Genomic DNA, 288,358 nt, shown 5'->3' on the forward strand with positions numbered 1-288,358 from the left:
TGTAGAAGTAACCCGTATAAGTATTGTGTTATGTATCTTTCACCTTCAGTATTGATTAATTTGTAGACTTTAGTAGGTAAGTAACTCTTTTGTTTGACTTCACCATAATTTGTCATATTTCAATAGGCTTTCATCCCATTTCAATCTTGGATCGGGGTGTGGTGTATGGGTGATGCCAACCAGCAAGATATATAGAGGACGCTGGCTCTCAATCTGAAGGCGCCAAAACGTTTAGTTTCCAAGAGGGAGACCGACAGAGAGGTCATAGGGAAAGCTCGTGGGAGCCATTAATGAAACAGAAATTAACTTGTATTACTTTATATATTTGAGTTATTAGTATTGTAGTTTTAGTATTAGTTTATGTTTGTGCTATAAAAGTTCAAAATACAAAAAGTTGGAGTTATTTCTCGATGAGGCGGAGGATGCAGAAACCCTTTCTTCTGAGCCAAATATTCTGAGCCAAAACTGAACTGAGCCAAATATTCTGAGCCAAAACTGAACTGAGCCAAATATTCATTCCACATGAATATTTGGTTCAGGTCACTCATAAAACCAAGATGACTTAGCCGATCACATTGTTGCTATTTTCAGCAAGTTATCACATATTTTAACACTGTTTTTTGCAGTGCCCATATAACAGAAAAAAGTACCTACATTTCTAATAACAGTTTTTAAATGGAACACTATCATTATGAGTTATAAAATATACTTTTTATGCCTTATTAGGGCAAGTTATCAAATTAAAAATTATAGAATTTTTTAAAGTGTGAAAACTAACAGTCTGTTAATGAAGAAAAAGTTACAGAAATGATAATTACTTATGTCGAAGTAAGAAAAGATATATTTATAATTTATTTAAATCTGTTATTAAAAGGGTAGTAATAATCAATTACTCAAGTATATGTTAAAATTCAAAATAAACCTAACACTTATAAATGTAATAATTACTTAAGATGATCTTTCAAAATATTAATATATATAATATCTTAATATTACCTAATAATGTTACTTCTGATTAACATTTCTTACATGATAAAATATTTCTCAAATTGAATTTTACTTTAAAACTTAAATACATATTTTGAATATAACGCCACTCATGATATGTCCCCATATATATATATATATAAAGGAGAATATATCACACTCGGTAAGTGTTTGTATTTGTTACAAACTAGACAACAGAAGCAAAGGAAGATGAAATGAGTTAAATCAAAACTGTTAAAATGAATAAATTATTAACTTTTATACATCCACTTGATATTTTATAAGAAACAATACATATCTTAACAGAATTATTTAATAGATAAATATATACAATACATGTTATAGTTACAGAGTTATTAATACTGAACTATATAGGCTAAACTAAGAATAGTCATTATTAAATTAGAAAGAATTACATATTATTATTTTATTGTTCCCTTTCAACCAAATATAATCATTATTAAATATCATGGTTAACTAAATCCCAAAAATTTACAGGAAAGATGCAATAACACAGGTGCTGAGACATGGTACGTACAACTCCAGCATTCCATAAGCCGAAAAAAAGCACTTCTACCTACGAGCAAGAGTCCCAGATTCCTAGCCAAGGGGAAAAAAAGGAAAAGAGTGGAATTAAACGGAGCGGAACATCAAACCTCGAGAAGAAGATTGGAGGTCATCCGTTTCCCTACATTTGAACAGTTCTGTAACATCAGGATGCAGGAATACAGAAAAAGATATGGAACGATCAAGACCTGACATAGATATAACAGAATAAAGTGTCCATTCCTGAAGATGTATGTCAAGATATATATCCAGAAAGGATCAATTGTACATTGCTACATTGCTATCATATATGAGCTCATGCTCAGCTGAAGGAGTTCTTCCCCCCGTGTATATCTAATATTTATCTTTACTGTAATGCGACCACGCTAACCATATGCAGTGCTAGTAACTGCCAATAGCTCGACACGTAGTCAAGCCATACAAAAAAGCACCATAAATACACTCTGTGTTGAAAAATGATTCGCCATTTTCTGTATTTAATACCCCCACTAATTACATTGTAGAGTACCTCACTTTGGAATTCTAAGTTAATTTTGGAAGTGAGGAATCTAAGAACTGATAAGCGAATAATCGCTTGCGTTCGGTGACAAGAAACAACAAGATAGAAGGGTAAGTAACCCTTTATTATTCTAATAAGATTTAACAAACTCCGCCTGGGAGTGTACAAGCAAAGCCCGCACTTGGACTTGAACTAAAAAGACTAAGAATTAAACTAAAACTAAGATTAACTAAGGGAACTATAGCCGAAGCTATCAAGGTCCAATTTGAGTTGGCCCCTTAACTTATTTTACTACGAAGCTTAGCAAGGGCCTGAGTACGGCCGTGCGTAATAACAGCTTTGAGAGAGAGAGTGGCCAGAAAGGCAGACGCGCGTAAATCAGAAACTCTGATTCTCTCTGACTCAGTAAGTAACTTCGTGGTTTAAATACCGCTCCTCCTCATTAAATATTCAGCAAGATTCCAAAAGTACTTTCTGGCCGGAAGTAGTAAGTTGAAGTTAAGAATTTGACAGGAAAGGAACTTTAACTTAAAATTTAACTGTTAATAAAATTAACATAATTCTTACATAGCTTCCGATCAGACTTTAAATACTCGAAAAATAAGGTCTCAAAACGACCTTGTTTAAGACTTTAAAGTCTGAAAACTTACATTAACTACACTCTTCCAACTTTTAAATTAACTAGTTTTAAAGTTTCGTTTTTAGGGCCAACTTTACAATAATTCTAAAAGCTAGACTAAAGCTAGGAAAAATAAAATTTACAATTGATCCTTTCTGGATATATATCTTGACATACATCTTCAGGAATGGACACTTTATTCTGTTATATCTATGTCAGGTCTTGATCGTTCCATATCTTTTTCTGTATTCCTGCATCCTGATGTTACAGAACTGTTCAAATATAGGGAAACGGATGACCTCCAATCTTCTTCTCGAGGTTTGATGTTCCGCTCCGTTTAATTCCACTCTTTTCCTTTTTTTCCCCTTGGCTAGGAATCTGGGACTCTTGCGGGCGGGTTGTGGATTCTGGAATGCCAATTTCCTTTTTTGCTCCGGTGGGGATATCCGTCCTTCAGGGTCTTTGAATCTTCTCATGGCCCTTCTAACTTGTTGGTCCGGTCTTTTCTGGCTTTTCTGTCTCCATGCTGGTCCTCCTTGGGCCTCCCTTGTAGTTTTTGATGCTGGAAACTGTGCTTTACGTCTCGTTTTCATTCGTCGTTGAATTTTCTCCTTTCCTGGAACCTTGTCAGAAGGCCTCCCTCTTCTGGTCTATGGTACTTGAGTTTTTGCAGAATCCTGGGTTCTGACTCGTTGATCTGTCGGTGCTAACTTTCTCCTTTTTTGTGCACTTGTAGCATTACTGGAATGGGTTTCTCTGGTCGAAGTTTGCTGGCTGTGCTTTCTTTTTTGTGTTGGGGGACTCCAGCTGTGCTCTTGAGCTGGCTGGCTTCTCTCCTTACTTCCAGGATCCTGTAATAAATCCTGCAATATTTTAAAGTCAGTGCGGCTGTAATAAGGTTTTAACTGATCGATATTTGCAACCAGTTGTTGGCCATTTTCGGCCTTTAAATAAAACGGGGCTTCTCTTATTCTTTCCACCATGTACGGCCCTTCAAACCTGGGCTCAAACTTCGCTACTCTGTTTTCTGGTGCCGATGGTAACGAATATTTCAACATAAGAACTTTCTGTCCCACTTTATATTCAAATTCCCTTCCATTTCTATCGTAATAAATTTTTTGTTTTTGCCTTGCTATATCAGAGCTTTTAATTGCTTCGTCGATAATTTTTTGAATGCCTTTTAACTTGAATTCTTCTTGTTTCTGTTGTACAAAGAACAGCTTATCCAAAGGCGTTATGATTTTTCTTCCTAAAAATAACTCCGCGGGGGTCTTCTGCGTAGTATCGTGCTTTGCGGTTCTCAGGCAAAACCTAACTCATTGACACAGCTGTCCCAGAGGTCATGAAAATTTTTCACATATCCCCTGATAACTTTTACAATATTCTTATTTACACGTTCCGCTATATTCGACTGCGGTCTATATGGTACCATTTTTAAATGGCGTATGCCAAGTCCTGTGCACAAATTTTTAAATATACTACTAACAAACTGTTTTCCGTTATCTGATATTTCTTTTAGTGGGGCACCGTATTTTGATATATATTTATTTAAGAACGAATCTGCGACTATTTTAGCTGAAGCTCGTTTAAGAGGGACTATATCTACCCATTTTGAAAAATGGTCAACGATTGTTAAAATATATCTGTTTTTATTTATTTTTGTCCTAGGGTAGGGTCCGAGCAAATCTATGCCAACTATTTCATTTGGAAAAGTGGTCTTTATTTTTTTTAATACCCGGCCGGGCTGTAATTAACATCGTTTATTAATTGGCACATATGGCACGACTTAACATACGCCGTAACAACTTTCTGTAACTGCGGAAAATAAACCGCTTCGCGTACCCTCTTTAGTGTTTTTCGTATTCCGAAATGTCCGGCAGAAGGTAGATCGTGCAACTCCTCTAAAAGATACTTAAACGTAGACTCGCTGGGATTACTGGTCGGTATTCCTGATTTTCATTCGTAACCTTTGTATAAAGTAACAATTTGTCGATTATTTCGTAATGCTGTGCCCTATTGCCAATAGCCGTTATATCTATATGTTCAAATTTTTCAGGGTCTTCCAGGTATGCGTAAATATCTTTAAATTCCGGGTCCTTTTTCAATTCCTCGACTATTGTTTCACGGGACTCAATAACTCTTGAGGTGAGCATAGCACACTTGATTGTGTTTCCCTCTTCATCAATTTTTATTCGCGAAAGGGCATCGGCTACTAAGTTTTCTTTTCCTGGAGTGTGTTTTATGATTAAGTTGAACTCTTGCAATTTTAAAGTCCACCGTATCAAGCGAGGCGATAAATTTTTTCCTGCATACAAGCGACCCACTGCCGCATGATCTGAGTAGACCGTTATCGGTGAACTTCCGAAGTAGACACGAAACTTCTGAACTGCTAATAACACAGCGAGCGTTTCTCGCTCAGTAGCGGAATAATTCCTCTGAGTAGCATTCAAGGTTTTCGGAAAAAAAAGCTATAGGTTGCCCATTTTGGGAGAGCACCGCTCCAACTGCATAATCGGATGCATCCGCTGAAATTTCTAAACCTTGCTCGCCTTCTGGGAATTTAAGGACTGGGGCATTGATTTAGGGCATTCTTTAGTTGTTGAAACGCGGTGTTCGCCTCGGCTGTCCATGAAAATCTACTTTTCTTTCTTTTTAGCACTAGAAGAGGCTCAACTATTTTCGCAAAGTTCTTTATGAACATTCTATAATAGGAACATAAGCCCAAAAATGAAGACAATTTCTTAGCCGTATTTGGGGGAGGATAACTTTTAATTGACTTAATTTTTGAATCATCAGTCTCTATGCCCTTATTAGAGATTTTGTACCCGAGGTATCGCAATTCCTTTGCCGCGAACTTCCATTTTCTTGCATTTATTTTGAAACCGGCCTCGGTTAAGTAAGGCCAAAAACTTCTTCCAAATGTTTCAAATGTTCCTCTAATGTTTCGCTGGTAACTATGATATCGCCAAGATAAATAATTGTACTTTTACCTAAAACTGGCTTGAAGACTATGTCTATAGCATTTTGGAACGTAGCTGGCGCTCCGCTTAAACCAAAGAGCATTCTTAAAAAGGCATACACGCCTGATTTTGTTATGAACCCGGTCTTCTGGACATCCTCCGGCTTAACAGCGATTTGAAAGTAACCCGAAGTGAGGTCTAGGGTTGTCATGAATTTAGTCGAGCGAATTTTTCTAATTATTTCGTCAATTATTGGTAGGGGATACGTGGGATATTTTGTTATACTGTTCAACTTACGATAATCAACTGCAAACCTATACGCGTCCGGGTGTTCAGGCGGTAGTCCGTTCTTTTTTCTACAAAGGACCACCGGACTAGCGTACGAATTCGTGCTAGGCACGATTATTTTGTTTTCTAGCATTTTTTCAATATGCTTCTCGATAATTTTTTCTTTCGTTTTATCATATCTATAAGGCTTCGACCGGACTGGAGGGGCATTCCCAGTGTCTATGGAATGACTAACTACCTGACAAAAATCAGGTTTGTCGTTAAACAAAGACTATGTCCATAGCTTACCAGTCTTACCAGTCCTTCAATCTTCTTTTTCTCTTCAAGTTTCAGGTGGTCTAAATGCAATTCCGGCAGGGAAACTTCATCTTCTTCTACCGGGTCCATGTGCACCTGAAACGTAGAATTCTGAAAATTAAGATTTGAGCCGGATGCGCGTAAAAAATCGACCCCCAATATAACTGATGTGAGTAAATTTTTCACGACTAAAAAATTAACTTTTAGAACCTCGTTTTTAATCTGAACATGCAGTGCGGTTTTCCCCAAACATACGCACTGTTTGCCTTGGGCGGCAATTACTTTCTGTCCCGTGGCTTTAAACAGTCTGTAATGACGAAAATGCTTTTTAAAAAAATTCTCCGATAGGAATGAACATTGTGCCCATGTGTCCAGGAGTGCAGTGGTTGGTACATTATTTACCAGAATCTGTACCTCCGGCATAGCTAGATTTTGTACCACCACTGTATTTAAACTAATTTCTGAGGGGTCTTCTTTCCCACTCGGTGACCGTTGCCCCTTCTCGATCACCGGTTTGCGGTTAAATTCTGGTTACCTGCCGCCTCTTTTCGCTGATTTTTATATCCACCGCCCTTAGATTTACCTGCGCTCTTGTTATTGAACTCTTCACTTTTTCCCGTCTGCCGATACGCCTTGTACTGAACTTGTGGTTTCTTTTGGAGAGTAAATCTTGAGTATTGGCCAAACTGACTTGCACGCGCTTTCTCCGAGTTTCTTCTACTTTGAAATTTCATTGCAAGTTGAAATAGAACTTCTAATGTTTGCGGATTACGCACTTCGAGAAAATCTTGCGCTGACGGTAGAAGACGCGGTAGAATTAGTTCGATAATTTCTTTATCGGGTCTTTTCCCGCATAATAGATTAAAAATATGAACTTTTCTTAAAATGAACTCCGTCAAATCTTCGAAACCGCCTTGGTATTTACTATACAATTCTGATTCAAGCTTCGCACGATTTTTAACGACTGGAAATGCTTTTAGTAATGCCGACTTGAAATTTTCCCAGTTATATGATTCAGATCCTGGGTCCCCCAACAAGAACTTTCCTATACTCTTCTGCCAGCTAAGGGCTTGACCTTTTAAGGTTGTAGTTGCTATAATCACCTTTTGTAGCTGGTTCACAGGGTGTAAGTTGAAGTGTAGGTCCAATTGCTCAAAAAATGTCAGGACTGAGCCCTTGCCGTCAAAAGTTGCTGTTGGTCTCATAGCTGCATGCAACGTTTCCACGAGGAATCCAAACCCTTCTACTGTATTCGTGGATGTTGTAGGGACCTGAAAGGTCGGAGGGGTCAACGTAAACTTCCCGGATTCTAACGACATGGTCGTTAAAACTTTTCAGGCGCCAAATGTAGAGTACCTCACTTTGGAATTCTAAGTTAATGTTGGAAGTGAGGAATCTAAGAACTGATAAGCGAATAATCGCTTGCGCTCGGTGACAAGAAACAACAAGATAGAAGGGTAACTAACCCTTTATTATTCTAATAAGATTTAACAAACTCCGCCTGGGAGTATACAAGCAAAGCCCGCACTTGGACTTGAACTAAAAAGACTAAGAATTAAACTAAAACTAAGATTAACTAAGGGAACTATAGCCGAAGCTATCAAGGTTCAATTTGAGTTGGCCCCTAAACTTATTTTACTACGAAGCTTAGCAAGGGCCTGAGTACGGCCGTGCGTAATAACAGCTTTGAGAGAGAGAGTGGCCAAAAAGGCAGACGCGCGTAAATCAGAAACTCTGATTCTCTCTGACTCAGTAAGTAACTTCGTGGTTTAAATACCCCTCCTCCTCATTAAATATTCAGCAGGATTCCAAAAGTACGTTCTGGCCGGAAGTAGTAAGTTGAAGTTAAGAATTTCACAGGAAAGGAACTTTAACTTAAAATTTAACTGTTAATAAAATTAACATAATTCTTACAACATGAAGTTTGCTGCTTCAGTAATTATGTTTGATACATGCACAATTACATATAACCCGCGATTACAAAATGTCAGCGATCAAGTATCACGCTGCAAATAACGACATATCATCACGATAGTTCGTTCATCTCTGCGCTTGCGCTAGCCGCACAATTTCGCCAAGACCTCGTAAATCGCCAAATTTAGTCGCGGGTTGCGTTTCCTAGGGAGAAAGTAAAAATACGCAAGCCGGACGTCCATTATCCGGAATGATCTATAATCCGCACCTCAAAGCCACAAACTTACGCATGCGCGGAAAGCGTTTACCCATGCGCGCTTCCGATAGTGAAGAAAGTGACAGAGAAACGAAAGAACGTTGAAAACGAAAAAATTATTGAAAAGGAAAAAATTTCGATTGATAAGTTAGTCGGTGTTCTCGAGACAGCAATTACAGGACATGAACAGTGGAACTTTGTAACTGAAAAAGAAATTATGTCTGTTTATAAAATTAAAGAGAAAGTATTAGCACAAAAAACGAAGCGACTTAAACAACTTACATTCTGTTTATAAAATTAAAGAGAAAGTATTAGCACAAAAAACGAAGCGACTTAAACAACTTACATTAAAAAAAATGTTTAATAAAGTAAACAAATAAATATTAAGCTTTTTTTTGTAAATTTTGATACCCTTTAGATCATAATTGCTCTTTATTTAATAAATTACGGTTTCATATTTTTAATTGTGTAATTTCTGCATGCCATCTTACCAGATTTAAATTGATGATCTATAATCCGGAAAAACCCCTAATCCGGAATCGCCGAAGTCCCGACGAGTCCGGATTACGGATTTTGTACTGTATATATATATAATATTATGACAAATTTTGGAGGAATTTCGGATTATACTGGTATTGAATATCACTTCTTTCATGTCCGCGAATTTGGTTCAAAATTCCTTACTTTTTATATCTTTCTCTCTCTATATATATATACATACACACAGTCTATCAGGGAGAAAAAAATGTGTATAGTCACAAGAAGAAATCAAGCCACAATAACGAAACTCAGCAGGAATGTAGTCTGGTAAGAGATATGCAAATGATTTAAATTTTGACACCAAGGAGACAAGGGTAAGCATGCTATGCACATATAATATGCACAGCTGGGAGAATTTAAAAGCATGATTGCTTGTGCCGTAGGGCTAGTAAAATAAATCTCTTGATTTGGATGGACAGTATTGTGACTAGGGATGCCTCTGAGATGTAACTAGTAGTAGTACAAACAGTTTTTGAATTTTGAGAATGGGCGTATAGTAGGCCTCAGAGAAGCAAATTGGTCAAACAGGCATATCAGCCGCCACCTCGGTCAGAGCAATATGTTAGTTGTTCAGTGTTGGCGAAAAGGGATAGTCTACCATCATGGAGTAACACAAATGAGCTTCAGGATCATGCAATCATAACAGCGGCCTCTTCAGCACCAATATCGCTAGCATCAATATGATCAATATGATCTGTGATCAATATATTTACCCCCTTCCAGACATCTGGTGGTATCAAAGGAAACCGTTTGGAGATGACTGGCCAATGCTGGTATATGCTGCCGATGTTCATTAAGACTCCTACCACTGACCCCACATCATAGGCAGTGTTGATTGGATTTCTGCCGAAGTTGGGCAAGCTGAAGTGTGACTAACTAGAGGCATAAGATCTTCAGTGATGAATTCCGATTCAGTCTCAGTGCTGATGACTGACACACATATGCAGACGGCTAGGCCAACGGTCCAATCTGGCATTTGTTGTTGAGCGACATATGGTGATTACACAAGGTGTGACAATGTGGGGAGTGATTTTTTGGGACACATGGTCACCTCTAGTCATCCTTCAAGGCACTGTGACTGCTTGCAATTACTTGGACGACATTTTTAATGCCAGTTGTACTGCCTATGCTATCAAGTCACCCAGGTACCATTTATCAGCATGACAATACTTGTCCACATACTCTCCCAACAGTGTCTTCAAGGATATGACGTACTCCCATTGCCTGCCAAGTCATGAGACCTCTCACCAATAGAGAACATTTGGGATATTCTTGGAAGGCAACTGCCATCCCAGAATATTTGTGAATTAACTGCCCAGTTGTAAAGATTATGCCATGATCTTCCACAAGGGTTCATAGGCGAGTTATTTGATTCAATGCCATGCTCTGTTTCGGCTTGTACAGCTGCAGAGATGGCTATATTACTTACACTGATTTGTAACCTTTTTCATGCCATACTCTCTTAAATGATCTTTTATTCTGAATTTGTAATAATTTGTTAATCGCTTCATACACTATGGGCCATTCACACTGAGGTTTATCTGAGCTAACGGAGTCAGTTCCATATGTTGACCAGCTCCACTATGCGTGCAGCTCAGATTTTTCAACGCACTGTGCTGCGAGGAAAAACTGGTTTTAGAGAAGGGTCGACCATGTCAGATGTCTTCGTTAGCTTAGATAAACCGCGGTGAGAATGGGCTTATAGGTTTCGTGATGGCAGTCGTTTCCTTCTAAGTGTGACAGAATGTATATATACAGGATGAATTTGAACAAGTGGGCCAGACTTTAGGGGGTGATATGAGCAATATTCATCATAAAATGTATGGTCGGAACACAAACGGCGAGCTGCTAGGTGGCATTGCAAATGGTATAAAAGGATCGGTTCTTTCACTTGAAGGCATTTTATACTGTGGATTGCCAAAAGAATGGCTGGTTATACGAACCACGAAATTTCCAGGGCAATGGCTTGGTGGAAATGATTCCATAGCTTGCCCACCAAGATCACTGGATCTCTCATGTTTGGACATTTTCTTCTGGAGCTACATGGAAAGCCTATCTATTGAGTGCCCCAATGAAACCAATATGGATCTAGTCCCCAGGATCGTCGTTGTTGCCAAAAATATTCGGGAAATACCTGGTGTCTTTGCAAATGTGCGTCAATCCCTACCCTGCATTACAGCTGACGGAAGGTCTTTTGAGCATGTACGTCAGTTACATTTTGGTTAATAAAATGTTTTCTGAAATACCTCCTCTTATTCTTGTGTTATTTCTTTAAATGTGACAGTGGAAAACTACCCTTTAACTTCTCACTACTTGCATTCCGACCATACATTCTATGCCAAATATTGCTCATACAGTTGCCTTCTATCACACCCTTAAGTTTTGCTCACTTATTCAGATTCACTCTGTATATATATGTTTGGTACTGCCGATAACAATAAAAAAGGGATATAAATGTTATAGCAGTCCCTTATAGAAAATTTCAACTCTACAGCTAATTGTTTTTGACATATGCAAGATATATGCATATGTACAAATGTGAGGAAAAAAATCAATTTTGGAATCCATTTAATAACCCATTTTGGAGAAACAGTCTGTGTTAAAATATGATATCTAAAATTTTCGCGATTACAATACTTCCTTTATTGTATACAAGGAAGTAAAAAGATTTATCATTAAACACAAGACTGATAAGATAGCTTTTGCAGTCTTTTCCCAATGAACATAATCTAGTAATTTATTGATTTGGGAAGCAGTATGTAAAATTTGTAGGTCTGAAAATTCTCTGCTGTGGATAGTGGCAAGGAAAGATGAATCAGACTTCACAATACCTTTTCTTGAGGTGTCTCATTCCAAACAAGGTTCAGGCTAAGAAAAAACATCCCAGTATCACTACTGGTGTTTACGATCTTTGATCAATAATGCATGCATTCATTACTTCTACACTATTCTTCGTATATGGGCAACAGATTCAAACTAGAAAATTTATCACATATGTGTATGAATATAATCATATATCATAAATCTTTCTCGATGTTAATTTTTGGAGCAAATATCAGGAAACGTTTTTATGGGTCTGAGTATTTGTGAGCTTTTCCAAATTTTTGCACAGTTATGTGTATTTACAAACTTGAGAGAAACTTTTTTCTCATTTCTAGGACATTCTGTTTGGTTGCCAGGCTTCAGATTTTACACTAGACAGTTATCTGAATTCCTGGCTGCACTTGGATTCACTGATATTTGGATTTAATGAAATTACAATTAAATGAATTTGGAAAATTGCTGAATAATGTAAGATATGGAGGTCATAAAACCTGAGTATAAAATCTTAGAAATTAATTTTCCAATTAAAGTCTTATTTCAAAGATTAATTTCAAGTTTGCTTTCCTTACTTTACTGCCAAGTTTCCCGAAAATAAAATTATTGATAAAAAAGTATTGTCAATTAATCAGAATTAAAGTATGAAAATACAGATGTACATGCAAGTGTTAAAAAGATATAAATAACAAGATATAGAAGCATGTGCTTAATTTTCTTTTTATTCAAGAAATATAGTAACTGAAGTTATTTTTAAAAAAATCACCATTTTGAAATCAAAATCTCCAAAACCGAGATATACCTTATAAGGCAAAATTTTATCATTAAATGTAAACCCAATTTTCAAGATATTGCCAAAATTTTTTAAAAAATGGTTGCACTCACAAATACATATGCTGCAATAAGAAGTTTAAACAGATGCACTATGGGATTGCAAAATTGCAAATGAAAAACAAACAAGAGGACATTACAATGCTCTCACGCCAGTTCTTTCTAACCATGAAGTACACATTAAATAAAAATATTTGGTACTTTTCCGTTTCGCCGGCGCAAACCTTGCCAAGTAGACTTTATTGGCGAAAACACAGAGTATACACATAAAAAGTGTTGACAAACGTTAGTTTTAAGAATTTTTTATTTTGTAGGTATAAATATTTTAATATAGTTTAAAATTTTGTAAAAAAAAGCCAATAAATTGGTAAAAACACATTAATTTAAGAATTTACGACGCTTTCATCGTGACAACATCCTGATTCGTCGGTTCATATCACGTGACCCCAAGCGATCTCATCTCACGTAAACTACGCACAAAAATCTAATTCTCTCAGTAATTATCTACATTAATTTCAAGTTTAAATCTTAATTTGGAATACAAGTTTAAATGCAAGAATTATTTCAATTCGTACGAATAGCTTACTCAGAAATTATGTAAAACCGCAGTGCTTTACTTCGCTAGTGCATTCTCATTAGAATTGATGACCCTTGGCTTTGCCCTTTTCTATATTTTCGCCTTCGGGTAAGGGGTGTGATTGCATCCTAATCAACTTAATTACCGCGAATGGCGTTAGAGCATAAACTGAACTATCTGGTACAAATTCTATATAATTGTATGCTAGCATTGAAAGAAACAATCAATCTGATAAGAAATAGCTGGGACTTGTTTTGAAAATAAGGCGTGAAAGGTTACCACCGAGGATATTACGTTTGGCATGAGTTGTACCATTATTGGCGACTTTATCGCCTGCGCCGGCAAAACGGAAAAGTACCAAATATTTGATAGTTAATAAAAAATTTTCATTAAAAAAGGGTCTTCATTGTTTTAAAAAAAGTCTTTCAAATTATATAACTTGTAAAACTGAATTACCTCTTCAAACGAGTTTGCCCTCATTTCTCTGGTATCTCAAATATTTAATTTCCAAATATGAACATTAAAGAATAGTTGTATGCCCAGTCAAGAGTTTTAAACTTCATAAACGTCACTTTCAGTATCAGTTATAAATGATAAATATTCTTAGTTTTAACTTCCCAACAATACTCCCCAATTTTATAACATATCTTTAATTCAAACCGCATTGCATATAACTGAGTCTGAACAATTGCTGACACATATCTGGTAACATACATGAAATAATATCCGCATGTCTGATGCTTGCAAACTAAAACCTAGATCCAACTGACATTTGTAATATGAAACATTTTTTGCACATGCTGTATCAATATAAAGCCCAGCATTTCAGATAAACTATTAAAATGTTTTTTCATGTACAATTAACAGCAAAATCTGAAAATATAAGATCATCTGAAAAATTCTTTAATTTTCCAGATTCACAGCATTGTTTTATTACTGCTAAGGAGTGACCTACATTGAAGTGGATATTTAACCCTTTTCCGACGGGTATCCCACCCACACATGATTGGATGGGCGATACAAATATGCATTTTAAGCAGAAACATTTTTAAAAGACCACTAGCATCGTGTCCATTACTTTTGAATTTAATGCAGTTTTAGGATCCTGACCTTTACTTTGATCACCTTCTGTGTAACATTGGTGTCAGCAGTTGCGGGGGAAGCATAACGTAAACAAACAGAGCTCTGGCTTTTCAACTCGCCATGTGATAAACATTTGTGCTTTCGATATCTCTTCGAATCCTTTTTTTTTTTTTTTGCTATTATGTGAGGTTCTATTACTCTTTGCATTGCTTTTATCACTTTGCATACTTCCCGTTTTATTTCGGGAAGCCTTGACTTCAGTTTATTATGCCTAAGCATTATTTATCAAAGGAAAGATATACTTGCATGGTAAAAGAACCAATTAGTGACATGGATTAGAATGATGATTCATTTCCTAAAGAGTTAGAGAGTGAATGTGAATTTTTCAAACGATTCTCGTACAGACATTTTGTCAGAGACTGAACTCACTGGATGTCTGTTTTCCGTTTCCCATAAAAGTTTCTGTTACTTCTGGTAAACATTCTTTCTTGATTTTTTTTATTAAAGTTTATTAATGTATTTTGTCAATTAAAATTTTGGAATAATTTGAATGGCACTCCTGAAAATTATTTCTCAAGGTAAGCAATTTTTTTATATATTTTCATGTACAGGAAAAGATCATTAAATGCTAATTTTAATATACATTATAGCTTAAGTAATAATCTAAAACGTACCAAAAATTATGGCATTAGGTCTTGAACCTTTTTCTTTTTTGTTATTTGTTTTCTAAAGTTCGGCTTAGCAAAGCAAAATCCCCATGTTATGGGACGATTCCTCTCAATTCCCATTCATCCCAAGGGAGCATCTTAAACAACAGTGTGCCATTTTGAAAGGGTTAAATAAAATTTATTCTGCTCGCACTGTGTAATTCTAGCATGTTTTGTGACTTTTTTTTTTAGAGCATTGCAAAGAATGTACATTTCAAACGTTCATTTTCATCATATTATGATGTTCTTTTATTTTAAAAAAGGAAAAAATGTTAGCTAGATTACTCATAAAATTTGGGCTGTATATGGAGAAAGTGATGTTTCTGAAGAGGTTTATGTCTTATAGCACTAATTTAAATAATACATAATTAAAAAAATATGGATAATTTTTGCATGGAAACTGAAAAATAAAGTGTTAGTTAAGGAGCTAAACAAATCTTTATGAGCAGAATCAAAAAGACACTACCATTCACAGAATTAGGAGATCTACAGTAACTGACAAAATACAACCTACTGGTTTAAATAACTTTAAAAAAAGAAACTAAATGCATATTGCAAGACAAGAGAATGGTTCTGTCTCTCTTTAGGAGCAAAACTATTAGGAGCAGGTACACCAGAGCTGCTCTTCTAATGGATAAAATGCAACCTCCACTTAAACAAAACAAAAACTGACTGATTGCACTGTATTAAAATCTTTATATAAAATAAAAAAAAAGTAGAAGACTTCAAGGAAATGAGAGGTGGTTATGGTCAAGATGAGATGTTATGGTCAACGGTGAAACACAAGAAATCTTTGCCATTAACAACAGTAATTAAACATTTCAGTTCTTCACTACAGTAGATTATGGAGGAACAAAATGCACAGGGAGAAAAATAATAGAAATATACTTTTTTTTTTCAGAACTGACAACATATGCCATGAAAAAAGTTGTACTTAGTTAGCTATAAATCACAATATGTATTGAAACTGCATTATGTAGCTTAGACATATAATGCTATTCATTTTATAACATAACAGTTAAACTATTAAAAGCATGACTAAAAGTCTGCAGATCATTATAATATTTTCTTCATTAATTTTCTGCCTAAGCAGCTGAAAAGATTTTAACAGAAGTTTCTCATTTACATAAGACTTTTATTTAGTTCATCAGGTACTTTTCAAATTAAATTATTCTCTTTCTCTCTCTGTAAATTCACTTAGTTACATCTTTTCTGAATGATACTGTACTCCTCTTTTAAGACTCAGAACCTCTAAAGAACGAAATTTCTTTCATTTTAATTTGAAATGATATAGTTATGAAATTTGTTACTGTTTTTTCTAATACTGCCATTAAATTACATTCCTCAGGTCTGAAAAACTAAAGTTAAAAAATAATTCAAGGTACAGAATATAAGAACAAATCAAAAGCAGAATTAAAATTTCGTAAATATACTGAAAACATTCTTTATTTACAATCAATAAATAAACAGATGAAGAAAACGAACTATAACAAGTAACATAAGAACAGGTTACAAATGGCATTAATAAAAGACAAGAAACATTAAGTGAGAAGTTATTTTCCTTATCCATAATTTTAATCAAATTTAACTATTAAAACAGAAAAACACCATTGCAAATTTCTCATATTATGTACAATCAAAACAAAGTGACATATATATAGAACACAGATTTCGTATACTATATTAAAATGATAATAATAAAAGACAAGAAACATCAAATTTCACAAATTAAGGAGAAGTCTCTTCCCCGTACAGATTAAATCAAATTTAACCTAAAAGACTCCAATAAGTAAAAATAACTACAAAACAGATAAGCAAACTGCTCATTTAAACAGAAAAACAGAACTATAAATACACATATCAAACATTCCCTACATCTTTTAAGGCTGCAAAGGAGATAACTTCTTATTTAACTTATAGATAATCAAATAAAGATGTTATTGATATTATATACATTTGAATTACATGTACAAATTTGTTTGGTTCAGAACACATAACATCCAGAGTACGCTTTACATTTTTGCAGTCACAGCTGCTCCTTCTGTTTATCCTTTAAATAAAGATATAATTTTAAATGCAATCTTTAAAAGAAAGAAAGTAATCTATAACATACTGACTTGAAGTTACACTCTATGTGCATTCAATTTAAATTTTTCACCCCTTTCCCCCCAAAGTTTTAAAATGTACGAAGTATTCTGTAATTTGGGGGGGAGGGTAAGGGAGTGGGGTTAAGTCTCACATGTGGTGAAGCATAAAAAAATCCTTTTAAATACTATAAAATTAGAACATTGTTGAGTTTTAAATATTCTTTAAACGTCACACTTTTCCTCGCACATTTTATCAAAATATTTTTATGCATTCTGTTTGGTCAAGGACTAGGATTTCCCTTTTGTAAAGTATACAGTAAAGTTCTGCATAACATTTATAGCAAAATTTACTCTATTTGTTTATGTCTAAATGCATAAAGTAAATCCTAAAGTACTCATTATTACAGCCAATAATCCAGATTCATTTTGAACAAACAGATTAAATGAAAAAAAATATTTATTCTGAACAGTAATCACTCAAAATAAAAGTTGAAATCAAAATCGTAAAAACAACCTTGTATTTACGCTAATACACGTACTGCGCTAAATACAAGGTTGTTTTTACGATTTTGATTGTCACATTAGCGTGTTTCTTCTAGTCTAAAAGTTGAAATGCCTTAAAAAGTATCCACCATGCTCTTCCATCATATTTCACCCAATTCTTTTTTTTATTTTTAAGAATGAAGAAATTATGCTAAATCTACGCACAAGATATTAGGAATTAATCAAATGAAAAAATAGCCTGTTAATTACAGGAAAGCATTCAAAAACTTATTTGTTTCAGGAGGAAACTTATTTGTTTCTACATGTAAAAAGAAAACCAAGTAAGTCTCTTGCAGTCAATGCACCAAAAATAAAATCAAGGACGTAATTACCATTTTTACATGCCTTTAGCTATTTGGCCAAGGTAAGCCAGGAAGGAAAGATGAATTATTAACTTTCTGCATTTTAAACTCCACTGTTTCAATATAATAATGGAAAAAGATAAGATTTCTGAAAATCAATAACCTCAGAAGTTTGCTTTTCTAGTACTAAGAGCATCTAATATAAAATTCAACTAACATCTTCACTATATATATATATATATACTGAAAGGGAGGAAAATGAAGTATCCTTACTATCTTTTAAGAATAATGAAATACTACTACTACCTCAAGTGAAATAAAGAGAGAAGATATATATATATATATATTCTCTTAGTAAATCAAATGCTTCAAAATAAAAACTTATGCACTCGCAGAATTTTACACAACTAATGAATACTGATTTAATCAACATATCAAATGTCAGTACATAAACTGGTACAATGTACATAAACTGATGAACATATGCCCATTTTCCTCCAGTGCCATAGCATATTAACTTTATAACTGTTCTGGCCAGGGGCGGACTAAGGCCTAGGCAACCTAGGCACCTGCCTAGGGCTCGTAATTTTTGGGGCCCGAAAATTAGGTTTTTAATTTTTATTTAACAGAAAAACAAGATATTCATAATTATTGCTGAAACGTATCCAAATTAGGCAGAATCGTTGTTTGATAAAGTCGACAAGTGTGGATGAGCGTTCCCGTTCTTATGCATCCACGCCCGCGAGCGTCGATGTGTGTAAATACGATTTAGCCTCGTGCCTACCGAGAATTTACTATGCACGTGTTTAAAAAGTCAAACGTAGCTATTTAAAATCAGTGTCTCCTGAACGTATTGCATCTTATGTGCGTTGTGATTGAAAACTGTGCAATTAAGACTTAAGTACCTAGACTTGATTGCAAATAGATTGTTTTGGATTCATAGTTAATACTTTCTGGAATTCCTAAAATAAAAATATAAGTTTTTATAAAAGCATTATATTATTTAATTAAAATAATATAAAATACCACAAATTGTTACTTTGTTTGTGATTGTGATATTGAGTAAAAATAAATTTAATTGAAGATCATTTTCTTCTTTTTTTTTTAGTACGTGGTCTTCAAAATGAGCTCCTATAAACATTTACGTGGAAGTGAAAAAAGAAAACGAAAAGCAGATCGAGATAAAGTGGCATGAAAAGATCGTTCGACAAATTTTTAACTGTAGATGGAGAACAATTACAACAATCGTCATCATTTTCACAAATGTCACCTGCTCAAACTCCAGAAACATCATTTGTGTCCGAAACTATGCTGCAAAAAGACCAGCAGGAAACCAAGCAATTCCGTTTGTGAAGATTAAACAAAAGGAGAAAATAAAAATTTAAAATCATCTCAAAGTAATGATGGAACTAAGAGTTTTGTAAATGATATTGCATTACGGCCAGAATACTTAACAGACGCCATTCGAGGGTATTATATAAAAAATCCACCAAAATCAATAAATGGATTTTTGGAATCATCTTCTATTCGATGCAACGAAGGGTCAAAACAAATCACAAGAAAATTAACTATTGCCTCCTTCTTCAAAACAATTAACAGCGGAGAAAAAGTTAAAAGAGATTGATTGGATGGCTTATACTGAAACCAACAACTTATTGTACTGTTACGTCTGTAAATTATTTTTCAAGCAAACATTGCTAATGACAAAAGGGTCGAATGATTGGAAAAATGTACATAAAAAATTGTCAGAGCATGAAAACTCTAGTGACCACATTAACTTCATTTAAATTTTTATAACAAGATCTAAAATTACCGGACTCATTGACACTGAACTGGAAAAACGAATTATAAATGAAAAAAAAAAAAAAAAAAAAATATTGGAGGGAAGTACTTAAACGTGTGGTAGACGACAAACAAATTTATTTCTTCATACACTTTAGCGTTTCGTGGTAAAAATGAAATTTTTTTTAGTGAAAATAATGGTAATTATATAGGTGCTTTGGAATATTTATCCGTGTTCGATCCATTTTTGCGGGAACACATGAAAAAATATGCAAACTGCAGCACCGGTACTATAAACTATTTATCGTCTACAATATGTGATGAATTTATTTCTATTATATCGAAAGATCTACAACTGACAATAGTGAACGAAATAAAGGAAGCCAAATTTTACTCTCTAATTATTGATTCAACACCTGATATATCTCACGTAGATCAGATGACCGTCACTATTCGCTATGTTCTTCCAAGTGGTATAAAAGAAAGATTTTGGGGATTTCTACCAATAACTTGGAGAAAGTTATTTTACAATTTTTAAATAATATAGATTTAGACATCACAAACTGTCGGGGACAGAGTTATGATAATGCGTCTAATATGTCAGGTAAATATAAGGGACTCCAATCCAGAATAAAACAATATATTTTTTCTGCCCATTTTATACCATGCGCAAATCATTCATTAAATTTAATTGGAAACGCTGCTGCCGAAAGTTGCATGGAAATGACCATTTTTTTTTCAATATCGTTCAGGAATTGTGCGTATTTTTTTTCAAGTTCTAAACATAGGTGGAATGCATTATAAAAAATTTGTAAGAGTACACTTGAGTATTAAACCTATTTGTGACACTAGGTGGTCTGGTCGTTCCGATGCTGTGAAATCCTTAAAGGAAAATTATGAAGAAATTAATTTTTTTACGTCATTTTTCCTCAAACAAAGATGAAAACCATTAACAATGTCCGAAGCTGCCGATTTACATAAAAAACTTGATACATTTGAGTATGTACTGTTACTTACTTAAAAAAAAAAAAAAAAAAAAAAAAAAAGATTTTAAGAGAGAATAGATGCTTCAAACAAGACTCTTCAACAAAAAGACGAATCCATAAATACAGTAATTTTAATATACGACTCATTGATAGATTTCATACAAATTGTTAGATGATTTTGACAAATTAGAAAAAGAAGCAGAAAAAGTTAAAGATATTCCATACACTAATGATAAAAAACGGCAGAAAATATGAAAACTATTTCATAGTGAAATTCCAGAACATGAAATAAGATTCAGTGGCAAAGCACATTTTAAAGTTATTTTTTTTTGTATGCTATTCTTTAATTAGCAACATTAAAAAAAGATCTGAGGGATATAAAACTATTAACAATAAATTCAAAACAATTTTTCATGATAGTGATGTTAGTGACTCTTCAATAGAGGAATTAAAATGTTATGAACAAGATTTAAATCTAGCAGAACTGAAAAATGAAGTATTACAATTTAAGACTTTTATAAGTAAAGAAAATATTATTTCGCCTGCATCCATGTGGTCATTTATTCAGGAAAATAATATTATTGCAACATTTCCTAATTCAAACATAATTCTGAGAATTTATTTAACACGTCCAAATAAGCAATGCAAGCGGTGAAAAATCATTCTCAGTAATTACCATAATAAAAAATTTGTTAAGATCCACATTAGGCTAACAAAAATTAAGTAGTTTATTATTACTTTATATAGAAAGAGTTATTGAATAACCCTATTAATTATGACAAACTAATTGACGAGTTTGCAGAATTAAAAGTGAGAAAAAAGGGAATATAACTAATCAATTTGGGTATATTTGTTTGTTTTAATAATTATGTTTATGTTGTTTGGTTTTAATAAATTATACTTATTTAATTTTTGTACATGTATATTATTTTTTTCTTGGAATCCGATAATTAAATATAAATGCATACTATATGCTTTAAAACCAAATACCAAACGTAAAGTATGTGTCATGACTGAAAATAGGCCCGGAATTACAATGTTGCCTAGGGCCTGCTTTAGCCTTATTCTGCCACTGTTAATAGCATAGTAAACTCTGTATAACAGTTTATTAATTCATACATATTTTATTCAAATAACTTTATTTTCCATAATAATAAAATAAAAAACATATAATACCCACGGTAAGTATCTTTAATAAAGTACTAATGAAGTTCTATTTAAAATTACTTGATATTAACCCTGAATAATCTAACACCTATCTGCATTGCTTTTATTTTTATTAATGTTAGGTATATAGTGATTTAACTTCAACTATCAATTTATTCTGAGGAGATTCTCATTTTTTCAAGTGATTCAACAATGTGCTCAATTACACATTTTCTTACAGTTTAATCTACAATAGGATTCCAAAATTATCTTTCATATCTCAAAAACTTCTTCAGTTTAAATTTATTAAACATATTTTTTGCTCTATATTAGGTTATTCTGAAACTTATTTCTTAATTTAAAATGTCCTGTTTCCTTCGTGTAAATACATTTACTCTGAAATAAAATTTATCTCATGCACAAATTCGATAGTACAATTTCTAAGCTCATATTTTTAATAACAGCACATTCCTTATATTATTTTACTTCACACCTGCATGATTTTTACTTTTTTTTTTTTTTTTTTGGCAAGCAATACAAAAGTTCGAGATCCAGACTGGTTTGGACTTTGGCGATTCAGAATTTCCAAAATTCCAGATAATCAGTTTAAATGAAGGAAGATAACCATGTACAAATAACAAAATACCAAATAATTGTTTATGAAACAATGAAGCGCTTATGACCTCACGGGAATCAAAATTTACCTAAAAAGCTCAATATTTGCTTATTTTATTAGACATTTCTTTCACTGTAGTTATTTAAATTGCTTTGTTTTTTCGGTTAATGCTTCTCCTTTCATTTGATAGACAGACATCAATTTTTTGTTCAGCAACAAAATTCCAATGTTCAAGTGCTGAAACCACTATGTCAAGAATTCCCACTAAACTATTTATCAAAACCTTTTAATTCTCAAAGACCTTCTTTAGTACTGCACACTTTACTATCGCTAGCTACTGAAAAAATACAATCATTTATCTTCGGTAAAACAAACTCTACCCATTTATATTTTATGTGGCAAGAAAAAATACTCTTCATAAGGGTAACAAAAACACAACTTTATTTACAAAAATACAGGTTTGTTAACAAGTTACCGTTTCACATACTGTTATCTTACGAGAAAAGAATAGAATATACTGTTGCCAATCTGCTGCAGCTAAGTACTAGCATCAAAAGGTATGGCTCGCCAATAGCCATCATTCTCCCGCTGTAAGTTAACTTAATTCAAAGAAGTTAACAACAGTTTTTAACATTAAAGTTTTTTTATTTTCTGGAAAAAAGTTAACTTAATTCAAAGAAGTTAACAACAGTTTTTAACATTAAAGTTTTTTTATTTTCTGGAAAAAAAAAAAAAAAAAAAAAAAAGATCTGAAAGGTTTCTGATTTTAAATTACGTCCAAAAGGGCGCTTTTTTAACATTTTGTGCGTTACCTTTATTTATTAAATATAACGTTTTTTGCAATTAAACCAAAAAATTGAGTTCAATGGCAATGTCATAATTTTAAAATGACCATATCTTTAAAATTTCCGATACACAATTCCGTGCGCTGGAGATAAAAAGGTCTTTTCCCCCCATAGAGTGTTGCCATTGCTCACTTTTACATCATTGAGTTTGTTAATTAAAAATTCGTTAAAGTGTTACAAAATATGAAATTTGTTATAAAACAAATTTAAAATTTGGGCTTTCAGATGCTCATATTCGCAGTAGGATTACGTTATTCAAAACTGGATGGCTCTAGGTACCGTTGTTTTATCACACTGCAAAAAACATACATACATTTATGCAGATTCTTCATTATTTAATTTCTTCAAATATAATACAGGGCGAGACTATTTGGTGGCAACGATTTGAAAAGTGATACAGCCTTTAAAACTTTTCACCGCAAAATCGCAAAACAAAAGCAACAGTTCTTCAGGGACAAGGCCCCTTTGGACAAAAAATTCCTTAAAGTATGTATTCTATACTATTACAATTCAAGATTCCTTAGAAATAATAATTTTATAAGTTCAATCTCTTAGGAGTTTCAATCTCATGACCACATGCAGATCGTTTTGGTAGAGTCTCACAAAGTTCTTTTACCTTTTCTCTCGCTTTCTGAATCTCAACACTTTTGGACTGAGCTAAGCGTTCTGTTATTTCAGCAGCATCTTGATGTCCAACAATTTCCCACAAATAGATAGATTCCTTGACTTGGTTGTAACAATATACCCAATGCTATCAACACATACAATTCTTACTTTATCATCATGACCTGGCTCTATCACTTTTGCAAGTGGCCAACTAAATGCTTTGTATTATTACTTCTGATTAATATGTCATCGGCAATTTTTTACTGAATTTCATCTTCAGCTGGTTTAAGTATTTACTATGAAATCTTTGTTGTAACTCTTCTCTCAACCTTAGTCCGAGATCCTGAGGTTCTACCAAGTCTAGATTAGGTTCTCCAACATCATTCAGGATCATATCAGGAGTCAATTTAATTGGAGGCAATTTATAATAATTTAATGTAAGTTTCAGTTCAAGCACTGACAATTCCTTCACAGTTATACAGAATTGCTAGTAGTTCTTCAAAATCCAACAATACTTTCCCAAGAACTTTTAAAGCAATTGTTAAAGAACATCCATCATTCCCTCCCACTATCTGACCCACCACTGTACAGACGCAGGAATGATTTTCCAGCAGATTTTCTTTACAGCAATATAAACTTAAATTTACTTCGAATTAACCTTTAACTGTTGCGACAATTTTTTTGGCATAATTACTACGAGCGGTCTCACAGATCGCTTTAAAGAAACGGGTAAACTTACATACTTTTATGCCATTTTAAGGAATGTTATAGATACTTTATGTATATTTGTGAAATTTTAATTTATTTAAATCACTATATTTTAAACATAAATCATTTAATTTTCCGAAGTTAAATTCATATAAAAATGACTATTTTCTTCCTTTTAAGAAACAAAGATTTTATTAAACATGCATGAAAATATGTGACTTTACTAAGTATTACAGTCAATTAAACCATAATTCTACAACAATGAATTTAATTATTAATAAATAATAGATTAGTATACCTTTGTTTAAAAGGATGAATCATAAGACGATATACAGTCAAAACACATTTTTTTAAGAGCACTGAAGACACATTGGTTCCTTGTATTCCAAGCATTTGTATGCTGTTTTTCTCTTCTTACAAGGTGGGCAAAGACTACATATTTTTTTTTTTTTTTGTCTAATTTTTCTTTTTGATTTGATAAATTCATTCTCTTTTATTTCCTTCTGTCCAAGCATTCTTCTAATTGCTATCTTCAGTTCTCTTGGGAGAAAAGCGGAAGTTATCACAGTTTAGTAAGTTGCTTAGCTAATAAAAGCACAAAATTTTTCTTTTCAGTATTGTAGCAACAGAATATGACTGCAAAAATATGTATGAACATAAATTCCAAGTATCTTCGGGCTCTGCTCTAGAGCCTATTTTTGCAGGATGTTTCTGACCAGGGAGCTGAATTATTATGCTATGCTTTGGTGTTATTACTGCCCGATTCGATTCTTTTTGCTTCAATTCAAGTGCTTTTTTCCATAAAAATTATCATTTCGTTCACAGACATTAGAAAAAATTATGATATTCATCTACAGAAAGCTTAGATACACTTTTGCTTCCGCTGTGAATACTACATGATTCTTCACAATCAGAGTATTCTACATCAAAAATATTGTTGACAAGATATTCAGATATGAGATATATGAGATATATAGGACATTTTCTTGTAAAGTTTGAAGGCATATTTATCACTTTTAAGAAAAACAAGCATCCGATAAATAACGTCTATTGTTCACTAAAACTGGTATGCATCTGCTGTGAGCGGTTTCCCAGACAACTTAAAAAGTAAAAAACGTGATAACCGAAACCACAATAAAGCTAGATGTGTGAAACTGGATATGTGACCTTGTGGGACGGGGTTGGGAAGGTAGGAGGAAGGACAGGGGTCATTCTCCGTTTTTAGGGGTGGAAATGACAGTCAGCAAATACTCAACAGCACTTACTGTTTCAGTTAACATTATTTAAAGCACTAGCTGCTCCAACAAAATTATTTCCACTCTCAATATAAATTATAGATGGTCGTCCTCTATGCCTAATAAATCTGCAGAATCCTTGTAGAAAACGTTCAGCTGACAGTGAGGAAATCAGCTCAACATGTACTGTTTGATATACTCCACATATAAATAGACATATACATGCTTTCTTCTGGCTTGCCTTTCTTTGGGTTTTGAGGTATAAAGAACCGATGAAATTTATACCTGTTATTTAAAAAACCCTGGTATTACGTACATGATCTTCAGGCAAGGAAGCCATTTTATAATTAAATGCCTTTCTCAAAAGTAATACTAAGTTGCAATATGAGAGTATGCCAAAGTGTTTTAAAGACACTATGTTTCACGAAGAATACATTTTTACTTATTCAAATTCTCTTAGAAACAATAAATATGATAATGGCTATTTGTCCCATTAGCCTAAATTGGATATGAGGACATACAGGTATAACAGGGAATGTACCATCTGATACATCAGCTAAGGAAGCCATAATAAGATATATGATTGACATTCACCTTCCTATTTCAAGACATACAATCAAGAAAAAAAAAAAAAAAAACTCAATGGCACTCAGTGAACCCATAGCCTACAGTGCCCTTGTATCTACTTTCTACACTGTGAGCTATGGGCTGCATGAACATCTACCCTGGATAAGTAAGTGCTCAGCTTGTCACAGCCCCCCCAATGTGTTTACTCCCCAAGCGAACTTGGTACTCATGGTATCCATGCACTCAAGGGATGAAAGGCTGAGTCAACCTTGCCCAGCCCTGGAATCAAACTCTGGACCTGTGGTGCTACTGCACTAGTCATTATGCCACCAGGCCTCAAAAATTTCTAAACAAATTTTAATAAAATGGCAAAGAAGATGGGACAAGGCACATACAGGAGGATTAATGCGATTCTTAAGAAATGTAAGATGTGAGTAAGGAACACCAACACATCTAGCACATGCTAAACATAATGCATGGCAATGTCCATTACTTTCAATTATTAGAGCAAAGCATCTACCAGGATTTGCAACAAAAAATTCCAGCAAAAGACTTATTTTACAATACGAGTATGTCTGCATTTCAACAAATTATGAACTACATCACTGAAAATGAAAGCTTAGTGATCATAAATCATATTACATGAGTGAATTAGTAAGTAAAGATTATAACATGTTCTGCCTACATTTGTAAAGGGCAAGAAAAAATTATATTGTTTGCTTTCCATCTGTATACGTTTCTCTTCCTTACTACATTATTTTATATGTTTAACAAAGAACCAGTGGGTCTCGTTGATGAGGTTAACCAAATTTCTAGTTGAGCACAGTTAATCAGTGTTAATGATCTCAGCCTTATGGTTGCATTTAGCAGATGGCTGATCAATTGTTTCGACAATTTCAGCACAGGATTTAAAATTGTCTTCCTGCAGTGTTCTTCATTGAACGGGATGAGAGTTCAAAATACAGATAGATAGGGAAGGCAGTTGGTAAAGCCTCCATATTTTTTACTTTGTACCATTTACACTGCAAAGATTGAATAAGAAGAGCTCAGATGGTATAACAACCACCTAAAATCCACTAATGTTCTCTAAGAACTGTTCTCATCATATGAGTACCAGCATGAGATGATTTTAAATGTTTCAAAAATCAATCTGAAAACAACAGGATAATTGTTAGGCAAAACTATTGGATGCCGAAAATCCTTAGTATTTCTAAATGAGAAATCCACATTCTTAATTGTAACACCATTTTCATCAACATAAATGTGTAAACTTGAAAATCTAGAAACGTCCAAACCAGAGAACATTTCCCTTCGAATTATGTAATAACTTGTTTTCAGCTGCTATATATTCCTCACAGGACCATGGATCTTTTGGAATTTGACCATCCTTTTTGAATCATAATAGCCAACCCAACATATGCACTATGAAAATGTACCTTCAGAAATGTTTATAATACTAGTTTCTATTTTCCAGTTAAACACTCATTAATGAAGATTTAATGCATTTTTTCCTTCTCCACTCAGGTTTCTTGTTTATCTGTTCGACAGCTGAATTTCAGCAAAGATTCCATACATTCTTTTAGCCACTGTGGACCTTCCCACAATTAGGATTTTAGCAATTGTTTTGCTCCATATCTTTGAGAAGGTAAATTAACATGGGACTGTGATCACCTGGTATATGTTTTCATAGGTCTGAGGAAGTTAGTTATTTTTTACTCTGTTGATAAAGACTGACCACTGGTCATTGCGGCAGATCCAAGCAAGAATCATGGTTGAGTCCGTCCAAAAGAAAGATTTCATATCTTCCAATTTATGAGCTTCCACTATTGACTTATGTAGCATAGCTTCAGTTGTAGCTGCCAGCAGTTACAATTTTGGTATGGTAACCTCCTTCACTTAATTGGGCTTGCAGTTATTGTACTGATATCCTGTGCTTTGATTCACATCTGATTATGTAGACCCATTTTCACCTCTTTACTCCCACCAAGCCATTTGAGTATTTTTATATTGGTTAAATATAATAAGTCGTTTGCTCACTTAAAAAATTCTTCCTTTTATATTACGACTCACTTCAGCAACCTAAGTTCCCTTTGTCTTCCAGGTGGACTGTAACAGATATTCAGGACATATTGTAATAGGACTCATACACTCTACAGGATCGAAAACTTGATTAAGAACTGAGAGGATTTATCCCTCCAAGTACAGAATGCTACACAATTTCTTCTTTAATTGGCTCATAATTCATATTTAGAGCTTAAGGCTTCAAAATATACGACCCCTGTGATCCCATATCATATCAATTTAATGTACAAACATGACACTCAGTGTTATTACCTATTAACTTTACAACGAGTATCTGAAGAAAAACTTAGGCTTAGAAAACAAACTTGAATGTGATGTGTCAATACATTATACATTCTCCTTTGTTGACTCGAGGAGGTTGTTTTCACAAACTGAAATACTTTTGGCATCATTATTTGTTTTAAGTTGTTCTGGATGAATTATCCAAAAAAGTCTCTTTGAATATAACATATACTTCACTGAAATCTTACAATCCCTTGCATAATGTCCTGATTTCACACAAAAACATCTTTTATCAAATAGAATTTTTTTTCTTTTGTGTATATGACATACTTTTAGCTTTTTCATTACCAATATGTTTACCTATACAAAACAAGCATGCAAATTCTTTTCTTTAATGACGAATAATCAGTAGCACTAGCAATTACTTTTACTTTTGAATTTACTCTTTTGTTTTCCTTAAATGATTTATTCTTAAAATTAAAACCTGAAATTGCAATTAAAATGTGTTGTTCTCTTTAAACCTCATTTTGAATAAATTTCATTAACCCTTTCTGGACAAGCATCCCATACATGCATTCCCCAGAAATGTCTTTGACATCTGGTATCCCACCTATGTAACACAGCAGAATGAGCTTAGGGCACGGGTGAAGCAATTTTATGTGGAAAGAAAAAATACTCCTCATAAGAGTAATAAAAACATAAATTTATGTACAAAGATGAGGGGTTTTACGAGTTATAGTTTCACATACTGCTACCTTACTCGAAAAGAATAGAACACGCTGTTGCTAATCTGCTGCGACTAAGTACTAGCATTAAAAGGTGAGGCTCATCAACAGCTAACAGTAGTGATCTTTTGTTAACCATTCGTTTGCTGCTGATTTGGGCACAGTCAATGCAATGGAAAACTTCTATTACATCACCTTCATTTACTATCACTTCTTTACACTTTTTCACAAAGTTCACTAACTGGAAAATTTTGCCTTCTACAATGTTCAAATTTATGTCAAAATCAGGTTACTGTTTTGCCTAATTTTGAAATCACACTTTCTTGAGCGAAAACTGCATCGAGTGCAAAAGCAAGTGGCAGAAGCAAGTGCAAAAGATGCTTTTCCTTTGCAGATCCTGCTATGGGTTTAGAATTCTTTTCACTACAAATGAAAATTAAATCTTAAAGTTTGATAAGATAGCCTGCAAAAAATATGATGGATCAAGTTGGAAAGTTAAGAAGGCGTGCAGTCTGATACATTAACTCTAGTTCTTTGGAATGTAACTCTTTTCTTGTCTCTGATACCTTGCCAAGAAAAGAAAACCTAGTTGAGCAGCACTACACTTAAGTATATATTGGCATTTCAAAATAATTTAAGGTTAAAACGAAAAATGTTTCCCGCCATGTCCACAACCATTTAACGGCTGGAAGCATAGTTGTAGTTAATGTCAATCATACTGTAATTCCTTAGGAAGCAAAGCTACTAAATAAGTGTTGCCATCTGATATATTTCAATGCACTGAAAGTATTTTTAATACTGAATTTCACTTATAATGTTGGGCTCATCACCTTATTGCCTCACATATTTTCCTAAACTACTGCTTACTTAACAGTAATTCAAAGCTCCTGGTTGCTTTTTGAGATCAAATACACAGCCCTCTCTTCAGAAGCCTCAGCCTCCAAACCCGGATACCCGCCTTCTCTTCAGCCAGGCGATCAGATAATCTTTTCACAATGCAGTGACTTTGTCAGAGGCAAAGAGCCTCTCTTTTCCTTTTCCAGATTCTCTTAGGAAACTACTTGAGAAATTTTCAAATTATCAGGCCTTTTCATGGGATCAACTGAGATAGCTGGAGTGAGCTGCTAAGAATTAGCAGCTGAATGCCAATTTTAATACAGGAATCCATCAATCAATGTATCGCTATTAGTGACATACAGTAATCTCAGCTAGTAGAGAGAAAAATTGCTTTTATTGCATCTTTTTTCTTAACTACTATACTACTATTTCCAAGACTTGTTAGAAAAAAATTCTGCTTTTCTAGAAGTCTGCATAATAGATCAGTCCAGATACTGGACGTCTGGATTTAGGACTTTGCAAGGTACATCTTTACATGCATTCCATGACCATGACTATAATACACAATTTAATAAATTATATGATAGTGCAAAAAATAATCCAATTTTTCAATTGCAATTCTAATAAAAATATACAACTTTGCAAGTAAACTAATTTTTTTTTCATGTTTATTAAAAGTTTGTTTTTTTATTTAAACTTATAACAAATAAATTCTAGTAGAATTAGCAGTTTGCAATAAGCTATCAGAAATTGCCTTTAATTCACAATGATAGCCACGAGGATCAATATCAAAGCATTAACTTTTGTGGTATTTGACTATGGATTGAGAGTTTTAGATGACAGTAGTAAAATCAAAATAACATGCAGCTATAACATTAAAAACTAATAAAACATGAGGTTAATTTAATTTTTTTGGACATCCTCCAGCTAGTAAATAAATTGATGCAAAAATTAAAGAAAATGAAAGATTGACTACTGGATGAAATAATAAAACTTAAAAAATTATTTTCTGTATTTAATGAAAATAAATTAATAAATGATTCCATGAAATGAGAAATATACCCATTTATGAGGAAAATATGAATTTCTTCAAAAATTCATAAAATTAAGATTCCATTAAGATGTAAGTTACACACATTCTTATTGTGCCCTTCCCCGCTATTTAAATACTTAGATCATATTTCATCCATATTATCAACAACTTTATAAGAATTATAAAATACAACAAGAAAAAATAGAAAAGACATCATTACATCAATAAGAAGAATTTTTGAAGTTATATCTTAAAATTTTAAGTGGAAGACAGGTCACTATTGAGGTCATCTAATGCTAATAACCTTCTTCATTATTTTCTGTGTAATGTGCATAGAAAGGCATACTATAATTCTGAGAAAATATTACGAAACAGAAAACTTATGTCTTGTTATCATTCAATTTTGCTTGTTATAATTAAAATATTTCAAGACAAATGTTTATTATATATGTAATAAACTTAATGTCCTGTTAAAATTTTTTAGCAAGACATAACTCCATTAATTATGTCCAGTTAAGAAATTATATTTCATAAATTTTCTTATTACTTAACAATATTTATGCAGATTATTCTTAAAAAAAGTTAATTGAGACCTTTTCAAATTCTGTTTGTAAAGACTAAATTTTGGAAACTATTAAATAAATTATTAAAAAATAAAATTTTCTAAATTCATTGCAGTTAATAACAAAGAATCAAAAATGACTAATTTCCTCAAAATATATTTTATTAATAATTTTATTAACTGTTGATTAACATTCAGCATCAACTATTAACATAATCATTATTTGATTTTACTTGCCAATACAAATATTAATTTTAATTCATTTTATGCAAAATTAATTTTAAATAATTAAAATTATGTAAGTAGATCACTCAAATGTTCATTAAAAACAATCCTTTAAATAATCATTATCAATAGTAATATTTCTTCTATGTTATATTATATGTGTGTTATCCATTAAAAAATTAAAAAAAACCACACTTAAATAATACCTCATGCTTTATATTCAGCATGAGGTTTATCTTTTCTCCAATGTAAACTGTAAGCAAAAATCTCGAGAGCTCTAATGCAAAAGAAAGCAGAAACAATGTGAATGAAAAGAAAAATATATATTACTTTAAATAATTTAACTAATTGTTTTATTTTTTAAGCATGAGTTCTTTCTGAAAATCCAACAGCCAAGCATGGGAAATATTCTTGAAAGTATCATCAATACTCAGAGCATTCCACTGCAATTAGGGAGTGGACAAGGGCTAATATTAGAAAGGGAGCATGTGATGACTTATTTCCGACCTCGGACTTGGGACACAATGTTCACTCCTACTTCCATGGCTTAAATATGTTAGAACAAGTTTTAAAAAGTCTCGTCTGAAAAACATTACTTGTGCAACTATACAGGTAGAACTCTTTATGAAATAAAGTACAGATAATTAATTAGCATACTTTAAACTATATCAAGGACAGCCAAAATACTCTCCCATTACACATAAAAAAGAATGCAAAGTTCATAACACAGCAAGTATATATGAGAAAAGAATGGTCAGTGGCTTCACTGGCACATGATAATGCACTTGTCAGCAAATAAATTCCAAGCTAAATTATTTTTAATAATTTGATAAAAGGACTAAATAGCTCATCAGATTTTCTATGTATTTTCTATGCTAAATTGCTTTTTTTAAGAACTTCAGATTTAGAAATTCTATAAATATTGGAAAATTTCCTACAATATAGAATATGCACCTGAAAATAATACGATGGGTAAAGATTCGTAGAAAGAAGATATCCTTTTAACATTTGAAGAGTTTGTGAGGAGCAAAAAGTAAAACAGACTCTGCCCTGTATGTATACATTTCTTTGTTTTTGATGAAATGAGATTACATTTTTAGTGTGTTCCTTCTGAAAGAATATTTACATAAGCACTACGTCTACTAAAAAGTCAAACAAGAACATTTTAAAATTACTTTTTTTTCAGGTGATGTTGATAGTTTAAAAAATCAATCACTCCTCCCCCCCCAAAAAAAAACGGAACCAATGAATCAAATCCAGCATTTTGATTTTCTTCCTTATGTTCTTTAAAGATTCCATTTTTTCTTAAAATTTTAAACATGTTGATATATTTTTTTGTTCATAATGTTTAAATATTTCAGTAAATGATTACAATAATTATGAAATCAAACACCTATCTTTAATATAATAAAAATAAGTTACTATAGTTACTATAAATATCTCAGCAATACCACTTTAACTTTCTATCATAAAGAATATTACATCTAATCTTACTGCTTATATGCAGATTATTTTAATGAACTAAATGCTAAGCTAACATGTTTTTAATTTTCTAATGAGAACTGGTGATAGAGTGAAATGCCAACACATCAGTTACACTCAAATAATAAGGTGTAGTTCCGTAAGCACAAGAATAACTAAGACCACTTGATAAGATATTGAATTGGTGAGGTTTCAAAGGACTGTTATGAAGATATATCCAGTGAGGAGCAAACTGTAACTGACTGCAACATAGCATATTTCATTAGCTATCATTAGAAAGTATTTAAGGAGATCTGCATAACATTTCATAAGTGTTCACAGAGTTTTAGATATAGCAAGTACTAAAGTCTGTTCTATACAAATTTCAGAATGATACGCCTTTGTTTCTGTAAATATAAATAATAGGCATGGCATTCATAAGGAAGTACAAAGAACCTGCAATGAGATTTCTGCAAGTTGTTCCAGTTAAGACATACTCTAATGCGCTAGTTAAAATATACACCCCAAGCCATGACAAAGTCATAAGAAACTTATACAAAAAACAGACTGGTAGGGCAGAAAGATAAGTACAGTCAAAAGTCGTTAATTCGGACACCCATAATCCGGAATGATCTATAATCTGGACCTCAAAGCTACAAACTTTCTGCACGTGCGAAACGTAGGCGTTTATGCGTGCGCGCAAGACCTTTACGGCTGCGAATATGCGTGGCAATGAATTGGAAGTTGATCTGTCAGCATTATCCGTTTCAGGGCAGATGTTTTTATTTTATTTGGCTTATAATTCCTTACTAAATGTAGTATTTCATCTCGATGTACTCCATCTTTGACATGATTTAAATCAAGTTCCTCGTCATTATAATTCGCTTCCGATAGTGAAGAAAGTGACACAGAGGTTATTGAAAACGGAAAAATTTCGATTGACAAATTAGTCGGTATTCTTGACACAGCAATTATAGGACTTGAACAACAGAACTTTGTAACTAAACAAGAAATTATGTCTGTTTAATAGAATTTAAGAGAAAGTATTATCACATGAAACGAAGCAACTTACATTGAAAGAAATGTTTAATAAAGTAAAAAAATAAATATTAAGCTTTTTCTTTTTGTAAATTTTGATACCCTTTAGATCATAATTGTTCTTTACTTCATAAATTACAGTTTCATATTTTTAATTTTGTAATTTCTGCATGCCATCTTACCAGATTTAAACTGATGATCTATAATCCGGAATCGCCGAAGTTCCAACGAGTCCGGATTAACGACTTTTTACTGTATGTTATTTCCTCTAAACACATTCTTTAACTTGAAACATGTTTTATCTGACAAGATATAATGACACAGCTATAATGATATAATGATCCATAATATAATGACACAGCTCTCTGTTCTACAGGAGATGGATTGCCTAAACAAGTGTTACCCATTTAAGCTGAAGATCAGCAAACTCTACGAAATGCATTGCAGCCAGCTTAGCCTATTGATTGACGGCTTGAGCAGCACCAATATTGAAACAGAATGTAATCTGGAACAATGCTGCCTTCCTTCTTTGTGTGACTACCATTAATCTATGACAGTCTCATTCCTGTAGTTCTAGTAGACTCACCTTCTGTATTCACCGCCAATGTTTATCTTGAACTGACAGGTTAAATGATGAGAAATAATACACACAGCATACCAAACTACATATGATTAATACCTCAGTTGTTACATTTATCCATCATTCATATGCAGATATTTACACATTGAAAAGGAGAGAAGAAGTAGAGAGTATAATTGTACCTCATGTTTTGGCACTTCAGTTTAATTATTTTACATTTAGATGTTACACTGATAACTGAGAATGATGTAGCATGTACATAACTGAGGACTGGAACTTTTGTACTTTTCACGGGAAACAATTCATGGCTCTTCATATTTTATGCTTATGGAAAATCACGCATCTTCAATTAACTGACATTTAACAAAATATATATTAGTTTTCAAAAGGGGAAAAATATATATTGGCAGAAATATTCTGCTACAATCATCTTCACATAAAATGAACTTATTTAAACAAAATTATCTATTTAAATGTTCTCAACAAATTAAGCAAAATTTTAAAAAAGTTACAATATATTACACTATAAACTGCGTTAACAACCATGTAAAAATATACAAGGCTTTTAATCACAGAAGTTCAAAAATGTAGTCCAACTGCACCTACAGTTTTGATTTTTCAGGAATATTAAAAAATGGTGATGGTATATGGATATATGGAGGCACTAATGGATATAAGCCCAAACTATTTTTGAAAGCTATCACATTGCCTATTTTCACAGGTGGCTGAAAGTAAAAAAAAATACATGTAAACTCACAAAATAATAGTACAATATAGTAAAAACAAATTTACAGAATAAAATCTTTAAGACATTCAAGTACAATATAAAAGTATTTAAAAACCATCAAAAATATATTTTACCCAGCAAAATTTTTAAATTTATAAATTATCACAAAAAGTCATGTAATTTAACTACTATTTATTTAGATCTTTAACAATATATGCAATAATTTGAATTTCAGAAGCTACACATATACAAGGCACTGTATGGGAAAAGAGCAAACATAAATCTCATAAAAATAAAACTACTACAGTCATCTGCACTCATCACTAATACTTGTGAATACAGATGGGAGTTTCACTAACTTTTTTACCTCTGCAAGATTTGAAGTTTAATTCCTCAAATCTAGCTTATAAGTCATGTATCGCCAAAACGCTTATCTTGACTTACACACAGGCATTAAAAATTCTATTTTAAAATACAGTTTAAATTAGGAAGATGGGGAGAAAGATATGCCCAATCGTAAGATCAATACTCTGAGCAGAAAATATTAAATAATTTCATGCCTGATAATGAATACACCCTGCCTAGAGGAAAGATGAATATATTTGTTTTTTTGGTCTGAATATTCCTGGTTAACACGTTGACTGTCATGCGCATTTTATGTGGTTTGTCCATGGTGTCAACATAATTTTTTTATTATTCGATGTATATTATGCTGAAATATTACATATAGAAGATAGGGTGAGTTATGTAATTGTGTTTAATGCATTTTTTCGTGGTGTGGGTCACCGCTCAACCCCGAGGCGCTGCAGACCATTTTTGTGATTTATTATTTAAATTTTTGCTATCTATTACTCTTCAAACCATTATAGTAATAAGGTTCACATTGAGCTTAATTAATTTTATCTCAATAAATATATATTGTACATTTCATTTTTTGAAAATCAAACTTAATTTGCTTTATTTTAGGAAAATAAAAATATAACATTATACTTAGTTTTAGGGGCACTACAAATAAAAATCAACTTTAATTGCTTTGTTCTAATTGAAATAAAAATGGTTCATGTGCTCTCTATATAAGATAATTTTAGAGTTTAATTTTGTTGTAAAGTGTTAGCTACATACAAGATTATTAGGGAAGAATCATCCAAAAACAAAATTTAATATTTTCCATACTTACAAACAGAAAATTATAAATAGTATATCACCGTAAAGAAAAAATGTAAACATTTTCTTTCCACAAGTGTTCGATATGACTTTAGTCACTAGTCTAATATCAATGCACTATGCCATTTCTTCTCACACTCATTGTGATGTTTCACTATTAACTGTTTGTAAAGCATCACAAATGCATTGTTCAAGTTTGGGCAAAGGTTGTATAAACACAAGACCTTTGACATATCCCCTAAAGGATTCAGTCAGGTGACCTAAGAAGTGTAAGCACGATTGTAAATTATTTAATTGTTATTCGACAAAATATCTATTGAGAAATGGCAACAGCTAATTTCTGGATGTTGTTCTATTTATAATTTTAAAAATGTACACTGAGATGATATACACTTGAAAATGTTTAATGGTACATTGCAGTAAGTACGTTTACGAATACGTTATGTGTAGGTTATTAAGATTTATCTTTAAATAAATGTTTGTTTGTCTTTTACAACCATTTTATGAGTGATTAATTTAACTACAAAAGGAAGTTAACATAAATCAGAAGCGGGATTATTCTGAAACCTAAGCCTAAAGCTACAAGAATTTGCTATACGTAAATAAATTGAAACGAATTTGAATTTCAAGGTATGTGCATTGATTGATGTAACATATTTATTATAGAATTTAATTTTGTTATTTTTTTTTATCATTTTGGAAAGAGAATTTATTTTTTTTCATTTCTTTAAATTTTGAAATATATTTAGAACGTCAAACAAACTTATAAAATACCAATAACTGTGTTCTACTAAGCTGTCTAACTGAAAGTTAATAATAATAGCATATATATATAATTTGCATTTTAATGAGTACGAAAATGTCTATTTTCGGTAAGGCAAAGAAATGCGATTTAAGAATATTAGCTGAAGAATTGGGAGAAGATGTAAATGAGAGTCATAAAATGAGCGATTTGAAAAAGATAATTTTGGCTAGCAAAGAGTACGATGAAGAATGCGCCAAAGAATGGTTGAACATTATAATAAATGAAAGAAAAGAAAAAGAAGAAATTGAAGAACGTAAGCGTAAAGAAGAAATTGAAGAACGTAGGCGAAAAGAAGAAATTGAAGAACGAAAACGTCAAGAAGAAATTGAAGAACGTAGGCGAAAAGAAGAATATGAGGAAAGAAAACGAAAGTATGAAATGGAATTTGAACTGCAAAAACTACGTATTGAAGCAGAAAGTAGATCTACAAATTCTGGCACCAATGAAAATGCTAGTCGTACGCACATGAATCCAAAGTTAGAGCTTCATCGTTTGATGCAAAAATTTAAACCTGATGAGAATGATATCAGTTTATATTTAATCATGTTTGAACGTTTGGCTAAACAAGTTGAATACCAGAAAATGCATGGGTTACTCATTTGTTTGGCTTATTGCCGTATGATATTGCTCAGTTAATTGCCAGAGAAACTGATGAGATTGCAAACGATTATACAGAAGTTAAAAGGATCTTATTAAAACGATACAAGATGACACCTGAAAATTTTTGCCAAAAATTTTTTACGCACAATAAGAGTGTAGGAAACACATGGAAGAATTTTGCGTATGAGTGAAGAAATTTTTTTAATGAATGGATAAGCAGAATTAAAGTACATACTTTTGAGAAACTTAGCGACCTTATTGTAGCGGATCAGATAAAGCGTAAAGTGTCTCCAGAAGTAAAAGATCATTTTATTGACAACTGGTCTGAGTTGATTTCACCAATTGATTTAGTTGAAAAACTAGATGATTATGATACCTTGAAGTCAACTTTCAACAATAAACAACCGCGTAAAGAAGGGTCTTACGATAAACGAAACTCCTTTAAAGATGGTCCAGTTGCTACAATCAACGAAACGAAAAAACTCTATGGTATCACACATAATGAAAAAGGTGAACCAAAATGCTTCAGCTGTAATAATTTTGGACACATCTCAAGGGACTATCCGCTGCCCAAACATGCCGAAAATGTAATAAAACAGGTCATAAAGCTAAAAATTGTGTTACTAAACCTGAAAATAATCATTCAAATGATAAAAGTTATTCTGTTGAGCAAGCTGGCGAAAATATAGAAGAGAGCAATTCATATTTGAAGAAAGCAAAACTGAATAATTCTAAAGAAGTACAGGCTTTATTGATATGGGGAGTTCTTGTTGTCTCTTAAGGACTTCAGTTGCTCAGAAACTTAAAGTGAAACCAGAACCTGCTATGAATGAATTGTATGTTTTGGAAATCAAAGGGTGCCTGCAGTGATCTCTATAGGAATGATTAAAGCCGATACTGAAGTTGATAATGTAAAAGGCCAAGGCATAAGTATATACCTTGTACCTGATAATGCACAGCCAGTGGATCTGATCATCGGACGAACATGGCTTGATCTCCCTCGCCTCGCTTATGTCAGAATAGGAAAAAGATTTCACTTCGGGTATAGAGAAGATGAAATATTTAGTAACCTCCAAATTGATGAAAAAATAAATCGAGTCTGCCTTAAAGCTCTTGAGGAAAATGAATTAGAGAAAAATACAATCAGTCTTGTCAGTTCTCAAACAGATTCTGTAGATAATGGATTAACTATGATAGAAAATCCTTCCGAAGGTATAAGCTGTTTATTAGAAATTAAAAATGGCGAAACTTGTATACCAATGATTAACGTTGGCGATAGAAGTGTTAAGCTCCAAAAAGATCAATGTGTTGGAAGAGCAAAAGAAGTTAAACTATGTTTAAATACTGAAATTTCTGAATTGAGCTCAAACTTAGTAAAAACGGAAAATAATAACAACATAAAAGTTCCCATAAGTTTAAGCAAAGTTAAAATTGGCTCGGATCTCGATGCAATTCATCAGCAAGAGTTATTGCGTCTTTTGAATGAATACAGAGATAGCTTCGCACTAAATATTTCAGAACTCAGGTGCACTGAGTTCATAAAAATGGACACTAAAGAAGATATATTCGTTCACCAAACTCCAGTAAAGAAAAACAATACAAAAAGTGCTGTTCGAAGTGTAGGACATGTTGAATTAGGTGCATTTGAAGCTGTTGTTCGAGAGAAGGGGAATGAAGCTGCAAATCCGATTAGACTGAATCACACTTTGGTGAAAAATAGTCCTTATGCTGCAAATAGAAATCTACACTGTGGCCAACTGTTTTCTAAACACCATTTCATGCAAGGCAAAAGAATGACGAAAGTGATGGTAGTCAGAGCCAAGAGAATGTGGATGATAAGCAGCAACTACAACTACAAAGGCAATTACGTCATTCTTACTTCAGGCAATATTGTAGTTATCTATCCATAGGACTTCCACAAAATGTTGGATGTGATGGAAGTGAAGATGAACAAAATGAAAGAAAAAACAAAGAAAGAGTTTCAGGAGGTAGAAGAGACAATCACTGGAATCCTAGACAATTTTATCAAGAGTGCTTTAAAAGCAAAATCCACTATCATAGGAATGGCACTGAAGCAGTCAAAGTAGAATGGAAGGAGAAGCAACTAGTAAAGATACTGAAGAAAATAACGAAGAACAGCAGCCCCGCGGTCAAGCATCTAGATCTTGTCCACTTTACAGATCGAAAATGGGTAGTCGAAAGCCCCACCAAGCTGATTCACGTGCTAAAAACAGATCTTCGGAGGCCATCATTTCCAGAAATACAGAAGATGATGATAATGACAAGGTTGACGGCGAACTTAAAAGGCCCAAGCGAATCGTGCGCAAACCATTGTGCTATAGAGACTTTGTATAGGACTTATAGAATTTTTAAAAATTTATATATCATTTTATTTTTTCCCCTAGCTATTATTATATTTTTGTTGTTGTTTATTTGTCGTTGATAAGATTTAATTCAATTGAGGACAATTGAAAAGTCAGGATGGTCGAATGTAAGCACGATTGTAAATTATTTAATTGTTACTAGACAAAATATCTATTGAGAAATGGCAACAGCTAATTTCTGCATGTCATTCTATTTATAATTTTAAAAATGTACACTGAGATGATATAACGCTTGAAATGTTTAATGGTACGATGCAGTAAGAACGTTTGTTATGTTATGTACGTTTACGAATACGCTACGTGTAGGTTATTAAGATTTATCTTTAATTAAATGTTTGTCTTTTACAACCATTTTATTAGTGATTAATTTAACTACAAAAGGAAGTTAACATAAAGTAGCTGTGTTACACTAGATCATCAGCTACACTGCGGCCAATGCAATGAAAATTTAAATTTTGCATACCTTCCTTCAACTGAGGGCAAAGCCATATTTCACACAGCTCGAGGTAGGTAATACCATTCACTGATTTTTCAGCAAAAAAGGACAACCCATAAACTTTTGATGAAGATACTACACAAAAGATGTATAGTTTTGTGGAATCCCTTACTCGTTGCGGCATGGGGATTTTCTGATCCCCAAATTCCCACGTTATGGCAGTTTACATTGCTACTTAAGCCTTTAAAGAGCACCGGTATATAAAATATAATGATTGTTTGTCAATTTTTTAACCTCCTAAAAATGTTAATTTTTCTACACAAAAAGTTATAATCATCTATAAAGAACTTGGGATACCTTAAAAATCACATGAGTAGTTTTTAAAAAATTAACTCTCAAAATTTTAGCTTCTGAATGCTAATTGAATTCAGTATATATTTGTTAATATCTCATTTTTTTATTAAACTTAGTTGGTTCTTCCTTTCACATTTTGAAATTTAGGTTCATTCCAAATAAAATGCCCCCATTTTTTATGATTTAGTTTTAAAATTTTTACTTTAAAATAATTTATATATATTTTTTGAAAAAAAAAATTGAATTATAACACATAAAATTTTTAACATCATCTTAAAGTAGATGTAATTTTAGGCACATTTTTTTGCTAACAACATCAGTTACAGCTCCTGGTGGTCAAATTCAAACTAAAAATGTAGACTAGTAGTCAAAGACTATATAATTAAATTTTAATTTAAGCTGGCTCAGTAATTCTATCGTCATAACAAATTCAAATGTTGGCAGCAATAATGCAAAGACGGATAATTACAAATTTTCAGAACCAGCAGGAACTAATGCAGCGAGCAAGCCGAGGTCAGAAACATACTCTGTGTTACACTCCAAAAACCTCAGTTTAAAAACTGTCTAAGTGATTTGCATTCTGGTAAGGAAATAGAAATGGGAAATTATAGTAAATGCTGAAATTATAAACAACTGGGTAATATACATAATAAAAACTGAACATATCTTTGAAGAATAATTTTCTTTCTCTTCATGTATTCAGTTTCTTTATTCAACACGTTGCCTTTTAATTTTAGAATTTTTAGATTTAATTAAAGATTTTTTTTTTTTGTGATTCTAAAAAACTTAGCGCATTCAGAATATATACAAAAAGCTGTTAATTTTATTTCTTTGGTAATATGAACATTCAGAAGAAATATTAAATATATATGGTAAGGTCCAGTTACAGAGCTGGTGTGACAGAATTTTTAGAATTTAGTGACACACCAAGCAACAAAAATTTGGAAATGGTAAAACCTCTAGAATTTAGAGCAGACATTGGAAGCAGAATTTAGAAAGGCAATAGGCAACAAAATTTAGGATCCACAGAGATTGCATCAACTGGGAAAATGCCTAGTGCCAGCCCTGCATATGACGCATTAAGACACATTAGATGAATCGTTTAAATAATCAGTTTTCAATTTCTTTATTAATAAAAAATTCCTTTCTATAATGCCTGTCCATGTGATAAGATTAGAAGCATTTTTGATATTTTCCATGCTTGTGCCTGGTGAAAAATAAGAAAATAAAGGGAAAATAAACAAGTCAAGAAAAAGATTCTAGTATCAGAAGTAAAGCATTCAAATAATTTGTTTTCCATTGTCCTTCTGAAAATTCTCCAAAAAGTAAAAGTTCACCACAAACTTTCTATAACATACATCCATTACATGTTAGACATTCTTCTGGAATCTTTTAATGTTGAGTCTATAAATCTTGCCTTAAAATCCTTCTAAACTTTCCAAGCCACAATGTGTAAAATCCTAAAGTAAAATTATCCTTACAATTCTGTAACAACAAAAAGCCAGAAATATTTCTTGGGGGGAGGGAATCGGAGGGGAAAAGTGTAAAATTAATTTTATAGAGAAAACGGATGCATATTCTGAGAACTCTGAGTCAATTACATGGGAAAAACTCTTAGCATGAAAAAATGAAAAAGAAGACATTTATAATTAATTACATAGCTATTTTGCTTTTGCTAAGAACTTTTTCATAAATTGTGCTTTATAGTATTATACCTTGTTTATTTTTCAAATTAAAAATATTATATAATAAGTGACCACAGTGGAAATTGTCACAATATGACAGCAAAAAATAAAAATGTTTAATTTAATGCTATTTTTTTTAAAATATAATTTCAATATATGTGTAGAAATTTATCAATATTACAATGTTTAAAAAAAAACTGTTGAAAATTCCCTGATCTCAGAATTAAAAATTTTCTGTAGAAACTGATCTTAATATCGCCAAATTTAGAACAGTTTAATGAAAGAATTCATATCTCCAAAGGGGAAAAGTTGCTTAAGACTTCTTCATTAGTAAAAATGAAATAATTTCAAAATGCAAATGTTTCACTTCATGCTCGGAAACTCGAGTATTTCACCATTTATAGGAACAAATTATATCACATGAACATATTCACCCATTCAAAAGATAACCACATTTCTTAGTGATCCGCCAAAAATATTCCTCAAAATGCTAATTCACACTCAAAATGGCAGTCGTAAAAACAGACAGAAATTTCAGATGATTAAAATTAAGGACCTTCTACCAATTTTGGCTGAAATGAAGAACTTTTAAGGACCAAAAATCGGTTCCATAAAAACTAAGGACTTTAAAGCGCTTTTACGGACTGTACGAACCCTGCTTAACCCTTTCCGGCACGCTACCTTTTAAAGTCGGAGTTTTGATTTAAAAAAAGGTAGGCCAGTCTAATTAGGCCTAGAGGAGTACACAAGTAAAATTTTGTGAAGATAGCACTTATCATTTTAATTCTGTGGGTGTGCCCAAAGTGGCACACTGATTGAATAGAGCCTCGAAAAGAGTGCCGAAACGAGCATTGTTGTCAATGAACTGACCGATGAGATGTGGTGAAACAAAGAATATACATACATGGACTGGTTTATGTTGAGCTACCATCTACTATAAATAAAGAAGGTTCAGAGTAACCTATAAATCCTTTTCCATTCAATTTTTCTGAGCGTACAGAAGGAAATTTTTAGGTGTGTCCAGACTGGACACACTATGCCACAAAGGGTTAAGGATGGAATGCCTTCGTGAAGGACATTCTAAACGAAGCTGGCTTATATACACATTACACTTGGGGAAAAGCATAAAAATGATCATGCAGCTAGACCATTTGCGGGATTTGTACCTTGGGCCAAAGTACCTGTGTTCAGCTACTTTACCACTCGGCCACTGGTGAGCCTGCTGTCATCATGGTCTAAGCACATGGTTGATTATTAATACTTCAACATATACATCTTAACTAATATAATTTAATTCTTGCTGATTTAGAGGCTGATGAATGATTCAAAATGATTTATTTTATTAATGGGTCCTATTTAATCTTCCAGTTCTAACACAATAAAAATAAAGAGCTGGGAAGTGCCAAATTAAATGTAAAAAACATTTCCAGTTTTCTTCCGAACATTACAATTCAGAACAAATTGCATTAAATAGCTGTCAGGAGATCCATGTGAGAAACTGGCTTGCATATATGTTACATATGGGAAAACCATAAAAATGCCCACGCAGCCAGCCTGTTGCTAGGATTCAAACCAGGACCGAACTGCTAGTGTTCAGCAACTTTTGCCGCTTGACCGCTGGTGGAAAAGAATAAGGGGCTTGCAAACTGACCAAAGGAGTCACTACAGCCTCCTATAGCTTACCCCCGAGTTTAACAATATAAAACAATACTGTTAAGATTGTCAGGATTAATTATTTAATGACTTTATTGAATTTTTGTTACTTAATTGAACTTGGTTTTTTTCCATTGCAAGTCTTTAATCATTGGAAAAGAGATATTAAATGAAAATAAGGAAGTAAATAGTTATTACATGAGAAAATGGACTTAAGTTTTACATAAGTGATATTTTTAAAATACAGCGGCAAGCATACATTAGGTATTCTAATATTAAACTAGCAGTATAAGTAATATTACAAGTATTTAACAAAGTGACAGATGTGAAGAACCTATTCTAATTAAATTTTACATACATACAGTTAAGTATTATTAATAGTAATATGATTATTTTCTAAAGGTAAAGTACTACACAAAAATAAAAAGTACTACAATACCCATCACCATGAAAGCTGTAAATTAATTTTATAATTTGAGGAATAAAATATAATCATTGGTGAACAGAGTAGTATCCAACAAACTTACATTTCTTCTTCCATTATGAATCTTAGTTGCCTGACATTGCAATAAATGTTTGCATTTGGAACGGCTAAAACAGAACCACAGTGTAATCTAGTGATCATGACATTTTTGGACCCGTTTTTCTACTATACAGTTCCCCCTCCTACTTTATACTCCATGGTTTAATCTGTTTTAGTGACTTCCTTTTTTTAATTAATTTTTTCCTTGAGTTTGTAAGTGGCAACATGAGCAGCTTTTAACATTTTTTTTATGCTGCGAAAAGAAAGAGAGGAATTCCTTTTGCTGTAAAAAAGATTGCTTTTCTTTTGATTACATACACTAAAAGTTTACTTTCCTGAAATGCAAAAATGCTGGTAGCATATTCTATTCCTCGTGTTAACATAATTTTTAATGATTCTTCCGCGGGACAATGTAAATAATTTTTTATCCATCAAAAATGATAGATAGATAAGCCAAATTCATTTTCAAAAGATTACGATAAAAAGATAAGCCTAATTCATTTTCTTTTTTTTTTAGACATAATGTCTTTTGCACTCATATGACTCAGCCTTCTGCATTTACTAAAGCTTACAATAAAATAGAAAAACTGAGTATTGCACTTGAAGTTGATATTTGTGTGCTTGAAACAAAATTACATGTTTTTGTTTTCAAAAAAGATTGTTTCGAGCAAACTCACTTAAATATTTAAGCCGTGCTATGAGAAAGTAAATTTAAAAAGAGTTTGATACTGTTGAAGACTTTCATATAAAGGGTTTAAGATTCAAATTAAGAGTAAAGCAAATTTTTAGTGAATTGCAAAATAAGGATATGAATAATGTTATTTCCATTTACTTGACAATAATTATGCTAATACTATTGGAAATTTGAGCAGAAGATAATTCACACTGCCGAAATTCGAATTGCGTAACTTTGATGGAGATGTTAAAGAATGGTAGGAATTTTGGAGATAATTTGAAAAAAATACATAAAGATCCTTGCATTGTTGACTCAGACAAATTTCAGTATTTATTGCAAAGTACAGCTGAAGGCTCTTGGGTTAGAGAAGTAACTGACAGTTTCTCTCTGATGGAAGAAAATTATGCAAAAGCTGTGAAGAGCTTAAAATCTCATTTTGGTTGGGATGATTTATTAGGGATACATTAGGGAGCTGTTAAAGCTAGTTTTGAAAAATGCCTTGCCACATAATTTTTATAATCATCATGATCATAAAAATTATGTGATATATGAATTTCATGATTTATATGCATTTTATGATAGCCTTGAGACTCGGATATGAACTGTTGAATCTCTAGGCATAACTACAGGTAAAAGGGCTGCCTTACTTTATCCCTTAGTTGAACTGTGCATGCCTGAAGATTTTCTTAGAGCTTCGCAAAGAAGCCCAAATACTAACCACAGAGGTGATCTGAAAGACTGACTTGATAGTTTACAAAAATTGCAGACATCTGAAGTAATGCCTGAAGAGTGGATAAATTTAGCTATGGCCAGACTTGGACTTTCAAATGAAATTTCAATTAAAGGGGAAAACTGTAAGAAAGCTCACAAACAATTTTGTATGGCTGGCTAGTTTACTGAGCACAAATTCATGTGAAAAGTTCTATATTTATTGTAATGGTAAGCATGATTGTTTGAACTGTTTCAAAGTGTTAAAAATGAAACTAGTAGATAAGCAAAATATTTTGAAAGAAAAAGGATTATGCTTTAAATGTTTTAAAGTAAGACAACTTTTTGGAAAAGAGTTGAAATTTTCTGAGATCTGTTGTTTATAGTAAGACTCACAGTATAATGATGTATCCTGCACTGCCTGGTAACAAAAGAGTAATACTGAAAATCTATCTCCAACAAAGCGGAAATCTAACAAAGCGAAAGATAAGTGAATAAATCTGACTATGGTTTTCTAATTTATGTAAAATTTTGTTGCACATTCAAAAGGTAAATTTGATTTGGAAATTTCGTTCATTATGCATTTAGAGCATTATTTGACTATGGATCCCAAAATCACGCGTCAGAAAGGAAACAGCATCTGTTTTGGGTTTTGAACCTTTGCATCACGCAAAATTATATCATTCATTTTTTGGAAGACCTACAACTGGTGAAAAACTACATAATGTATATAAAACTGAACTAGATACTGATTCAGAAGTCATACAACAAAAATCAGCGTTAATCCACAAAATTTTCACAGGACTAGTTTTGATGGTTTTACCGAACCATCATCTTCAGCTGCAAAACCGCAAATGGTTGTTTGACTTCTGAATCAGTATTTATTCGGCGTGTTATTGTGTCTTAATTATTGTGTCTGAACTAGATAGTTCGGATAGTAAATTTTCTGCAATATTGATGTTCTTGACCAAGACAAAGTATCAGCAAGAATTTAACTTTTGAGAGATGAACTAAAATATATGAACACTGTAATCACTGACGCCAATGACAGCAACCGATCGACTGATGTTTTAATTGGCTGACGTGATGCAGAGACACTTCACTGCACTGGGAAAAGACAAATTCTACCTGCGGACTAATTGCTACAGAAACATATTTAGGATGGACATTCATACTGAAAATAAGTTTCCCTGCTGCTAAGGAAGTTACTGCAGCAGTTACCATACCAATGTTCTTAAAAAGTAGCTACTATCTTCAACGTTTTTAGTTTAGAGGTGATATTACCGACCTCACAGAGGCAAAAGCCAAAAAAGAAGAAAGGGAGCTTTAGAACAAACTGTTCTTTGAAAGATCTATTAAAATCAATGAAGGGCATAATGAAGTTGCTCAGCAGTGGAAAGACAATTATTCTCTTATTCGAAACAACTGAGAGATAGTTTTGATATGTCTGGAGATTACAACCAAAAAACTTGAGTCAGAGAATTGGAATTCAGTATAGAAGAAGGCTTTTAAAGGAATGGTTTTCACTAAGAAACACTGAAGAAGTATTAGATGAGGTTGTATTTCATGAAAATTATATAATTCATAGACATATTACAAAGCAACAGGGGACAAATCAAGTACGTGCAGTTTTCGAAGCATCAGCTAGACAGGTTAACTCTTCTGCTTTGAATCACTGTTTAGAGTCAGGATGTCATTTTATAGAATTGACTTTTAGTCTTCTTTTAAGATTCAGGCTACATGATTATGGCATCATTCTCAATATTTAAAAGGCTTTTCTGTAAAATAGCATTCGACCTGAAGATCAAGATTACCTTTGTTTCTTGTGGTGCAATGACAACAAGTTGAAGATTGTGCGTCACAAAAGAGTGATGTTTGGTGTAAAACGTAGCCCTTTTCTGTTAGAAGCTGTGCTTGGCTATCATCTACAGAAATATCTAGAAAATCTCAACTACAACAAGTGGATAATTAACAAATATCTACAGTTTTATGTGGATAATCTGGTGACTAGTTTGAGTAAGGAATAGGAACTCTGAACCTTTTCTTGATGGAGTTTCCCATATAATGTTCAACAGGAAATTTAATTTCAGAGGAATGGCAATATACAGATCAGGATTCATACTGATTTATAGTCATACCAGAAGTAGAGTGGGATTGCAAAGATAATGTGCTTAAAGTAAACTAGGAGAGATTAGAAAATTATAATTTTCAAACTACAGTCAAAAGTCGTTAATCCGGACTCGTCAGGAATTCGGCGATTCCGGATTATCGATTTTTCCGGATTATAGATCATCAGTTTAAATCTGGTAAAATGGCATGCAGAAATTATAAAATTAAAAATATGAAACCGTAATTTACGAAATAAAGAACAATTATGATCTAAAGGGTATCAAAATTTACAAAAAGAAAGCTTAATATTTATTTGTTTACTTTATTAAACATTTCTTTCAATGTAAGTTGTTTAAGTTGCTTCGTTTTTTATGTGATAATACATTCTTTTTAATTCTATAAGCAGACATAATTTCTTGTTCAGTTACAAAGTTCCGCGGTTCAAGTCCTATAATTGCTGTGTCGAGAATACCGACTAATTTGTCAATCGAAATTTTTTCGTTTTCAATAACCTCTGTCACTTTCTTCGCTATCGGAAGCGAATTATAATGACGAGGCATTTGATTTAAATCATATCAAAGACGGAATACATCGAGATGAAATACTACATTGAGTAAGCAATTATAAGCCAAATAAAATAAAAACATCTGCCCTTAAGATAAGGATAGTGCTGACAGATCAACTTCCAATTCATTGCACGCCGCCGCGGCGTTAAAGATAAACAAACTTTAGATAAACAAACGTTAAAGTTTAGATAAACAAAGGATATGGCTTTATCCATTTTTTGCAGCAATTCCACTTTTTGTTTAATGGACTCCGAAAGATACTTTCGCTTTGTATATCCTTTACATATTAGTAAACATATATCGGAAATTCTATTTGACATAATCGAAAGTTTAAGCTTACTTTTATAAAATTGCTCTAACAGTCTGCAAAAAATAATAATTCGGATCCAATTCGAAGATTAAGGAACAACACAATCTGCAACATTAACTGAAATAGATAATTAGATAATTTTAGCTTAGCTTATCCCGTCCGTTATACATTAAACGCGCTTTCGTAAACGTATTTTGCGGACGCACACACGCAAATTCGCAGTGGTAAAGGTTTTACTGCGCATGCGCAGAAAGTTTGTAGCTTTGAGGTCCGGATTATAGATCATTCCGGATTATGGGTGTCCAAATTAACGACTTTTGACTGTATATCAAAAACATCTATTCTTTCAGTCATATATATATATATAAAGAATTTGACCCCAGTGGCTTTACAAGTCCTGTTTTATTAATACCCAAAGTGCTGTTGCAGAAAATGTTGAATTATGGAAATGCATGGGTCTAAGGGGTGGGACTAAGATGAAACTAAGGGGGTTGAAATGGTTTTTGGAACTTTGCAAGTTAAAGGAGGTATCCATCGAAGTTTGTCTTTTAGTAGACTTCAGCTGTATGAATGGCAATAGTATACATATGTTTTTAGCTGCCAATGACAAAGCATAAGCCGCAGCTGTATTTAATTGAACAGAGAACTCTGATGCTGTTCACATCCAACTTCTGGCTGCAAGTGGGAGCTTGATAGTGTAAAACAGTACCAGAAAATCTCCAATGGGATAATGTTAAACAATACTTCTAGACTAATTCACCCACGTGGATTCAGAAAAATGATCCTTGGACAATTTTCATGAAGAACCTTGTTGAAGGAGTGAGGAAATTGACAAATTCTAGTCTATATAGGTAAATTCCTGGAGTTTTAAATTTAGCCGATCTTCGTTCAAAAAGCTGCTCAGTAAGTCATCTGTCACAAAATAAATGGAAGGAGCGATTCACTTGGCTCAAGCAGATTAAAAATGATTGGTCTATTGCTGAACAAACATTGAACAAAGATACAATATCACAAGAAAGGACTGTTATGCACCTGGTGAGTCAGTCAGTTGCTTGTTCTGTTTCACTCTTGCAAAGCAAGTAGTGAAATTTATTCAACATGGAGATTTTACAGTAGATACTTGTAAGAAACTGAGAATATTAACAACATAAATTGATAATGAGGGTCTGCTCAGACTGAGGACAAGGACCACTTTTTAGATTTTTGAAATCCCGTGATTCTGACTCCACATCATGAACTTGTTAACTGCCTGATAGTAACCAAACATTTTAAAAGTTATCGCACTGGCTCCCAGAATTTGCTCAATATATTACGGGAATATTACTAGATTGTAAATGGAAGAAAAACTATTAGAACAGTTATATCCAACTGCGGTAATTGCACAAGACATGCTAAAAGGAATTTGACTGCTTCAAGTCCTTCATTACCAGAAAACAAAGTAAAGGACTCTACTGTTTTTGAAATAGTCGGGAAGTGACATGGTGGGTCCTAATACTTAAAGGGAAACAAATCTTGGAATTGTATTTACGCGTGCCATCTATTGTGCATTACATTTTGAACTTTTGCCATCTTTGAACATAGTGATATTTTCCCAGAGTTTCAGTAGGCAGACCCTTGCTCGTATACTGTGATAATCTCACTAATTATGTGGTTGCACCTGACAACTTAAAAAATCTTTAAGTGGGATGAAATTTTACAGTACAGCACAACAAAAATCCTCCAGCTGCTCACCGATGGGGAGGTTTTTGGGAAAGGTTGATAGGTGTTATGAAGCAAATCCTTAGGAAAGTAGTATGAAAGGCTTTGCTTTGTTACAGAGATGGCAACTTTTTATGTGACATAGAATCTATTGTTAACTCATAACCTCCCAACTACCTTTCAAAAAATGAAAGTAAATATAGCGAGTTATCTGCAAGCTCCTTCTTAACTGATTGCAGGCAAATTGATGTTTCAAACTTTGGTCAAATTGATGAAAATTCTTTCAACAAAAAGCTAAAGTATACAAAAAATTGATCAAAGAGGCTAGGAAAAGATTTAGGTCCCAACATTTAGGACTTCTAATTCAGCACAGTCAACAAATCAGACTCAGTGACATAGTACCAATCAGAAATGATAGTATAAAAGATGTTGAATGGCCACTGTATCTTATAACAGAGTTGCTTCCTGAGAGAGTTAAACTGATGAGATTAGTTCATGTTAAGACAAACAGAAGTCTATTCTTAAGGTCAATAGAGAGAATACTTCCTCTTGAAGTCTGTTCAACAGCACTTGAAAACCCTGTGAGAAATGGAAGAACTGAAAGCATGAACAAAGAAAATTCTGGTGTACCAAAGACTTGATCTACACAATATGAACAATCAAAAGATGACAATAATCAAGGCACCCTAGAGACTGGCCATATAAAAACTTTAAAATGTTTTCTTTCGCTTAAGTTGCCTCCCGACAACTTAAGGTGGGGGATGTCACATCTGAAATTTTAACTAATTCCATATTTTAATGATTTTCTTTCTGTAGCAGTTTTTCACCAAGTTTGTGAGTAGCAATGTATGTAAATTTTAACTTTTGTTGATGATGTGAAAATATTTCAATATTGGAATTCCTTTTGTTGTAAAAAAGGTTGTTTTTCTTTTGATTAAATACATTAAATGTTCACTTTCCCAAATTGCATGAATTCTGGTAGCATATTTTATTTCCAGTGTTAACATTTGATATATATTTGGATTATAAAAGATGATTGTTATTGAATGTTGAAAACTAGTAATAATGTAAGAAGTTGTTTTTCTCATTTCTAAATAATAAGTAAAATCTGTCTCATATTTCTCATTTCTCAGATATTCCACATTTGTTTTTGACAGCACACTGAATACAACAATCAATGCTAATGCAATAACATTATATTATAAATGCACATTTGTTTTACCCTAAATGCAGGTGGAGGAGGTATCAGACCATCACCATTTGATTCTTGTTCCGGTACATATGGAAATTGCAAGTCAACAGATGTTTCATGTGTTGACTTAGTAGCTGATGATATAACGTGAACAGAAAGTTTTTTGCGCTTCGGGGCATCAGGTGCTATAAGTTCCTACCAAAAAAGGGGGTACTTACATTTCAAAAATTATAATTATAAATTTAGAATAAGCAAAAAATTGCTCTTCAGACTTATTTAGAAAAATTAACAATATTTTAGAAAACAATACCTTAAAATATGCATATAGCTCTTCTTTTGTAATGGTTGCAAGACAAGCAACTTCCACATTATCTGAAAATAGAGCAATATTTATTAGAATGAATCTTTCCTTATCAAAGTAAAGCAATAAAGCTTGAGAAATTATCTCAGTTCTTTACCTCGATCAAAATTATAATGGCGTGACACTATTTCAAGCCAATATTTTGCAGTTTGGATTGATAGCTTTTTCGGTTTTTCAAGACGTATTGAAGAAAGGGAATCAATATGATTTTGAAATTCTTCATTATTCATCTCTTGAATGTATCGCTGAAAAGAATATGTATGACATTAAAACATATAAATATTATACCACTGTTAATCAGAAAGTACTACTATTGGAATCTTGAAAAAAAAAAAAAAAAGTAATAGAACTATTTACTCTTTTTTTTTAATCATTCCCCAAGGCATTTGATTTCCGTAAGGTAACCAATACAAGTACTAAAATTACAAGCATGTTTAGTGCCCTATAAAAGTACATAATCTATTGAATTCTTAAAAGAATGACTAGTAATTGCAAGATAGAAGTAGTCAGCTTCTTGACAGAATTTTTACAAACAGGAAGAAATTTTGATACAGAGATGAAAATATTTGCTTTCAATAAGAATGTTACTATGTTTATAATATTAAAATGTATTTTATAAATTTAAAAATTAACGTGTTATAAAATTTCGAGATTTGTCATGTTTATTCAAAATAAATGTGTGCGTAAATTTTACCTTTGCAATATTTCTGTGAAAAGTTAAAAAAAAAAAAAAAACCGTGCAGAAAAATAATTACGTGCACTTTTTAAAACTAGACTATATTTTGAAAAACAGAACTGTAAAAATTGATTTATTCTAAAAAATACAGTGCTGAAGACATGTTTATTTAAAATTTCATGATGGCGACTCTGAAAGTGCCTTACTGGCACGTTAGAGAATTTTTAAGGTAATAAATTCCGTCACTTTTATGCACACCTTTCATTGTTTGTTTGTACTGTTGTATTTACCTTGTCACTAGAAATAAATATTCCACTCATTCACTGCTGTAAAGAGGAAAGGTCACTTCACATTATGAAATCTACCTTAAGAAACACTACCAACTGCATCCTTACAAAAAACAAGTTCTATTAAAGTACATGAAAATATGCAAATGAGGAATTCTAATAGGAATGATCTACTTTCCAACTGCAAATAAAATTTACCAGTGATTGATATCTAATGAATGTAAAGCTACACACAGCATGGTCTTTATCCTATATAGTATTCATAGGCAAAGAAGGTTACACACAACAGGATGTAGTTATTTTTTTATTGATAAACTTTAACTGAAAAATGTTGGGGAGATTATAGTACCAAATATGATACATAATTATAACTTGGAGCATTTTACGTTTTAAGTATTGATCTGCATATATTACAACACTGTTGATTATGGCTATTAACTCATAGACTTTGAAGCATTTCTGAATTTCTTTGCATGTCTGTTACTTCGCAAAATGTACTGTTTCATTTCTAACATACTGAATACACAATTTTTAATGTATTTGTTGGAACATAACATAATCAAAAGTCAAGTATTGAGATATACATAACATATGTCTGATAAAGTGGTACTTAAAATTTCCAATGCTCTAGGACCAAATTAACACACATCACAACTGAAATCTGAACACACATAACCTATGTGAACACATACCTGATTAAAAACTGAAAAATTACTTTGATTAGTATTGTTTCACATTTTATATTATTGAAAGCTGTGAAATTTTCTTGTTCTTTTGTTCTAGCAAAGAGATCCTGCTAATATTTTCTAGAATTAACTGAATTATAATTTTTAGATAGTGTGGTTAGCTGGGAGAAACTTTTTCACATTTCTTCCAGTGTTATCTGATAATCTCCAACACAACTGCATTAAAAAGAATTCATTAAAGGAACACTCTCTGTAGTATATAGCAAAACATCCCTTACAAGATGATGAACAATGCCCTAGCTCTCTCTGGGACTCTGTTTCTCTAAGACTCTGTTTAAACGCAAAATGCATCAATTACCCTTCCATTCCTTTGAATCACTTCATCAACACATGCAGTGATGACCACTGTGGAATTTCCTCTAAAGATTTTTCTGAGAGACTGGGCAGAGGGACACATTTTTGGCACATAAAAACCTTATTTTCTATTTCACTTGAATACGACATCACACTTCCATGTATGCTTGCATGTCAAAAGAGGGCAATATACCTCTCAATAGCCACATAATTTTGAAAAAATGACTAGACCATTAGTGTCATCTTTTAAACTCACAAGTAAATTGTAGGTTTAAATGTGTTGGTTAAGAAAAATAAATGTTCAAAACTTATAATCTACAAGATCCTGCTAGCACATCTCTCAAACCTACATGTGTGCTATTAATTTTACATTACATCCTGCTTTTTTGCCACATGCAAACCTTTCTTTATTGACCGACTTACATATATCTTCACACTAGTCCTTACTTGAGAAACTTTCAAGATAATCAGTACTACTGATACATTATTGTTAGATTTTGAAATAATTTTTGAATACTTTACAGGAGTCCAGAATTTTTTCACTGGCCCACATTTTAAAGATAGCTCTCACACTATTGCATTTACCAACCAGTTTTTACATTGTCAAACATATTTTGAACACCCAGAAGTAATCTTGTTTATTTTATTGAAAGAATGCTTTTTATCTTTTACACATATTTGTAAATAATATGTAATACTTTAATTACAACTTTTGAAGACTAAAATGCATTTGTTAGCTAAAAAAATAATATATATACAGGGTGATTATAATTAAAGTTTAAGTTTCAAACCGCTATAAAAAAAAGAACCACTCATGAAAATGACGTCAAATTTGAAAGGAATGTTATTGAAGAAGGCGGAAAGCGTATGGCAGAAGAAAAAATTTAGTTTCAAAAGTTAGCAACAGATGGCGCTGCAAGCGAAAGAAGGCTTAAATTAAAATGTTAGTTAAATTTCAGTGTTATAAAGCCACCAGGTACCAGGCTGTTCCTCATTTCGCGTCTCAGACGTTCGCCATGGGTGTTTCACTGCAGGACCGCGCTCTGCTCGTAAAGCTGTATTACAAGAATGATGATTGTCAAGAGTAGCTCTGCAAAACTTCAGGACACTGAAGGGTATAAAAGAAGGCGTTAGTCCAATGAGTGTCGTAGGTCTAAAGAAAATGATGCAAAAATTCGAAACGATAAGTTCGTTTGATGTGCAATCTGGTAGAGGGAGAAAACGAGTCCATTCGACGGTAGTTGAAGAAGTGGCCACAGCATTAACGGAGGGGTCGGCCGGTGGTGTGCAACCGTGCAGTGCACGAGGAATTGTCCGAACATTGGACAGGCCTATGATCACAGTGCTGAAAATTGTGCGAAACATTCTGCAATGCTATCCGTACAAAATTGGCCATGTGCAGGAGTTGCTTCCGTCTGACCTGACAGCTATGGAGACGTTTGCGTTAGAATTCCTGGCTCGCATGGAAGTGGATAATGAATGGCCGTGGAAAATTTTGTGGACAGATGAAGCCCATTTCCATCTGACAGGATACGTGAATACCCAGAATTGTCGAATATGGGCAACAGAAAATCCACTGGCAACGCACCCCGTACCACTTCATCCTGAAAAGGTCACAGTATGGTGTGGCTTTACGGCATCATTCATCCTACAACCATATTTTTTCGAGGAAACGGGTGCTTCCGGTCCTGTTCCCGCAACCGTCACTGGTCAGAGGTATGCGTCTCTTTTGTGCAACCACGTGATTCCAGGTCTGCAACAGCATGGATGTGTGGATGAAATCATTTTTATGCAAGATGGCGCTCCTCCGCACATTGCACATCCCGTGAAACAGCTGCTGAGGCGCCATTTCGGAAATGCTCGAATTATCAGCCGTCATTTCCCTACATCCTGGCCATTTCGATCGCCTGATCTTACTCCGTGTGATTTCTGGCTGTGGGAGTATCTGAAGGATGTTGTGTTCCGTGCTCCAATTGCAAATTTAGCGGAATTAAAGGCACGTATTTCGCAACACATTCTGAACATCACCTCGGAGACACTGCGATCCGTTGTGGAACATGCTGTTTGTCACTTTCAACTTGTTGCACACAACGGTGGACGCCATATTGAACATGTTTTGCGCCAGTCTCGCGACAGTTCCGAACTTCTTTGATGAATGGTTCTTATGTGGTATGTCGCCGCAAAACTCTTGAAACCGATTTGTCCCTTTCGATGTGATATGTACAGTCATGCAAATAAAATTATTCAACAATTCTAATTTGTCAATGCGTTTTAATGTGTAACTTCCACCTTAGCCATTGTTTCACGAATCATTTCTCGTTTCTCGTCGTGATTCTGCCGCTTACAGCGCCATCTGTTGCTAACTTTTGAAACTAATTTTTTTCTTCTGCCATACGCTTTCCGCATTTTTCAATAACATTCCTTTCAAATTTCACATCATTTTCATCAGTGGTTCTTTTTTTATAGCGTTTTGAAACTTAAACTTTAATTATAATCACCCTGTATATATATATATATATATACCCACTCCCTATAAATAATATATATATATATATATATACTCACTTTTATTGCTTGAATTCTGATGACTTGAAGTTCTGACAGTGCTATAGTTCCTGACCCACTGGATAAGTGGGGGATACCTGAATGTTAAATGGTGTTTGTTGAAGTTAATGGTTTAAGTAATTATCACATCTAAACCATTAACTATTAATATGTTCTGCAGCAATTTGATTTTCACTATTAACATGCTTTGTCCTTTCATGAAGCTCTTTCATGTAGTATCTCACTTGCCTGACCAGCTTAAGAATTTTACGGCAACAGGGAGTGTAGGACTGTGTCTATTGTTGGTATAGCCCTTGGGCATCTTATGAGCTGCAGTATGACTTTCTACAGCTCCTTCCGAATTTTGAAGGAGAATCTCATTTGGAGACTATTCATGGAATTCTGGAATTTTGATGCATTTAAACTTATAATCTATTGAAGTTCTTAGAATTTGATTAAAAAGCTGCTTTATATTAATTCATTTATTTCTTTATTAGTAGCAACAAACTCAGCTTCAGTTAAAAGTGCTACTGATTTTTGAAATTAGTAGACTTAACTAAAAGAGTTTCATCTGCATAGTTTACTATAATTCCAGTTGTTGAGCTCATATCTTTACATCTCCAGCAAAGATAGCGCCAGTGAATGTCTTCAAATTTAGAATCATGGTTTATAAAACAGATCTTAGTTAATACAGAGAAGTACATGAAAAATCATTTCCTGTGCCTGTTCTGAGCCTCCATTATGTGATTCATTGCTGAGAAGAATATATATCACAAGTTCCTTTACTTATCATCATGGCTTCTGTACCAACAATGTGAAAACCTACAATAGTCACAACGCTGAAGCAGCTGAGACAAGCTTTCTGAGCACTCACGTGTGCCAGTTTCTCATTCCCCACAGATGCAGATAACTAAAACCATTCAGCTTGTGGTGGATTTTAATAGCTTCCCACAGCACATCCAAGTGAAAAGACAATATCTTTATAAAATTCATTAAATACATTAACGAACAAGTTGCTGCATGATAAGAAACTTCATTTTTAAGTGCATATCACTGACATTTCCACTCAGCTCACATAGAATTCTGTGATTCTAGAATTCTTCTAGAATTCTAAGAATGTCTTGGATATATTATGACTTAGAATTTTATTTATATAAGCTCAACATAAAAAATATCTCTTTATTCTGCTAAATTTGTATTCCAAGAAAACTACTTAGAGAGCATATTATTGATTTAAAATTTTTGAAACTGATGGGAAAGAAATTCATTAGACCTATCTAGGTAATTTCCAGCAACCATCATCCATACAGATCATTATCAACCAACTTCTGGTTGACACATAACACTTTTTCATGTATGGCAAGGTTCAAAGAATGGCAGTTCAATCCACCACAAGTGTGAATACTTTTTTTAATAGTATTGCAATAAATAAAAGAGTGAGCACAATACTTTGATGCTAACCTTTTATTGTTGCAGTAAACAATCTGGAGCAAGAATTCACAATTGTTTTCTTTCATTGACCCCTTACATTTTTCTTTATAATACACAGCTTGCAACATATTCATAATACACATAATTGTATATAATATAAATAACTTAAAGATAACAATTATACTAAGAATATTAAATAATTTGGAAAAAAAATGGTTTGTTAGATTTATGTTTCATTATTTCTCTATTATTAATTTTTAAAATCTAAACAAGCATTCAGAAACAAAATCACAGATCCTAACTGCACGAAAATTCGATTTGGGTTAATGTAATGGCGGCACAGTGCAATTTTTTAATATTTGGTATAAAAATTATTTAATTTTTAAATCAACTTTAAACTCATTTCTTGTAGTAAATTACTGACTTCACTAAAACATACTTCTGCTAGGAAAGAAGCAGAGAAAGTAAATAATGTTGTTTCAGTAACAACCTTTTACTTTGCTATATTTCTCTTGAATAATTCTTATATTCCAAAATATAGTTACCATGTGCTCTGAATAAGACTTGTGCTTGAACATCCTTCTTCAGTGCAATCACCCCTTCTTGCATCATATTATAGAGATCAGATATTAGCGTTTAATGAGTCATACTGGTACACTCAAATATTCAATGTGTTCGAAGCAAACATTAAAATCATGCAAATTTTCTAAGTGGCTTGTATATAATAATATATCTTTAGAGGAAATACAGACAAAAGTCTTTAATCCGGACTTGTCGGGACTTCGGCGATTCCGGATTATCGATTTTTCCGGATTATAGATCATCAGTTTAAATCTGGTAAGATGGCATGCAGAAATTATGAAATTAAAAATATGAAGCTGTAATTTATGAAATAAATAGCAATTATGACCTAAAAAGTATCAAAATTTACACACACACACACACACACACAAAAAAAAAAAAAAAAAAAAAAAAAAAGCTGAATATTTATTTGTTTACTTTATTAAACATTTCTTTCAACGCCGGCATGCGTAAAGCATACATTACGCATAGTCAACATTAACTGAAATAGATAATTAGATAATTTTAGCTTATACCGTCCGTTATACATAAAACGTGCACGCGAAAACATATTCTGCGCTTGCGCACACGCAGATGCGCAGTCGTAAGAGGTCTTACGCGCACGCATAAACGCCTATGCGCATGTGTCAATGCGGCGCATGCGAAGAAGGTTTTTAGCTTTGAGGTCCGGATTATAGATCATTCCGAATTAACGACTTTTGACTGTATTTGATTTGGATTCGTGACATTTATAATTATGAGGAATTTGATTTAAATCATATCAAAGACGGAGTACATTGAGATGAAATGCTACATTATAAGCCGAATAAAATAAAAACATCTGCCCTGAAGATAAGGATAGTGCTGACAGATCAACTTCCAGTTCATTGAGCGCCGTGGCGTCCCCCCTTCCCCACGCAGAGCAGCGTGAAATTGATAAACAGATTTTGGAATGGTTGAAAAACAAAGGAACCTTTATCCATTTTTTGCAGCAATACCACTTTTTGTTTGACGGACATCGAAACATGCTTTCCCTTTGTAGATCCAGCATCGGAAATTCTATTTGACATAATCGAAAGTTTCAACTTACTTTTATAAAATTGCTCTAACAGTCTGCAAAAAATAATAAGCCGGTTCCAATTCGAAGATTAAGGAACAACGCAATCTGCAACATTAACTGAACTAGATAATTAGATAATTTTAGCTTAGCTTATACTGCTCGTTATACATTAAACGCGCATGCGTAAATGTATTATGGGCATGCGTAAAGGCATTACGTGCATGCATCAACGCAAATTTGCATTGACGCATGGGCAGAAAGTTTGCAGCTTTGAGGTCCAGATTATAGATCATTCCGGATTATGGGTGTCCGAATTAACGATTTTTGACTGTACAATTCTTTTCAATAAAGACAATCGAGTGAAGTTCATTTTAGGGTTCCAAGTAACGGATCTTTTCGATTCAGTGCCAATATAAAGTCAATTTTAGAACAAAAACCGAAGATAATCAGTATATTGTCTTATATCAATAAAAATTTTTATTAACAATTTCTTCTGTAATCAGTGGGATCTTGACCATGCTGATCATATGGCAATACCTATTCAGCTATCATCTCCTTGATTATTATTGGCCCCTTTTAACATTTCATCGAACCCCAGAGAAAACCGACCCCCTTAGGAATACCTGATCTGGACTGACTTTATATATTCCCAATATCGATCACAAGCTCAAGACTTAGGTCAGTGGCAATGCCATCAATGCTCTAGAAGGACTAGGCTAATTCCCTAATATTTTATTTATTAAATCCTTCAAATATACTTTTGCTTAACATTCAAAAGCATTAAATGTACATCTCTTTTCTAACTGCACACAATTTGTGCATAGTAAGGCTTTCACAGGAATGGAAAAACTTGTTTCTCACTAGTTCTATGTAAGGAAGGATTAGTTGATTTCACCTGTTTTTCTAACTGAATTTGATATATCGGTAACTATTGGTGGCAGGTTGTAAGAAATTTAAATTTTCCCATGATTCGTATAAAATGATATATTCTTTTCTAAATAAATTTTCTTGGAGTGAGATCTAGGCTAATAGCAATCTGCAATATTCACGAATAAGTGAGCCATGACTCAACTAGGCTGAATTCTTGAATAACACAAAATAATAAAATATTTATTTAACATGAGCAATTATAATTCTGTCATTACATGGGGGCAACTTCTTTCTAATTTAAAACACAATCAAATATTATCTACACATAGCTTCATCTGCCCTAAAAAATTCTCTACACATTCTCCCCAGGGATGAACTAAGTTGATCACAACTCAAATTTTCATAAATTGTAGTATCACATGAATAATTTTCTAACTATTACATAAATCTAATAACATTTCAAGCTTAATCTAATGAATGGACAAATTATATAAATCTTTAAAATTAACAAAGCAACATCCTTGTGCTTGGTGTAGATTTAATCAAGAACTTAATCAATTTTGAAGGCACACAGGCACAGCTTCCACTTCATTAGAAGCAAAGAAATATGCATCTAATTTTGTGTTTGACTTTACCATGTTTCTCTTCTGTTTTGATATAAATCTTTGTATAATTTCAATTAAATTTTGCAAAATAATATTGTAAGCATAAAGTACTACATTATACTTAAAATAACGCTAAATAATAACATTAAAATATTCAATAGCAAATGTAGATTACAAATTAAGTGTTAATAACAAATTCAAATAAAGACTGTAAAATAATCAGAGTCCTTAAAAGACAATCATAAAGCACTTTAGTCTTGTATTTCAAATAGGTACAGGAGTTGGACTGGTCTCTGAGTTGTTCATCTTTAGTTTTAATACCATAAGATCTTACTTGTCCACCATAGCCAGGGGAAGCTTCAATGATCTTACCTATTTTTCAAATGTTTCGTGGAAATGTTAATTGCCATTCAACACCATATGATTAATTTTGAAATTCTGGGCTTCTTTTGAGTTCTTTACTGTGTGTGCTGATCACAGGCTCATAAAATATTCATTTTTCTTTCTCTTCCAGAATACATAAGTTTTCTCTGTAAATAAAATGTTTCAATAAAATAGCCTTGTTTGGAAAGCCTGAATTGCTCAGTTTTATGTAAAGCAAACTCAACATTATTTTGGCAAGTAATAAATGTGCAGGTGTTAACAGAAATGGTCCTTCTGGCTTTTGAATAAGTATACATTATTTTGGCAAGTAATAAATGTGCAGGTGTTAACAGAAACGGTCCTTCTGGCTTTTGAATAGGTATACATTAAAGGTATTGAATTTATACTCCCTCAATTTCGATCAGAAATGTCTCAAATTCTCCACACTATAATTGCTTTCCTCAAACTTGCTTTTACTGATCTGACCTTTCTTTCACACAATCCAGTCTACCATGCTCCTCTTTCAGGGATGTATTTTCATTTCCTGTTGTGGGATGAAAATTATTCCTTTATATCAGGGTGATTAATTCTTCTTCATATTTGATATAAGTCACTTCTGCTCATTTTAGCATTGTCCATGTAGATGACAGAACACAAAACAGGTAAAGAAAGTATATAAAATTTATTGCCATTGCTTACTTCTTAAAAAGAGCAGACCAGGAAGGTCTATCCCTGCCGCAAAAGGTGGTGATTCTGCAATTCTGTCAACTGGCATTTGTGCTGTAACTTGCACATCTGGATGAGCATTATAACATTTACACATTATGTATCCTTTAGAACAGACTTTATACACTGTCATCCTCTTATAATCCAAAATCTTTCTCAAGTTTGGACTAGCATATCAGAAATTCCTGTATGATATACCTTCTTGCGAGCATCCTTAATTATAAGTTCAATAAATTTGTGTTTTGTAGGCAATCACATTGGATATTTTTCATAAAACTTCATCTATAATTCTAGCAATTTCCTGCCAACTACAATAATTTCTTTCTCGTCTAAAGTTGAGTTCAAATTTTGAATCTTTGATTTCTTCAGAAATAAGTTTCTGCACCACAAATTTTCCCTGCACTTAATTCAGCTTGAAGTCTGTCCTCCTTACTTTTACTTCTTGCATTAAATATGAATATCTTAGCAAAGGCTGTTATTCTGTACAGCTTTGAAATTGAACTATATTTGTTCAAATCTAGAAAGTTAATCTAATTTTCCTTATTTTTTCCAAATGTCACATTCACTTTGATGTCGGTTCCTCCATAGCCAGAATATCAACTGAAAGGCTATTTTTTTATCAGCCAATTGAGCCTTCTAGCTTTTATTATTGTTTATCAAATCTGCTGCTCCACCTGATATTACATTAAAATCCTGATATCACATCAGCTGGATTGTCTTGACTGATGCAGTGCCTCCAAGGATCAGATATTTCTTGAATTTCACTAACTCTATTCCTGACAAAAGGCTTCCCCTGCTTCGCATTTCGGTGGATGAAGCAGAAAACTATTGCGGAATCAGTCCACAAGAAGTAATTATCCTGCGTGTTACAAATGGGTTTTAGGAAGCTGAGTATTCTTGTTGCCATCAATTCTAACCATGGCAAAGATAAGTTGTTCACTGGTGCAACCCTTGATTTAGATGTGGCAAAGTAAATTTTAAAAATTTCAGATCATGTTTTGTAACTGACATATTCAAAAGCTCTGAATGCTAATTTAATAGCATCAGCAAAAATATGCAACTGGAATTCCATGATATCTGTTTTGAAATAAAATCTAGATATTGATAAAGTATCCAATTTAGAAACATCCTTACACAAGTTCTCAAATTTAACTTACAAATTATCATTTAACTCTTCATCTCATCCTACACTTATCTCCCATAATTCTTGAAACAGAATCTTCCCTCTACTTACAAATGTCATAGTTAATCCCACAGGGTCATAAATTTTACATGCTAACTGCAAAACGTCTCTTTTTATGTTCTGTCTATCCCCAACAATGGCAAACTAGGAGTATTGTCAAAACTAAATTCATCTGTTTCTAGTGTTCCAAATAATACCCATAAATCCTACATCATTCCAAATTTTTCAAAAGTTCCTTTGAATTACTTTGCCATTTTCTCAGATTCACAGCTGCCTTTGATGAGACAAATTCTGTGTCTGCAGACCAATTTCAAGCTTCAGATACAGAATGTGCTTCTGCCAACAGATCGCATACATACATTCATTCAACATTTTATGTTTCTTTATTCCTTGTACTGGGTTCTAATGAAAGTTTTCTGTCATCGCAAATATCGCCTGCGCAAACAGTTTGTGTTACCATGTTTAAACATATTTTGTCAAATTTTTGGCATTTCAATTAGACTTGCTTTAGAATGCTGTGTTGTGAAAATTGTAAAAAAATATTGTTGTCATTAAGTACAAGGCATCTGAAATGAAACTATTATGTTACCAGATTAGAGCTATCATTTAATTCCAGTTATGTTCCAAAAAGTCAGCTACAGAATGTCACCAAATCATGTATAGAGCTTTAGGTACTAATGTTGTATTATGACACTGTGGAGGTTTGGTATGGAAAGTTCAAGCACAAGAATTATGACATTCAAGAAGCAAAGCACCCTGGCTGGTCTGCTGATGTTGATGAGGCCCGCATGCGAGAATATGTGCAAGATCAGTATGCAACCACTTGAGACCTTGCTAAGGTGTTAGACATTAATGCTATGTCCATGAGTTGCATTATGCATCGCATAAACTTGACATACAACAAGTTCTATTTTCTTCTTAGGGCCATTACACTTGTCATTGGATTCTTATTTCTCCTAATAATTTCACGATAAAGGATTGCATTGAAGCATTACATACAAGTAATCATTATGAAGCATATATACAAGCAACCCCTGATGACATTTTGACAAAGCACTCAATGGTTGTTGGTGCCACAACACAATGGTCAGGATCGCATGTCTTCATGATTTTTCCGATAATATAGTTTCAACAGACAGAAAAACAATGACAAATAGTTGATCTACTCTACATGTATTCATTTGTAGATGCATGAAACATCATACTCATAATTCCAAAGTGAAATATAATACAATTTCAAAATGATTATTGATATGCAAAATAATAATTTGTTTTGCTGGCTTTGCATTCCCTTTGAGATAAAATTTTGATAACTAGTTATTAATTTTTATGACATCCATCAAACTAAAAAATAAAATAACTACGGCAAGATCATTTCGACTTCCCCTTTTTGTATAATTTTTGTAAACTGATCAGAGTATTTTAACCATTATTATCCTCATAAGTATTCATAACCAGAATATAATAAACATTGTGATGGTCTCTTCTGAATGTGACTGCCATATCTGTGAACATAAAAAAAAAAAAACACTAAACTGAATTCCATCTCTCTAGGGTAACTAGAACCACTGTCTCTGTGAGGGTAACTAGAACCACTGTCTCTGTGAGGTTATCTTAGAAAGCTTATACATTTTCTTCATACATAGCCCCCTTCATTAAAAGTCATGGCTCATCATTGTCTTAGGCTTTTCAAGTTTTAAGCCTCATTTTTAGGTAATGCACACAACTAATTTTTGGTAGCCACTAAACACCATCTTCTTTTCATGTTACACAAAAAGTGCTCACCAGCAACAAAACAGTAAAGGTGCTGAACACACTCCGGGGTTCGAATCCTGGTGAAGAAGCTGGCTGAATGCATTGCCCTTACAAAAATCATTCATGAACATCCCTCCCTTTATGCAGACAACCCTTTAAATACTTTGCCATAATCAAATAAACCAAACATTCATGAAATACCTTCAGAATATGTAGCGCAGGATTCACAGAAAAAATTTCTACCAATGGCTTTAACTATTGCAGAAGAATCACACATCCCTATAGCTTGTACAGGTTTATTATCTCTTTACTGAAAAACGTTGAAAGGACTATTTTCATTAATTTAAAAATGCTAAAAAATTAATATCCAGAATATATTACAAAAGCAGATTTTAATATAAAGAAAGCAGTTAAATCGCCCAAAATGTTTATGTTGATTTACTAAAAGCTTAAAAAGAAAATTGCTAATATAAAATATCAGCTGTGTGTTTTTAAAACATGAATGAGATATTCTTACACACAACATTTGCACATATTTCTCAAAAGCTTAGTGCAACACAAAGGAAAATCCTACTCTTTTATTGTAGCAAATGTAACAGAACTGACATTATATATAGAAAATACTTTTTTATATTGTTTTTCTACTGAAGATATTTACACATTTTCTTCAGAAATGAATATGTAACAGGTGAAAAATAAAATCTATGTTAAGTAATTTACAAAACTTACATCGAAATACTGAATGAAAGCTTCAATTTTTCCATCAATGTAGCATGGTGACTTGTCAGACTGAACAAGAATCCTTATCCCTTGTGCTCCATTTGTACGTCTAACACCACTATACACAATATAACCTGGAAAAGAAAATTGGGATAAATTTAGAGTAATTACACATGATTTGGTAGATGAAAGAAAATGGAATGAATAATCACCCAGTTGCTCTTGAGTACGAAGGAAGTTGAAACAAGGTTCAGCTACCAGTGAACACAGTAATTCTAATAACATATTTGCTCTTGGTTCTTGAACACCACATTGATAGTATGTTTCTACAGAAGAGCAACTGTGCACTTCATTTGTGACTTCATAAACATAATGGCACCCTATAGTTAAAAAACAATTATTTTTTCAATAATTTCTTTCAATGTTAAAAGCAGTCACTACTGCAAACATGTTAATTATATAACTGCTTATTTTTCACAATGATGTACATTACTTCACAGAAAAAATCAGGGTGCATAAATTACACAAAACATCAGCTGCAGGAAAAAAAAAAAAAATATTGGTCACACATTTGAAGTAATAATTACATAATAAATCATCACCACCAACATGCTGGTTTCTAAATTACAGTCTCTCAACATAACATTTTCAGACCATACAGTAACTCTGACAATTTGACAAAATCTGCTTAAAAGGCTTTGTTCAGATAAGATGCGCATTTATACCTCAGGGCAAGATATTTCTAGGTGTAACTACGGCTTTTTCTGATAAAAGTACAATATCCATTTGATATTTCTTACTGACTTATAACAAACTATATTGTTTTAATAATTTATAACCTTGCAAGCAACTATAACCCTCTGAATTATTCTGCTAATAATGAATGTTAAAAGTAGTGAAATTAATTTATTCCTTTATTTAAAATGACTCAACTAAGACTCGACAATTTAAACAGAAACTTAATATTTTATTTAATACTAGCCACAACACGGCCAGCCTTCGTTTGTTTTTTAAATGTACCAGAAAAATGCTTTAAAGGAACACCAAACATTAAGTTTACAAACTGCACAGAATTTTACTCTGCAGAACAAATACATCCCCCCCCAAAGAAATACAATAAAAATGTATTACAGACAAAAAATTACTATGAAATAAGCAATATCCTTTAATGCAAATACTAATTATCCTAATAAATGAATTTACCAACTTCTCATTGCCTTCTGTTGACAAACATCCAGTATCCAAGAGAAACATTAAATTTAAAAACTGCACAGAATTATCGCTTTTTCCGAGTAGCAATGGTGCTTATATCAGCAACAAAGGCTAATATTGATTTAATGCAATTTCATCAAAAAACATAAAATGAAACAAATCACATTTGAATTTTGAAAAAAATTGCTTCGAGGTGCACTGGCTCTTGTCTAGATGCACGTATGTACCAAATTTCGTACCCCTGAGTCTATAACCTTACAGCTGACTGCTCAGGGTTCATGTGCAAGGGAAGTTATAGAGATTTCCTGGCTACAGATGCTAATTATCCAAGGTTCATAGAATGTTTGAAGACTCGTTTTGGTTGAAACAACTTTCAGGTGGAAGTTTATGTGAGAGAATTGTTAAAATTGGTTTTGAGATATGGAAATTATAATTTGAAATGACAAATGAGGTTCCAGAAAACGTCGGCATCACAGATAAAAGTGCTGCACTTTTTTTTCTTTAAGTGAATCTTATTTAGCTGACGAATTTTAACAGCCCATCAAAGAAATGCAAATGCTGACCATGAACCAGAGTCCAAGCTTAGACTGGACAGTTTATTAAAATATTTTTGAAATCAGAAGTAGAATCTGAAGAGCACATATATTTAGCTATGGCCACTTTTAGTTTGAAGAAAGAAATGTCCTGTGAAAATAAATCTATTAAAACAGTTCACAAATGACCATCAACGGCAGCAAGTATTATTACTTTGTTGAGAGCTGATTTTCCTGCTAAGAAATGTGTTTTTTTGCAGTGGAAAATCGTTTGTTTAAATGTTGAAAAAATTCCATTTTTAGAAAGGCAAAACCTTTTTAAAGATAAAGGGCACAGCTTTCATTGTTTAAAGGCTGGTCACTGTGCAGTTAAATGTAGGGGTTCTATTAAATGAGTAATATGCCATAAGAATCAGAGTGTAATTTTGTGTTTAGAATTATCTAAAAATAGAACTAATGTAAAGAAGCCTCTGTTAAATAGTAATGAAAAATAAACTAGCAGGAAATAAAGTTTTGTCGATCTTCCTAGTGTTAGCAACTTACCACAAGCACTTTTGCAGACCTTGAAAGTAAAATTAGTTTGAAATTTGTACACCTCGTGTTCCAGCTTATATGACACAGCTTTGTAAAAACTGTACTTAAGGAAGGACTTTAATTAATTTATTATTTTAATGAATTTCTGCTCTAGGCCTGAAACCTTCTAGACTACAAATCTTGAACCATGCCCTTTTTGAAGGAAAACAAATACCTGAAAATTTACATAATGTCTACAAAATTAAGTTAAAGGGCCTAGATACCTTTGATATGTATGAGCAAGATACAATTTGTGATGCTCTACCTTCTGCCTTAAAAGGCCCATGGGTTAAAGAGCCATGAATATACCAGATTGGGACATTGAAGGTTCATCAGGGACTATCAATCTTTTAATTGGTGCAGATGTAGTCAACATTTCATCTGGAGAACAAGAGTACCTTCTAATGGTATTGTAGCCATAGAAACTTACCTGGGCTGGACACTGATTGGAGAAACATAGCTGAATGCTTGACGACAACTGTGACCATGTTTGTCAAAGATACCATTATTTCTGACCTTTTTCCTTTAGACATCTTAGGAATATCTGATCCAGTTAAGATAAAATCACAAAAAGAAAAAGAATTTCTTACAAAGAAATATTTTTAAGAGACTCTTAAGAATTATGGATGATAGGAGGCAAAGTTGCCTTACCATAGAAATGTGATCATTTGCTCTCCCCACCAACAAAGATATAGGGATAAGACTTCAAGCCTCAATTAAAAAGGTAAATTCAGAAAAACTGACACATGATGACCTCTTTAAATAATGGATTGAATTGGGAATAACAGATCATATCACAGATGAACATGCTTCATACCAGTACTTTCTTCCTCACAGACAAGTAGTCAAAGAACATGGTACTACCACACTATGCCCTGTGTTTGATGCATCTGCCAGGCAAATTGGATCTACATCTTAGAACCAGTGTCTAGAATCCTGTCTCAATTTATTAGAACTTATTCAAAGTCTCCACAGATTTAGAGAATCTAAGTATGATGTTACTGCAGATAGTGTAAAGGTCTTTTTGCAAGTGAGCTTTCGGTTAGAGGAGCAGACTTATTTGAAATTCTTCTAATGGAAGGATAGGAACTGTAAAGAAATTAAGTTAATACAATGCAACAGATTGATCTTTGGTGTAAAGAGCAGCCTTTTTCTTTGGGGAGCAGTCCCAGATTATCACATAGGAAGGTATGAGAATGATACCCGACATTATCAAGATTATGTTAAGGTTATTCTTTTGAGTTACTACATTGATAATTTAGCAACGAGCTTAAATGATACATGTAATATATTACCCTTCATTGAGAGTCAATTCTGAATGAAGGAAAATTCAGTTTTGAGAGGTGGCAGTACAAACGACAATGATCTTCAACCATTTACTTCTGTATTAGGACTTTTAAGGATATATTCATGAGAATTCTAGACTGGGTAGATAGCTATAAATTCTAAACTTTGCCTAAAAGAATACCACTTATAAGGTATTCAGCCCTGCTGGTTTATTATATCCTGTTTTCCTGATACCCAAATTGTTGTTGCAAAGGGTGTAGAAAAGAAACATACGTTGCGAATCTTGAAGTTGACTCTAATACAAAAAAAGGAATTTATGAGTTGGTTTTCAGAACTTCATTTGCTAAAGGAAGTGACTGTATTATGGTGTTTTTCTATTAATCCAAGCAGACAAAACAATTCTCTGCATATGTTTTGTAATGACAGTCATTACAAACCTGGCTTTTGTGAAACCAATAATTATCCCTTGACAGGAGCTGATGGCTGCCATGGTGGAAACTTGATTGCACACATATGTTGTAGAAGGGCTTCTATGGTATGACATTGAACAACATTGCTGGACCAATTCCAAGGCTGTTTTAAGGCGGATTCAGCATAAAGAATCTTGGATGGTATTGTAAGGATTATATAAAATTTTTAATAGTTATTTTTAATTTTGAAACCCTTTCCTTGAAATTCCTGTTTTCCACTTACAACTCCCTGCCAGAGAGTTTTCAATTATTGAGTTTTATGTAAATAAGGTAAAAACAATATTTAATGGAAAGTTCAGTTATTTCTGGAAAAGAGCTTAGAAGTTCTAATGGAAAGTTCAGTTATTTCTGGAGAAGAGCTTAGAAGTTCTAAGTAGGGAGTATTCTGCTTTTAAGCTACATCGTTGCTTTAAACCTATCTTACTATGTTCGGCTATAGTTTTACATGCCAATTAGTATTCGCCAGTGAGATTTAATTACAACCAACTTGGTTAGGTATTTCTGCACAGCTTCGGTTAAGTTATAGCTAGAATTAGTTTAGCTTCTTATTTCCTATCTGAAATGGAGGCTTTCCTGTAAGCCTGAGAGGGGCCAACTGTCAAATATTTTTATGAGTGAATAAAATATTTTAACCCATCCTTGGACTTTGTTTTTATAGTTGTCAAGAAGACCAGCGAACAGCCACAAGACTCTTCCCAAGGATACATAATTTAACTAGAAGCACATAGCATTTGTGGAAAACAGAGTGAATGAAAAATAACAGTTAAATGGATCCGCTTGCTTGGAAACATCTTCCTCGAATTCAGAATCCAGCTGATCTATCTTCACAGGGATGCTCTGCTAGATAACTGTTATCAAGTAAATGGTGGAAGGGAGCAAAGTTGTATGCATTTTCATCTAACTGGCTTATCAAAATTTTGATGAATATTCTATAGCCAAGGAAAAGAGAAAAATTCTGATGGCCATTCTATCTGTTCTTTAAGTTACTCAAATATTTGTAGTGACAAATCTGACGAAAAGAAAAATAATAAATGCAGACATTATGGATCAAGTTGATACTATCATTATTTTTCAAGCTATGCCAAAGTGATAGGGTTGACTGCTTGGATAAAAAGATTTATTTTTAATTGTCTAAATGCAAGGTCTTCACAAATTATTGGAGAATTATCCTATGATGAAGTCAAAGCTGCAGAAAAGAAAGTCATACTGTTAATACAAAACAAATATTATCAGCACTGATTTCTGCATTATTAGAAAACCATATAATGAATGCATCCATTTTTGAAACTATCGGAACTGATATAGCTGTGCCTGTATATTTAAAAGGAGAAGCAAAAGCTTAGATTTGCATACATACAAGTGCAGTGTATGGATGCAAATCTAATCAACTCATTTCCTCACTAGCTGTCCATTTTCAACTCATTTCCTCACTGTCTACAGAGGATTTTCTTCAGTTTCCAGCAGTTTACCTTCTATAGTTTATTGTGATAATGGAAGCAACTTTGTTGCAGCATCAAATTGTTTGGAAATCGTTCATTGGAATATCACTGTTCAATGCAACACCACTAGAAAAATTCAATGGTTTTTTTAATGGTACAATTGCTTCTTGGTGCGGCATTTTTGGAAAATGATTAGTTGTCATGATAAAACAATTTTTGGAATCATTCTGTGGAAATCTTTACGGTCTTTTGAAGAAATTACAACAGTATTGTGAGAGGAGAATCTGTGATTATCTCTCATCCATCTACTTATGTTTCAGAAAAAGATTCTGAACTTACTCCTTTGTCTCCCAACTCCTTTTTTGAAGATTTTCAAAAATCAGGTATTCCTGATTCGCATAAGACTGATGAGAGTTCCCCCAACTAGAGATTAATGTATCGTCAACAACTAATTGATGATACTAAAATATCGGCAATAACTAATTGCTGATACACAAGAAAGAGTCAAATCTGAATACCTAGTAATTTTGATTCAAAGGCATGATCCGAAGAAGCATGAAAAAAGTATTAAACTTGGAGATGTAGTTCTTATTGGAAGTGATAATGCTAAGTGTACTGAGTGCCCATTAGCCATTGTTACGGAATTACTACCAGGAAAAGATAACATCATTAGACTGCTATGATTGAAAAATGCAAGTGGATAATTTTTACATCCCACTCAAAGAATTTTTCCATGAAAACTTTCATGCAATTGGCTCGAAGATCTAAAGTTCAACAAGTTAAAATTGAAGGGTATTCAGTGTGTGTGTGTGGGGGGGGGGGGAACTGTGAAAACCAGGAGTGGAAGAGAAGTCAGGCCAATCCAAAGATTAGATTTTATGAATATTTGAACTTTAGTTTTTTAAAAAAATCTTTTCCATTTCATTTTAAATATCTGTTTATTTTCAAAAGTTTATTACATATGTATAGTAAGAAATACTTGCGAAAAACTTAAGGTGAGAGAATGGTGGTTTTCAGATGACACATAGATTGTATTTTACATACACTTTCATTAATTTCATATACTTAATGTTTTTTGGCCACTAATAATTACTATTAGCATTGTTTCTTGGAAGTGATAATAACTTACAGAATTAGCACAACTATGTGCACGTATTAAGTAGGCTTACTAAAAGAATGTTTTGTTATTTACATAGTGATGTATTTAAGATCAAAACTTTTTTTCGATAATAAACAAATACTTTAGTTAAGACACAATAACAAGCCGAACAAATACTAATTCAGAAGTCAAACAATAAAAATCAGCGTTATATTTTCAAATTTTTGCAGTACTTTAGTATATGTTTATTAGTCTCTAGGGTCTGTGATATGCTGGTAGCATAACAATTTACTTTTACATATAAGTAGACAAATACTTCAAAATTTTGCTTACATTATACTCAGTTTAATGTTCCTATCAACCCCCAAAATGTTTTAACCAAAAAGGTTAAAACTGCATTCTTCTATTGAATATTATTACTCATCACTCTCATTATGAAATTTAAATACTGTCATCAGTTTACTTTCAAAATCATAACAGAAAAATATATACTTTATTTAAATAATTTGCACTCAAACTAGAACAGAAATTTTAGCTCTTTTCTGTAAACAGTCTGTCAGCTGTAATTGTGCACAAAAATGCCAAATATGTATTTCTATTGCATACAAATAGCTATGCAATGGCCACTGCAAAGAAAGTGGGCATAATGGATATCAATCCAATAATTTGCCCTCCCATATTTCGCATTTTTTTTTTTTCCCCAAATGATAATCTTTTTTTTTTTTTTTTTTTTTTTTTTTTTGAAAGAGTCAAACTATTGTAAGGTTACAATGGCAGTGCAAAATGGTAAAATAAATGGAAGTGCAGCACTGCCTCATACCATCTAAACAAGAGGTGGCAAACTTTTCTCTCTCTCTCTCTCTATATATATATACAATGTATTTATCTTTGTGATATTGTGTTTTTGGGGGAAAAAGATGAAAAACAATTCACTTCTTACTCATGACCTAGAAGACTGTTGCTTAGATTACAACTGGTGCGAAAATCGCAACTGGCCTAATGGTTATACCATCTTTACTTTTATACAGGAACAATTCTTCAGAAATACAGTATGCTTATACATAGAAATACAATTCTGCTTATGAGTGGCACAACACTGAGGGTGCTACACAAATCCCACAATTTTGATATAGGTAATTTATATTTTAGATTATAAGGAAAGAAGGTGAAGCAAGAGGCATGGTCCACTCAAGCAGCAGCAAGCGAAAATAAACAACATGTACTTAGCTTTGGTCCTATTTATAGCCAGAGTATCATTGTGTTAATCCCGAGTTACGACTAGGCCACAGATGTTGCAATGCAAAAAGACTGCTGCAAGGGAAGAGTGACGTAAGATGTGGCAGAGTGACGGAAAATGGTGCAAAGTGTTATTTTTGAAGTGCAAATTTATTTAATTGAAATGTATGAAGATCTAATGCCAGTTGATTACAATTCAGTTTAATAATTTTGTTTCATACTTCATATTTTACGTTGTCTCGCTTCAAACAGAAAAAGGCATGTCGAGAGAAAAGCCTACTTTTTCATTTTCATAAAACAATGATGTACTTTTAATCCAATATATGAAGAAACAGCATTATTTATTCAGATTTTCAGCATAATGATCAGAAATTTCTGCATATTTAAAGCTGCACTTGAAGTACAGTATTGTTTAAACATTAATGGAATCACTTTATAATAAATAAAAATAAATAATATTTAATTTGCTTTCACCCCATGATTGGAAAATTATAAACTTTCTGGATATTTGAGACGATCATTATGTTGTGACACTGACAAAATGCATTTAGCTTGATTTGAAACTAAATTTGTGATGCACCTAACTATGCACTCGAAAAAAATTCAGAATGTTCACACTCTTATTAACCATTGGTTATTTAGAGAACTTTTTCTTTTCATTTCCAAACAACCAAGAGGTGGCTGAAATAAATTCGAAGCTGACTTTATCACGAACTGCAGTAATAACTGCACACTGTATATTAGAACTTTCGGACTTACGGATACGTTTCCATTGAGGTCAGCAACACAGGTTTAAGTACCCTACTGGGTTTTTAAATGCATTTTTTTTCTGCGATGCTGTGGTTTTTGAAGGGAAGCTGAAGAACTAGTGACTTTAGTCATGGCCTAGAAGACTTGCTTAGATTACAATTGGTACATAATCATAACCGATTTGATGGTTAAAAGATTTTTAGTTTAGCACAGAATTATTCAGAAATACATATCTGCATAAAACTGTTACTACACTAGGGGGCTATAGTTGCCCTACAATTTTGATATACATAGTTTACACTTTCGACAATAAAGAAAGAAGGCAAAGGAGACATTGTCCACTCAAGCAGCAGCAAGCAAGAAAAAGGAGAGCGTACAAGCTTTGCTCTCACTTATAGCTGAAAAATCATTGTGTTAACCCTCAGTAGTTGAATGGGCTAAAGATGTCACAGTGTACAGATATTGCAGGAGAAGAGTGACACAAACATATCTTTGAAACAATGCACAAAGCATATCTTTGAAGCGGGAATGTGTTTAATTAAAATTTATAAATTTGAAAATCTGTTGCTGATTGCAATTAAATTTAATAATTTTATTTCATGTTGTTGCATGTGCACGGGTTCGCAATAGACTGAATACACACAGCTCCGATGATAGGTTGATAACATTTTTTTTTTTTTTTTTAAATACATACTTCAGAGATCTGAAACTGTCCACAAAAACAGTCATACAGCTCTTCACAAAATCACAGAGTACAATCAGCAGTTACACTTCAAACTACTATGAACATTAAAAGACAACAGAATGTAAAGCGCAGCTAAAGAACAAAACTATAATTTGGAACTCGCACTGAGCTAACAGCTAACAAAAAAAAAAAAAAAAAAAAACACTCAAAGTATATGTTCTCACAGGCCCTCTATAATTTTCACTCAGCTGCCATGATATTTCCAGTACTTTCTGCTTCTTGAAATTGCTGGAAGGCAATATGAGGGTCGAATTAGGTTACAGCTAATACAGTGATCAATTACATTACTTATCACAGTGATACTGGTTCGGCCAGGTTGGCGATATCTCCTCGAATTACCGAGATAACCACTTACTCAATGCTAAACCGACTTGCTCCAGTATTCTTCATTTTTCGGCATAGCTTCTCTCGATTGTTCATGTTAGATTACACAGAAAAATATGATTCCCCATATATTTCATTAAAATCATCTATCTATGAACAAAAGTCATAACAATATTTTATACTTTACATACATATATATGATGAAATCTTTATCTTAAAAATTTGTCAGAAGCGATCTTGACATTTAACCTATTCAAACTTGTGTCTTTTTTGTAATAAGGGACAATAAGGCACTATGGTATTTTAATAATATTTATTAATTGAAGTAATAAGTGAGAACGGGTGTTGAGGGTATTAAGCCAATATGATATTTTAATCATAATACTTAATTGAAAAGTAGCACAGAAAGTAAATATTATTTTATCTTAGTGGGAAATCCGCATCTGCATGTCTCCAACCAGCCATTAATAATTTGGTGTATACCACACAAAGATAATGATAATGAATTTTCAGTATGGGAATCAGTAAGCAGAGAATGGTGTTTAGTCATAGTGAACTTTAAGTATGAAAGAATCGATTCATATAAGTGCAAAGATCCAAAATCAGAACACATATATTTGCAACACCTGGTGACATTGGGACATTTTTCTTGAATAACATATTTTTAAAAATCTTCCTTAAATTCTCTGGCTTGTAAAGGTTAGATCAGTTTGTGGAATTACATTTTCACTGTCTAATACTTTTTCCCCTTTCAATATTAAAACATGCCAGAAATTTGTTCAGCAATATGATTTACATTTAAATTCTTTTTAAAAAGAAAAGATAGAACCTGCACAATAATTTTAACTTTTAGAAAATGAGATCTCTAAAATTCTTTGGTCAACATTTTAATTTCTACGATGTATTTTTTTAATGTTATAATTACAGTTTTGATGTTTTTTAGGTGGTCTGATACATTTGGAAAAGTGATTCAGATTGTTTTGTTGAAGATCTTTTATTATCAGGACAGATTTTTGCTCTGTATGCATTAATGTCACTGATCACTTCATTTACTGTCTTGATTTTTCCTGGCAATTTTAAACCTAAATGACTTAATTTTGGTGCAAAATCTGTCAGAAACACTAAATCACTGAACTAAGATTTATTGCTTAAATTTGCACGTTCTTGATCCCACTTTTCAATTAACACCTATCAAAATTATTGCTGAAATTTACTTGTACTTAGCCACATTACATGTAATAATAATTCTGGCTGTCCTTCATAAATGCAATGTCCATTATTTCTTTCGTAGTTAATCTTTTGCAGGCTCTTGTACAGAGATGGCTAAAAGGAACTAGGAATTCATCATCATTTTAGCATAGAGATTTAAATTAATCTCTCCGCATCACTACTCCCGCTTCATCTGAAACTATTTAAAAAGTAGTACAGTCAAAAACCGAAAATTTTCTGACCTGAAATCTGCGTTACCTCTAAGAATATAAACATTTAGTTTATAGGTTTCGGAAACCACAGCATGGACTATGAAATATCGAAGGAAAATACTTACTGGATAAATGATGTCAAAATTGACACATAATAATGAGTCATAACGGAAATACCAAATTACTGACATCATGATAAGAGTTTTTTCCCCTCCAATCTGCATCGAGGTAAAAAAGCAGACGATTCACTCAACACTTCTTTTAAGTTCACGATTCACATTGTTGTACTTTCTGAGCTTTGTTATTTCACAAAATTGTTTAGTGCAGCCTTTTTTTTAAATCTGGATAGTTTGTTGATAAATTAAGAATATTTTTAATTTCAGAGTTTTTTAATACAATGACAGATAAGAAACGCACTCATGATTTTACTGCTTGCAACGTTCAAAAACGTAAACATGTTGCATTGATGGTAATGCAAAAAGTGGTAATTCTGCAAAAGATGGAGACAGGTGCTACTTCTCGGTTTATAGGAGAATTGTATCGAATTGCGACACAGACTGTGTATGATATACGGAAAAATAAAGAAAAGCTGTTGTAATTTTACAGCAACAGTGATTCTAACACCATAATCTGAAACCAGAAATCTTTACATGAGGCGAAATCGGCAAACCTTGATGCTATCTTGTACGAGTGGTTCCAGCAGCGGCGGAGTGATGGGGTACCAATTTCAGGACTGCTCCTGAGAGAAAAGGGGAAGAAGATTCATGCTGATTTAAAAATAGAGGAGCCTAATGTAAATGAACAATATAATATAATCAGTTTATATATGTAATAATAATTTAATGCATATAATTAGTTATTGTATTAATGTGTAAAATAATTTAATTAAATGTATCTAATATGCCTTATTTATTTTGCACTTTTCTGTCCTGAAATCCGCACAACTTCTGGTCCCAAGCTTTGCAGACTTCTGGACTTCTACTGTACTTTCATATTTGTGAGGAAGTTCTTAAAAGAGTTGAAAAATCTACACATCTAATCCTTTCTGTCAAAGAAATGCTAATGAACAAGTTTTCTTTAAATGAATAATCCTTAAAAACCATACAAATAAAAATAAGCAATTGTGCAGTGTCACTTATATGTGTCGATTCGCTAAACTAAAAGAAAAAAAAAAAAATCTATTTATGTCATTACATAACTGTTCTCTTAAAATCTTGGTAATTTTTTTCAATCTGCTACATTACAGTAATGCAAGACAACTTTAAATGCAGCAATAATTTCAATCCTATCCTGAAATTAAAAAAAAGTGACTCTGACATTTTCAAAACCGTTTCTTTGATATATTCATTATTTTGTGATAGTCTGTCTGATATTTCTGATAAAAGTTACAAAGTTAAAAAAAAGGCACTCTAAATTACTTTTTTCAGTAAAGCTTATGGAGGCAATGCATATTACGCAACAACCCTTATCATTCATTAAAGCAGAAATGTAATTCAGTTCTCATTCTTTTATGAAAGTGGTAAGTTTTCAATGTTTTGGTTTACCACTTATTTTAATGGTTACTAATATATAAAGAAGTATACAAGTAGACAAATTTAATTTGAAACATAGAACAAAGGTACTTATATGTTTGCACAGCAGGAGTGTAAAGAAAAAGGGACACTTTTCATAGAAACACTAACACAACGTCACCACTATGATGAATACAATATACCATATCAAACAAGAAACACAGGAATGCTAACTTATTTATTATTACAATGAAGTCTAAAGATGGCACACTGAGAAGTTTGTTAGATGGTGTGCTGGAGAGCAAGTAGTTGGCAGATGATGTAGGATATCATTCTGCTGATGGCATACCTTTTTGGGACCGCGCGCCTCAAACTTCCTTGATTAAATCCCCATTGGACAGTGGTTTACCATGTTTTGCCAGGCACAGTGAAATTTGAGAGCTGGCCATTGTTAGATGGTTTGTTTTAGAAAGATAATTGAAAAAACACACTTTCTGGCAATTATAATTCCTCAATTTCCCTTCAATAAACATCTTCCGTTCAGCTTCATCAAGTTCGGCAACAATCCTGTGGTTAGTGTTAAAGTGCTGTCCAACACTAGATGTGCAACACACAACACTTTCCCAGCACAGAATGCTTTTTTATCGCATTCAATAACACCAAATGATTCTGTCCAGGTCTCTTGAAATGATCTTCCACTAACAACGTTTAAATTTGCCTTTTTTACCGGAGACATTTGTGAAGTTCCAAGACCTGGAGTATAGAAAAGCACAAAATTTAAAAATGAAGCATTAAATATAAATCGATCGTATACTAAAAAGAGGTAACATTATTAGCCAATGGTAAGAAACTGGATTTTCATGAATCAACCATCTGTGGCTGCAGATTCAAGTGTGAACAGGGGACAACAGTAACAGTTAATGCAGACATCTCTTTGTTATACTTCTAAATTTAGATTTCATATGCTCCTTTTCATCTTTATTGGACTTATTTTTGCTGAGTGCATGTGAATAAGCTTAATTTCCCTACTAAGCTTTCGTATTATCAAATTGTATATTTTTACATTATATTGTACATTCCGTTTAAGACATTAAATTAGAACTATTCCTAAGTAACTTCAAAATGCTTACATCTGAAAACTGGAATCTATTTAACAATGAAAGTATATAAGGTATTTCTCCTGCCTTCCTAGTGTAGTGGTCTGCATGCTGGCCGCGTATTCCAGAAGTCTGCGTTTCAATTCCCAGCGAAGGTGTTGCTCATTTTTCATTTCCTTTGCTTCCAAAATAAATCCTAATGACTCTACAACTGGCACCCAAACTAAAAGGGTGGTGGATGATGGTTCTCCATGCCCAGGATTGGGCGATTGGGTCCCCTAAAAACCTCAGTTGCCCTATAAAAGGGGGAGTATATAAGGTATTTCTCCCGCCTTCTTAGTGTAGTGGTCTGCACCCTGGGCACGTATTTGAGAGGCCAGTGGTTCGATTCCTGGTGAAAGCATTGCTCATTATTCATTTCCTTTGCTTCCAAAATAAATCCTAATGACTCTACAGGTATTAAAACTCACCGACAGCCTGCAATAAATTTGAATTCGTTACGCAAACATTAGCTGCTTCAACTTTGCTGTATTCTTTGCCATGTAACAAGTAATATGACTGGACCAAACAACTGAAACGTCATAAATTGGGTCAATAAATATGTATATCAATTTCTATGGCGATATATCAAAATTTTATATCCAGGCTTAGGAGCTATGCCAGTGGCACTATGCGATAAGAAAGTAAGTCAAACATTCAAAAACGGACCAAAAGACTTATTTAAATTACATAGTATAATTTTATTGTGATTATTGATTAAGGAAGTAATATTTAAGTCGCATGATGGCTGATGAGGCTCTGTGTGCCAACTGTGGCACATGTGCCACAGGTTCGTCATCATTGGCCCCACACAGAAGGCAATTTGTCAAAGGACCAATGATCATTTCTTTCTGAGTCATGATTAAGTTACATTTGCATGTTGAATATATCTTCTACTGGCTATGATTAATCAAAAATCTCTTTGCAGTCGATTTGTTTGCTATTCCCGATTTACTGTGTTACATAAATAATCCATCTGGTATTGAATGATTCAGAAGACATGAATGTTATTAGCAATACTGAATGAAATTGGCAGCTTCATGAACAATACTAAAACTGTCTAGTAAAAACTATTTTTTATTTACGTCTTCTGTACTTATAGAATTAATAAAATAATCTCTTTTTTCCCCCACGAAGCTGCCAGTTAGTTAGATTTTGCAAAAATGTCTGGTGATGACACCCCATTTACAGAAAAGAACTAAAATTTTTAAGAAACCTCAACCTAATGCAGCTATTTGCAAATTAAGCATAATTCCAGAAGAGTACCCTAATTAACTTTCTGACAAATTTAAAATACAGCTAACAGAAGAACTGGCATTGCTGTAACTTAGCTATTAGTCTGTAAATACCAACAGGATCTTGCATAATCATGCATGGAGCAAACAACCCATTTCCTCAGTGGATATGGCACCAATAGATAAGAACATGATGTATCTGAATCCAAATTTTGATTGAAAACAGCAAGTGAAATTTCCCCTTCCAGCAACCTCTTGCAAGGATTTTCAGACTGGCAGATTTTTACGTTGTCCAACTAACCTGCAAAGACATTAGGAATATACACACATGATGAACTTGGATTTGAAGTTCTCCCCTACTTACATGCAATCAGCCATCACTCAACATCATACTAACTGAGCAATGCTACATTCAAACATCGAGTCTTTTTTTTAAACAAATTAGAATATTTAAAGTAATGAAAATTACTTTTAAACAGTAAAAATAAACAAAAGCAAAATTTTCTTAAACTAATATATGAGAGTGCAATTATAAAGTTTTTAAATTCATATAGTTCAAAAATACTCATTTATGAAAAAGACCTTTAGTATTTGAAAAGTTTTACAAAAAATAAAGGTTTAATCCCTTTGAGTATTGTTGTTAATAACAGTAGCAGATTTTATTTGATATTTTCTTCAGACTAACTGCCAAGTAGGCTGATAAAAGCTTTTATTGTGTGTCACCATTCATGACTAACTGCCAAGTAGGCTGATAAAAGCTTTTATTGCGTGTCACCATTCATTTTCAATCTAAACTTAATTCTTGTTTTATAAAACTACTGGGAATTTTCTTACATTTTCCAGTGTTGTTTCTTACATTTCAGTGCTGTGGGAATTGCCAAGATGGCCAACACAATTCTGGAGAATTCATAATTTTTAAAATTCCATCAGCACTTTATTATTTAACTCAGTATCAATGCTTGTTGATTCTGTAACACATCCAAAGTTTCTATTTGCAAATAGCAAAACTTTTGATTGCAATTTACGTAGCAGAGCACTAACATTGTTGGCTTCGAGAACTAAGTGAAGCAAGAGTGAAAAATGTAAAATATCACACATCAGAAAAAGATGAAAGCAGCAGCACCTTCATGAAATTTCTTTTTATCTTTAACTGCAAGCTCTTTCATCATTCTGTTAAATGCAGTCTCAATTAATAACTAAGAACTCCTCACCCCCCAAAAAATTCTATTATAATTCACATGAAATTCAAAATCAGACAATACAAAAAATGGTTGGTTTTACATACCTTGAGAAAAATGTCCTACCAAATCACTAATTTTTAAATGCAAAATGTGAATTTAAGCAAGTTGTTGCTGCAGAACTGTGCTAAGTATATAAAATGCTGACAAAACACAGCATACAAAAATGTGGAAAACTGAGTTAAGTGTGAAGACTAAAACATAAATAATCACTCTTTATGAAATAAATTTACAGCAACGGGCAAATGTAACAGTAACTTTATGGATAAACTTTATCATTTTTAGAAACATCTTTCACTTATTTTTCACAGTATTTTTCTGAGAATTGTCAATTAAACTGCTCCCTGTTGAATAAATTATTCTTTTTTTTTTCTCGTGATTATCTTTAATAGCCATAACTTCATTTACTTCAGACAAGCTTTAAAATCATAATAGATAATTTTATTTTAATCCAAAAAGCATTTAGTTCTTCATTAAAAATGCAAGAACTACATTTCATAGACCAAGCATTCTAGATAAACATTTTTTTAAAAAATATATCAGCACATATATGTGTAAATTTTTTTCTTATTTCAGTGGTATGTAGGAACTGCTTGCACTTTAGTTTGCATTTAATGCCTTTTTCAAAATAACACTAAATATCACAAATGAATTAACCTACAATTTACTGGTACAGAAGCTGCTTTTTTTTCCTGCTGCAAAATTTGGAAGATGACAAGTACACTCCATAACCTTCAAATCTCCATTTTTTTTTTTTTTAAAAAAAAAAGATGGTTGCAACACCAGTCTTCAGAGCCAACCATTGCTGGCACATTGTTTGCATAATACTCATTATTAAAGATAACGAAATGAATCTCTTTCTAAAGTGGGGGCACAAAGGAAACTACACTCGATTTCTGAAGCCAGAAGATTATAAAAAGTAACACTCAAATTGGTGTTAGGCATTCACAGGAAGGTAGAAAAGAGCTGTTCCTATGCAATCAACAACAGCAGATTTATTTTTTATACCCATTTTTAACTGCTGTCAATTTTTATTTTCCACTTAGGTGTCTCTAGCTATATAAAAATATTTTTATAAATAAGAGCTCACAATTGGAGACATTCAGTGTTAGAGTGAAGCCAAGTAAAAAAGGCAGAAAAATGGTATTTTACATTAATACAATTGGAGACAGTGTTAGAGTGAAGCCTAGTAAAAAAGGCAGAAAAATGGTATTTTATATTAATAACTTCCTGGTTCTTTGTTTCCTACAAGAAATTTATTGATTTGTTTTAAACAACTTACACTATCCTTGTGCATGCATGTTTTACCATGTGAAATCGGCACAAATCGGCACTTTCACATGGTGAAATCGGCACTTTCACCATGTGAAATTTAAAAAATCTTAATGGCAAATCATACACATTACAAATGTATCACATTTTCTTGATGGAAGAATACGAGAAAAATCTCTTAATACATTTGTGAAAAGTAAACGAGTAATTTACTTTTTTCAGAGACATAATTAAAACAAAAGATTGCGAATTCTTAAGTAATTTCATAAACAAAGTGAAAATCACACTGATCTTACTTCGTGCTCAATGGCTGATGGGTGCCAAATAACCTGTAGCTGCAGTTAACCTAAAACCTGGCCGAAATTCTCATAATACAGCCTTCAGACAGGCGTGATTCAAAACACTTTGGCCCCCCTCTTTGATTTTTTCCTAATGAGAAAACTCATTAGAGTGGTCATTTGTCCCTTCCATGGATGCAGTAAAATTTACATGTTTGTGGGGCGCTGTTCCATAGTCTAGAATGGGTTGCTAGATTTGCAATTTTTTCGATGTTTATTTTGCTTTCATTTAAATGAAGTAGAACAAAATGTATGCAATGTTTATATTTTATTTACTATTTATGATCAATCCCAGAAATAATTTGTGAATTTTATAACTTTGTTTTCATACTTCATTTATAATCACATATTTTCCTTATTAGAAATTAGAAAACGAGAACAAAACTTTACAAAATATAATAAATACGAACTAGCTTTGTAAGTCTGCAGGTTGGAATGCGATTTTTAATAATATATTTTCTTTAACAAAATAATGGTAATGAATAATATAATGAAATAATAATAATAAATTCATTAATAATATTTATTACTATTAGATGACTAGAATGAGATTCAATACAATTAGATTTTGAGATGAACTTACAGCAATAACAAAGCTTTAAATAACAATAACAAAGCTTTAAATCTGCTTTTTTTTTTTTGATAATTTTGTTATTATAATATAAAAAACAAAATGAGAGATACATTGGTTGTGTTTTATCATTTAACTTTAACAAATATTACATTGGACTATCAGGCAAAAGACGTATATCTTTAAAGAGAATTTTCTTTGTAAAATTTGCTTTTGTTTATGTTAGCAAGGGGATAAAAAATCTGCAACCTATACATGCAATCATCAAAAGTATTTTTCAAAACAGTTTTAAATGTTTATAAAGAATTATATGTCAATTTCCTTTCATAGGCAAAAATTTCATCTAAAACCATCATTATATCCAAAGGTTGAAGTCTATGATTTTCAATGCATATTCTATTTGCACATAATATACGTATTTTCTAATTTATTTTAGAAAGAGTAATCATTTATGTTTTCAAAAGAATAAGGGCATACTAGGTGTTTACACTTAAAATGTAGTAAAAGTTTTTCACATTTCTTCCAGTAATGAAAATTATTACCCTGGAATATTTCAAAGCAAAATTAAGAAAACTCTTTACGCTTAGTTTAGCATAAAGTGTCTTCTCGTGTGTTTTTTATTTAAAGTGTGAAATTTTCTCTTTGAAAAAATAAAAAATCATGAATGGAGCAAAATTAATTCATGAGAAATAACTTTGAAATGCAATATTTCCATCGTAATATGAAATAGTGGAGAAAAGTGCAATACAGTTTATTTATTCACAAATAATCCCCTCATATGCCTAATTTATGTACTGTTGATTGAGAAATATAGGTTAGTAAATTAAACTGATTATTTCAATACGTTTTCTTTATCAATTCTTTACGGGCTCTTCAGTAGAGCAGTAAAGGTGGAACACTTGTAGCTCGCTCGAATCCCGGCTAAAGGTGACATTCATTGTTTTCTCTATGTGTAACGCAAATACAAACCAGCTTCACTTAGAAAGTCCTTCGTGAATGCATCCCTCCCCTTATACAGACAATTGTTATGTGCTTTAATGTAATTCAGCAAGCAAACAAAATTAATCCAATGAAACCCAGTGAATAGGTAGATTACATGTGGAATTTTCCACCAGGAACGTAAATGCGAGCATTTTTCTCTTAAAAAGGTTTACAGGAAAGCATCCATCCCCTAAAGCAGATAGCGTTCGCATGCTTTTCTGCAATCCAATCCTAATTCTCAAGCATTTAATAGTAAGTTCACATACACCTTATTACAGACAAAATAACATTCCTTTTTTAAATATAATTTTTTTTATTAACTTGTCTGTCACTGTATCAAAGAAACCTCTGATATCCCAACTTCCCCCCCTTTTTTATTCAGTAATGAAATTCACAATATATGCCTTAAAATATTCACAATATTTTAACTGTAAGTGTTTTAAATTATGATTTTCTTCCTGTCACAAACAGCTCATAAAAGTACAAATACATCCAAGTTCAAACAAACTTTAAATGCTAAAACTATACAAAAATATTCTTACCATCTGAAAGCTGAATTTCTCTATCACTACTCAGCTGACTTGGCATTAAATGCTTAGTACTCATGTTTGATTTTAGTGCATTTTCAACTATACTCATGAGATGCAAAGCATGCTAAAACACAAATATGCATGTAATTAGAAATGCACTAAAATATGGTTTACTTAAATTCATGTGGCACTTTAACATAATATACATTTAAAGATATAAAAACATGTGCATCACCTAAATTTTGAATGCAAAATAATACATAAGCATGGCTTACATAACTAAATATATCAAAACAATACGACATTACGCAGTTTTAAGTTTTTTTAGGCGATTATTCAAAAATGTAATCTCTATCCAAAAGCTTTCATAAAGTACTTACAATTAAATAATTATCGATAAATTTATTATATAAATCTTGTGAAAAATGTTTTAATAAATCCTCTAGCAAGTATTCTAAAATCAGAATGTTTGAAATAACCTTAAAATTTCAATTTAACTTTGCTTACTCAACAAATCACATTATTACCTATTGCAGCTTATGGTTTTAAAAGTGGTAGTGGTTTTTCAAGATAATTTTTATTACAAATAAAAGGAGGAAAATAGAAACCTTCTTCCAAAATACAAATATCACTAGTAAAGTTCTAAAACTGTATCACTACAATCAATCACCCACAACTTCAAAGCTGTAAACATGCAATACAGTTGATACATCTCTCAAAGAATACACTAAAATCATAAGAGAAATTTATTCAAAAGCAAATTTGTAAAAACACGCATACTCAACTAACACATGACTTTTCACAACTCAATCAAAAATACAACTGAAATTCTTTCAAACAACTGGTTCTAGCATCTTGAAAATGTGCTTTCTGAAAACTTCCAGCATGTGGTCAAATTGGCCAGTCTTTTGCTGACAAAAGGTTCAGTTCTATTTCAACTGTATTCCAAATTCTAATGTCTATTTACTCAAAATTACAAATACTACCCCCCCCCCCAAAAATTGAACAAATATGTTAGGAACGTATGTATGGCATCTGGATATTTACTACTTTTTCACTTCTTAAACATTCTGCTGGATACAAACTGGCTTTAAGATCACTTTTCCCTTTGTATCTCCATTTTTAAATAACTACTTACAATTTTGAAAAAGCATTCCTAAACAATAACCGTTGATGAAAGTGAGCCTGTAGCATTTCATCCAGTGTCACTAATAAGTAAGATACAAAATTAAAAATGAAGTCACCTATTAATAACTCAATTTTTTTTAAAGTCCCTGTTCTTTAAATGCAAATTTGATGATAAACTCTCTTGATTACTTAAACTGTAACTTTTTAAGATAAATTTTATTTGCATACAAACTGTCATATAGCTTTTAAATGAATCTGTCTACTTCAGTGTGTCTTTAGGGTTATCTTTCCTATCTAAGAGGCTTAATTAGAACTGTTAAAATTTTTATAATGGAAAAAATACATAACTTGATTATATAGGTGATAATCTACAGACATTAGGAGGAAGACACATTTCTTGATTCAGCAGGTAGTGCTTGCTTTTATCACCTAATTTTTGGCACTGCAGTATCAATGTATCAGTTTTGCTTCTTGATTGATTAATCTCATGTGTACAATGGGGGAAAATTTTTGCCTCACCAGGACACAAAACAAAACTGGGAACTGAACAAAAATGCCCCAAGAGTTTCACTCTACTTACAAAAAGGTAAGCTTGGATATAAGGTTTAGAAAATACAGTTGCAAAGGTTGTAGCTAAACACAGCAATGCAATTCAAGCTGCAAAGTTGGAAGTATTGCAAATAACTTGTCTAATACCAACATGCAAAAACCACAAATGAATGACCACAGCTGACTGATACATCAGTAATTGCAAAGACTCATAACAATGTCACAGCGTAACTTCCTAAAAAGGATTCACTTAAACAAATTATTCATTATGTTAAATACAACAATGGTGCTTCTGCTTTACAAAAGTACTCTCCAGGGTCTGGTAATTTCACAGAATTATCAAGAAATTATTATTGATAGCAATGTAGAAGTTTCTGATGGATGATTCTCAGGATAAATAGATCTTGGATTGCATGCATACTTTTCCCATCAATAATAAATTTGGTTAATATGGTCAACAAGCTTCAGTCAAACTTAACTCATGCCACCAACATTAATTCACAAAATTAAAAATTTAAAACTGTGATGTGTTTAGTAAAAAGTACAGTGTAAAGGTTTAAAATCCTGATACAAGCAAGCCTATGAATTTGCTTATTGGGTCTGAATGACTGCAGACTTGGTATCTATCCTGCTAATATTATTCAAACATTTGAAGATTTTGCTGAAGCTGATGATTTTCCCTCCTAAGTTATGGTGATAGGATAGGAAACTACTCTGAAATTAGAGATATTCAAAGAAGATAATGGTAGTGCCAGCTAGTAATAATTTTTGCTAATAAATTATGGAATGTTTACACATGACCACTGAATGGTCATGAACATATCAACGACACAGAGGATTTCAGGAAATGTGTGCTACTTTATTCTCAAACATTACTTGCTTAAAATTATACAATTAATTACCGGTTATTTAGGTGATCAAAGAAACAAGGATGCTGCAACTTCTGGTAGAATCAAAAGGTCCATGATCTTCAAAATCATAATGCAATTAATTACCTGAGAGACACTGCATACAACCTAAATGCTTTAAAAAATACTTTACACTCATTTTATTGGAAAAAATTAGAATTATTAATGAATTAAGTACATTAATTCCATTATTGTAACCTACTCATTATCTATACAGAAGGAAAATGTGAGATGAAAATTGTAGAGGTGAAATGCGAGGGGTCATTTTTCTAAATTCAGTCTACAAGCTTTACAAGCACACATAGTTGAATGACAATAGTATAAAATAAACATTTTATTTTTAATTATATTAGCTTTTGCTTAAACAAAATCACACAGATTCACAAAACAAACATTAAATGAATATAGGCACACATGGCTGAACAACAATAGTATGAAATAAACATGTTATTTTATTTTTACATATTTTAGCCTTTTCTTAAATTCTAAAATAATTACACAATAAAATTATCCAGCTGGGTATATGGAAATTAAATTGTTTTAAAGAGCAGTATTCAAATTTCATGTATTCTTAAAATTGGGGGGGGGAGGGCTATAATGAAAAAGACAAATTAGAACAAATTTTTTCATTTCAAACACTCATTATTAGTTACTTAAATTCCTAGCATGTCGTTTTACATAAACATACTACAGTAAAATACACAATTAGAAAAAAGGGCAAAAAGCAGCTTTAAATTGGTGTACATTTTAGATCAAAATCTAATGATAAAATGTTACTCAGAATCTAGGCCAATTTAAGCCTGCTTTTCTGCTAAATTTTGCACATATGCATACCTCTCAGAAATACACTGTGTGAAATTAGAGAACTTTGTTTTACAGTTACAAACTTTTCATCAGATTTTTTTAAAATATGTAAAATCTTAAGGTACCTTTTTAGTCAGATTTCCATACATTAAGGCTTCTATGTGGACCCTCGATAACAATCTTGGAATCATTTCATGTACACCGTCAATGGTTATTTCTATACAAAAAGAAAAAATTATATAGTCTGTATTTGCAAACATTTAATAAACAAAAGTGCATTTTATAAATATATTTCACAAACATACAATGGCTGTAATTATTATTCCATACATAGTTGCTTCCTGTTAAGGGATAACTACATCAAATGTTTCCATAACACCAAGCAAGGTTTATTATAATGCATTAAAAAAAAACAATAAAAACAAATAAAAAACACAGGAACTAGACAGCACCAAATTTTTGGTGCAATAAAATGCACCTAACAACAGGCATTGATATTAAGGTATCAAGTATATTTTTACTGGACTAACCAGATCTCTTGATAAACATAGAGCTCACTGAATACATCAGTCACACTCTATGCACAGTTTGCAGACATAGAGATGAGCTACATATATTTTAGATTTTATTTTGTAAAATTAAATAATGCTACAGAATTAAATACTGGATGTGCAATTACTTCAATATCACTTCTATATTAGTGCAATGTTAAAAGAGGAATGCTACCTTTATTAACTATTTCATTAAATTTTTATCAAATAGTCTTACTTAAAATTTAAAAAAAAATGCATAATATGTTCTATTCATTAACCAATTTCCTAATTATTTTTACTGTCACTTCTACTTTTATTGGCTCTCACTAGATGCAAATTAACTAAAGTACTAAGAACAGAGTTCTCAAAGTTAAAAGAGAGCTCTTGGCAGCAACTTCTGACCCTTCTCCAAACCATTTTTGGGCCCACCAGTGGCCGAGCGGTAACGTCCCTGAACACTGGTAGTTCGGTCCGAGGTTCGAATCCTGCGAACGGGCTGGCTGCATGGGTGTTTTCATGGTTTTCCCCATGTGTAACATCTATACGAGCCAGTTTCCCTTAAAAAGTCCTCCACAAAGGCATCCCTCCTTTAAGGCAGATAGCCCTCGAGTGCTTTGCCGTAACCTAATAAACCAAACCAAAACCAAACCATTTTTGTTCAGCTATTAGAATTATCTGAACCAGTGTAAGCCTTTTGCTAGCTGTGTTTGCTCATATGATTAGAGGGCCTGAGACAAGACTTACAGTAGCAGTTTGCCATGTGAAATTCTTTTTAAAATCAAACACCAGCCTGTTGATCACCAAGTCATCATGCTGTGTGCTCTCCAATGTGTTTCCATAAGACAATTAAAATGTGACAATGTGAAGATTTTGTCAGTGTGAGCAGCGATCATATTTTGCCCAGTTGAACACAAAATGCACATAGAAGAGTTGACAGAATTAGAAAATGAATAGGCATGAAGACAGTCGTGCCCCGTCAACAGTCTAAAAGTGGCCACTGAAGTTGCACAAGGAGTAACCAGAACAAGATGGAAATTAGTGCTGAGGACACTCCAGTATTTAGTACAGGAAGAGTGAACAGACACTGTACGAAAAGAATGTTCTGAAGATTCTTTCAATCTCCAGTTTTGAAGAATGAAAGGACAAGTCTCTGCTTGGATTCTGAATCAAACTGTAACCTCTTTTTACAAAAATGACTGTTTTCTCATTTCCCTCAACACCAAAGTGAGGGAGCACCGACTGGAAAGACACTATACATTGATTTCTTTATAGTACAGATTTACACTGCTGGATGCAAGGACTTTTATTCTCCTCATTAGGTAATAAAGCTTGAAGAGCAGAAGTTGAATCGGAAAGGATCACAGCTCATTCAAAGAAATTCTGGCAAATGGGAAGTTGCTGAAGTGTTCCATAGACTGATTCCAGTTGACCATCAAAATGTGTCGAAAAATTTCCAACTGACAGTTCACAAATATAAGCCCCAGCTCCTCAGAAAAAAACAATAAAGTTCACAAAAATCAAGCCCCAGCTCCTTCAGCAAAGTTCAGAAGGGAAACATTTGTATAAATGTGAAGCCATTCATGTGTAGGATAGAGATCATGAACAGTTTCCAGTGCAATAACACAGAGTGCTTCAGGACAACAGTCTTTTTTATTTTCTGATTTAAATCCAATCTTATATCAAGGTCCATGATGGACATACAGACCTACGATTTTAATAATGAATCTGTAATTGGCTAGAAATATTGAGAATAAGTTTTTAAACTTCACAAAAACTTTTTAGACATGCATATGCATCTAACTTCTTATTTGTGGATGATAATATTTTTCCACATCGAGCAAACCTCATTGACGAATTCCTTAAAAATGAAGAAACTGAGCTAATACCATGGCCATAAAAGATCTGATCTTGATCTGATAGAGAGCTTATGGGACTAGCATAGCAAATATAGCATATACGCTATGCTAGCATATATAGCATACTTAGCATATATAGCATACTCAGCATAGCATATGCAGCTACTTGCAGTAGCTGCATGGAGACACCCTTGTCCTTGATATGTAAATTCCCTAAAAACTAGAGAAGTATAACTTAATTCCCCAAGCTCTGGTTAAGAATGTTATTGAAAGCATGAAAACACATTGTGCACCAGGAGATATCACATTCCATATTATGTTCATAAAATTATAGTTAAGAATTTCTGAGATATCCCTAGTTTCACATATGCAAAGATAATTTTGGACATATAGTTAAAAATGGATGAACTGCATGCCAACACAAGATGCAGCAGGTATGCAAAAAGAGGCTATTTGCAAATTTTTAAAATTTTGTGGGAGACCCATGAACAAGTAAACTATTTAACTAATGCTACATTAGGCGGATCCTTACTTCCGTCAATCTAATAATTTTTTAATGTTGATTTCTGACATTCTTATGGGGAATGAGAGATTTTTTTTTCTTACTCCTTTAAAATTAGACTTTTGTCAGAATTTTTATACTGACCAATTTAAGTGAAACAATTACAAGTAGAGAAGCACTTACCATTTAAAAAAATATATAAAATTAGACAAATAAAATTATACCATATCTAGTTTTTTTTTTTTTTTTTTTTTTTTTTTTTTAACTTTTGTTAAAAAATAGTTCTGAAATTGTACTTTATAATGTTTATTATCTCTCTCATTTTAAAATCATGGTATTCAAAATTTACCAGAATGAAAAGTAAACACATTTTGAAACATGGCAGAGAGAAATAAAAAGGTTTCAAATTTATCTTTCTAAAAAAATTAATTTTAATATGCTTTCATTAATATCATAATAATGTAATATTTGTTAAAATATTGTCATAGAAGTTACAAATCAAATCAAAGTTTTGTGTAGAAAAATTGCTCTTAACAGTGGTAAAATGATGGCTAGTCACAAGGATTGAATAGGATTATGACAAAGCAGGATGTCTGTCCGCTTATACAGACAGGCACCTTTAAGAAGCCAAGATTAGCCACACAAACATGCAAAAAGAATTCATATTTCCAAAAGCAGAGAATATTTGTTTTGATGTAATAATAATAAGGACAATTTCAAATGACAACTCAAATGTTTGCCAGAATATGCTCTAAAATAAGATACTAGAAGATAAATACTCAAACTGTCAAATTTTCTAGCATTTAAAAAAAAATTACATTCGTTAATATTTTTCATGGTAATATGCATACAAATGCTCATCTCTTAATCTCTTTAACTTCAGAAATCTTTTTCTAAATTATTTCATTTTTAGTTAACCCGTCAGCGCTCAGTGTCCTCATTTGAGGACAGCTATAAAGTCTTATTTTCCCTTTAGAATGAACTAACTCGGTGTGCTATGGTAGATGGAAGCACAATCAACCTTTTCTAAGTCATCATTCATTGGGCAGATGTTTTTGGAATATTGCAGCTCTTTTGTTATCTGAAGAATTTTGCAAACATGTGGACTGCTTCGAATTTACTGTTATTAGATGATCAATTTGCCAAGTAAGTAAAATTTTTGTATTATATTCACTTAATGAGTTTGAATTTATTTTTGGTTTCTAATTCGGCTTTTGTTTTACCTAAAAATGGTGTAAAATTTTAGTGTCCTCATTTGAGGAAGCTGGGCATTCCGCTGAACTACTTTTTACCATTCCACCTTTTTTGTTATGTTTTGGCAGAATGTGTATAAATGTATAATAATGCATTTTTTTATAGTTTCCTTTGTATTTGATTATAAACAACAATCTATTATTATATTTATATAATTAAAGAGTTTTTCATTCCTGTATTTTTTTTTATTTTTTTTTTTTTAGATTTTTAAATGTAAGACAATGCCTCGTAAATATTTTAAAACTATTGAGGAAGCTCACTTATCTTCCGAGCAAATTAAAGCAGATATAATTGCAATACCACCCCCCCAGATGTAGATGAGCTAACTGATGAAGAAAATTTTGACAATGATACCACTGCCATAAATGAAGTGAATGATATCACTGGTACTGTAGAAATAGAAATATCTACAGAATTACTTGAAGATGAGCAAGAAGAAATCATTCCTTTTTCAAAGAAAAAGTAAGTCGAGAATATTCCACTTTTAAAAAAGATAATTTATTCAATGAATTGCAAAATGTAAAAGATGAATTGGGTTGTTTGAACTGAAGCAGAATTGAGATATTTGAAAAAATGCTTACTTTAGAAATTTTTAATCTTATAAAAACTGATGCAATCTGATATGCAACTAAAATTAAGAATATTCCTAATTACACTTTGTCTCATGAGGATTTAAAAGTTTTTGTTGGATTCTTAATTTTTAGTGGCTACCATACTTTGCCAGTGAAAGAGATTATTGGTCTGATTGTGAAGATTTAGGTACAGTCAAATACCGAAAATTCGCCGACCTGAAATCTACATTGCCTCTCAGAATATAAACATTAGGTTCCAGAAACTGCAACATTGAGTACGAAATATCGAAGAAAAAAATACTTACCGAATAATGACGTCATAATTAACGAAGAATAATGAGTCAAAACGGAAATACCAAATTACTGATATAAAAAAATAAGATAAAATAAATAAGATAAGTTTTCCCCCTTCTAATCTGCATCGAGGTAAAAAAGCAGATGATTCACTCAACTCTTTGTTCAAGCTCATGATTCACGTTTCATTTTCTGAGCTTTGTTATTTCATTTCATGAGATTGTTTAGTGGCTGCCTCTTTTTATCCGGATATTTTGTGGATAAATTAAGAACATTTTTAATTTCAGCACTTTTTAATACAATGCCAGATAAGAAACACACTCATGATTTTACTGCTTGCAATGTTGAAAAACGTAAACACGTTGCATTGACGGTAACGCAAAAAGTGAAAATTCTGCAGAAGATAGAAGCAGGTGCCACTCCTCGATTTATAGCAGAATGGTATGGAATTGCGACATGATTGTGTATGATATACGAAAAAATGAAGAAAAGCTGTTGAAATTTTATAGCAACAGTGATTCTAACACTGGAATCCGAAACCGGAAATCTTTGCATGAGGCGAAATCGGCAAACCTCGATGCTGTGATAATGAATAATATAATCAATTTATATATGTAATAATAATTTAATGCATATAATAAATTATTGCAATAATGTATATAATAATTTAATTAAATGTATCTAATACGCCTTATTCATTTTGCACTTTTAGCCCGAATATTAAGCTTTATCTTTTCTGTCCTAAAATCCGCACAATTTCTGGTCCCAAGCTTTGCAGATTTCTGGAATTCTACTGTATTGCTTTACTGAAAAAATCTATGTGTTGGAATTTCTACGCAAAATTAAAATCTGTAATTCATTTTACAGATAACAAAAAGCTAAAGAAAATACGCATGACAGTGTTTAAAATTAGACCTTTGATGGATAAACTGAATGAAAATTTCCAGCAATAGGGAGTTTTTTAAACTCGCCTTTCCATCAACGAAATGATCGTACATTATTTTGGATATCATTGTTTAAAGCAAGTCATTCGTTAGAAACCAAAAAGATTTGGTTATAAATTATGGGCTATGCGTTCAAATCATGGATACTGCTATAAATTTAATCTCTATGGTGGAAAAGCCTCTTCAAAGGAAAATGATTAGCTTCCATTAGGATGCAAAGTTGTACTTGAAATGTTGGAAGTTATTGAGAACCCATCTAATCATGTCATATATTTTATAACTATTTTATTAGCTACGACCTATTAATTATGCTGAAAAATTCTGGAATGAGGGCTTGTGGTACTATCAGAGACAATAGAACTGCAAAATGCCCGATAAAATCCACAAAAGAAGTGGAAAAAGAAGCTAGGGGATTTTTTATGACTATTGATTCAACAAAGAGAATTAAATTATTATAGTTAGATGGAATGGCAACAAAGCTGCAACCATAGGAATAAATTTTGAGAAAACAGATCCAATGGTTCAAGAGAAACGCTGATGTAGAGGAAAGTGGATTATTGAGTTTTGGCAAAGCACATGAGGTCTATCTGCCTAAAGAGAGGGATGCCTTCGTGGAGGACTTTCTAAGGAAAACTGGCTCGTATACACGTTACACATGGGGAGTAGAGGAAAGAAAGAAAAACTTTCAGTTCCACAACCATCTCTATTCCATTATTACACAATGTATATGGGAAGAGTAGATCACCATGACTGGTATGTAGAAAGACATTCAATATCAATTAGGGGCAAGAAATGGCACTGGTGTCTTTTCACTAGAATGATTGACATGGCTGTTGTAAATTCATATCTGTTGTACAAATTAAGTCAGGAAGATACTAAGAAAATTTCGATAAAAGAATTCTGCCAAAAAATTGCCGTCACCTATTTGAAAATGGGAGAAAGTATTAATTCCAAAATAGGTCACCCAATTGCTGTGTCGTTTCCAAAAAAACGTTCTGAAGATGTGCACTACGATAAAAGTAGACATTTTGTTAGTAAAAGAGATAAACAAAGAAGATGCCAAATGAAAGGTAATGGTAAACCTATTGTGAAAAATGCAGTGTAACATTATGCATCCCTTGCTTTCCTGTATATCATGCCAAATAGACAAGTTTATTATGAATATTTTTCATTAAATTTATGATTACTAGTCAAAATATATGTAGTTTATATTATTACTATGTGCTTTTACTATTATTCTACTTTCTTGAAAATTTTAATAATCCTGTATTTTCTTAGGTCCAACAACCAGCGTCCTCAAATGAGGAGGGGCACTAAGTTGAAAACTAAACGACAGAATAATTAAATTTCGCATTTAACTTACTTAGAATCATTTATAATCTAAGATATTTATAAGGCAATAAAATATTTCAACTAGAATTAATTTGGGTGTTAATCGGTTAAATAAAAATGCTTCACTTTTTTGCTAAGGGCCTTTGTGTACGGCTCCTGAATATAATGTCTAAATTAGAATTTATCTCTGTCAACATTCGTCATACAAGTGCCAAGGGAGCATATAAAAAATTATATTTTTTTAGTTGTCAGAAAATTGACTTAAAAATGCTAAATATGAATATCTCTGACTAATGGTTTTGAAAATAAAACATGTAATGACATTTCTGGACATAGTGTATATTTAAAGTAATCACAGAAAAAAATTATTCGACAAATGTGAATATCAGAACATTTTTACAATAGGAAGTATGCATACGACTAATGGATTTGAAAATAAAAGGCATATAATGACTTTTCTGGACACACTGTATATTTAAGAGTAATAATAGGGAAACATTATTTAAACAAATCAAAAGTATTAATTTAGAAGTCAAAAAAAAAAAAAAAAATCAGCATTATATTTTCAAATTTTTATTTCTGTGAAAATTTGAAAATATAATGCTGATTTTTGTTGTTTGACTTCTAAATTAATATTTGTTTGCTGTGTTATTGCATCTTAATTAAATCAAAAGTAATCAATTATGCTCTACTTGTGCTAAGGTCCCGTTAATATGTTCACAATCTCATTTAGGTATTACATATATGTTTTACTAATTCTAATACACCAGTTTTTTAAATTTTTCTCTTCTGTTAAGAAGCAGAATGAATATATTTATAAATAAACTAATTTATTAACTGAATTCAATGCTTTTATAAACTAAATTAAATTTCTAGCCAAGTTATAAATTAAGCTTATGGAATTACTATACAAACCAAAGTCTCCCTGTACATTTAATTTCTGCTTCCTGATGACAAATTACACATGCAATTACTCTTTAGTTTCAGTTATTCTCTGTTATGATCATGCATTTTATTTTTGACTGTATTTGATAAATATGACAGAATTTTGAAAACCATGATTGAAAACCTGTTTACTGTATTAAATGTGATTTGTAAAAGATATAATGACATTATTAAGTGTAAAATTTAATTCAGTACTTAACATACAGATTCAGTTAAAAAATTCATCAGCAGTCTCAAATAACACGAGTAGAACTTCAAATTTTCACCATGCTTCATTGGATATTCTTATTTTAAATAGTCTGAAATAGCATAAATCCATAAAATACTTACTGCAGTTTAGTCTATTTACAAATAAAAACACAAAAGTTTTAACACATTACTGACTGGTAGCCTATTAATCAGCTTTTTATCGCCGAGGCCTACCGACATTAATCGGCTTTTCATCATTAACATCTACTGACAGATCGCCTATTAATCGGCTTTTTTTAGGCAATGCATGCCAAGCTTATTAATCGGCTTTTTTTGCCAATGCATAACGACCGATAGACAATTAATCGCTTTTTTCTCGGGGCAACAAAAAACAGCCTACCAATCGGTAGATATGGTGATAAACAATTGTCATTTGCTATATCACCTGCATTTTATTATTAGTATTGAGGTACATTGCTCACTTGCATTAAATGCGGTGTTTCGTAAACTCCCACTTTTTCAGACCATTTTTTTAAAAATTACCGTTCACAATGAGCGAAAAAATCGTACTGGAGAGTTTTATTTAGATGATTTACCAGCTTGTCCTGACAAGTTATTTAGAACATGAAGAATCTGCGGCTGAGCGGCCGGTCAGATGTGCATATGCTGTTGAACCTCTAGCAGAGTAAATTAGATTATACCAGACAGCTAATTTCTCAAACACTGTGTTTCTCTATTCCCCTCTGGACTGATTAAATTAACTTTATCAAAGCAATAGTCAAGGCCATTCTCTCTTATTTAAATATAAGTTTAGAGGGGAATATAGAAACACAGTGTTTGAGAAATTATCTGTCTGTTCCCAGTTAATAGTATGTGAATAGAATTCCTAGTCCTATTAGAGCGATTCATTACAGGACTCTACACCCCTTTTCACTTTACAGGAAAAAAAAAAAAAAAACTGTTCTGCCCTCTGATGTGCAATTTCTTAAAATTGCTTAAATTATATTAAAAATCTCTTTTGAATGAATTAGACTCATCCTCCCTATTATATATATATCAAATCCTTATGAATCAAGTATATATGTTCCTAGTTGCATGACCTGTGGTCAGATACAACATTCTAATTTCTCATAGTTCAAAGCAATATTTTGCATAATACAGCTTGAATCATTCTGGTTGGAAAATTTCAAAACAAACTAAATTTTAATTTAGAAAAAGAATTAAAAAAATTACCACTAAAATCTAATTTTCATACATAAATGATCCCCTCTCCTTTATACAATTAAGTCTCTTTTTCTACAGTTTCAGTTAAGAAATAAGTATTTCAAAATTTTCTACCTATTCATCCTACTGTAAGTATCAGGACAAAAAATTCAGAAATTTCAGCACAATAAATACTGAAATCTTAATTTAATTGTAAGCAGTATTCAGTTATTATTAAATTGAAGAATTACTTAAAATTCCCTTTGGACTATGATATATACCCATGTAATGCAAAAATACTTAATATTACCTAGCTCAAGTATATATATGCAGGAAAAACATTACTTAACTTTAATGACACTTTCCAACAGTTTTATATGTTTTCATTAAAAATAATAAATGTGACAATGTTTCAATTTATATAACTTAATGTTATGGAAGCGATTCAATATGCAAGTAATTCAAAATATTTTCCCTCCTTTTGGTAGATCTAACCAAAAAATAAAACATTTCAAGAATTAAAAGCACAGCTCTTACTAAAATATTAACCATACAGTTTGCCATTATTATTTTACACACGTATAGGAATCTTCTCAAGCAATTATAAACACCTGTGATGCAGGTAAAATCAGAATACTTAAATCTTAATTTTTATTGTGATATGCCTGGATATTTAAGTAGCAAAATGAAGCTCTACTCAGAAGAAAGAATAAAAAGGTATTTAAATCATTCAATAAGGCCTAAAAAAGCAGCTGTTTTCCAAAAATATATTACTATAATAAAAAAAAATTCTCACCATCAACACAATTTAATAATTCATCATTAGACCATATTCTTTCAGCAATCAATAAAGAAGTGTAATAAATAGCATGACGATGAGGTTGCTCAGCTCTAAAATTTTTTAGGCACCTACGGAGCTGCCAAAAAAAGTATCACTGTAGAATATAATACACTAAGGTATTGGTTTTATACACAAGACATGTAATGCATTAGTACTAATTCATACATATTAAAAGTAATACATATAATCACTGATCTATATTTTGGAAACTTACTTCTTCTTTCAGAATTTCAAATCGCTTTGGTTTAATTTCAAAATTTGTCAACCATTCAATAATCTTCTGAAGGAGAATATGCTGCTTATCATTATAACCTTTTATACAGAACTATAAAATTAGAGGGGAAAAAAAAAAAAAAAAAAAACTTAAATTTCACATAGTTGTTAAAATTATAAAGCACTGAATAAAAAATTACCATGCATCTATTCAAATTTATGAGCACATTTTTCTTTTTTTTCTGTTCTTGTATGATTATATCCTATAATTAGAGAAATCACCATCACAAAATTTAGCTTATAGAAGTAAAACACATAAATTGTGAATTTATTAAAAATTGATGCATTTTTTTAGTTCCATAGCTTTAAAAGAGGGATTTAAAGTTAAAAATAACCCCAAAAGAGGCATTCACTGCATTGGATCTGATTTTAATACGATGCCAGAAAAAGTTACACATGAAAAAAATTAAAAAAAAAAAAAAAAAAACTTCACAAGTATACTAGATTAGACACTAGGCTGGATTGTATTATTTGCATTATAGTAAAGCACTTGATGGTTAACTAGGAAAGGGTGCCTTCATGGATGGATCATAATCATGTTACATCAGAGAAAATCTTGAAATATCCCATATGGTCACTGTAAAGCTCCTATATGCCAGGCTGAATTATCTGCCATTCGCGAGCCCAAGTGAGATGGCGGCTGCATAAGCAGATTGAGACACTAGGCTGTAATCACCAAGAATTTATGAGTAAAATAATAATTAAAAACTCTGATGCGATATAAGAATATTTCTTATTTTTCTGTATTGATTACAATAAATCAGGACTAAGGTTAAGCGAGAAAACAATTAAAAAACTGAATTTTAATCTAAATTTCGATGAATATCAAGGGGGAAAAAAAAAAAAAAGAAAAAGAAAAAGACAGCAGCAGCTCAGGCAATGAAACTGATATACATGCATACTGGAAAAAGAAAAGGGAAGGAGAGAACTTCGTAAATTAAATTTCACATATATTTTAAGATACATGTTAATCAGAAATTTCAAATTAAGTTTTTAATGCAGCTGAATGCAACACAGAACTACTGTTGTTATTTTCCCCCCTTGGCTTCAACAATTAGATGGAATATATCAGGTTTCAATGAAAGTTTCCCGCCACTGTAAATATCATCTGCGCCAACAGCTCAGGTTGGCGTGTTTAACCATATTTTGTCAAACAATTTTTGGCATTTGAAAGCAAGAGATTTGCTTAAAGAGGTTATCACATCTATCGACGGTCCCTGCTAGACGGGACTATTCTCAGAAACGAGATTCTGGTAGCACTGGTTTAAATGGGAGGACTCCTAAAAAAAAGAACTTGACTGGAAGCGAAGTCCCACCTAGCTACGGAAATGATGTACGGCTACGCGGGATTCTTTTAAACTTAACCAAAAATGTTTCGGCTGAAGCTCTGTCCCATGTAGAGATCAATCAATGAGACAAAAGTTCTGCTTCTGAAGGATCATGTGATCCCAGCCTGAGCAATAATTGATTACTGTTTGGCATTGAAGTCTTTGCAGTAAGTGAAAATGGTAACCTAGCTATGTGAGTTTCCTGGAAAATGTGAAGCTTCTGAGGATAGTCCCTTTCGACGTCAAGTCCTTCGCAGCTGAAACATAATGTGATTGGGACTTAAGAACAATGTTGTAATGTCTGATACCTCCCTCCCCCTGGTATTCGAGGAAAAATGTTGTACAACTCCCTCTGGCGATTGATTGCCACAGGGGAGAGTCAGTTAGGGTTTAGACAGCGTAGGAGGTGACTGCACGATTACTGCAGGCGTGCACTCATCGTATATCTTAATAGGACTACACGATAATATGCAGGCGTGTACTCTCCAAGTGACTTTAATTAATGTTAATCTTATGTAAATATTTTGTAATCTAATTAATACCTCTTATATATATATATAAATAAAATAATGTGTGAGAAGAAAGAAGTCCCATTATTGGATTAACACCACGGATGACAGCCAACTAAAGAACCTTTCAAAAACAATCATCACATTGGTGTCAGAAGTGGGATCACTTTGTCGTCTTGGTGAGCGTCATCAAGAAGATAAGAGGTAGGCAATAATTTTATCTGACTTTTTGATTTCTTCTCTTATTGCATGAAAATAAGATAAAATGTTTGCTGTAAAAGGAATAACAAAAGAAGATTTAATATTTGTCACGGAAGAATTAGGTCAGGCTGTTCCTCCTAACTCAACAGTAGCTGATATAAGAAAACTTATTTTACGAAGTTCAGAATGTGAGAATGATCCAGAATTCGTTACAGAAATTTTAAGGAGCACGGTCTCAGATAGGCTTAAACGTGAGGATTGAGCTCTGGAACTAAAGAAATTAAAATTACTGCATGATAATCAATTAGAACTGGCTCGTATCTAAAGTAATAAAAGTAGGAATCCCAATGTAGAAAGAACGTTAGAAGATATGATTAAAAGTGTTCGGGCATTGACAATTCCCGTACCGCAAAGTGCAGAAACCTGGAACTTATTCTTCACCTCTTTAGAAAAAGCTTTTGAAATTAAGAACATCCCTACCGAAATGAAAGTAGAAATATTACTTCATATATTGGGAGAAAAAGCAACGAATCTGTTAATCTATGTTAAAAGCGAAGAAATGCATAATTACGAACGGGTGAAATCAATCGTTCTAAGGGAATTTGAACCAACGGCAGATGCATGCTTAGACAATTTCAAAAAAAGCTAAACGGTTCCGAAAGGAAACCCATATAGTTTGCCTCAAGATTAAGAGCGACATGGAATTACTATTGCAAATTAAGAAAAGTTGAAGATTTTGAAACTTTAAATGAATTAATTGTAGCAGACAAATTGATGGAATCACTAGATAGCGAAACAGCAGCCCATATAAAAATACGTCAAGGGAATAACTGGTTCACTTCAATAGATTTAGCTAAAGAAAGTGATCTCTATTTTACTTCGAAAGGAAGAATGCTTACACAGACAGTAATGAGCAATGCAGCTGTATTTCCCGGTCAACAGTTTCCAATTACCAGCGCAGAGAGAATAATTCAAACCCAGGGGGTAAGACCCCATAACCACTCCCAAACTAGAAGCAGCTGGAAGGGGAAAACTTTCTCTGATAAGCCACGGGGCCTTTGTACAAAGCAGTGCTATATTTGTGGTGACCAAACGCACTTAGCGCGGAACTGTCCTCAGAAGGCTAAACAAACAGAAAAAAATGTTTCGACCCAATGGGAGAACAACGACGTGGTAATTGCGAAGGTGATTTTGCGCAACTTTGAGAGTCGTCGTAAACAAGTAAATGCATCGAAAGTTATTCAGCCCCCGAGATTTATTACGGTAAACGTGAATGGAAGGGAGATTGAATGTATTGAAGATAGCGGAACCCAGATTACTATGTTAAGACCAGAAAATGTCCCTAATGTAAATGACGATTATGGAGTCATTACCTTGAGTTCAGCTTTCGGGGAAGAAATAAGAGCCAAATTAATTAAGACTTATGTCGATAAATAAGGGTAGAAGCGGTACATTAACAACACCTATAGAAGTCGTAGCGGTCACAGATAAACTGAAAGGACCAGGGTTAATTCCTACCAATGTACTAAAAATGATGGAGAAGGGATATGAAAACTTCTTTACACCATTAACATTTAGAGATTCAGAAAAATCATACAAAGGGATAGTAGTTGAAAAGAGCCTAGATTCTGAGCCAACAGATGATGGAAGTCAGCGCCAGAATTTAAATGTAATGGGAACACCATTTTTAGGAAGTGAAAATGACAGACTTATATCGGGTAATATTAAGGTAAATAATGAAGAAATTAAAGAACCAACGTTACAGGCAGAGAAATCGTAAAGGGAAAAATTGAAAGAAGAACAGAGGGAATGTGACGATTTAGAGACTGTCAGGTCAAATCTAAAGAACGGGAAAGGAAATTTCCTTTTAATTGACGGTTTGATATATCATAATGACAAGGTTTTGGGTGAAAAGGTATCTCAACTGGTATTCCCCGCGGAAAGACGCTCGAAAGTTCTTCAATTAGCATACGAATCAGTCTTCGGTGCACACTTAGGAATTAAGAAGACCAAAGAGCGGATTCGATATAACTTTTATTGGCCTTCCATGGTTAAGGACATTGTGGAGTACTGTAAATCTTGTGAAAATTGTCAGCTGAGAAATCCGAAAAGAATACATGAGAGAGCACCCATAACCCCAGTGTGCAGACCGGATTTGCCATTCGAAGTCGTGAACATGGATATTATTGGTCCTTGATCCACCATCGGGTCGAGGACATAAATATGTTTTATGTGTGATCGATCAGCATACACGATGGCCAGAAGCTATACCTATAACTTCTTTGAATGCTAAGTCTACGGGTGAAGCACTATTGCAAATATTTTCTAGGACAGGAGTACCAAATATAGTAGCAAGCGATCAGGGAACTAATTTTACTTCGGCATTGACCCAGGAATTTCTTAGAAGAACTGGGGCATCCCCGAGATTTTCATGTCCAGGTCATGCAGCTAGCAATGGTTTAATAGAACGATGGTCCTTGGAATGTGTTACATCCTTAAGTCCTTAAGAATGTGTTACATCATGTAATACGAGAAGACCCCAGAGGATAGGACAAACAAATTCCATTTCTATTATTTGTTTATAGAGAGGTTCCAAACTGCACTACAGGACTGATGTGCGGTAGTCCTGCTGATTATAGGTGCCATCATTGTGTGGACTCTGTGTGACTTTAATTGACATTAATGGTGAACTAAGTGATTCACATCGGACTACGTGGACATTTTATGTGGTTCTATGTGACTTGAACTCTGTAAACTATATTGAAATAAGTGACTATTCAAAACTATGACAAAAACACATACCCCATATTGCTATATTTGTTATATTAAATAACCATATCTACATTTTATATTTTATAAAAATGAGATAAGATTTCTCATATGGTTATTGTGTTAAGTACATTTTAATTGAATTTTTAATACTTCATGCTTTGGTAGTTATGTTTATATATGTTATGCTGAGTTAGTGGTATGATATATTATTTGGTATGGTTTCTATGAATTATTAGAAAATTTTTTTTTCACGTAATTTATATACACTGGTGTGCAAAAATTAAGGACGAAGTCGAAAAATTAGCATATCAGCTGAACGAAGAGGCAGAGCGGACAGAAAGACCAATCAGGAGATTAAGTAAGGTGATGCACGGTAGCACATGCGCAGATATGTAGGTAGACGTAATGGGGGAGTGTCTGAGTAGTATAAAGCATGTTGTCGGTGTAAGATCAGTATTTCTGGCAAAGAGATTGCACGCCGTATAGCAGTTAAAATCACACAGAGTTGCTGCCTCAGTGAGAAATGGCGAATAATCAATCTGTTAGACGACATCTGGATGCTTTTACCCGAGGTCGAATCATTGGGAAGTTGGGGGAAGGCCGCAGTGTGACAAGTGTGGCTGCAGAGTTCGGAATTGCTCACAGCATCGTTTCACGACTTTGGAGACAATTTCAAACTACAGGAACAGCTATCCGGGGGTTTAGTAGTGGTCGTCCATGAGGAACCACATCCACAGATGACCGGTATATTGCCTTACAGGCCAGAAGAAACAGGCAGCAGACAGCGGGAGAAATCACTAGACACACGACACAGGCGACTGGACGACCGATATCGTGTTTTACCGTGGCCAGAAGACTGCACGGTGGTGGTCTGTGTGTACCTCTAACGCTTGCCCATCGGAAAAGGCGTTCTCTGTGGTGCCGGGGACATCGGAATTAGAGAGACAATGAATGGGGACGAGTACTCTTTACAGATGAGAGCAGATTCAGTCTAAGAAGCGATTCTCACCGCATACTCATCTGGAGAGAGCTGGGAAGCCGCAATCATCCCTCGAACATCATTGAAAGGGACAGGTATGGAGGTGGCGGTGTTCTCGTTTGGGAAGGCATCATGCTTGGTAGTCGTACAGACCTTCACATCTTCGACGCAGGTTCAGTCAACGGGACCCGTTATTGTAACGAGATTCTTCTTCCATATGTGCGTCTTTTTAAAGGCGATATGGGTCTGCAGTTCCTTTTAATGGGCGACAATGCACCATGTCATCGCACAGTAGCTGCCGAACAGCTCTTAGAGAGTGAGGATATTGAACGTATGGATTGGCCGGCACGATCTCCGGATTTCAATCCCATCGAGCATGTATGGGATTTTCTAGGCAGACGCTTGACAGCTCGTACCTTACCAGCAGCAACGATTCCAGAGCTTTGATTGGTGCTGCAAGACAAATGGGCAGCAATGCCTCAACAACTCATTGACACCCTCATTCTCAGCATGGGCAGACGCTGTGAAACCCGCCTAGCAGTCAGGGGAGATCATATCCCCTATTAAAAACCAGATGTTTCTTGCTGAACACCCATCACAGGGATGTTTTGGCCTTTAGTCGCATTGCGCTCCATGCTACTTTTTCAATAAAGCTCCTTTTTATCCCTCTGATTTCTCTTTTAGTAAGTGTTGCTTACATTACTCATGTCCTTACGTATTGGGGATCTTATGGTATTAAATGTGTTGATTTGGAAAGCTTTTGTACAAAGTTATATTGAAAAAACCGTCTCGTCCTTAATTTTTGCACACCAGTGTAGATAACAGTGATTAATCTATTATTGATTATTGTAATGATCAAGGTAGAAATGTGTATTGTATGAGACATTTATCATGAAATTTATATGAATTGATGATAGAACTATTTCAATGTATCAGACGGTTATCAGATATGTGATCTTGGGTTTGCACCCCAATCACAATCTTAGGTGGGGGGTGTAATGTCTGATACCTCCCTCCCCCTCGTATTTGAGGAAAAAAGTTGTACAACTCCCTCTGGCGATTGATTGCCGCAGGGGAGAGTCAGTTAGGGTTTAGACAGCGTAGAAGGTGACTGCACGATTACCGCAGGCGTGCACTCACCGTATATCTTAATAGGACTACACGATAATATGCAGGCGTGTACTCTCCAATTGACTTTAATTAATGTTAATCTTATGTAAATATTTTGTAATCTAATTAATACCTCTTATATATATATATAAATAAAATAATGTGTGAGAAGAAAGAAGTCCCATTATTGGATTAACACCACGGATGACAGCCAACTAAAGAACCTTTCAAAAACAATCATCACAAATGTGTTGCGAAATTTGTAAAAAAATATTGTTATCATTAAGTATAAGGTGTCTGAAATGAAACTATTATATTATCAGATTAGAAGCATCATTTACTCCCAGTTGTGTTGCAAAAAATCAGCTAAAGATTGTCACCAAATCATGTGTGCAGCTTTACATACTAATGTTGTATCATATGACACTGTGACGCTTGGTATTCAAAAACAAGGACATTTACGAAGCACAGCACTCTGGCTAGCCTACTGATTTTGATGAGGCCCACCTGCGAGAACTTTTAAAAGATGATCAGTATGCAACCACTAAAAACCTTCTAAAGGAGTTCAATGTTAGTGCCATGTCTTTGAGTTGTGCATTCCATCACATAAACTTGATGTACAACTTCAATCACTTGATGCCGCATGAGCCGACTCAAGTAGATAAGGTCGCACATGTTGGGGCCTGCACTAATCTACACAAATATCAATCCAAGGACAAAATTCTAAACCGTATTGTCATTTGTGATGAAAAGTGAATTTAAATTTACTTCAACAACATAGGGCGAAAAGGGAGTTTTTGTCTGCACCCAGTGAGCCACTTCTAATTTTTACAGCATTGCAAAGCACAATTTCACTAACAAAAAGATCATGCTATGTATCTGGTGAGATTGCCGTGGTATTATGCACAAAGTGCATCTGGAAAAAGGTAAAAACCTCAACAGTAAGGTGTAAAGCAAGATGCTAGACCATGCTGATGCTGCTATCAAGGAAAAACACCAATCTGAGTTCCAGTGAAAAAAATAATGCTCCATCAAGGCAATGCAGGACCACATGTGTCACCAGCTGGTTTCTATACGGATTTTAATGGGATCTTTTGCCACACCCACCATATAGCCCCAACATCACTCTTTTGGACTAACTTTTTTCACACCTTCAGCTACATCTTGGAAACTATCTACAATTCTGCACAGAACGTCCGAAAGGATGCTCATCTGCTTTCAGACTCACAGCTACCAACTTTCTGGGCTGATGGCTTTGAAAAACTACCAAAACTTTGGCAGAAATTCATAGATTTGGATGGTGATTAATACTCGTACTAAAGGTATAGCTTTCATGTTTTTTCCTAACTTTATTAAGAATGTGTTCTTGGCAGAAAACTTCCATTAAAACCAAATATTAAAAAAATACTTTCATCAACTTCAGTTCTAAAAAATATAAGTGAAACAGAATTGTTTTAAGAAGTAAGGTCATGGCATGCATTTCTCTAATATATTGAGCTGTGTGTATACCACATAGTGAAGTTTACCAATGGTGCAGTGATTTTTATCACAGAGGTGTGATTACAGCAGAAATGCCACTCTCAAGTCTGATATATTTAGTCCTCACTGAAGAAACAATTGCTGCAGATAAACTTTTCTGTGATGCAGAAAATTATAAATTTATTAAACAGCTTCCAGAGCTCTAAGAAAAATGAGCTGAAGAGAAGGATTGACCCTAATATAGACATTCTGCAAATTCTATTCCATTTTTTTTAACAATTTCATTCACCCATATCATATTTGAAAGCCCTTGCTTATTTACATCCTTTCTATAATATAACAGGTGATTTAAAAGAAAAGTTCACAATGTATGAATTATAAAAACTAGATTTAAAAGGGAAGCTGCAAGCCAATTCATTTGCATTTAGTGTGTAGTATGCTCAACATGTAACAGTACATGTAAACACAGGTTTACAATTTCATTGTAAATTTTTATACAGTATCATTTTTTGATTGTATTTAAGTTTTATGCATTCTTCAATAGTATGCATAGTTTTCATTAATGCATTTTACATAGTTTTACAGTGTATTTTTGTTCAGTCAAATTTGCAGCAGCTAATTGCATTTGTTTTTATATCGTGTACATTATGCAATTCTTAATTGATCAATATTTTAAACCCTAATATCATGTGACAGTACTGGGCTCTTGCTCGATCATTCTGGTGACCTGCAATATTCTTCACATGTTAAGAAAAATTAATCTATTCTGCTTTTCCCGTTGAACTATTTACAGCTGCTTACCCTGCTGTAAAAGCTGTCATCAATAAACAATCAATTTCCTTTGGTCCATCAGGCAAAGTCATAAAACAAATCTGTACAAAATCGCAGCATTTAACTATTTTATTTTTCTTTAAATTCTCAGATGTATGTTGGAAGAAGAGGAAAAGTTGCAGCAAATATAGCATATACAAGGATGGATCCAAAAAAAGGTTACAAGGGAAATAAAAAATTATTTATTAAATACAAAAGGCAAAAAATGCAAAAGGGAAATAAGAGGCATACTTGCCTATCATTTTTCCACATGATCATCAAATCTATTTAGGCATTTTTTCTGAATGCAGGACCAATTTGTTTAACCAGGCTTGATAGAAATCACGTCCCTGCCCATTCAGCCAATTCTCGGTAGCTATTTTCACATCACTCTCTGAAGAGAACATCATCCCAGATAAATGTTCCTTTAATTCTGGAAAAAGGAAATAATCACTGGGTGCTATATGGGAGATGAATTCAGACTTCCCACTCCAACTTTTACAGCAATTCTTGAATTTGGCGAGCAGCATGGGGCCGGGCATTACCATGCAGGAGGATGACACCATCACTCAACATGCCAGGGTACCTGCATTAGATGGCTTCACGTAACCTCGTCCAAGTGGCACAATAACAATCAGGAGTAACTGCATAGCTGCACTCCAGATAATCAATCCGGGCTCACTTCTCCAGTCAATACCACTTTTCTAAATGTTTTCCCCTTTCAATTGTTCTAACGTGTCTGTGAACTTACTCTACATACCAGCACAACTGCTCCTATAAAATTTGTGCCTCTGTCTACACTCTGGGGATAAAGCATTCCCTTCACAATAATTACTTTTCAAATGCTGATGCTTGTAATCTTTTTTGGATCTACCTACGTATATTTGGCAACAGTTATTTGTCACACCTTTAAGGCAAATTACACATGGACCTGCCTTTCAGATTAATAACCATGCACTAATAATCAATCCACAAAAACAGCTCAACTGCTAATGACTACAAAAGAAATAGGGTGATCACAGGAAATAAGTTAAGAAATTCCAGATAAAATAAATAATGTTCAGTTCTTGAACAGGGCAAAAAAATGAACTAGTCAATATGAGGTTCCTCAGAAACAGTTCAGAGAATCAATCCACCCTTAACAAAGTTCTCGAAGATCTTAAACAAGGTGGCATGAAGTGCCAAGTGCATATGCGCTTCCATCACATAATCACACTGCTCCTCTTGAAGCATATAACATTTTCTTCGTATGACTTAATGCTAAAACATTTGTGGCATTTACTTGCACCCCCCCAAAACAAAACGAAAAGCTTTTCAACAATACCTAGTTTTATACAAAGTAGTATAAAAATAACTATTACATAATTCATATAAGCATTACATTTCTAAACTTATACATCAGCCAAATTTTCACGATGCTATCAAAGCTGTTAAAAAGCAACAAAACTTCCATTTAAATGGATGATATTTCATGCATCATGTTTAAACATACCCATATTTATTTTTTAGCATTGTATCTGATGTTCAGTAAAATATTAAATTTAGAAAGAACCATATGGCATGACACAGTTTTAGGATACGTAATAAATGAAACTTCACGTTACTTAGGAAAATGAAGTTCTCAGCATTTAGATGTCTAGGAGACCTTTAATATAGAAACTGATGTTTAATTTTAAGAGGTAATCCAAAATTATGATTTAGATTTTGGAGAAGACTATTTGGTAGTATTTTTCAGTTCAAATTTGAATGAAAGAATTAAAGTTATTTCCCCATCAAAAGTAATATAATAGTTATAATTTATAAAAATGAAAAGAAAAATCTGAAATTTTCAGATATATTTGGTGTTTGCAGAAAAATCTGACACTCTTGAAAGCTATGAAAATCTTCCAAAATTCAAGAAAATGATGGAAATTTGCACCACGGTAAATTTACTCTGAAGTGCCATTATATTATGAACTGCTACTTAATATGAAGTAGGACCACCTTTCGCCCTCAAAACTTTCAACAACTGGCGAGGCATTGACTCAAGAAGGTGCTGATAGGTAGTCTGAGGTATCTGGTACCAGGTAATCACCAACCGGTCCTGCAATTTCAGCACATCCACAAGGTTGTAGTGTGATAGCATGAATTCGATTTTCCAGATGGAACCACAAACCCTCAACTGGATTCATGTCAGGTGAATCTGGAGGCCAATATATGACTTGAAATTCACTAGAATGTTCCATGAATCATGTCAGTCCTTATGAAATGGTACATTATCTTGTTGGAAAATGCCATCATGCACAGGAAACACTTGTCATGAAGGTATGGGACCTCATCAACAATGATGTTCACATAGCACATAGATGTCAAGGATTGTGTTCCCTGGGAATGATGGTCCTAATGTGCCACATGAAAACATCAACCACACATAATACTGCCTTATTTCTGGCCAACTGGGTACACAGGTATAAGGGTTTCAGTTGGAAATCGGCATATTCACACTCACCATCAATGTGATTCGCTAGACCAAGTGATGTTTTACCATTCCATGGTCCAATACCCAAGTGCCTTTGCCCACTGCAGGTGCTGTTGGTGATGATGTGCCATGAGTATAGGGATGTGGTTTGGTCGCCAGCTGCGCAGGCCCATACACAGCCATTGTATGCTGCCTTGTGTGCTGAAGCACACTGTCTACTTTGCCACTCTTGTACTCTGAGTCTGGCATCTGTAGCCCTTCGGTCATGTGGAACAATGTATAACACTCTCTGCTCTCCTCTGGAATCAATGCACTGTGGCCGAAAAACCATGGGCTGGTGACTTGACGCTTCTCCAACCATACAGCACAGTCGATAAGAGTAAGTCTTAATGACTTGAACTTTACTGAAATTTGATAAATTAACTGCTTATCCCATTATGTCGCTACACATTCTAAATGTGGAAAAACAGTACATGGGCATTTACTCCAGCATCAGCCATGCATGCGTTATTGTTTTGTCTCTTGGTGAGCTCATTGCTCTAGGTGAGGAGTGATTATTATGTAATAGCTAATATTATAAACACTGTTCTATAACATCTACTAACTTCAGACAAAATTCTTTAGCACCGACTGTTTGTACTTGTGAGTTAATTCAAGCTTCATTGTTTTCCTTGGGACTTTGAAGCAGAATTACTTTACTGTACACATTTTCACATAAATTTCATAAAAAGCAATATTCAACTTATTTAAATAATGAAAAATAATTCCACAATTACAAGAAACTTGACAATGGGAAAATAAAGTGAGATCTCTCATGACAAACACATATGAAAATGGCCAATATCTCATAAAAACATTGGTAGTATGCATCTACATTAGTTATGTTTACCGAGGCACCTCTAGATAAAATGAAAACTGTCTGTAATCATGGGTGGTTTTATCAGAAGTATCATTGTATCTTATATTTACATAATTGTAACACATAAATTGACATAATACCAATGATTCATATTAAAGGTGATGGAAAGCAACATATATTACAACAAATAATTACATGACTGAAATAACTATAGGAAAAACCGGTCAATCAAATCAGTAAACGCCTCCCTTACCCACTCAGATAATGCGGGGAGAAAAAAATGGTGACATTCTTTTCTCATTACTTACTTTTACAAACTACTGTCCTAAGGCTGTATAGAAATTATTTTAGGGCTAAAATTAATAAGAAATGTCATTCTCAGAACACAAAATATGCTGAGATTTCTCACCAATGAAAACTCGAAGTAAAAAACTGCATACAGTTTCAGTATTTTCAATAAATCCATGTTTTACATCAGAATGACTGGTTTGTGTCTCAGAATTTTTCAAAAAAGGTTGCTAAAAATTCAATATTTGCAATTTGTCTGCATTTCAAAATTAACCTTCCCTTCTCTTGTTAAATATAAGGTATTGCACTGAATTAATGTCAGAGATAAATTTCAACATTTATATTTCAGAAATCTTTTCACAATTTGTTCTTTCCTGCAGGTTATCTTTGCATCCAAAATTTGAGGCTAACTCTCTATTATGACAATTCTACAGTGCTATATAATTATCAATATAATAACTGCATATCACATGATTATAAATGTGAGAAATGAACAACTTCATCAAAGACTTACATTTATTCCAAGTTTTGAGCTTGTGAGTTGATATGAAAGTCCAGCCAGCTCAGCAGCATATGTGTATTCATTCAGGGAATCTTTTACTAACTGGATGAACATGTAGTTCATATTATAATGCAATGGATCAATGTAAGCCATAGGGCTAAAATGAAAAATAAATAAAAATATGATTATAACAATTTTTTATAACAACACTGATATTTAAGTAACTGCAGATAATTTGCTTCATACAAACTGTTACATTAAGCAGAATTTTATTTTTGTCCACAAAGGGATAAACACCATGTGTTATAAGGTGTCACATTTTAAATAACATCTGTCATGAAATACTAAAAGGTGACAGAAAGTGGTACCATTATTTTTCAGCCTTAATTAAATGTAAAATCTCACAAAAAACATACTTTATACATGGTGGTCAAAATAAAACTGGCTTGGAAAAATAATTGGAATCCTGATGCAGAATGTACCCTTGTTCATGAACAGGAGAATTTTGCTTTACAGAAAATGCTTGCAATGGCCACTGGTGATGTTGATGTAATCATCAGTTGCTGTCACATAACTGTGCATGTTCTGTCCTGAGTTATTTTCACTGCATCATTACATTTGAGTGAATTACAGATGAAATGTATTTAGTGAACAGATGAGATGTGTTTAGATTAATGTAACACAAAAAGGTGCTCTAGATGAAAACAGTGCATGTTAAATTGTCGAGTGTTATGCAAAGCACAAATTCTTTTTGGCACCCAAAAGTGCACATACAGATACTATCCTTTTGTTTTCGTGCATCAATCCACATTTTAAGTACCATCCACATTTAAGTACATAATCCACATTTTAAGTACCATCTTGCATACAATATATGAGATTATGGTATTAGCGAAAACTGTGCATACCGCACTTAAGCGAAATTTCTAAATTCCAAGGTAAGAATACTAGCACCTCAATCAGCAATTTTTTAAATTTTAGCATTCACATTTGTAGAGTTTCATACTATGTATGAATATAGTAATAAGATATTTAATGTTATCTTATTACTATATTCATACTTTCACCTTTGCTCGCCTCCAGAATGCAAATTAATGCATTTACGTGCAGAGTTCTTGAGTTCCAGAAACAGCCTTTGGAAACTATGGATGACTGTCACTCTACTACTTCTTGCAGTGACTGAAATACTTAATCAGCTTTAGCTTCACTAGTAGTAATTGCTTTGTGAAAAGATTCAGGTTAAGCTAAAGTTCAGCAAGTACATTTTACTTCCTATTTAATTATTTTAATTTGACTTGAATATTTGTTCTGATTTCTGTCACGTTTTTTGCAGCCACTATTACTGCAAAGACCAGACACGTAACAACACAGAAAATAGCTATCTATTTTACCACTTGTAGCTGCAGCACATGCATAATTTAACCAGCTGTTTCCAGTCACTTTTTATTTTCTAATACCCATTTTTCAGCTACACGCTTTGTATTTTACTACTCTTTTAAAGCAGAATATTTTGAAGCAACATGATCCTGCATTATTTTCTTGACATATAATCACAATTTAAAAACAAAGGGATAGACAAAGAAAAGTATATTTTATTATTATTGCATATAATTAGGCAACACTTCTTTAATTGCTTTTTACTGTAATATTTAAATAAAATATTAAAAGCCAATGAACAATTACAGCACAACATTTGCACTTTGTCCAATAAAAATGCACAAAGTGTGCATTTATCAGCCATGTACTATTAACATTTTTAATGGATTGCTTGATAAAATCTCTAGCACTTAAAATATCTGATGTGAACAAAACATGACCTCCCTGTATGATTTGTTAAATTTTACACATCATTTAAACTCATTCTTTGAATTTCATTAGAAATATATCTCTCATTTAATCAATTCAGTTCTCACTTCATGGCAAAATAGATAAAAGCTCAAAACAACTTCCTTGAAAATTGCAAAATACAGGAAAATCAAAAATATCAAATACAATTTTAAAAAAATTTACAATTAAAATTATCAAGTTTCTACACCACACCAAGGGATTCAGATAATGGGCAGAAAGACCAAATTTTCGATGCACAAATCTGGAAGTTTACTATTACTGCGCAAAATGACCCTGAAGTTGGTGCACCAGCTGACTTATTTCACTATTCTGCTAAGTGTTTCAAATGTACACAAATAGTGGTCTCATTAGGCCTAACAGAGCTTAAATTTTAAAAATGTTGATAAATCTACAACTATGGCATGCAGATTAACTAAAGGCATAAAACCTTGAACTGGAACACAAAAATAATATAATTAAACCACTTTTAAAGCAAAAAATGTACAATTTGCCACCATATAAGAATAAAAATACTGGGCTCACTGAGCTCAGGGTCATATTCCAGGTACTTCAGTGCAATACGCTACTAAAAATTAATCAGTATTGACAAAAAGTAAGAAATTTAGAAGCAATTTCACAAAGACCCAAAAGAAGTGAAATTCAAAACCATTAAATTTTAAAATACCCTGTAAATATGTACAGAAAAGTGAAATACTAAAACCTCCAAAATTATAAAATCCAGAAAAAATACAAAAGAGAAATTCAATCAAATCTGATAAAATGTTGTAGAGACATTAGGTAAGCCAAATCCTGGTGGTAAAGAATGATCATCCACCACCTTTTAGTTTGGGCAGACATTAGGTCATTTTTATGCTGGAGACTTGAGAAAAAAGCAATGCTTTTGCTGGCACTCGAACCTGGACCTCTCGAATACGCGTCCAGTGTGCTATCCATTACACCACGAAGGCATGCAGAAAGAAGAAAGAAAATACCTTATGTTATCAAGTGGAGGATACATCAGACTCAATTGCATACCTACCTCTTAGACTTGAAAACCACTGCATTTCTGTTAGCAAAAATTAGTTGATGAACCATTCTAAAGTATTTAATTATTTATAACAATTCAGCTGAAAGTCCTCCCTGACACAGTTAAATAAGAATTCTAAGTCCAAAAATTCAATGGAAATTGCTTTTACACTTTTAACTGAAATTTGAATTGAAATAATAGAAAATTTACTCAATGGTCGCAGAATCAATAGTTTAGAGACATAGACTAATAATTCATATGAAAAAATACTAATGTTAAACTAATTAAGTATACTTTTTCACAAAATGCAAGATTAATATTGAAAAATTAAAATTAAAACGTAGAAATAGAACACTTTCATGAAATAAATACAGAATATTTTTAACCAACTACAAATTATGAAACAAAGACGAGTAGCGAAAGCATTAGAATAAAAAAGGACACCTATGTTTGCCAGTTTGGCATCACTGGCGAAACAAATTAGGGATGGCGAAGAAATCTTCAAAATGGTGATTTAAATGCTTGTAATAATTTTTAAAAATTTTTAAAAGAGAAAACGAAGAAAAGAAATAGGGTTAGAAAAGTTAAAAAAATATCACACCATGGGCTTATGACGACTAAGAATATAGTAAGTCCTTTATTAATACATTAATAGAAAAAAATACTATAAAACTTCCTAAAACACCCTTCTTAATCTTTCTCTATTTGAGTTTTCAGATAAAAATATTTCATACTAAAAAATATATATATATATATAGGTGTAGACCTACTTCAGATTTTTTCAAAAGACTGTTAATGAAGTTAATTGGAATTTCTAGAAAGAATAACAATTTCTTTTTGTTGTTGTTCCATATCAGTGCAAATGATTTTTAAATCTGTTAATTTGATTAGAAATTGCATTTGCTATTACTTTTTTAGATATATTGGAGTACCAATTTATAAGTTTTCTTGTAGAAAAATTAAATTCTCTTAATCAAATAGTCTAATTTCTTTGAAATTATGAATGCTAAGATCTAGATAATCTATTGTTAACTGATTTTTATTGGTTTTATTAAGTTTTAGACGGTTGGGTTAGATGTTTCTAATTTCAATATGATTATTATTGTTGGAAGTGATAATATCATCAATATATTTGAAAGTGTGTTCAAAATTATTGAAATCATTATCAGAAAGATTTTTAAGACATTTTTATTCTTTAGAAAACTAATATAGTTTGCATAGACGAGTTGATTAAAAATTTCCCATTGGAATCCCATGTGTTTGTAGGTAGAGAAATTTTGAATGTTTTATGCAGTTATTGAAAAGTGAGAAATAAAAGATTTTCTTTTCGTTTTTGCAAATCCAAAACAGTAAGCATTCCAGGAAAAAAATCTGGTAGCTCCAGAAGACTTTCACAGATTTCTTTTGAGTGGGAGAGACGTGTAAAGATTTTCAAAATCATAGTAGTTAATATTGTAAAATTTTAGATTTTTAACTTTAACAATAATTCACAAGTTGTTAATAATCTAACAGTAGTTTTTATCAGCATTAGCTTTATCAAACACTAAATTACATGTTGATTTAAGTACATGTTTGGTCCAGCCAATTGCAACGAAAAAGGGGAGGTGCAGAGCTACATGTCATAAACAGTCTTATATACAAAATTTCAACATTCTATGGCTACTCGTTTTTGAGTTATGCAAGATACACACACATATCATACAGATGCCACAAAAAAACAAAAAAACTTCAGAATCCATTTTGCGATCCGTTTTGGAAAAAAAAAAGTCCTCCATTCTGTCCGTACATACAGACGTTATGCAAAAAAATTACTCAAATGGGTTTGAGAGCAGACAAAATGGCTATTTTCATTGAAACATAATACCCGAATTTTTCGCGATTACAATATTTCTCTTATTTCATACAAGGAAATAAAAAGTTGTTAATAAAATTTTTAAAAAGTTTTTTTTCTATAAAGATACATCAGTTTCAGGATGGAACAGTTATATGCAAAAAAGATCTTTCTTTTCTTAACTTTGAGACTGTTTTTCTACTTTGTATCATCAAGTAATTAGCACCATGTGTTCTAGAATTAGATCCTTTGTGTGATGTTTTATCAATGAATGTAATAAGTACTATGTGCACACAAAAAAGGGAAATGTTTTGATGCAAATAGTTTGCAAAGAGACTGATGATAACTATAATCCCTTGAAATTCTAGTGGCTGCAGTATTGCCATTCTACTTCCATTAACATTTAGTGTCACTTGATGATAGTTAACCTGATGCTGAAAATGTAATTAATTTCATTAAAAAGATTAAATTCATTACCATTCTTGAGTTATCATTAAAATTTATTATAATGATACATTATAATTCATAAGACTTGTGTTTATCATTATAAATCATTATCAAACATTGTTAAGCACAGTTGAGTGAAAACTCCCCTAAACACGAAATATTTTAAGAATGCTTCATTAAACAATATCATCTCAAATTTAGTACCACTTTGCCTCATCTTTTAATTACTTGCACATGTATTGGGAGAAACATCAAGATAAAGTACAAATAGAAAAATCCCAACTCAAAAACAGTAGCCTCACATTTTATCTGCAATATGCCTGCAGCAAAGACAACCAGAAGAGAGGGGAAAATATGGTATTATAGAATAAACACCAAACACTACTATGCATGACACTTATTTTCTAAATGATGTACAAACAAAATTTAAATTTAGCATAATATTTAACTCATACCTCTCAAATTCAAAATTTAGACAAGCCTTTGGTAGCAAAAACTGATCATCTTGCTTGAACCATAAACGCCCCATTATAGTGTTCTGGGAAATAAATAGCATTAATACAATTATTTGGATCAGATAACACTGTCTAAAAACTAAATATTCTTTACTTACTTTAATCAGCACAGGATGTTTGTTAACCTGGAAAAAATTTTAAAAATGGTTAAAAAAAAAAGAATTAATGTGAATGAATATAAAAGCAGCTTTAGAAAAATTAGATCCTTACTTCTTTTTCTCTGGCTACCAATTTAAAGTCAGAAGGTATAAATTCATTTGGAGGAGGCAATCTGAACTTAGGATGAGGTTCAACCTTCCTCCATTTCTGAAAGATAAGAAAACTATTATAGTTATCCAATTTCAAGAAACATGTATTCATGTATTTTGAGGAAAAAATACACCTCATAAGAAATAAATAGAAATAATTGTTTTAACAAATTCTTAATTGTTACACAAATTTATGCCTTAACTTCAACAATATTTCAACTAGTGCAATCTTAACAAAGTTTTACACACTTTTTCTTTTCCATTGTCAGCAGGAGTGAACTGAAAAAGTGTATATTACCTCCAGATGGATATAAATCAAAGGTTTTAGCTAGACAGCAAAAACATACGTTTCATAAACAATCTAAATGCTTTAAAGGATTAAAAAGATAATTAAGGAGACATTACTGATGATTTCTGGAATAAAACTAAGAGCACACAAAAATGCATTTAACACTAAAAAATGCATAAGATGTGCATCACATTTGATTACAAGAAATATTTCACCATAATTCAAGATTAATAACAAAGAAATTCTTCATAACTGTTCTTGATCCCTTTTTATCAGAAGCACAATATATAAAAAATATAATCTGAGCAGGGAATTACAATGGTTTCTTAAAGTTAAGCAACAAATAGAAAATTAATAACTTTAAAATAACTCTCAGCAAGGAACATTGGATGAAACTTGACGATAATATTTATTACATCACATTTAATTTAAAGACACAAGAAAATGTTATTATTACATTACAGAGCATTTACATTTTGTGATATAAAAATGAACATAAAATCTCCTAAATTCAGATATACAAATTAAATAAATAAATAAAAACATTCTCAATAGTTAAAATGATCATCACGAGCAGCATTACAGGTTTAATAGCAATATCTCGTTCTGCTTATGATACCAATCAACAGCATTAGTAGCAATGCTCATTGATCACATAAAGCAGTTCTAAGCCTCTAATGTTTGGAGGCTAGCAGCATGCATCCCGGAACATTCCACACATGCTTAATGGGCTTAAGTGTACTTGGCTATCCCATCTGGACTACAGTTTTTGCTTAAAGAAAATGGTGCACAGGGAGAGCAGTATGACGGCACTTATTATCTACTTGCAAAATGAAGGTATCACCAATTGCAGCAGCACACTGACAAACAATAAGATTTAATATGTCATCTCTGCATCAGCAATGACTGTTTCATGTGACAGCACACTCAAAATACTCCTCCCTAAACAAGAACACTACCTTCTGCATAGTCCTCTTTTTCCCATATGTGAGACACAAGATATGAAGTATTTGCTTCTCTCCTCTCCATACGTACATTGAGAATTACTCTGTAAAGCAAAACGAGACTCATCAGAGAAGAGGAAAGACCACTGATTTTCAGTCCAGTTTTACAAGACTACACAAGTGCTCAATAAAAATGATCCCTCTGGTGGTAGAGGGTAAGTGGAAAAAACAATGCTGGTCACCTAGCATACAAACCTTTTTTCATGCAGCCTTCTGGGTACTCTAGTGGCTGACCTTTTCTTTTTGTAGTCGAAATAAGCGATCTCAGCTGAGATGGAATTGCAGTCCTACTGCAAAATTCATTAAGTCACAAATACCAGTCATCTGAAGAAGTAACCCCTGGCTTACCTTCAGCAGATCTTCTATAGGCTGAACCAATAGTTACAAATTGGTATGGCAACCAGCACAATTCTGTTGGTAAAAACAGCTGATTTGAAGCTGTATCGTATTTATGTAAAGCGATGGCAGTACCAATCTTTTGCATAATTCTACTCGACACAGCTTGACGTTATTTGTAATATATTAGAATTACAAACTACTTTAAGGCGATGTCTCTTGATTTTCCAATTTATTGCTTAAATTTTGGAAATCAGTCTACAATGCTAATCATCAAATTCTTGGTAAGTGCAGAAGTTCTTGTATAAAGATTACATAATATAAATAAAATTTTTTTCTATCCTTTTTTTCTTTTTTTGAAGTGCTTAAAGTTTATTCATCTCAGATCATTCAGGACTTTCAATTTCTTAAGAACTATAGCTACTGAGCAGAGAAATACATGATATGTTACAAGCCCCATTTCAGTTGGGTGACAGTAAGCTTTAAAGTGCCAGACTGATATAATATAATTCAAACAATTTACCCTCATTACATTACAGCAATATTTTTTAAACTATGGGTTGCAGCCTCAAATGGGAATGTGAAAATTTATTTCACATACACAAATTTAAAGAAATTACATTACTGAGAATTTTTTAAGGAGATTGCATTAATTGAAATTAATGAGATTAATAACCCACTAAAGCCCAATGTGAATTTTTTTAGCTGTTGAATGACTCAAAACATGGATTTCCATAATTTCTAATGTAGCATTTAATATTTTGCTATTTGGATGCACATATTTATGTTAAAATGACTTTTATCAGTTTAAGCATTTACCCAAATGCTGTTAAACACTGAGAAATACTAATGCTTATGTCCAGCAGTGTCAAATACCATACCAAGATTTATTTGTTATGCAGCAAAAAACAAGCATATCCATCTCATTAAAATCTGATTTTCTTTCATCATTTTTGTATAGTTAAAACTAATTATAAAACTATTACTTTTCCTATGTATATTGTTTAGCAAATAAGTGAAATATTTATGGGAAAATATTCACTTTTATATTTTAATTCTATATTTAATATCTCAGATCTAAAAAAAATCTCAATGATAAAAAGGGGTTATGAATGAAAAAGTTTAGGCACTGCATTAACCGGCGGGAAAGCGCGTGGGGTGTATCATACCCCACCCCTACATAAAACTGGAATGAATATTCCTAACTTGTGAAACTGAAATTCTATGCTGCTTTCAGTAGCTGAGTTTCTAGTTGTGGCTGACGTTTAGAACCACTTTTTCTTTGCCTGCGTGTTTCAGAAAAAGATTTATCGGTATTTTGTTGGAACTGGGGTATGATACACTCGACGCGCCTGTCTGCGTAAGTGTTTTTCTGACTGAATATTTAGTTCAGAAATTTATTTTTAGAGTGTAACAGTAAATATTTCTACTTGCAAGTGATTTTAAAGTACTTGACATTAAATTCTTAAACATTTTTAACTGCATTATGATAAAAAGAATGACTCCCTATGAATTGGAGATGCAAAGCCTGTGAGATTTATTAGAAATATTTGAAAGCGATGAAGCTTGCATTTCGGAAACTAAAGATGAAACTAGGAATATTTTCTACACTGTTTTGGTTTCAAAAAAGATAAAACATTAATTCCTGATGTTCGTAAAAAAGGAAAGACTGTTCTTATGCTTTCAACATTATATAACGATCATACTATAGATGATACTATTGGAGAAAATAAAACGTCAAGAATTATATGTTTTTATAATATGACTAAAGGAGCAATGGATATGGCGGATGAAATGTCAGACAATTATTCAATTGCCAGAATAACAAGGAGGTGGCCAATGGTAATTTTCTTTCCTGCACTGAATGCTGCTGCAATAAATACTTGAATTATATTACATTCAACTGCTAATCCACCAACCAGAAACAGAAGTCTGTTTTTGAAGGACTTAGCATTACAGTTAATGAAAAAAGTATTGAACAAGGATCGGAGATTAATACTTTACCAAGAAACTAACGTACTGCGTGCAAAACGAAAGCAGAAGTTTCAACGAAGAATTAAAACGAATACATGAAATTCGAAACAACTAAGTATGAAAGATGTGATAAATTTTTTGCCCTGACGCCAAGGACAGAAGAACGTGTATGGAATGTTTAAAATGTGAAAACATTCTGTGCCAAGAGCACATGAATGTATTTCGTTCAAAGTGTGAAGAAATAACAGAAGCATTGTGTATTAGAGATGCAATGAAACTTGGAAGCATGATGTTTATTTTTTTAATATTTTCATTTATCTTAATTTTAACTCTAAGATTATTTTGGAAATTAATTTTTTGAAACCCAATTATTATTCACGGATTTATAATACACGAGAACAAGAAAAACAGCTTTAAAACTAAATAAAACTATTTTTATCGTATGTTAAATATTGGGATATGTGATACCCCACGCACCCACTCTAGTAACTTTTCTTGGTGCGACTTCCGCCGGGTTAAAGCAATAAATGCATTATGATAAGTCATATTTTGTATTATGCAATATAGATAGCCTGATGCTTAGAAACCTAAATTTTATTCAAGGCATTTGTGATTTATCTCAAAATATGAGTTCAAAACATGAAATTTATGTTAAATTTGGAGAGTGACTTACACTAAAGGAGTTTCACCAACCCAAATAAAGTCAACTTTCTATTTACAAGAGGCAGGTTAACAGTAACTATTGCAAAAAAGTAATTGCAACTAAAAATCTAACTTTGTTTCACAGAAACTTTTGTTTATTGTGAAATAACAGAAACATTATTTCTTGTGTTAAATACTGATTTAATTTGTGTCCCCAAAAGACCTTATTCTCCACATTAAACAGCTTGAAAATACAAAACTGCTTGAAAACAGAAGGAAATTGTTAATATCATTTTTCATTAATAATATGGATAACAGCTCCCATTTTTTAACTGCACTAATTAAATGCAATTTTGAGTTTACTCTGAATTTTGTTCCAGGTATTACCCAGGTAAATCAGAAGGTGACTGAACATGGGTATAAATTTTAGTCCTTTGTGCTATAATTTTACCAGTTAAAATTATTGACAATAAAAACAACGCACTTCTAATATTTCTTCTTGTATTGGTACCAGTTTATACTTAGTGCCATACCACTTCTCAGTAAGATCACAAATAGGTTCAAATTTTTTTCCAACAACAGCAATCCTAATTAAAAAAAAAATATATATATATATATATATATATATATATATATATATATATATATATATTAATAATATACAGTCAAAAATTTAACTTAAAAATTTCAGATTACAGTCTAACATTTCGGAGTTTATAATTAATGTATCAAAAAGTGAATACATATTAAAAAAATTAAAATATAAAATTCATAAACTTAAGAAATTGCAATGATTCAGTTTTATTAACTTTTAAATAAACTGCAATTATACATTTTTAAAGAAATTTGTTTTAAAACATCAAAACATGAATCTTTGCATCATTCCTTTGTAAATCTAGGAAAAGAGAATATAATACCAAATAAAGAGCATGTGTGTTATAATTGTGATTTTTCTCCCAATTGAAATTTATGCATGTCAGTTTCAAACATCAGCTGATAGGAAATAGCATCAGGGCAAATGACAACATATTGACTGATACTGTATTGATATTGGTCATGAACACACTTTTAGCTTTCGTGTGGCTGCACATGTGTGTGTGGGGAAGGGGTAGAATTTTTCTATTCAATTTAAATAATAAGTGAAGTGCCAAAACGTATTGGTTTGGAATGAGATGCTGCTCATACTGGTTTTCTTCTGGCGGTATAGTGGAAACAAAGAGGAAACATTCTGACTAATTTAACTTTAGTGGACACAGCAAACTGTAATCTTCTTCAATTTACTAATTTGATAAAGCTTATTATTAATTACACTAGCTCATCAAAATTAAGTTTTGAATTTTCAATTATGTTGAAAATAGTCTTATTCCGAAGTTGCAGATGGATCTGGAAATGTTTTGATGTCAGTTAGGCAAAAAGTGGAACTGCTGCAAAAAATGAATGAAGGCATATATGTCCCAAAACTATGCAAGGAGTAAAGCACTTGAAGTCAAGACTAACGCAACATAAACGAACAAACAAAACAAAAATGTTTCCCTTCAAAATTTTGTTGGAATCTCACACCCCACTTGTAATGAATAACAGAAATTCATTCATTATTTAAAAGTGGCAACTGTATTGGAGAGGCAGTGTCACAGCAAAGGTGTGCCATTGATGGGTTCAATACTAATGGTACAAGCCAAAATACGAGGACTATTCAGAAAGTAACTTACATTTCGCCACTGCGTGGCAAGAGGTGGTACTAGCATCCCTATCTTGGTGTCACAGTGTCTACTGAATCCTTAAGCATGTGGTTGTAATCATTGGTGGTAAGTGTTGCCTCTGTTCCCTGTGAATGTTTAAAATGTGTGCAGCAATAGAAAATCTCCCCCAGTTAAGAAGTGTGATTAGATTTTTGGTTACAAAAAGAAACTGAGACCAGTTGAAATTTATCGGGAACTTTCTACAATGTATGGAAACAGGATGCTAAAGTCAGAACCCTTGTCCTGGAGATTACCTTACCGGTGTTGAGATATCCAGACTCCAGAGACTCAACGGCGGCACAGACCCCACAGTCCCTGCCCGGCTTTTCGTTGGAACTTAATACAGGAAAAGGTCCCTGTGACATCTTTGCCTTGGGGCACCACTCCCTCAGCATCGAATAAATTCGTTTCGGTGTCTTGCCTTATTCTGTCAGTCCCCATCACTGGGATTATGTAATGAGTGAAGCCGGAGTAAGACAATGGTGCGACTTGTTTAGAAATGGCTGCACTAATGTTCATGAGGAAGCGTGAAGTGGAGTGTGTGTGGAGAATCAGTGTTCTAAGTGTTCTTCTGATTTTGTTCGCTGTACTAATTGCAAAGAATACAATCGACGTTTCAGTACTAAAATAGAGAAACATGAGAAACATGATGCTCTTGCTAAGGAATGTCCTGTGTATTTGGAAAAAATTAAGATTTATTAAGGATCATCTTGATATATAAAGTTTATTTTATTTATTTTGGTCGGCTGGGTCATTTTAAATCATTGTCCTTATTTGTGATTTACATTTCTGCACTTTAGTGAATTTTTTTATTTAAAAGAATTTTCCCTTACCTTTCATTTTGATCTTTTACGCACAGTGACTGTTCTAGATTTTGTTTATAATTAAGCTAGAGACTGTGATTTTATGATTTTAATTTAAAAAAACTTTTTAGTTGATTATACCAATTTTAGTATAAAATATTTGCAACAAAGTAGTAAACTCATATTTTATCTTATTATATATTTATATTCTTTTTACCTCTGAACCCTTTTTATCTATGAAAATTTTAAACTGTAATTTAAATCACTGTGCTGCCACTGCTTGTAGGCTCTCTGCAATTGATACCATTATCAAAGAAACACTAGACGTTATTACTTTACAAGAGCCCTATTATATTCAAAATAAAATCGCGCATACCCTGGGGACTTGGAGAGTTGTGCATGCAGAAATGGGTAGAACCGCTACCATTATTACTAAGAAAAACTGAATTTGTAGTGGACGTAGTACAAGATTGTATTGTGGCTGTCTCCACGTCTGATGGTCAAAATAACTTTGGTATTATTTCGGTTTATTTCCCACCGGTGGAGGATTTGAATGCACATTTATACGCTTTAGAAAACGTTTTAAAATTGTACAATTTTAACTTTATAATATTAGGTGATTTTAATTCTAAAAATTTTAATTGGGGTGCTACGGCACTGAACCAAAGAGGTATTTTAGTTTATGATTTGAAACTTTTCAACAAAGATGACTGACCTCCGACTTTCTCCTCCCCGGTGGGAATTGGTTGGACCGATTTGATATTAGGGTCACCATGTATAGATTTTAGCTCTGTGGAAATGAACATTTTAGATGAACCTATCCTGAGTGACCATAGATATATTTATGTTGATTTAAATGCTATAAAAATTAATAATTCATACGAATTCTCTTATTCTTACAATTTGTTTAGAATGAAAAAATTTGTCAACAAACTGAAAATAGACATAATGAAACTTGAAAATGAACTCGTGACCGTTAGAGATGGAGACAGTTTGAATAATGTGGTCCTCAGGCTAGAAAAAAAGATTAAAATAAACATGAATAAATTTTTAAGATGTAAAATAAAGAATGGGTGTCAGAGGACAACCTGGTGGACCCCTAAATAAGATATTTTTAAAACATAAGACAAAAGCTGCAAGAAAAAGTTCTCAGATAAAGTGCCTGGATGTGGAGACAAGATTACAAAGGAAAATTAATTACAAGAGTTTTAGTGGTATTTAAAAAAGCAATTAAAAACAAGATTTATTATGACAAATTTTATAAATATGCCACAAATAAAGGAAAGGGAAAAGTTATTTTATATAGAGATAATTGTAGTGTATCCACGTCTGCCATGGAATGTTATGATGAGTTGATTAAATACACCGAGGCTGGATTATTGTTCTAATTATCCTGATTATCGAAATATTTTTATGGAAGGCAACAAGAAGGTACAGCGGGCGTTTACTTATGAAGAGATATTTGATGTTATTTCTAGCCTCAGAGATGGCACTGCCCCTGGACTCGATGGAATTGAGACTACTTTAATTAAGAATTCTTTTGGGGGAATTCAATTCTTTACAACAAATGTATGATTTTAATGACTTTTCCTGATACTTGGAAAATTGATTCTTGTTCCTAAATCTACAGGTGGACATAGACCCATCTGCCATGTGTGAAAATCCTAGATAAACTCATCACAAAAAGACTTGAGCATTTTTTAACGAAAAATAATATCAGTTCAAATCAATATGGTTTTCGAAAGAATATGTCTACTGATTTAGCATTATACAATGTGACCCAACAAGTCAGAGAAAAGCAACAAAGTAAACATGTAGCCCTGGTTTCCTTCGATGTCCGAGGGACATTTGACTCTATTAGCTGGTTCTCCCTACTGTCTATATTAAAAGAAATCGGCATCTCAAGAGATCTATTTGATATAATTAAAAGTTATCTGGAGAGTAGAGAACTAATTTTTATATACAACTCTAATCAGGCATGAAAGTGCAAGTTGGCAAAAAAAGCTGAACGCACGGACACAAAATTACACAAAAACTAAATGCGCACGCGCGACCTCCCCTCCCCCCCAAAAAAAACATTTTAATACAATATCAACCTTTTAATATAGAAAGTATTAAACATATAATTAAACTAAAATAATACTTGTACTTAATATTTTGCTATTAATTTTATCTCCCACTTGTAAAAAAAAAAAAAAAATCAGTAAATCACCAAGAGATTGTAATGAATTCACCTTCTTTAAGACGCTCTTTATGCAACTTAACAGTTGATGCATGAATACTGTACACAACATTACAACACACTAATATACATATTCATGTTATATATTACTGCCCATTTTCATGCAATGACAAGTTTTAGAGATAAAAAATATATATAACTGTTACTATAGCTTTCAATTATCTTCCCTTTTAGTTCAATAAACAGTACTTTATACAACACCAGAAAAAGTAGTCGTGAGATAATATAGTTACAAAATAACATATAGTTAAAGGAGGAATATAAAAAATAACTATTTTGTTTGTCTCACTCGATCCTGATTAAAAATTTTTAGGGAAAAAGCTTCTTCTTTTTTGCTACTTTTGCAGCCAACTTTTCTAATTTCCGTTTGTGAGCTAGTTTCACTTTCTTTTCAGCAGCTTTTATACAATCCATTGATACTTTTTTATTTTCTACAATGTTTAATTGGTTTTTTCCAGATTCTCGCTCCTCCTTTTTTACCTCTAGCTCTTCTCTGTACAGTTTATGAGCATTCCTTAAATTTTTACATAGAGTTTTGTGTACTGGAGAATGCAAGTGGTTATCCATATGACCGACAGATGGCGCCAGGAGTGATCACTGAAATTATTGAAGTCAGCTCTCATTTGACGGTTGCTTGCTCTTCTTTGATTCGATATTCGTACACATCTAGTTCCGCCTTTCCACATAAGGCCCATCTACTTCACCTTGATGTGAAACAATGTATTTCGCGATCTTTGGCATGATGTAAAGTTTTTTTTAAAGAAAAGAACAGAGAGTACGCCCTCCATTTACCCCCCCCACACACACACACACACATTTCCCGGTCACGATTTCTTAAATCTCAGATCTCTGCATCGATCTCAGAAACAACCCGGGTGACATTCGAAAAAGCGGAATTATGCGAAAACGCGGAAAACTTTCATGCCTGTCTAATACAATTAATCTTCATTATTATAATTGAAAAAGGCTGTACCCAGGGCTCATGTAGTGCTCCCCTGTTCTGGAGCCTCACAGCAAATAAATTACTGCAAGAAAATGTACCTGATATGAATATTACCTAATATTATGGTAACTATTACAGGAGACTCCCTTAGAAAAAAAGATGCTACTTTTAACCTGCTTGAAAATGTTTTTAAGAAATGGAGTACTGAGCAAAATATAGAATTTAATATTGAAAAAACAAATGGTATGTTTTCCCCTCGGAGAGAGAAATGCTTGAAATATGATAAAAAAAGAATAAAATTTGTGAATACCTTTAAATACCTGGGCGTAGTGATCGACAATAAATTGAATTTTATAGAGCATTTTAAGTCAATACAACGAAAGATAGAAAAAATTTTAAATTATTATAAAAATACTTTTACTCCAATCACTCTTTCTGACAAAAGCTCTACCCTGAGGGATATTTACAAAAATGTTATTATATTGGGTTGTTTGGAAAGTAATTTCGTTTTTTCCCGTCAGAGTACTTAATTACATTTTTTTCGAAACCAACTTCACACTTAAGCCGCATAACCATTATATGTCTTGAGAGCTGATATTACAAGGCTTGTGTGTGAAAAAGTTGTATTAATTCTATGCAGTAGTTTTTGGTTGGTGCCCTTTTAAATATGGAGAGCAATAAGCAGCATTTTCGTCATATTTTACTTTTTTACTTCAGAAATGTAAAAATGCTGTCCAAGTGAGAAAAAAATTGACGGATGTTTATGGAGAAGGCGTGTTAACAGTACGCCAGTGCCAGAACTGGTTTGCAAAGTTTCGATCCGGCAATTTTGATGTCGAAGATGCACCACGGTCTGGAAGGCCAGTCGAAGCTGACAAAGATGCGATAAAGGCATTAGTTGATGCAAATCGGCGAATAACCACAAGAGAGAACGGTGAGAGGTTAAATTTGTCGAATTCGACTGTTTATGGCCACTTGAAAGGCCTGGGCTTAACCTCGAAGCTCGATATGTGGGTGCCCCACGTTCTTACGGAGCAAAATTTGTGTCGTCACGTTGACGTGTGTGATTCGCTCCTCAAACGACAGGAAAATTATCCATTTTTGAAGCAGATTATTACCGGGAACAAAAAATGGGTTGTATACAACAATATGAAACGCAAGAGGTCATGGAGCAGAAAAGATGAACCGGCTCAAAGCGTTTCAAAAGCCAACATTCACCAAAAAAAAGTGATGCTGTCCGTTTGGTGGGATTTCAAAGGAATCGTTTTTTTTTTTAGCTTTTACCGGACAATACAACTATTAATTCGAAAGTCTATTGTCATCAGCTTGAATGATGCACTTAAACAGAAGAGGCCAGAATTAACCAACAGGAAGGGTGTAGTGTTCCACCAGGATAATGCGAGACCTCATACAAGTTTGGTCACTCGCCAAAAGCTTTTACAGCTTGAATGGGACATACTGCAACAACCACCATATTCTCCAGATCTGGCGCCTTCCGATTATTATTTGTTCCGGTCCCTGCAAAATTTTTTGGATGGTAAAACCTTTACCTCAAATGAAGATGTCAAAAACCACCTGAATCAGTTTTTTGCCAGCAAGGACCAAAACTTTTATGAGTGGGGAATCATGTTACTGCCAGAAAGATGGCAAAAGGTTTTGGACCAGAATGGCCAATATATAATTTAATAAAATATTTATTCATTATACGAAAATTGTCTTTAATGTCCCCCCCCCAAAAAAAAACGAAATTACTTTCCGAACAACCCAATACCAAAAATTCTTTATGGTATTGGCGCATGGGGTGATCGAGCAGGGGAGCTGGTCAAGACAAGGCAAAAATTCGACTCATTGCAGAAGGCCTGTGCAATTACAAGATCATTTAGAACAGTCCTGACAGAAGTTGCGTGCTTACTGGCTGGTGTACCGCCTCTCTCACTACAATTTAAATTTACTTATGACAAATTTTGTCTGAAATATAATATAAAACAGAAAATAATGTATGAAGATAAAGCAATTACCAGCGAGGCTTTTTTAGAACATGATCTGACTTTAAGCCACGGTATATCCTACGATAAAGACTATATTTCAGCTGGAGAAATTGAAATTTATACAGATGGATCAGGGTTTGCGGAGAGTGTTGTATTTTTCCATGGTATTCAAATTTATTACAAAACGTTTACTTTGAAGCCAAGAAATTCGGTTTATCAAGCAGAATTGTTGGCAATTAAAATGGCTTTATTCTGGATCAAGAAATTATCCATGGGGTATTATATTAATTTATACTCAGATGCCTTATCTGCTCTTATGGCACTCTCCTGCCCCTTTCAAAAGAATAATATTGTTAATGAAATTAAGTATATATATTTAAAACTATGAAAGAAGTATGTTTTGAATTTAGATTGGATCAAAGCTCACGCTGGTCAATATGGGAATGAGAGAGCAGATGTTCTAGCGAAAGAAGCCTTCCTGGGAGTTGGGACCGAAAAGGTTTTTATTCAAGATTCGAAAAAGAAGACATGTACTATAATATATGACAAGCTTATTAGAGATTGGGAAAAATAATGGGATCTCTCTGAAAGAAACAAAAACTGTCTAAAATGATTAAAAATCAGCAAAAAAATGGGAATTTTAGGAGATGCAGATGTCAATCAAATTTTCACTGCACATGGAAGGTTCCCTGCTTACTTAAAAAGGTTCCACCTCCAGGGAAATGATATATGTAAAGTTTGTACTAAATTACGCGATTCAAAGCATTTCGTCGAGGACTGTTGCCTGACTGGAAGAGTGAGAGAAAAATATAAATTTATGAAGTTTGAGGATTTATTTAGTAATTAGTAATCATAAATTGTTTGGAAAATTTGCAAGAGATATTATGCAAACTGTGAATGAGAATAAGAATATTGGTATTGAGATATAACAAAGCAGAAAATCATACTGAAAGCAGAAATAATTGAGGTAACTTATAAATTTAAAATTAATTTTGATAATATAAAGAAGATTTAAATAATAACTAATTGAAAGTAAAACTCATAAAGATTTTAAACCTAGGAAAAAACACAGAAATGGAAATGGCACATTTATATACTATTTCACAGAGAGTGTTTGGAGTATATGTATCTACTTTACTTTTTTTTTTGTTATGCCTTTGTGGCTTGGCCTGTCCTCTCATAGCCATATGGCAGGTTTTGACTCTAGGTGGGCTGGGGGCCAGTGCTCAGAACTAACTAACTAACCCCACTTGCAATGAATAACAGAAATTCATTCATTATTTAAAAGTGGCAACTGTATTAGTGAGGCAGTGTCACAGCAAAGGTGTGCCATTGATGGGTTCAATACTAATGGTACAAGCCAAAATACGAGGACTATTCAGAAAGTAACTTACATTTCGCCGCTGCATGGCAAGAGGTGGTACTAGCATCCCTATCTTGGTGTCAGAGTGTCTACTGAATCCTTAAGCATATGGCTATAATCATTGGTGGTAAGTGTTGCCTCTGTTCCCTGTGAATGTTTAAAATGTGTGCAGCAATAGAAAATCTCCCCCAGTTGCGAAGTGCAATTAGTGATTAGATTTTTCATTGCAAAAAAAACTGAGACCAGTTGAAATTTATTGGGAACTTTGTACAATGTATGGGAACAGGATGCTAAAGTCAGGACCCCCATCCTGGAGATTACCTTATCGGGTTTGAGATATCCAGACTCCAGAGTTCCAGAGGCGGCTACTCAACGGCGGCACAGACCCCACAGTCCCTGCCTGGCTTTATACATAGCCTCAGGAAGGATGAAAACATTGGAACTTAATACAAGAAAAGATCTCTGTGACATCTTTGCCTTGGGGCACCACTCCCTCAGCATCGAATAAAATCGTTTCAGTGCCTTGCCTTATTGTGTCTATTCCCATCACTGGGACTATGTAGTGAGTGAAGGCGGAGTAAGACAATGGTGCGACTTGTTTAGAAATGGCTGCACTAATATTCATGAGGAAGCGTGAAGTGGCCAGCAGAGCATTGTTATCATTGCTGAAGTGGTACAGAACATTGCGAAAACCGCCGTTTCACAATTTCGGAGCTTTCCCTAGCGTTTCCTCAAATTTCACAAACTTTGGTGTTGTGATGCAAGATCTAGGCTATCACATGTTTTGTGCCAGATGGGTACCAAAACTCTTGTCAGATGACCACAAAAAGCAGCACATGGTAGCAGCTTTGACATTTCTCAAGGCGTACCAAGAACATGGTGAATTACCTCTTGATTGTGTCGTAACAGAAGACTCAGGTAAAGTTTGTGACTGTGAGACAAAACAACAGTGTATGGAGAGGGGTCACACTAGTTCTCCCAGAAAACCAAGGAAATGTTTACAAACATTGTCATCAAGAAAGATCATGGCAACTGTTTTCAGGGACAGGTAAAGTCTGCTTTTGGTGGATTACCTCGAATGTGGTCAAACCATAAATAGTGAGAGGTATTGCGAAACATTAAAGAAATTAAGGAGAGCGCTACAAACAAGCATCGAGGAAAGCTGACTTACAACCTTTTTTTTTTTTTCCATTCATGACAATGGACACCCCACCCACAGCCATTAAAACTTGATGGCTCTTGGATGGGAGTTATTTGGTCATCCACCGCACAGTCCGGACCTTGCTTCTAGCGATTTTTACCTGTTTCCACATATGAAGGCTTGGCTTCCAATACAGCACTTTGATAATGACGAGGAACTGCATGCAGACATTGGTGTATGGTTAGTCTCAGGTGGCAACATTCTATGATGATGGAATTAACAAGTTCATGTACTATTATGATAAGTGACTTAATTTATATGGAGATTATGTAGAAGAATAGCTGAACAGTGTGCCTTTCAAATTTAAGTAATAAAAAATGTTTAATTAACTAATTTTTTTTAATTCTAAAACGTAAGTTACTTTCTGAATAACCTACATATTTCATAATGATATGAGCTTTAAAAGAGCTGAGAGCACATACTTGATTAGTGGATTCATTAAACTTAAAAACTGCCAAGGTATAAAGCAGTTATGAATGTCACATGAAAAAGCTTTAGCTTCAGCTAATACAGAAGGAACTGAACAGTTTGCAGACAAATTCATCAAACTAATAACCAACTCAGAAATTTTTGTTGCACATGAGTCAAACGATTATGAGCTTTAATGAGCTTAATTATGAGCTATAAGCATAATGACTGGAGGTATGTGTAAAACGTCAGATCTCATAATTTTTACAAAATCGATTTCTTTGAACTTAAAAATGCCAAAACATGATTCTTTGCATCATTTAAAACACTTTTGTAAGCAGAAGTACACATCTATAACCATAATAAAGGCTGGGCAAGGACTTCAAAACATTTATTTACAGCAGCTTGTAATAAAACTTAAGGATGTTCTAATTTGAGTCCTTCTGTCATATTATACAAAATAATTATTTCCTGATCATTCATATGTACATTGTTATTTAACAATTCTTTTCCCCCCACTCTTACTTAAGGAAAATCATGAGTTTATCTAGTACTTGCCATTCTGATATAATAAAAAAATATTTTCAGTTCTAGTCTTAATAAAAGTTCAAAATTCTAATATATTTTCAATAAAGGAGCACTAAATCTTCCCAAATGTTATTATTAATGCAAAATTTAGCCTTGAAATAATGACAACCTTAACAATTTGATTATTTGAACAGATTTTCACTACAGTTTTCACCTTTTTCCAAATGAATTTAATGACAGACTAACCAAATGTCAAACTGTAATATCCACCTTAGTTCTTCTATCAAATTTTCACATGAAAAATGTCTCTGGATCAAAATGTTAACCCCTTAACTGCCGCGGGCATATATATACGCCTTGCTCAGCCGATGCGTTAACTGCCCCGGGCGTATATATACGCCCTTACAAAATACTATCAGTTGGTTTGCGCTGCTACCCGTTAAACTATTCGCAAACTTTTGGAATGCAACACCAGAATGACCTTGACGAAGTATGTGAAGGAGGATATTATTTCAGAGAAGTGTGGGGAGAAATTGGAGAGAGGGACGTGTCTAAAGTGCTGAAAATAATGACTGCGTGGTATTGGCTAGTGTTGTTTGAGTAAAACGTTTTTTTTTTTTATTATTCTGTGTCCTCCGTTTTCGTTTACTTTTTGTAGTAGGTTCCAGGAATAAAGAAAGATATAACGGATGTTTCAAACTCATTTATCTTTCTTGAATTATTTTTTGATGAACTGCTCGTGCTTTATATTACTACTGAAAGTAACCGTTTTGTAGATGAGTATATGAACCAACAACACCTTGCAAACGAAAAATCAAGAACAATATCGTGGCATTCAACCAATTCAGAACAAATATATGTTTTTATAGGCATACTGATTTCACAAGGTATATAACACTGAAACATGATATTACACTTTACTGGTCTAAAAATGAATTGATCGAAACCCCATTATAGGGACCTTTTTTATTATAAAAACATCATTTTTATTATACTTACATCTTTTTATTATATTTTTACTCAAAATATTAAATTTTGTGCATGCATTTTTTTTTTACTGTTTATTTTGTGAAACTAAACAATTTTTAGAAAGTAAAACTTGCTCTTATTTTCCCCCTAATAAATAAATCGCATAACTACGCGCGGATATGTGAAAAACCGTGGCACTGGGGAATGAATCTTGTACATTTTCCGCAGCAGTTAAGGGGTTAATTCATAACTGTTTAGTGCAGTGTACAGGGACTAGCTTTAGCATACTTGTTCACATTTTGTTGCTGCCCTACTGATGAAAGATAGTCAAAATTCCTATTACAGCAATCATGCTCAAATGCAACAGCAAAGACCAAAGTTTAGCGACTTTGCAAAAGATATTTTACACAATAAATTATAATAGCTTGCTTCAATACTTAATGAAGAAACTGTCGCTACAAATCACAAAATTCCACATTTTACTGTACCCTGTGTTTGAGTTTTCTAAATTCAAGGGCAGTACATAAATAAATTTAAAATTCAGTTAAAATAACACTAATACACATTAAGCTAAAAGTATTAGGTTGTCCGAAAAATAATGCAGGTTTTTAACCTATATCTTTAAAGTATCATAACTAGAAAACAATTTTATTAATTAAAATAAGCACCAGCCGAATCAATGCATTTTTGCCAACGAGATATAAGTTTATTTATGCCGGTAGAATAAAATTCTGGAGTTCTGGAAGCGATAAAGTTGTCAAAGGCGTTTTTGACCTCGTCTTGGTTTCTGAAGCATTTCTTCTGCAGAATGTTATCCAGATGTTTGAAAAAGTGGTAATCAGTTCGCGAGAGGTCAGGCGAATATGGGGGAAGAGGGAGAGTCTCGCATCCAAATTCGTCCAATTTCTGTAGGGTCAGTTGCACGATGTGCGGCCGAACATCGTCATGGAGAAAAACTGGCCGCTTTCTGTTGACCAATGCCGAGGACATGCAATCTTTGGAGCATTTCATTAATTTGCAGACAGTACTTATCTGCCGTAATCGTTCACCCCGATTTAGGAAATTGTGGTGGATGAGACCGGACTCAAACCACCAAACAGTCACCATAATTTTCTTTTGGTGCAAATTAAGCTTTGGAAAGTGTTGTGGTGTCTGACTGTGGTCCAACCACTGAGCACTGAGCTGAATGTCACGAAATGTTGGAGAGAATCCACTTTTCATTGCACGCACCAATTGGATCAAGAAATTAAAAGGCATTTTTGTTGCGGAGAAAAAGAGCAGACGACAATTCAAAATGGTGATTTTTTAAAATTTTTGCTCAATTCACCCACTTATCGAGCTTCTTTGACTTATGACTTTCTTTGAATCTATATGATTCAAACGATCAGAAATCATTATTTTGCTTACGCCAAGCTCTTGAACAGTTAGGCCCCGTTCAGACGAGGGCGTAAGGGGCATAAGTGGTTAAAGCCGAGGTCCGTTGCCAAGGCAACCAGTCTCTGCTACGTCACAGAATCAGATTTAGGGTTCGTAGCATAGGGTTCAAAATTTTTAACTTTATGCCGAGTTTGGGATAAGCGTCAACCAATCAGAGCGAAGCTAAAACGAAAGGGAAATTCTTTAGACGATTTCGCTGTCACATTGAAGGCGACGTTTTTTTTTAATATGGAACACATCGTATCCGAACGAAATAATGAGTTGTAATCGTATGCGAACGAAATAAAGAGTTTATCTCGCAAGAAATCTAGGATGATAACATGCATTTTTAAATGAGTTTTTCAATTTATACTGAAAAATATGGATGAAACTCGTAAAGCAAAAGTTAAGCTCAGGATTATGCATGCTGTGTATGATCCTGTAGATGATTGATCCCATCCAACATTTTTCATTTTAATGTACAAATTCTTTAAAAAATGCACGATTGCAAAAATTTTATTTTTTCTGTGTAAATTATTATTATTACTTTCTTTCTGTCTATAATTTTAAAAAAATTATTATTATAAATTTTTTTCCTGTTTAATTATTTTTGTATTTAAGAATAAATTTATTAAAAAAGCTGGAAATATTCTATTGCTATTTGCTTCAAATGCTGATTTTCTTTCCAAACAAACTTCATGAATTAATTTTACTAAAACATCAAATCAATATAAAGAATCTGCTGTTTTTTTTAAACAGTAAAAATATTACTTTAAAGAAAAAAGAAAAAATTATTTTCACTTATTTAAGAATAGTCATAATAGTCAATTCAATGGTGTAAGCTTTGTATAAGTAATAAAAGATTAATCTTTTGAGAAAATGCTCTTATGAATTCCAAGAAGGAAAAAATGTAGTGAAATATCCTTAAAACAGTCAAGAGTTTAGACAGTTTTGTCTCCTGTTGAAGTTCTGTTCTGGTTTTTAATTACGTTCTCCGTGAAAGGAATTTACTTTTAATGAAACTGAATAGCACACATAATTCGTAACATGGACTATAATTTAATAAATAGTATTTATTATCCACTCTTTATTACTATCATTTGAATGGAATTTTGATCGTTAAATTCATGATATTTCTCTGGTAGAAATTCCTGGATAAGGTATGAATGTTTATAATTTTGATGTTTTTGAAGACTCGGGTACCTAAAATTTGTCAATGTGAAATTACTTTTGAGATTTGGTCGTAAATAGAAATGACAGCATATGTTGAAATTAAATTCAGGGGTGCGGCTTATACATGCAAATTATTAGAAATAGGTGTATACAAACAGCTGGCAACACAGCAAAATGTATTTAATGATTGAGTATAAAATACATTGTTGGGTGAACGTTTCCTAGTATTGTACTAGTTGTGGTTGCCGGTCATTGTGACCAGTTGTAGGATACTAGTACTAGTGATAATTCATACTGGTAGTGCAGCAAACTACTATAGTGATCGACAGGGACAGTGAATAAGGAGTGCTAAGCACACATGTTTCACTGTCATAGAAACATGTCCCTTTTGATTGAAAATTAAAATAATAATAATAATAATGTATGGTAAGTACTGTTTTTAGCTTAACTGCTTTCACACCTGCAAAATGGAAAAATAGTATATACAGGCTATCTGTTAGTTATCCTCAAGATTTTTTTAATTAGGGATATTTAGAATATCGTATTTCTTCTAAAAGAAATTATATATAAAAATTGAAGGTTTTATATATATAAATATGCATGTGCATGTTTATAGTATAGAGATTACTACAGTACAATGCAGAAATATTCCATACTGCTTTGCACAGAAATATATGTGATAACCAAGTATTGGTCTTTCAAAAAAATATCTCTCGACCATTTCGTTTTTTACCTTCTTCCGTTGCCTCTTGGCTAATGAGAAGGGCAGATAAAAGATCATTTCTGTTGAGCATGTAAAACTTTGTGGCGAGCTGGAAAAGCCATGACACAACGAAAAAACCAAGCAGAGCGAACGCGGGAAATCAATCGAGCGGGAGAACAGCGTGGGAAAGTTGTAGACATTCCACGCATGCGCAAATTTAGCTTCTCTCGTTGGCCACGGCTTACACATCGTTCTCGCAGGTGTGAACAGGTCTCCCGTATTTTATGCCCTTATGACTATGCCTCTATGCGCTTTACGCCCACGTCTGAACGCACCTTTATGCACGAGTTTGTTTCAACTAAAGTCTTCAAATCATCGTCATCAACAGCTGAAGAGCATCCATGATGCTCTTGAACTTTCAGGTCAAATTCTCCACGACAAAACTTTTGTTATCACCGTTAAACTGTAGATTTATTAACACTTTCCTCACACTATACTTCGTTGACATTTAGAGCCGTTTGTGGTGCACTGTGGCCTAGCTTGTAGTCATAAAAGTAAATTTGCAGAAAATCCCGTTTTGACATCTAAACAAAAACACGTAGTAAATATTTTTGAAAATAATTTTGGAACAAAATGATATAGTATAAATATAGAGCAAAAATAGAGCTTCAAAATGATATCAATATAATTCAAAATATTTTTGTTGCTAAAAATGTACAGGAAAGACAAACAATTGCAAAAACCGGCATTATTTTCTGGACAACCTGATATATGCAAAGAAATATCACCTTGGATTTATATAAACCAGAAAACATAAAACTTTTATGTTTTTTTAAAGGTGATACATGTTTCAATTAACCTATTAACAATATTTAATAATTGTATCCAAATTGCGAGATTTTTAAATATGGATAGAATAATAATTATATTTTTTTAATTTACAACTTAAAATGCTTTACAAATTATATTATTATAATAACCTAAAACATTTTATAATAATGATTTACATTAAAACTTAAAACACTTTATAAATTATTTCAATGCTCACAAATAAGCTTTTACTAAGACACAGTATGGATATTAAGTGAAAATATGCAATAAAATTAATCCAAAACTTACTTAAACATGTGTAAATTAAATACAGCATGTGACACACATTTCAAATTTACAATAATACAACAGTCAAAGCTCTTCTCAATATACAAAAATAAAATAACCTGATTCTATCTGGTGTTAGCATATCTAGCAAGTCACAGATCAGATCAGGCTTATATTCATGAAGTAAATAGTAACCACAAAGCACTTCTTCCATTGGATATTCCTGAAAACATTTACAATATAAACATAATATATTTAAAATAACTGAAATTACACATACATGTGTATTACACACAATAACAGCACATTTAATAAAAAATTAATATACAAATTTTTAGTTATGACTAATATTCAAAAAATAAACTCAGAATGAATTAAAATTAAACAAATGAGATACCAAGATCACTTATAAGTTTGATAAATTTTAAAAAATGACTAAACCAAATCTTGATTCAAAAATCATTTTTTTTTTTTTTTAAATCTGATATACACTGCTCGACATTGAAAATGCAATACCAAGAAGGAGTGGTCAGAAAGTGATGAAATTTGGAAAAAAGAGACAATAAGCAGCAATAAGTGATCTTTATTTCAAAATGATAGTCAGAATACAGAGCAAGAATGGCGTCGGCTCAGTAGGATGGTGGACCACCACGGACAGCAATGCACGAAGAAATACGTCTAGGCATAGAGTCAATAAGAGTGCGGATGGTATCCTGAGGGATTGCTCTCCATTCCCTTTCAACCATTTGCCACAGCTCGTCTTCTGAATGAGGCAGGGGCAGAGTCTGCAAAAGGCATCCAATCACATCCCACACATGTTCGATTGGTGATGGGTCAGGAGAGTACGGTGGCCAGGGAAGCATCTGTATACCTTGTAGAGCAAATTTGCAGATGCGAGCACTGTGTGGTCGGGCGTTATCCTGCTGAAAAATTGCACTAGGCAACCCCTGAAGGTAGGGGATAGCCACCGGCCACAGTACATTATCCGTCATTGTGCCCTGAATACGAACTAGAGGTGACCTTTAATCGTAGGCAATAGCGCCCCAAACCATTATGCCTCGTTGTCGCGTGGCGGGACGGTCCACGGCTACTGCAGGATTAGATCTGTCACCACGTCGACACCAGAAATGTATGCGGCGACTGTCACTGGATAAACAGAAGCAGGACTCATTTGAGAACATGACGTTTCGCCATTCTGTCATCCACATTGCTCCAGTCTGACACCATTCTAAGCGTTAGCGTCTATGTTTTGGGGTCAATGGCAGTCTTCTTAGCGGACGCAGCGCGTGCAGGCCACGTTCAAACAATCGACAGAAAATGGTTCTGGTTGACACGGCAACATCCAGGGTATCTTGCACATGCTGCAGAATCCCGGTACAAGTGACTTGCGGGACTGCCACAGCCTGTCAGTGAACGCGTCGATCCCCGCGTGCTGACGTCACTCTGGCTGCACTTGGACCCCTCCTTCTTCCCACATTTTCTTGTTCCAACCATGTTCGCCATAGCCGATGCACTGTGCTCGCATCCATGTGGGTATCAGCTGTGATTTGACGTAAGGACCAACCCGCCCTTCTCAGTCCGATTATCATACCCCTCGTAAAATCATCTATCTGCAGAAAGTGCCTTTGTTGATGGCAGCCTGGTATTCTCTCCTATTACACGTATCCTCCGATAATTTGTCTTTCGAACAAACCAACTTTCTTCAATAATTTGTCTGGCAGAAATAACGACACGAATATTGCCCATTCTGCACGTTCCTTCCCTTACATCTTACTTCACGTGCGTCGGAGAGTTGCACATTTCACATAACTCAGCTACTCTAAAATTTGCATAAATTTCTGACCACTCCTTGGTGTTGCATTTTCAATGTCGAGCAGTGTATTGGTTCCAGTCAAAATTTTAGATTAAAAAATTAAAATTTCTCAAATAAATTAAGGGACACAGATTATATGTTGAATAAACTAATAGTTTACAATATACATATACCCCCCAAAAAAGAAGGAATGATACAAGAAAAATCAAAAATATTTTTCAATTATAACATATTTTTGAAAAAAATATTTGCTATATGTGTAAGAAATAACCACAATATTTCAGATATTTCACTAAAATTTTTCTTTCCCTTTTAATTCCAATGATAATACTATTTACATAAAATAATTTTTATTAACAATTTTGTTTACATTCAATAATTTAGATGATAATATCACTGCCAAAAAAAAGGAACTCAAATTAATAACTTTCATTTAAAAAAAAGGGGGGAGCACTGCACTTTTTACATTAAATCTTCTACTTACATACATGAAACTAGCCAAAGAACATGCATAACTCTGAGGTTTTTCTTTGTCCTTGTAACGAAAAGTCATAGAAGCAATATCTTTACATTCTTGAAATATCCAATGCTGTACACCTTCCAGTTTCATCATAGTTAAGTATTGAAACAACAGAGTTAAAATATCATCAGTATGTTCTAGAAGGAAACAAATTATTTTAAGAAGGAAAAGTTTTGTTTTGTTTGTCTTTAAATACAGAATGAGATGAAGGGTTTAAATAGTCTAAAAAATATATATATATATAAAATCAAACCTAATCCTTCCTCAGTTAAATCTAAGTTTATAACATAGAATGCAAATCCTTTGGCACCAGGCTTCCAACCTGCCACAAGATTATTTACCCAGCCTATATTTTAGGAAAAGAAACAAATGCTCCATTTAGCACTTTACATTACAAAATATTCAGAAAAGTACATCACATTTAATTAAAACAGCATTACTGAATATCAAGAAGACTTACTTTAGAGCAAATTGAGTTAGAATGAACACCATCATGAATGAATGTTAGAAAACAATTTTAATGATTAAATAATTATTTTTCTTCATAACAGGCATTAATTATAAATTCAAAACATATTAGATAACCTTCATCTAATGAATTATCAAGCAGTCATTTGCAGCACTTAGTAATGCCGGCCGCCTGATTATTAATTGTAATATGGCCATTTTCGGCTTTAGAATGTAATGGCTGTGCAAGACCTGGGATATTACAATTTTATCTTGGTAGAAAACAGAACTTTGTGATACTCGTCAAATTAACAGAATAGTTTTTTTTTTTTTTTCGGTTGGGGGGGGGGGCAGATTAATAAAGCAAAAATGTTTAGATCCATAGATAATAAACTTACAGATAATCTTTAGATGAAGTTATAGTTATATCCATATAATCTAAAAGAGCATTCAATTAAGCAATAACTGTAGTACAAAACTACAATCATCAAAGCAAAAGTTTTAAAAACCCATAAATAGAAAAACAAAACAAAAAAAAAAAATGCGTTTTAGTTTTAAAAAAAGATAGCTTTTTAATTTAACACTGAGTGCCTTATTTGAGAAACCACACTTCAAATACTCCATTCCAAAAGCTTTTGGACTTTTACTAAGAAGAACATTAATTTTAGCTGTAACATAAAAAAGGAATCAAATCTTTGTATAAGAAAATACATTTTTTGGCTAGGTTTCCAATAACTGCAGCTAAGCCTAATAGATCTGCAAACAAAACCTTATATTCAAATTACCTTTTTTCCTATGACACATTATTCAAATTATATGATATTTACAACAATATAATGCAATGAACAACAGGACAGTGGACAGTGGATCTGGACAGGACAGAACAACAGGATTAGAATGGAGCAATTAGTAAAAATACATAAATAAGAAGCAGAACCTTATAAAATAAAAATATCAATTGTTAGGTCTGACTAATGAGAATGAGTGGTTAAATCTCATTTCTTCTGCAAGCTGACTTTTGTTTCAGTTTGTGTCCTCTAAAATGAAGTATAATGTTTTCCAAGAAAAAGAAATTTACCACACTCATTTAGATTACCACTTAAAATACTTCTTGGGGGGGACTGCAACAAGTTTACATTTAACTCTCATGTATTAATTCACAGTGCATAATGTTTTTAATACTAATTCATAATGAAATTAATACTTTTGCACTAATTCTCAATGAATTTATTATATTATCACTTAAAGGTTTTCTCTAAGCTAATGAAAATGTGGTGATTCCCCCTCAGGCTTCTCCTACCTACCTCGGCGAACAGCTGTGACTTCTGTCCCCCCCCAATAACTTTCAAAACTGTGCACATTTCATTCGGGTAGGATTTGAGAAAATTTCAGCTTCACTTGAAGCAGAAAACTTTTTTATTTGTTTATCACTGCCGATGTCACAGATCTGACATACAAAAGGTTAAAAAAATTTTTTGAAATTTTGCATGAGAACATAGTATGTCACATTTAAAGGGGGGTTAGGCTTTCTTGGAGAAATGGCTGCAAGTTATTACCTTCTCATTGGTTGGAGATAGCTTAAGAAAAAGATTTGAATGGGTAGAAATTAATTTATAGCTAATTCGAGCCAATAGTGAATTCAGAGGTGGTCTTCATTTTAGAGAAGCCAAGGTTTCTAAAAGTTGTTGCACGAGGAAAGGACTTTTTTTCACCATAAAGAAATTTAAAAAAAGTAATTACAGCCTCCCCGTGGCTTGCAAGCGGAGGGGCCTAACCAAGTTGTAGTACAAGTTCTCTTTGTGATCTTGTCTGCGATTAAGATGGAGGAAATGGGCTGGGGCCCGGGTTTTTCCAGATGAGGTTTTCTCCTCAGAGCTTTTTTTGTTCTTGAACATTCATTAATGCTTAGGTCTCGTCACAGGTCTTCAAAAATTGATAAGCACTTATGTGGCATTGCCTGAGATTTATTTTAAGTTTGGCTTGCAATTGTCTCAGAGACCCAATTGTTGAGTATCTAAACAGCGGTCTGTGTGCATGGACGATCTCAAATTTGAGGTCCATTTCCAAGTTTATGGTTCTTACATCAGTGTTTCAGTGACTGAAGTTCTAAAATTTTGGACATTTATCAGAAATTGGACTTCCTAGTGTGTCATACTTGGCAGAGGTAATCTGTGAAAATCACAGCTGTTCACTCACAACTACTTACTGTGCACAAAAGATGAACAATGAATGAAGCTAATTTAGTGGGGACAGTCATAATCTCTAACTTCTGCAGCGATGAAGTATTTGGCCACATTTACAATTAGTACAAAGAAATTATCAACCTGAGCTCCACTGATTGATGTTCATCGACAACCACGGGTGAATTTTCAATTATTGTTTGTTGATACGCAGTTATTGATAACTAGTTGTATCACTCAATGATTTAAAAGTACTTTTAAACCTTACTTCATAATTAGCAAAATTTAAGTAACTATTGGAAGAAAAGAGAATATAATAATTTTGAGATGTTTTAGTCATAAATTTGGTAGGATTTGAAAAAAAAAAAAAATTTGAAATGGGAAATTTCAGTAACTAAATGAGTTTTAGTGTTTAATGATAACTAAATAAATCATGGTAGAGTACTTTAAAAGAATAAATTGTTCATTACTCAGAATGTGAAATGTGATTATATTTAATGGAATAATGTTCTTGTAGGGACCTAGATCCAGTTTCCTCAGTTAATAGAATGTATACTAACTAGGAATAAATAGATGTGCTTCAACTGTAAATTTTTGCTTATGTTTATTTTACTGATGTCTCATGTCCCCTATGTGATCCGTAGGGAAAATATGGATCTTCTGAAAAAAACCTGCATAACTTATTGCAGTCTACATGTGGAAATTAATTATTGAATGCACTTTAATTTAATTACAAATTATAACAATTTTTATAGTCTTCTAATTTACAGTTGCCTTACTAAAATTCTTTTACAGATCACACCACATTAATCATGTGACCAAAAATAATTCCTTGCGCTTTATGCAGCTCAACATCTCTACTACTTACATTTCATATCTCATGTGTAAAGAAAGATGTTTTCCTCCATCTTCCCAATTTCTTATTTCTGGCCTTCTATTTCAATGTTTTCTGTCCTTACCTGCTATTTATTATTTCCTTACATTAGATTACTTTTAGTACTAGTTAGGCTTTAAATATTTTCCCTACTGGTTTGTAAATTTTTTGAAATAAAAATACTGTCACATAATCAATAGTTAAATACACTGTTTTCAGATGACCTTCAGGTTTTTCATCAATTTTAACACTGGTTTTAACATTTATATTAATGTAAATGTAATGTAATGCAATTTTACTAAAATTTCGATTACTCTGTAATTTTAAAAGACTTGAATACATTTGCAGTTTCCTGTATTATCCATAAGATTTTTTGCCATGTTTTTCTACTAAACTGGAGCAACTCGAGCATTGATAATTCAGAACTTCCAGTTGGTTTTGAAAGAAATTACTTAAATTTCTGACAGTTTGTCATCGTCTAATATAAAGCAAATACACATTTTCACAAATCAGGCATGAACTCAAAACTCCAATTTACTCTGAATTTGCATATAGTGTAAGCAGATAACAATTCATCAAGGAGTTAAAAATTTCTTAACTGAGAGTCATCTTCTATATTATTCAATACTGGGATAAGAAGCATGACTGGTCGGTTTATTTAACAAATATTTTTTGTTGCTGCCTGATATAATGACTCCACATTTTTATAAATGTATTTTCTTCTCTTAATTAAAAGTCACTTTTGTTTACTTACTCACCATGATGAAGAGAATTTCATTAATTTTGTACTTTTTCCTTAAAAAAATTCTTCATAGTTTTATATTAATTGCAGCAACTGTAAGCATGCTTTCAAATTAAAAAAAAAAAAAAAAAATCTTGTCCATTTGCATCTAATGTATGACAATTATATAATACAATAGATACTATGAGAAAAGGCAAAAATGCTTTTACCTAGAGACTTCAACTCAGATAATAAACTTCCAGGGCCCTCATGGCCGATAAGATGTCCTATATACAGCCCAGGCTAGAAAATGCAATTATATAGTTGTCTTATTATTTAAGAAAAATAGAATGAATTGATTTTATGTTATTATGACAGATATTATGTAATCTTATATGGGGGGAAATCAAACTGGACAGTCAATGGCATGCAGTAAAATTATATTATAAAATTAAATGTAAAATTTCTTGGTCTGTAATGTAACCATTTAAGATAAAACTGAATTTCCAAGGATATGTGCTTTGTTTAAACAATGCACTTAGAAAAAGTATAGATGCAATCTTATGATACACAAATACGAGGGCAGTAGTACTAAAAATAATGTTTACATATCTGACTTTCCACCTTTGAAGTATTTTTTACACTAGTTATACAGGGTTCGTACACATTTCTGCACACGGAAATAAGTACTTTTAAGGACCATTAATGAAAAAATTAAGGACCTATGAGCAAATAGGAACTAAATAAATTGAATTAAAAATATTGTTCTATGCCTGATTTTCATTTTTGCAATACCTTTCTAAAAATAAAATAGATCCCTGAGTAGTATGCATTATTACTAAACATGAATTAATTAGCATAATTATTAATAAGTTTGAGAATAAAAATAAACTGTATGAAATTTATCAAGTAGCATTAACTATTTTACACTTATAATAATAGTTGGACATATTTGAAAGAAGATAAGTGACATTTACGTTTTACTAATAGTTAGCTTTATGTCGATTTTTTTATGTCTCATTTTGTCACATACTTAGTCAGTCTAGAAGTTTAGTAAATAGCAGGCAGATTTTATGTCAAAAGGCATACATTAAAATGAGAAGTAAGATTATAATCAGCATGACTCATAACAAAAGATTGAAGGTTGTCACCGCTGTTGCTTGTCTAGAGAGAGACCTGCTCATTAGAACAAACCTGAAAGGCCTGATGTAAACACAGTTGGGAAGTGTTGAAAGTTAGTCAGGCTCTGTTTGATGCACTTAGTGTCATAGCTTTGTGTAGAGTTCCAAGGGGTTGTAGCCCAGTTAATATACTTTAATGTTCCAATAAGCGATTAAAGTACCAGAGACGAAAGGGTGTTTTGTATTATTTTTAAATTTCACTAGATGCAAAGAATAAGTTTTACTTAAATTTTTACATTTTTGTGTTTTATTTTGTGACCACAGTGAGTGTTAATGAAAGGCAATAACTCGCTTTAATATGTAGACATAATTTTTAAGGGTAAGCAGTTAGTTATAAGTAATTAAATTAGGTAATTAGATAACCTTAGTCATAATGGATTTACATGGCCACTATTAAATTTTTTTAACAATATTTGTTAAAAAAAGCCCTATAAAAATAAAAATCTAATAAAATTTCAGAGTTTAAAATACATGTAATTTATGACATTGATTCTTAAACGATATTAGGATAATTACACATTAAAAAGCTACAAAACATTTATGTTTTGTAACAACACTCAACAAAACATTTATCTATCATTTTAATTTGAAGCCTTCCGAAACATTTTGGCTAGTTTGTATCGATTTCCTTCTCTTTAGGCATATTTTCTAACAATTAGAGATTTGTCTCAATATGCAAACCAATGCTCTCGCTAGTTTCTGCGTGCTTATCTTCTAACTTGTTAACCTCTCCACAAGGTACCTATGAGGGTTTACTTGATCTGGTAAAAGTTAAATAGCCCCAAACCCTCGACTGAATCATAAACTGAAAGGCTGAAATCATAAACAACAGGTAAGTTACATAATAACAACTGCACATATCTTTGAAGAGTAATTTTCTTTATGTACTCAGTTTCTTTCTTCAACATGTTTCCTTTTCATTTTAGATTTTTTGAACCTAACTAAGGATTTCTGTTATTCTAAAAAAGCACTAAATGCATTTTGAATGTATAGAAAAAGTAGCTAATTTTATTTCTTTAGTAATATGAACATTCAGAAGAAATATGAAGTATATATGGTAAAGCCCGGTTACAAAGCTGATGTGGCAGAATTTTTAGAACTTACTGAAACACCGAACAACAAAATCTAGAATTAGCAAAACTTTTAGAATTTAGAGCAGGCACTGGAAGCAGAATTTAGAGCAGGCACTGGAAGCAGAATTTAGAAAGGCACTGGGCAGCAGAATTTAGGATCCACAGAGATTGCATCAGGTGGGAAATGCCTAGTGCCAGCTATGTGTTGATGCATTAAAATATATTAGATGAATCTTTTAAATTGTAAATTTTCAATTTCTTTATTAATAAAAAAATCCCTTTCTATAATGTCTGGCCACGTGATAAGATTAGAAGCAGTTTTGATATTTTCCATACTTGTGTCTAGTGAGAAGTAGAGAAAGTAAGGTGAAGATAAACATGTTAGGAAAATGATTCTAGTATCAGAAGTAAAACATTCAAATATTATGTTTTCATTGTTTTTTCCAGACGTTCTCGAAAAGGTAAGAAATTCACCGCAAACTTTCTGTAAAATACATCCATTACATGTTGATATCATGGAGACATTTTTCATTTTGTTACATATTCCTCGAATCTTCTAGAATCGTGGGTATATAAATCTTGCCTTCAAATCCTTCTAAACTTTCCAAGCTGCAATGTCTAAAATACTAGAGAAAAATTATCCCTACCAATTCTGTAACAGCAAAAAAACAGAAATATTTTGAAAAAAAAAAGGGGGGGATGTAAAAATTGTAAAATTAATTTTATAGAGAAAATTGATGCATATTCTGAGAATTTTGAATATTGTGAGATGGGGAAAATGCTTACTATGAAAAAAATTAAAGAGAAGATATTTTTAATTAATTACATATCTAATTTTGCTCTTGTTAAGAGCTGTTTCGTAAATTACGCTTTATAGCATTATGCCTTATTTTTCAGATTCATAATATTGTATAATAAGTTGCCAAAATGAAACTTTATAATATGACAGCGAAAAATAGAGATGTTTTATTTTAATGTTATTTTTTAAATATAATTTCAATATATTACCATTATTTTATTGAAATTTATCAATGTTGCGATGTTTTAAAAAAAAATCGTCTAAAAATTCTCAGATCTCGGAATTAAAAATTTTCTATAGAAACTTTCTTAAAATCGCCAAAATGTTGACAGGTCGCCAAATTTAGAACCATTTAATAAAAGAATTCACATCCCCAAAAGCGAAAAGTTGTTTAAAATTTCTTTATTAGAAAAAATGAATTTTGAAATGCTTATGTTTCACTTCTTCCTTAGAAACTCGAGTATCCCATCATTTATATTAGGAATAGAAACAAATTATAACCCATTCAAAAGATAACCATATGTGTCAGTGAATCGCCAAAAATATTCCTCCAAAATGCTAATTCACACTCAAAATGGCAGTCATAAAAATAGTCAGAAATTTCAGATGATTAAAATTAAGGAACAACTGCTGATTTTGACCAAAATTACCGTATTTGACGGCATATAAAACGCACCCTTATTTAGAAGGCCACACACAAGGAAAAAAAGTTTCAATAGTCCACCACAATAACTTAAAATGTGGTTTCTTTTAGTTCTCATGTTTCGTAGAAGCCAAATAAACAATCACTGAATGCAATTACCAAACATATTTTTATTAAAGAAAATTAACAAACGGCAAGCTATTTTGAACATGGTATGTAAATTTCAATAATGAATAAATGAATAAACGGCAAGCAATCAAACATAATACAAAATAAAGCAGAAACAACAAAAACACAGATTCAAGGAAAATGTTGCCTATCATGAAATTAGACTTTAATCACTTTCAAAACCATAAAAATCCTTTTGACTATCATCATCGTCGAAAACAAAAATATTGTCATCACTACTGTTTCTGTCATTGCTACTATCACCTTCTTCGAATAATGCATTGTCTTCTGTTCCGTCAAGAGCATTAATGATTCCGCACTTCTTAAAGGACTTAACAATTACTTCAGCCTTTACGTCCTCTTAAGATCTTTTTACTCATTCGCACAGTTGAGAAATAGAGGGCCGTTTCATTCTACCTGAGGGTGTGAGAGCGTGATGTGGCTCTCCTATCCACTTGCTCTATCGTTCTCGAACTTTTTCCTTAAATGGCTTATTCACTGATATATCTAAAGGCTGCAATTGGCTAGTCAGTCCACCAGGAATGACAGCTATCTGGGTTTTTAATTATCTCGCTTTATTCTTTATGGTTTCATTTCTATGGGCACTAAACTGATCCAAAACCAAAAGAGAGGGTTACCGACACGTTTATACACCAATACTGACACCTGTGTCGGCTGAGTCAAAGAAAGTCTATGTAAAGAAGGATTGGCTGCATAGACGTAATGTGACCGTCGAACCTGTTCGAACTTCAACATCAGCTTTAAGCTTTGGCGCATTTTGGCGACAGATATTTCCCGCATGCACATATAATTATGGCAGATGTAGAAAAAGTTATGTGTGTCTAGACCTTTATCCAGGCTAAAAATAGCATTCAGTATTGAAAGTTAACCTGTGTCCTTCACGTATAAGACGCAGGTAACTTTTTTCAGACCAAATTTAGGAAAAAAAGTGCGTCTTATACGCCGTCAAATACGGTACGGACTTTTAAGGACCAAAAATCGATTCCAAAAATTTAAGGACTCTTAAGGACCGTACAAACCCTGTTATACAGTTTTCAAAGAACTTTCTCCTGTTTCAACATATAAAATTTTAGAAAAAACTAGAAACTCCTAATTACAGGCTAATATTTTCCTTGCATTTGAAAAATGGCCTGTAAATCTTGTTTCGAAATCTATTGATCTACTAAGAATGGAGCTTAAAGTCAACTTTTATCATTAATTCAGTTTTAAGTTCTCTAACAATGCATGTGTGAGGAAAAGAAAGGGAAGCTTCTCAATTATATTAAAATAAGAGAATTTCAAATATAGATGAAATTTATATTATCATATATCTATGACATTTTAAATAATTATAAATAAATATTTAAAAAACACAACAGCCCCAAAAATTTTATAAATACAAAAAATAAAATAAAAAAAAAAAATAACTACAATAATAACAAAACAAAGTTTCCCTATTTTTAGTAATAACTGCAATATTAAATCTAAGGCTTTCGTGATTGATGTTACTAAATAAATACATATTTACAATTATACTATCAGTATTATTCTTAGTCTTGCTGTAAGTTTTTGGACCCAAATTTGAAAATGACCATCATTATTATATTATTATAACAGCTGCTAAAGATAAAGTTACAAAAATTCTTCACATTTTATTCCGTTAATTTAGATGAAAATGATGCAGCTTTCTTTTCATCGGTGCTTTACAAATGAAGTTGCAATTTTAAAGCACAAGTAATAAAAGTATGTTTAATGTAAAGACGAAAGTAAAATAAATATTCTTACTGCCAAATTTAAATGACCAGTCACCACTTTTATTAAGCCAAAAAACAACAGCATTTAAAACAGAATTCTATTATTATGCGGAACATTCCATAAAGAAATAAAAACCAGTTTGGTTGAGATTTTAATTTTTTAGTGTCTATTTTATTTTGTGTTGTCTTTTTTTGTTTTAAATAAGTCTTATTCATAATCAAGTGATATTTTACATTTTCCAACTTTAACCAGTTAAATTCTTTACTAAAATACTACAGATATTTTAATCTTTGTAGGATGATTTTGGGTCAAACTGACTTTGTTTATAGCTATTTTAATTTCTGTTTTACTGATTTTAATTAAAAAAGTACTTCCATTCTTTGTGCTTTGCATTATTTTAAATTTGAGGTCTCATTCCTTCACTTCGCCTTAACTAGTGTATCTCAGACGTATCTCGTTCTGATTAATTTTTGCATTTGCCCTCACTAATAGTGTATTCTGAAGCTAGAAGACAAAGTGACAAAATTCAATGAAATTTAGTAATCCAGTGTGTTGATGCAGGTAAAATAAATGTTAATAACGATCAATCTAAAACAGTGATGGCATTTGTTTTCTGTATTAGCAAAGTGCTGCGGAAAAATCTTCTTCAAACTGTTTTGTCTTTAAGCAATACCTTTTCTGTATCTCTAAAATTCCATTCTGAGTGTTCTACTGATCAGTAATTTTCCTTCTATATCTTTTGGCATAGGAGTACTTAAAATGGCATAAAATCAGAAGTCAACTCACAAGAAGCTGGTGGTAAGACCCTTCGATCTACCCCCTAGGGTGTTTTCCACCAAAACTGAGATGCAACTGGGCAAACTTGTACTGTCAGCTACAGAGTGCTCAAGGGCTTTGGAAAATGACAAGCAGAACTATCTGCCTCTCAGCCATGAGGAATTTATACACCTGGTTTATATTATGCACAGATGAGGATTAACCACTACAATGATTAGTCATACACACATCTTACACTAAAGTCAACCATTTAAAATTTAGAAGACAGTAAACGGTCAACTTGAAACAAAATGTGACTGAACACAATATCAGAAACAGAATAAACTACCTTAAGATTTGAATTCTCATCCCAGTTATTAACTTACTGTAGTTTTTACTGAGAATGGTCATTAAATTAAATAATCCCTGAAAACATAATGGCTAACTGATGAATTTGTATTCCAATCTCAGACAGAAGTTCCAGTCCTTAAACATTCTCTACATGGGAAAATAGACAAGAGTCATTGAAATTGGCCTATCAATAGTATTTTTCTTAAAGGTTCTACAGATTATATTTTCAAATGCAATTTTTTCTCATTTGAAAATAATTACTTTAATGCAGGCACAGCAATATGGAAATTGTAGAGTTAGGAATATCATAGTATTTTAAATACAACTTAAGTAACAGCTTTAACACTTATCACACAAACATAACCTGAACCACAGAACACAACAATAAAGTCAACCATGTTACATCTCCTAAATTTAATATTAGACTGCCCAATGTGATTCAGCTCACTATTATTTCAATGCAAAAATACAATACTTAAGACTATTAAAATAAAGGAATTTACACTGCAAGTTTCAGCTACATAAATAAATCATTTCAGTTGAGAAATCGCAGTACTAGAAATTATTTCAAAATCCAACGTTTTTATGACCAAAGCATAACACCAAATTAAACTGATAAAAAAATTTAGTATAAAAGGTTAAAAATGTTTGAAAAGAAATTTTGAACTGGGGGGGGGGATTATAGAAAAAATATATTAAAAAATAAATGCAACTTAATAAAATGTGCAAATGTCCAATTCTGTGAGAACTAAACAAATTCTGAGCATAATTTATTTAAAGGATTTGATCACTAAAATAAAAAAAAAAAAGACAAGCAAGGGCTGTTAAAAATCGACAGACGTCTGAGTCAGCAACTGAAAGCACAAAGTCACTAATACATCACACATAAAGCTAAATTGTTTCAAAAGAATAAATTGAGTTTAATTTAAAAAAATTAAATTTAAATACATATTTAATTAAAATTCTTTGCGCCATTGCTGCAAGGAATGAAATTTAAATTTAAACAAATTTAAATTCTAAACAAATACGTATAAAAGTTAAAAGTAGAAAAGCAAATTTAAATTCTAAAAAAAGGAAAAAAGCCAAAATAATTTAAAATAATTTAAAAATATGCAAACATGTAAAAGATTTAATTCTCGAACTAATCTACAACATTTAAATTCAGAAGCATAAGCAAATCAAGTGTAAAATCTATCCATGAAAATAAATCTACTAATTTAATAAATTAAAATTAAATTAAACAATTTTTTTAAAAAATGCATATGTGAATGATCGTAGAGTAGGCAGGAGACAGACTTATCAAAGGGAAAGTTGCCTTCAAACCTAACTCTCCAATCATTCAATTCGTGTTTCGTCATTCATGCAGGCAAGGGTAAAAGTCAAAACCAAAAGTAATTCCAATAAAGTGGTACCTTTAGAAATTAACATTTAAGTATTAACATTTAAGAATTAAAGTTCAAAAAGGAAAATACTAATTAAGTCTTTTGAGAAACAAGCAAGTAAAGTCAAGAATTAAACTTTTTCTTAAAAAATTAAATTTTTTAAAATTTAATTTTTTATAAAATAATAAAAAAAATTTAGAAACCAATGTATTTTAGAAATCCTTGTCTACAGAAACTTCCCCTTCACGAATATGCATATCAATAAAAAGAAACTATAAAAGAACTATACATAATCCATATAAACCAATAAGAAACAAAAAGTAACAAAAAGAACTAATTCACAATTTTTAAAATAAATATATATTTAAAAATATAATTTCATATTTAGAAAATACTTAGATACTACATAAAAAAATTTTTTTTTAAAAGTACTCAAAGCAAATAAATAGTAAGTTTTAATTCTAACTTACGTACTATATGAGTGTTGAGGTCTGCAAAAGTGTTGTGAAAGAGAAGTAAGTGTGTTCTTCAAATTATATAGATGGCGCTTATGTAGGTAAAGTTGAGTGTCAAGCTGTTATCTTTGTTACAGTAAAAAATTTTTTTGTAAATATTAATATTAATTAAATTAAATTTAAAATCCTAAAGGTAGTAATATTAATTATTTAGGGAGTTAAGTAACTGAGCCAATCAAGAGATGTATGTTTGCCTGAAGGAAATTAAAGTGAAGTGGTATGTGAAAAAAATGTAAACTGTATGTAATTTGAAATGTGTGTTCTGTTGAAAAGTTGTGAAAATTGTTAAAAAAATTAAGTGAAAGATATTTTGTGTGAAAATTGCAAAAAATTAAAGTAATTAAGAAAAACTGAAATGTTTTAATATTAAAGTTTTAAAGTAAAATTTCCCAAAATTTTTTTTGAAATGAAGTCCTTAAAAAACCTCTAAAAATTCTCAGAAATTTCTCAAAAATTCCTTTAGGAAGTTGAATAAAACTTAAATTTGATGAAAGAAAATATTAAAAGTTTAATTAACAATACTTAAATGTTAATTTCTAAAGGTACCACTTTATTGGAATTACTTTTGGTTTTGACTTTTACCCTTGCCTGCATGAATGACGAAACACGAATTGAATGATTGGAGAGTTAGGTTTGAAGGCAACTTTCCCTTTGATAAGTCTGTCTCCTGCCTACTCTACGATCATTCACATATGCATTTTTTAAAAAAATTGTTTAATTTAATTTTAATTTATTAAATTAGTAGATTTATTTTCATGGATAGATTTTACACTTGATTTGCTTATGCTTCTGAATTTAAATGTTGTAGATTAGTTCGAGAATTAAATCTTTTACATGTTTGCATATTTTTAAATTATTTTGGCTTTTTTCCTTTTTCTAGAATTTAAATTTGCTTTTCTACTCTTTTACTTTTATACATATTTGTTTAGAATTTAAATTTGTTTAAACACATAAAGCTAAGTTTGGTCAAAGAACGGAACAATACAAAGACACAGAGACAATAATTTCTAACACAAACTAAAACAAAAATAGCTTAGAGTTTTATGGAGTAATGAATATAACATAACAGATGCAAGAAAGAAACTCTGATATACCAAATAACTGAAAATAATAATTCCGAAGTCAAACAACAAAAATCAGCATTATACTTACAAAATTTTCACAGGACTAGTTTCGATGGTTTTACCGAACCACCATCCTCAGCTGCAAAATGGCAAATGAACAAGATAGGAAATAATGATTAGATAAGATAAGAAAGCCTGGACAAGAATAAGCAAGTGGCACCATCTGTTGGTGAAACCAGAACTAAAACATAATTTCTTTAAAGGCCGAAGGCAAATTTGGATTGGAATTAGGATTGTTAACTAGAACAGAAAGATTTTTATGAATGTGAAATGCCTCTAGAAAATCCAGTTCTCCAATGGAAGATGTTTTTTGAATAATTTTGGCAGCAGAAAAATTGAAAGTGTGGTTTTTGGACAAACAATGTTGAGCAACAGACTTCTGTGTTTCCTTTTTTCTAACATATGCCTCATGTTCCTTGACGCGAAATTTTAAGGCTCTCTTAGTTTGGCCAATGTAAATTAAACCACACTGGCAAGGAATCCTATAAATACCCCAGGAATTCATATCCGGAATGGGGTCCTTGAGTATGGAACTCGGAATTTTATTGATGGGAGAATAAACAACCCGAAAGTTAAATTTCTGCAAAATATGTGCAACTTTATAGCTAACTGATGGAAAGAAGGGAATGACAACAGAATTTTTATTATCTCCTAAAACAAGAGTGTGCCTTTTAGTGTGTTGAGATGAGAATTTTTTAACTGCTTTTTAACTATGAACTGCACTAAAATGTTATACCTTATACATATATTTTATTTAATCACCTTTCCTGCACACATGGAAATGTTCACTTTAAATTTCATTATCACTATGCTGCACCAGTTATGAATGACATTGTTGAACTGAAATTTTCAAAGTTGCATTTCATTTCTCAAAACTTGAATAATTAATTAATATTTTGCTTTTTAATCAATATTTTTTTAAATCTCATTAATTGAGAGAGCTACAGCATTAAAAATGTGGGATTTTTAAAAGATACAACAGCAATACGTGAAATTTGGATTGCTGTATTGCTTCTTTTACTTCCTTCTTAAACGGATAATTATATTTTGTGTGAAACATTTTCACCAATATTTATTTTTTTTATTTCTATATATTTTAAAAGCATACTTCATAAAAATTAGCCTTTTTCAAAGATGTCTCTCCTTCAAGTTCTTTCAATACTTCATATTCAAAATGAAGTAATTGAAAATAACAGACTGATGACATCGCCAACTACTTTGGCTTTGCTATGATCACATGTATGACTATTTTTCTTTCCTTCATTTTAATGCAAAGGATTAAGTGGATTAGAAATATGTATAAACTTACGCTTTCAAACAACAATGAAATAGCTAAATAAACAGTAAATATTTTATCATAAATTCTGCAAAGAACACATATTCCTGAGTTTTGTTAAAGTAAATAAACAATGCATCCCAGTAAATGAAAGATATACAGGATGACTACTTCAATATGAAACTGGTGTGTAAGTATAGTTAAGCGGCTATGAGCTACTATATGCAATAGCTTACAAGCACAACTGGTGGGAAAACAGCGGAGTTAGTGTTCCTATTTCGAAAACGATACGGGATAGAAAGAAAAAGTGAGTTACATAGCTGTGGAGCATTGTCAATTTAGTACAAAAAGACACATTGTATATATGAATGCTAAAAACAGAACACTGAAAATGCACATTTATTTCTCCGTGATTTCCAAAACTGTAATGTCACAAAACTTGAACGAAAGGAGGAAAGATGAAAAACAAGCCTGCATCATGGCGCTTTTGGCATCCCTTGAAATTCACACTTGAGAGGACTGTGGTTCAAACCCCGCAAGGTGCATCCTTGTACTAAATGCCTTTACGGAGTAGACAATATGCAGATCATGTACAATCGTGTTGCAAAACGCATCAACTCGGTGCAACTTGAGCTTGGTGTGCGAATTTGTGCATTATGCACATAGTGTATGAAACATCACACCTGTTCACCTGAGAGAGCTATTAAAAGAGATATCTCCTCGGGGTTGTACATTGAACATTGGAGCGATTTTCAAAAAATTATTATTGTGAGATGGTTCTACTTTACCGTAAATGTAGGCGTAAGGCCGTATCGACGATGTTTTTCTGCAGGCCTGCATCCATCACACAAAACCATCCTACAGACCAGCTAAAGTAGGGTGGAAAGAACAACCAGAAGATGTCTTATCATATGCCCTCATATATACAAACAGCAGCACAGCAGCATATGAGAGAGAAGTGAAAACTGTTACCTTTAAAAAAAAAAAAAACACCTTTGGAAAATTCTTAATGATTTAGGTGCTCATCCATATCAGCCAACACCTAATCGGGCATTACTGGACAGGGATGCCAAGAGACATTTCGCATGACACTACTTCATCATGAACCAGATAGATGTCCAGCCAACATTCTTGGCAGATATAGTGTGGACAGATATACAGTTACAAAACGAACTCTTTTTTAAAACAGATTTTAAAATGGATTTGGGAGGAATTTTTCCATAAGGTCTGTACACACGTATCTCAAATAACTCAAAAACGATTAGCACAGAAATTTGACAGTTTATGTGTGAGACTGTTATAATATCTTGTTCACCTCCCTTTTTTACTGAAATCGGCCGTACCATACACATTATATATATATATATATATATATATATATATATATATACACATACACATATAAGCAGTGGGTAACATAAACCTACTACTTAACCCAGCTTTTATTTTCACAACCACTGGTCGTAGTCATAATTCTACTTCCAAAAAATTTATATTTTGACTATGTGAATTTTCAAAAAAGTTTATATTTTACAGATCACAAAATCCAACCTTTAGTGCGATCTCCTGATTCCTATTTTTATATTCCTCTAATTAAAACTTTCTTTACTTCAGGAAAAGTACAATAAGCTAAAAAAACTATAAATTAACTAATTGCAATTTTAAATATCAAAGCTAAAGAAAGATTTTTTCACATAAAGAAAAATAAATATATAATTAAATATATAAAAATATATGATAAATAATTCAAACATTATTTTTATTACAGTGCATCAAGAAAATAATAAAATAACATTCAAGGCTATCTCAAATACACAATAATAAAATTTTAGCTAACACATTTATTTTTACTTCAATGACAGAGAGCTACTTACAAAGCTTTTACTTGACAATTAAAAATTGAAACTGCATTGAAAGAGATTGTGATAGATTTTACTCTTTTTGCTATGAGATGTAAATGGAAAAAGACAAAAATACATAGAATTAGACAAGAGGGATAAGAGTCTTGAACAATACGTTTTATTATGAACTTATTTTCGCAAATAAACATTATATATGCATATATTGTGCATGTGTATACCACATAAGATATTTTAGGTATTTTTTGTGTGGATATAGTTTTATCATTAATAAAATGATTTACGAAATATTGCACTATAATAAGAAATTTATAATAAGAAATTTGACGGGATATAAGACACATTTTTTTCCTAAATTTGGTATCAGAACAGTTACCTGCATCTTATACGTGAAGGACACAGGTTAATTTTCAATACTGAATGCTATTTTTAGCCCAGATAAAGGTTTAAGATGCACATAACGTTTTCTACATCTGCCATAATTATTTTGCGCATGCGTGAAATATCTGTCACCAAAAAGCGCAAAAGCTCGAAGCTGATGTCGAAGTTTGAAAAGGTTTGACGGTCACTTTACGTCTATGGAGCCTGCAGTTAGATCAACTGAAGACTGCTAAAAAACAAAAACATAACCTTCGATGCCCAGCTCCATCTTGGCCTCAGGCATATTTCATGATAGGCAATGTTTTCCTTGAATCTGTTTTTTGTTGTTTCTGCTTTATTTTGTATTATGTTTGATTGTTTACCGTTCATTCATTTATTCATTATTGAAATTTACATATCATGTTCAAAATAGCTTGCCGTTTGTTAATTTTCCTTAATAAAAATATGTTTGGTAATTGCATTCAATGATTGTTTATTTGGCTTTTATAAAACGTGAGAACTAAAAGAAACCACATTTTTTAAGTTATTGTGGTACTGTGCTGTTGCGCAGACTATTAAAACTTTTTTTTTCTTGTGTGTGGCCTTCTAAATAAGGGTGCGTCTTATACGCCATCAAATACGGTATTTAAAGAAATGTGACTTTTTGTTTTAAACTCCTTAAAACTACATTAACACCTATGCTTGCTGATATGAAAAGAATCGTAGTGACAACACATATCTTGTAGTTATACCAAAGACATTGAGGCAGAGTCAAAGCGAAAACTATTTGCTCTAATGCACCAGTCCTTGTGTTTTATGGTCCTCAGTAGGGTGTCATTATTTAGTGTCCTTGAGAGTGGCAAGTACGCGATTCAGATTGATCTGAATAGAACTTATAAATAAGTCATCACAGCTGGTGAAGGGGGAAAGAAATATTCTGAGGCCAGTTTTGGACACAAAAGTTTACCTTTGTAGGAAAAAAATGGCAGAAAATATTTCAGTTTTGTACGATGGTGAACTGGTTAGTTAAATGCTTTTCCTAATATGGAAAATTTTCTAGGAAAATCAGCTATGGCCATGAACTGCCTCAGTGAAGCACTAGTCATGTTCCTCTAGCCATAGTTTTATCACAAAATGCTACCACCCACACACACTACACATATTTGAATTTTTTTTTTTTTTTTTTTTTATGTATTGTTCTTGAAGGGAAATGTAAAATTTAATTCTCTTAATTTGAAGACCTAACTTGAATAGACAAGTTATTTGTCTTAATTCTGATTTTTTTAAATCTATTTTTTTGTTATGTAACTTGAATATTTTTATGAATATAAATCATAAATAGAAACTTTGATATCTTTATAGAATGCTAAAAGACAGCTACCCTTGCATAAGAAATGGAGATTTTTATGTGCTATTGTATTTAACCATTACACACCCATCAGCAAGTAGTCACAATTGTTTGTATGTAGAGGACCTGTCCATTTTTCCTTTCCTGCCCAACTTTCAAGTTTAGTTTATTAGTGTATTGCAGTAATTCTCAACTGGTAGTATGCATACACAAGAACAAAATACGTGATATGCAAAGAAACAGAGTATTTTTAATTATTAAATTCAAAAATCTCGAGGGGAAAAAAGAACAGTTGATAAAACTTTTCTGTGATCAGACTCTAACTGAAGATTTAAAAAATAATGAACTTGTTAAATTTGGCTGAGCAAAAAAAAAAAAAAAAAAAAAAAAAAAAAGGGCATTTTAAATAAAGCTATTAAATTTTCATCACCTATTTGCGCAAACAAGGATTTTCTTCCATTTATATTTGAAAAATAAATACAAAAGAAAATTAAAAGTGGATCCTAATTTACGGTCAAAACGAAGTGAAATAAGACCAGACAGAGAAACTGTCTCCCTTAAATAAGCCCAAATTTCACACTAAATTTTAGAATTAAAATATTAACTTAAATTTTCATTATTAAAATAGTAACCAGTTTTCAATCTAATATTTTTAATGTGTGTATATTTAATACGAATAGCCAATAGGTTGCGCAAATGATAAAATATTTTTTATTGAGAAACTGAAAAATAATCACCATAAAATGTAATGGTGGTACTAAGGTTTTTTTCAGTTTTTGTTTAGATAGTACGTTTTAGTCAAAAGATTGAGAACTGCTGTTGTATTTTCCTAGGTTTCCATTTATTAATTTCTAAAGTACAAGACTTTCTAGGCAAAGACTGTCAAATTTACGATATTCAAACAGGAATTTCAAGAACTGCACACATATTCATTTCTTTCATGAAAAAAATAAAGCTCCAAATTTAAAATATTTGTTAAAACTTATATTTTTGAAGAATTTTAAATTGGGCAATACACTTAGTTTGCATATTATATTTTTGTTGTAATAATTCCAAATTAAATTTTTATATGCCAGTTTCATATGTTAAGATACGAGAAAGTTTATGAACAAAAGGATGGGGCACAGAGAAACCTAAGTCCTTGAAGAAACTCGATTTCTTTCTCACCAGAAAAAGCACACATTGTGAAAAATTTCTCTTCATTTGCTAATGCTCTAACGCTTTTTTCAAAAAGCTTTTCTATCACCAAGGCTTTTATGAAGATGGGAGAGAGAGACTATGGAAGATGAAAAATATGAAATTAAAAATTACTAACTTTAATAACCCCTCCTGGAAAAAAAAAACTCGCATTATCTCATTTGCAGTGTGCACAGCTCTTGGCAAATTACCATTCAAAACTTAACAAAGGATTTAAACTCTATATATAGCCCTCTGAAAAATGTAGTCTCTTTCCTGTGATCTCTTGCCCTGCTAGCGTGCATTGCTTTGCTATATCATCTACTGAATAGAAATTTGACAAGAGCATACTAATTTGCGAAGTGGTTGTTGCATCCATAGTGATGTGAAAAAGAGAGCATATTTCCTAAGAAATTATTCATCAAGAAATAAAATTATATAGTCAATATCCAGCTAATTGTGTATTCATCCATTCTATATTCTATTTGTGTACGAGCTAGAACTATAACCATCCCAGTCATGATTATGAAGGAATTGGCATCATCATCATCTACAATATTACCACACACACACATACACTGGTGTGCAAAACTTAAGCAACAGGTGTTCGTTTTTGCATAACTCCATGAGAAATCATCTGAGAGACATGAAATTCAGAATTAAGAGACAGTATTTTGTATTTAAACCATGACAAAAGTATAATTGAGCTAAAATTGAATACTATGCATACAGTATGAAATCAAACAAAGATAGCCTTTATTAAATTCATAGTATTGTTATACATGATTGTCTGTACAAGAGGATGAACAACAAGCAGATGTTCCTTACTATGAGGTATGCCCTCCCCTTACTGCAATGGTTGCTTCGAACAGACTCTCCATACTCAGCACCAGATTGTCCAACAGATCTTGAGATAAGAGTGCCCATTCCTCAATCAGCATCTATTTCAGTTGCTGTATGTTCCCCGGAGGATGTAATCGTGCCACAAGGCATCTCCCCAAAGCATCCAACACATATTCTACGAGATTTAAATCAGGGGAGCACGCTGGCCAATCCATTCGAGTGATATTTTCACTTTTCAGTAGCTTCTGAACAGCAGGAGTCTGGTGTGGCCGTGCATTGTTATTCATAGAAACGAAGTTTGGTCCAATGACACCTCGGAACAGATGCACATGGGGAAGGATCATCTCCTGACAATAGTGATCTCCAGTTACAGAACTTCTGTCGAACATGTGGAGCTCTGCCCGCCCGTTCAGCATAATGCCTATCCAGACGAAATCTTCAGGACACCGTAACGGTCTCTTTCCATGATATTACTGAGATTTAACTGTATTTTGACCTTTCTCCAAATCAATTTATGTTGAGAATCACTAATGGCACTAAAAGGACTCTTATCCGTTGATGAGATGCCCAGTTTTTGCGCTTCTTGCACCACTGTAAACGGTGAAGCCGATGGCCAACTTTCAAAGATATGCAGCGTTCAGGACGGCAGGCAAATAAGCCACCTTTGTGAAGGTGTTTGCACACTGACACTTGTCGCCCCGTTGCTGTACACTGTTGTTGAACTATGGAGTTTGGTGACTGGTTTCGGGCTCTTTTCGCCTGCAGGACAATATATCGGTCATCCACTGCAGTTGTTTTCCTTGGGCGGCCGCCACCAACCTTTCTAACAGCTGTACTTATGGTTCGTAAGGCTTTCCAAGCGCGCGAAAAGACACTTTTGTTGATTCCAAAGTCTTCAGTTATACTGGTCACACTTCGCCCCTACTCCATATTTTCAATCATTCTTCCACATGTGAAGTCATCCAGATCATTTCTTCTAGCCATATTTCATGAAAGAACTTCCTGTACTTGCAGCGAATGTCTTTAATTGCGTCTCCATCCTTCTTTTATGGTAGTCTCGAGTTGAGCACACCGACCGTACACGTTTTGCGTACGCTCATGTAGCCTGTGACATTATTTCCTTGACATTTGCATACGCATTTAAAGCTGTAGTACTTTTTACTGAATTGCGTGTTCATCGTACTGATCGCAAGAACCCCTTTTCTACAATTTAATGGTTATCTGATTAAAATTTACATTGTTGCTTAAGTTTTGCACACCAGCGTATATTAAACAAAATAGATGGGGAAAATCACTTATTGTCAAAAATAAACACAAATATACAAATTTACATACCCTTTAAATATATGTTTCTTTTTACACATGCTAGTATGAGAAGAAATTAATTTTACACAATTCGAAATTTTGCATGCTATTCTTAGTTCAAAATTTCTGAATGCAAGTTAAAATGACTGAATGCCTTTTAGAAAAAGGCTCAACAATATTAAGTATTTTTCATGATTGTTACAGCATGACAACTGCTTAAAAAGAAAGTGCCATCAAAATTCATGTGAAAAGACAGACTGTCAAGAAATGTAAAACAATGGAGCACTGTTCTGCTAGATAAATGTTTACTAGCATTAGTGTCAGAACTTCCACAGTCACTGCTACCACTATCAGAATCATTCATTTCTAATGTATAAACACTAAGCATATAAGCTACATTAAATGTAATTTAAAGCTGTAGTACTTGCTTTTAATAATTGATTAATGAAATATTCTATAAAACTTACTAAACAAAATGTCACCCAGACGATATAGTGGTTAGGGGAGCCTACTTGGTACCGAAGGGGGCCAGGTTCGAATCCTGGAGAAAACATCGATGTTTGTAAATGTATAGCGTGTATTCCTTGGGCGGCCACCACCAACCTTTCTAACAGCTGTACTTATGGTTTGTAAGGCTTTCCAAACGCACAAAAAGACACTTTTGTTGATTCCGAAGTCTTCAGCTATACTGGTCACACTTCGCCCCTACTCCAGATTTTCAATCATTCTTCCATGTGTGAAGTCATCCAGATCATTTCTTCTAGCTATATTTCATGAAAGAACTCCCTGTACTTGCAGCGACTGTCTTTAATTGTGTCTCCATCCATCCTTTTATAGTAGTCTCGAGTTGAGCGCGCTGACCGTACACGTTTTGCATACGCTCATGTAGCCTGTGACGTTTTTTCCTTGACATTTGCATACACATTTAAAGCTGTAGTACTTTCTACTGAATTGCATGTTCATTGTACTGATCGCAACAACCCCTTTTCTACAATTTAATGGCTATCTGATTAAAATTTACATTGCTGCTTAAGTTTTGCACGCCAGTGTATATTAAACAAAGTATATGGGAAAAATCACTTATTGTCAAAAATAAACACAAATATAAAAATTTACATACCCTTTAAATATCTGTTTCTTTTTACATGTGCTAGTATGAGAAGAAATTAATTTTACACAATTCGAAATTTTGCATGCTATTCTTAGTTCAAAATTTCTGAATGCAAGTTAAAATGAATGCCTTTTAGAATAAGGCTCAACAATATTAAGTATTTTTCATGATCGTTGCAGCATGACAACTGCTTAAAAAGAAAGTGCCATCAAAATTCATGTGAAAAGACGGACTGTCAAGAAATGTAAAACAATGGAGCACTGTTCTGCTAGATAAATTTTTACTAGCATTAGTGTCAGAACTTCCACAGTCACTGCTACCACTATCAGAATCATTCATTTCTAATGTATTAATGCTAAGCATATTAGCTACATTAAATGTAATTTAAAGCTGTAGTACTTGCATTTAATAATAGATTAATGAAATATTCTATAAAACTTACTAAACAAAATGTCACCCAGACGGTATAGTGGTTTGGGGAGCCTACTTGGTCCCGAAGGGGCAGGTTCGAATCCTGGAGAAAACATCGATGTTTGTAAATGTATAGCGTCTGTGTGGCATGGGGGGTACTCTAAATATGCAGCTAGCCAAAAGTCCTCTTGTGTGGTTTGGTGGAAGTGCTCTCAATTAAAAAAGTCCAAACTCTCTTTGGAGTAGGCTCTGGCAACCATGCTTCCAGGTAATATAGACACGACAACAACAACCACAATAACAACACAGAAAATGTTCAGGAAATTTAATTATCATTGTTCAAAAGAAAACACTTCCCTATCAAATCAAACCCAGTGGTTGATTGATGCCACTATGCAAAAATGTACAGTGACACCATCTATGCAAAAAACAAGCCAGAATAAATGAAACATGACAATAAAAGATGCCAGATTTCAAAGCTTATATTACATACAAACAAAGCTGCTAATGGTTAAATGTCTCATAACTTGAGGCAGCACTATTCCCTAACACAATTTTTTTATTATTATTATCATGATGAAAATTATATTCTGATAATTTAAAAGTGTTTTTTAGCTCTGAATACTTGCCTATATCAGATTCCCGTGAGAATATCTAAAAAATTGTCTTTACTTCCACTCTAAATGGAAATGCACCAGCCATCTTATTTATTAGGCATTAAATTTAAAAATCAGATTTAATAACCGGAATATCAAAATAGATAATTCAACATGCCATAACATCACATTATCATGTAATTCACTTAAATCTCAGTTAATACTTCCATTAAAATTAATGTCAGCATACTGTGTACTTACTGAACATTGATTTGTCGTGTTTCAGAATGAGAAATAAAATTAGGATAAACAACATGGGACTATGATGACTCATTTAGAGATCTTGTAATCAAAATCTAGCTCACATTATAAATTATGATGAATTATTATTAACAACTATTTACCATAGAAATGGTTCAAGACCAGCAAAAATACACCTTTGATTTATTTAGTACATAAAATACTTTATCTTGTTACTTATGTTCTCAGAAATACTGGTTACTTCCAGAGGCAGTTGCTAAAAGAGAGTTTTCTGTATTTGGGTAAGACTCATGCTATAAAAATTCATTTCATGTTACAGAAAAAGCACTTTAGAGTAGAATAATCAACTGGCTTCAATTAAACAAGCAATTCGTAAGTCATGAAAATAATATATGCATAAAAAGGGAACTTTTGCTTATTCCAGCAACAGAACATGCATTAAAGTCATGAGAATATATACCCGAATGCAGAAAAACTTTCAGCCAAGTCAAATGTCTTATACATTGAACTTACACTTGAACGAAATTCTTCACTTAAATCAGGTACTGGAAATGATACATTTAAACTTCTTAAATCTTTCACAGGAACAACGTAGCCCTGTAGCTGTAAAAAAAGAATGAAATTGCATAAAAACCCAAGACAATATACATTTTTATAAAATATGATATTACTATAATGGGCAGTTTGCCTATAAAACTAAACACACTATATTCAGTCATGTTCTGTTTAACGTATCATAATTACCACATCATTGTGGTAATTTATAAGCATTTTGCCTGTTAGCAATTCATGGTAATCCAACAGTATCGGATTACAACTTTTTAACACCTTGGTTGCCATGTAGGTCACCAGTGACTGACATCTGGTTATTTCAGTAGCACTGCAGGAGTCATGGGTGACCAGTTGAGGAGACTGATATTTCTGCCACTGTTCAGCAATATCAATCATACTCTCTGTGTATTTCACTATATAAATTGACTGGCATGGCCCTTCTGCATCTTGCTGCAATTTGATTCTTTGAAAGAAACATAATATATGCTTATATGTGAAAAAAATGTGTGTAAAAAATAACTCATTAGGTACAAAGGTGATTTTACTGATTAGAAAACAAAAAAACATCAAGACTAACATAATTATGGAAACAAAAAGTAAATCAATAAAGATGTGTTTATTAATTTATTAAAACATGTTAAACAATAATATGGCTGAAAAGGAGAGTGAGAGCATTATGCTGTCATTTTTTTGGCTTACTTTCTGTCAGGACTCGCAATGTTAAATAACTATAGCACTATTTTCTAACCATTCTGACCGCTCCTTCCTTGCATTTGTGTATTCCATTGGCACCACGGCAGGCACTGGTGACCGCATGTAAAAAAAGCCTCTTAAAACTGTTTAGAAATGCGCCAAAGTAATAAAATACTAATTATGTTTATATATGCTCACATAATAAGCCTGAAAAGCAATAGCCATTTTTAACCAATTTATACAAAATTCTATGGCAATCAAAGGGTTAACATAAAAAATTAATTTATAAGCATAAAATTCCAAAATAAATGTAATACACACTCAGTTAAATAGCACATTGAGGGGAAAATTATTTTATTAACAATTCTAAGGTGTGTGGGGGGGGGGCCTAGTTGCAAAATTCTGAGCATAAGCCAATACAAACCTTTAAGTGTCTTGAATCAAAAGGATGTTCGTTCCATTCTGGAATTTGGACATTTTTATTCACTATTCCAGAAAACAAGGGAATAACAATATCCATTAAGTCTTCCAAACTTTCTATAAAACAAAAGCAAGGTTTTAAAACATAGGTCCTCAAAATATAATGAGGTGCACAGTTTAAAAACAAGAAACATGTAAGTATGTTGTTTTGAAACTTCTACAACAAAAATTCAGTATTTACTTCACCCTTATAAAATGTAACAGTTTTCTGATCTAATGGTCAAATACAGGTAGACTAGTTGCGTAAGATTTACAGCATGATGTATCATAAATAATCTATATCAAAGTAAAATTTAAAATTTAAAAGTTTAATTAGTGAATAAACTAAGTAGCTATACAAAATCTAAAACTATGACTTGATAACATACTAACAGCCATTCATAAAGCTTGTAACATGTAATAAAAAAGGGAGACAAATTTACCATTTCTTAGTTACAATTAAAACAACATTAGTTGCATTTTTCATGTCTTAAAAGGGCAAATCAGGACTTACAAGATGTTTAAAAAGGATTACAAAACAAAATATCTGTCAAACTGTTGGTCTTAAATCTGTGGTTCCAGTTAAAAAAGTGAATAAAGTAAACTTTAAGACAGTTAAATTCCATGACAAAAATCTTTCACTAAAAATATATGAAACATCAATTTTTATATGGACCCTGTAGGAATGGAATATCCTCATAAGAAAATATTTATTCCAAATATCAATAATTAAAATTATTGGAACTAATACAAATATTTAAAACACTTATGCATTTTAAAATCTCTCTTCTTAAATACATATGCATGAGTTTTAATTCTTAATTTGTAAAAAGGTCAAAATCTGTAATTCTTTACATGTTTTTACACAGCTCCTAAAAAGACTTGCTATTCCTTTTTCATTTTGGTATGAACGTGTTGAAATAAGCCCTACAATTCAAGCAATTTTTTCCAGAGATCACTGTGATGCATTTAATGTTAATGATTAAGTAAATTCATAAAAAACAGTTAAATGATCATGTCTACAATTTGCTTTAATTTAAGAGGATGGAAGAGCAATATTCATCAAATATATATCTAAAAATTATGGTGACACTTTTGTTCTAGGAATCCTGCAGAATTTGAATATCGATACCTTACTGTGCAATATCGCATTAAATGAGTTTGCTTGTAATACTAAGATTATGAAGAGATTATTATTTTATTTTCTGAACTGTTCAAATGATTTGGAAATTGAAAATTTCTTCGGATGAAGTGTCACCTAATGACATTCAAACTAAATTTCATACACGAGTTTCTAATATGCAAATACTGAAGGATACAGCGATACGTCATTATATAAAACTGCAGCAATAGAATTCCACATGTTTGTGGATGCTAGCAAGTTGGCTTATTCAGTCTCCATTTTTTCCTAGACATGTCAATAACGCTCATAAAAGCAAACCATTGCTCCATTAAAACCTTTAACTAATCCTTAACTTGAATTAATGGCTTCCTGTTTAGCAGAAAACTTAGCCTTTTTCATTTGGACAAACTCCTGATTTGTTGGATATAAGAAGTGTATTTAAGCCAGATTCAACCATTATCTAATGGTGGTTCAATGAACAGGGTGACTGGTCCATTTTTATCACTAACTCTGTCAGAGAAATTAAGCAAATGATTCCATTTTAGTCTTAGAGACATGTTTCCAGTCATATGAATCTAGCAGGAATATCCCATGGATATTCACCCAAACAGATCATACATTCAGAATGGTGGATCAGACCAGAATGATTAAAATAAAATCTTGAATTATATCCCATTAATATATTTTACTCATCAAATAATATAGATGCAAAAAGAAGGAAAAAGCCAATTAACTAATATTAGGTTTCCATTTAACTCTGTTTCATGGTATGTGGGAAGATCTGATTATGACAAGCTTATTTCAGCTACCGGGTGGATATTATGATTCAATAATAACTAAGAAAATTTCTGGCACTTGTCTGATTATGACAAGCTTATTTCAGCTACCAGGTGGATTTCATGACTCATTAATAACTAAGACAATTTCTGGCACTTGTAAGGCTCTGAGTTTTCTTTTTCTGAGATAGAAAACTCTGAAATGGTACTGATTTGAGCTTCGCAAAAATGTTAATTTTCTGACATTAAAGTTATCATTTCGTTAAATGTTTTTACAAATGAAAATGAGAATATTAGACTTTTGACTTGTATTGTTAAAGATGATCCAGTGTTTCTTTTACCTGATGAATGTGTTTTCTACTCATAAAATGAACAGTCATGCTGGTACACACATACTGCAATGTATATTAAGAAAAAAGTACTGAACTATGGTATCATGCAAAACATCGAAGGCCAAACCAATGTCAAGTGAACTTACCCCACTATAATCAGATTGTATTAAAAATTCTAAGGCATTCGAGAGAGTGGATATCGATTTAGCAGGCTCTTTATTTTAAAAAATGGAGAAATGGTGCATATAGTCTTTTATGTGCACAGTCTATCACAGCGTTAGTGTGTCCTCTATCAAAAGAATCCTTTTTGCTTGCTCCGGGGTGATTAACAACTAGGTGAAGTAGATCCAAACAATCCATTCAGAGAAAGGAACAAATTTTAGAAGTGGTTTTAATGAATTATCTAGCTCAGGCTGGGACATGATTTTGAAGGGAACGAAAACAAAAAATTTAATACACTTGCTGCTCTCGGTGAAGAAGCTTTTGGGAACAATTAGCTTGTGCACTTAAAGAACTATTATGATGGACCCTCGGAAAGGCAGTTTTGTTAAATGAGGAGCTAGTAACAATCTTTTGTGATTGCACACTAGGTATCAACTCTTGTCTCTCACTTATAGTTTCCAAAAACTGAGAAGACTTAATACCCTTAACTCCATCTATGTTTCTGACTGAAAATAATTACTGAAAGGTATGCAATTTTGATGAGATTAACTGGAAATTTTTCCTTTTAAGAATAAAATATCAAACTAAACTACTTAGATACTTAAGACATTGATTTAGAAAGGAATACTCAAGTAATTTAATGCAGAAAAATTTTCAAAAAGGGAAAAAAAAAAAAGATATGGGAACTTAAAATGAATGAAATTGTCTTAATATCAGATGATCAGAAGAAAAGTGCGGTGGGAGAACTCTTTTGGAAAAAACTGTGGTGTTGATTCAGGGTCCGGATGGTATGTTCACACCACAAAGATGAACACTTCTGGTATTTCCTAGAGACCAGCTCAGTGTTATTTCCTCATTAGAAATTAATCCCCACATAGCACAAACTATCCTTGGGATATTCTGAGGATGTTGCTCACGCAATATGAGCACATCCTCAGGACAATCCGGAATATCCCCTGAACCTCGTAAACACCCGGATTATGGAATTAAAGACTTTGTACTGTATAATCTTCTATATATTTGAAAAGTGAAGAAATATATCATGAATTAAATTCATTTTAAATCAATCAGATTGAAAAGTTTAAAAAAGTATATTGTTAAGAACTGTGTGTATTGCTTTTAAATAGCTTGGCTTGTTAATTGATAACAGATTAGATTTTAAGGTAAATATCTTACATTTTGCCAAATGGCAAGACTTGAATGAAAAACGAAATGAGTTTACAATTGATACATTTCAAAACTAATAGCTTTTTTGGATTAAAAAAAAAAGCTTGAATATAATTTGCACTGGTTCATTGGTATTAGTTTATGCAAAATTCAATAAAATGAAATTTACCAGTTGAAATGGACACGAAAATTAAACTTTGTAAATTCTAGCACATGTTAAAGATTATCTCATCCACAATTTTATTACTAACTATTCATTTCAGAGCAAAATAAAACAGTAATTGCCTTTCATATGACAATCATCAATATCAGTGTCAAAAATTTAAATCTGCATCTTACGCAATACAGAAAAACTCTAAAAGAAGATCTACTGTATGTTTACATTGCAATTAAAGGCATTTTATTCTACGATCAGCTCCACCAATTATTTATACTTTTAAGTACATTCAGTTGACTACTCTTTCTGCTTAGAGTCTAGCACTTTTGCATTAAAAGAACTCCAACAAAAAGTATTTGATTAAAAAAATATGAAAAGTGATAAACAAAAGTGTTATTTATGAACTGTCTCCTTTAGTGATATCCTTGAGCGAAAATTTTCTGCTTAGGGTAATCATATTAAAGTTTGATCTTTTTGATAAAATTAACTATATTTTTCAGTCGGGAATCACATACTCAAATGACGGAAACGAGGTTGCAGAATCCTAATAAAAAACAAATGATTCTAATTTCCCTTGACAATGGTCTTGGTTGAGATATGTTTCAATGCCAAATCTATTACTAGTTTTATTTTCTTTTATAAAAATTATAAAAGAAATATTATAGTATTTAATAAATATTATAGTATAACTTTCTTTGAACATTTTGTATTTGCCATGATGCATGGTCGCTTGTAATTTAGTCTGGAAATGAACAGTTTTACTTTACATAATGATGTATTATTTTCATTTCATAGCAGTAATCACGTAACACTGGTTATATGTTATGAACTTTGAAGGCCATTTATTTTGAATTACTTTAGAATTAACGAAGAGAGAATGTAGTTTATTGGTATGCTTCCACGTTGTAACTCAGTGTATAAATAGTGTATAAAATAGTTAAGCAATAGAAAATGCTCACTCGACAGTTCTCTACAAAGTTGAAGCAAGGATCATAATTTGTGAAGAGTTTCATTTCCTACTTTTTTAACAAATAACAAAAATATTTTTACAACTAAACAAAATATAATTAAGATAAAATAACACACCGAACACGTATTAATTTAGAATGCTGATTTTTGTTGTTTGATGATATAATCCTGATTTTTGAGGTTTGATTGAGTTCTAAATTAAACAAAATATATTTGAAGGGCTTGAGAAGAGTTCATTTTGCTTTGTTAAACTGTCTTTTTTCTTCTACTTTCATGCCCTATACATTTGCCTGATTGTTCATTCATTAGAATTTGTTTTTCATTAAAATTAATAATTTCACTTGAAAAAGAACTATGACATTCATTACAAAAATATATAACCTATTTTATTGGTATTCCATTAGAATTATAAAATAAGAGGCAATTTTAAAACAGGCAAATTCTATAACTGAACCAATCAAAATAGTTTACATTATTGTACTTGCCAACCTCGTGACAGTAAAAATTACACTTCTGGAAATAATTCAGAAAAAACATGTAATTTTAAAATTACATTGGGGAATGAAAATAGGTAGAATCCTAAATTTCTCTAAATTTAAATCATGAAAGATGGTCAAATCTTTCAAATCTCATGTTTATCAAGCCTTTCTAAGGCCTCATTCACATGTAACGCTCTTTCGCACAGCACCAGTTTGTATTAGGGAGAAAGGGGGATATGAAACAGTTTTGCCTTCAGACAGGTTCAGATGCACATTGTTTTTCATCCCTTAACCCATAAGCCACTGCGAGCAATGAATGATGTCACAAACGGGAATCAGATTGGTGGATTTCTAACGTTTACTTACATCTCCTTTGATATTGTTTACTATTGCTATAGAACACCATCAGAGTGTAACTCTTTAATTAATTAAAATACAAATTAATTAATTTAAAATGCAATTTATATACGAGACCAAATGATTAAAAGAAACCATATATGCTGCTGAGCGGTTTTAAATAAAATGTTTTATGGCTGCTAAAATTTCAAACTCTGTTTTTTGAAAAAATGAATAAAACGACAAATTAATAGTATTAATATGAATTATAAATGTTTTAATATTGATTATAAACATTTTAGAAAATATAATTAATTCATCTGTTAAAATTGTTTTGAATGTATTTTACGAAGATTTTAAATAAAAGCTTGTAATTTATGTTTATATTAACCAATTGAATAGCATTAGGTTTTATTTTATATATATGTAATGAAATTCAGTAATAAAATTTTTAAGAAATTTGAAATGATTAAATGACCATACAGACAGCTTATATTCTTTAAACTGCGTTTTCTCAGTTTGCATTTTTTCAATAAATCATTGTATTTAAAGTCCTAAAACTTATATAGATGTGACCTAAATTATTTAATATTTTTACCACTTAATTAAAGTAGTATACTTTATAAAAACAAGAATGGGTTTTGCAAAATACTGAAAAAAAAATTATTTGAAGTGGAAATGTGATTGAGATCATATTTGTTTCAAAGTTTTTGCATAAAAATGTGTTTTTATTTTTTCTCGGAAACTAATTCATTAATTACAAGATCAATCCTTAAAGTTATTAAGAACTTTCTAATAAATACAATAAGAAAATATGGCAGAAAAGCATTGAAAATTGTAGCAGAATGACATTTTAATTGTTAAACTTTTCTTCCAAAAATTTAAATTAAAAAAAAAATACTGGCAAAAATTCTTTTCTCAGCTTAAAGTTATTTTGTCTTACGAAATCATTTAATAGCATTCATAAACGTAGATAAAATAGAAGTTCTTAAACAAAAAAAAAGTCATTCACAAGGTACCGAGTCCCTTTGTCGAGTTGAAGCCGATATGCGCAACTTTAGTTTAGTAGTTAAGGGACCCAATCGCCAGATCCTGGGTGTGGTGAATCATTATCCACCACCCTTTCAGTTCGGTCACCACTGTAGCGACATTACGTAATTTTTTGGAAGCAGGAGAAGTGAAAAATGAGCAATGCCTGGGCCAGGAATCAAACCACGGACCTCTGGATTACGCCTCCAGTGTGCAGACCACCACATCACGAAGGCATGCTAGGAAGGCGGGAGAAATACCTTATAACTGTACATTTATAAAATATCACTAAGTATAATTAAAGACTACTTTTGCAAGCACAAAAAGATTAACAAACCTATTTATTCTCTTAAGGATGCTATAATTTAGCAAATTTCTTTTCCAATTAGCCAGATTCTCAATCAAAAAAAAATTATGCCAATCTGAGTCACAATACAAAATATAGTTATAATGAAGCAAACCGCATAATACATACTAATATTAATGACAAGAAAATAGCCACAAGCAGTCATTTCCATTGTTCTTGAAAAGCAAAAAAGTACAAGCAAATACATTAGCTCACTTCCCACAAAATCATTAGGATTGTCATGTTTTACCTTAATCAACACTAGAGTCACGATTTCATACAGGCATGTTAATGCAAGAATGAAGATTATATGGCTGGTTTTGCATCCATTATTTGAACTAGCACGAACACATATGCATGTATAACACAGAAAAATATCACATGTACAGCAGAAAGAAGAATCATAGCTGGAATTCCACAGTGGTAGCAAGTATAACAGTTTGAAAGTTAGCCAGTATTATGCGACATTAGCAAGGTCACTTTGATGCTTCATCGATGACTGCCAGAGAGGGACTGCCCTGTCCAGTCACAAATTTCACCCCTACCAGCTGACAAGGGAAAGCTAGTAACATCACATTTTGGATCTTTCTCCTATATTTCTCCACAGTAGTCTTTAATACTCACTCAAAAATTTAAATGAAAACTAAAACAGTAATTTGCATACAGATATATCATTACACAAAATACTTGATGATTTACAGACATCCTACCTTTTCCCAGAACAACTAATCCCATTACATTTGCAGAATAAAACTGTCCATGAAACTTGAGAAGTTCCTCTCTAATATCAATACCTTTAGACTTCGGAATAATGTTTAAAGTTTCAATATTGCCTACAAAAGAAATGAGTTGCACAAATGAAATAAATGTTAAGTAATGAAAAATTATTATTTCTAATACATACCTGCCATGAATCCATTTATTTTATTATGAACAACAATGTCAACATAACATTGCACCAAAACATCAAAACAGTAATAAATACTCAATATTATGAGGAATTCTACTTATGTTTAAAATTAATATGACATATACTTTAAACTGAATAAACTCTGACAGTACTAATCAGTATTTTAATCGTATGAAAAATAAGAAATATCAAAAAATTTAAAATAGTTTCTTTCAATGATTGACTATAATAAACACAGTTTCAGAAAAGTCTAGTGTAGTTTATACACGTTTTACATATCTCCAATTATGAAATAATTTCAGAAAAAAGTAAATTTACTTTTTGCTATATTAATTTTTCTTCTAGTGCTCTACTTTTATTAGACAAAATATGAACTCTATTTACCAGCTGCAACTGCAGAAATGCGTTATATTAGAAGTGCACAAACTTTTTAGCAGAAGGGTCACTCACAGAAACAACTTTAATTGAATGGAACAAGCTGCTTAATTTGCAATTCAGACATGTACCATATCAAATTTAAACTGATTTGAACACCATTACATATGAATGTAAGCAAGGAGGGAGGGGGTTTACTTTTCCCTTTGCATGTGCTACTGGAACTATTATGCCCAGTTCAGCTTGGTAAAAAAATTTAAGTTTGTGTTTGTGCATGAAAATGTAATATATATTATTTTAATAAAAATGTGTACAAGTTAGTCAGTTAAATACATTAACCCTTTCCAGCATGCTACCTTTTAAAGTTGGAGTTTTGATTAAAAAAAAAAAAAAAAAGGTAGGCAGTCTAATTAGGCCTAGAGGAGTACACAAGTAAAATTTTGTGAAGATCGCACTTATCGCTTTAATTCTGTGGGTGTGCCCAAAGTGGCACACTGATTGAATAGAGCTTCAAAAAGAGTGCTGAAACGAGCATTGTTGTCAATGAACTGACCGATGAGATGCGGAGAAACAAAGAATACAGACTCTCAGTTGTCCTAGATTATCAGTGAGCCCGGTCTGGGCACACCTAGGGTTTGCCGTTTGATTTTAGGCAAGATTTCAGGGTAAAAATTTAAAACTAATATAGAATAAGGAGATTAGCATACAGCCAAAAAATAACATAGAAATTTCAAACGATTCCTTTTATACTCTAAAAAAACTGGAAGATTTATTTGAAAAATGAGGGTCTTAAAAAACTAAACAAGGCTAAAATATATGGACTGGTTTGTGTTGAGCTGCCATCTACTATAAATAAAGAAGGTTCAGAATAACCTATAAACCGGTTTTCATTCAATTTTTCTGTGCGTACAGAAGGAAATTTTTAGATGTGTCCAGACCAGACACACTGTGCCGCAAAGGGTTAACTGAATTTTACCAACAATTTTTGTTATATTTGGTTGACAGCTAGTTTTTGATATTCTTAAGACAGATTACAAGTGTTGATCTGCCAGTTTAATTCTTAATTTTGACTTAGATTCATAAGAGAAAATGTTTATTCACATATATAAGTACTACAAAACATGGCGGCATGTCTGCTTGCATTATGTTTTAAGCGCAAAATTTCGGCAGGTATAGTTTAATAAAAAGTCAAGAATGCCTTAATCATGGAATCAAGACTTTAATTTAATCATAAAACCATGATTTGGTCAGAAGTTTGTAAACTAATAAATTCCATTTGAACATCTTCTGAACCTTCTTCAACTACAACAGAAAAGGGATCCCCAAACAGTTTAAATTTAACCTTATACAAATAAAAATCTGTAAATCGCTTTTCAAATGAAGAAAGCAGTATCTTTATTTGATCTGAATAATACAGTTGTTTATCAGGGAAATTTTCTTTTCAGTTTCTTCAAGTAAGAAAAATTGACAAAATTTTGATAGCCAAGCTGCTTTGAGAGCATCTGAAGTTTTAAACCAGCTACTACACTGACAAGTTGACTGATGAATTGGTTTTTTTCCCATCAATTTCTTGTTTAGGTCATTCAAGTAAATAAGTCACACTAGAAAAACAGTTCCTTTAACATCCTAGTTTGCTTGCCTTTTTCTTCAAGGAATGCTATTAATTCATCAATCAAACACCAAACCTTTTCAAAACCCCTACACAGCTCAACCACCATACTTCAGAGTAACATATGAGATCACTATGTGGTGCATCTGGCATTTTAGGATTTCCTTCAATTACCTGTGGTTTAAACCATGTGAATGAATAAAATTGATTGTATCGCTCATTACCTTCATTATGCGGCCAAATCCTAGTTATTTCGCACACAGCTGTTCTTGGTGTGTGATACAGGGATACCCAAGCAAATCTTTGCCTCTCATCCAAATGGTTTCTCAGTACACTCACCATGACATTCGGAATTCCAATCATGGCTGGAGCTCCATCAGTAGCGATACTAATTGTGAGGATGCCTTTGTAAATACATTCCTTTACACAACAAGAGAATGGTGAAGAAATTCGATTTTACGATTTCCATCCTCTCCCTCAAGCTTTGAAAATGTTGAGAGTGTTTCATGTCATAGTGTCGCTCAATATTATACTCCTTGTAAACACTAATCATAAAATTACATATCAAGCATGCAATTCTATTATCTTGCTCCACGGAAAAATAGTTCGAAGTATAGGCCTCCGAAAATTTCCTATTATCGTCCACTACCTTTCTTTCCGTTTTCAATCTGTTCACCATGGGCAAGTAACTACCAAAACCATGTGGAACAAAAATGACAAAAATTCTGTGTTGGTTCCTCTTTCAAAATAACATATAAAAGAAAAAGAAATATTCAAAACAAGAAATTTCTTAATGATCTCAAAAAGAAAAATAAACACACAAGTGATAAAATTATGTGTAGTCATAAAGCCAAAAATGCAACAACGCAAAGCAAATGAATGCAGCACTTCTGATCTGAGTGAATATTTTTCTTTTCCTTTTTACCAGCACCCATGCGTGCAAACACACTTATGCTGTGCCATACCACAGCCTTTTCCTCATTTTGTGCACCATAACGGCTAGACGCAGTTTTGCACTCAGGCGGTGAAATTCAGATTTGAAGTGAGATTTGGCGAGCCAAATCTCACTTCGACAGGAGAGAGTAGAATAAGTAACAAAGGGGGAAGCAGTGAATTTTTTTTTTCCTGCTTGCAATCTCTTCTAGAGACAACCAATATGTCAAATCGCAACACAATTTTGAAGAGATCTCAGTGTGCCACAGGTTGTGCATCCCAGTTAAATGATTAAATTATCTGTTTAACTGTGCTTTTATAGTTTGTATTACAATAATAAGATTAACTTCTATTATTTTAACCATGTTCTTTCTATGCGTGGACCAAATTGCTTATTTGTTAGAGTCATTTGCAATAGAGACTTTTTTTTTCATATTTGCTACTCATTCTATCAGAAATTTCATTAATAACTGGTATAAGAACAATTTACACGTGCCATAATTTACTTTTTATTTTAATGTGATCTACGATCAATGGTAATCAGAATATATAAAAAATTTATATCAAGTACACTTTATTCCTAGAAAGCTGATGAAATAGCAATTATGTATGAATTACTGAATTACTGCCAAAGTAATTTCACGTAAGAAAAAGTAGAAGAAACAAAATTATGAGCATTTAAAGTAAATGTTACACACTAAGTAATATTTATTAGAAGTTCAAATAATAATCAGAACATATTTCTATATCTGCAAGAGTGAAAATGAAGAATGACAAGCTCGTGCTCATGTGATGTCAGTGAAAATAATAAGACTAGCATATTTGAGAAAGTTTGGACAAAAATGAAACCATAGCTGCTGGTGCCATCTACTGATGAAAAATGATAACAGCTATGAAATAATTTCTTTAAATGCTGAGGGTAAATTCGGATTAGAATTTGGATCATTAACTAAAACTGAAAGATTTTTTATGAATGTAAAATCCAGTTCGCCAAAGGAAAATGTTTTCTGAATCATTTTGGTGGCAGAAAAATGGAAAATACGATTTTTTTGTCCAACGGTGTTGAGCAACACATGTTGCTTTTCTTTAATTCATAAAAAATCTTCCAGTTAACGAACTAAATTCAATCCAAATTTGCCCCAGCCTTTAAAGAAATTATTTCATAGTTGACTTCACTTTTCATCAACAGATGATGCCAGCTGCTATGTTTTCATTTTTTTCTCAGAACTTTCTTGAATTTTCTAGTCTATTGTTTTCACTGGCATCCCATCTGTCTGTCATAATTTTCCCTCTTACAAATGAAGAAGGTTCTTTAGTAAAAACCTTAGAAACTAGTATTGCAAATTCATAAAAAAGTAAGGCTGATTACTGTTGTTTGAACTTATAAGCATTTCTTTCATAAGTATAATAATTATAAGCATTTCTTTCTTATAGATTAGAGCAAGTATGAGCAGTAAAGTCGCTAAACACTGCTCGGTTTGCGGTCTGAATCCCAGGAAATGGGCTCACGCCATAGTCATTTTCAGATTAATGTGTAACATGTATGCAAGCCACTTTCACTTACAAAGTTCTCCATGAAGGCATCGCTCTCCTTAGACAGATAGGTAGCCATTGAATGCTTTGCCGTAATTAAATAAACCAAACCAAACTTTCTTATATATTCATTTATTCAAACTTTCTATAATACATTAAAATAAATGCAGATTTTATATACCACAAATAAATACAGTATAAGCTTAATTTAATCTTTACTATTATTTGAATTCGAATACACATCTCATGGCAAATAATCAATCTGACAAATAAATTTCTTGAAGAGTGAATTTTTATTAGTTGCAAATGATGAATCTGCTGTATGTCTAGCTGTGTCTATGGCTGTCTAGCTGTGTCTATGGACATCAAAACATGCTTTGTAGATTCTTTGGCAGCTCCAGAATCGAAGATTCTTTTTGACATAATCGAAAGTTCAAGCTTACTTTTATAAAATTGCTCTAACAGTCTGCCAAAAATAATAAGCCGGATCCAATTAGAAGATTAAGGAACAATGCAATCTGCAACATTAACTGAAATAGATAATTAGATAATTTTAGCTTAGCTTATACCGTCCATTATACATTAAACATGCATGCATAAACCTATTATGCGTGTGTGCAAAGGTATTATGCACATGCGTCAACGCATATATACAGAAAGTTTGAAGCTTTGAGGTCCGGATTTTAGATCATTCCGGATTACGGACATCCGGATTAAAGACTTGACAGTAATGCTTTTTTTCCATTATTTTAGTACATTAATGAAAAATATGAGACTAAGTTTTCTGTCTCACACCAAAAGTGATGTCAATTTTAACTGATGTTCTATAGCTATCTCCTTTATTTAGCTACGATACGCTATGATCACCTTAGAACAGGGGTTTCCAATGGGGTTAGTATTGGCACCCTTGGGGTTGATGAAATTTTCAAGTGGATCAATGATTTTCAAGGGATCAATAACAGATTATGCATTACCGATTGATAAACATAATCAAGATCAAACTGATTAGAAAAAAAAATTATCAATAAAATTGTTAATTAAATATTGATATAAAGTTATATCATATAGTAAAGAACTCATATACGAGGGCTATCCAGAAAGTAGATTACGTTTTGGAATAAAAAAATAAACAAAGTATAGGAAACAAATTTTATTATATACAGATGAAAGCCACACTCAAATACTACTTTTCTACATAGTCACCATACAAATTAAGGCATTTATCGTAGTGATGTACGAGCTTGGAAATTCCTTCGTCGAAAAATTCGGCCGCCTGCGCCTTCAACCACTTCGTTACCTCTTCTTGCAGCTGTGCGTCGTCATCAAAACGCTGCATAGCCAGCCACTTCTTCATTGCTGGGAATAGGTGGAAGTCGCTCGGTGCCAGGTCGGGACTGTACGGCGGATGAGGAAACAACTCCCACTTAAAAGATTCAAGAACTTTACGAGTGACATTTGCCGTGTGGGGCCGGGCGTTGTCGTGAATCAACAAGATCTTAGAGCTCAACATTCCTCTGCGCTTGTTTTGAATTGCTCTTCTGAGTTTTTGGAGAGTTTGGCAATACCTTTGAGAGTTTATTGTAGTGCCTCTTTCCAGGAAGTCCACCAAAATTACACCTTTTCTGTCCCAAAAAACAGTCGCCATCATCTTCCTTGCCGACATTGTTTGCATGCATTTCTTGGGTTTTTGGGGAGAACTTGTGTGCCCCCACTGCATTGATTGCAATTTCGTTTCACAGTTCACATGTTTCACCCATGTTTCGTCACCAGTAACGATGCGATCGAGTAAAGAGTCACCATCCTTATGGTAAGCGTCCAAAAAGTTCAACGCTGCAGCCATTCGCTGATTTTTGTGGTCCTCTGTCAAGATTTTTGGAATCCATCTTGCACAAAACTTGTGGTAACCAAGCTTTTCGCTGATGATTTCGTGCAACAAACTTCGCGAAATTTGTGGAAAACTCAAAGAAAGTTCCGTTATTGTGAAATTTCGATTTTCACGGACTTTAGCATCGACTTTTTCGAGAAGTTCGGCGGTCACTATGCTGGGTCTCCCACTTCGATCTTCGTCGTGAACATTGGTTTGGCCATTTTGAAATCTTATGACCCACTGACGCACTCCACCTTCAGTGATAATGTTGTCCCCATACACTTCACGAAGCTGCCGATAGATTTCTATCGGTTTACAGTTTTTTGCAGTCAGAAACCTTATTACTGAGCGCACCTCGCAGCTCGCGGGATTTTCAATTAACGCAGACATTTCAAACCGTCACAGTATCTGAACGGAGCACAGCACGAACCTCTCACTAGCACGGCTAGATGCAGACTGAGCTGCGCAATGCTCTGACCCCAAGATGGCCGCGCTAGCCCCGCCCCTAGCGGACACAGACGGAAACGTAATCTACTTCCTGGATGGCCCTCGTAAAATAAATAGAGGGGGAAATGCACAAAAGTTATTTAATACATTAAAAAAATTACTCTTTTTAACACACTGTTGATCACACAATGGTGCATGATTGGAGTTATTGCTGAAGAGTCAATCATGCTCTGGCGCATACTGTGGGGTGATGTCTTAGGTGCTAGTTACACGCTGGTGCAAGAAAAGCAATGTCTCATTGTTAATTTTAAAGTTTAATAGGCATTACATTTTGAATATATATGCTGGTACTGGCATGAAATGAAAGTTAGAAACTAGTTGTAAACATATGTGATTTGGAATGAAAACAAAGTTTCATTTCATGCAAAGATCATACATGAATAACATTCTGAAATATATATTTCACAATAACATAATTGTAACTATCTTATAATAAATTCACTTGTAATATATATATTTGTTTGTGAAACAGTTTCATACAAAAATAATGCATATTGTTACCAATTTTGGTTAATTTTTAAATGCCAGCACATAATAATGCAGCACTGCAGAAATAATTTTACCTCTAGCGCTGATGATCACACGCTGGCTTGTAGTCATAAAATTCTATACTTAAATGCTTAGCAATCAAAGTAGCATGCATAATGAAGTTTTATTGCGCATTTTAAATATTTCTTATAATAAGTAAGCTGGCATAAGAATACAATGTATTTCTATAGCACACTACTTTTCATGTTAAATATCAACACAACTTTTCATGATCAGCAGCAAAAGTGTTAAATACATATTTTTTTAATGGAATAAGGGTTATATAAAAAGTAAAATGCAGAAACATAAGAAAAACACAACTAAAAAAAAAAAGAATACAAAACTTCCTAAGCAGACATATTGTTTCATACTAAAGCAACTTGCACCACATAAAAGATTTTAATGTTCGTTTCCAAGACACAGAAAATTTTAATCTGCAGTAATGCTCATATAACTATTCAAGTGCTATTTATTTGATCTTGATGTTATGATGAAGGGGAGAGCCGATTGAACTGAAGCACGATGTTCAAGCACAAGTCTCATTCAAAACACATCGGATGTTGTGATCCAACCAATCCAATGTTACAGTGTGACATCATTTTGTTGAATTATCATGGGCCAAAGCGCTCAAGATCTCTGTAGGAGAAACTCGCATGCTGCGTTGTGCTAGATTTTTAAAACTTTACTTACACATTCCATGTATCCAGTAATATTATGTATGTTTTTGCATTCATATTAAAATTTGTTTTTTAGTAAAGATGTATTGATCATTGGGATAATGTCTCTTGAAGGACTGCAAGCAAAGGAAAATCACCCAGTGGCCCTCGCAAGATCAAGGTGAGCACTTTTGTAATGTTTTACCTTGATTAATTAAATTTAAAATAGCATACTTTTTTTGTGACGTCATATGGTGGCCAACAGGTCATGTGGGGCCAATAGGTTGAATTTGAATTGAAATTTAAGAGATTTTGATTTAAGCAAAAATGGATTTAGGAAAATTAAAAATGAAACAAGCTGCTTTAAGAGCATTAGTTATGAAACTAATAAATAAGCTAGAAACAGAAATTGCTAATGAGGGGGACAAATGTGTAGTTGAAGAAACAGTTGCCCAGTTAATTAGTAAAGAAGAAAAACTAATCTTAGCTGATAAAGATATTAAAAGATTAATTATGTAAAGAATTCAGAAGATGAAATAATTTCTAGAGAACAGTATAAAGATAAAATTGTTTGGAAATGGCATGCACAAATATATTTAGATACTATGCCACATAGCGTTACTTCTACTTTATGTGGAACTGTCACCCATTCACAAAACAAATTTAAACTCCCAAAATTGGCCTTGGACACTTTTTTGGGAAAAGATGCATGCAGTTTGGGGCACGATTTGAGACAGCTGCACACAGAAACACAAGTCTACATGCAGTACATAAATTTAATTTAATTAATTCAATTCTTCTGATGCAGAAACTGCAATACAAAGAAATCTTTGCAAAAGTAAAAAGTAAAATGTATAAATTGCTTAATTTCAAATGAGAAATTTAATTCCAATTTTTATCAAATCACAATCAACTTTCCAAAAATAGTGACTGTTATAAGAAAGAGGTCAAATATATATTAGATCATTTGGATATTGAGAATTGATTTGATTTTAGAATTTAATTTACTGCGACTGGACTATGGGTTTTATTGTTTATGTTGAATTTATTCTCTATGCTTGAAATTAGAGGTTTACGACTGAGAATTGAATTTTTAATATATCTTATCTGGTGTCTCTTGTGAAATATTTTGTATATACATTTTAATACACATATTTGTTTTGATTTTATTTGTAAATATTGATTTTATGATATATACCAGGATTTTAAATCTTTGGGTTTTATTTTTTGTATATGGAGATTTTAAATATTAATTTTAGACATTGTGCTGCAGCACCACGAAGGCCGGCTCTCTGCTGTTAATAATAATAAAGAAATTATTGATACAAGATAACGAAAAATGTTCTTGCCGTTTCTGAAATGACACTGGAAGAGTGAACCCCAACATAAAAATAGTCGCCAAACCTCGCGATGAAGTGGTTAGGATGGGAGCCCAGACATTGACCAAGAGTATTAAAGCACGTTGCATCGGTATTTTAAACATAACTCACAAAGCAACTGATTGAAACGCATGCTTCAAAAGCACTCATTCGGTGTTGTTTGCTGTATGATTTTAAAGTGGGCCTGTCAACAGCAGAATCAAATTGCCGAATCTGCCAGGCCTTTGTGGATGATGCCCTCAGCGAGCGAACCACTCGGCAATGGTTCCAGAAGTTCAGGTCAGGGTATGTCTCTTAGTGATGCACCACGCAGCAGTTGGACACAAGCGTTGGACGAGGCCCTGAGAGCAGCCATAGAGAGTAAAAGTAGCAAACATGAAATGATCAGACTCCATTTGCACCGCATAGGAAAAGGCATCCAGGTTGAGCAAGTGGGTACCCCTCTCACTGTCCAATGTAAACAAGCAACAGCATGCCATTGCCTGTTTATCACTACTTACTTGACACTGTAATGCATCCATATTTGAATGAGTACTCACCAGCGATGAAAAGTAGGTCCAGTATGACACACCAAGGCATTCCAGGCATTGGTTGTCACCATGGGACCCTGTGCCTCACACTGCGAGACCTTCTCTTTACCCACGCAAGATCATGCTCTGTATCTGGCAAACTAGTCACCAAGTGGTGCACTATGAGCTCCTGTCAGTGGGCCAAACCATCACGGCAGGCCTGTACTCGCAGCAGCTGGAACATGTGCATTATGCACTGATGCATAAAGAGCCAGCATTGGTCAATCGTAAGGGTGTATGCCTCCTTGACAATGCGAGGCCACATGTGCCTTGGGAGCCCAGGGACCCCATCCAGTGACGCATTACCCCATCCCTCGTACTCCCCAGACCTTGTGCCAACAGACTACCACATTTTCCATTCCCTGGATAACCATCTTCATGAGAAATCCTTCAAGAACCAGCCAGACCTCGAAAAAGCACTCGCGGAATTTTTTGCGTCCAAGACTCCTGAGATTTACCGCGATGGCATCACACAGCTAGCCACTTATTGCCAAAAGGCACTGGATGCCAATAGCGATTACTCTGAGGATTAGCGGTGATTATTGTTTGTTTTATGACCTTTTTCTTTCTGACTGTACAAAACGGCAAGAACTTTTTTGGTTACCTAGTGAAATTACGGTGCAAAAGCCCTATTATAACAAAGAAAAGATAGTGTATGTGGACATCAGTTGAAGGACTATAAATGATAAAATAGTAAGAGCAGCAATTTATGTAATCAACGAAGAAATATATTTTATCGTGGATTTTGTTTATGATACTATTGTTACAATTACAATTGAAATCTATGATAAGAAATTTGGTATTGTTTCAGTCTACTTATCGGCTGAAGATCTGAATAAACATTTAACAAGATTAGAGGATGCTTTAAATTACTTCTCAGTTTTTTAATTTCGGTGATTTTAATTCCAAACATTTTAATTGGGGAGTATATAATAATGATGCAAGAGGATTTTTTAATGTTTGATTTTATTATACAGAATACTCTTATTTTAATTAATAAAAAGTACTCTCCTCCTATGTGTCTTTGCCAGTGGGAGTGGACTGGACTGATCTTGTTCTGGCCTCTCACAGACTGGATATAAATAAAATAGTGATGGAAATTTTAGAAGAAACTATGACTGATCATAGATATATTTATTTAAAAACAGATTATTCTGATTGCACTGAAAGGGAAAAAAGTTTTATATTCAAGAAATAGAAATTGAGTTTATGGCTTTTGCAGAACGCATCTTGATATTTTTGAAATAGAAAATGAAATTTGTAGAACAGATAGTGAGGATAGCTTTAGTGAAATTATTGAAGACTTTGATAGAAGAATTCAGCTAAAGAGAATGAATATTTGCATATAAAAGGAAGAGATGTGGTTAAAAAGCACAATTCATTGCGGAATTCTGATTTAGCAAAACAAAGAAAGATAGTTAAAGCCCTGAGAAAATATTTTCAAAATGAAAAAATTGATGAGTATTTAGAAAAATTAAATATAAAAGGGAGTTGGCCAGATACAAGAAAAATGTAAAATTTACTAAAAGGAAATATAAAATAGATAAATTTCTGAGGTCATTAGAAAACTAACATTAATTATAGAATAGCATCAGATAAGAAGAAGGAAAATATGATTTTATACAAAAATTTGGTGATGAAGAGATTTAAGTAAAAGATAAATATAAAATTTGGTGATGAACAGATTTAAGTAAAAGACAAATATAAGATTTTGATGGATGAAATTTTGGGAAAAGATGAAACCAATTCACCAATTATCTCGGAAGAAAAAAAAGGATGATAATGAAAAATTATTTACAATTCAGGAAATTTTTATGGTTGTGCAGGGATTGAGAAATCAGAGTACCCCTGGACTGGATGGGATCGAGGTCACTGTTGTTGAAGAGATGTTTTGTATCTATCCTTCTTTGTTATACTTTATAATAAATGTTTGAAAATTTTTCCAAGAAGTTGGAAACGGCTGTGAAGTCGATAAGGAAAATGACCGACTCTGGCTCCCTCATATATATGTAAACATATACACATGGGTTGCAGTTTATTATTTTTTTATTATAAAAGAAGTAATAGATGCTACAGAAAAAAATTCATGGCATAGCAAATTATTTACATTAATTAGTATTTATTATGAAATGGAAAAACTCGCATTTGTTATTTTTAAAAAACAGTATAGCTTCTGCAAGATCTTCGTTGTTAGAGAACCACAGATCTGATTGGATAAACTTTAGAGCTGAGAAGAGTCTTTCCACACTAACTTGAGTAGGAGGAAGAACTCTTACTGTTAGGGCTACTTCTTTTAACTTTTCCGGATATATTTTTATAAGTTCTAAACAGGATTGCACGAGTAATCATATTTCTCTATTTCTTCAAGGGCCCTGTAGAAATCTTGTTCGTACTTTTTCATTTTCATATCTAAAGGCTCTTAGTTCTTTATTTTTCATTCACTTTGCCTTAGTGTTTTCAATATTATTCAAATATTTCTCAAATTCTAATTCATCACTAGAAGAGGATGATAGAGACGCAGTTGCAATATCTACAGTTTGACTGTCCTGATTTGAATACTCCAACTGAGAATAATTTCATTCTTAATGAAAGGTCATAGATGGCTTTCTTTGCCTTTTTAATTTGTTCGTCATACAACAAAATTCGGTGTTTTGGATCTACATATATTGAACCCAGCAAGACCTCATCGTCTAGCAAAGCTTCTCTTTTCTTCATTGAAGAAATGATTCCTTCTGCAATAAACCCTACATTTCAGAGAGAGAACAAACATCATATTCTTTCCTCCTGTTAATTTTTCAGATTGTAGCTTTTTTGTGGCTATAGAGAAAGAAGAGATTCCAATTCTGCAATCAAGCCACAGTCTTTTTGTTAGTGAAACATTAGGGTTATCTACACCTTCTAAAAAAGTTCTTAATTCTAATAGCTTCTATATCATCAAATATGTAGTTCCCCATCGCATTGCTTGATCAATAATTGCTACTTTTCCTGCGTGCTTTCTAAGAATAGCATCAATACAGAGCGAGTACCAAAAATATAAGTTAAATACATTGAATTCAGGTTTTCAAACATAGATTAGAGCAATTTTTTATGGATTAAAATGGTTTAGAGAAAACTTGACCTACAGACATAAAATAGATATTTATTCCAATACTTTATCTGCTTTATATGAATTTTTAATATGCACACTGATAATTTATGAATAAACTAAATTAAAAAATTATTTAAAATAGCTGGCTGAAATACATAATATAAATTTATACTGGATCAAGGCCCATGTTGGGTATACTGGTAATGAGAGGATAGATGCTGGCAAAGAAGGCTACTAAAGGTCTAGGAAAGTTATTGAAGTGTTGCATTCGAAAAGAAAGTTATTAAATAAGAAATATTTGTGGAATGGAGGGAAAATTGGGAATCCTCTGGCAGGAGCGGTTACATAAGATTTTTGAAAATTGATAAAAGGAAAAAGATATTCAATAATATAGATATGAATGACATTATTACTGGTCACGGATGATTCCCAGCATATTTTAAGAGAGTTGGTCTTCCAGAAAATTAAAACTGTCAATTTTGGAAAGTAAAAAGTAATAATTTCCACTTCCTTGAATCTTGTAGTTTTACTAGAGACCTAGTTCAAAGACACTAGTTTGATATAAATGGCGATTTTGAAAATTATGAGAAACTTAAAGTAGCTGAAGAAATTATGATGAGAATTAATAAGAATAGAGAAGCGATAGGAATTTTGATTTGATTCGATAATTTGATGGAACATGGCTAGATCACTGTTCTTCGTTAAATGTTTGACGAGTTGGACCCTGTTATGGCCTGATGGCTGTTCTTGAATCAGCACATGGGGCTGGAGGTTTCACCCCTTGCAACAACAACAAGGATTAACATTAACAGCAGAAAACTAGAAGAAGGCTGTTAAAATATTAAAAGACCGTTTCAGTTACAAGGAACTAATAACAGATTCACACATGAATACTAAATTAACTCTGACTCCAGTTAACCCCTTCGCGCCAGGTAGCGCAAACGCGCGCTTATCGCGGAGGCCAGCAGTGTCTTACGCGAGTGTCTGTCCAGGTTATTTGCTATTAAGCCTAAATCCATGTGTGGAAAATATGACTTATTGTAACCCTTTTACTGCATCATCTCTCCTCCTTGAAATGTTTATTAGGCTTAGTTCTTATTTTAAAGTAATATAGTAGTTACTTCTACTTCTTTTTCTTACTGCCACTGTTTGTGTTGAGAACGGACTGTTTCAACCTAATTAAGATGCAAAAACGAAACGTGATGTTACGTCATCTGGAAAGCCGAATCGTGCCGATAGCTGATTGGTTGCAGTGAGATGACGTCATGCCTACTTCTGGTATAAGTATCTCGCATCGCTCTGGCTCAGCCCTTCTAGTTCCTGCTTTCCTGGCTCTTGGGTGTGCGGTTTCCAGCCCCTCTTGAAGGATGCGCTCAGTCCGCAGAATAAGTTCCTTGGTTCCTGTCCACAAGATGACTATTCCTGAATAAGTTCCTTGGTTCCTGTATACAAGATGACCTTTCCAAAATAAGTTCCTTGGTTCCAGAAGCTACAATGTGAGTGACTGCCCTGTGCAGCATCCATGTTCTTCATGAAGGCGGCATTTTAAATAAGTTAGCGGCGATTCCTCGTGCTCAACTACTGTAAGCGGAGTTAAGCCCGATTTAAGTGCTTTCAAGGACTTAATTTAAATTTCAGGTGCTATCTTGACCATTGATCATGGACTTATTGAATGTGTAGCCAATTTCATTTGAGACCGCATAATTTCTGTTTAGGACATTTTGTTTGTATTGAATACCAGTATTTTTGGAGACCAGATAAAATATTATTTGATGGATGAAAGTTTGAAAATGATGGTTATATTATATTTTTTTCCTAAGACTCTGATATTGTTTAAATTTATTCTTTGTGTTTTTATTTTTTTTATATATTGTTAATAAATTGGTTAAGTTTGAAACCTCTTTATTGTCTTCAATGTCTGCACAACATATAATCTCAGGAAGCTTTTATTGCTACTACTGCTAAATGTTTAATTTTATAAACTTTAAACTTTGCTTTAGCATCATTTTGGTTATGGGTGCAGCCCCTGAGTTATCTTTAGTGCAGACTTTTGAAGTTTAAAGTTAATTTAGGACTTAAGAGATTGGGGGGGGGCGGTTTTTGTTGAAATTCAAATATGGCTACTGTTAATGTTATGTATAATATTGCTAAACTTGAGGCATGTAATTACTTTACATGGTCTAAAGATATGAAGTTTGTTTTAAATGAGAAAAATGCATGGCTTTTGGTCAGAGGTATTGAAAAATATCCTGATTTAAATGATGCTAAGGGTATTTACAAAAGAAATTATTGCCGACTATCAAAATAGAAGTCGTTTGGCATTATCTTTAATTTATATGAATGCAAGCCCTGAATATAGAAACTTGATAAGTGAAATTGATGACCCGGTAGTGGCATGGAATACGCTTGCCAAATACTTCCAGCCAGATTATCGATCTAGACATATGTCCTTGTTTTCAGAGTTCTTAAATTGTAAAATTAAGCCAAATAAAAGTATTAGTTTCTTTTCTTCTAGATTAAAACGCGTAACTGAACAGTTAGCTGATATTAATCAGGCTGTAAGAGATGTATACATATGTTTTCAGTTTCTTAGGTTCCTTCCAGATAAATATAATCAAGTAGTTCAGAATGTTTTGAGGTAGCCAGATGAAAAGTTCATATTTAAAAATGTTGAACTTGAAATACTAGCAGAGGAAACGCGTCTTGGTTTAAGAGAGACAGATAGGGAAAATTCCAATATGACTATAGAAGTCCAAAGTACTCACTGTGAACCCAAATTTAAGCAGATTAAAGGGCTCAAGTGTTATAAATGTGGCTGTTCAGGTCATATTCAAAAATACTGTAGAATGAAAGGTAATTTTTCCAGATCACCCTCGCCTGCTTCTTCTGTTTCCTCAGGTGTATCTAGTAGTAATAAAACATCTCCTAAGTGGAAGAATAAACCCAAGTTGTGTAAAGGTAAAAATAATTCCCATGCTTAATCCCATTTTACAGCTCAAGCTAATGTTAACAATTTGGAGGAAAATGATGATAGTTGGATTTTTGATACTGCTGCATCTCATCATTTTTGTAAAAATCGTGAATTGTACGATACTTTTTCTCCTATGAAAAATGAGAATATGCTAGTAGCTATTGATGGGGTAACTTTTCCAATTCATGGGAAGGGTACTGTTAAAATGAAATTTGGGGATACAGTTATTTTGCTTAAAGATGTTTTATACTCACCTGAACTGAGACGAAATTTAATATCTGGACCTAAGGTGGATATCAATGGAGCAAGATTTTATGGTAAAAATGGGCAAATTAAAGTTACTGATGATGAAAATGAAACCTTGTACAAAGCTAAGTTGATAGGAAGTAACTATCATGTATTCCCGAAAATAGTGAAAAAGGGGGACAAATCTGTAAAATTTGAGGCATCCACAGTTCAGCATAACAATAGTGAATTATGGCATGGTCGGTTTGGTCATATAAATTATGGTGCTATTCTCAGGACTAGTAAGAGACATTCAGTTCAAGGTCTTCCTGTGTTAAAGCACTCACCTAATTTGTTTTGTGAACATTGCCAAATCAATAAGCAAAGATGAATCTCCTATAGACCCTTAGAAGGTATTCAAGTACAGAGGCCGCTTGAAAGGGTTTTTTCTGATGTAAATGGTGTAAAGCACGAATTTACAGACGTATATACTCCAGAACAGAATGGAGTTTGTGAGAGATTCAATCAAACAGCTCTCAACAAGGTACGTGCAATCTTACATGATAGTGGAATGAGTCCTGAATTTTGGTCAGATGCAGTAATGTATTTTGCATATTCATTTAATAGAATTTGTCATAAGGGCCAAGATAGAACCCCCATTTGAATTGTTCACTAAGCAGAAACCATCAGTACGTCACCTTAAGGCATTTGGAACGATTGCCTATGTGGGAATTCCAAAGGCTAAAAGAAATTCTGAGCTTGATCCAAAGGCAACGAAGGGCCGATTGATTGGGTACGGTGTACGAACAAAAGAGTACAAGATTTGGTTGGAAAATGAGCAAAAGGTAGCAGAAACCATAAATGCTACTTTTAAAGAGTCAATTGGAATGCAGAAAAGTGGCAGTGGAGCTGCACTGGGCACCCTTCCTGATTTGGAATCTGAAGAAAGGATAGAGTTCCAATCTACTGATACTCCAGTTGGCTATTTTCCTGAAATAGAGGAAAGAATCGATACCAATGTACCTTCTTCTACAATTGGCACTGACACTCAATCTACATTGAGACAAGTAACTTGGCTTCGTAAACCTGTTCCAAGGCCAGACGGTACTCATACAGATGTGTATTACTTTGAGAGGGGGTCTAATCAAAGACTACAATCACCAAATGACGTAGAAAGGTATTGCACTGAACATAATATTCAGTATGATCCTACATTGTTCGATTTCAAGGGAAGCAATACTTACAGTGGTGAAATCGACCCAACTGGCACTCCTTCAACGTCATATACCCGAGATAGCTGACTAGAGGTTTCAATTCCAAACACTTATAGCCAGGCAATGAAATCCACAGAAAAGCTTAAATGGATAGAGGCAATGGTAGAGGAAATGGCCAACATGCGAAAGCATAAGGTATGGCATCTTGTTCCACTTCCTAAAGACAAGACTCCACTAGGTTGCAGGTGGATTTTCAACATTAAACGCGACGAATTTGGAAACATTGTTCGTTTTAAAGCTTGTTTAGTGGCTCAGGGTTATCAGCAAATTAAATACGATACCTATGATGAAACCTACTCTCCTGTAGGTAACTTTTCAGTAATAAGGCTCTTTTTCTCTTTTAGTTGCACACCTTGGATGGGCAAATATACAATGCGACGTAAAAAGTGCCTATCTCTATGCTCCTTTATCAGAGGAAATTTACATGTCCCAACCTCAGGGTTTTGTAGAGCTAGTTAAAGAAACTTTTGTGTGTCGTTTAGATAAAGCCTTGCATGGTCTGCATCAGAGTGGGCGATTACGGTACTACGAGTTGGATAGAACACTATGTAACCTAGGGTTTATCAAGTTTGAGTGGTGCAATTGTGCCTATCGTTTTAAAGATTTTGTCATTCTGTTGGTTTATGTTGATGATATTGTTGTGTTTGGAAAAAGTGAAGTTCAGGCTAAAAGGATATTAAAAGTCCTGAATTCACATTTTGATTTGAAAATTTTGGGTAAAACAAGAAAGCTTTTGGGTGTGGAATTTGAATATGAGAACAATAGTGTTTTAATTCATCAGCAATTATATATAGAAGACATAGTTGATCGATTCAAGTCTTTTAAAATACAAATTACTTCCTTTCCAATAGTTAAAGGTGTGAAATACTCAAAGTCCTCAGTGTGAAGTCTCAAAGTCCCAGTACACAAGAAGAAATGACTGAAATGATGAATTATCCTTATAGAAATGTTTTGGGATGTCTCTCGTTTCTTTGCAATCGTACTCGTCCGGATATAGCTTATGCTGTTAATATATTTTCTCAGTTCCAAAGCAATCCTGGTAAGTTTAACTGAGAAGGATTACTTAAACTTTTAGGATACATTTCCAATACCAGACAGTACAAACTTAAACTGGTATGCAAGGAACTAAAGCTCAATATATGTTCAGATTCTGATTTTGCTTCAAACAGGGATGATATGGTGTCTATTGCTGGACAAATAGCTTTGTTGGGAGAATCACCTGTATCTTGGCATACATTTAAAGAAAGGGGGTGAGTTTGTCTACTATGGAGGCTGAATTTATCTCCATGACTGAATCAGCAAAAGAATTAGTTTGGTTTAAAAACATTTTGGATGAATGCATTCAGTTTAAAATTACAAGTAACTATGTTTCAAGACCAATATTGTTTGCAGATAACATGGCTGCTATATGTTTTACAAAATCACCCATTGAAAATTCAAGGACAAAACATATAGATGTAAAACTATTTTTCATTCGTGATCTATTGAACAGGAAAATTTTTGATTTAAAATATGTCCCAAGAAAAGATAATCTGGCTGATCCCATGACAAAACCGCTGACTAAGCATAACCTGATAAGATTTTGGGGAACAATTTTCTTATGAAACTTGTTTTTGTGTGTATTTAAATTAAGAGTTTTGTTTATTTGAAATTAATGTGTTATAAGTCATATTATGATGAATATTAGGTAAAGGTAAAAACTGTATAGTGTAGAATGTTGTATGATTGACCAGGGCCCTGGGTAAATGTATTGAGTGTATGATCATACATATGTCTTTGTATTATTTTATAACATGTTGGACTTTCTTGTTATGGTAAAATTTTGAATAATGGGATAAGATGTTCCCAAAGAAAAATTTTCTTAAAAATTTTTGAACTGAATGAAATTGTGATATTTATTTATTCTTGTTTTGAATTTTGCAAAGATACTGGCGTTCAGTTTTATTTCAGGTCGGAGATGATGATGTGGGGGGGGGGCATTTGTTGCAAAATATGACTTATTGTAACCCTTTTACTGCATCATCTCTCCTCCTTGAAATGTTTATTAGGCTTAGTTCTTATTTTAAAGTAATATAGTAGTTACTTCTACTTCATTTTCTTACTGCCACTGTTTGTGTTGAGAATGGACTGTTTCAACCTAATTAAGATGCAAAAACGAAACGTGATGTTACGTCATCTGGAAAGCCGAATCGTGCTGATAGCTGATTGGTTGCAGTGAGATGACGTCATGCCTACTTCTTGTATAAGTATCTTGTGTCGCTCTGGCTCAGCCCTTCTAGTTCCTGCTTTCCTGGCTCTTGGGTGTGTGGTTTCCAGCCCCTTTTGAAGAATGTGCACAGTCCGCAGAATAAGTTCCTTGGTTCCTGTCCACAAGATGACTATTCCTGAGTAAGTTCCTTGGTTCCTGTATACAAGATGACCTTTCCAAAATAAGTTCCTTGGTTCCAGAAGCTATAATGTGAGTGACTGCCCTGTGCGGCATCCATGTTCTTCATGAAGGCGGCATTTTAAATAAGCTAGCGGCGATTCCTCGTGTTCAACTACTGTAAGCAGAGTTAAGCCCGATTTAAGTGCTTTCAAGGACTTAATTTAAATTTCAGGTGCTTTCTTGACCATTGATCATGGACTTATTGAATGTGTAGCCAATTTCATTTGAGACCGCATAATTTCTGTTTAGGACATTTTGTTTGTATTGAATACCAGTATTTTTGGAGACCAGGTAAAATGTTATTTGATGGATGAAAGTTTGAAAATGATGGTTATATTATATTTTTTTCCTAAGACTCTGATATTGTTTAAATTTATTCTTTGTGTTTTTATTTTTTTTATATATTGTTAATAAATTGGTTAAGTTTGAAACCTCTTTATTGTCTTCAATGTCTGCACAACATATAATCTCAGGGAGCTTTTATTGCTACTACTGCTAAATGTTTAATTTTGTAAACTTTAAACTTTGCTTTAGCATCACCATTAAATTTCCGAAGGATCAGCGCATTGTTTAATAATGCTCTATAGAGTATTTAAACGGCTTATGATTTATAGATATTTTTATATATACTTTAATTACCTTATTTCTTGTTTAAATGCATATTTTACACATTTCATTTTAATTACTTACCATTTTATGACTTTTAACATTATACATCTGAAATCTAAATATATCTTTTCATATGAAAAATTTGAAAACAGGGATATACACACAGTCCTACGTTACATTCCTTGCACTCGTAATAACTCATTTGCCATTTTGGAGGATTTTTAAAAATTTTCTATTGTGGATGACCATGGAGAAGTACTTGCTTTTGACGTACTCGGCATACAGATGTCCGAAATGTCCTCATCATCATTAGATTCACCAGATTCTTTATGATCAGAATATATCATAGTATCACTATCATTACTATCAGAATCTGTTTCAGAATCAATATCTGAAATATTTTGCATCATTTCTGCTATTTCATGCTCTGTTAAACATTTTTGATGCTTCGACATTGCAATGGTAAAAACAGAAAGAATTCACGTCTAACAAGATCTAATTATTTTCTAAAAACTGAACTGCAAACCGAAATACCCAACGCTTTAGCGAAAATAAAACTTCTCTACTTACAATAAACAAGTACCACGTGTGAATTTAAAGAGACGTCATAAATCACGCCATTCGAAAACAATTATTTTCCCTTTTGTTTATATAATCAAAAACACGTGTATGTGAGTCATGCTTCTCTCATTTCGAGTAGAAGGTCTAATGAACATACAGTGCCATCTTGTGGCAGAATTTATAGTTTTTAAAACGTTCCAGGACACTGGCACAAATACGTGACAGTCGGGGCTGAACGGGAAAAAGCTCTGGCATGCCTGCGTGTCAGCCAGGAAGTGAGTGTGTTCATTTCTGGCACGTAGACGTGACAGTCGGCGCGAAGGGGTTAAGAAGTCTAGCGATGTCACAACACTTTGAAAATTATATGACCATTGTGAAGTACAAATCAGAGGATTAGAATAGTAAAATATTTTGCCAGATATGTACAGTACCTTATTGTATCTGATATTAATAAAGTGATGCACGATTTAGTCCCAGAATGTAATAAAAAATATGAAGATGACAAAATTCAAATTACAAACAGACAAAAATTACTAATTTGCTAATTTTCTAAGAAAAGAAATCAAAAGTAGAGAGCACACAGGATTTTTAATTAAGCAATCTGATTCTAAAATTAATGAAAGAAAATCACACTTTGAAAAAAAGCAGTTTTGAGAACGCTTTCGAGACAGCGAAAGAAAACGGGATTATTATTAAATGGCAACAGAATTCCTTCAGTGGCCACATTAAACACATTCCTTAACTGTTGAAAATCATACCTCCGAATCATGTCAAAAAATGTAACCAGAAGAAAGGAAAGTGTTAAAGCGAAGCGGGGATTGTTTTGTGTCTTAAAAGGTATCATTTAGCTAAGGACTGAAAATCGAAACTAAACTGTCACATTTGAAATCAAAGGAATCATACATTGATACATGATGACAAAATGAATGTGTCAGCCAAGAGGCCCATTCAAGGAGCAGTCGTCTCTTCTGTTCCTGATTGCACAACAATAAATAACACAGCAGTTCATCAGATACTTCGAGCTCAAATGATAAACACAGTCAATCCATGCTGGCAGAATGTTCACAAACTGTTAGATTTAGGATCGCAGTGAACATTTATTACAGAGGAGATGCGCAAGAAATAAAATCTACGAGGCGTATTCGGAAACTAAGTACCGTTTTGAAAAAAAAAAAAAAAATAGTAAAACAATTTTTTCGAATCCAATTTTATTTTTACATGAAAATACACGTCTTAAACTATTTTTCAACATAGTTTCCGCCAAGGATCAAACACTTGTCATAAGCAGGTGACCAGTTTTTGTACACCATCGTCAAAGAAACTTCCCGCCAGTTTCAATAACCACGACTCCACAGCATTTTTCGTGTCATCGTCAGATCCAAAGCGCTTGCCACCAAGCTCGCGCTTCATGTGCAGGAACAAGTGATAGTCGGACGGCGCCAAGTCCGTGCTGTATGGTGGGTGATCGAACTGCTCCCAATGAAACTGTCGAATTAACGATTGAGTGACACCAGCTGTATGAGGCCGAGCATTGTCATGGAGCAAAACAATTCCTTTACTGAGCATTCTTCTTCATTTGTTTTGAATGGCACGCCTTAGTTTTGTTAAAGTCTCACAATATCTTGCCGCATTAATTTTTTCACCTCTGGAAAGAAATTCAGTAAGCAAAACGCCTTTCCTATCCCAGAAGACAGTGCACATGATTTTTTGTGATGACATTGTCACTTTGAACTTTTGTTTTTTCAGAGAATGAGTGTGTCTCTACTACATCGATTGTTGTTTCGATTCTGGTGTGAAATGACACACCCAAGTTTCATCACCTGTCAAAATTTGGTTTAAAAAAGTTTTCTCCCGCATCACTGTACCACGTAAGAAATGTCAGGGCACTACCAAGTCGCTTTGTTTTGTGAACATCAGTGAGCATTTTTGGAACCCATCGGGAACACAGTTTGCGATAATTCAAGCTGTCAGACACAATTTCGAACAAAACAGTACGTGAAATTTGTGGAAATGCCTCTGAAAGAGTTGTCATTGTGAAGCGTCTGTTCTCATGAACTGCTTTATCAACTTTCCTTACCAAATCATCAGTGACAACAGAAGGCCGACCGCTCCGAGCCTCGGCGTGGACATTTGTTCGACCTGCATTAAACATTCTTACCCACTTTCTCACCATTCCATCACTTATCGTTATTCACCGTAAATTTCTGTCACTTGACGATAAATTTCGGCCGGCTTAACATTCCTCGTGTTCAAAAATTTAATCACGGCACGAATCTCACAGTCAGTAGGAGAACTAATTGCCTTAAACATTTTGAATGTGCACAGCAAACTGAAAACACAACATAGAGCAACCAAAATGGCGACAATTGAAAGTCAGTGAACAAGAAAGACTACTGTGCATGTGCGGGACGCCTACCACAGCGCTGCGGCGGCGCTAGAATGAAACGGTACTTAGTTTCCGAATACGCTACGTACCAGTTATTGGAGAGGAAAAAATAAAAATATTCACGTTCGGGTGCATGACGCCTGAAACACAGAAGGTGAAAAGAACCAGTCTCACTTTGCATAATTCAAGATATTGATATAAAATCAAAATTGAAGCTTTAATTACTCCTGTCATTAATGGATCATATATTCATGCCCCTAGAAAGGAAATAGTTAGCCTTACTAAAAATTAGGGAATACAACTTTTCGATGAATGGGGAAAAGGAAATAAAATGTTGATAATTTCTTTGCTAATAGGAGTAGATTTTTATTGAAAAATAGTTATGGGCAAGTTTCACAGCCTGTTTAATTTCTTAGTAGTGGTCGAAACAAAATTAGGTTGGACCATTAGTGGAACAAAAAGGGCTTATGGAATTCCATCAACTAATGTAAATACTATGAAGGTTGTGGTTCATAATAATGAAGATAAACAAAATTAAAAAAAAATGTCTAATTTGCTGAAGAAACTGTGGGAGCTCGAATCTATGGGGATAAATTAAGATTGTGATAACAAACGCGAATTAGAAGATAATTCAGTTTTTGAGAATTTCAAAAGGTCTGTGAAATTTGAAAACAATCGTTATATTGTTTCCCTTCCCTGGAAAATTATAATTCAAACGAACTTGGAGATAATTTTGAGATTGCTAGAATTAGATTTAAGAGTTTAACTTGTAGATTTCAGAAAAATCAACAATTCAATGACAGATATCATGAAGTAATTGATAAATATTTAAAAGAAAGAATTGCCAAAGAGACTAACTTTAAAATAACACCAAAAACATATTTTATGCACATCAAGAAGTTATAAGAGAAAATAAACTACAAAACTCTGGTTCGTTTCCACACTTCATCAGATGCAGAGAATTGTTCATCATTAAATGACTGTTTACATTCAGGTTCAAAGATGCGTCTAGACATACTGGAATTGCTTCTTAAATTCTGTCAAAATCATATTGCGTTTACAGCTGACATTAAATAATAATTCCTCCAGCTTTCTCTTACTGATGAAGAAAGAAATGCAGTAACGTTTCTATGGAACGATGGTGAATTAAATGGAACCAAAATATAGGCTCTTTGTATGACAAGGGTAATTTTGGGGGCAATATCTAGTCTGTTTTTTCTTAGAGGAACTTTTAACATACACGCTGAGAAATACATGTTATGGTGTCGAAACTTATTTTCCATGCTAACTTAATATATGTATGTTGACGACTTTGCCTCTGGAGCAGATGAAGAATCAGAAGCACTCAAGGAATCGGAACATATTAAAAGCATACTGAAAGAAGGTGATTTAACATGCGAAAGTGGAAAACAAATGAAACAAATTTGCCAAAACTATGGAATGAAGGAGATTCTGCACCAGATTCGACTTGTTCTAAGGTACTAGGTTATACATGGAATAGGTCAAATGATATTTTTTGATAGAACTGAAGATCTGGTAAAAGATGCCAAAAAGATAGATAACATACCAACTAAAAGAGAAATCTTAAGATTTACAGGACGTTTATTTGATCCATTGGGGTTTTTAAATCCATACACAATTCAAACTAAGATTTTATTGCAAGATTTATGGGAACAAAAGGTATCATGGGATAATGAAATACCACAAAATCTAAAGAATTGGCGAAGCTGGTGTTATGAAGTAGCTTACATTTCTAGTTTGGAAATACCAAGACATCAGTTTGCAGGTGCTGGGAAAAAGGACGCGAAGGATGTTTTACAGTTACACTGTTTCATAGATGCGAGTCAGAAGGCCTATGTGGCTGTTCCATATTTTCTTTATTAGAAAAATGGAGGGGTCCACACAAACTTCATAACATTAAAATCACAAGTGGCACCTTTGAAAATATTATCACTTTCCAGATTGGAATTGATGGGTGCTTTGATGTACCACTTGTCAAAATGCATCCAAAAGAAATTTCAGAACATTAATTTAATTGTACATATATGGACTGATTCTAATAAAACATTACACTAGATTAGAAGTGATGTGAAAAGATGGAAGTCATTCATTTAAAACATATTGAAAGAAATATAGAATAATTCAAATGTGTCGAACTGGAGATAATCCCTGGTGAAGATAATGCAGCTGACTTGCTAACTAGAGATGAAAATGTCAAACATCTGAAACAGTGAAGGTGACATATGGTGGAGAGGGATTACATGGTTAAAAGAAGAAATCAGACATTGGCTAAAACTAAATGGATGCTCTACAAAGAACATTGAAAATTCCAACAAGGAAGTGAGAAAAGCATGGTAGGAAGTGTTCGTAAATTCATGCATCACAGAACCTTATGAAGATTTATTTGAAGCTAAAAATTACAGCAATTTACATCCAATTTACCAAATTATCACATGGTTCATTAACAATGTTATAAGTACCTTGAAATTATCTGGAAATTTGAAGGTTACCGAATTGGAAATGGTGGAAACTTATTGGATCAAGTGCATTCAGGAGCGAAGTTTCCCAAATAAAATATGTGCATTAAAGAACAGTGAGTAATTAAGTTCAGAATGAAAATTAAAGTCTCTAATCCATTTGCAGATGAAAATGGTGTAATTCGTGTTGGTGGATGATTACTAAATTCAAATTTGGATTACAAACAAGCACATCCAATCGTGTTGCGTGACAAAAAATCATTTGACTGATCTAATTATTCTTTACAGTCATCAAGTGGTAAGGCATGGAGGAATAGCAGAAATCGAATAAAAGACAAATTTTGGTTGCTAAAGCCTCATAGGAAAATTAAAAGTGCTCTATACAATTGCAATATCTTCAAAATGTGTCGCACAAAACTGGCGACAGCACCCCTTCCACCAGACATGACAAGAAACCTTCCAGTTAGAAAACTTTTGAATAGACTACTCTGGCCCACTGTGCATCCAAAATGGAAGAGAATTACCTAAGACATATGTTTTACTGTTTGTCTGCGCTGTAGCCGTGCATTTAGAACTTACAGCTGACCTTTCCACAGAAAAATTTTTGCTTGCATTTAGACGGTTCATAGCGAGAAGAGGTTTGTGTCAAATAGTGTATACAGACAATGCCAAAACCTTTAAAAGAAGGAAAAAGAATAGGGATTTATTGAACCAGGTGATGAAAGACAATAAAGTTCAAGATGCAGTTCTCTAAACAAGGAATACAATGGAAATTTATTATTGAGAGGGCGGCTTGATGAGGAGGCTTCTGGGATAATATGGTTCAGTCTCTGAAAACTCTTTTGAAGAGAATTCTTGGCAAATCATTCTTGACATTAGGGAATTATAGACAGTCATAATAGAAGTGGATGCTACACTGAACTCCAGACCTTTAACATTTATATATTTGTATCTAGGACATCCAGAATCTTTGACTTCTGGTCTCTTCTTAATAGGAAGGTGGTTACTATCATTGCCACAGGAAAGCTCTAAATTAACTTAAGGAGTCTTACACGTCGATTTAGACATCAACAAATACTGATAGAAAGAATTTGGAAAAAATGGAGACAGGATTATTTGATGAATTAAAATTTGCTCATGATTCCAAACTGGCAAAAACGGACACATGTTTGAAACAAGGAAATGCTGTGTTAGTACATGAAGATGAAATTCCAAGGTTGATGTGGAACATGGGTACCAGAGATCTTTCCAGGAAGAGATGACAAAGCGAGAGCCAGTGCTGTTCGTTTGATTAAGAGTCATGTAATTAAAAGACCAGTACAACTATTGTATCCAATAGAACTAGAATGTAGTAAGGACAATTCCAGCAATTGTCCTTTTGGGGCGGATGTTGCAATTCAACCGCTGATGCGAACCAATGTTGCTGCGTAACGTCATTATGATGAATTATGAATTCATGGGCCAGATCGCTCGAGATCTCCAAAAGAGAAACTCGCACATTGCTTGTGTTAGATTTTAAAACTTTACTTACACATTCCATGTATTCGTTAATATTAAGTCTGTTTTTTCCTACATCTTAAAATCCCTTTTTTTTTTTTTTTGTGCAAAAATATATTGACCATTGGGATTAATAACTCTTAGGCTGTGTTCAGACTGTGGCCTAAAGGGCATAGAGGCGTAGTCATAAGGGCATAAAATACGGGAATTCCGTTCACACTTGCGAGAACGGGGTGTAAGCCATGGCCAATAAAGCCCCGTTCACATGCAACGCTCCTTCGCACAGCTGCCGTTAGCAAGGGGAGAAAAAGGAGACATGAAAGAGTTTCGTCTTTAGGACCCGTTCAGAAGACCACCGTCTTCCTTCCCCTTTACACCTAAGCCTCTGTGAACAATCACGTCTCCGAATTGGCAGATTTCTAATACTGTTTACACATTTTTAACGTTGTTTACTGTTGTTAATTTTGTAATCTGGACTTTCGCAACTGGTACCTGAACTTTCGTAATGGTTCCTGAAAAATATATGCTTTTTAATTATTATTATTATTATTTTATAAGCTGTTATTTAGTTCACTCTTGGTACTTGTCGCTATTTTTAAAAGATGATCATGGATTTTTAAACTGCTTTCCGATAAGATATAGAATTCAAATTTTGTACATACACTGCTTGTGGATGTGGTGTCACACTTTTGATTTTTAGAGGATTAGATTTTTTTTCAAATTTAAAGTTGAAACGATTTTTTGCAAATATTCACAAATAAACTGAGAATCTCAGAATATTATAGTTTGCACCATAACACTCTGTGGAGAAAAAAAAAATTAAATGAAATTTGTAGCGTAATTTTTTTTTAAAAAATATTTTGGGAGAATTTTTTAAAATCGTTCATATTTTTGGACTGCTTGACGCCCATTAATTTTAAAATTTCATATCTAAAAATATATCGGTTACAAACTTCCAACATTTTTACAGCTTATAAAACAAACGTTTCGCATTTAAAAAAATTATACAGGAAATTAATTGGATGAGTTTTTTTACTTTTTTGAAAGATGTGCAATGAAAGAGAATGGGAAATATTGGTTCTTTTTGAGCATCAATTCGAAACATCGGTTTCAAAGTAATAATCTCATTATACCACATTATTTTTATGACATTATTTATGCTATATAAGTTGTTATTGTTGCCAATTGTTAGTTCAGCGTTAGATTGGAGATATTTCTGAGTTAACTTTCTCTTAAGATCCTTTTTGCATTCCGTTGTGTTTAACGTTCTTATTAGATTTAAACATAACTACTTATTATACTTAGTGATATTCTAAACACTTGTACGAGTATTTCTGTGGAAAATTCCAGAACTTTGAAGTGTTTCTGTTGATAAAATAAATTTAATTAAGCTATCATCGGATTTGAAAGCAATGACAATCATTTACGATCTATTATCAATCTATTACAAACCCGTACGCACGCAACAATACTATAATTAATTAATGTATTAAATTGTTTTGAACGTGTTTTACAAAAAAAAAAAAAAAAAAAAGGTAAAGAAAAATTCTGCTTGCGTTTTATGAGTTTGTGCAATTTTTCTGGCCACATAAGTTTTTAAAAAAGGTTTGTAATTTATGTTTATATTTACCAATTGAATAAATAGCAATAGGTTTGATTTATATATATATATATATATATATGTACAGAAATTCAGTAATAAAATTTTAAAGATTTGAAATCATTAAATGTCTATTTAGACAGTTTGTATTCTTTAAACTGCAAATGCAAACTGAGACATTTTTGCATTTTTTTCAATAAATCCTTTTACTTAAAGTCCTAAAACATATACAGGTATGGACTAAATTTTTTATTATTTTTATTGCTTATTTAAAATTATATACTTTATAGAAACAAGGATGGGTTTTGCAAAATACTGAAAGGAAAAAATTATTTGAAATGAAAATGTGACTGAGATCATATTTGTTTTAAAAATTTTAGATAAAAGTGTATTTTTTTCCCTCAGAAACTAATTCATTAATTGCAAAATCATTCCTTGAAGTTATTAAGAAAAGTCTAATAAATATAATAAAAAACTGGTGAGAGACATTGAAAATTGTAGGAGAAGAAAGACATTTTAATTGTAAAAGTTTTCTTCAAAAAATTAAATTAAAAAAATACTAGCAAAAACTTTTTTTCAGATTAAAATTATTTTGTCTCACTAAACCATTTAATAATATTCATAAAAAGTAGACGAAAATGCTTAAATTAAAAAAAAAAAAAAAATCATTCAAAAGGTACCGAGTCCCTTGTCGCGTTGAAGCCGATATGCACTTGTCTTAACTTTAGTTTTAATTTGAACGATATTTCTGGAACACCTAGCACCAGATAACCTTGTCTGTATTTGTCTATAATTTGTGTATCTTGTACAGGTCTATCTAATTTTCAGGGGTATGCTATCACATCCCCAGACATCTATCAGCGCGATTGTTTCGCTGACAGTCCAGCGAGCAGTAACTAAAATTAAGTGAACCGCGCAGTATAGTACGGGAAATCTCCCCATTTGCCCTGCTCCCGAGAGGTAAGGAACATTCAACCAAGTTCTACCTCCAATTTGGCGAGGCAGTTAATGCTTGTCCCATGTGAACGGGACACGTTGGAAGAACCGGTTTTCGCTACCGGTCGAATCTGCTCTTGTGAACGGGGCTTAAGAGAAGCTAAATTTGCGCATGCGGGGATGTGTCTACAAATTTCCCGTGCTGTTCTCCTGCTCGATTGATTTCCCGCATTCCCTCTGCTTGTTTTGTGACAGCAAAATCTTCTGTAGAACGCTCTGATTGGTCGACGCTTATCCCAAACTCGGTGTAAAGTTGAAAACTTTGAACCCTATGCCACGAGCCCTAAACCAGATTTTGTGACGTTGCACAGACTGGCTGCCTTGGCAACGGAGCTCGGCTTTAACCAATTATGACCTTTACGCTCCCGTCTAAACGAATCTTTAAAGGACACACAAAGGAACATCACCCAGTGGCCCTCATAAGAACCCACTGAGAAGGTAAGCACTATTTTATTGTTTTACCTTGATTATTAGAATTTAAAATAACACATAGGTAGGCCGTGTTGAATTTACCCTACCTATCATTCGAGAGGAATCACCCAAAATAAATGTGTTATCAAACCAACACCACTGACTTTCCCCTTTTCTTACCTTCTTAGTAAAAGCAGGCTTTAGTCAAGTCACTAATTGACTGCAGAAAACATTAAAGAAATTAAATATTTTGGCAAATTATGAATTAATATCAATTTTATGTCAAACATTAAAAAAAACTGCATGAATACTTCAGTGCAGCCGTAACATTCATTATAATTGAACATTTATGCAATCAGAATCTGACCTTTTTTACGGAAAACTTTACATTTGTAAAATAAATAAAATAATACTAACACAATAATTGCACATAAATGTAAAAAAAACATTTTTTATATTCTTAGTATAATAAATTGTTAACTTAGTTATTTGTGTGCAGTTATTTGATCATATCATTCTATATAATTGTATTATGATTACTGTATATTATGTATGTATATTATGGAGAAAAATGTAAGGGGGTCAATGAAGAAAACCTTTCTTTTAGAAAAGGTTAATGCCCACCAGCAGCCAAGCATTAAAGCTGCTGAACATGGGTAATTTGACTCAGAGTTTGAATCTCAGAGAATTGAGCTGGCTGCATGGGCATTTTTGTGGTTTTTCCCATGTGTAATGTGTATATTAGGCAGGTTCTCTTAGAAAGACCTCCATGAAGCTTTCCCTCCTCTTAGGCAGATAGCCTTTCACATATATACATACAGAGAAGCAAAAATCACTGCTCTTCTTTTAAACTGTTCTAGCCAAAGAGTGTCATTCTATTGCTAATACATTCTGCATACTATGTACATATATACGACAATTTTTGCTATTCTTCAACTGTCACATTTTATGTAGTATGTACACATATATATGATAAATTTACTACTCAAATCCTGCAATATATGTTTTCTATATGCAACATCTAATGTTTTATTTTTCAGAATGTTAAGTTTCTGCTGTAAGTGGAAGCTAAAAACCTGCAGACTACTAGACTGACAGTGAATTATCTCTATATCTTAAAAAACTTACTGATGAAGATTAAAGCAACCATTTTATTTAGTCTTAAATAGAACAGAACAGGCACAACTTGTGCTACAGGAGGAACTTCCACTACTTGTGGGCATTTCAACTAACATAAAAAAGTTAAATTGAAATGCAAATAATATAGTCTAACATAAAATAGATTACTTAAACTCACTCAGGTAATTAGCAGTGTGTGTTTTAATGCTTTGGTTAGCAACATGCTAAAGCTGGAATGTAGCTTTAAGCAGAGTTTCTAAGAGTAACTTACAAGATGCAGTTGCCAGAAGCTTCAATCTAAAATTCAAAACATTCAGTTTAAATACCCCAAAACCAAACTTGCATTCTGGTTAGGAATATGCAAAGTAGTAGTTATAGTATAATAGCACAAATCATAATAACCTTTTCATTAACAGAAAATACTTTACATGTTTATTAGAATACGGCAGCTTAACTGCATTACTCAAAATAAAATTAGAGCTACAGAAAGCAACTAACCCGTTCCAAACTTGCTATAATCATGAAGTGGATTACATGTAGCTTTTTCCAGCTGAGACAACCTCCACGTATCACTTTGTTTATTCTTTTCATGTTCAGAATTCACAGCATTTACTTCTTTGTCTGTAGCAGTTTCAGTAAATAATGGGCACAAAAAAAATTGAGCAAACCTGAATAAATCATAAAAATAATTAATATTACAAAATCTATATAACTAATTCTTAAATAAATACAGATTGAAATATATATAAATTTTGTTAATATAACTATGGGAACTAGAAAACAGTATCAAAAGTGAAGAGTACATCATAAAATATTACAATATATATTTTCTTTATTTAAGACATTTTTATAACTTCAAATATAAATCTACAACCAACAGTTGTGAAAATAAAGGCCATATAAGAACTTTTGTGCACATGGTGCAACAACATATTTCATAAGCTAACTTAAATTAGAACTGGCTTAGCTGCTTAACGACTGTGCCTGGGATATCTCGGGAATAGATGTCGTTTCGATTTTCCTATCAACGAGTTAACTTGGGCGCTGAAAATTTACAGATATTTAATGCCATCGTCTGTAATATCACGTGGCAGGCAACACTCTGCCATGCACATGTTTTCTTAGCTGTGAGAGGGGTCCAAGTGGATTATAAATGAGCTGTAAATTCAGTGTTTTGATTAGGGGTAGGCCCAGGCACCCAGGTGCTACACCAAATTTTTTCTTGTGCAAATTTGTTTTGTTAGTCGATGCAGATTACCAGATTATCATGCTGTTGCAGACTGTGATGTGACACTATGAGTTACACCATGTTTCAGACTGTAGCATACTGTCAATGACATTTCTGGATAATAAAATTTATTTACTTGATTTTTACTTTAGCTCTTATTACCTTGACTACAGTTTTGTATTACTTTTGGCTAGATTGTGTTTTTTTTTTTTTTTTTCAGCAGCTTCACTGAAGCTTGATAATGTCGTGAACCATAATAAATATCTTGTTTTTCCCTCGAAAAAACTTTTTTTTTACACCTTACAAAGCTACATTTGTAGATAATAAAAATGTTATAAAAATTCAGGGAGTTTAGGCATAATTTTTAATATATATTCAGTCATTAAGCAATTAATTAGTAACAGCAAAATGCATTAAAATTATCATTTTTAATTATAATTTTGTTTGCACAATCCCCGAACTATGTGTTTAATTTATAGACTTATAATACACCATGATGCTGTCACTTGTTTGGGACTTATAACATATGTTTCAACATTTTCTAAAATCATTCACCAATGAACAGTTTGTCATTACCTAAATAGATTTACAAATACAGCAGAAGTTCAACAAACCAGAATGCTCAGGAAATGCGTAATTCCAAATAAGTGAAATTTCCAGATAGTTGAGGGTGCACAAAATACAATTCATGTAGAAAAGGGAGAAAGAAATTTCAGGTCTAAAATTATAAAAACTGTCATCTTATTTGTTATCAGCTTGAATATCTAACGCCTATAGTTAAAATTATGTAAGATTTCGGAAAAAATTACTTTGTACGTAAAAATCCAACGTATTCTGTAAGCTTTCAGCATATGAAATTAAAACCTGTTTATTAGACTATAAAATATCATCGACCATGAAAACTGGCTTTGATGCTGCAAATTTGCACCAGTCATACCAGTAAAAATTTAAAGGAAAGATTGTTTTTTATTTAATTAGAATTATATGATTCAAGTTATGGATATATAAAAAAACTTTAATCATGTATATAATTCTGCACTTAGCATCGCCATTGTTTAGTCATTTTCAAATAAAGCTACAAATCGTGGCAATTAAAATACATTTTCCAATTATCACTGCTAACTTTGAAAATGCTCCATGCTGTTTGTTCTACAGAATAGAGACCTTAAATTTTTACCATTTTTTCAAACTGTGAGGATGGCTTATCAAGAATTTATCTGGTTTACATAAAACCAAGATTGTATGACTGTGTTGTGACATTACACATTACTGCTGCCAAATCATACTATTTGGCTACAGCTCTACTTTGTCAAAAATGGTTAATGGTGAAACACATTGAATATAAAACTTTTTCAAATAACAGTAAGACTTTGGATCAAAATGAATTTAATAGGACTGAGAAGTATTTTTGTTTTAAATTTTTTCAGAATAAACAAAATTCTTAAACCTTTAACAAATTAACATTATTCTGATGCAGTTGGATAAATAGCAAATGTCTGTCTGTTTCAACAAAGATTTCTTTTTTTCTGCACAAATCTCTCTCTAGTTAGATGCACTTTCAAAAGTTCATCTTTTGTGTATTAAGTCTTTCACGCAAAACTGCAAAAATGTCAAATGACCTTTCTCTGTATCACCTCAAGAGTTTTTTTTTTTTTTTTTTTTTTTTTATTTCATCTTCAGGTTCTGATGCATCAGAATTTGTTTCTTCCTGCAACAATGCATTCTGAATTAAATCCTCTTGTATTCAATGTAACATTCCCGTTATGGGTAAATTTTTGTCGCAATCAAATCATGTCTGTATTTCAGCTATTTCAAGCCTAGAAACAGATTTTTCTGCTTCGTTTCTGTTTCTTAAGATTTTTAATACTTTTGTTAGCCCTTGTTATCCTGTTTTATAACTGTCAAATTCCTCATTAGATGAATCTAGATAAAAGTTAACTGAAAATGAAATATTCTACTATCTTTCATTAATTCGATTTGTAATGGAATTCCAAGCATTCACAAACCCGTAAATGGCATTCTTTATTGAAGATGCTGACTGAAATTTTATCAGGGAATTTTCTGTTTATTAAAATTTCTGTTTCAGTACTCACAGTTTGCTGACAAAATTTTTTCGATAACTCATTCTTAAGTTTTGGGATAATTCCTTAATCTACTAGCTGGATCAAAGGAGTTAAGCTACGGGAGATTACATAGTTCTGATGTTCCTGTAATATAGGTTCTCTTTGTGAGGGTGCATTCAGCAGTAATCAATCAGTAAAACAACCTGGTCTTTGGGTTTTATTTTACATTTCAACCTACTCAAAACAAATAACATGAAAATGCTTTTGAACCAGTCAAAAAAGGTATCCTTATCCATCCAAGCATTCTTTTGATATTTGTATGCCACAAGATGATACTTGATACCTGCCATTACTCAAGGATATTTGGATTTTCTAATCACAAACAATTTTAGTCTGTGGTATCCAGTTGCATTTGCACAAATTAAAATTCTCAATCTATCCGTATTTTGAAATTGCAAGCAGATACTTCATTAGCACCTACTAATATTGAAATGGGAAGACATCAAAATAAAAGACCCATTTTGTCTGCATTAAATACTTTTCTATGCTACACTGCAAAGTCTTCAAAAAAAGCAGCACATTCCCTGTCGTCAGAAAGTATTTCACCAGATATATCGAGCTTGCAAATTCCATGAGGTTTTTTAAAATAAGCAAACTATCCATCCGAAAATTTGCAATCGTTCCCAACATTTAGCTTTTCAAGAAAATATATTGAATTTTGAATAAGTGTCAGCCCAGAAACAGAACTCCTCTTTTCAATACAACTCACTCATGCAGCACTTTAGGTAAAACTGAATACCACACCCAAATTTCTATTTTCAGGTTGCTGCAGTTTTCCTTTCATTGGAAGCTTTGCTTGTATCTATACAGGAGGAAAATTCCTCAATTTTTCTTTTTGAGATTTAATACCATTAACTGTAGATAATCAGATGTTAAAAGTCTCTCATTAAATTCTGCATGTTTCCAACTTCTTTAAAGTAGTTACTTATTTCTATTTTTTTTTAGTAACAATGCGCTTTCATTTTTTAAATGCTGAAGAATTTTCCATTATACAAGTTCCAGCAAAAATTTTCAAGTCAGTAGACCGATAAATAAGTAAAAACACATACGAGATTAAGTTCCTGTCACACTAAGGTCTCTAATGCTTAAAATTGTTCCCTATATGGCATTCAAACTTATTAACAAACGATTGGAATAGATATTACTGAAACAGGTGAAAACAATTTCAGTTAGAACACATGTGTCACAGGCACTTCCAAATTCCACCCTATGCAGCAACCTTGACTCTGTTTGCCTACCACAAGAATACATTACAAATTAGCAAGGAATTTTTTCAAAAGCCAAAAAATATTCAAAACCCTGCCATTAAAATATGTAATTACGACATTAATGATCCTGCTAACTGCAAACGCCCTATGGCCATACTTAATGTAAATACTGACTGATATTTTCTTACTGTTACTTGCATTATTATTCAGCACTTGTATTATATATTGAAAATATACGTTTTGTTTTATGTATATATCTCCTTTTACATATGGACATATTTTGTATCTTGTTATATTTTGTATTTTGTTTGACAGGAGCAGTGTCAATTTAATATTTCAAGTTACTTAAACCTCTTCATATAGCTCAATTGTTTTAGAAATTTTCTTTGTGTTAATGCACACATAATTAGTAATTTTATTTTTTTTTTCGATAAGGGTAGGGCCTTCGGCCCAGGTGTATACACCATTTCCCCATGAAACAAGAATATCTCTCGACACAGTTTGGAATCTCGTGCATTCCTTTGCCAAGGTAACAATGTATTTCTATTGGGAACCCTGCTGCATAGTAACTCCTCACTTTTCTTTTTATGAGAAGTATCAGGGCGAACAAAATGAACTACTACAGTTTCTACTGTTGGCTGTGGCCTATTCCACAAACGGAAACAAAGCAGTATGGTGGGGAAAGATGCAATTCTATTAATGTTTTAAAAGTGATCGGGGTTTCTAGAGACCTGCATATGCTCTATAATGACTTTAAAAAGTTTCCCATTTTCTTAACTTTTCTGAAAAAAAGTTTTAAAAAATTGAAATTAAACAATTTTATGGTTACCTGAGGTAAGCTGAATGCCAGATAGTTGAGCTTTTACTGTACTTCTATTGCCCTATAACTATCAATATTCTCATGTTTCTTATATTTTAATCAAATATAAAATTTTTTAAAATTTCAAACTTCCCAAATCATCTGCAGAATGGCTGGTATGTTGCATGCAAGGATTTTATACTACAGATTGAATCAAAACTTCAATAACATCATATCTCTATACCACTTTAAACAGTTAAATGCTCCCAAAATCATTGTCTACCATAGCCCCAATATACGATGTTTTCTCTCTTAAAATACTATTCTGAAATAAATATACCTATATGTTTTCTCTCTTAAAATACTATTCTGAAATAAATACACCTATCTGTCCTGCAAAATGTTTAAAAAATGTCAAAATACTTTATCACCTATCTTTAAATTTTACATTACAAGAAAATGCATTAATTTAGTTTTAATGTACAGTATTTAGACTATTTAATTATCTTTGCCATATAATACTTTCAAGATATCCAGCTAATATACAATATATGATGCTATTTTCAGGCTTAATTTAATACCGCATATATTTTACAACAAAATTTAAAATATAACTTTTTCACTTTAAAATGAAAGCTTTACACTTTATTGCAAGAGAATGCAATAAATAAATAAAATAAAAGTATATAAAAATAAAATTAACAAATTCAGATTTAAAAAAAAAAATCCAGAAATTTTTAGTAACACCATGATTACCTGTCTAAAGCATCCTTCAGGTACTCTGCAGAAACATCAAAATAGTAACAGGAATTATCAGCAGCTGTATATGCATTGCTACCACCACCATGTTCATGCACGAACTACATAACATTTAAAAAAAGAAAAAAAAAAAAAAAAAAAAAAAAAAAGATACAAATACTGGAATATTTTCAGATCCACAATTAAATTCTTAAATTTATACAAAATGTATACTGAAAATTTTAACCTGTAAACAATTTCTGACAGTACATCTGTAACAGTCAACAATATATTATATAATATGACAACATCTTAATGACCAAATCAAAGCACAAATATAATGCTTAAGATATCACTGGCAGCATGATAAAATGCTGATTTGATGACAACAAATATGATAGCATCATTTTCAGTTTTGTCTTATGCACTGCCTTCCAAAAGTTAAGGAATAGCATGTTTTTCAAAGCTAACCCTTACAAAAATGTCAGTAACGTTTAAATTCACAGTTCATATGCATGACAGTAACGAAGTTTAAGAAAATATATGCCAAAAAATTAGCTACAACTTTTACTTTATAGAAATGAATACTTATATAGGAGCTAAAGGAAAAATGCAAAAATTGTAATTTTTGTTCACAAGTGTTTATCTTCAGTTGCTATTACAGTTTGGTGGACAATGTCCAGGAAAAATCATTTGCCCAATTTGATGAGGTGGCAGACAATCAGGATGGGATATGGAGATGTCACAAGCTGATGCTGCTAGACTGCTAGAGGATTCTGTGTCTAGAAGACTTCCAGGCAGACCTAGAGTTACAACACCTGCGGGAGACCGTTATTTAGCTCTTTCAGCCCGAAGGAAAAGTAACATTACTGTGCCTCAGCTTATGGCAGATCATTTAGTGGCAACCGGAACAAGAATCTTAGCTACTACGTAGCACAGACACCTGCACAATACAAGTCTTGATGCAAGATGACTAATTGTTTGTGTCCCCTTGACCTGAGGACACAGAGGGGCCCATATATGTTGGGCAAGAGAACATGTCTCCTGGACCAGTCAACAATGGGTGTCTGATCTCTTCACAGATGAGTCCAGGTTCACACTGGAGAATGATTCAGGTTGTCAGCTGACTTGGAGGGAACAACAAACAAGATACAACCAATCCCACATTCTGGAAAGACACAGTTACAGAGGTGGTGGAATAATGTTTTGGGCTGGGATCTCTCGATGGTTACACTTACCTGCAAGTGTTCCATGGAGGAACTTTGACCGGCGTGAGATATTGCAGCGAAATCCCTGATCAATATGTCCACCCATATGCCACTGCTATTGGTCCTGAATTTCTTCTGATGGACGACAACATGCGACTGTACCGAGCTCGGGCTGCTAAATATCTAGAGGGTCACAGTATGGAGCAGATGGAATAGCCAGCTCAATTCGCAGACCTAAATCCTACAGAGCATCTTTGAGACTACCTTGGGAGACAGGTGCTGCTTTAAGTCCTCCTCTAAGGTTGTTAGATGAGCTTGAACATGGATTACTTCATGTCTGGTCGCTGCTTCCCATTTTACTAACTGACAACTTAATTGATGGCATGGAACATCGCTGCCATCAATGTATTGCAGATAGAGGTGGACACATGCTTTATTAGAATCCATTTTCCCTCAAAAAATTATGATATACTGTTTCTCAAAGACTGGATTTCTCTGCCAAGAGTGCATTTTTTTCTTGTAATTCATGTTTGTGTCGAACTTTAGAAACATTTTATGTCACATTCATTAAAGAACTGTTTAGTGAACATATCCTGTAAATTTCTCTATGTTGTTTCATTCTACAATTAGACACAAAAAAAAAAAAAAATGCTGTTCCTTAACTTTTGGAGGACAGTGGACACTGGCACTCAAGATAATTTTCACATTTGGATGATTTTCTTGAGAACTGACTAACAGATTATTAGGTTGATGTACTACAAAAAAATTTATCATACAACAGTTTGGTATATGTTATTGTACATAAGGCTCATTAATTCAGGAGGGTCTAAAACAAAGGTTGTAAGATTAAACAAAAAAGGAAGGAGTGAGGGATATGGTCCTCTCTAACATTCATAGTGAACGACAGTAAATTGAAAAGATAATGGTCTCTCACTGATGCATCGTTCAAAGTATCTTCACCATGCTATCACAGTAAACTGAAAAGAGAATTGTCTCCAACTAATGCATGGTTCAGAGTATCTCCACCATGCTGTACAAACTCTCTTGTGCACAGAAGTGAACAGGATGGAAACAGCAACTCTTGGGGGGGAATGAGATCTTAGAGCCCTATATTCATCTTTTCAGGTGTGCAGTTGGCCCTCAGTTAATTTTTATTGATAATTAATCTGATGGATGATTTTATGGAAAGCTAGAATATTAACCAGATAGACTGGTCAGTCAGATATCTCAACCTAAATCCTCCAGAACATTTATATGATATTCTTGAAAGAACAGTGGCTACTTACTTTCCCTTTCTGAGAACCTGCTCGGGCCTGAAAGCAATGCTGTTGCAGGAGTGGGACTGAGTGTCACAGAAACTCATTAGCTGCCTGATTTCCAGCATGAAGTCACACGATTGCTGTATGACTGTTAAAAGTAAGCCTCCCCCTTTTTTTATCTTGCAACCTCTATTTCAGACATTATTGTGCCAATAAAACTCATGAAAATTATTTACATATACCATACAACAGTACTTACAATGACTGTTGTATGGTACACATGAATGATTGTAACGCATTGAGATGCATTATACTTATGTCCATTCCAAATTTCATAAAAATCTGGCCATCAGCTCTGGAGATAAACAAATCTGAAAATTCACTTCATTCCAAACAGCAGTGATTTAAAAAAATGGTAACATTTTTAAGATAAAAGACTGCCAAGAGAGTAAAGCATTTAAGAACTTTCAACATTTACATGCATAAGCAGGGGGGAAAGCAAGCTATTTTATGAACATCTTTGTAGAGAATATTAGGATTTCCTTTTTGGAAGCAAGAGAGATGAAAAATGAGCAATGCCTTCTCCGGGAATCGAACCATGGACCTCTGGAATACCGTCCAGCATGCAGAACCACTACACCATGAAGGCGTGCTTGGGAGGCAGGAGAAATGCCTTATATACTCCCCCTTTTAAAGGGAGACGGCGGTTTTTAGAGGACCCATTCGGCAAATCCTGGGTGTGGAGAATCCTCATCCAACACCCTTTTAGTTGAGGTGCCACTGTAGAGATATTAGGACTTTTTGGAAGCAAGAGAGATGAAAAATGAGCAACGCCTTTGCCAGGAATCGAACCACGGACCTCTGGAATACTGGCCCAGCATGCAAATCCACTACACCACGAAGGCACGCTAGAAAGGCAGGAGAAATACCTTATATCTTTAATTTGATAAAAGAACCATCATTACACAGTTCCATTAACAGCAGTTTCTTCACATACGGAATAATTTTAACTTCTCCGAAGTAGTGAGAAAGCTGCTTCAGACACTTTTTTATTGCTTAAAATTACTACAAAAATTCACCACAACTTTATAATCAAGTACAAGCAAAATATTTCTAGCCACAAAATAATAATAATAATAATAATAATATGGAGGTCAATAAAGAATACTTAAATTCATAGGTTCTTTTACATGTCAATAAAATATTTGTATAAATACGTAATGAAAATTTACATTAATTCATTGATACTTTTACATGTTAATAAAATATTTGTATAAATACATAATGAAATAATCCCGATTCACATGCATAATTATGCTGAGATTGCACTATAGGGCTTTTGCAGATAAACAGTCTATTCCTTCAGGCAGAATTCAAGCAAATGACCTTCTCATGATCACCTCCTTTTATGGCAGTTGCAGGTAGGGTTGGTACATTTTTAAAAATGACTATCCATATTTATGGGAAATTGAAAGGAAGTTCTCTATTACGATGCGACCTTGACTTCAGAGGCTTCTCTTATTTCACAGCCAGTTTTATGCACGTGTTTTACATAACTACAACTCTGTCCTATCCTACTGCAGAAAGTGGATGTTCTTCAACATAGTCCATTCGTAATAGAATCAATCATATGTGATAATATGATGGACTAAACCAGCAATTGCAGAAAGGGATTTTGCTTAAAAATGGCATTAAAGTCAGAAGAAATTAAATTTACCACAAGGTCATGTTCCAATAGCAAACTTCTGTTCCATCTCATATATCTGGATATTCATTCTAGAAGGACAGCAACCAGACATGGTGCAATAAAAGGAGGTGAAAATGATGTCATTCATATAGATTCTGGCTGACAAAAAAATAAGTCATCAATTAAAGATCAAACTTTACTGCCTTTTCAACATAGTTTTTTAATTAGCATTAAAAGATTAATACTTTTTATTGTACAACTAAAAATTCCATTAGCACTAAAGAAATATCAAATGGTTAAAACCATACGCTACTGATTACAGTACAAAGTCCATTATCCTGACTCGTCGGGACTTTGGCGATTCCGGATTAGGGTTTTTCCGGATTATAGATCATCAATTTAAATCTGGTAAGATGGCATGCAGAAATTATACAATTAAAAATATGAAACCGTAATTTATGAAATAAAGAGCAATTATGATGTAACAAAATTTTAAAAAAAAAAGCTTAATATTTATTTGTTTAACTTATTAAACATTTCTTTCAATGTCAGTTGTTTAAGTTGCTTCGTTTTTTATGCTAATACTTTCTCTTTAATTTTATAAACAGACAATTTCTTGTTCAGTTACAAAGTTCCACTGTTTATGTCCTGTAATTGCTGTGTCGAGAATACCGACTAACTTGTCAATCGAAATTTTTTCGCTTTCAATAACTTCTCTGTCACTTTCTATCGAAAGCGCGCATGGGTAAATGCTTTACGCGCATGCGTAAGTTTGTGGCTTTGAGGTCTGGATTATAGATCATTCCAGATTATGGACTTTGTACTGTAGTAGTGACTGAACAAATGAGCTTAAAACTGATGATGGTGCAATTTGATAGCAATAACTTACTTTCCTGCAGCTATTATAATTTGTATTTCTGAAAAAAGTCATTTCTGCTATTTCAACTTAATGTCAATTGTCAAGTACTGCTAAGAAAATTTACATCATATACTGTGTACTAGATTTCACATAAGCAGAACACAAAGAGGTTATAACAAAATAATAACTGAAAAAGTTTCATAGGAAAATGCTTATGAGATGAACAAATAAATTCCAATTTACTGCATTTATCTGAAACAAAAAAATAAAAGTTCCAAACATTCCAATACATATTACATAGCTCACTGCAAACTATTATATTTAGTCATTTTCTTAAGAGCAAAGATAATGGTTCTTACCTTGTTGTATTCATTTACAGTTGGATACTGAAAAATAAATAAAAACCAATTAACCTGCAATGATGGAGAAAAAAGTACTATTTTACGGAAAAAAAAAAAAAAAATACAGGTAGTCCTCCACTTATGAATGTCTTTTCTAAGGTTATACCGTTAAGTTAACTCTGACATATGTCATGGTCTTAATATATTCTTGTTATCTTCAATATTATTTCTATTAATTAGGGTTTTTTAATATAAAATGGGCTTAAACGTGCATATTTTATAAAATTTATACATACTTTCTTTAAATTAGTTAACAAGCACAAAAGGCATACAAATGATGTTTTAAGTTATATAAACAGTATGAGAGTAATTGTTACTTATTTAGATGGTTCATTATTACAGGGAATGAGTGTCTTTAATCTGAAAATTCTGTTGGTACCCCCCCTTTTGCATCCCCCTTCATACATTTTGCAATAATATTCAATGGCTTCTAAAATCTGCCTTTTAGTTTTTGTCAACAATATTTTGATACATATTTTCCAGCAGCTTAAGTTCTAAGTTCAATTAAATGTTTTAGATAATACTTTTGTAGTAAATTGTTTTGAAGGTTTCTCTTTTTCATCTTCCTCATCATTCCTTTCTTTGTCTCCAGTTACTCCAATTTGGCAATGAATCAATTCCTTTATCAGTCATTTCAACTTCTTCATGATCCATTAATTCTTCTATCTCCTCCATATAGATATTTAGATCTACTATATATGCTATTTAAGTCGTAGAGAAATGAATGACACAAAAGCTGGCACAGAGCGGAATACAATTTATTAAGAAAAAAAAACTGATAGTACATCAGAAACAATCCCTGCCCATGTCATTATACTTCTGCCATCTGGCAGGGAGGTCCCGAAGGGCTTTGGTAAACCAGTCTGTGGGGTGTTGGTGCATCACCTATGGACAACTAACTGCATGCAATTCGGCAGAAGATTCAACATGTTGGCCCCTGACTACATTCTTCATGTTGTCAAGCAAGGCGTACTCCGAGGTCCACCCACTTTGCACACACATTTGCCTCCAAATTATCATGCACAATCGCCTGCAATGCTCCTTGCACAAGTCCAGTATCTTCCTGCATCTTGTTGAATGTTACATGCCTGTTCACCATTATCAAATCCTACAGGGCTGCCACATTTGCTGCTGTATGCGATGTTGCTGGTCATCCCGCACTAACACTTTTAGCTGTGGTTTCCACTCCACTGCTGAACTTAGGCAACCAATGGGATATGGTACACCTTGAGGGTGCTTTGTTCCCACACATGGACACCATGTGACAATGGATCTCACTACCCTGTATCCCTTCCTTCCATAGGAACCTTGCTGTTCAACACTGACCGTGATAATCACCTTCCATCATTGCTCTCCACGCTCTCAATGATGATTCCGAAACAGACGGCTGCTGCCTTATACAGTTTGCTTGTGGCCAGCTCCAGCTATGCATTCTGAGTAGCTCATGCCCCCTTGTTTTCCCTTCACATAGTGTAATAGTTTCATTGTGAAAGCCGTTGTGTCAATCATTTCATCATCCAAGTATTTCATTCACTTTTCTTCTAATTTGTTCCAAGATATCGGACATGTACTCTCTCAGCATTTACTATAGCAGCAACATTTTCCAAATACCTCAGAAGCATTCTTCTGAGACATCTTTCTATGAAGTGCCAGTATTCTGAATACATTAACCAATGTAATAGTTTTTGCAAAAATCACACAACCCATATCATAACTTTTTGTATATATTTTACACATTCAAAGTATTCTATTACAAACCACAACAAGCAAATACGGAAAAATAATTATCATCGGCAAAGGTCACAGCCCATTTTTGGCACATTGACATCTTAAAACACATTGCACTTCAAATATAAAAACAATGCATATAAACTTAAATTAGAGAGCTTTCAATCTTATTCTTAAGTCAAGGACTACCTGAAATGCATATTAGAAGTGCAGGAAATAACAAAGAAGTCACAACTTAGAGCAATACAGGGGAAACAAAATCACAATTTTAAAAATATCAACCCACATACATCATCAATGGGTTTCAACATGAAAAAAATACCTTTTTTGTTCCAAGAAACAACATATGTTCACAAAAATGAGCCAGACCAGGCAATTCATGAGGATCAGACATAAATCCTACAAAATTAATTTTGAAAAATTTAAAAATTTAAGTGCAAAATGAAACTAATGAATAATATAAAATACGGTACTTACATATTATCGCAACCAGGTTCGCACGATTTGTAAGTTTGAGTAAAAAAGTATGAATAGAAAGAAAATGTACATTTATTAATTGCAGATAATTTTTAATACAGTTTTTTATATTATTTTGTTTTAAAATATAAAATAGCAATTAAACCCTTCCGGTTTCGAATTTGAATAAGTTGCAGAATTATTTTTTCAGCGGAAATCTTTTGGCTATTGCTTTTAGCACTGATTGAAAACCGTCTTCGTCATTAACAGCTTGAGCTTGGCGCCATATAAATTCGATAAGGTATGAGTCAAGATGATGACAGGCTGTTTTTACAAGTACGTTCGTTCGGTATAATTCCATATCCCTGCAACAATTCAACAGCATCTTTTTTACTCGCAGGCAGATCCCAAATACCCATAGTTAAAGTGTTTCAGGGCATTCAATCTAACCAGTAAGAAAAATAATTTCTTTACAAAAAACTACGTATAACACGTAGGGTTGTCGTAAGTAGGGTCGCCAAATTTGGCGATTTATGCGAATTTTGGCCTGGTTGCGTTAATACGTAAGTACCTAAAATACATTTAAGAGCTACATAAAAATTGAAATTACAACAAATAAATGAAAGAGACCAGTTACTTAATGAATACACAGTTATTGCCTTTAAAAGGGGCAAACAAATAAATGAGCGATTCTGCACTTTACCGAGAATATTATCAAAGAAAAGGCACCATTCATTATAGAAAATTATGTTTAAACAACCAACGAGATGAAATTATGTTTTAGCAATAAGTCGGTAGCGAAATAGCGATGCAGGCATCCATTCAGTTATGTTTAGCAATTTTTATATAAATTATAATAATAAAAAAGTATTATATGAAATTAACCTTTCATCTAAATTGAAACATCAATCTTAGATAGTTATTTACTATTATAATTCCTTTCTTGCCGTAATTATTTTTGGCAGCATTGGCATTAACAATAGTTAGGCGATTTTTTACGGACCTTGAAACCGAATAGTACCAAATAATATTACTGAAATGGATATATTCTTCGAAGTGCATAATAATATATTAATGTGTCTTTATAGGCATGTTTTAAATATGCTTTGCTTATCATTTAAACTGTCTCTTCTGAAATAGCATTTCTGCATATTTTCCTCTCCCTGTTTTCAAGCAGTAAAATAGTAGTACAGTCAAAAGTCTTTAATCCGGACGTCCATAAACCGGAATGATCTATTATCCGGACCTCAAAGCTACAAACTTTCTGTGCATGCGTCAACGAATAACGCGTTAATGCATGCGCATAATACGTTTACGCATGCACGTTTAATATATAACGGATGGTATAAGATAAGCTAAAATTATCTAATTATCTATTTCATTTAATGTTGCAGATTGTGTTGTTCCTTAATCTTCTAATTGGATCCGGCTTATTATTTTTGGCAGACTGTTAGAGCAATTTTATAAAAGTAAGCTTGAACTTTCGATTATGTCATAAAGAATTTTCGATTCTGGAGCTGCCAAAGGATCTACAAAGCGAAAGCACGTTTCGATGTCCATCAAACAAAAAGTGGAATTGCTGCAAACAATGGATAAAGGCATATCCTCTGTTTTTCTAACCATTCCGAAATCTGTTTATCAATTTCACGCTGTTCTGCGGAGGGGGGAGAGGAAATGTTGCGGCGCGCAATGAACTGGAAGTTGATCTGTCAGCACTACCCTTATCTTCAGGCCAGATTTTTTTATTTTATTTGGCTTATAATTCCTTACTAAATGCAATATTTCATCTCGATGTACTCCGTCTTTGATATGATTTAAATAAAATTCCTCGTCATTCTAAATATCACAAATACACATCAAATAGTTTTCTGGTTGCAATTTTCTAATTTTTTTTTTTTTTTTTTTTTTTTTTTTTTTTTTTTTTGTTTTGTAAATTTTGATACCCTTTAGATCATAATTGCTCTTTATTTCATACATTACAGTTTCATATTTTTAATTTTATAATTTCTGCATGCCATCTTACCAGATTTAAACTGATGATCTATAATCCGGAAAAACCGATAATCCGGAATCGCCGAAGTCCCGACGAGTCCGGATATAAAAACTTTTGACTGTAGTACAAATGGGGGAATACACGAGTAAATGTGGTGTACTTTAATTTCATATTCTTTTTAATTTGTAGTTTAAAAAAATTAAATTCAGGATTCATTAATAAACACATTTTATTTCATCAATCAAAAATAAAAAAGATACAGAATTATAATGACAAATTTCAAGCAACTGCTACTTTCAGTCACAAGAAGAATTTCCGCACAAATTTTTAGTTTGTAAATACCATCGAAACCATCTTCTTTAGTCAAAAAAACTGGTTGCATAATTGCTATCATATTAAAAGCTTGACCATCATGAAAAGCTCAGGAAATGCATGAAAATTTCAGACAGTGGATCATATAAAAATTGCAATTCATGGTAGAACAGCTGAGTGTGTAAAAAAACTTTTTTTACCACTTCTGGTATGAGAAGCTAAACTGATTGTCTGCGAGTCATACTATCTCATCCAGGAAACTTAAACGGAGTGTGATTATGAGATAGATAATTCAGCTACTAACGACATCTTGGATGCTGACACTGGAACTACTGAATATCAATTAGACAAAAATTAGATGGGGATACAAAAATGAGTAGAGCAATGCTAATTTATAATCAACAACTCCCTGTATTGAATACTACTACACCTTCACTTCTGAAAATTCTTGAAGATATTCATCACAGGATGAAGTTCTTGATGTCTAAGTACGAATTTCTTACTTCTAGAGCAGGCAGACTACACAAAGTAATGGAATTTCTCATACTAAGAAAAAATCAAGACACTTCGACATAAATAAGAATAATTCTAATAAAATCGCCAAAGGTCTTTCAAAACTGCTTCCTCAAAATCTTAATAACCGTGAACTGCCAAGTTCACTGCCACAAAAAATCGTTTCAGTCTCTTTAATTCAATTAAACTCTGGAAAACATCCAGCCACCTTCAAGCAACTCTTTATGCTAAAAATGAAAACCTAGATAATCAGAATAATCAAAATTCAGATTTTTGCTCCAACTTTGCTTCACTCATTATGGTTAAGACCCCTGTTCAGCACAGCTTTTAATGAATATATAAAAACACTTTCTTAAAATGACTCGAGCAAAATTTCTTAAAATTGCAACAGAGAATTCCTGAAAACAAAATATTAATCTGGAAACTTCAATTACACAGGCAACTCACAAATAAATGGCAAGTTAACAGAAAAAAGATTCAAAGAACATAAAATAGTACAGCTCAGCAAAAATCACACTAAAACACTATTGCTTTGTCTTCAAACATAATTCCAACCTACCAAAACTTTGAAGACATTTATAAAATCAATAACTTTTTCCCTTCATAGTTCAAATCGAAAAATGCATTAAAAAAAACATGTCCTATCATGCTGCAATTGCCAGAAACTGCTCATTCCTTTGATAACAGTCGTTTGAAACCATAGTAAATTAAGTACTCAGAAGAGCAAATATCAATAAATTGCCGCCACACAAGAAAACCGGAAAACCCTAAATGCATAAATTGCAAAGAAACAAGTTATCCAACCTCCTGTCATGGCTTCTCAAAATATTCCAAAAGCAAATAACAGCCAAACCTAATAAATAAAACCACTATATAGTTAAACACCAAAAACTGTAAAATGTACAACTTTGGAAACCCTCTCTCTGAAAGTGATAGCTTTAAACACAGACAATTTAAAATTTTCCTTCAATTTAAAATCAAAATTGCACGCTGAAGCAGCAAGCAATAATAAATCAAACAGCAATTTTCTTGAACTCTTTTGAGCAATGAAAGAAGTAAAAACCATCTCCAGAGGTACTAAACTATTACAGATTGCACTCCTAATCAACAATAATTTATTTATTCTTACCTTTAAAGAAATGAACACACTTAAAAAAAAAGCAATTAAGTTTATTTCTCACTTTAATTTTCCAGCCAAATGGCAAAAAAATTATGCGCCTACCCACGATGTTGTCAAAAGGTCAAAAGAAATATTCTTAGGTATTTACATCGCAAGTTTGTTTTGGCTAGTGCAAAATGCCAAAGAAATATGGGTAATAAAAGAAATGATACCCAGTTTGCGCAGTTCTCTGGCATATCTTTAACAAAAACAGTTTGCTAGAGACATACAGAAAAGAACAATGTAAAAAAAAAAAAAAAAAAAAAAAGGAGGCTTTTCTCAAAAAAGGTAAGTGTTTTATTATTGCTGTTTCTTGCTTTTTAAATTTTATCGACAGACTGCTCTTGCATGGAACTCCAAGCTCGCACCATTTTGAAGACAGGATATGATTGTTTTCATTTTATATTTCATAAATGTTTATATAAGTCACAATATTTTTAAAAAAATTATTTCTAATGCAGCTGGCAATACAGAGACAAATATTCTTATGCCATACAAAGATTCAAAAACTATAAAAAATACAATAATAATACAACAGAATATACAATAGAAAAATAATGTTGACCAATATTTTCTGTCGGCATTACGAAGATTCTTAGCTGGAAGAGAAAGGCGTTCAGTGATCTATAGCGACAAGAGGACAAACTTTGTTAGAGCTGCTCATGTACTACAATCCTTAGATTGGAATCATTTTCTTATGATGCAATCATAGTACAGTTACAGTATTTATTACTAGTTCAGTTAATCACTAGTAATAAACATTCAGGGGAATTTAACCCCCCAACTGCCTTGTGGTGGGAAAGGCTAGACTAATGAAAGATTTATTTAGAATATTAGGTTGAGGATGTTTATCATATGAAGAGATGATCACAGTATTACTTGACTGCAAGTCCATCATGAATTCTCGACCCCTCATATGTATCTCAGAAAAACATTCTGACCAGACTCCTCTAACACATTTGATAGCAGTTAAAATGAATATTTTTGTTGAAATATGATACCTGAAATTTTTCGAGATTACAATACTTCCTTTTTACTTTGTGCAAGGAAATAAAAATGGTCAACTGTAGTGGAGGGAGATATAGTTATTATTGGAAGTGAGAACCGAAAACGTACAGAATGGCCTCTTGGATGAATTATTGAACTACTTTCTCGAACCAAAGAAGAAGTCAGATTGGTAAAGCTCCAAACAGTAGATGGAGCATTAGGCATCTACAAAGTCTCCACCCACTGGAAATTGCACTTTCTGACGATAAAGTACGAGATCAAGTTTTAAAGGATCATCCATCAAATAGAAAAATATCTCAACAAGAGATAACCCCTGTAGTGCCCGTGAAAGAAATTCAGAAAACAAGATATGGGTTAATAAAAAAAAAATATTGCAATATTTGATTTATTGAGTTGTGCTTCCTTCACATCTCAAGATGTTAGGAAATGCCTGTTTGTACTTTTCATGAATGTACTGTTTGTACATTTCATTTTTTTTCATAAATGTTTAAATCACATGATATTGTAATTTAAAAAAAAAAAAAAAAAACCAGGTAGATAAATCAACTTTTTTTTGTTACTGAGTGTAACTTGCTGTTCGGAACCTGGTAGTTTTAAATTTCCATTATGTTATGTTGATGATAATAAAATATTATAGTGTTAACACAAATTCTTTATACTTGAGTTTTATGTGATGCATTATTAAATTAAATCTTGAATATTGAATATGTTATTTTAGATTTTAAGTGCATTTAGAATTAAAAAAAAAAAGCATCCTTAATTTTATAGAGGAATTCAACATTAGCTTGGCGAAAAGTTAGTTCCTAACGAGTTCATGGCTTTTTGGTAAGAATAAAAAAATATCATAAATTCTTATGGTTTTGTTAATTTTACAATACTTTTTTTTTAATTTTGTCTGTATTAGTTCCATTAAAAATGATTTTTTAATCTAAAATATTTTCCTGTTATTATCTTAAGCATGTCTTTGATAATATTTTAATTCTTTAAGCTAAACCTTCATGGAACTGAAAAATGGCCTTCCCTTATCCTACTATTCTAGTAACTTGTACTATTAAATCACTTGTTTTTCATTGTTTTCTGCTAGTTATGACTTTAGGTATTACTTATTAAGGCCCTGTGAGTTAGAACGTCATGCTAGCAAAAGTTCTAAAGCAAACAGTCATACTCAGATAACGCAGTGGAGGTAGGAGCCCATAACTTGAACTTATTATTAGTTCAATAGACATAGTCTAAAATTACAAAAACAGTCATCATATTTGATACAGGTGACACCTGATGTTTAACAAAGGTAAGCAGGTAAAAGGTCATTTATCCCACACCCTAAACTATCTTGAACCGGCAGCTACCGAGTCCCAGGACAACATAATAATAATAATTCTTAAATGCATGAAATATGATACATCAATAAAATACATTAATATATTGGATACACTATAAATTTACATGAATACATTAGTTATGTACCTGACAGCTTGATTACGGTAAGACATACATTAGACCAGTTTACATTCATTATTTGAGGCTTGCGTTATTTGAGTACAAAATTGCGTTATTACAATAGATACATAATTATGTTATGAATACCATTTATACATTTAAATACTAGTTATGTACTTGAATACTTGATTGCAATAAAAGCATAATAGATACATAATTATGTTATCATTATCGTTTGTACATATTTGATACAAAGGTCAAATGCCTATATTCAAAATTATGCAAGATTTCGAAAATAAAAAATGCATTTCATACATAAAATCCAACATAATAAATAGGCCTTAGATATTACAGTAAAGCCAATTATAAAATCCCTTATCAATTATAAATCACAGAAGCTGGAGGAAATGCTGTCAAACTTGCACCAGTTATTCCAGCAAAAGTTCAGAGAAAAAATATTGTTCTTTAATTAGATAATCAATAGATACAAGTTATGGATAGAGCATGTAAAACACGAAATTTCTTAACACATATTTTAAATTTTATGCTGCATCTGTACTATTTATCAATTTTCAAATAAAGTTTTGTATTATGGCGGCAACACTCTATCTGCCAACAGTTTTACGTGTGTGCAACCATGATAAAAAAATATATATATATTTAAGTTTTTAATAAAATGTTTTGCACAATTTTTTTATAGTTAGTAATTATTTAGAGAAATATAAGCATGCTTGTTTAGAAAGTTATTTATTTATAATTACATGTTTAGAATTTTAAATAGGCTTACCAGATGGCCCAGTTTGATCGGGATTGTCCCAGTTCAGAGGCGTAGCTAGGGTTTTCAGTGCCCAGGGGACAACTGAAGAATTTCTGCCCCTTTCTGTGTGCCAAGAATGGAAAACAATTCATTTTAAAATTTCCTAACATCAATTTTGCGCCCCATGGATGCAGCGCCCAAGGACAGATGTCCCCCCTGCCCCACCCTAGCTACACCACTGTCCAAGTTTGAAGAAAGACAATTTGCTAAAAACTTTCCATTGTAATACCATTGTTTCCAATAATGAATATCACAAAATCAAAGTACAAATCTCAACTTACAGATGAACATCTTGATGATATCTTACAAGGAGAACTATCATCATACTCTCCAAATTATGAAGCAACAGCCTATGAATTGCAATGCCAAATATTCTTTTGACTGTATGAATTACAGTTTTATAAAGAATTTTTACACCAATGAATTCTATATCAAAGAATTTTAAAATTTCTGTCTGAACTATTTTTAATAATTATTTATTTTACATAAGAAAATAATAAATAATGGTTATATCTTAAAATTATACTTTTAGAAAATATTTTTTAGATATTATGTATAATATTAACTATGTATGTCAACCTATAACTTTACCTCGAAAAATAAATATGCCTGTCCATGTTACCGATATTTTTGGATGTATTGTAAATTAAAAGAAGGTTAGGAATCTTTGGTCTAAATACTTTTGAAAAATTACTAATCATAAAAAAGATGATTATTGGGAGATTAATCTACAGGGGTATAAAAATATGTTTTTCATTAATGATTATACAGTAGAAGATGAGAAATCCACAACGCTTGGGACCAGAGGTTGTGCGGATTTTAGGATTTTGCAGATTTCAGAAAAGATAATATTCAGACCAAAAGTGCAAAATAAATAAGGCATATTAGATATATTTAATTAAATTATTATATACATTAATAGAATAATTAATTATATGTATTAAATTATAATTACATATATAAACTGATTATATTATATTGCTCATTTACATTAGGCTCCTCTATTTTTAAATCAGCATAAACCTGCTTCCCCTTTTCTCTCAGGAGTAGTCCTGAAATAGGTACCCCATCACTCCGCCGCTACCGGAACCACTCGTACAAGACAGCATCAAGGTTTGCCGATTTTGCCTAATGTAAAGATTTCCGGTTTCGGATTCCGGTGTTAGAATCACTGTTGCTGAAAAATTTCAACAGATTTTCTTTATTATTCTGTTTATCATACACAGTCCGTGTGGCAATTTCATACGATTCTGCTATAAACCGAGCAGTAGCACCTGCCTCCATCTTTAGCAGAATTTTCACTTTTTTCATTACCGTCAATGCAACGTGTTTACGTTTTTCAACGTTGCAAGCAGTAAAATCACGAATGCGTTTCTTATCTGTCAATGTATTAAAAAGCACTAAAATTTAAAATATTCTTAATTTATCCACAAAATATCTGGATTAAAAAAAAAAAAAAACGACATCACTAAACAATCTCGTGTAATAACAAAGTTCAGAAAGTACAACCACATGAAGCGTGAACTTGAAAGAGGAGTTGAGTTAATCGTCTGCTTTTTTACCTTGATGCAGATTGGAGGGAAAAAAACTCTTATCATGATGTCAATAATTTGGTATTTCCATTATGACTCATTATTATTTGGTAATTATGACGTCATTATCCAGTAAGTATTTTTTCTTCGATATTTCATACTCCATGTTGTGGTTTCCAGAACCTATAAACTAAATGCTTATATTTTGAGAGGCAAAGCGGATTTCAGGTCGGTGGATTTTTGGTATCTGACTGTACAAACAATATTTTCCCCATCATATAGAATTTATGAGCTTATCTTTGAAACATAGATGCTACTCATACCTTTTTGACGTATCGTTGCATAAAAGAAATTACATATATGCTACACTCAATTTCGGCCAACTCATATTAAAATCTTTTATGATCTTAATATGTCTAAAAATTTGTTAAGCATCAGAAACATTATCAATGACACTTAAATACAATAAAATATTGATAGTATCACATTTAAACAGAAAAATATTTATCATGCAGAAATCATTTGGATCTTACCAATGCGAATATCAAGGGCAGCAGCTGATTTATCAGTACTGGGGTCACTGATCAATAAAACTTTCATCCCATTAATCAGCTCAAGACCTCGATAACTTCTGGAATCTTCTTCAGATTTGATAATGTTGTCATATACTTTAGCCACTGATGAATGAAGTTTAGCCATTGTTGCTTGATAAATATACTCTCTGCAAGAAAATGACATTTATTCACACATTATGTGGTTTTCGATTATCAAAATTTGACAATTTATCGAAATCAAAATTATTCAAATTGAATATTTAATTCTAATGTAGGCCCACTGGTGGACAAGTGATAAAGATTCCCGAGCACTTGCAGCCCTACCTGGTTTAAATACTGATGAACAGACTAACTGCCTTTATATTTTCATGGCTTTTTTTCATATATAACATAAATCCGAATCAGTTTCCCTTAGAAAATTTTACAACATCTTTTAACACATATTGAAAAAATTATAGAATTTCGGGCTAATCTTTAGAATATGGTAACAGGTAGTTTGGCGACATTTTGGTAAGGTGATAAAGGTTACTAGCTAGGACTTTAGGTAGGAATCTGAGAAGTACACAGTTCGAATCACAGATTATTTTGTCTCAGAGAAATGAGAGATCACGAGACATGTAATGTGGCATTTTCCGGAAAATTCCGATCATGATTTTAGCTAACAAGTACTTAGAAACAATTTCTCTGCTAAAGTGCAGAATCACCCACTTATTTGTTTGGCACTTTTTGCAAGAGTAAGAAGAATTGGATTTTTGTCAATTTTCTTTGACCTTTTTAAGTGAAAATAGGTCGATGTGTACATAGATAAAGTCAAGAGTGTGCACAATGCCATTTTTGTGCAATTCTGGGATTTTTTTTAAGTGAAAATAGGTCGACGTGCACATGGATACCGTGTACGTGCAATTCTTAAAAACGCGGGAAGGAGTTTGCGATTCTGCACTTTCTTCCAATTTCGCACCTAATCTTCATCATAATTAAGCATTTTTGTTCCATAAAAGTTCTAGTATAAGCGTAATTCAGCTAGCAGATTGGGTACTTACGTATTATCGCAACCAGGCCAAAATTCGCATAAATTGCCAAATTTGGCGACCCTACTTACGACAACCCTACGTGTTATACGTAGTTTTGTAAAAAGAGCATGTGGAGATTCACAAAATTTTCCTGCATTTTCGTGCAAATTTTTGTAATTTATGAGAATATAGCAGTGTAGCTGGATAAAGTCACTACCTGGGACTTTGGTAATAATGTGAGCAGTACTCAGTTCCGATTACGCATTATTTTGTGTGAGGGAAATGAGAGATCATGGGATATGTCATGTGATATTGATGGACGAATTACGGTTCTTTAATCGGAAAAGGGGGGAAATCGGGAAAAAATCTGGAAATTTTATATTTGGCTTTATTCTGTGTTGTGTGAAACAGTGTTGGTTAATTTTTGGATCCCATGGCCGTAACTAAAGTGAATTCGTAATGGGTATTTAGTGGTATTGAAAAGGGTAGTAATAAATGTTTGTTTAAGGTTGTGCGAGATAGAAATAAAGATGTTTTATTAAGTTATTTATTTTACCTGGTACCTTGCTGTGAAATATAAGTATGATTTTAAAGATCCTGAAACAGAAAGAAGAAAAGTTTATCGGACACGTAATCAAGATTCTGAAGAAGATTAGGTAAGTTAGTATTTTTAATTATTTGAGGATATTATTTTTATGCATTGTTCTAAATGTAAGGTGGAAAGGAATTTGGTATTATTGGGAAAATTGTTATTAGCAATGATTTAGTTTAAAGTAATTAGGAATTGTAAGGTAATTTTTATTAATTTAATGTATGTGCTCATTTATATTTTAAGTAGTGTTTTTGAATTTAATTATATTTTAATGAAATGATAGTTATTTTGTGAATTTTATGTTTGTAGGAATTTTGTATACGTTTTAGTTGAAGTAAACGTGCATGGAAATAATTTAAATACCTGACACTAAGTATTTGTAATGGTTGTGGTATGAATTCGTTGGTGACGTTTATAATATAATAGATGATTTAGAGGTAAAAGTTTTTGGATATTTTATTTAATATGTGGAAATGTTCATATTTGGAAAGGGTAAATACTTTTTCGCGATCAGGTAATTTCATATATGTTCTTTTTACCGGGTTTAAAGATTGACAAATTGTCATGTATTTTCGTGAAATTTTTCTAATTTATGAGAAAAAAGCAGTGTACATGGATATAGTGAAGAGTGTGCGCAATGCCATTTTTGTGCAATTCTGGGATGTTTTTTTAAGTAAAAATATGTCGACGTGTACATGGTTCAGTGATATTTTAATTAAATGATAGTTATTTTGTGAATTTTATGTTTGTAGGAATTTGGTATACGTTTAAGTTGAAGTAAACGTGCATGGAAATAATTTAAATATTTGATATTAAGTATTTGTAATGCTTGCGGTATGAATTCGTTGGTGACGTGTATAATGTAATAGATGATTTAGGGGTAAAAGTTTTTGGATATTTTATTTATTTTATATGTGGAAATGTTCATATTTGGAAAGGGTAAATACTTTTTCGCGATCAGGTAATTTCATATATGTTCTTTTTACCGGGTTTAAAGATTGAGAAAATTGTCATGTATTTTCGTGAAATTTTTCTAATTTATGAGAAAAAAGCAGTGTACATGGATATAGTGAAGAGTGTGCGCAATGCCATTTTTGTGCAATTCTGGGATGTTTTTTTAAGTAAAAATAAGTCGGCATGTACATGGTTTATGTGTATGTGTTATTTTGAGAAATGCGTAAGGAGTATGGTATTGTGCACTTTTTCCCAATTTTGCAGTGAATATTTGTCATGATTAAGCAGTTTTGTTTGATAAAATTTCTAGCATAAGTGTAATTCGGCTAGTAGATTGTTGGAAGAAGTGTTCAGTAGATAAAAAGAAAAGAAACATGTCTTTACTTCGTGAAGACAAAATGGCGGCGGGGGAAAAAAAATAGAGGGTTGCTGTAGGAGAGTTGCCAAATTTTCGCCAAGTTACCATAATGTAAAGATCAACCGAAAATCCTCTTCAAAATGCTAAAAGGAGTACCAGACTCTAATTTGCTACAAAACTGCAGTTTATAAGATGGAGGATAATGGCAGTTCAGTACTGAACAGAAAGCAGAACTGCAAACCTTGAAATATAAAAAAAATTGGAGCTTTATCCACTAAAAACTGGAAATTTGGGTATGCATAGCAATACTAATTTAAAAAACCTCAAACTGGTTTAAATTCACTTTATAACATATCATTCAGTTTATTCAATTTTTTATAATAATTCTGACATAAAATATATTATTATTTAATTACACAGTCTACATTTTATGTTCTTAGGCTAATTTCACTTTTTTAATTTTCTTACATATTTATGCTGAGAAAATTCTGAATAGGAAAGGAAAGCTTTTTTTTTTTTTTTTTTTCCATTTTTTTTAAGTTTAATTAAAACTTTAATAAAGTACTTTTAATTGCGGTAAAAATAAAATTAATAATTAATGCACATACTATTTTATGGATAAACTTAGTAATGTATCACATATTTGTAAGATCTTTGTTTCTCCTTACAATACACCTTCATGGTAGGTATAATTGGAAATCAGTATGTAAAGATATCTAATCTTAACCAAGGCACTAGACATTTTTTATGTCTCCTACCTCTAAAAAAAAAAAAAAAACCCTCAACAGTGACACAAACTAAAAAGTGGTGGACAATAATTAGTCACTACCAGGATTTGCTGATTAGGTGCAAACTGCCCCATGACTTTGCAGTTGAATTAAAAGTACATCCAGTTAGCAGTCAGAAGATTAGAGTCTTGGTGAAAGCACTGAATATTTTTCCTATTGTTAAATGGACATAACAGTGATTAAAACAAAATTAAATACTATCATTTACTGATTAAACATTGGTTGAATCTTCATACAGTATTATAAATGTCTATGTTAGAGTAAGACAAGTCAGATCAAATAAAATTTAATTAAAATAAAAAGAAAATCTGCTGAAAATCATTAGGAATGGGGAAATGAAATTTGAACAATTTAAGGTTCATTAACCTTTTAACTGTCATGCCCGAGGGTGTTCGAAAATGTCACGTCCGAGTATTTCTCGGGGTAATTTTTTTCTGAGTGCATCGTATTGTTATACCCAAATATATATCGAGAGACGTTTATTTTGGCTTCATCTCTTTGTCAAACCCGACTGTATCTCGGGAAAAGTTAATGTGCGTTCAATAAATCATCAAAATAACTTGACAGTTAAAGGGTTAATTCAATAATAAAAACTGTGCAAATTAGATTTGCATAATTTAATTTCCATTAAAAAAAAAAAAAAAAAAAACTTTTATTAGTAAAGGCTAAAAACCAAGAACTTCGGCAACCAACCAGGAGATGTGTAAAAAAACTGAAAGAGTTGGCAGAAATGAAAAGTTATGCTTTTTTACGAAATAAAGACTGGGGGTAAAGCAAAGACATATTTGTGCATTTCTTTTGTACAAGACAAGTTTCTCGCTCGCTTTTGTACAGACTACTCACAGATCTCCCAGCAACCCGAAGCCACTGGCTATCGACTGGAAAAGAATCATCGGTATCCATCAAGTGTCTGCATGCCAGAAACTGCCAACAGATCTCTATTTGCACAACTTATATGCGACACCGAGCCCATCCACATAATACAAATGTTGCTATTAATTTCCTACATGAAATGTTTACTATGACTACAATGGTATATCAGTCTCTTGAATGTTACAGTGCCCACATAGCCCTGATATAAAATCATGCCATTTCTTTTCATTTTTTCCCCCTAAATAAGATATTTGAAAGGATGCCTGCAAATGCACCACAACTTGGAGCTCTTATCAGGCAATTATGCAGGGCAGTTTTCAAAGACATGTGCAAGAGGGTCCTGACAAATGCAAATGTTTGCCTGCAAGAAGATGGTAAATAAAAAATGGTGCACACATTGAACACACACTGCCCTAAACTCACTTTCCATGATCACACAATTAACTATGCATTAATTTTGTGATAAATATGTAACAAAAAAAAAGCAAACAGTGTGATATTCCGTTTGCTGTTTGATCAAAATACAAATGATCTGTATTTTGATCAATTTGTATGCACTTTTTTGATATTAAGAGTATTTTTTTAGGAAAGAAGGGTTTTTTAGGAAGGATTGAAAGGGGGAAACTAAACAAATGGAAAGAATTATTGACGAAAGGTAATATGAAATATTAACAAAAATTTATAATTAAAAAATACAAAACTAATATTCTATGTAAATTTAGATGATAAATTTTATTTTTCACACCAGTTGGAAAAAGATTTGCATAAGGAAAAACTGCGCGACAAAATAGTACATATAATGTATTTTCACAAACATATTTGGGAAAAAATTTGTGATTTTTAAATAATAATTTAACTATAAGCTGATGATTTTCCTCCTCAAGAAGTGCTACATGCATAAGTGAAAAATCCATTCCTTTCAAATTGTTGAATTTGTAATTCTGACGCGGAAAATGATATAACAGGGGGAGGGGAGAAGAATAACCAAAAATACTCAGATCAACTCACTTAAAGCACAGATCTTTCTTTACGAAGAGACTGATTTTAAATCGCGACTTTAAAGATTTTGAACTACATATGGCGACAGACAACAAACGCAACACCGATGCCATTCACTTACTGCTATACAATTCACTTCGAAATCTACAACACAGTAACTATAGTAGCGTCTCCCTTCTGTGGGCCTTACGCTTCACGCACGCGCAATACACATTTTTTCAGCACGCCAACCTTCGTCGATTCGCGACGAATGTAGGCTTCAGGCACGCATTGTAAATTGCTGCGAATTGTATGTGCTGTGTTTTTTATCCATATACAAAAGATAAATGTTTAAAAGAAATTTGGAACTTATTTACTGGGGATTTAAAAACTTATGCGGAAATCGACGTTGTTCTTTGTTGACGTATTGATGTTTCTTAATTGCTTTAAATTAATACTGTAGGTCTCTGTAACGCTTAATAATCAATTCACTTAACCTTATTTCATATTTATTTCCTAATGTGTTTTTTTTTGCTATTTTTTTCCTATATTTACTATTATAAAATTTCTTTTGAAATTTATTTGAATTCATATTTTCCACGCCCACCAGCGGCCGAGCGGTAAAGTCGCTGAACACTGGTAGTTCGGTCAGAGGTTCGAATCCTGCGAACGGGCTGGCTGCATGGGCGTTTTCGTGGTTTTCTCCATGTGCAACGTGTATACGAGCCAGTTTCCCTTAGAAAGTCCTCCACGAAGGCATCCCTCCCCTTAGGCAGATAGCCCTAATGTGCTTTGCCATAATTAAATAAACCAAACCATATTTTCCATAAAGTGTAGTGAAGTAAGTGTAGTGAAGCGTGAACGGAGAAAACAATCGATGTTAATCCGAAGGAAAAGACGGTGAGTAGGAGTAGACGGCCTTTACTAAAAAATTATAGACTCTACAGGGTTATCTTAGTGATGATCTGAAAATCTACTGTAGGTGGAACTTAGCAATCCGCGCCATCCATGGGCCACGAAGACAAAAAAAAGGGGGGGATTGAAAATAACGGCGGAGGTGTTACCATGTATTAGCGGGAAAGGTAAGTGTTCTATTTTACCAACAGCTCTGGTTTTAATTTAATATGATATGTATATCCAGTTAAATTCCCAGTTCCTTTAAACAAATCTTGATATCCTTTCTGGTAGCTTTTCATTAGAATCAGGATTTACTGTGCAAATCCTTTGTATTAGGTTTAATTTTTGCAATGTAGGTAAACCTAAAATAGCTGGAACAGTTTTATCACATGCTACGACTTGAAATTCTACTTCATCCTTGTTCCCTTTTGATGTTTCACATAATAATTTACATTTTCCGACTACATCAACTGTAGTACCATTGTAATTATTTAAAGTGACTTTTGATTTAGTCGAACACTTATGTCTTAAATTTAATTGTTTAAATTTAGGGAATGGTAGCACATTACACTGAGCTCCAGTATCCAACTTTACAAATAAATATTTAGATATGTTTACTTTGAGTTTTTCAAACCATTCTGTTCTATTTTTAGAAAATGGATTTGTATCTTATATTGACCCTAAAATATATTCATTACCATTATTATACAACTCATGCTCAAAATTATTCTTTACAACATTAACATTTTTATAAGTGCACATTTTAGAAAAGTGATTTTTCTTTTTACAGTACAAGCAAATCTTATTATAAGCAGGACAATTGTATAACTTATGAAAAGTTCCGCATTTTCTACATGGTTTTGGATTATTATACTTATTTCCTTGATAGTTTGAAGAAGATTTAGTACTTTGTTGCTTTTATATTAAACTTTTCAAGTGCTTCTTCACCAATAATATGCAATAAAATAGCTACTTTAATTTCAGGTGATTCAGTAATACCACCAGACGCTAACATATAAATTTGGAATTTTTGTTTCCCTTTCTTCCAATTTTCGCTTAAATTACCTTCGAAATTTAGATCACTTGGTGGCTTTAATACATCCATATTTAATTTAGGACTTTAAATATTTTATATATACGTATTTTTAGCAACTTCAAATAAAAATAAACAACGCACTTACCAGCGATAGAAGTTTCCATTTCATTATAAACAATTTCCCATCATGTTTTTGTTTTGAATATCTTTACGGATGCTGCATAGTTCTTCAAAAAAGATTTTCTTTTTTTAATCTAAGACAGACAGACAGACAGACAGACAGACAAAGTAGACAGATGTCTTTTGTTGCACCCGCTAAGTCTTTCTGCACCGATGGGCGAAAAATCAAGCATAGGTGCGAAGGAAAGGTATATAGAAAGGGGGGCAATTTCGTATTTCAGAGGAGAGTAAAAAGGAACTTCGTATATTTTATACGAGTTCGAAAGGCCAGGAAGAAAAGATGGGACAAAATAAAGTAAAAAATAAATGGCCCGAAAGTAATGGAGAGGAGGAAAAAAAAAATTATTTATAATTAAAAAAAAGGGCCTATAGAAAGAAAAGGAAAGGAAGTAAGAGAATTTTGTTAAAAAAAACCCCACGATTGTGTTCATGAGTGTAGTCAAAGTTGTTATCATTTACATTAAATAGAGTCTTCCAGGTGTGTGTAATGAGTGTGTTTCGTAAAGCTGAATAGATGTAAAGATGGGGGAAAATTAATATTAAAATAATAAATATTGGGGGTCCAGTCATATAACAGTATAAGTCAAGTTTAGAAACTAACTTTTGCTGTAACAGGGAAACTAAAATTTTTAAATTTAAACTTTTATTTTTTAACATGGAAACCAATATTAGCCTCTAACTTGAGACACAGTAATTGAAGACACATAAGATCAAGATACATATAATATCATGCAAAGTTATAAATTAAAACTAAGTAACATCATCTATTGCGGTTTCCAACATATTTATATACTCAGAAATTACCATCAGATAAAATCATAAATCCAAAACAAGGCGAGAATATATCAGCAAAAATAAATAAGTAAATAAATTACGGAGTTTTTTTTATTTTAATATTAATTAATTTTTTTTAAATAAGCATTTTATTTATTTATTAAGGTCAGGTCATAATTTATTATATGTGTACTATTTTATCAATTTGAGGCACACTGTATTAATATATGCTTTTAATTTAAATAGATAGGAAATATAGATTAAAGGAGCAAAAACTACAACTCTATACATTCATTGAGGCCCGAGATCGTGTTTTTCCCTCTCGAGAAATTCCTCAAAGGGGCCCCAATGGGTAGTGTTAACACTACTGATAAGGGCTACTGATAAGGATAGCGTCCCTACGAGATGGTAACCAAAAAAGAACCACATGATTTAAAGCAATTACTAAGTATTTAATGCCAGAACATAATAAAATGAGCATAATAATAATAATGATCATAATAAATGAATGAATTTAAAGGTACTTTAGTGACAGATATTTGATTTAGCTTAGAGAAAAGAAGTTCTACTTATCTGAACGCTCCGTCTTAGTGCTGCAAAAGATTGCAAGGAAGACAAGACCCCTAGGTACAGGAGAACTCCCGGCCTTGAGAACGAGACAATGCAGAGGATATTCGCGAAAATTTTCTGAAATAAATGAAGATTTTCCGGAAAACACCTTTGAAAATTCAGGAGCTCTTCCAAGATCCTGCCTCCATCGTACGTGATCACAGCGCCCTCTTTTTTAATCTACGTTTGGTATGTGTTCAGTGATGAGTTACAGTTATGATTAAAGATAATAATAGATACAGTTACAGTTACATATATAACAACTACAAAGAAAAAGGAAAATAAAGAAGGATTGAAAAGCCTAAATAAAGAAGTTATTAACAAAAAATAACAATGAGTTAAAATAAATTTTTAGTAACTCAATATATTATTCATTAGTATTTATCATTAGTGTCTATTGTTCACACTTGTGTTTTTATCACTAGTGTGAACTTTGTTTAAAAATTCTTTGTTACTTTTAAAACTATCGAAAAATTCACTGCAATTTATTTGGCTATTAATTTTGCAGAAGCTTAGTAAAGCTTTTACTGTTAATTCAGTCAGTTTACTTCTTTCTTCAAACAATTCATTTAGGATTCTCATAATTGACGATATTCTTTTGATTGCTGCCAGTGCATCTCGCATGCTTAAAAATGTAGTCTATCATTTAAATGGCACTGTGCAATGAAATGTGTTTTCTTTGAAATGACAGAAATTTTGTGTCCATTTTTCTTTTCAATTTTCTCGAATTTCATTGACAATATCGGTTGCTTGTGTACTTCCCATAATAAACATAGCTTTGTTAAATAATGTGAGTTACCCTTGCAAAAAGCCATAAATAGTACATTTCAATACAATTTTTATCATCCCTTCAAAAGGTTCTTGTGAAATAAAATTTGAATTCCGCCTTTATAGATGCAAAATCACATAACGGGCACTTCCGCTTGCTCTGCTTGCATTTGTAACTTTTACTATCTTCTGCGAGTTCAGGTGCATCATTTTTACAATGCTCTGTGCGTTCATGGGCACGAAGTAGGTTTTGTTTTGAAGAAACTTCCTCACAATCATCACATGTAAATTTGCTAGCAGTTCTTAATGTAGGATCTAGTTCTTCAACACAAATTTTGAAGGATGCCACTTAATAATATGCGCTCGTAGATTTCGTCGGAATGAATAGGACTTCGAACATTCCAAACACAAAAAAATTTTCTTCCATAATAATCACGCTAAATATAAGACACAAGTAAGCCGGAAAGTCAGGGTTCACGACAATATTTAACGGAACAAAATTAATCGCCAATCTTATGATACATCGCCAATAGTGTATAACAAATGCAGCCTATTTAGCTAGCGAATCATATCACTGCGCATGCTTGAAGCGTTAGCCCCGCAGAACGGAGACGCTACTGTAATTATGAACATTACACATACATCTAATCCATTCAGTTCATCCTCTCTATCGCATTGTTCAGCGATAACGCTAATATGCGATAAGTAAAAAAGTTCAGCGATAAGTAAAATATGCAAGGCTGATGGAACGAGACGGCTTCCGTCCTAATGCGGCCTGATAGACACCTATCGAAATTAAGTCCCGCCCCGCCCTTGATGAATCAACCCTGTTGCGACCCCACACAGCAAGGGCCGACAAGGCAGTACCAGTACGGTCCCTGCCGAACCTTACTCTGTCCTGAGAGCCCTCAAGGCCTTCTGTGAAGTCTGTTATTATGCTCCCGTGTTTGAGACTGCCTAAGTACAGATCCTAACCAGTACTTCCCAGGCGTTCGCATGAGACAACCCCCAGCGGGGAAAGTAAAATATACAGCAGTAAACACACAAATCTTTACGGTGTCCGCCGAAAACATCGCGGCAAAAACATTGCGGACGAAAACGTCGCGGAGAAAACAACGCAAGGCGAAAACATCGTGGTACAAAACATTGTGGGAGAAAATAAAGCAAAGAGGAAACGTCGCAGTTCTAAAACGTCGTGGCCCAAAACATAGTCGTCGAAAATAAAGCGATTCAAAAACTTTGCAATTTAAAAACATCGTCGACGAAAATATCTTGGTAAAAAATAAAGTACCTACAAATCATCGCATGACAATAAGACATGCGTTTTCAGGCTTTAATAACTGTAAAATTTAATAATTGTGAAAACTCGCATAATGATTTGTGAGCGCAAGATGTAAAGAAGGATAATTTTTACTTTCATATTTTTTATTAACTAATAAAATGAAAAATGGAAACTTAAGTATAGAAAATTAATGCAATTTATAGCACTTAATAGAATTTCAAACTGACATAGTTAACTAACAAAGGTTATTAATAAAATATTTTTTATAAGTTTTATTGGTAATTTTTCATGACAAGTATTACCTAGAAAAGAATAGAAAAAGAAAGATAAGTAAAAAATTGCTAAGTTAATTATGAGATAACTTTCCTCATTTTTGTTAATCTGATATTCTTATAATAAAAATCACTTCTTGTTTTATTTAAATTTCTTGTTTTGCTTTTTTAAAAATGTATTAATTAATTAAAAATATAAATGTGAAAATTATCCTTCTTTCCATCTTGCGCACACAAATCATTATGTGAATATCCATTTGCAATTATTTTCTGCGATGCGTCAAGCGATAATTTGTAGGTACTTTATTTTTTACCACGATATTTTCGACGACGATGTTTTTTAAATTGGGAAGTTTTTGAACCGCTTTATTTTCGACGACGATATTTTGTAACACGATGTTTTAGTACTGCGATGTTTTCTCCGCGACGTTTTCGTTCGCGATGTTTTTACCACGATGTTTTCGGCTGTAACCATCTTTACAAAGAGACTATTATACAATTACCAAGATGCGTTATAGTAAATTGTACGGGGTCTTTTTACCACGCTTTCGATTGAGGGGTCGTAATCACACAAACTCCGAAAGGAGGCATAGGAAGAGTTTTTTAAACTTTTGAAGAAATTATGCGATGAGATTAAAATCTGTTCGTGCATAGCTTTCACATTAAGAATTTCTGAGTTCCTCGCATACCAGGGAGCGTTCACTATAGAGCGTAGAATTTTATTCTGTAGTACATCTAGTTTAGCACGTTCAGTTTTGTTGTCAGTCGCCCAAGCTGGAACGGCATAGAGCATGATAGATCTTATTAACGTGCTGTAAAAAGTTCTTTTAATCTTGAGAGATAATTTTGATTTCCTGCCCATTAGGCTATAGAGCACACAAAATGCCGCATTTGTTTTATCTGCTATTGCTTTCACATGATAGGCGAAGGTGAGGAGACTATCTATAATTACTCCTAAATACTTGTAAGAGCTCTCAGGACAGCTTTATTCTTGATTTTGATTTCAATATTAATAATTACACTTTTTCTGTACCGTCGAAAGAGAACAACACAACATTTGCTTCAATTTAAATTTATCTTCCAATCCTCACACCATTTATTTACGATATTAAGTTTAAACTGTAATTTTCCCATGGCGAGTTGGAGGCTAAGTGTATCTGTGAGAACAACGGTGTGTCTTCATATTTTAAAATTCTAGAACCCAAAGGGTTAGGCAGATCGTTTATATAGACGTTGAAGAGAACAGGGAGCGACAACCGCGCCCTGACGGACACTGCTGTAAATTATCTTCCTTCGTGAAATGGAATTTCCATATTTGACTTGAAAAGTCCTGGGATTTAAATATGAGATCAGGAGTTGAATGAAAGAAGTTGGAAGAAGTTGCTAAGCTTGTGAATCCGCCCTGCGTGCCACACTCGTTCGAAAGCTTTTTCCCTCACGGTCTGGAGGAAACGGTGTTCGCCAAAGTCCTCATCTCCTCTCTTCTTGCTTAAAAGCAAGATTGCTAAATATTGCTAAAGAAAGCTTTTTCGAAGCACGCAGCGACTGCTTTCTGTTTTTGAAAATTATTTGCTACATTTTCAACCAGGTTTAGGACTTGATGGGTTGTTGAATAACCACTTCTAAAGCCTGATTGTGAGCTGTGGAGGAGGTCGATCTTTTCTAGGTGGTGAGTGAGTCTAATTTTGAGAACCCTTTCAAAATCTTTTCCCAGGGAAGGGAGCAGGCTAATTGGACGGTAGCTGGTGACCAATTTCGGATCTTTTCCTGGTTTAGGGATGGTGATTATAATACTGTGTTTCCATTATTGCGGGAAATATCTTAATTTTTTGCATGCATTAAAAATTTTCGTGAGCAGCACGATACATTTTCTTGGGAGAGCTTTGAGGGCATCATTGCTAATTTCGTCAAAGCCTTTCGCCTTCCGGACTTTAAAATGTTTTATGATTTGTCTTAATTCCCTGGAAGAGGTGAGATCAATAAAATTAGGAGTGCTGCCTTTCAGTGACTGGACCGAGTAATGGATTTCTTCCTCTAGCTCAGTGTTTTCTTCTGGGTGTGGCTTCATAACCTTTAGCACTATCATAGACATAGAAATAGACATCCTGCATAATGGTCATAGCTACTTTGAGCTTTTACCATTCAATCCTAACAGCCATTCGCATTTCACTATTGTAACAAATAAAGGTAAACCATACGTTTACCAACACCCAGAGGTGTAAATTCTTTTCATGACTGTAGTCTGGCAATCTAGATAGTGGAAAGGAAAAGTAAAATACAGCGTCTAAAGTTCAAAGATCTTATGGTCGTATTCGATCGCTTTTCTGAGTTCAGAGTTCTAACTAAGTTCAAAAATGAGCACAAATTTTTAGAGAGCACTTTGGTCACTTAATCACAGTTAAAGTTTTGAGCTTGCAATCTCTTGAAATACCCATTAATTCCTTGTTCTTAAAACTATTTTCATAATAGACTTTGGTAAAAAAAACAAAGTTCATTAAATACATTTATTGTTTTTAAATCATCGATGGCTACTCTAGTATGAGCTGAGTTCAATTTAACTTGTATCACACAGTACCTCTTCGTGAAGATTTGATTTTACGTTCACATTGCAATTAAATAAGTTAATAAAAATAAAATTAAAAAATATCGCAAAGTCTATATCCTGCTTTGCCAGGAGAGAAACCTAAAGTCTATTCCTGCTTTGGCAGGTTGCACATACACTTAAACATTACACAAACACATTTTAGATGAAATACGATAAAACTGTAATACGATAAAGTAAAGATGAAACTATGTACATATATGCAATCACCAAGAGGGGTTGTGGTGTATCGATCGTGGTCTTTTTATCACACTTTCTATGGTCGGGTCCTAGTCACTGAGATTCCTTATAGAATCGTAAGTTGAATTTACGCTTTCGAAAAAATTATGAGATGTAATTAGAATCTGCTCGTGTATTGATTTAATTTTTAGATCATTTTGGATGTCTACATTTCTTACAAACCACGATACATTACACACTGCTCTTAGAATTTTTTTGTAGTATGTCCAATTTCGCACGTTCTGTTTTGTTTGCCGTTGCCCAGGCAGGCAATGCGTACAACATAATTGGCCTAATTAGAGTAAGCTACAATGTTCTTTTAACTTTTATGTTTAGCTATAGATAGCTATTAAGCTGTAGAGCGCCATGAACGCTGCGTTCGCCTTGTCAAGCACATTTTTTCACATGGTAAGTAAAGTGAGTCTATTATCGACCATCACTCCTAGGTATTTGTAATAGTGGGAAGAGGGAACTATTTCATTATTAATTTTTATATTATTTACATATACGTTTCTACGGTATCTTCTGAACAGAACTACGCAGCATTTGTTTGAATTGAGATTTATTTTCCAGTCTTCCTTGCTACGATATTTACTTTAAATTGGAGTTTGTCAATTGCTATCTTAGGACTTCTGGAGTTTGTAACTATTACAGTATCATCTGCATATTTCATAACCTTCGAGTCTAGCGGGTTTGGCAAATCGTTATTATAAATATTAAATAATGAAGGCGAGAGAACTCCTCTTTGCGGGACTCCACTGTAGATTATCTTCTTTACAGAGATTGAATTGCCCCATCTAACTTGAAACGTTCTCCGTTTTAAGTAAGAAATCATTAAGTGAATAAAGCTAGGGAGCAAGAAATTGCTGAGTTTGTGAAAAAGTCCTGCGTGCCACACTCGATCGAAAGTTTTTTCGAAATCGAGAAAGCACGCAGCGACTGCAGTTTTCTTATGGAAGTTGTTTGCAACATATTCTACTAAATTAAGAACTTGGTGGGTAGTACTATGCCCGCTTCTGAATCCAAACTGAGCATCATCTATTAAGTTGAGTCTTTCTAAGTGAGTAGTCAGTCTATTTTTTAAAACCCTTTCAAAAGCCTTTCATAGTAGCACTATCACAAGGCTTGTGCTTGTGGAATATTTATATCAGGGATTCTCAGCCAGGTGGGAATTCACCCCAGGGGTGGGGAATTTCATTGTTTCAGGAGGGCAATGCGGTCTGCCTTGAATTTACATGTTAAATATTTAGTTTTATTTTATGAATATAAAATACTTTTTATTCAAGTTCTGTCATTTATCAATATTTTCTACACCTTTTTCTTGTTTAATTTGTAAAACGCATGAAATATAATATTTTTTTTCCCTAATGGCGGGCAGCGTATTTCCAAACCCTCCCCTCTTTTCAAATTTTTGAGGTCATGGAAAAATCGACTAGTTTCGCTTGGATGGTAATTCTTGAGCATGCGCTGAAGGGCGAGAAGTAAGACGTAACATAAACAGAACTTTGGTTTGCATTTGTAAACAGTATTAAGTATATAGTCTGCCTTCGTTTATGTAATTGCATAATTTGACTGTTTCTGTAATAAGAAAAATTCACTCAGATAAAATTAATTTTAATATTATTATTTGGTTATAGGATTATACGAAATGCTGTATACTTTAGGTACTATCTAATCTTCACATAACCTTTCACACTGGATTTTGCCTTATCATTGTAAAATATATTGTATTATAAAGATTAAATCAAAGCAAATTACTTTGTTAGAGATGTGAATTTTCTAAATGAATTTTCTTTTTATCGCTTATTATTTATTTCCGCTTTGAAAACACATTCATATTTGACAAATAATTATCTCCGCTGAAAATGTTTTGTTTATTTTAAAACTATATTTGTCAATAATGTAATGAAAACTTACTAATCTATTGCTTCGTAGATCAATATGAAAACGAATTCAAAATGTTTTAGAAACAGTCCTTTAAGCTTTAGTTTGTAGTAGATGCAACTAAATGTCACAGAGAAAAAATATTTCAATAAAAAAATTCTCAGTTCAATTACAAAATTATTCCTATTTCAGTGAGAAATCCACTTTCAATGCTTATATAACAGAGAAATGTAACATAAGCATTTTGAAAGGTTTAAAATATACGCTAAATGTTTACTATACAATTTTATGTAACAAACGTATAATTTACTTTCATTCCTTTTAAATTGGCATATTCGTTTCCAATAGATAACTAAAATTTTTGGCAAGTTAGAAACTTAACTTGAACACACAGTATTCCATCAAAGTATCAATTAATTGTTCTTTTTCATTTAGAGATACACTGAAATTGAAAATACCAAAGGAAAATGGGTCATGGATCCCACCTAATTCCTTATTTGGAAACTTTTCAAAAATTTTTCTGTCAATTTTCTCATATTTTGCTTTAAACAAGAAATCTGTATTATTTTCTTTAGTAAATTCTAAAAACATGTTTCTGTTGTTTTTGTTCAATTCTCCTTGCCAAAGTATTAGTTTAGTTTTAAAAGATTCAATATTGGTGCTCAGTTTTAAAATGTTTAGGTTTTTAGAAAATGTCTACTATGTAACTGAGTTTTCCTAACCAATCATTATAATTGAATGAACTTGCTGATGTATGTTTCTTTTCTTTCAAAAATAAGTAAACTGTATTTCTCAAATCAAAATTATGTCGCAGTAGTTTTCTGTGTGAAAGCCAACTGACTTTGGTAATAATGTCTTATAGATAGAACTTATCTCATTACAGCGTATTAAAAAGAGACAACTGTTTCGGATCTCGCCTTTTAATGTAATTAATTAATTGCAGTACTAACCCTGCGATATCTTGTGCAATTCTTCATCAATGTCTTTTGGAACAAGAGCTTGTCTATGTGTCATACAATGGTTGAATATTATATGGGGAGCAATTTTCATTATTAACCCTCTTAGTCCTTTATAATTACCTGTTAATGCTGCAGCATCATCAGTACAAACTGCGACACAGTGTGTCTAGGTAAGATTATTCGTTTCAAAATATCTGTTTATAATTAAGACACAATAACACGCCGAATAAATACTAATTCAGAAGTCAAACAACAAAAATCAGCGTTAATTTACAAAATTTTCACAGGACTAGTTTCGATGGTTTTACCGAACCATCAGCTTCAGCTGCAAAACCGCAAATGAACAAGATAGGAAATAATGTTTAGATAAGATAAGAAAGCCTGGACAAGAATAAGCAAGTGGCGCCATCTGTTGGCGAAACCAGAACTAAAACATAATTTCTCTAAAAGCCGAAGGCAAATTTGGATTGGAATTAGGATCGTTAACTAGAACAGAAAGATTTTTATGAATGTGAAATGCCTCTAGAAAATCCAGTTGTCCAATGGAAGATGTTTTTTGAATAATTTTGGCAGCAGAAAAATTGAAAGTGTGATTTTCGGACCAACAATGTTGAGCAACAGAAGACTTCTGTGTTTCCTTTTTTCTAACATATGCCTCATGTTCTTTGACGCGAAATTTTAAGGCTCTCTTAGTTTGGCCAATGTAAATTAAAGATGATGGTTCGGTAAAACCATCGAAACTAGTCCTGTGAAAATTTTGTAAATTAACGCTGATTTTTGTTGTTTGACTTCTGAATTAGTATCTGTTTATAATTTCAAATATTTTCTCTCCAGTTGCTTTTCCTTCCCAAATATTAAAACATAAAAATATTCCACTGCGTCGTCTTCAAAAAATATTTCAGATAAACAATGAATTGAGACATTTTAGTAATATCGGTAGTTTCATCAAGTTGTATAGTAAAGACAGGATTTTGTATTCTGTAGTGTCTGATATGACAGAAATTTGGCGAGAAGCGGTATCTTTTGATAATGCTATTGTTTTTAAATCATTGGCATATTTTTCTCCGTGCATAAATGATGTCATTTTAATTACTGAAGGAAGAATGAGCGATTCTCCATTTGCACGAGGTTTCAAATTTTTTGCAATTAAATATGAAACTTTTAAGGATGCCCATAAAGCCTTCTCAGGAACTGTTGTATATTTTTTCAAAAATACATTTTAATTTTTCCTGCTCTCAGCTCATTTCTTAAAAAAATTCTTCAGATTTACTTACTAAATCTTTATGTTTAGTTTCTAAATGTGTTTTTAATTTCACAGGTTTCATGCTTTCCATGCGCCAAGTTTTCACTGCATTTAACACACAATGGATATTCATTTTCCACTGATAATGCAACATGTAAAACAGTATAAAATAAACTCTTCTTGATATTCACTCAATTTTTTTATTAGACGTAGAAAGAGAGCCAGTTGATTCATTTTTGTTTGCCTTTTCATTAATAGTTTTTCTCTAAGTTTATTTGATGTTGGTCCATCCATTCCGTTTCTCGTGTGAACATTGGGTATCTATTTTGAGGCATTTAACCATCATGAACAAAATTGCAACTAAAATAAATCCTTCGAGACTCTACTGAATTTTTCAATACTTAGGAAATGCTGTGGTCTTACTTGACAACAAATGTATTTGTAATAGTGGGAAGAGGGAACTATTTCATTATTAATAATAAAATAAAATAAGAAACAGCTTATAAACGATGCGTATTACAATGAGAAATTGCATGCAAAACACTACTAAGATAGCCGAAAAAACTACATCTTAGCTGCGTGCATGCAGTTGCTTTGAAATTCGATTCGAGCTGTTTCGAAATCATCAAGCATAACACACAAATCAAGTGGAAAACAATAAAATCAAAATATGAAAAGGTTTAATTTAAAATTCCTGGCAAATGTTATAAGGCATTTCTCCCGCTTTCCTAGCGTGCCTTCGTGGTGTAGTGGTCGGCACACTGAGCCCGTATTTCAGAGGTCCCTGGTTCGATTTCCGGAGACGGTTGCTAATTTTTCATCTCTTCTGCTTCCAAAAATTGCCTAATGTCTCTACAATGTTAAAAAACATCCAAAATTCTCTTCAAATTTCTTGGAATTTGGTGACAGCCCACAAATTTGTTCATGACTCCCATGTTTAAATTTTGTAAAAAAACAATACAAGTTATCAGTCATATTTTGGAAAAAAAAAAAAAAAAAAAAAAAAAAGGGTTTCAGACTTGTCTTCAACAGAACAGCATACAGCAGAGTATTTTCAAAATTACGGGAAAGTACGACTTATGTGAAAATGGATAAACATCGGCTGCCCAATGAGAAAAATGAATTACAGTTTAATATGTTATGTCCATAGCTTGTGTATTTTGATTATCTAACTAAATACAGAATGATCCGTTCCTTCAAACTTCTGCAGGAATAACTCTCGCATCTTAATACTTACAAGGAATGAGTTAGGTTATTTAACTAATGTGCAATCAATTTTATTCCTTATTTACATGAATGACATATCACACAATGCTGTGAACTAGCGATCATAATTCAAAATGCATCTCTGCGTTCAGGTATACACTCCTTACAAGAATATAACCATGCAGTGGAATCCTAGCTTCAGCAGGTACATTTTGCTGTGCTATGCAATTTCTGTGGGTCCTAAATTGTAAAAACTTTTCTACTCCTCAATTCCAAAAATTTTACTACTTGATGTTTCTGTAAATTCCAAAATTTTGCACACCAGCCATAACCGCACTGGCTGTGGCCTCAGTTGTCCAATGTTCTAAACAATGTCAAATATTGTAATGTTATTTTAGACCAGACTTTCTTAAACTGTGGATCGCAACCTCCATCTACAACAGGGACTCGCAAAAAATTTTAGCAGTTTTGGTATTTCTTTAACTTAATATAATAATTTTACAATTGCCAAATATTTGTACACAATGTATCTGAAAAGAGATAAAGATAACTCAATACTGATAAAGAGAAAAACAAAAACGTTTCGACGCATTCTTTTTATAATATAAATGTTCATTTTACTTGCTCTGCACGTGACGCTGTCATTTCGTCTGTTACTTAATAAAAATTTTCACATTATTCTATGTCTTAAAGTTAGAAATTGAATTTAATGACCTAAAACTGCAATAGTATCTTACACTACAAGTGAAAAAATTGACAGTTTCACTCACGTGTGTGTCGGAGTTTCACAATGCTTATGGGTCCCACAAAATTTTCGTAAAAATTTTGGGATCCTTGGGTCGCGAAAAAATCTCCGTGATAAAAAAGGGTCGTGACTGGAAAAAAGTTTAAGAAGCCCTGTTTTAGACCAATCAATTTCCTGACGCCAACCCATTTTTTTCCTGTTTTGTTTCTCAGCCGAATTATGTTTCTGTGGGAATTTTTCTATATTTTTACTGTTTCAGCTGAATGGAAAAACACGCTAAAATGTTTCAAATGACTATTAGGGGAAGTGGATCAAATACCCACATTGTTATTATCTCTATCTCCTGTTTCAATTCTGAGTTGAATTATGTTTTCGGATAGAATTTTTCTATATTACATATTTCAGTTCAACAAAAAATCAACTTTTAAAATATTGAGGAAAAGCATGTAAGTAGGTATAAAAAGGTGATTTGGGGCCATGAGGCGCAGAGGCGCTCGAGAGGCGAAGCCTCCTGAGGCGCTCACAGATGACAGGACTGCGTGGCGCACAGGGGGGGGAGGATATTTACCCAGCAACACGTGCGGGTTGATACGTCACCAACTACGGACGCGTCGCATCCTGTTCGTGACGTCATCACGCATTATCCACAGCTGACTGTATCATGGCCTTGAAGCGAAATCAGTTTTGGAAGGTCACGTGATCGAAATAGTCGATCTCTTTCTCTTTACCCTAATCCCGGAGTTAAAGTTTACCGAAATAATAGTTTGTCTTAAAATAAATATAAATTAATAAACGTGAGTAGGTCGTATGATTTACATTAAATTTTTCATACTGCATTTTTAAAGGCGGTAAAAATGTATATCTTCAATAATTTTTAAAACAATTTGTACTTCGTTTATGTAACTAAAAATATCATTGAGAATCACCACATGCGAACTTCATTTATGTAATTTTGATAAAAATGAAATCCATTTACTTAATCTGAATCAAATTTATTGTCAAACTAATATAAAATCCACATAAGGGGGGGAATTCAATAGATTTATGAATGTAAATTTTAGATTTTCATACTAGTAAAATAAATATTAAGGAAAGAATTATTTTGTAAAACTCCATGCCGCTACCATCGCATCAGCTATATAAATTTTTAAAAGACAAATACCCATAGTCATCTCTCTTCACTCCATTCACTAATAAAATCTGCATATCTCAATTTTATCAAAACAGGGAAATGAATTAAAATTCCTTAAATGCTAGAAAATTTGAATATAAAGATGAACTTACATGCATGTTGTACTATAAATAAATCTTTCAAGATAATATCAAAGAACTAAATGCTAATTGCATTCATAAAAAAGGACAGCCATCTATTTGTACTAGTTCCAATTTAAATCAAATTCCAATCAAAATCACTTTTTCCAAACCATCCAAGAGGTAAGTGATTAGGCTTGGTTTTTTTTAAAGTGATTTCTTCAAATTACAGGTCTATTCCACTATTAAAAATTAATTCATAAAACTTGAAGCTGTACCACATACATACATGCTACATATTATACATAATCTATGCAGAAACAAAGCATAAATCAAAATAAACAATTGAGTTATTAACTGAAAATAATTAAATTTTTAAAAATTTTTATATGAACATTTTATATTGATTTTGTCATTTTTATATTTTGCATAATTATTTAACATTATTTTACAAGTTATCAAACATATTTTCTAACCGAGTTTGTAAAGTCATTCCACAAGTGCAAGAATCTGTTAAATTAAAGTAACTGTATGGTGTACTAACCGTATCCAAGATAACTTATATAAAATATCCATTTGCTTTCCTGGCATAAGAAATGTATTTTCCATGTTTTTAAGAATTTCACCAAACAAGAAATATACAATTGAAGATTTTAATAGAGTAACTTCAGATGGAAAATTTTAAATTTCCCCCTTATCTAATTCTTTAAGAAAACAAAAAATATCATCTGCTGTATCTACTGAATGATTACTTTGCAACCAGTCCTGTCAAATATTGCATTTTATCACCCTTAATTTTTTCATGGCATCATAACCTGAAACATAAACAAGCACTGCTAAAATATCAGAAGAAACATTTTCTATAAAAAAATCATTAATTAGTAAATTTGAATAATCAATTAATATTCGCAAAAGTAAAGATAGAATCCTTATCATAATCTGGTAAAAGGGACATTCATATTTGATTGAAATTATAATATTGCTTTTAAAGCGAAGCTTCTTCTCATTTTCTAATAATTGTAAGTCATTTATTTAATAATCTGAACCTGACATTTGCCGATACATTTCAAAACGTGATTCAGGAGCATTGAAATTTTCCTAACAATATGTATTCAGCTTCATACTTTTGAAACAAACATTTGAATGCATCTGTAATTGTTATTAATGACTGAAAAGTTTGTGGTGATAAAATTTCTTTTATTGGGACAGAATGTCAAATATGCTATTAGAAAGAAATAATCAAAACAAGGAATTCCTAATTTACTATTCCAAACAAATATTCAAAACAACACTACGCGAAACGTCCAAACTAATGTATTCGATGTTATGTTAAAACGAAATACTTGAATAGGATTGAGAACAGCTACAAATTTTCCCAAATAAATCTAAAAATTAAAAAAGTATAAAACGAAGTATAGATAAAAATATTATTTACCTTAGCGTAAGTGATTTAAAATCACTTAATAGCAAAATATACATCCAAAAAATCCACGACCACGAGTTCACAACCACACACTACCACAAAAATACATCGACCATCTTGATCACGTGACTTTTGCGCTACAAGGCCATTATAGAGTTGGCTGTGGCATTATCACCTCGGATTATCTTGCTATTGCTACGTCAGCCGCATGTTTCATCCTGTTTGTGTTGTACTCTGGTTTCATGTCGGCGCTTATCTATTAAAGCAAATCCACAACGTGATTGCAACATGCTAGAAGTTTCTAGTGCATTCTTTTTAGTTCAGCAAAGACCGCTAGAGGGCAGTAGTCTCACCCACGGCGCTTTCTGATTGATTCTCGTGGATCCTGGCCAAGTTATTAACCATTATTTTTAATTGATTATACTATTTGACTTAATATAGCAGTATTTAATGAAAAAGTTCATGCATTTGCACGAGTTTTAAAAATAATCCCACAGCTGGGACTTGAACCCTACATCTATGGCATGGGAAACGTGGACGGTAACACAAAGCCATGCTTTTGTCTTATGAATCCTGATATTTGACCGTGTCTATCCTCTTCGTGCAACTGATCTTGTGCAGCGGAAACCAATTTTCTTCTATTCCCCTACGTTTAACTTGCAAAAGTAATAGATTTTATAAAAGTAATACGTTTTCACAATTTAATTTTTTTTTCTCTTTTTATTTTACAAAAGTTGTTTTTTTTCTTCTTCAGTTTAATCATTCCTTTCCGTGTTTTATATTTCTCACTTTATTTGTTTTAAAAAACTTGTACTTATTTTCATACGATTTTTTTCTATTTTTTACGAACTCAGTCTTTTTTTTTCCTTCCTATATTTTACTTCAAAAAGTAGTTTAAAAATTTTTTTTAATATAAAAGTATTTTTTTTAAAAATTCTTTGAAGAATTTTTCTTCTCTTATTTCTTTTTTCTTTCTTTTATTTTCCTCTTAAGGTTTTTATTAATGTTTTCCTTGTCTTAAATACTTATTGATGTTACACCTCCATTTCTCGAAGTGTAAAGTTACATATATATTTCTTTGTTTATGAAATTTAAGCTGGAACTTACACGCATATAATTTTCCTCTAGAGGCTTTCATGGACAATATTTTCTGTAAATTTAAACCAATAATTAGGATGTTCACTCCAAATATAGCTTAATTGGTATATCAGTCACCTCAAATTTAAAAGTACACTGAATTGGTCGCAACTTACATCAGATATTAATAAATTAAAACAGCATTTTACTATTACAAAAATAGATAAAGCAACTAATAACTTTAGCATTATATGAAAACAATTCTACACTGAGATTATTCATAAAGAACTTCTCAACGCAACTACTTACCAATTAGCCAACCTTACAGAAACATCTATAATAAACAGGATTAAAACTTTTCATAAGAAACTCAATATTACTTTCAATGCAAACTACAACAGATTTACTAATCTTTATGCGATTCCCAAATTCCATAAAACACCATTAAAATTTAGATTTATAGCTAATGGAACTAATAATTACAAGAAAAATATAGACTATTATTTTTCAATTCAACTTAATAAAATCTGTAAATTTATTTTCAATGATTGTAACACTAATCATAACTATTGCTGGATCATTCATAATAACACTCCTGTCATTAATACCATTCATACGATTAACATCCAAAACATTAACTGCTATGATTTTGAAAACTTATATACCTCACTTCCTCTAGAAGAAATCTATACCAGTCTACTTGATCTACCAAAAATTTCCCTGATATACTCAATATCATGACTCTTGACAAATGGAAAACCTACCTAAAATGCACACTTTTTCATAACTACATCAAGTTTCAAAATCAACTTTTTAAACAAGTCAGAGGATTACCAATGGGCTTACACTCCAGCATCTCGATCTGTAATACCTTTTTATTTGTTAAAGAATTTAACTTCCAAAAAAATCTACAACCACAAGAGTTAAATTACTACAAACACACCTACAGATATATTGATGACCTTATTACAATTAATAATTTTGGTAAAATTGAAAACTCCGACATTTATCCGAATTGTCTTAAACTTAATAAAACTAATAGTTCACAAAATAGCATAGACTTTCTAGATCTTCAAATCATTAAATACAAAAAAATTTTACTTTTTGACAAAACAAGAAACTTCAATTTCAATACTAACAAATTAATAAATTGGAACTCCAACATACTCAAAAAAGTAATTAACAATACTATAATTAATCAAATACAACGAATTAAAACTATATGCACAGATACAATAGATTTACAACGCGAAATTTTGATCCTTATCAAAATTCTCAAAAATAATCTAATTCCCTTTCAATTTATCAACCATTGGCTTAAAAGAGCAGGCGTTAAATACTCACTCTAAATCATTTAACTGATAGGGATATGATAATTTATTCCTAAACCTGAGAAGGCGGTATAAGTTGGATGACTGTCAGTTGAAAGATTTGTATATAGTGTAATTACTCAATTGTATATATTGTAAAAAGCTAATTGTCTTCAGACATATACTGTTACTATACTGTTACTAAAAAAATGGGCCTATTTCCTGCCTTTAGACTGTCTATTATCTCTTGGACAGCGATAACGTCTTTTTCCTTTCTTAAATTCTTAATCATTGCGACACGACAATTAGCCAGAAATTAATTAATTTCCATTCACCAGTATTTTCAAAAAAATCTTAACAGACGGTCTCTCTCAGATAAGAACTCCACAAAACACATCCTTCAAGAATTCCAAGTCCCACCCACTACCATAAATTACTTCACCCAAGTCTTACCGACTGATATTATTCAAAGCCCCTACTGCCGCTAAGAATTTTCGGTCACCCTACACTTCTGAGTCAGACACGAAGAGAACACTTTGCCAACTCCCCCACTAGAAAGAATGTAAGTTACTTAATACCTTTCTGGCCTTTATATCTTCATGTACATTCACTGATCTTATTTATATTGTTTTCTATATTATTTTTATATTTTCTTTGATTTGTTTTTAAAAAGTTTGCATTATTTATCTTTTTTATAATCTTCTATGTTTATTTCAACTTTACTTTGAATTCGATTTCATAATGACAATTTCCAATGTTTAATTTCTACAAATAATATAGTACTCAAATACATAAAGATGAAAGTGTCGGGGACGGTTACTCGAGTTTTACAGGATTTCTCTACAGTAATTGATTTTTACTCCAAACTGAATTGACTAAAATGATTCATGAGAATAAGTTCTTTGAGTATCAGCATTGGTTCATAATTCCTACTATTCGCGGAAATATTTGGCCTGACTAGAATTGCCGGTTTGGCTTTAACTTATAACTCGAGTAAAGACGAAACACTTTCGTATTTACGTATTTTTATCAATTATTGTTCATTGAACGGGAGTTGGTTTGTTCCCCTTGTAAAGTCAACTAATTTCCGATCAATGACAATGATTACATATTTTAATTTTTCCTTTTACAATTGAAATATTATTCTTCGTGATGATTTAACTCCAGTCCCCGTTAAAACATTATTAACATTTTGCTTTCAAATTACTTCAAAACATCTTTCAAAATATAACTTACCAGTATGGATGCACACTTTTAAAATAATTCTACTTTAATTAAACTTAGGAGATAATATAATCAATTAATCAATACTGTTTAGGAAGTAAATTATTATTAACTAACTTTGCAGCAATTGCGCAAGTAATAATAACTTGTATTCGCACTAAATGGATTTAAGATCATACAACATTTGATATGCTAAATAGCAGCTATTAGCGCTATTTATCTCTTACCTAATGTACCCACTTTATATATTATCACCATCCTTTTTAAGTTTTAAAGTTCTTATACAAAAACTTTACTGTATTGAAGGTTAGCAGCCTCCTTACTTTTATATCTTGCTAGTTTAACTCATATTGAAATCACTAAATGTCATTCCACTAGATGACAAACTTGAAAATTTAACGCCATGCCTGCTACAGGTAAACCCAAAAAACAATTTCTATGAAAAACATTTAACTGTATTTACATGATTACATGCGGTACTTGAAATATTAAATATACAGGACAGACTAAAAACAATCTTAACTTTCGAATCAATAACCATAGAGCTCAAATCAAAAAATTCAACGCACAAAAAAATAGCATTAAAATAAGTACACCATCACGACTTAATACAGCAGAGTTAAACTTTAAACACCATGACTTACACTCTATTCAACTTCAGATACTAGATACGAGGGCTATCCAGAAAGTAGATTACGTTTTGGAATAAAAAAATAAACAAAGTATAGGAAACAAATTTTATTATATACAGATGAAAGCCACACTCAAATACTACTTTTCTACATAGTCACCATACAAATTAAGGCATTTATCGTAGCGATGTACGAGCTTGGAAATTCCTTCGTCGAAAAATTCGGCCGCCTGCGCCTTCAACCACTTCGTTACCTCTTCTTGCCTTCCATCTTGCACAAAACTTGTGGTAACCAAGCTTTTCGCTGATGATTTCGTGCAACAAACTTCGCGAAATTTGTGGAAAACTCAAAGAAAGTTCCGTTATTGTGAAATTTCGATTTTCACGGACTTTAGCATCGACTTTTTCGAGAAGTTCGGCGGTCACTATGCTGGGTCTCCCACTTCGATCTTCGTCGTGAACATTGGTTCGGCCATTTTGAAATCTTATGACCCACTGACGCACTCCACCTTCAGTGATAATGTTGTCCCCATACACTTCACGAAGCTGCCGATAGATTTCTATCGGTTTACAGTTTTTTGCAGTCAGAAACCTTATTACTGAGCGCACCTCGCAGCTCGCGGGATTTTCAATTAACGCAGACATTTCAAACCGTCACAGTATCTGAACGGAGCACAGCACGAACCTCTCACTAGCACGGCTAGATGCAGACTGAGCTGCGCAACGCTCTGACCCCAAGATGGCCGCGCTAGTCCCGCCCCTAGCGGACACAGACGGAAACGTAATCTACTTCCTGGATGGCCCTCGTATAATACCCAATCACAAAACACGAATTTTTCAGGAATCTCTCTATATACTAAAACAACGTTCACTTTATCCATATGGACTTAACACTTATATACATAGTCATAGAGATACTTCTAAGAAGTCTCTTTTCAGCCAATTTAAAGTCTACAGCATAAAAACGCAGAAAGGAAAAAGAGGAAGCAAAATAAAAAATAATGCGAGATTTTTATCCACTTTGGATACACTTGCATTGAAAAAACAATTGAAATGTTTTTTTTTTTTTTACTCAGACTGCTTTCCCAAGAAACTTCTCAACTGGTTACACTCCTGTACTAATAAATTCCTTATCAAACTAAAAAAATTCATTCAAGAAAGCTACGACGACATACAAATCATTAAAGACATGATTCTTGATTTTCGTCTTTTCAGATTCTCTAATAGTCTCACTCAACGCAAACTTTATTTTAAAGTCAATTTTCTGCATCCGCAGTTTGACAATATTCATTTCTCAAGAATCATCAGATATTGTAAAGATTACGTCCCCTCAGTTGACACAATACCAATCATTGCATTTAAATATCAAAGGCCTTAAACAACTTGCTTACTAACCACCATGAAATAGATGAAACTGCAGAATGACATTGTAAGACACCAATTTACAGCAATTACGTAGATTCTCATCACCAGCACATAATTACTGGCAACCTGAATATCATACAAAACCATCAACTAAAAACACTAATGAGTTATGGTACAAAATTTAGACCAGTCAGAAACATGACTACAAATTACTGTTACAAGACTTTCGAAAACAACATGAACGAATTTATAGTTAAAGCAAGCTATCAACTGAATTTACCCATAGATACCTTCTTAAAATGGAAAGCTAAAATTCTTCAACGCATATCCACAGAAATCAGTCACCTCAAATTTAAAAGTACACTGAATTGGTCGCAACTTACATCAGATATTAATAAATGAAAACAGCTTTTTACTATTACAAAAATAAATAAAGCAACTAATAACTTTAGCATTATATGAAAACAATTCTACACTGAGATTATTCATAAAGAACTTCTCAACGCAACTACTTATCAATTAGCTAACCTTACAGAAACATCTATAATAAACAGGATTAAAACTTTTCATAAGTTACTCAATATTACTTTCAATGCAAACTACAACAGATTTACTAATCTTTATGCGATTCCCAAATTCCATAAAACACCATTAAAATTTAGATTTATAGCTAATGGAACTAATAATTACAAGAAAAATATAGACTATTATTTTTCAATTCAACTTAATAAAATCTGTAAATTTATTTTCAATGATTGTAACACTAATCATAACTATTGCTGGATCATTCATAATAACACTCCTGTCATTAATACCATTCATACCATTAACATCCAAAACATTAACTGCTATGATTTTGAAAACTTATATACCTCACTTCCTCTAGAAGAAATCTATACCAGTCTACTTGATCTACCAAAACTTTTCCCTAATATACTCAATATCATGACTCTTGAAAAATGGAAAACCTACCTCAAATGCACACTTTTTCATAACTACATCAAGTTTCAAAATCAGCTTTTTAAACAAGTCAGAGGATTGCCAATGGGCTTACATTCCAGCACCTCGATCTGTAATACCTTTTTATATGTTAAAGAATTTAACTTCCAAAAAAATCTACAACCACAAGAGTTAAATTACTACAATTACACCTACAGATATATTGATGACCTTATTACAATTAATAATTTTGGTAAAATTGAAAACTCCGACATTTATCCGAATTGTCTTAAACTTAATAAAACTAATAATTCACAAAATAGCATAGACTTTCTAGATCTTCAAATCATTAAATACAAAAAAATTTTACTTTTTGACAAAACAAGAAACTTCAATTTCAATACTAACAAATTAATAAATTGGAACTCCAACATATTCAAAAATGTAATTAACAATACTATAATTAATCAAATACAACGAATTAAAACTATATGCACAGATACAATAGATTTACAACGCGAAATTTTGATCCTTATCAAAATTCTCAAAAATAATCTAATTCTCTTTCAATTTATCAACCATTGCCTTAAAAGAGCAGGCGTTAAATACTCACTCTAAATCATTTAACTGATAGGGATATGATAATTTATTCCTAAACCTGAGAAGGCGGTATAAGTTGGATGACTGTCAGTTGAAAGATTTGTATATAGTGTAATTACTCAATTGTATATATTGTAAAAAGCTAACTGTCTTCAGACATATACTGTTACTATACTGTTACTAAAAAAATGGCCTATTTCCTGCCTTTAGACTGTCTATTATCTCTTGGACAGCGAAAATGCCTTTTTCCTTTCTTAAATTCTTAATCATTGCGACACGACAATTAGCCAGAAATTAATTAATTTCCATTCACTAGTATTTTCAAAAAAATCTTAACAGACGGTCTCTCTCAGATAAGAACTCCACAAAATACATCCTTCAAGAATTCCAAGTCCCACCCACTACCATAAATTACTTCACCCAAGTCTTACCGACTGATATTATTCAAAGCCCCTACTGCCGCTAAGAATTTTCGGTCACCCTACACTTCTGAGTCAGACACGAAGAGAACACTTTGCCAACTCCCCCACTAGAAAGAATGTAAGTTACTTAATACCTTTCTGGCCTTTATATCTTCATGTACATTCACTGATCTTATTTATATTATTTTCTATATTATTTTTAGATTTTCTTTGATTTGTTTTTAAAAAGTTTGCATTATTTATCTTTTTTATAATCTTCTATGTTTATTTCAACTTTACTTTGAATTCGATTTCATAATGACAATTTCCAATGTTTAATTTCTACAAATAATATAGTACTCAAATACATAAAGATGAAAGTGTCGGGGACGGTTACTCGAGTTTTACAGGATTTCTCTACAGTAATTGATTTTTACTCCAAACTGAATTGACTAAAATGATTCATGAGAATAAGTTCTTTGAGTATAAGCATTGGTTCATAATTCCTACTATTCGCGGAAATATTTGGCCTGACTAGAATTGCCGGTTTGGCTTTAATTTATAACTCGAGTAAAGACGAAACACTTTCGTATTTACGTATTTTTATCAATTATTGTTCATTGAACGGGAGTTGGTTTGTTCCCCTTGAAAAGTCAACTAATTTCCGATCAATGACATTGATTACATATTTTAATTTTTCCTTTTACAATTGAAATATTATTCTTCGTGATGATTTAACTCCAGTCCCCGTTAAAACATTATTAACATTTTGCTTTCAAATTACTTCAAAACATCTTTCAAAATATAACTTACCAGTATGGATGCACACTTTTAAAATAATTCTACTTTAATTAAACTTAGGAGATAATATAATCAATTAATCAATACTGTTTAGGAAATAAATTATTATTAACTAACTTTGCAGCAATTGCGCAAGTAATAATAACTTGTATTCGCACTAAATGGATTTAAGATCATACAACATTTGATATGCTAAATAGCAGCTATTAGCGCTATTTATCTCTTACCTAATGTACCCACTTTATATATTATCACCATCCTTTTTAAGTTTTAAAGTTCTTATACAAAAACTTTACTGTATTGAAGGTTAGCAGCCTCCTTACTTTTATATCTTGCTAGTTTAACTCATATTGAAATCACTAAATGTCATTCCACTAGATGACAAACTTGAAAATTTAACGCCATGCCTGCTACAGGTAAACCCAAAAAACAATTTCTATGAAAAACATTTAACTGTATTTACATGATTACATGCGGTACTTGACATATTAAATATACAGGACAGACTAAAAACAATCTTAACTTTCGAATCAATAACCATAGAGCTCAAATCAAAAAATTCAACGCACAAAAAAATAGCATTAAAATAAGTACACCATCACAACTTAATACAGCAGAGTTAAACTTTAAACACCGTGACTTACACTTTATTCAACTTCAGATACTAGATATAATACCCAATCACAAAACACGAATTTTTCAGGAATCTCTCTATATACAAAAGCAACGTTCACTTTATCCATATGGACTTAACACTTATATACATAGTCATAGAGATACTTCTAAGAAGTCTCTTTTCAGCCAATTTAAACCCTACAGCATCAAAACGCAGAAAGGAAAAAGAGGAAGCAAAATAAAAAATAATGCGAGATTTTTATCCACTTTGGATACACTTGCATTGAAAAAACAATTGAAATGTTTTTTTTTTTTACTCAGACTGCTTTCCCAAGAAACTTCTCAACTGGTTACACTCCTGTACTAATAAATTCCTTATCAAACTAAAAAAAATTCATTCAAGAAAGCTACGACGACATACAAATCATTAAAGACATGATTCTTGATTTTAATCTTTTCAGATTCTCTAATAGTCTCACTCAACGCAAAATTTATTTTAAAGTCAATTTTCTGCATCCGCAGTTTGACAATATTCATTTCTCAAGAATCATCAGATATTGTAAAAATTACTTCCCCTCAGTTGACACAATACCAATGATTGCATTTAAATATCAAAGGACCTTAAGCAACTTGCATACTAACCACCATGAAATAGATGAAACTGCAGAATGACATTGTAAGACACCAATTTACAGCAATTATGTAGATTCTCATCACCAGCTCATAATTACTGGCAACCTGAATATCATACAAAACCATCAACTAAAAATACTAATGAGTTATGGTACAAAATTTAGACCAGTCAGAAACATGACTACAAATTACTGTTACAAGACTTTCGAAAACAACATCAACGAATTTATAGTTAAAGCAAGCTATCAACTGAATTTACCCATAGATACCTTCTTAAAATGGAAAGCTAAAATTCTTCAAGGCATATCCACAGAAATCAGGCACCTCAAATTGAAAAGTACACTGAATTGGTCGCAACTTACATCAGATATTAATAAATGAAAACAGCTTTTTACTATTACAAAAATAGATAAAGCAACTAATAACTTTAGCATTATATGAAAACAATTCTACACTGAGATTATTCATAAAGAACTTCTCAACGCAACTATTTATCAATTAGCCAACCTTACAGAAACATCTATAATAAACAGGATTAAAACTTTTCATAAGAAACTCAATATTTCTTTCAATGCAAACTACAACAGATTTACTAATCTTTATGCGATTCCCAAATTCCATAAAACACCATTAAAATTTAGATTTATAGCTAATGGAACTAATAATTACAAGAAAAATATAGACTATTATTTTTCAATTCAACTTAATAAAATCTGTAAATTTATTTTCAATGATTGTAACACTAATCATAACTATTGCTGGATCATTCATAATAACACTCTTGTCATTAATACCATTCATACCATTAACATCCAAAACATTAACTGCTATGATTTTGAAAACTTATATACCTCACTTCCTCTAGAAGAAATGTATACCAGTCTACCTTATCTACCAAAACTTTTCCCTAATATACTCAATATCATGACTCTTGACAAATGGAAAACCTACCTAAAATGCACACTTTTTCATAACTACATCAAGTTTCAAAATCAACTTTTTAAACAAGTCAGAGGATTGCCAATGGGCTTACATTCCAGCACCTCGATCTGTAATATCTTTTTATTTGTTAAAGAATTTAACTTCCAAAAAAATCTACAACCACAAGAGTTAAATTACTACAAACACACCTACAGATATATTGATGACCTTATTACAATTAATAATTTTGGTAAAATTGAAAACTCCGACATTTATCCGAATTGTCTTAAACTTAATAAAACTAATAATTCACAAAATAGCATAGACTTTCTAGATCTTCAAATCATTAAATACAAAAAAATTTTACTTTTTGACAAAACAAGAAACTTCAATTTCAATACTAACAAATTAATAAATTGGAACTCCAACATATTCAAAAATGTAATTAACAATACTATAATTAATCAAATACAACGAATTAAAACTATATGCACAGATACAATAGATTTACAACGCGAAATTTTGATCCTTATCAAAATTCTCAAAAATAATCTAATTCTCTTTCAATTTATCAACCATTGCCTTAAAAGAGCAGGCGTTAAATACTCACTCTAAATCATTTAACTGATAGGGATATGATAATTTATTCCTAAACCTGAGAAGGCGGTATAAGTTGGATGACTGTCAGTTGAAAGATTTGTATATAGTGTAATTACTCAATTGTATATATTGTAAAAAGCTAACTGTCTTCAGACATATACTGTTACTATACTGTTACTAAAAAAATGGGCCTATTTCCTGCCTTTAGACTGTCTATTATCTCTTGGACAGCGAAAATGCCTTTTTCCTTTCTTAAATTCTTAATCATTGCGACACGACAATTAGCCAGAAATTAATTAATTTCCATTCACTAGTATTTTCAAAAAAATCTTAACAGACGGTCTCTCTCAGATAAGAACTCCACAAAATACATCCTTCAAGAATTCCAAGTCCCACCCACTACCATAAATTACTTCACCCAAGTCTTACCGACTGATATTATTCAAAGCCCCTACTGCCGCTAAGAATTTTCGGTCACCCTACACTTCTGAGTCAGACACGAAGAGAACACTTTGCCAACTCCCCCACTAGAAAGAATGTAAGTTACTTAATACCTTTCTGGCCTTTATATCTTCATGTACATTCACTGATCTTATTTATATTATTTTCTATATTATTTTTAGATTTTCTTTGATTTGTTTTTAAAAAGTTTGCATTATTTATCTTTTTTATAATCTTCTATGTTTATTTCAACTTTACTTTGAATTCGATTTCATAATGACAATTTCCAATGTTTAATTTCTACAAATAATATAGTACTCAAATACATAAAGATGAAAGTGTCGGGGACGGTTACTCGAGTTTTACAGGATTTCTCTACAGTAATTGATTTTTACTCCAAACTGAATTGACTAAAATGATTCATGAGAATAAGTTCTTTGAGTATAAGCATTGGTTCATAATTCCTACTATTCGCGGAAATATTTGGCCTGACTAGAATTGCCGGTTTGGCTTTAATTTATAACTCGAGTAAAGACGAAACACTTTCGTATTTACGTATTTTTATCAATTATTGTTCATTGAACGGGAGTTGGTTTGTTCCCCTTGAAAAGTCAACTAATTTCCGATCAATGACATTGATTACATATTTTAATTTTTCCTTTTACAATTGAAATATTATTCTTCGTGATGATTTAACTCCAGTCCCCGTTAAAACATTATTAACATTTTGCTTTCAAATTACTTCAAAACATCTTTCAAAATATAACTTACCAGTATGGATGCACACTTTTAAAATAATTCTACTTTAATTAAACTTAGGAGATAATATAATCAATTAATCAATACTGTTTAGGAAATAAATTATTATTAACTAACTTTGCAGCAATTGCGCAAGTAATAATAACTTGTATTCGCACTAAATGGATTTAAGATCATACAACATTTGATATGCTAAATAGCAGCTATTAGCGCTATTTATCTCTTACCTAATGTACCCACTTTATATATTATCACCATCCTTTTTAAGTTTTAAAGTTCTTATACAAAAACTTTACTGTATTGAAGGTTAGCAGCCTCCTTACTTTTATATCTTGCTAGTTTAACTCATATTGAAATCACTAAATGTCATTCCACTAGATGACAAACTTGAAAATTTAACGCCATGCCTGCTACAGGTAAACCCAAAAAACAATTTCTATGAAAAACATTTAACTGTATTTACATGATTACATGCGGTACTTGACATATTAAATATACAGGACAGACTAAAAACAATCTTAACTTTCGAATCAATAACCATAGAGTTCAAATCAAAAAATTCAACGCACAAAAAAATAGCATTAAAATAAGTACACCATCACAACTTAATACAGCAGAGTTAAACTTTAAACACCGTGACTTACACTTTATTCAACTTCAGATACTAGATATAATACCCAATCACAAAACACGAATTTTTCAGGAATCTCTCTATATACAAAAGCAACGTTCACTTTATCCATATGGACTTAACACTTATATACATAGTCATAGAGATACTTCTAAGAAGTCTCTTTTCAGCCAATTTAAACCCTACAGCATCAAAACGCAGAAAGGAAAAAGAGGAAGCAAAATAAAAAATAATGCGAGATTTTTATCCACTTTGGATACACTTGCATTGAAAAAACAATTGAAATGTTTTTTTTTTTTTTACTCAGACTGCTTTCCCAAGAAACTTCTCAACTGGTTACACTCCTGTACTAATAAATTCCTTATCAAACTAAAAAAAATTCATTCAAGAAAGCTACGACGACATACAAATCATTAAAGACATGATTCTTGATTTTAATCTTTTCAGATTCTCTAATAGTCTCACTCAACGCAAAATTTATTTTAAAGTCAATTTTCTGCATCCGCAGTTTGACAATATTCATTTCTCAAGAATCATCAGATATTGTAAAGATTACTTCCCCTCAGTTGACACAATACCAATGATTGCATTTAAATATCAAAGGACCTTAAGCAACTTGCATACTAACCACCATGAAATAGATGAAACTGCAGAATGACATTGTAAGACACCAATTTACAGCAATTATGTAGATTCTCATCACCAGCTCATAATTACTGGCAACCTGAATATCATACAAAACCATCAACTAAAAACACTAATGAGTTATGGTACAAAATTTAGACCAGTCAGAAACATGACTACAAATTACTGTTACAAGACTTTCGAAAACAACATCAACGAATTTATAGTTAAAGCAAGCTATCAACTGAATTTACCCATAGATACCTTCTTAAAATGGAAAGCTAAAATTCTTCAAGGCATATCCACAGAAATCAGGCACCTCAAATTGAAAAGTACACTGAATTGGTCGCAACTTACATCAGATATTAATAAATGAAAACAGCTTTTTACTATTACAAAAATAGATAAAGCAACTAATAACTTTAGCATTATATGAAAACAATTCTACACTGAGATTATTCATAAAGAACTTCTCAACGCAACTATTTATCAATTAGCCAACCTTACAGAAACATCTATAATAAACAGGATTAAAACTTTTCATAAGAAACTCAATATTTCTTTCAATGCAAACTACAACAGATTTACTAATCTTTATGCGATTCCCAAATTCCATAAAACACCATTAAAATTTAGATTTATAGCTAATGGAACTAATAATTACAAGAAAAATATAGACTATTATTTTTCAATTCAACTTAATAAAATCTGTAAATTTATTTTCAATGATTGTAACACTAATCATAACTATTGCTGGATCATTCATAATAACACTCTTGTCATTAATACCATTCATACCATTAACATCCAAAACATTAACTGCTATGATTTTGAAAACTTATATACCTCACTTCCTCTAGAAGAAATGTATACCAGTCTACCTTATCTACCAAAACTTTTCCCTAATATACTCAATATCATGACTCTTGACAAATGGAAAACCTACCTAAAATGCACACTTTTTCATAACTACATCAAGTTTCAAAATCAACTTTTTAAACAAGTCAGAGGATTGCCAATGGGCTTACATTCCAGCACCTCGATCTGTAATATCTTTTTATTTGTTAAAGAATTTAACTTCCAAAAAAATCTACAACCACAAGAGTTAAATTACTACAAACACACCTACAGATATATTGATGACCTTATTACAATTAATAATTTTGGTAAAATTGAAAACTCCGACATTTATCCGAATTGTCTTAAACTTAATAAAACTAATAATTCACAAAATAGCATAGACTTTCTAGATCTTCAAATCATTAAATACAAAAAAATTTTACTTTTTGACAAAACAAGAAACTTCAATTTCAATACTAACAAATTAATAAATTGGAACTCCAACATATTCAAAAATGTAATTAACAATACTATAATTAATCAAATACAACGAATTAAAACTATATGCACAGATACAATAGATTTACAACGCGAAATTTTGATCCTTATCAAAATTCTCAAAAATAATCTAATTCTCTTTCAATTTATCAACCATTGCCTTAAAAGAGCAGGCGTTAAATACTCACTCTAAATCATTTAACTGATAGGGATATGATAATTTATTCCTAAACCTGAGAAGGCGGTATAAGTTGGATGACTGTCAGTTGAAAGATTTGTATATAGTGTAATTACTCAATTGTATATATTGTAAAAAGCTAACTGTCTTCAGACATATACTGTTACTATACTGTTACTAAAAAAATGGGCCTATTTCCTGCCTTTAGACTGTCTATTATCTCTTGGACAGCGAAAATGCCTTTTTCCTTTCTTAAATTCTTAATCATTGCGACACGACAATTAGCCAGAAATTAATTAATTTCCATTCACTAGTATTTTCAAAAAAATCTTAACAGACGGTCTCTCTCAGATAAGAACTCCACAAAATACATCCTTCAAGAATTCCAAGTCCCACCCACTACCATAAATTACTTCACCCAAGTCTTACCGACTGATATTATTCAAAGCCCCTACTGCCGCTAAGAATTTTCGGTCACCCTACACTTCTGAGTCAGACACGAAGAGAACACTTTGCCAACTCCCCCACTAGAAAGAATGTAAGTTACTTAATACCTTTCTGGCCTTTATATCTTCATGTACATTCACTGATCTTATTTATATTATTTTCTATATTATTTTTATATTTTCTTTGATTTGTTTTTAAAAAGTTTGCATTATTTATCTTTTTTATAATCTTCTATGTTTATTTCAACTTTACTTTGAATTCGATTTCATAATGACAATTTCCAATGTTTAATTTCTACAAATAATATAGTACTCAAATACATAAAGATGAAAGTGTCGGGGACGGTTACTCGAGTTTTACAGGATTTCTCTACAGTAATTGATTTTTACTCCAAACTGAATTGACTAAAATGATTCATGAGAATAAGTTCTTTGAGTATAAGCATTGGTTCATAATTCCTACTATTCGCGGAAATATTTGGCCTGACTAGAATTGCCGGTTTGGCTTTAATTTATAACTCGAGTAAAGACGAAACACTTTCGTATTTACGTATTTTTATCAATTATTGTTCATTGAACGGGAGTTGGTTTGTTCCCCTTGAAAAGTCAACTAATTTCCGATCAATGACATTGATTACATATTTTAATTTTTCCTTTTACAATTGAAATATTATTCTTCGTGATGATTTAACTCCAGTCCCCGTTAAAACATTATTAACATTTTGCTTTCAAATTACTTCAAAACATCTTTCAAAATATAACTTACCAGTATGGATGCACACTTTTAAAATAATTCTACTTTAATTAAACTTAGGAGATAATATAATCAATTAATCAATACTGTTTAGGAAATAAATTATTATTAACTAACTTTGCAGCAATTGCGCAAGTAATAATAACTTGTATTCGCACTAAATGGATTTAAGATCATACAACATTTGATATGCTAAATAGCAGCTATTAGCGCTATTTATCTCTTACCTAATGTACCCACTTTATATATTATCACCATCCTTTTTAAGTTTTAAAGTTCTTATACAAAAACTTTACTGTATTGAAGGTTAGCAGCCTCCTTACTTTTATATCTTGCTAGTTTAACTCATATTGAAATCACTAAATGTCATTCCACTAGATGACAAACTTGAAAATTTAACGCCATGCCTGCTACAGGTAAACCCAAAAAACAATTTCTATGAAAAACATTTAACTGTATTTACATGATTACATGCGGTACTTGACATATTAAATATACAGGACAGACTAAAAACAATCTTAACTTTCGAATCAATAACCATAGAGCTCAAATCAAAAAATTCAACGCACAAAAAAATAGCATTAAAATAAGTACACCATCACAACTTAATACAGCAGAGTTAAACTTTAAACACCGTGACTTACACTCTATTCAACTTCAGATACTAGATATAATACCCAATCACAAAACACGAATTTTTCAGGAATCTCTCTATATACAAAAGCAACGTTCACTTTATCCATATGGACTTAACACTTATATACATAGTCATAGAGATACTTCTAAGTAGTCTCTTTTCAGCCAATTTAAACCCTACAGCATCAAAACGTAGAAAGGAAAAAGAGGAAGCAAAATAAAAAATAATGCGAGATTTTTATCCACTTTGGATACACTTGCATTGAAAAAACAATTGAAATGTTTTTTTTTTTTACTCAGACTGCTTTCCCAAGAAACTTCTCAACTGGTTACACTCCTGTACTAATAAATTCCTTATCAAACTAAAAAAAATTCATTCAAGAAAGCTACGACGACATACAAATCATTAAAGACATGATTCTTGATTTTAGTCTTTTCAGATTCTCTAATAGTCTCACTCAACGCAAAATTTAAAGTCAATTTTCTGCATCCGCAGTTTGACAATATTCATTTCTCAAGAATCATCAGATATTGTAAAGATTACTTCCCCTCAGTTGACACAATACCAATGATTGCATTTAAATATCAAAGGACCTTAAGCAACTTGCATACTAACCACCATGAAATAGATGAAACTGCAGAATGACATTGTAAGACACCAATTTACAGCAATTATGTAGATTCTCATCACCAGCACACAATTACTGGCAACCTGAATATCATACAAAACCATCAACTAAAAACACTAATGAGTTATGGTACAAAATTTAGACCAGTCAGAAACATGACTACAAATTACTGTTACAAGACTTTCGAAAACAACATCAACGAATTTATAGTTAAAGCAAGCTATCAACTGAATTTACCCATAGATACCTTCTTAAAATGGAAAGCTAAAATTCTTCAAGGCATATCCACAGAAATCAGTCACCTCAAATTTAAAAGTACACTGAATTGGTCGCAACTTACATCAGATATTAATAAATGAAAACAGCTTTTTACTATTACAAAAATAGATAAAGCAACTAATAACTTTAGCATTATATGAAAACAATTCTACACTGAGATTATTCATAAAGAACTTCTCAACGCAACTACTTATCAATTAGCCAACCTTACAGAAACATCTATAATAAACAGGATTAAAACTTTTCATAAGAAACTCAATATTTCTTTCAATGCAAACTACAACAGATTTACTAATCTTTATGCGATTCCCAAATTCCATAAAACACCATTAAAATTTAGATTTATAGCTAATGGAACTAATAATTACAAGAAAAATATAGACTATTATTTTTCAATTCAACTTAATAAAATCTGTAAATTTATTTTCAATGATTGTAACACTAATCATAACTATTGCTGGATCATTCATAATAACACTCTTGTCATTAATACCATTCATACCATTAACATCCAAAACATTAACTGCTATGATTTTGAAAACTTATATACCTCACTTCCTCTAGAAGAAATGTATACCAGTCTACCTTATCTACCAAAACTTTTCCCTAATATACTCAATATCATGACTCTTGACAAATGGAAAACCTACCTAAAATGCACACTTTTTCATAACTACATCAAGTTTCAAAATCAACTTTTTAAACAAGTCAGAGGATTGCCAATGGGCTTACATTCCAGCACCTCGATCTGTAATATCTTTTTATTTGTTAAAGAATTTAACTTCCAAAAAAATCTACAACCACAAGAGTTAAATTACTACAAACACACCTACAGATATATTGATGACCTTATTACAATTAATAATTTTGGTAAAATTGAAAACTCCGACATTTATCCGAATTGTCTTAAACTTAATAAAACTAATAATTCACAAAATAGCATAGACTTTCTAGATCTTCAAATCATTAAATACAAAAAAATTTTACTTTTTGACAAAACAAGAAACTTCAATTTCAATACTAACAAATTAATAAATTGGAACTCCAACATATTCAAAAATGTAATTAACAATACTATAATTAATCAAATACAACGAATTAAAACTATATGCACAGATACAATAGATTTACAACGCGAAATTTTGATCCTTATCAAAATTCTCAAAAATAATCTAATTCTCTTTCAATTTATCAACCATTGCCTTAAAAGAGCAGGCGTTAAATACTCACTCTAAATCATTTAACTGATAGGGATATGATAATTTATTCCTAAACCTGAGAAGGCGGTATAAGTTGGATGACTGTCAGTTGAAAGATTTGTATATAGTGTAATTACTCAATTGTATATATTGTAAAAAGCTAACTGTCTTCAGACATATACTGTTACTATACTATTACTAAAAAAATGGGCCTATTTCCTGCCTTTAGACTGTCTATTATCTCTTGGACAGCGAAAATGCCTTTTTCCTTTCTTAAATTCTTAATCATTGCGACACGACAATTAGCCAGAAATTAATTAATTTCCATTCACAAGTATTTTCAAAAAAATCTTAACAGACGGTCTCTCTCAGATAAGAACTCCACAAAATACATCCTTCAAGAATTCCAAGTCCCACCCACTACCATAAATTACTTCACCCAAGTCTTACCGACTGATATTATTCAAAGCCCCTACTGCCGCTAAGAATTTTCGGTCACCCCACACTTCTGAGTCAGACACGAAGAGAACACTTTGCCAACTCCCCCACTAGAAAGAATGTAAGTTACTTAATACCTTTGTGGCCTTTATATCTTCATGTACATTCACTGATCTTATTTATATTATTTTCTATATTATTTTTATATTTTCTTTGATTTGTTTTAAAAAAGTTTGCATTATTTATCTTTTTTATAATCTTCTATGTTTATTTCAACTTTACTTTGAATTCGATTTCATAATGACAATTTCCAATGTTTAATTTCTACAAATAATATAGTACTCAAATACATAAAGATGAAAGTGTCGGGGACGGTTACTCGAGTTTTACAGGATTTCTCTACAGTAATTGATTTTTACTCCAAACTGAATTGACTAAAATGATTCAAGAGAATAAGTTCTTTGAGTATAAGCATTGGTTCATAATTCCTACTATTCGCGGAAATATTTGGCCTGACTAGAATTGCCGGTTTGGCTTTAATTTATAACTCGAGTAAAGACGAAACACTTTCGTATTTACGTATTTTTATCAATTATTGTTCATTGAACGGGAGTTGGTTTGTTCCCCTTGAAAAGTCAACTAATTTCCGATCAATGACAATGATTACATATTTTAATTTTTCCTTTTACAATTGAAATATTATTCTTCGTGATGATTTAACTCCAGTCCCCGTTAAAACATTATTAACATTTTGCTTTCAAATTACTTCAAAACATCTTTCAAAATATAACTTACCAGTATGGATGCACACTTTTAAAATAATTCTACTTTAATTAAACTTAGGAGATAATATAATCAATTAATCAATACTGTTTAGGAAATAAATTATTATTAACTAACTTTGCAGTAATTGCGCAAGTAATAATAACTTGTATTCGCACTAAATGGATTTAAGATCATACAACATTTGATATGCTAAATAGCAGCTATTAGCGCTATTTATCTCTTACCTAATGTACCCACTTTATATATTATCACCATCCTTTTTAAGTTTTAAAGTTCTTATACAAAAACTTTACTGTATTGAAGGTTAGCAGCCTCCTTACTTTTATATCTTGCTAGTTTAACTCATATTGAAATCACTAAATGTCATTCCACTAGATGACAAACTTGAAAATTTAACGCCATGCCTGCTACAGGTAAACCCAAAAAACAATTTCTATGAAAAACATTTAACTGTATTTACATGATTACATGCGGTACTTGACATATTAAATATACAGGACAGACTAAAAACAATCTTAACTTTCGAATCAATAACCATAGAGCTCAAATCAAAAAATTCAACGCACAAAAAAATAGCATTAAAATAAGTACACCATCACAACTTAATACAGCAGAGTTAAACTTTAAACACCGTGACTTACACTCTATTCAACTTCAGATACTAGATATAATACCCAATCACAAAACACGAATTTTTCAGGAATCTCTCTATATACAAAAGCAACGTTCACTTTATCCATATGGACTTAACACTTATATACATAGTCATAGAGATACTTCTAAGAAGTCTCTTTTCAGCCAATTTAAACCCTACAGCATCAAAACGTAGAAAGGAAAAAGAGGAAGCAAAATAAAAAATAATGCGAGATTTTTATCCACTTTGGATACACTTGCATTGAAAAAACAATTGAAATGTTTTTTTTTTTTTACTCAGACTGCTTTCCCAAGAAACTTCTCAACTGGTTACACTCCTGTACTAATAAATTCCTTATCAAACTAAAAAAAATTCATTCAAGAAAGCTACGACGACATACAAATCATTAAAGACATGATTCTTGATTTTAGTCTTTTCAGATTCTCTAATAGTCTCACTCAACGCAAAATTTATTTTAAAGTCAATTTTCTGCATCCGCAGTTTGACAATATTCATTTCTCAAGAATCATCAGATATTGTAAAGATTACTTCCCCTCAGTTGACACAATACCAATGATTGCATTTAAATATCAAAGGACCTTAAGCAACTTGCATACTAACCACCATGAAATAGATGAAACTGCAGAATGACATTGTAAGACACCAATTTACAGCAATTATGTAGATTCTCATCACCAGCTCATAATTACTGGCAACCTGAATATCATACAAAACCATCAACTAAAAACACTAATGAGTTATGGTACAAAATTTAGACCAGTCAGAAACATGACTACAAATTACTGTTACAAGACTTTCGAAAACAACATCAACGAATTTATAGTTAAAGCAAGCTATCAACTGAATTTACCCATAGATACCTTCTTAAAATGGAAAGCTAAAATTCTTCAAGGCATATCCACAGAAATCAGTCACCTCAAATTTAAAAGTACACTGAATTGGTCGCAACTTACATCAGATATTAATAAATGAAAACAGCTTTTTACTATTACAAAAATAGATAAAGCAACTAATAACTTTAGCATTATATGAAAACAATTCTACACTGAGATTATTCATAAAGAACTTCTCAACGCAACTACTTATCAATTAGCCAACCTTACAGAAACATCTATAATAAACAGGATTAAAACTTTTCATAAGAAACTCAATATTTCTTTCAATGCAAACTAAAACAGATTTACTAATCTTTATGCGATTCCCAAATTCCATAAAACACCATTAAAATTTAGATTTATAGCTAATGGAACTAATAATTACAAGAAAAATATAGACTATTATTTTTCAATTCAACTTAATAAAATCTGTAAATTTATTTTCAATGATTGTAACACTAATCATAACTATTGCTGGATCATTCATAATAACACTCTTGTCATTAATACCATTCATACCATTAACATCCAAAACATTAACTGCTATGATTTTGAAAACTTATATACCTCACTTCCTCTAGAAGAAATGTATACCAGTCTACCTTATCTACCAAAACTTTTCCCTAATATACTCAATATCATGACTCTTGACAAATGGAAAACCTACCTAAAATGCACACTTTTTCATAACTACATCAAGTTTCAAAATCAACTTTTTAAACAAGTCAGAGGATTGCCAATGGGCTTACATTCCAGCACCTCGATCTGTAATATCTTTTTATTTGTTAAAGAATTTAACTTCCAAAAAAATCTACAACCACAAGAGTTAAATTACTACAAACACACCTACAGATATATTGATGACCTTATTACAATTAATAATTTTGGTAAAATTGAAAACTCCGACATTTATCCGAATTGTCTTAAACTTAATAAAACTAATAATTCACAAAATAGCATAGACTTTCTAGATCTTCAAATCATTAAATACAAAAAAATTTTACTTTTTGACAAAACAAGAAACTTCAATTTCAATACTAACAAATTAATAAATTGGAACTCCAACATATTCAAAAATGTAATTAACAATACTATAATTAATCAAATACAACGAATTAAAACTATATGCACAGATACAATAGATTTACAACGCGAAATTTTGATCCTTATCAAAATTCTCAAAAATAATCTAATTCTCTTTCAATTTATCAACCATTGCCTTAAAAGAGCAGGCGTTAAATACTCACTCTAAATCATTTAACTGATAGGGATATGATAATTTATTCCTAAACCTGAGAAGGCGGTATAAGTTGGATGACTGTCAGTTGAAAGATTTGTATATAGTGTAATTACTCAATTGTATATATTGTAAAAAGCTAACTGTCTTCAGACATATACTGTTACTATACTGTTACTAAAAAAATGGGCCTATTTCCTGCCTTTAGACTGTCTATTATCTCTTGGACAGCGAAAATGCCTTTTTCCTTTCTTAAATTCTTAATCATTGCGACACGACAATTAGCCAGAAATTAATTAATTTCCATTCACTAGTATTTTCAAAAAAATCTTAACAGACGGTCTCTCTCAGATAAGAACTCCACAAAATACATCCTTCAAGAATTCCAAGTCCCACCCACTACCATAAATTACTTCACCCAAGTCTTACCGACTGATATTATTCAAAGCCCCTACTGCCGCTAAGAATTTTCGGTCACCCTACACTTCTGAGTCAGACACGAAGAGAACACTTTGCCAACTCCCCCACTAGAAAGAATGTAAGTTACTTAATACCTTTCTGGCCTTTATATCTTCATGTACATTCACTGATCTTATTTATATTATTTTCTATATTATTTTTATATTTTCTTTGATTTGTTTTTAAAAAGTTTGCATTATTTATCTTTTTTATAATCTTCTATGTTTATTTCAACTTTACTTTGAATTCGATTTCATAATGACAATTTCCAATGTTTAATTTCTACAAATAATATAGTACTCAAATACATAAAGATGAAAGTGTCGGGGACGGTTACTCGAGTTTTACAGGATTTCTCTACAGTAATTGATTTTTACTCCAAACTGAATTGACTAAAATGATTCATGAGAATAAGTTCTTTGAGTATAAGCATTGGTTCATAATTCCTACTATTCGCGGAAATATTTGGCCTGACTAGAATTGCCGGTTTGGCTTTAATTTATAACTCGAGTAAAGACGAAACACTTCCGTATTTACGTATTTTTATCAATTATTGTTCATTGAACGGGAGTTGGTTTGTTCCCCTTGAAAAGTCAACTAATTTCCGATCAATGACAATGATTACATATTTTAATTTTTCCTTTTACAATTGAAATATTATTCTTCGTGATGATTTAACTCCAGTCCCCGTTAAAACATTATTAACATTTTGCTTTCAAATTACTTCAAAACATCTTTCAAAATATAACTTACCAGTATGGATGCACACTTTTAAAATAATTCTACTTTAATTAAACTTAGGAGATAATATAATCAAGTAATCAATACTGTTTAGGAAATAAATTATTATTAACTAACTTTGCAGCAATTGCGCAAGTAATAATAACTTGTATTCGCACTAAATGGATTTAAGATCATACAACATTTGATATGCTAAATAGCAGCTATTAGCGCTATTTATCTCTTACCTAATGTACCCACTTTATATATTATCACCATCCTTTTTAAGTTTTAAAGTTCTTATACAAAAACTTTACTGTATTGAAGGTTAGCAGCCTCCTTACTTTTATATCTTGCTAGTTTAACTCATATTGAAATCACTAAATGTCATTCCACTAGATGACAAACTTGAAAATTTAACGCCATGCCTGCTACAGGTAAACCCAAAAAACAATTTCTATGAAAAACATTTAACTGTATTTACATGATTACATGCGGTACTTGACATATTAAATATACAGGACAGACTAAAAACAATCTTAACTTTCGAATCAATAACCATAGAGCTCAAATCAAAAAATTCAACGCACAAAAAAATAGCATTAAAATAAGTACACCATCACAACTTAATACAGCAGAGTTAAACTTTAAACACCGTGACTTACACTTTATTCAACTTCAGATACTAGATATAATACCCAATCACAAAACACGAATTTTTCAGGAATCTCTCTATATACAAAAACAACGTTCACTTTATCCATATGGACTTAACACTTATATACATAGTCATAGAGATACTTCTAAGAAGTCTCTTTTCAGCCAATTTAAACTCTACAGCATCAAAACGCAGAAAGGAAAAAGAGGAAGCAAAATAAAAAATAATGCGAGATTTTTATCCACTTTGGATACACTTGCATTGAAAAAACAATTGAAATGTTTTTTTTTTTTTACTCAAACTGCTTTCCCAAGAAACTTCTCAACTGGTTACACTCCTGTACTAATAAATTCCTTATCAAACTAAAAAAAATTCATTCAAGAAAGCTACGACGACATACAAATCATTAAAGACATGATTCTTGATTTTAGTCTTTTCAGATTCTCTAATAGTCTCACTCAACGCAAAATTTATTTTAAAGTCAATTTTCTGCATCCGCAGTTTGACAATATTCATTTCTCAAGAATCATCAGATATTGTAAAGATTACTTCCCCTCAGTTGACACAATACCAATGATTGCATTTAAATATCAAAGGACCTTAAGCAACTTGCTTACTAACCACCATGAAATAGATGAAACTGCAGAATGACATTGTAAGACACCAATTTACAGCAATTACGTAGATTCTCATCACCAGCACATAATTACTGGCAACCTGAATATCATACAAAACCATCAACTAAAAACACTAATAAGTTATGGTACAAAATTTAGACCAGTCAGAAACATGACTACAAATTACTGTTACAAGACTTTCGAAAACAACATCAACGAATTTATAGTTAAAGCAAGCTATCAACTGAATTTACCCATAGATACCTTCTTAAAATGGAAAGCTAAAATTCTTCAACGCATATCCACAGAAATCAGTCACCTCAAATTTAAAAGTACACTGAATTGGTCGCAACTTACATCAGATATTAATAAATGAAAACAGCTTTTTACTATTACAAAAATAGATAAAGCAACTAATAACTTTAGCATTATATGAAAACAATTCTACACTGAGATTATTCATAAAGAACTTCTCAACGCAACTACTTATCAATTAGCCAACCTTACCGAAACATCTATAATAAACAGGATTAAAACTTTTCATAAGAAACTCAATATTACTTTCAATGCAAACTACAACAGATTTACTAATCTTTATGCGATTCCCAAATTCCATAAAACACCATTAAAATTTAGATTTATAGCTAATGGAACTAATAATTACAAGAAAAATATAGACTATTATTTTTCAATTCAACTTAATAAAATCTGTAAATTTATTTTCAATGATTGTAACACTAATCATAACTATTGCTGGATCATTCATAATAACACTCCTGTCATTAATACCATTCATACCATTAACATCCAAAACATTAACTGCTATGATTTTGAAAACTTATATACCTCACTTCCTCTAGAAGAAATCTATACCAGTCTACTTGATCAACCAAAACGTTTCCCTAATATACTCAATATCATGACTCTTGACAAATGGAAAACCTACCTAAAATGCACACTTTTTCATAACTACATCAAGTTTCAAAATCAGCTTTTTAAACAAGTCAGAGGATTGCCAATGGGCTTACATTCCAGCACCTCGATCTGTAATACCTTTTTATATGTTAAAGAATTTAACTTCCAAAAAAATCTACAACCACAAGAGTTAAATTACTACAAACACACCTACAGATATATTGATGACCTTATTACAATTAATAATTTTGGTAAAATTGAAAACTCCGACATTTATCCGAATTGTCTTAAACTTAATAAAACTAATAATTCACAAAATAGCATAGACTTTCTAGATCTTCAAATCATTAACTACAAAAAAATTTTACTTTTTGACAAAACAAGAAACTTCAAATTCAATACTAACAAATTAATAAATTGGAACTCCAACATATTCAAAAATGTAATTAACAATACTATAATTAATCAAATACAACGAATTAAAACTATATGCACAGATACAATAGATTTACAACGCGAAATTTTGATCCTTATCAAAATTCTCAAAAATAATGTAATTCTCTTTCAATTTATCAACCATTGCCTTAAAAGAGCAGGCGTTAAATACTCACTCTAAATCATTTAACTGATAGGGATATGATAATTTATTCCTAAACCTGAGAAGGCGGTATAAGTTGGATGACTGTCAGTTGAAAGATTTGTATATAGTGTAATTACTCAATTGTATATATTGTAAAAAGCTAACTGTCTTCAGACATATACTGTTACTATACTGTTACTAAAAAAATGGGCCTATTTCCTGCCTTTAGACTGTATATTATCTCTTGGACAGCGAAAATGCCTTTTTCCTTTCTTAAATTCTTAATCATTGTGACACGACAATTAGCCAGAAATTAATTAATTTCCATTCACTAGTATTTTCAAAAAAATCTTAACAGACGGTCTCTCTCAGATAAGAACTCCACAAAATACATCCTTCAAGAATTCCAAGTCCCACCCACTACCATAAATTACTTCACCCAAGTCTTACCGACTGATATTATTCAAAGCCCCTACTGCCGCTAAGAATTTTCGGTCACCCTACACTTCTGAGTCAGACACGAAGAGAACACTTTGCCAACTCCCCCACTAGAAAGAATGTAAGTTACTTAATACCTTTCTGGCCTTTATATCTTCATGTACATTCACTGATCTTATTTATATTATTTTCTATATTATTTTTAGATTTTCTTTGATTTGTTTTTAACAAGTTTGCATTATTTATCTTTTTTATAATCTTCTATGTTTATTTCAACTTTACTTTGAATTCGATTTCATAATGACAATTTCCAATGTTTAATTTCTACAAATAATATAGTACTCAAATACATAAAGATGAAAGTGTCGGGGACGGTTACTCGAGTTTTACAGGATTTCTCTACAGTAATTGATTTTTACTCCAAACTGAATTGACTAAAATGATTCATGAGAATAAGTTCTTTGAGTATAAGCATTGGTTCATAATTCCTACTATTCGCGGAAATATTTGGCCTGACTAGAATTGCCGGTTTGGCTTTAATTTATAACTCGAGTAAAGACGAAACACTTCCGTATTTACGTATTTTTATCAATTATTGTTCATTGAACGGGAGTTGGTTTGTTCCCCTTGAAAAGTCAACTAATTTCCGATCAATGACAATGATTACATATTTTAATTTTTCCTTTTACAATTGAAATATTATTCTTCGTGATGATTTAACTCCAGTCCCCGTTAAAACATTATTAACATTTTGCTTTCAAATTACTTCAAAACATCTTTCAAAATATAACTTACCAGTATGGATGCACACTTTTAAAATAATTCTACTTTAATTAAACTTAGGAGATAATATAATCAAGTAATCAATACTGTTTAGGAAATAAATTATTATTAACTAACTTTGCAGCAATTGCGCAAGTAATAATAACTTGTATTCGCACTAAATGGATTTAAGATCATACAACATTTGATATGCTAAATAGCAGCTATTAGCGCTATTTATCTCTTACCTAATGTACCCACTTTATATATTATCACCATCCTTTTTAAGTTTTAAAGTTCTTATACAAAAACTTTACTGTATTGAAGGTTAGCAGCCTCCTTACTTTTATATCTTGCTAGTTTAACTCATATTGAAATCACTAAATGTCATTCCACTAGATGACAAACTTGAAAATTTAACGCCATGCCTGCTACAGGTAAACCCAAAAAACAATTTCTATGAAAAACATTTAACTGTATTTACATGATTACATGCGGTACTTGACATATTAAATATACAGGACAGACTAAAAACAATCTTAACTTTCGAATCAATAACCATACAGTTCAAGTCAAAAAATTCAACGCACAAAAAAATAGCATTAAAATAAGTACACCATCACAACTTAATACAGCAGAGTTAAACTTTAAACACCGTGACTTACACTTTATTCAACTTCAGATACTAGATATAATACCCAATCACAAAACACGAATTTTTCAGGAATCTCTCTATATACAAAAGCAACGTTCACTTTATCCATATGGACTTAACACTTATATACATAGTCATAGAGATACTTCTAAGAAGTCTCTTTTCAGCCAATTTAAACCCTACAGCATCAAAACGCAGAAAGGAAAAAGAGGAAGCAAAATAAAAAATAATGCGAGATTTTTATCCACTTTGGATACACTTGCATTGAAAAAACAATTGAAATGTTTTTTTTTTTTACTCAGACTGCTTTCCCAAGAAACTTCTCAACTGGTTACACTCCTGTACTAATAAAGTCCTTATCAAACTAAAAAAAATTCATTCAAGAAAGCTACGACGACATACAAATCATTAAAGACATGATTCTTGATTTTAATCTTTTCAGATTCTCTAATAGTCTCACTCAACGCAAAATTTATTTTAAAGTCAATTTTCTGCATCCGCAGTTTGACAATATTCATTTCTCAAGAATCATCAGATATTGTAAAGATTACTTCCCCTCAGTTGACACAATACCAATGATTGCATTTAAATATCAAAGGACCTTAAGCAACTTGCATACTAACCACCATGAAATAGATGAAACTGCAGAATGACATTGTAAGACACCAATTTACAGCAATTATGTAGATTCTCATCACCAGCTCATAATTACTGGCAACCTGAATATCATACAAAACCATCAACTAAAAACACTAATAAGTTATGGTACAAAATTTAGACCAGTCAGAAACATGACTACAAATTACTGTTACAAGACTTTCGAAAACAACATCAACGAATTTATAGTTAAAGCAAGCTATCAACTGAATTTACCCATAGATACCTTCTTAAAATGGAAAGCTAAAATTCTTCAACGCATATCCACAGAAATCAGTCACCTCAAATTTAAAAGTACACTGAATTGGTCGCAACTTACATCAGATATTAATAAATGAAAACAGCTTTTTACTATTACAAAAATAGATAAAGCAACTAATAACTTTAGCATTATATGAAAACAATTCTACACTGAGATTATTCATAAAGAACTTCTCAACGCAACTACTTATCAATTAGCCAACCTTACCGAAACATCTATAATAAACAGGATTAAAACTTTTCATAAGAAACTCAATATTACTTTCAATGCAAACTACAACAGATTTACTAATCTTTATGCGATTCCCAAATTCCATAAAACACCATTAAAATTTAGATTTATAGCTAATGGAACTAATAATTACAAGAAAAATATAGACTATTATTTTTCAATTCAACTTAATAAAATCTGTAAATTTATTTTCAATGATTGTAACACTAATCATAACTATTGCTGGATCATTCATAATAACACTCCTGTCATTAATACCATTCATACCATTAACATCCAAAACATTAACTGCTATGATTTTGAAAACTTATATACCTCACTTCCTCTAGAAGAAATCTATACCAGTCTACTTGATCAACCAAAACGTTTCCCTAATATACTCAATATCATGACTCTTGACAAATGGAAAACCTACCTAAAATGCACACTTTTTCATAACTACATCAAGTTTCAAAATCAGCTTTTTAAACAAGTCAGAGGATTGCCAATGGGCTTACATTCCAGCACCTCGATCTGTAATACCTTTTTATATGTTAAAGAATTTAACTTCCAAAAAAATCTACAACCACAAGAGTTAAATTACTACAAATACACCTACAGATATATTGATGACCTTATTACAATTAATAATTTTGGTAAAATTGAAAACTCCGACATTTATCCGAATTGTCTTAAACTTAATAAAACTAATAATTCACAAAATAGCATAGACTTTCTAGATCTTCAAATCATTAACTACAAAAAAATTTTACTTTTTGACAAAACAAGAAACTTCAAATTCAATACTAACAAATTAATAAATTGGAACTCCAACATATTCAAAAATGTAATTAACAATACTATAATTAATCAAATACAACGAATTAAAACTATATGCACAGATACAATAGATTTACAACGCGAAATTTTGATCCTTATCAAAATTCTCAAAAATAATGTAATTCTCTTTCAATTTATCAACCATTGCCTTAAAAGAGCAGGCGTTAAATACTCACTCTAAATCATTTAACTGATAGGGATATGATAATTTATTCCTAAACCTGAGAAGGCGGTATAAGTTGGATGACTGTCAGTTGAAAGATTTGTATATAGTGTAATTACTCAATTGTATATATTGTAAAAAGCTAACTGTCTTCAGACATATACTGTTACTATACTGTTACGAAAAAAATGGGCCTATTTCCTGCCTTTAGACTGTATATTATCTCTTGGACAGCGAAAATGCCTTTTTCCTTTCTTAAATTCTTAATCATTGCGACACGACAATTAGCCAGAAATTAATTAATTTCCATTCACTAGTATTTTCAAAAAAATCTTAACAGACGGTCTCTCTCAGATAAGAACTCCACAAAATACATCCTTCAAGAATTCCAAGTCCCACCCACTACCATAAATTACTTCACCCAAGTCTTACCGACTGATATTATTCAAAGCCCCTACTGCCGCTAAGAATTTTCGGTCACCCTACACTTCTGAGTCAGACACGAAGAGAACACTTTGCCAACTCCCCCACTAGAAAGAATGTAAGTTACTTAATACCTTTCTGGCCTTTATATCTTCATGTACATTCACTGATCTTATTTATATTATTTTCTATATTATTTTTAGATTTTCTTTGATTTGTTTTTAAAAAGTTTGCATTATTTATCTTTTTTATAATCTTCTATGTTTATTTCAACTTTACTTTGAATTCGATTTCATAATGACAATTTCCAATGTTTAATTTCTACAAATAATATAGTACTCAAATACATAAAGATGAAAGTGTCGGGGACGGTTACTCGAGTTTTACAGGATTTCTCTACAGTAATTGATTTTTACTCCAAACTGAATTGACTAAAATGATTCATGAGAATAAGTTCTTTGAGTATAAGCATTGGTTCATAATTCCTACTATTCGCGGAAATATTTGGCCTGACTAGAATTGCCGGTTTGGCTTTAATTTATAACTCGAGTAAAGACGAAACACTTCCGTATTTACGTATTTTTATCAATTATTGTTCATTGAACGGGAGTTGGTTTGTTCCCCTTGAAAAGTCAACTAATTTCCGATCAATGACAATGATTACATATTTTAATTTTTCCTTTTACAATTGAAATATTATTCTTCGTGATGATTTAACTCCAGTCCCCGTTAAAACATTATTAACATTTTGCTTTCAAATTACTTCAAAACATCTTTCAAAATATAACTTACCAGTATGGATGCACACTTTTAAAATAATTCTACTTTAATTAAACTTAGGAGATAATATAATCAAGTAATCAATACTGTTTAGGAAATAAGTTATTATTAACTAACTTTGCAGCAATTGCGCAAGTAATAATAACTTGTATTCGCACTAAATGGATTTAAGATCATACAACATTTGATATGCTAAATAGCAGCTATTAGCGCTATTTATCTCTTACCTAATGTACCCACTTTATATATTATCACCATCCTTTTTAAGTTTTAAAGTTCTTATACAAAAACTTTACTGTATTGAAGGTTAGCAGCCTCCTTACTTTTATATCTTGCTAGTTTAACTCATATTGAAATCACTAAATGTCATTCCACTAGATGACAAACTTGAAAATTTAACGCCATGCCTGCTACAGGTAAACCCAAAAAACAATTTCTATGAAAAACATTTAACTGTATTTACATGATTACATGCGGTACTTGACATATTAAATATACAGGACAGACTAAAAACAATCTTAACTTTCGAATCAATAACCATAGAGTTCAAGTCAAAAAATTCAACGCACAAAAAAATAGCATTAAAATAAGTACACCATCACAACTTAATACAGCAGAGTTAAACTTTAAACACCGTGACTTACACTTTATTCAACTTCAGATACTAGATATAATACCCAATCACAAAACACGAATTTTTCAGGAATCTCTCTATATACAAAAGCAACGTTCACTTTATCCATATGGACTTAACACTTATATACATAGTCATAGAGATACTTCTAAGAAGTCTCTTTTCAGCCAATTTAAACCCTACAGCATCAAAACGCAGAAAGGAAAAAGAGGAAGCAAAATAAAAAATAATGCGAGATTTTTATCCACTTTGGATACACTTGCATTGAAAAAACAATTGAAATGTTTTTTTTTTTTACTCAGACTGCTTTCCCAAGAAACTTCTCAACTGGTTACACTCCTGTACTAATAAATTCCTTATCAAACTAAAAAAAATTCATTCAAGAAAGCTACGACGACATACAAATCATTAAAGACATGATTCTTGATTTTAATCTTTTCAGATTCTCTAATAGTCTCACTCAACGCAAAATTTATTTTAAAGTCAATTTTCTGCATCCGCAGTTTGACAATATTCATTTCTCAAGAATCATCAGATATTGTAAAGATTACTTCCCCTCAGTTGACACAATACCAATGATTGCATTTAAATATCAAAGGACCTTAAGCAACTTGCATACTAACCACCATGAAATAGATGAAACTGCAGAATGACATTGTAAGACACCAATTTACAGCAATTATGTAGATTCTCATCACCAGCTCATAATTACTGGCAACCTGAATATCATACAAAACCATCAACTAAAAACACTAATGAGTTATGG

The 288,358-nt window shown here is 32.5% G+C and overlaps 1 protein-coding gene across 4 annotated transcripts; it reads right to left on the minus strand.

Moving 5' to 3' along the window:
- Window positions 1-22,289: 22,289 nt before the first annotated feature.
- Ide (Insulin degrading metalloproteinase) lies at window positions 22,290-237,636 on the minus strand. 4 transcript variants are annotated; one of them, XM_085809700.1, is made up of 28 exons: window positions 237,478-237,634; window positions 231,874-232,061; window positions 222,436-222,512; window positions 220,344-220,370; window positions 214,990-215,093; window positions 209,374-209,543; window positions 177,078-177,200; window positions 169,457-169,569; window positions 168,301-168,390; window positions 147,725-147,797; window positions 143,526-143,618; window positions 143,237-143,409; window positions 141,059-141,162; window positions 124,850-124,952; window positions 120,083-120,178; window positions 119,971-119,997; window positions 119,813-119,895; window positions 114,238-114,382; window positions 100,872-100,982; window positions 100,613-100,733; window positions 90,318-90,409; window positions 86,816-86,927; window positions 67,115-67,282; window positions 66,912-67,036; window positions 53,179-53,326; window positions 53,031-53,092; window positions 52,751-52,905; window positions 22,290-35,855 (listed from the first exon to the last, which is right to left on the minus strand). In XM_085809700.1, the coding sequence occupies exons 1-27, from the start codon at window positions 237,579-237,581 to the stop codon at window positions 52,774-52,776; spliced, it is 2,964 nt and encodes a 987-aa protein (XP_085665826.1). In that variant the 5' UTR covers window positions 237,582-237,634; the 3' UTR covers window positions 22,290-35,855; window positions 52,751-52,773. The 4 variants fall into 4 exon arrangements, with proteins under 4 accessions (XP_085665826.1, XP_035221459.1, XP_085665827.1 ...); XM_035365568.2 differs by having other exon boundaries at window positions 52,751-52,915; XM_085809701.1 differs by lacking the exon at window positions 237,478-237,634 and having other exon boundaries at window positions 52,751-52,915; window positions 220,344-220,372; window positions 222,437-222,512; window positions 231,874-232,011.
- Between the last annotated feature and the right edge of the window lie 50,722 nt (window positions 237,637-288,358).

The sequence above is a fragment of the Stegodyphus dumicola genome, chromosome X2 (genome assembly GCF_044657685.1).
Source record: "Stegodyphus dumicola isolate Sdum_Otavi_A_Nest chromosome X2, ASM4465768v1".
Classification (NCBI taxonomy): Eukaryota; Metazoa; Arthropoda; class Arachnida; order Araneae; family Eresidae; genus Stegodyphus; species Stegodyphus dumicola.

Bases quoted from the DNA above. Each gene is read 5' to 3' on its own strand.
- Ide (XM_035365568.2), bottom strand. From the start codon at position 237,581: ATGGCATCGGTGTTGCGTTTGTTGTCTGTCGCCATATGTAGTTCAAAA. The intron at 100,734-100,871 runs GTAAGTTTCCAA...TTTTTTTGGCAG, and splicing joins TTGAAATTCTGAAAGAAGAA to CTCCGTAGGTGCCTAAAAAA. The intron at 67,283-86,815 runs GTAAGAATATTT...TTTTAACTATAG, and splicing joins AGAAATTCAGCTTTCAGATG to GGTGCCATTATGTTTATGAA.